The 288,358-nt window shown below is 36.3% G+C and overlaps 2 pseudogenes; one reads left to right on the forward strand and one right to left on the reverse strand.

Moving 5' to 3' along the window:
• Window positions 1-37,284: 37,284 nt before the first annotated feature.
• Window positions 37,285-37,834, reverse strand: LOC122484312 (annotated as a pseudogene).
• A 14,733-nt stretch (window positions 37,835-52,567) lies between these two features.
• LOC122484313 lies at window positions 52,568-191,273 on the forward strand (annotated as a pseudogene).
• The last annotated feature ends 97,085 nt before the right edge of the window (window positions 191,274-288,358 follow it).

A 288,358-nucleotide genomic window follows, 5' to 3' on the forward strand; every position in this document is an offset into this window, starting at 1 on the left:
ATGCTTAACCAACTGAACCACTGAGGCACCCGTGTAGTTACCACTTTGTTTTCAAAAACATTGTGATTACATATGTATGAATCTTAAAGTATTTTTTTAACTTGTTTTAGATCTTTATACAAATGACATCAAACTATAGTCTGTAAACTGGGACTTTTTTCCTCAAAAGTATCTTTATAAGATTTTTGTTATTGTTTTGGGTTCTAGTTCACTTTTAATGATAATATTCCATGAAATAATTTGCCATGATTTACCGTTACATTTTGCTTACAGTTTTTAGGTTTATTATTTCAAGTATTTGCTTTAATAAACTGTCCTTCTAAGAACTTTCCAGTGCATGTTCCTTGGTGCTCATATGCCAGAATTTCTCTAAAATAAATGTATAAGACATCGGTGGCTTATAGGATATATTACCACCCGATTTAACAAGAGATTGTCAAATTATTTTCCAAACTGTCCTTGCTTACCTATCATCCACATTGCAAAAGAGTTCCCTTTGATTTACAATGTATTTTTTTTTATTATTTCATTTCCTTCATGGTGCATTGTGATGAAAATCTTCATATAATTGGATTTATCAATCTTTTTTTGTGATTAGCTTTTATTCTCTATTGTTAAAGAAATGAATTTGTTACCAAACTTCCGGGGTGCCTGGGGTGGCTCAGTCCGTTAAGTGACTGCCTTCAGCTCAGGTCATGATCTCGCGGATTGCGAATTTGAATGCCACCTCAGGCTCTGTGCTAACAGCTCAGAGCCTTGAGCCTGCTTCAGATCCTGTCTCCCTTGCTCTCTTCCCCTCCCCTACTCACAATCTGTCTCTGTCTCTCTCCCTCTCTCTCAAAAATAAACAAAACATAAAAAAAAGTTCAAAAAATAATTTCTTTTTGTCTTTAATTTTTAATAGATTTTCTGTGATGACCCAAGGTGTGGTTTTCTTTGCCTATATTTTGCTGGGCATTCAGAATTGTTATAAATCTCTAGCATGGCATTTCATCAGTGTTGAAAAGTCTGTCATTTTTTTCTTTAAATGTTGTTCAGCCTCTTCTCTTTTTCTTTAGTTTCTCTCTCAAAATGAATAAACTTAAAAAAAATTATCTGAATTGCCATAAATACCCATTCACATGTCTTAGAACAATTATCTTCAATAGTCTTGTATACATATGCATTATCTCTTATTATTAACAATTTGCAGTAGGGTGATACATTTGTTAAAGTTGATGAGCCAACTTTGATACATTGTTATTAACTAAAGTCCATAGTTTGCATTAAGGTTCACTTATTGTGTTGTACGTTCTATGGATTGTGACAAATGTATAATGACATCTATCTACCATTATAGTATCGTGCAGGATAAATTCACTGCCCTATAAGCCCCTATGCTCCATCTAGTGATTCTTCCCTCTTTGTTCCTGAACTCTGGGCAACCACTGATCTTTTTACTGTATCTATGGTTTTGCTTTTTCTAGAATGTCGTATAGTTAGAATCCTACAATATGTAACCTTTGCAGATTGGCTTCATTCACTTAGCAACATGCATTAGGGTTACGACCATGACTTTCATTCCACCATCTCATTATTTTTTAATTGCTGAACAATATTCCACTGTAAAGATATACCACAGTTTGTTTATCCATTTGCCTACTGATAGACATCTTGGTTGCTTCCATGTTTTGGCAGCTGTGGATAATGCTGCTAAAAACATTAGAATGTCAGTTTTTGTGTACATAGGTTTTCAACTAATTTAGGTAAATGCCAAGTAAGCATGATTGCTGGATCATATGGTAAGAGTTTGTTCAGTTTGTTAAAAAAAAAAATGCCAAGCTGTTATCCAAAATGGCTGAACTGTTTTGCATTCCCATGAACAGTGAATGAGAGTTCTTGTTTCACAATCTTACCAACATTTGGTGTTTTCAGTGTTTTGGATTCTGGCCATTCTAACAGGTGTGTAGTGGTATCTTGTTGTTTTAATTTGCAATTCCCTAATGATATATGATGTTGAGCTTTTTTTCATATGTGTATGCCATCTGTATGACTTCTTTGATGAGGTATCTATTCAGAACTTTGGTGAATTTTTAATTTTTTAGTTAGATTGCTTGCTTACTTCTTGTTGGGATTTAAGACTTCTTTGCATATTTTTGGTGCTAATCCTTTATCAGATTTGTGGTTTGCTAATACTTTCTCTCAGTCTGTGGCTCGTGTTTTAATTCTCTTAAAGTATGATTTTTTAATCACATAAATGGACTTTATCATTGTTATCGTTTATATCAATCACTATTTATGTCTGTGTTTACCTTTTTAGTAACCATTCATTCTTTCCCTTTGGACTGTCCTGTGATTATTTTTTTATTTACCTTTTCTCTTGAAATGAATTCTTTAGACTCCATTGTCAAAAAGTCAGTTTGTGGTAATCTGTCTAAATGTTGTTATCTGAAAATGATTTTTTTGCCTGACTTCTCCTTTTTAAATGTATTTATTTGAAGCCATTACCAACATGAACGAGCTATTCTGAATTTCTTTGTCCAAGATCCTAGATACAACTGTTTTTAAAGATTCAATGTTACCTTATTTTTCTGTCTCCTAAATCTCATGTGAGTTCTTCTCACTGGTTAAATATAATCTAGAACTGTCTGGGGAAGGTAATTCTTTAAAACATAGTCTTTGTTGTTCCTGTGCCATGCCAAAGAAACTTAGACTAAGCAAAAGATAGGGTATCATGTAAACTCGCACATGTAAGGATAAGCCTCACTGAGAGGTGACATTTGAGCAAAGCTTTGAGTGATATAAAGAAAAAGAAATAATTAAGCTGTCTGGTGAAAGAGCATTCCAGGAATTGTGCAAGGACCCTGAGATGAGAGCATTCTTAGTATGTTCTAACAGAAGCCAAGAAGTCATGATGGTTGGAACAGAGTAAGCAAGGGTGAGAGTAGCATCAGACATGTTCAAAGCGATCATGGGAACCAGATCTTCTAGATCCTTGTATGCTTTATTTTGTTTCTTACTCTTAGTAAGATGGGAACCCAATGGGAGATTTTGAGCAAAGGAGAGACCTCACTGAAATAATAAAGTTGATTTTCCTTAATTTGTAAACAGAAATTCATCTTCACATAGGCTGTAAGAATAAGGTGTCAGAAAACAATTCTAACACTCAAAGCATGAGTTAAAGGCTTTGATAAACAAAAAGATAAATATTTAACATGTTGAAGTCTATTTGGATTATATTTCCACTCAGTAAACAACATATAGGCTCATGTGTGGTCTATATGTGTACCATGCTGACTTGCTGTAATAAATGATAAGAACGATGAGAAAGATGATGATGCTAATAATATACCAAGTGTCACTACTATCACATACTAGTTACTTATTTCATGTTATATATATATGAATATCTATATCTATACCCATATCTATATCATCTATATCTATATCTAATCTATATCTACATCTATATCCTATTATCCTCTATCCATGCCTTTATAATGAGCGCAATTGGCTAATAATAAGAAATCAGTAACCAGCCTGCCATGGTAAATAATAATCTCATATATCACAAACACGCACATATTTAATTTAAGAGCATAAATGTGACATATACACTTTCAAATATGATGTAATAAAGTAACATATCCTATAGGTGGTGGACTTAGAATAAGACAGTCTGCATCCTGCTTCCTGAGTTACTTGTGATTACAATAAATTTCCTTCATTTACCTACTTCAACATGCTCCACATATTACTTTTCCCCTTGAGATTATGACTCTACATTATATAGGCCAAATAAGATTCTTTTAAGAAACACTGGAAATCTCATCAGCATATTTACATACTCATCACAGAGGATTTGCTACATTGCCTAAAGTTTTAAAAATAATGCATACTACTTAGCTAATACAGTCTGAAAGCTTTGTATTTCTATATAGTAAGTTTCATTTTAATAGCATTCCATTTATGGAATGGAATTAAATAAGTACAAATTGTCTAAAAGTTCAAGAATAAAATACTATTTAAGGGAAATAGAATTTTAGCAACAATTTCAGCTATATTGAGCCAACATTAATCTGATTGCTAAAAAATTATTCTTAGAATTTTTTTGTAATTAGATAAAATTTTCTAATTCCAACACTCTCAGAAGAAGAAATTGCTCCTGTGTGATTTTGAGAAGTATTGTAACTATTTTATAATTTTCTGTAATTAAAAAAAAATGAGAAGGGTATCTAGAGAAGATATGTTTCTTTACATCTAAATATTTGATGGCACATATTTATTAAGTAATAATATCTACCACATTGTCTATCCTCTATTGAATCACTCATGATTGATATCAATAACTTGTTTAGTATAGGCCATAATTTCTGTTTCATTGGTAGTGATAAACGATAGACTGTGATAAGAGGAAGGCTATTTGCAAGTTTTGGTATCTGATTACAGTTAGTTGATAACACCTTGTTATGATATTAAGGCAGTTAGGAAACATCAATAGGAGCTGGGCCCCTTAGAACCTTTTTTTAAGTTTATTTATTTATTCTGAGAGAGAGAGAGCACCCGAACAGGGGAAGTTGCTCCCCTAGGAGCAGCCGAAGCTTCCTCTGTTTCTCTGTTCCTCTGGTCATTAACTACCAATAGAGAGAACAAAAAAGACTAGAAGAAATGAAATAACTGTATTATTAACAACAAATAAAATCTACCTCGATATTAATTAAATTAAAATGCTACCTAAAACATTAGTCGATAGGCTGAATTTTAGTTCTTATGTTTATTGATGATTGTGTGGATATGTATACATGGCACTAAGAAAATTTTGCATTGATTCATTATGACTCTTATAGGTGAGTATTAGAATGAAACATTTAAACATGTTTAGCATTGAACAGGGCCTTATAGAATGTAGATTATGAATATATGCTGAATGAAGAAATTTAAAAATATAAAAGTTGACTTTAAATACTAAGACTTTTGAACAAACTTTTATAAGCATTTACAGCACCCAATGTAATAAACAAGATTGATGTGGCTTTCATATATGTATTGAAATTTTCACAATTTTTACAATTCTGTGAGTGGGATTTATGAATCCTGTATTTATAATAAAAGAAACTGAGACTTGTAGAATGAAGGAGATTTCAGTTAAGGGTATTTAATATCTATTCTTTGAAAATCAGTTTTTTGGGGGGCACCTGGGTGGCTCAATTGGTTGAGCATCCAACTTCGGCTTAGGTCATGATCTTGCAGTTCATGAGTTTGAGCCCCACGTCAGGCTCTGTGCTGACAACTCAGAGCCTGGAGCCTGCTTCATATTCTTAGTGTGTGTGTGTCTCTCTCTCTGCCCCTTCCCCACTCACTCTCTGTCTCTCTCTGTCTTTCAAAAATAAATACATGTTAATAAAATTAAAAAAAAAAAGAAAGTAAGTTTGTTTAGAAACCAGTATGAAAGCCAAACTAGGGAAGTAACTTATATAGGGACGTATCTTCTTATAGCCAAGCCATAAAATGGACTTTAAGGATATCTGGGTATTTTTGAACTATAGGTTCAACTTGTTAAATTTCTGAACATACCGATTTACCAAAAATTCATTTATCTATTGTCTATGATACGATTTTTGTTTCTAAAACCCAGAGTAGAAAAATATCATGCAGCATGAACATTTCTTATAAATCTAGACATTTCCTCATGGCTTTCAAGTCAATCACAGACCTGGCCTAACCTTCTAAGTCACTGAACTTGAGAGATTATGACCCAAGGAAGCCTCGCTCTGTGAAGACATCAAAAAAAAGAAACTTTTGAAGAAAATTGGAATTTAGTTACTTGATCTTCATGAGATTGAGATCTAATCCTTTCCTTTGCCAGAGTCAATGGGCAGTTGTCTAAACTCCAACTTATTTTTAGAGTGATATATAGCAGAGATGTGAAACCCCATGAAAAGATTTTTTAAAAGACACAGAACTTAAACTTCATATCCAAAAAGAAGATGCTATTGTCATTTTATCACTGCCTAAACTCAACTTTATAAAGGCAAAGAGGACACCAGTAGACATTATAACATCAGGTATTGGAAACTATTTCTCTAATGATGCCAATAAAATTAAGCCAAAAATATACATATAATAATCATTTTCAAGTAAGTACATGACAATTAAGTTCAAAATGACTTTGATTTTATAATAATACATACATATAGAAGACCTTGAATAGTACATTTCAATAGCACCAGAAATAATATAAGTACTGGTATAAGGAGAATTGTCTTTGAAACTTGATGGGTTTTGATAGTGATAAAAACATACTTTAATAATTTCAAGTCTATATATTCCAGGCTCTGTGAATCATTATTTCATAGAAACCTCAGGCAAATCCCATATGGCAGGTATTTTGCCATATGGCAGGTAATATTTCCATGCCCCATTCATAAATGAGTATAATAAGGGTGAGAGAGATGTTTAAAATTGCCCAAGTTCTCAGAGTCTGTAACAGAGGTAGTGCTGGAACCAGATCTCACAGAAGGGCCCAAGTTCTTAACTATGCCACTATAAAATAATACCTCATATATAAGTATCTTATTTATTATTTGTTTCAGCTATATTAACTTCAAAAATTGATACGTGTAATATTTTTTACAGAGATCATTTCCTTGCCAATTTATTTTAAGTCATAAAATAATCAATATAAAAGAAATTTAGTTTGCGGTGGGGGGAGGAAAGTAATTGACAGGAGATAAGGGATATAAAAAAATACAAAATCCAAGGCAACTAAGTATTCAATATTTAAATATTTATATTTACACTAAAAAAAATGTATATACAAAGAATACATCAGGTCATGAGATCATGTCCTGAGCTGAAATCAGGAGTCTGACATTTTAACAGGTTGAGCCACCCAAGTGCCCCACAATGACCTATTTTACATGGAAATGTGAAGTTTATTTGTTTCCAAAGTATTGAACCAATGGTCTAAATATTTAATACAAGACCGCCCTCCCCCAAAACAATGAAGTATAAAAGCAGAAAGATTGGCCATAGAATAATTTATATTGATTATCTTCATGAAACAGAAACTTGGGTTTTGCATGTATACCAAGTGCTAGAAACCATAATAAGTCTCATTATAAAGAATATAGTCAACTCATCCATGTATATGATGCTGATCATGCAGCAAATCTACCACACTCTTTAAAATTATGGACATTCATTACCTGGGTTCTGACATAAGCCTTTTGTCAAAACGTCAACTAGTTACATTATATAAGCATAAATTGAATGACTATTTATCCACACACTCTAAATAGGAAGGAGGCAAAGATTTTATCATTCCTTATTATAGACCTTGTCCACCATTGGTGTCTGTTGTGTGATCATCTATTCTATTAATGATCCTACACGTTTCCATCAGAGTCAATTGGATGAATAACTAACTACTGTTTAAACAAGGTCATTCCCCACTACCGAGTGCCTTAGCCTCATTAATGATAATGGGAGGGAGGGCGGCTGGCCTGCATCAGCGTGAAATAGGCTTAGTAGGAAACATTCAAAGATCAACAAGAAAATTACAGCTTTTTAAAAGTTATTATTAAAGAACTCATTCTCTCTAAGAAGCAAAAGTCAAAACAATTAAATGGCCTGTTTTTATTGGCTATCAAAATATACATATTCACTGGATGGTACTACATTTGAAAGTTCAAAATAAATAGCATGGCTCTTTTATTTTTATTACTGCCTGTGTGATACATGGGAAGGAAGAAATGGTTCCTTCCCCTCCATCTTCCAACCCTATTTATGTTTTTGCTTTTTAATTCAAGGTTGTATATTTTGAGTCTTAAGATACTATTAAACTTGGGTGAGCTTTGTTTCTGGCCTAAGGCTCTTCCATGTTAAGTGTTTTATTTTTAAGTCTGGATGTGAATTGAACAGACACAGATGGGGGTTAATGGATTGCAAGTCCTCATTGTGTGAAACTAAAAGCTTCTTTTAATAAGGTGCCTATTAAACATTTGCCATGTTGCTGCATGTTTATGATAATTCAATCTAGCTGAATGTTAATTTTACCTTAGAAGATTAAAGCATTAGTTCTCAAACAAAATACGTTAGAATCACCTGGGGTGCTTGTTCTACTTCTGGGGCTCAAGCTCAGTGATTTTGTTTTTAGTGGGGCCTGAGATCAAGAAAACTTAAAGTACCTCAGAAGAGGACTACATTCTGAGAAATACTGGTTTAAACTTAGAGTTGTTAATTTCCATGATGTATTTAGTGAAATCAAGAATGGCTAATAGTTTCATTTTTTTTTAAGATCTAATTTCTCACATCACCTTCCTTTTCTTGTCTCCTCCCAAACTTTATTTGTTATAATGTGTTTGCCAACAGAAGACAAGTATTGCTAAACTTAGCTAATTTTTGCTAGGAAAAAAAATCATAGTCCTGTTAAAAATCAACAAAGCAATAAAGTGACACATAATATTTTGAAAGAAATGACGTTCACAAGTTTTGCCTCATAAAGTTCAGCCTAAAGCATCTTTTTTTAACAAGATGTAAACTTGGATTCTTAATTATCCAGGTGTTCATTTTCCTTTCTTATATTATCATGCATACATAGGTAGCCTGCTCTTATAGTTTCTAATAAAAATTAGTCATTTCTATTAATTAGAAAAATTTTAGGCAATTCCAGAACCCTGGTTCTGTCACTTACTAACATATCTTATTTATTTAACTTTTAATCAATTCTTTCAAAAAATAGTTTATAATAGCTCTTCTAGGATTACTGTTACTCTAGCTGAGCTATTGTATGTAAAGCATTTAGCACAATTACTAGCACATATGAAATACTTAGCGCCACCTTGAATTAATAGTATTGTCATCTTCCTAATTATTAGTAAAATATGCTTTTGTGATTATAATGAAACTGTTTATAATACATAGATCATTTAAAGGAACTAAACATTTTCCCTTAATATAATAAGAGATTTCTTTTTTACTGAATGATCCATCTACTGTAAAACAGGTGTGTGTGCTGCTTTTAGATCCAAACGAGGGTGAATAAGGCAATGACAGATCAATGCATAAACCAATGGCATTCTGACATGACAGTTAAATAGGTTCAAGACAAACAATTTTGTGTTGTCAGGGTTGTCTTTATAGTAAATTCAAAAATGACTGTGGAAACAATGAATTCTGCATGTGTATCACTTAAGATGTAACATGATGGAGGCAGAGTAAGAATGTAAGAGACTATAGTGTCCAGGAATGATACAATGTGGTAGAATGGTCTGTTCCTATTGAAATTTGTACCTGTTACAGAATGGAGGCTGTTGGACCATGTAACTAAAAAGCACAACTGGCTTTCAAGCGATATTTGTAGCAATTTGGAAAGAAAATCAAAAGTGAGTCAGAAATTATTAAAAACAAGAAGATTCAAACTATTCACTTTGGAAAAGATTAAAAACCAAGAGAACACTACTAGAAATGCCATCAAGTAAAGTGACCTTTCCTAGTAGTCAACACAAATTAAACTAGAAACGTAATCAAGAGGATATTTACTTTGAAACTTGCTATTTCAATTTTCTTCCTTGATCTTGTGGTTGATACAAGTACTCAAACAGGTACACACATGGCATTTGTCGTTGTCTCTTTTCTTGAGTACCATTAGACACACATGGACTTTTAGAAATGCGATGTGCTGCAATCACTTGTAAATATCGTTTTTGAATACTTTAGCCAGTGGAAAAAGTGGACAATGCATTATAGTCTCATCTAATACATTCTCACTACAGACCTGTAATTCAGCCACTTCCCTAGAAAGCCTACTTATGTATGGTGGGAGAAAAAAAACATCCTTAAGTGTTAAAAAATAATGGCGATTTTGCAAAGGGTAATTTAGAGAACAAACAGAACACTTAAAGGAGGAAGGGATCTATGACCAAATAGTTCATCATAGAGCCCAACTAAGCCTGATGAGGAATAGCTGTCCATTCCTCCCTACTGTTCCAGAGGAACAGCATTTTAACTGAAAGATGCATCTGGACAAGAAGTTCTCAGACACTGGTACCCAGAAGAATCTCCACAGGAGCATCTTGAAAATACAGAGATTCTAAGCTTGTGTGTCTGGGTAGGCATCTGACAATCCAAAATTTAACCAATATCCCCAGGGAATTCTGATGGCTGTGATCCATACTTAGGAAATTATGTAGGAAAGCTTTTGGTGTGTTAGCAACAGCCAGGCAGCTCATAGACTAATAGACCCCATTCTGCTGTCACTTCTCAAGCCTGTAGAGCTCACTGTTCTTCATGATTACTGTCTGTGTACCTCTTCACGGACATAGATGACCACAGGGTTGTAAGTCATCTTCCTTGCTTCACCATCTATTCTAGGCAATCTAAGCTGCAAGATTACCTGTGGGTCCAATCATCTCCTTCATCTCCCAAGCTGGGAATTCCAGTTATATTAGCATAAGCATAATTTATACAACAAGGTGTAAACTTAGGTCCAATGACTAAAGAATTACTCTGCACCATACTTGTTAAGAAATGCTATTTTTGAGGGCCATGAAAAGAGGTTGGAGATGGGCATGAGGGGAATGTCAGTAAATAAGGAAGAAGAGAAGAATCACTAAAATGCATTGGCTGCTTATTTTTTTCCAGGTACTGAATTAAGATATTTATATACTTTCATCCTAAGAAAAACTCAGGTTGTCTCTATATTTATATGAGTACATATATATATAATATATGTATAGTATTACACATTAAACATTATTTTATTTTATATTATAATATTAGAAGTAAAGGTATAAGGCTCAGACTGATAAAATAATTTTATAGGGAACAAGCTAAGATGCAGGAAAACAGAAATTTGAAGTCAGGTTAGTCTGCTTGATTTTATAAAAAGTATGAGAGTCTGAAAAGGAAGCATAAAATAAAAGAAATCTTATCAAATTCTAAGGAGATAGATTTTAGTCTCCACAACAGAGAAATTGGTTTAACTACAGCACAGAGAATAAAATTGAAAATGTATTACAGCAAAAGAGATTCAGCTTTAACATTAAAATCGTATATTTTGGAATCTTGTACCTATAAACATGGTGCTGGAAATCTAGAATAATGATACTCTTTGATATTATACCTATACTTACTGGTATATTTTGGAATGAGATGCAACCCTCCCAAAACCTTTATAGAGAAGCGTCTTTCAGGCTGCATGATGAAATTTCACTTTCAAGTAAGAAAGAAGATAAGGCAGTGAAACTCAAAGCATATCTAACCACTGTTCAGATCCTTCCATAAAGCCAGAAAAAGCAGGGTGGTTCCAAAGCTAGTGTAGAATTGCTCCATAATCTAGCTCAGAGAGAATTCAGCTTTATAGAAAATACTTTCAGAATCTCCTTGTGAATTTCCTTGCCAACTCCAGAACCCAAGAAGCCCAGCCTTAATGACATTTCCTTGATATATTTTCCTTCTTTCTCAAGGTCAGCAATGTTGAACTCAGTCAAACCCAAAACAGAAGAGGAATGCATACAATATGTGATGTTTGTTAATTGCTTCTTTTCTGATTTGATTGAAGTGTAATTTTACATAAAATGAGTCATTAAATAGTGGAATTTTAATCTTCTTAAATTTAAAAATTTACTTGGAATTTTTCCTGGCATCTCTGACAACCAAGGTTAAGCATTATTAATGTATTTTTTCTATCTCGTACATACACACTGTGTTATACTGTTTAATTGTACAGTGTGTTGTGTTAGAAATTGAAAATCAACTAAAGGGAGTAATGGTGAATTTATTTTTAATTATTTTTTTATCAAAATGATGATTCACTGTAGTTTAGGTAAGATAATGATGCTTTTGTCTGATGATAGACATAATCACAATGTAAACCAAAGTAAAAACAAGAGAGAGCTTGAATAATCTAAGTAATATTATATTAAAATGTCAATAATTGGAATGATAATTGTGAGCATAAAACCCTTCTCTAGATTATCAATGATATAATAAGTCAAACTACCACTAATATCAGCATAATATAGCGCAGTAAACTCTAATAGAAAAATGCAGACTTTAGCCTTAGTTACAATTTCTCACTACGAACTGCTAATACCAGGTTCTCATTAATAGTCATGACACAAACAGTCTGCAGTTCCAAGTTTTTAGAAGACACATTTGCTCCATTTTCCCTTTTGGCAAATAATACTCTCTGACACAACTTCTAGTCTTTCTAGTGCTTTCTTCTTTGCATACTTGACTTTTTCTTTGCAAATAACTTTCCTCTTTCCACTTTTTTCTCACTCAAGCAAATCAATAGCTCTAGTTTTTTTGACTGGTCTAATTAAATTGACATAAGATAGATTATCAGTAGACAGACTAATTTTATAGGCATGGGAGATTATAAAAATATGAAACTCAAAGAAGAGACCAAAGCAGGCAGCTTGTATACCTTTTAGACAAATGAACAAAAACTCGGTGAAGAATTGGTAACACAAAGAAGTTTGGGCTTGGATTAGTAACTTAGTGACGAAGTTGCAAGATTTGTTCATACAGCCTTCTTAGTTCTAAAGTCCCTATCTCTGGTGATAAGGATGTCTCTCTACCTCCTGGGAGGATGCATTTCACATGGGGTGGGGGGTTATTTCCTGCCTTCAGGGGGGCGGCAAAGGAGGTTCAAAGTGGTGTTGTTTCACCCGCTCTTTCCTTAGTAACTTCAATTCAAATAACCAGTAAGCCAGAGTGATATATTTTGGGGTGGCATATTCTGCTCTCTCTCACATAATATTTCTGCTTCTTATTTAAGAGGGATTTGAGGAGGACAGATAGTATATTCTGATAATTTGGGGGTCTGATTTGCACATCAATCACAAAAGTTAAAAGAGATGGGGAAGAAGGGATCACTGTCAGATTGGCTGGAGAATAGAAGACAGATACCAATTTCCTCCTTTTCCAACTTGAATTCTTGGCCAGGTAATTTGTTGTCAGAACTTTGGTAGTGTCAGTTACAGACAGAACATAAATCTATAAAACTGTGTCATGAAGTACTTTGGTCATGCAAAACAGAATGCAATCTGATGCTTTTTATTGATAATCCCAGTTTCTCCGCAGTAGTGATACTTCCTGCCTAAAACAAATTTACCTAGGACAGGGCTTATGACTCATAAAGATTCTAAGAACCAGCCCAGCAGTAAGCTTGAAAGATCTGATGAATATACGACAGTACAGACAGCTGTGTACCAGGTAATTGTTTTAACTTTTGAACTACTGAGACTACTACTACTAATAATAAATGAAATCATTCCTACATCAAAATAGTGGGCATCGATTTCACCAAAAGACTTCAGAGATTTGATAAGTCAATTCCCTGCCCTAGGTATGCGAGTTAGCGCTGACTATGATTTCAATGGGATACTTAAAAGATATTCAAAGTTAGGGGCACCTGGGTGGCTCAGTCAATTAATCATGTGACTCTTGATTTCAGCTCAGTTCATGATCTTGTGGTTTGTAGGATCAAGCCCTTCTGTGCTGTCGGTGTGGAGCCTGTTTGGGATTCTCTCTCTCCCTCTCTCTCTGCCCCTCTCCTGCTCGCGCTCTTTATCTCAAAATAAATAAAGAAACTTAAAAGGTATTCAAAGTTATTTATAAATGACAAAAGATATGGGTGGCTGAGTCGGTTAAGCGGCCGACTTCAACTCAGGTCACGATCTCGTGGTCCATGAGTTCGAGCCCCGCGTTGGGCTCTGTGCTGACAGCTTGGAGACTGGAGCCTGCTTCTGTGGTTCCCTCTCTCTCTGCCCCTCCCCCATTTGTGCTCTGTCTCTCTCTCCCTTTCAAAAATGAATAAATGTTTTAAAAAAAATTTAAATGACAAAAGATATCAAGTCCCACTTACAAATACTTTCTCATTTCATAGTTTATTTGTCCTTAAGGAAATTAGAAGGACTGTCCTCCCACAGCTTGCTTACCCATAACTGAAATATTCAAATATCACACTGTCTTTGTTCAGGAGTAATTTTATTATTATTGGACAACTCTTCAGCTGCAAATGGCTACTAGAAGAACAACCTATTTAACAGTTGTCAGTCATCCCTATTTTCTGGTAGACTTCCTAATTAAATCAAGCAGAAAACATTTATAGAAAGCCTACAGTGGCATTACTCTGAATGTATCAGTAAAACTAAGGGAGACTCAATACAGGGCAACAGGGATGACAAACAAAATAAGTACCACAAAATAGGGACATTTTAAATACTAATGGAATTCACATATTTATTTTGCTTGAAAATGAGAGAGAAGAAAAGATTGAGGTGCAAATTCAGTGAGTGACTTTTTGAATGCTTAGCAAGTTAAAATATGAAATGAGAAAATGAGAATTTGGCTCTGAGAGGGAGCAGCAGAATCATTTTAGCTCTCTGGACACTGCCTAGTGAGAACAGGACGTGGTAAGGCCTGGGTATTTGTTTTTTGTCTTTCTCATAGAGGAGGGCAGAGCCATATTAAGCCAGGAAAATCAAAGTCCTGGATGATGTTATGAAGCAAAGATTCTCCATCTGCCCAAACAAGAAAATGAAAAACATTTATTCTAAATCTATCCATCCCTTTTCTTTCCCCCATGAAATCATGATGATTGCCTCATCAAAATGTCTAAAAAATGTATTTTAAATTAATTTCTTAGAAGCTTATAAGCAGATTGACAATGGTATTTCTCCTCTTTATCCCTTTTATAACCTTTTCTTTTGACAATAATAATACGACAATGTAAAAAATAATAGACAATTTTTCAATGTTAAATATAAGAAACTGTAGATATTATATGTGTCAACTTGTTTAATTTTCACAATAATCCTATGAGGGAGATACTCTTACCATCTTCCTTTTATGTATGAGAAAATTAAGTCACAGAGTTTGGATAAATTTTCAATGGTCATTCAGTTTTAAAAAGAATGGAGCTAGAAACCAGATAGCTAGATTCAAAATCTTAGCTCTTATATTTTTAAACTCCTTTATTTATAAATTGAATTACTGGGTATTTGTTGACCTTCTCTGTCAAAGGAGTCATTCCAATGTAAAAGACTGGTATGAAATCATTTTATGCATTGGGTTTACATGATCCAAAGATAAGACACCTGTAAGGCATTGAGACATCTAAATATTCATCCTGATATAAAAGTAGAATTTCTCTGTGCTACTCCAGAAACCAGAGTTCAACAACTAGTAAACCGAGTGGCAAGAAGGTTAGTGATGAAACACTAATGAATAGTGTTCCCAGGAAGGACATGCCTTGTCTCAAAGCTGTGAGTTACTTTTCACTGGACTTATTTAAAAATAATACAACTGTCTGGCAAAGACTTTGAGTAAAGGATTATCAGCCAAAGGAAAAATAGGACTGAACTTTCATAATACTGATTCCATAAATGGTAACTTTTAATTGTTAACTGATCTATAAGTGGGCAGATACTATCAACCATACGTATACACCACTCTCAGCTTTGCACCAGATAAAGGGAACTTGATCTTGGCTGATTCAGTTGTGTTTTCCTCCCCTGGACTATATATATATTTGGAATAGTTTCTCTCTGGAAGTTGGATTTAGTTATGGTTTCATCTTTTCTTTTTTTTTACTAATATCTATGCTTTCTATTTAAAGATGTACTTCTTGGGGCGCCTGGGTGGCGCAGTCGGTTAAGTGTCCGACTTCAGCCAGGTCACGATCTCGCGGTCCGTGAGTTCGAGCCCCGCGTCGGGCTCCGGGCTGATGGCTCAGAGCCTAGAGCCTGTTTCCGATTCTGTGTCTCCCTCTCTCTCTGCCCCTCCCCCGTTCATGCTCTGTCTCTCTCTGTCCCAAAAATAAATAAACGTTGAAAAAAAATAAAAAAAAAATAAAGATGTACTTCTTTAACCTTACACTATCTGTATGTGTGAGAGATAATAATCTATAATCCTATATTAATGTATGCAGGATTCATTTAGATAATTCAGAATGTCTTAATTAAAACACCAATAGATTGAAATTTCCATCCTTGAATTTTAGATGTATTTGGAAAAGTAATGTTTGCACCATTGCCCAATTCATCATAATATGTTTTAATACAAAGACATTTTTCTAGCATTTCATGTGCCTTGAATATGGCAGATATCAAAAGAGCTTAAACTTATCATTGCTGAACTTACACATGCACCAAAATAACTTTTTAACCATCAGTCTCAGCCGAAAGCCCAAGGTTTACTTCCATTTATTTCTTTAACTGATAAACATATAGTTGCATGTGGCATATCAGTGTTCCCATATGAGATCTTTTTTCACTATATATAAACATGGGATAATTGAAGAATAAGTGTTGAAAACATATATACTCATTATTATTCTCATTTTGTAATATAGGGTGATTGTTGATTTGTTCTGTCTCTGAATAGTATGTAGTCTCAGAGCACACATAATGACATGAAGGGATTTTATAATATTTTAAACCCACGGGAAGTCAGTGACACAAGAAGATAGCTTTCATTATCTTATTGAACGTTTAATATCTGCTGTAATAAATTTTATAAATTATTTATTTATTTATGAACAGGCATTTCTATCATGGTCAAAAGATAAAGTGGAGACAGTAACATAATTCACATATTTGTTTTTCAGAGTGCCTACCTTCCTGTTTTAAAAAATTATTAGCTTCCTTTGAAAAATCTCATTAAATTATAACCATAAAGTACAAGGAAAGCACAACCCATCAGTAAAGTCATTTGAACTTTGCCCTGATCTCCACATGTGTTATTGACTACTCAAACCACAGAAGTCTATTTTCCAACCAAAGGTTGAAGGCAAGTGAAAGAAAGTAAAGGATAAGGGCGGCAAAGAGTACTGAAGTGGAGTTCTACTTTTCTCTAGATCTTTCGAAATATGAACTGTGTTCAATGTTTAAAAGTTAGGCGGATGGGGACACTTGCCACAATAGCAGCATCTACAGCAGCAACAATAGCACGTTATTGCCATTAATTTTCTTTTTCTCTAGCAGGAGAGTCAAGTTCACTTGTTAACCTCCTCCTCATCCATCTTTCCCCGGCTATGAATTATAGAGCTTCAGTTATTTCAGCAAATAAGTTTCATCTCATTATTGAAGAGATGTGTAGTATATATCTATATTTTCAGAGATTTCAAGTAGCCATACTTTTTTTTAACTAAAATACCTTTTCACAAAAGGAAAGTTTATTTCATTCTAATGTCTTTTGTCAGCTTGATCTGATCAATTAAAAAAAATTAGTGGCCAAAAATAATCAATCCTTGTTTAGGACTTTAAAGTAGAAATGCATATGAATCATAACTATGTAGTTCCATTGCCCAGTCTTACCAGCTCATGTGAATTCTCTATTAACTTTTATATAATTATTTGTCTGGCATTATTATGCCATCATAAATAAATGATTTATATAGGTTAAATTATGGTCTCTTAATAAAAAGAAAATGGATAACTTGTGGATGACAGGTTTTCCTTTAAAATTTTTTAAATGCACATTTAAATTTTTAATAAATGGCTCTGTTTGTTCATGTATCTTGGCCTAAGCATTTATCAAACTTCTTTCAGTGAAATTTAATAAATTTGTGATAAGCCTTATTGAGTGTGTGAGATTTTAGCTCTATTTATCACACTAAGTCCAGGTGAAGTCTCAAGTAAAAATGGTTTCTTGGGGTGTAGAACTTTCATCGTCAAAGAGATAGTCAACAAATTGATTCAAAAGTACTTGCCTTTGTGCATAAACTTTTTTATGTTAGTGGTGATGTGCACAATATCTGTCTACTTACAACATGTTTCAGTTTAATATTTTGTATTCTCCAATCAATGGACCAGGTAAAGGACTTAGATATTTGCTTTGAGAAACAATCCTAAAAAAAAAATCAATCAAAGAGTACTAACATTTAATAACATTAAAAAGCCATGAGACTTTTCTCAGCCTGGTCACCACAAGGAAATCTTTAGTTTCTTAGAACTCAGTAAGAAGAGGACTGAATCCTCAGTCCTCCTTAGTGGATTCTCCCTAATGTTTGTCCACAAAACCACAGCAGGGGATCTTTTCTATCTTGGTTCTACAGAATATAACTTATGGCATTAAAACCATTCTGTTAAACAGGTAAAATTTCTAGCGCCATTCATAAGCACCTTTATTTTTATTTCCCATCATTCTTTAAAATCAGTTTAGTGAGGTTGGTTCTTCCCTTGACCCTAGATGTGAAATCAGCAATCGCATTCAAATTATGGGCCGTATTTATGTAACTATATCTTAAATCATTAATTACCAAATGCAGCTCCATGTAGTAATCAAATCTCAGAAATTTTCTTTTTGTTTTCCCTCAACTCAGGCCTAGTGTAGATGGAAAGTCTGCCTTGTCCACTGAAGCTTATAATTTGGAAGCTTATAATTGGGAGTACTATGACCTGAATGTCTGTGTTTCCCCTGCATTCATATGTAAAAATCTTAATGCCCAGTATGCTTGCTTTAGGAGGTAGAACCCTTGAGGGTGATGAGGTCATGAGAGTGGAACCCTCAAGAATACTTTTGATCCTACAGAGCTTTGTAGCCCCTTCCACCATGTGAAGACACAATGAGAAGGCACCAGGTATGAACAAGGAAGAAGTCCTTCACCACAAGGCAACCATGCTGGAATCTTGATCTTAAATTTTCCAGCTTTCAGAATTGCAAGAAATACATTTCTGTTGTTTATAAGCTACCTAGTGTGTGGTATTTTGTAGCCTGAAGACTAAACGGGATAGTAAGGGAGAAGTTATTAACCATTCTGTGTGAAAAGCTAACTTTGCCATACTGCTCTCTAGATATTTAAAGTCGACTTTCCCTCATGAAGTCTTTCATGGTTTCTTCAGAACCCTCATCATGGTTTAGGATATCTAACCTCTCAGATGGCTAAGGTGGATGAATCTCTATTCCATCTTGTCACAATCTCGTTTGGCCCAAGGTTTCCCCTGATGCTTGCTTAGTTTTATTTGCCAATCAGAGTCATTCTCTGAGAAAGCCTAAGGTGGTTCTAAAGTAATCTTGTCTCTCACAAAGGTACATTTTTTTATCCATGAAAAACTATTGTATCCTCTCCCCTAAGAAGTTGGTCACTGACGCAGCAATCTTCCCTTTGCTCCACCATTGGAGTGGTTAGCCGGCCAGTTACTTGTCCTCAGTCCCTTGCTCCCTCAGAAGTCTAGATATCAATTTAAAATGTTGCACTGTTCATTGAATAAACTCACTGCATTTTAACAAAAGCTTGAGTTTAGCAAGAAGGATGGGGACTCCATGGGATGGTAAGGCTAAATATTCTAATAACTCTCTCCAAAGAGTGAAAACATTTTTGTTCAAAACCCTCTAAATTGGGAGGTTTAAGAGTCTCATAAATTTTAATTTTTTTAAACAATGACTTATCCATCCCTGTGTTTGGTTTAGCATCTCCATTTGAGTGTGGTATCTCTTGTTTGTGATCCTTTCGTAGATGTTTCCTTTTTATCATCATAGAACATTAGGCACTGATGGTAAAGATGCATTCTTTTGCTTTCTCCAGGTAATAGGTTGAATTGTGTTCTGCTAGAAGATGTACTGAAGTCTTAACCCCTGGTGCCTGTGAATGTGAACTTATTTGGATTACATGTTATTGTGCATGTAATTGAGTTGATGTCATACTAGAATAGGTGGGTCCTTAACCCAATACGAATGAGTTCCCTATAAGAGATGAGACACAGAGACAGACACACACAGAGAAGAGATCACCACTGCACAGAGGGAAGACAGCCATGTGGCAGTGGAGGCAGAGGTTGGAGCCTTGGCGCTCCAAGCAGGAAATGCGTACCATTGCCAATGGGAAGGCAAGAATTAGGCGAGAGAGCGTGGCTCTGCCCACCTTTTGATTTTGAACTTCTAACTTCCAAAAGATTATTCTAAGCCACCCAGTTTGTGGTAGTGTGTTGTAATGTACCATGAATCTAACACACTCCTCTTAACTAAATACTTAATGTATACATAAACCAGTGACACCATCACCACAACCTCAGCGATATGCCCAAACTCATCAAGATGCACATGTGAAATGTGTGTAATTGTTTGTATACCTGTTATACCTCAAAGCTAAAAAGATTGAAAAAATTAATATATGTTATTATGGTTCTTCTAGAGTACTGTGCTACTGGCATTGAAATTTTGTATTCAGTCCTGTGTTAGCCGATTATGAAGAGTGAGACTTGAAAGAAAAATATGTCCATCACTCTGATAACTGACTCAAAAGCTGGATATGCTAATTGCTTGAAAATTTGGACAACACTTCAAGTAGAAAGTGAATTATTTAATTTTTCTTTTTGGTGTGAGATGGTATGATATATATGGCATTATTTTTAGAAAGTAAATGTATGGGAAGATGGGCCTGTGTAATTGTTTATGAGTTAGAGAATAGAATGTGAAGTCATCATCTATTTTTGCCCACCTGAGACTCCTTTCTTTCAAGGAAAAGCATTCTAATTATACTTTAGATAACTGATTTGCCATTTTTTCACTCTACGTATATCTTGCACTAGGCCCATTCTATTTTGAATTCGTAGGGTAGGAACATGACCCTAGGCCTGGCTAATCAGAGATCCGTATCTCTGTGCTATAGAAATAGATTAAGAAATAACCACAGATATAAAGTTGGGAGATTGCATACCTTCAGACAATGCTGATGATATTAGCTAGAAGTGGTATTCTCTCAATTCTCAAGTTGCTAAGCTGTTGGGATGTAAATAATGATGGCAAGCTTTGTATTTCCACAAATGGGGTTAATGTAGAAAACTATCACTGAGAAATAGTAAAGACAATGTCCTGATAGCAATGTTCAAACCTAAGATTCAATTATGCCTGAAAGCTCATATTTCTGACCTATAAGGCCAAAACCACATATGTTTTGTTTTGCCTCTCTTTCTGTAACTATGGGTGAGCTCTTTATCTTCCCATCTCTGGTGAACCTCTACATGTGTACCCATCATGTGATGGGGAACAATGTCTTGATTGTTGCTTGATAGACTCTGAATTAATTCTACAAATGGTTTATCTTTAAAGTCCAGTGGACTTGGAGTCATAGTTTGTTATCAAGCATCTCCTTCAGATTAACAAGGAATCCTCTGTAAGCTTTTCTTAAGTTAGAATTAAGAGAATTTTCAATATTAAATTTTAATAGAATTATTTTCTAAATAAAGGGAACATATGACACAATTTCCATAATGATATTCATATACATATTCTTTAATAATTTTGAAATACCTAACATGTTACCTACATATTTTTAATGTAAAATTCACATAATGTCTCTAATAGTTTTTATGTATTCTACATAATTTACCACTTTCATTTTGTTTGTGTACTGAAATACAATGAGAGCAATGTCAGATTATTTCAATGCATGAATTTATTCACATACCTTAACTATTTTTAGTATACATGAAAGTATTCATTCAAACAAAGATTTATTGAAGGAATAAATTTTAAAGACTTTCAACCTCAAAAGCAGGAGGCTCACATATAAATAAACCAGATGTCAGAGAAATAATTATTTCTTTAGAATTGCAGTTACAGACACAAGCACACTCACATTTTCAAAGAAAAATACATTAGGCTATTTTTCCTATCTTTACTACTCAGAATTTTTTTTTAAAAATCTTAAGCAAATGAAGTTTTCTGTTACCTTTAAAATATGGATATAAAGTTAATAGAGTACAAATAGTGTGACTGAAAAGCATATAACTGTATACACTAAAATTACAGATTTTTAAAAAAAATTTTAATGTTTATTTATTTTTGAGATTGAGAGAGAGAGTGAGAGAGAGCAGAGGAGGGAGACACAGAATCCAAAGCAGGCTCCAGGCTCTGAGGTATCAGCACAGAGCCCAATGCAGGGCTCAAACTCACAAACCATGAGATCATGACCTGAGCCGAAGTCAGATGCTTAACCAACTGAGCCACCCAGGAACCCCCAAATTACAGACTTTTTTACATAGTGTATGTGAACTTTAAAAATACCGCTTACCAGAGAAAGAGGATGTAACAACAGAAGTACAATGTTTACATATCAATATTTCAAGGGCAGTGGCACATGATTTATTTAGAATGTTTAATTTTATTCTTTTAATTTTTCTTACGCTTATTGAAAGCATTAGGCAGCAGCTACCTGCATGTTTTTTAATTATTTTTTGTAAGGCATATTTGTGCCTGCTCAATTGTACATACATTCCCAAAGTCAAATTTATTGTTGGCTTTAGATATTTGTTAGCAAGAAAGTCGATAAAAGTTGTACAGTCAAATTATAATGTTTATAGTCTAGAATGAAAAAGTCAGACATAATAAAAGTTATGCCATAGCTTTGTTTTTAAGATATAGATTTTTCTGATGCTTATAAGATATTTGGAGAATATTGCTGCAAAATTAAATAAGCCATAACAGGTCGATATTTAAGGTAAATAGCCTTAAATCATTTGGCATAATTGGGTTTTAAGAACAGTAAAAATAATTAGATTTAGAATGCTTAGGTACTTGGCTATTTAAAAGTCTGGCCCTAGTACAGCTAGGCATTTTACTTTATAACTCCCAAAGTGGAAAGAACTTAAATTCTTTGCTTTTATTTAGCTTGGTACACTTCATTCAAATAATTTATTTGAGTACACGGGGAAATTGGCTCAATCCATTGACAAAATTAAGTCATGTTTTGGGCATTTGGAACCAAGAAGAATGTAAGAAACTAATGGAAATGGTTGTGCTTTTGAAAGTAAAGGTATGAACTCCTCAAAATTGCTGACAAGTACTCCTTAAACACTATGGCGATTACCTCTGTATAACACTAGAAATTCAACTGAGTTCAACTAAGAAAATAGGTATTGAGTAATTCATTTAGTTCCAAGGTTTTATTGTGTTTGATGTATAACCTTGTAATAACTAAATACAGTTAGTACCTTGAGTATTTGCCTGGACTTTATTTATGTTCTCACTCTTCACAACATTATTTGGAGATGAACACATTATTTTCTCTCTCTGCAATGCATTCAGCCTTTGGTGAAATTAGAAGACAGTGAAGAGCTGAGGCAGGATTTGAAATCAGAAAAACTATTCTTTTTTTTTTAAATTAAGTATTTTTAAAGTTTATTTATTTACTATTTTGAGACAGAGCAAGTGGGGAGAGGAGCAGAGAGAGAGGGAGAGAGAGAATTGCAAGCTGGCTCTGCACTGTCAGTGCAAAGCCTGATGTAGGGCTTGAGCTCATGGAACCGTGAGCTCAGACCTGAGGCCAAAGTCGGATGCTTAACCAACTGAGCCACCAAGTCTTCCCAAGAAAACTGTGTTCTTAATAACTGTCTTTAATCACTATCTTGTAATATCATTCATCTTTTATATTACATTTAATATTGTAAATAATATAGATTTTTCCCCCTGACTTCAAGAAATATGTTATACATTTGAAGAAACAACAAATATAGTCTTAGTAGGGTGCTTGGCAAAAATCTGCTATTTTATGATATGAAAAGGGGAACAAACCTGGAGAGCAGAGGCTCCCCTCTCCACAAAATGATTTGCCCCACAAGATGCAAAGGACTGCCTAGAGTGAATAATGAGTAGTTCATTAGAACTTATTCTGGTAAAGTAGATTTCCAAATTCACCTCTGGAAGGAGGTTGAATGAAACTAGTCAAAGATTGTATCTCAATTCTTCAACTTTATAGCACTTCTTTCTTCTTCTTTCCAAGCCCCTTCAGCTTTAACATAGTTCTAAGTAGCATAGAGGTAATGAGAAAAAGTCATGGTAAACCTGAGATAGAAAATGGAATGGAAGAATGGAAGAAGAGGCAGAGAGCAGGAAGCAGGCATAGCAATGGCACATTATGAATCAGGAAGTGTTTATGGTGAAACCATTCAGCTTGATACATGATTCCGGTTGTCCTACTACAGGTTATTTAAAAAAAAAAGTCATTCCAAAGGATCTGAATGCTACTTTTCAACTGAACACTATTTTAAAGAAAACATTGGGAATTCTTTTTAAGCATAACTTTATCATAAGCAAAATGTCCAGCTTCAATTTTGTAGTCATAATATACACACAGAAAATAAGTAACTTATTCTAGACTCTATTACTCATTTTCATGGGCAAGTGCCCAATTTTACAAGAAATAGTCTCTAACAGGTGAAAAGAATATATTTATAAGATAGTAGAGAGAAAATAATTTATTAGAAGTAGACATTTATTAGAGGTATATTTTAGAGGTATGTAGAGGCTGGCCATCTCGAATATAAGCTAGATATTTAATGCCAAATTGTTGTCATCAAATAATTTTTACCTATCACCAGAAAGTTCAGAGGCTGACATTTTACACCACCATGTGGAAATGTCACAGAAATCTCAACGTATTTCAGAAGGTAAATTTGAGGACCTTAGTTTCAGCTATCACATGAAGGACAATGCTATCAACTGACTGCTCCCGCATAAAGGCATATGCTGAAGCCCTAACCCCCCTATTAGAAGATGGGTCCTGCTATAGATGATTAGGTCAGGAATGGGATTAGTGGCCTTATAAACAGAACCTGGAGATCTCCCTTCTCCCGTCCTCCATATGAGGACACTATGAGAAGATGGCTGTCTATGAACCAGGGAACAAGTTCTTACCAGGTACCAAATCTCCTGCAACTTGACCTTGGATGTGCCAGTCTCCAAAAGTGTTTATGTTTTTGTTGTTTATAAGTCACCCAGTTTTTGGTATTCTGTTGTAGCAGCCCAAATGGATGAAGACAGTGACTTGGTTTGTGGGTTTCCACTATTAAACTGGTTTTAAACCCCCGAGGTAACTTGGATTTAATAAATAGTGTTCACAAATCCATATGGTCTACAAGAGTTATAGGTTTCATATTAAAATTTTAGTTCCAGAAATGATGTATTTCTTGTAAGAAAAAAATGGCTTGTATGAATCAAATTGGTATTTGATAATGATTAATTGAGAAATTTCTCAATCTTATGTAGTGTTTAGAATAAAATGCTGACCTGTTTACAGATCTTCTAAAGCAATAAAACGATGAGCTCTCCTTCAAAAAACTTCAGAAGACCCCACAAAGCATATTGTGTTATGCTTTCTATAGCATCTGGATAGCCTGTGTCAACCTCAGTGTCCTCAGTATAAGTAATGGAAAACTTAGTGTGTGGGCAAAATCTTATAGGACTAGGCTATAAATCTTGATATAACTATTATGACACTGGCTACCAGAAAGGTCCCCATTTCGTTGGCCAGATGCCTTTTGCCAAGTATATCTTAATTATTCCCTGTGAATCACTATCTGTCATATTCAGCACTGATATTATTAAGTTTATTTTTTAAAGGCAAATGATATTTTAGGACCTCAAAATATTGGCCATTTTTTTAATGTTTATTTATTTTTGACAGAGACAGAGACAGAGCATGAGCAGGGGAGGGGCAGAGCGAGAAGGAGACACAGAATCCAAAGCAGGCTCCAGGCTCTGAGCTATTAGCACAGAGACTGACGGGGGGCTCAAACTCACAAACCGCAAGATTGTGACCTGAGCCGAAGTCAGACGCTTAATCGACTGAGCCACCGAAGTGCCCTGAAATATTGGCCATTTTTATTTTTTCTTACCCTTAGAGAAAAAATCATTTTTCTCTACCTTGAACACTCCTTTGTCAGACAAATTTTTTACCATTTTAAATTAAAATTCTAATATAGATCATGAAAATTATGGAACCTCTCATAAATTTGTGAGAACCACAATGTCTTTAATACACTGAGACCTTTTTTTTTTGCATTGGTTCTCAGAATATCATTATATTTTTCCAGAACAACCTAAAGTAATACTCTCCACAAACAAAATATTCCCTTCTGATTTTTCCCCTAACCTCTTCTACTTAAACCCAAAATCCATTTAATATAGTATCTTAGCTGACTTTTAAAAGGGATATGTAAAGTCTAATATATTTTCTGTCATCTGAGTCAAATTCAAATGACTCAGAATTTCAAGTGTAAAACTGGGACAGATGCTATCTCAAATACACTTGATATACACTTCAAGTACCCCAATATATAGTATTTTCTGTTATATTCACAATTATTACAATTAAAAAGGAACTTCCTTATCTCTCTCTCATATACGCATATACATATATCAGAGAGATAATATATTTCCAAACCTTAAAAAACAAGAATAAAAAAATGAAATATAGAGAGCTCTACTACTCCAAAGTGATTTTAACCTACATCCTCTTACTTGCCTTCATAAAAACCCTATATATTAGGCATTACCATACACATTTTATGGATAGAAAAATTATACCAACATAAGGGTAATTAATTAAGCAACAGAGGTAGGATTCAAATTCTGGTCAAATTATTGATCTTTCAACTCTAGAAGGTTAGGTGACTGGAAATATTGCACTCAATGAATGAACAATGAGCTCAAGGCACCAGCAGAGGGAAATGATAATTCCACATAGAACATCAGAAAATAGCTTTTGGAACAGTCAGTATCTTTTCCAAATTTTGAATGAAGAATATAATTTTGATAAGCAAAATATACACAAAGTTTAAGTAAATGGTATGGGAATAAAAACAAAAACCCAACATGTCAATTCTTTAGAGTGAGTCCTATGTGGTAGAATGTACACTTGACTGAAGTAATTGAGTCAATTAAGTAAATTGAGTCAAATAAGTAATTGAGTCAATAGAAGTAGGTGAGGTAGGGCCACTTCATGGACCCCTCTACTGTGAAGGGGTTTGAGGGCTGGAAAAGAGAGTTCAAAATTATTGTCTAAGCAATCATGGAAGGATTTTAGATGGAGGTGATATAAACATATTCAGAGATATCCATCCCTTGTGTCTTTTTTTATGTTAGGGAGAGTTCTCTGGCACACTGATTTCCCCATGGGTAACAAGGATTTGACTTTTTACAAAGTTGAAATGGGTGGATTGTTGCAGCTAGTCTATTCACACTGGAGATTGTATTACAGCCCCTCCTACCCTTGAAACCCCACCCTACTCTACCTTCAGAGTCTGCAGCTGTAATGATTGGGTTTGCTCTATAAATTCAGACTTTCTATTAAGTGGGCTATTCAAGGGGGTAGGCTTATAGCAGTTATAAACACATTTGGCTACATGTATAAATCCATACTCTTTGAAAAATTGTGTGAGTATTGAGGTTGGCGTTCATATTGTCATTAGTCTCTCTCCTCTGTCTTAACTTTCAGTTTATTCCAAACCCTGGCAGGGAAAATAGTTGTTTTCTACTTCTCTTCATATCTCCAATGATTTGAATTGCTTATCTTAGGGAGTTAATCCTGTCAGGAGAATGGAACATAGTTTAAAATATAAATAAATGATGGATAGTGAGATCATATGGAAGGCTACTGCTCTAAGTAGCTGTGAGGGTATAGAGTAATTAAAAATTATGAAACACAATAATAAGTTGAATCAACAAGCATTTATATAAACAATCACATTTAAAAAAAGGAAGAATCAACTGCATTGAAATAAACAATATGCCTTTATAATTTATGAAGGTGCCCCAAATCTTTAACCCACTGGGGCCTGAATCCAGAGTTTTCTGAGTCATTGAAATGGGCTTTTATGAAAAAAAAAAAAAAAAAAAAAAAAAGGCAAGGGGTTTTTGGTATGTTTTGCTTTCCTTATAGGCAAAGAGACTTTGAAAAGATGGGTAAAGGCACCCGCCTGGAATATTGTTGCAATTTGAGTTTGAATATCAAGTAATACTACCTAGGCACTATCTACCATATGTCTGGAAAAATATTTTTACAAATAATTGGAGTAATTTGTCCAAAAGCATTTTGGTGGATAATTCAAAACTTAGTCCTTACACACATTTTATCTGAATCAAGACATCAAGGAAAACACAAAAAAAATAATTAGATTAATTAATGCCTTACATTTCATATATATTACTCTTCTGAAATTGATATTAAAAGTATCCCCTTTTTACAAGGACATTCAGTGAAGTTCATTACTTTTGTTATGTGGGTAGGACATTATGAAAGTGTGATTAAACGGAGAGTTTCCAAACAGAAATGGAATTAAATTCTATTTGGTCTGTGGTGCTGAGACTTTCTGTGTGATTGCAACTAATCACAAAATGAGGCAATATTATTGCCATATTAAAGGTAGTGAAAGAGGCTAAGAGTTATTAAGTGAATTGCCCAAGTTCACAAGCTACTCTCAAATCTAGATGGGCACAAAGTAGTGACTAGTTAGATGAGTGATCGGATCACAGCAGGCATTTCATTTCTCTATTTCTCTCATTTGTTAATATTACATAACATTCAATTTTGTCTGAAACTTTTGGCAAATTATGTCAGAAAGATGAGACTGTAGAGCTCTATCAACTTGCCTCTTCTAGAATTATGGAACTACTATAATCTGCCTAGATTTTGAAGCCAATTTTCAGTGATAATTCATAATCATGAGAATCACATTAGAGATCATTTATTTTTCTTATGCCAACACTATCTCTTCTCTCTGAAATCATAAACTTCAGAGATGAAAAGGACATCATAGATTCTCTAAGCCTACTGCTAATCAAATATTTAACTTCCCCACGATATTCCTGTTCTTCCCGCCGGTGCTGAAAACATAACAACCTGAAGAATCCGCGCCATAGTTTTCAGTTAAACTCTTACTGAAACTCCTGATGCAGCCCTACTCACATGCATCTTTGCAATCTATCAGCCAGAGAGGCCAGACAGGGCAATTCAGGACCAAAAAATACAATCCGGAAGAACTTTCTGACTGCGTGGAGACTGACAAGTTTACCGTGGAAGGTCCTAAAGGACAGTGACATAGGGAGGCACATACAGCATATATGCCTGAAAGGCAAATCTATATCAGATCAGCTTTAAAAAAATGGCAAAACACAATAGCTATCACCTGGCACTGGGACAGAATGCAAGACAGCTATGTATGAGCAGGGCTGGCTACATGAGTTGCAGGCTGCAGCCCAAAATGAAAACACAGGGCCCCTTGTTCAAAACAAAAAGTGCTGGGGCCCCTGGGTGGCTCAGTCAGTTGAGCCTCCAACTTCAGCTCAGGTCATGATCTCACAGTCCATGAGTCTGAGCCCCGTGTGAGGCTCTGTGCTGACAGCTCAGAGCCTGGAGACTGCTTCAGATTCTGTGTCTCCCTTTCTTTCTGCTCCTCCCCCACTCATGCTCTGTTTTCTCTTTCTCAAAAATAAATAAATAAACATTAAAAAATAAAAAAAAAAAGAAAAGTTCTGTAAAGACACTGAAATATAAAGCTTTTTCTTTCTTCAGTAGTCTGTCTCTTGACTTATCAGGGCATTTTAATTTGCTGTTTAATGTTGTTCTAAGTAAATAATATTTAATATTATTAGTATTACTCTTTATAGTGTGCAGTGTTCATTTTATTTATTTATTTATTTATTTATTTAAAAAAATTTTTTTTCAACGTTTATTTATTTTTGGGACAGAGAGAGACAGAGCATGAACGGGGGAGGGGCAGAGAGAGAGGGAGACACAGAATCGGAAACAGGTTCGAGGTTCTGAGCCATGAGCCCAGAGCCTGACGCGGGGCTCGACTCACGGACCGCGAGATCGTGACCTGGCTGAAGTCGGACACTTAACCGACTGCGCCACCCAGGCGCCCCGAGTAGTGTTCATTTTAAATACAAATATAAGAGCATTTAACTCATTTGTGAAAATACCAAAATGACACAATTTCCATTTTATAACTCATTCCTGGAGGGTGCCTCTAGCCACTCCAGAGCTAACACGTCCACATTACACACTGGGAGGTTCGACAAAAGGGGAAGAAGTTTTTGGCCAGGCACTGAGCCATCCCCAGGGATGCTGCCCTGGGTATGGGAATACCAGGATATGAGAACCCTCACAGCCACCCCTGCTACTCAACCCATGACTGAAGGCACCTGCTAGGACTCCCACTGCACTGTGGGACTCCCACAACTGGGCTTAGATCGGGCTCTAGAGAATTTAAGCCGGCCGTCCTCCTTCCCACTGCCCCACCCACTCTCAACGTGTGGCCTCTGGCTGCCCACTGGATGCTCCAGGAATTGTCTCCAGTGACTAGAGGTGACTGTCACCAGCCCGACCCAGAGACACTCCAGAGTTCAGGTGCCCGACTCTGGACTGTGATCCAGGTCTTCTGAGTTTCTCTTATACTTAGGCCCCCACTGAGGTGTGAAGAGTGGTGGTAGAATGTAGGCTCCATCCCCCCATCACCCCAGCTGAATAAGAGAAGCGTTGTTGCTCAGGTGGAGGGAAGAGGCAACAGCAAGCGGTGTCTGGGGTGCCAGAGAGTAGGGGACAGGGCAACTGAAAATCTGCATGGGTGGCCAAAAGACAGGACTATACATGAACTGAGACTCCTTACCTCCCTCTCCTCCTTCAACCATGTTTGCTTGTGCCATGGAGACTCACTATCAAAACACAAAGTCAAAAATAACATTTCAAGACAGTGACAACAGGGCATTAAACCAAGCACATGGGCCTTCTGAACTTGTGGCCCTGTGCCACTGCAATGCTCCCATGCTCTTGAATCCAGCCTTGGATATAGTCAGGTAATGTTTGACGTTTACACTTGTATAAGCAAGTCAGGTCAAGTTCCTGGCAAATGTCAGGGACCAAGGCTGAGAAATCAGACACCAGGGGGTCCTGGATGGCTCAGTTGATTAAGTATCTGACTCTTGATTTTGGCTCAGGTTCTAATCTCACAGTTTGTGAGATCAAGCCCCTTGTTGGGCTCTGCACTGATGGCCCAGAAGTCTGCTTGGGATTCTCTCTCTCCCTCTCTCTCTGCCCCTCCTCCATTCTCTCTTTCTTTTAAAATAAATAAACATTAATTTTTTTTTTAAATCAGGCACCAGAAACTATACATTTATGGAAATATCTACTTCTTCTCTATTTCTAAATGTGTCATTAATATCTGAGTCAAATCACTTGTCATATTTATTCTTTCCTTAGTCTATTATAGGTTTGGGTACCAGAATACAATTGCCAGAGCTGGGTTCACAAATGTATATAAACGTAATCACCTCTCCTGTTTTAAATACTCAACTCTGCCTATTTAGCTGGTGGCTATTTATCAAAACAATTTGCTAAGTAAATTGATTTTTTATATAGTTTTCACAAGGAATATTTAACCACTTTAAAACATAGACTGTCTGCAAGCCTGCGAATACAAATATAGTACAATGTGTAAGTTAATTAAAATTTTTTTCATTACTTATTCACAATAGTGGTTTTAGTTGGCCACATTTAATTTCTTTTATATATTTTTTAGCCTACAATTTAAAAATTTCATGAAAATGTAGGCAACGATAATGTACTTTATTATGATTATATTCATTTTCTTGTATATGAATTCACAAAATAAAAAATGCCTCAAATTTAATTATTTGCCCCTAACAAGGTGAATTATCAAATGTCAAATGAAACTAATAAACACAGGCCTTTGAGATCACAAAACCACATACAAACCTGAATTGCATTTTCATACAAAAAGTTAATTATTTTCTGTTGACACTGATAGCATATTCCCTCAGCTACTTCAAAGTGTTGTTAAAAATCAGACGCTGTCACAACTCTTCATTTGACAAACAAAAGATGCGTGAATACAGATTCAAGAGAGGAGAATAAACCACAGTGCAGGAACTTATTTTTAACACCAGAGACAAATGACAGAGAGAGCTTTGATCTTGTATAGGCATGAATGAGGCTTTGAGAAAGTTAACTCCCTCTGCCGAATTGAATGCCAAAGATCACTGCCACACTCAGACAACCCCACTACATAGTCCCTCTTCTGGGCATGTTGACTTTTATCTAGGAATGACTTCAGTGACTTTCCCATATGCAAGTTACACATTTTAGTTTGTTGAATATTAGTTTAGATGTCTCAAGGACTTAGGCTAAATTGCCTTTTTTCTGTTTATCACTGTAATAGTTTTTTTCTGGTGCGATACCATTCATGTTATCTTTTAATTTCTTAGTGCCACAGGGTACAAGTTGTCTGTGATTGCATGTGTCATGAATACCTCAAACAAAAAGATTGTGCCTTGGAACAAGGGTCTCGAAGAAACTTTAGTTCCAGCCTCATTCCATTTAACAGAGATGAGCATAAGGCTTAAAAATTTGGAGCACTATTTGAATTGGAAATGCAAATGACCATTTTCAGCATCGTATCAACGAAAGGAAATATAAACTATCGAAAGGAGCTTGCCTGGCGATGATGGGTCTTACAGAAATATACAATAAAATGAACATATTATTCCAAATGAACATTAAACCCTTGTGTGAAGTGATTTGATATGAAAAAAAAAATGCTGGATGTCACACAGTCCTTTACTCTGTAATTCTGTAATGGAAAGCAATGGGGCATCAATTTGTTTTTACTTTATTTTTAATCTACAAAAAGTATTGATTTCCTCTTAAAAAAAGAAAAAACGGCATCGTTTTCTAGAAAATTCATCAGCAGTTTTACAAACACATTTTATTTATTTCTTTTCTCTAAAAATATATATCAAAGTTTCAAAACCATTAATATCTTAATTTTACTATATTTATATTTAAATCATAGTTTTTATAAATTATGAGAACAAAATATATATGTCTGTAGATGATATTCTTCTACTCTGAATGGGACGTTGTATCATATCCAGTAATGGATTTTCCATTGCAAACTTGCCAATGAATATTTGGGTTTTCAAATGGTCATTCTAACATGTAATTTTCAAACAATTAAGAATTTGCTAATTAGATCCACTTTGCGTAAGCTCTAAGGAAGCTGGATGAAAAACACAATTCAGGGGTGCCTGAGTGGCTCAGTTGGTTGAGCTTCTGACTTCAGCTCAGGTCATGATCTCACGGTTTGTGGGTTGGAGCCCTGCATCGGGCTCTGTGCTGACAGCACAGAGCCTGGAGTCTGCTTTGGATTCTGTGTCTCCCTCTCTCTATGCCCCTTCCCACTTGTGCTCTGTCTGTGTCTCTCTCTCTCTCAAAAATAAATAAACATTAAAAAAAAAAGAAAAACACAATCCATTCCTTAATAGTGCTATTATATAATACAGCACATGTATTCGAATTCAAAAAAAAAAAAACCCATAAGATATTTTACATACTAGTTGATAATCAGATTAAAGTTAGTTATAATGGCATTCAAAGAAACAGATTATTGAGGGATGGAATAGTTGAAGAGGCAGTCAAGGATCAGGTTATAATTTGAAATTTTAAGAAAGGACAGAATTGAATGGGCATTGCAAGTGAATTTGCTTTATGACCAACTATCGGTAATACAAGTGCACATGGTAATTAAAGAATAAATAAGCAGACCCAGTTCGGTGAAATTAACAATATTGTAAAGCCGAAATTCAGCAAAGGAAATGATTGAAGTAGTTCAGGTGGATAAAACAAAAGTGATTGCAGAGAAGCATGGAGAATTGAAGACTGTGTGTCCCATCCAAATGAAACCACGCAACATAATTTGAAGAGCCTTGTGGGAATTCGGACCAAACATGCGAAACTTTGATACTGTATTAAAGCTAAAATACGGGCGGTTATAGGAAATCCTTTAGAATTTAAATTCTGGGAGTTAATTTTAAAAACTTACAATCAATGCTGACCATTTTATTGGGCAAGATCTTACATGGCACCCACCCCGCAATTTGTAATCTCACTTGTATATGGTAAGTGAAAGAGGTATTTGTGCATAAAACCAAGTAACCATCACCCAGTCAAGATGTACAATTTTCTAATACCCTAGAGTATTCCCTTGCAACGTTTCACAATTAGTGTCACACAAGGACATAACTATTCTGGACATAAGGACATAACTATTCTGACTTAAATCAATAATGATTGGCTTTGCCATGTTAGCAGTGTTGCTCTTTGTTTATTCTTGTCCTGGAGTTTACAGTGTGACTTCACAGTGATATATTTATCCATTCTTTTCATGAGTATCAAGATTTTTTTTTGTATGAGTGGGAGATGGTACTTAGACAATTAATATCAACATTGGTATAAAAAGTAAGCAAGCAATCATTTTCAGTGTAAATGTAAGATACAAGGAGAGATTCATGCTATCATGACGTAGGCAAATATTAAAAAACTCTAATGATTGAAAAGTATGTAATTAATGTGAACCAACACAGATCAACAAATCAGAATATAAAGCTCAGGGGAGGATCCTAGAACATAGAAAATTCAATGTACAACTTAGTCTGCCAATCGGTAGGAAAAATAAGATTATTCCATAAATGATTTTGGAAGAAGTGAGTAGCCATAAATATATCCATGAATAAAGTTGGTTATAAAATTCATCCTTTGTAAAAGAATAAATTCCAAGCAGCACAAGATGGAAATTGTATATTTAATGTATTTTCTAACAACAGCAATAACAATAAACACCCTACAACCAGGAAGACATAAGTAGGCATTTCAAAGAAAAGGAAATACACACGGTTTGTATATCTATATCTATCTGATTAACTACTATAATAAGACAAATGCAATTGTCTTTCTCTTATCAGATTTGAAGAATTCAAGGAGTTTGATACCACAGTGAACTGATGAGCATATGAAAATGAGACATTATTAGAAGGTAAATTAAGATATATTTGTCAAAATCCAAAACATACATAACTTTCACCCAGTAATTTTTCTTCCTAAAATCTTATAGATTTAAAATTTGAAATAATAAAATGTAAAATATTTTTCCTTCCTTACTGTTTGCAATAAATTCTGAAAGACCTAAATACTCATGAATAGGACACTGGCTAAATAAGTTACAGTGTATCCATAAAACAGACTATAATGTTAGAGAACATAATGAGAAAGTTCTGCATGCACTAATTGGAATATTCTCTAAGATACATGATTAAATAAAAACTAAGGAGAATGATAATGTATCTAATAAGTTTCCATTTGTATAAAAAGGGAAAATGATACACATTTGATTTTATATGCAGAAATACTCTGGAAGAATACAAGAAATTTCTAATAACATTGACTAACTCTAGCAAAGGACTATGAGTTTCTTGGGGTCAAGGAGAAAAATTTTCACATGTGTTTTTGTATACTTCACATTTCGAATCATATGAATGGGTTACTTTAAAAAATTAGGTAATTATTTTTTACAAGGAGAATGTCATAATAAAGGTTTATAAACTATAAAGCACTATGCAAATGTAGGAATTTATTTCATATTATATTGCCTTTAGGCACCACCTAGCTATGAAACTTTTTTAATGATTAGGCAATAGAAATTTTAAATTACATTTATTATAGAAACTATAAATGCTCATTTGCTCATTGCAAGAAATGTGGGAAGACATAAGGCTAATAACTTTAATATACAAAGAACTCTCTGCAAATTGCCAAAAACAATTCAAACATATAAAAAGGCAATTTTTAAAGGGGGAAATGCAAGCGAATAATAAACGTATGAACAGATATTCAACCCCACTACTAGACAAGATAATAAATATTTCAGCAATGATATAATTCTTTGCACCCTTTAAAATGACAACAATTGTAAAGATTAATAACATTGAGTACCAATAATTATAAGTACGCCATGAAACAGGTAGTCTCATGAATTACTGGTGGAAGTTTGAACTGCTGTTACTTATTAGCAAACCGAACTAAGGTGGGCCAAAAGAAGTTTTCTTTCTTTCTTTTTTCTTTCTTTCTTTCTCTCTTTTTCTTTCTTTCTTTCTTTCTTTCTTTCTTTCTTTCTTTCTTTCTTTCTTTCTTTCCTCCTTTCTTCCTTTCTTTCTCTTTCTTTCTTTCTTTCTTTCTTTCTTTCTTTCTTTCTTTCTTTCTTTCTTTCTCTTTCTTTCTCCCTCCCTCCCTTCCTTTCTTCTTTCCTCTCTTCCTTCCTTCCCTCCTTTCTTGTTTTCTTGTTGTTGAAGAGGTAATATATTCACATAACTGACATAATTTAAAATTCAAAAGACAGAAGGGATGGAGAGTGAAAAGTCTCCCAGAAAATAGTGCCCTCCCATTCTTCTTTCTGAAGGCAACTAATGGCATCATTGCCTTTTAAATTTTTCCAGAGGTATATGTATGTATATGTTTGCATATATGTATACAAATATACATATATGCCTATATATACATCTATACTATTGATGTATCATATATTCATGTATGTAACATTGTCTCTTCTACTTATGATAGCATATTGCATACATCGGCTACAATTTTTTTTCTTCACCTATTGACATCAGGTTTTTGGGTGGTGGTGGTGTGGAGGTGACTGCCTATTCCAATGTATGAAAGTACCATAATTTATTTGCTATTGTTTCTGTGAAAATCTGTTTCTTTACAACTGCTGTTTTGAGCAACATCACAGTGAATAAATATGCACATACTTAATTTCAAAAAGGAAAAAGGGAGAAAGCAAACTTTCACATTGGAAAAGAGATCAGGGACAAAAACTCAGATAAATACAAAAAACAAGAATTATAGGATAATTCTTTGCTCAATTTACATTAATAGATTTTAATACTTTAAATATTGATATACTGGAATATGTAACATTCTGAGGCTGACCCAATATAGAAAAATCTATACAATTACTATAAGAATATCTAAAAATGGTATTTTAAAAATTCCCTATTACCTTCATTCACTATTTCAACTTTCAAATCTATTCTCTGCCAAAATTTTAAAAAATGCCTGAAAGATTTCATGAGAGAATGCTTACAAGTTTTTCAATGAATGGATAACTCTGAATTTGCTTAATATATTCCAAGAAGCAGTAAAGAAAGCAATGCTCCCAAATTATTGTTGTGGCGTCAGCAGAATAGTAACTGCACGGCCTAACTTTAACAGTGTGAATTAATATGATACTGAAAGCGGAATTGTAATACCATTCATCTGGTTATTAAACAATATTATAGGGCATTGCATGTAAATACTGTGCATATAGTTTGGTATATTAAAATATGCCCGGAAAGAGTTTCCAGCAATTCATGATAATAAGTACCTACTTTAAAAGAACTTAGAGAAAAAATGGAGCGATAGTTTTATTTGCAATGTTTCATTTATTTAAAAATGATTTGAAATATACAAATAGTTCAATGTGTAAATACAAAGCCACCAAAAAAATGTGCATGTATATCCACTGTAAACATATTACAAGAATAGTCATAGTTGCATCATGGTTAAAAAAAGTAAATAAAACACAACTCAAAACAACCTATATGTCTACCAAAGGAAAATGATTACACATTTTATTATACTTAATATGGAATAATTATACAGCGATAATACATCAATTATACAGCAATTAAATAATTGTATATTATTAAATGAATGTATGCATTAGTATACACAACATAGATGAATTCCACAAACTGTTGTGGGGGGGTGGAGATTGTTTTTGAGGTGGTTGTTATCTTCATTGGTTTGGAGGTCGGGAGCAGGTGCTCAGGAGGTCTTGGTGGGGCGGGATGCATCCCTTTCAGCATCACAGTCTTCTGGCTGGGTGGGATGGGGCTGGTTCTATGAACTGCCGCCACGTGCGGATCTGGGCTGCACTTGTTCTTGTGGATCATGTCCCGGTTGCTGCTGAGGGCGGCCTTGGCTTTCTTGTAGTGGCGGTCCACCTGTAGGAGGTGGCAGGCTTTCTCTGGCCAGATCTCCACTTCTTGACCACCACCACACTTTAGCCTTTAGCTGCAGACTCCATGCCCACAGCCTTGAGGTGAATCAGCCTATGATAGCAGAAGGGTTATTGGGCTCCACGCTGTGTATCTGCTCGTTCCCCTCGATCAGATAGTTGAAGCAGTTGTGCAGGACCATCCATTGTGGCTGTGCAGACATGGCTGCTGCTCGTCTCACTAGGGTAGCTGGAAGCAGAACGAGGCCCAAACGTATTTTTGATGAAAAAAGGCCAGTATAAAGTAATATGAAATGTAGGATTCCATTTACATAAAATTTACAACAGGCAAACATATCTCTGGTGTTAGTAGTCAGTTGTTAACCTCAGCAGGGTGTATCTTGACAGAAGGGGACAGAGGGGGTAATGTAGTATTGCTGGATTTAGGTTCTGCTTACACACAAGTGAACATAGTTTGTCAGAATTCATTAGGCTATACTCATGTTTTATGTTCTATTCTGTGTGCAACTTATGTGTCAATATAAAATATACCTTCACTAGACTGACCTGAAGCAAATATGCAAACTAGTAGATGTTAAATGTGAATGGCAGAATCACAGGTGTGTATATTATTTTTGTAATAGTGTCTAACTTAATATTAAATAAATTACTTTTATTTTCATCTATGAAGCATTGACTACTGCCAGCATTTTCCTCTCACTGTAATCATGTAGCAGCAGAATAAAATGTATGAAGCAACTAGTTTTAGACATTAGATGGTAGGTACTGAATTTCTCTGATGCTTGGAATAAGGGAAACATTTAAAGTAAGCCCTGAAATTGTTCCAGCTTCCTGCATAGAATGAGTTTCCAGATCACAGTGCAGGGAGTGAGATTCCCCAAAGACTCCAGAGGGCTCAATGACTTACGCAGTTGGTATTTGGGAAGGGAGAAGGGGCTCAAATTCATGATGTTGAATGCAGATGAAGACAGAAAAGTGGAAGGCTGAGAGAGAGAGAGAGAGAGAGAGAGACCCACAGATCTTCAAAGAACTCTGTTAAATTTTTAGCTAAGTATTGAACAGCACATACAAGTAAGGAACAACCCCAAAATACATTAAAGAACCAGAGGAAAGCAATAGCCTAGACAATTCCCAGGACTCACACAAGGGGAGAAATAGTTCATGTTTCTATCAACCAGAGTGGATAGACTTCAAGATAAATATATATAACTGTATTAATAATACATTAAATATCTAATATACCAGGGGTGCCTGGGTGGCTCAGTCGGTTAAGCATCTGACTTCAGCTCAGGTCATGATCTTATGATTTGTGAGTTCAAGCCCCACGTCAGGCTCTGTGCTGTCAGTTCACAGCCTGGAGCTTGCTTCGGATTCTGTGTCTCCCTCTCTCTCTTCCCCTCCCCCACTCACATTCTGTCTCTCTCCATCTTTCAAAAAATGAATAAATGTTAAAAAAATTTTTTAAATACAAAAATATCCAATATATCAGTGTATTTAATGTTCACAAGTATTTCACTTTACCATCGGGTCTACACTGGAATTAGAATGAAGACTATTCTGGACTCACCATAATAAAGCTTAAATACAAGTCTAGAGTAATCAAACTGATCTTTAAGTAACTTAACTGTGTGTTGGAACAAACTCATCCACTCTTTAAAGGCATACAACAATATACACTTAATGTAAACGTTTCACTAAAAGTTTCAAGCCATACAAAGAAGCAGCGGAATGTGATGCATAATGAAGAGAAATATAAATCAATAGAAACAGACCAGAAATGATAAAAATGATGGAACTCGAGGGCTATAACGTTAAAATAGTTATTTTAAGCCTTAGAATATACTCAAGGATGTAAAGGAAAACATGAAATCCGTCAAGGAAAATGTTGGAGCTATAGAACTAGAAATTATAGTGTTAAAAGTCTATCTCTTAAGTGAAAAATACACTGAAGAGAATTAGCAGAAAATTGAAAGCTATATAAAACAATCAATATAGTTGAAAATAGTAGCAAAATTATTTAAAAAACACAGAGAAAAATATTTAAAAATAATAAACAGAATAATGAGCTGTGCAACATTTTTCACTATAATATATGAGTGATTTTGTTTCAGAAGGTGCAAAAGGTGGGGAATATATGAGAAAATAATAACAGAAAGTTTTCCAAATTTTAAGTTATATCCAAATCCCTAACATAAGAAAAACACTACAAAAAGGGACATTATTATCAAATTGCTGAAAAACAGTAATTAAAAGAAACTTTAAAACTAATAAGACCAAAAAGATACCTCACATGTAGAAGAAGAAATATAATAACAGTGGATTTGTTTACAGAAACTATAGAGGTGAGAAGTCAATGAATGGCATTTTTAAGTGTCACACAAAGGGGACAAAGTTTGTTTAGATTTCTGTACCCAGCAGAAATACTCTTCAAAATTTAAGGAAAAATAAAGATCTTTAAAAACTAGCAAAAGCTGAGAGGCTCAATGTTTTCTCATATGCATTGTAAAAAATAGTAATGGAGGCTTTTTTTGTTTTGTTTTTTGGCAAAAAGTATATCAAATAGAAATATTTATCTTCTCTTCTTTTAATATGTACTATATGAAGTATTAGAACATAATAAGAATTAGGGGCGCCTGGGTGGCGCAGTTGGTTAAGTGTCCGACTTCGGCCAGGTCACGATCTCGCGGTCCCTGAGTTCGAGCCCCGCGTCAGGCTCTGGGCTGATGGCTCAGAGCCTGGAGCCTGTTTCCGATTCTGTGTCTCCCTCTCTCTCTGCCCCTCCCCCGTTCATGCTCTGTCTCTCTCTGTCCCAAAAATAAAAAAATTAAAAAAAATAAATAAATAAAAAAATAAAAAAAAAGAACATAATAAGAATTAAAGCAAGTTTGTTTAAATACATACTTTTATCTATATATGTATGAATTATGAAATTGTATTAAATCTTTCTTTTAATGTTTATTTATATTTGAGACAAAGAGAAAGAGAGAGTGTGTGTGTGTGAGTGGGGGAAGGGTAGAGAGAGACAGAGACAGAATCTGAAGCAGGCCCCAGGCCCTACGCAGAGCTCAAACTCAGAAGCCATGAGATCATGACATGAGCCTAAGTCAGATGCTTAACCGACTAAGCCACCCAGGTGCTCAAAACTGTATTAAATCTTAAAAGGATCTGAATGGTAACATTTATATAATAGTTGAAATAGTACTTTATATAGAGTAAATAAATGGGATGGATAAAATGAATGAATTGTTGAATTGGAATATCAGATTGAAGAAGTTTTTTTGGGGGGAAGTAGGAAATAATACAGGATAAAACATATAAGATATTAACAGGCAATAAAATCTAAAAATATTTGTCGATATCGGTACCCAAAAAATAAAGCCAAGAAGGAATGAAATGAGGAGAACACAAAGCACAGGTAAATAGACATAAGTTAAAAAGGAAGAAGGAACTCATTGAAATTTTTCACTGAGAGTCAAACAGGACAAATAAAGTGATGCCTGTGCAAACATATTTTACAGTAGCTTAAAAGAACCGAGGAGAAAATGTTAAAACTTCCAGAGAAAAGACCAAGCTCCCTAAAAATATATGGCATTTGTATTGATACCAGATGTCTTGACCACAGTAATAGCTACAATATGAAGTTTAAAAAACAAAACTATTAATGACAAAAGGCATTGAACAAAGAATGCAATATCTGGTCAGATTTTCATTAAAATGTGGGATATATTAAAAACAGTACACAATACACTTGGTCTTTAAGGTGTGCCAAAAAAATAAAGCCCTTTTGTGAGCAGATCAGTGGCTGCCTAGGGCTAGGGGAATGGGATGGGCCTGGGCTTGGGAAGTGATGCACTGGAAGAACATTTTCTGGGTGATGTAAATATTCTGGTGGTGGATACTTGGATGTATACCTCAGCCAAATCACACTTCCAGAGATGACAAACACTCTAGGTTCTTCCCACATAAATAATAAGAAAAAGACAGTGATGAAAATGGAAACTGTAGATTGAAAGAGAATTAATCTTATCCTTATTGTTAATGATCAAGACTCACCTATATCTTTACATGAGGGAAGAAAATACAAGGAGATAAGGTCATGGTCACTATAAAAGTCAGGATAGTGAGTAATGTTGGAAGGAAGGTCAAACCTGTGGTTGAGACAGGGCACATTGAGACACTTCTAAGGTGGCTGGTGAAATTCCAGTTCTTGACCGGGGTGCTTGTTACAAGGGAGGTAAGAGGGTGAGAGAGACAGCATGGAGCCCAACATGGGGCTGGATCTCACAACCCTGAGATCATGACCTGAGCCGAAATCAAGAGTAGGATGCTTAATGGACTGAGCCACCCAGGTGCCCTGTTAATATTTTCCAATAACAAAATTAAAAGTACTGATTCAAAAATCAATATTGACACAGAAACTTGCATAAATACCACACAGATAATTTTGCAAGCTTTTTAAGAAATATTCAAATCTTATATAAGGTAGGCTAAATGGTTTTGAAAAAACATGATCAACCCACCTCATTATATAAAGATATTGAAATTTTGCCTACCAGCAAGGGTAGACAGCTTGGTTATGTCTCTACTACCTTGGTAAAAATGATTTCCTATATGAGTTAACACATGCAGATTGCCTAGGAAGCATGGACCTGCTTGGAACAACATTTTTATTTTAAAAAGATAAAATCCAGAAATGATCTACTACCAACTATGATTTGGTGGGGTAAATCCTAAATTCCTGAGAAAAAGAGACAAGAAAAAGAGAAAAAAAGTAACATTTAGTGAGGATCTAATATGTGCCAGGAATTTTATATTCATTACTGCATTTTCCCATTCTTCATGGTCAATGCTAATATTACTAACCCATTTTACAGTGAGGAAACAGGCTCAGAGAAGTTAAATACCCTACTTATTACCATATAGACAATTAGTTTAATAGATGAAGCTTGAACCTATATATGAATATTGTATCTTTTTAGTTCCTAATCCAATTGACATTGTTATTGGATTTTAAACTTGAAAGAGTTATTCATTCACGGGTTAAATTATTAATTTACCAAGAATTTATAAAGAACCTACTATCATAGCTCAGAATGCAAGTTTCTACTTTAAAGCAAACACTCCATTCAGTGAAAGCAGTATTTTTTTCCAAAGGCATAAACATTGCTACGTTAAGAGCTTTTATATGTGTCTAAAGGAATAAAGCCTCCCATTTCTAAGCAACCCATTAGTATTTGCGATTAATTAGCGTGAAGAATAATGAGGTGACTGAGACCAGAGTACCCTTGCTTTAATTGATTGCCTGAGTTCCTGGATTAATAAAATCCAATTATTTTCTTATGTAATTGGCACAAAGTTTATTTGTATTTCCTTTTTAATAAGTTTGCTAATGGTATAAGAAAGTAAACAAAACAAACTAATCGTAAATGAATACCAAGTTCAATTAAATCTCCAGGCCTGACCAAATATCCCTGTATACAGATTAGTTCAAAATCCTTATTTATCTGTAAAACACACACCAAGTTAATGGTCCCTTCTATCCTGACTTGTGTGTTGAAGTGGGAGCAAGAAAGCATTATAGCTTTTAAATAGAAGTGAAAGATCATAGCTCTCTGGAATTAAAAAAGGCCAATCAGAGGGAAATCTCTAGTGTTTCAGAGACTGAACTTTAACTGAGAGACTAGAAGAGTCGTTTCCATGACACTGATTTTAAGATGTCTCTCAAGTGACTCTAATGGTGCCTTCTGGAATCCTTTGCCAAATCAGCCCTTGTTCCTGCTGTGACTTACTTGTCCTCATTGTCAGATTTGCATACCCCGAGTCCTGCCTAGTTTGGGTTTATGTCCTCTTGTATGCACACTCTAGATTCAAGTTTGAGTATTTCCAGACCACTTAGGACTGGACCACCAAACATATGCCTGGAATCATCTGAGTTGGGGTGAGCCTTGGGCAACTCCGTGCTCAGTGAGATTCATTCCTCAGTTCATCATTATTTGGCTTCTGGAGCTTTACCTTACTGAATCTTTATTTCCACTGTTTTAAAAGAAATTGTTCCTTAACCTCAAGCTCTTTGGTTGAGGCTTAAAAAAAATGTTTTGAGTACCTTACAAGATATCTAAGAACTGGGGAGCGCCTGGGTGGCTTAGTCGGTTAAGCGTCCAACTGTGGCTCAAGTCATGATCTCACAGTTCGTGAGTTTGAGCCCTGCAGTGGGCTCTGTGCTGACAGCTCAGGGCCTGGAGCCTGCTTCAGATTCCGTGTCTCCCTCTCTCTGCCCCTTCACCACTCACACTCTGTCTCTGTCACACTGTCTCTCAAAAATAAATAAACATTAAAGAAAAACACTTTAAAAAAAAAAGAACTCTAAGACAGAATGCTAGATAGTATAGGCACTCCGAGTCTAGTAGAATCTTAAAAAAAGTTGGTGAAAATCTACATTTGCTTTTTTTTTTTAATTTAATGGATTGATATAGTAACTGTATTTGAGAACTATGCCTAATGTGACTGTAGTTTTAAACATCATTCATGCTGAAGACTCATCTGTGCATACCTTTCGCTCTCACCTCCCCCCAAAAGTTTAGGCTTAAATGCATGACTATTTGCATGATGTCTCTACTTTGATAACATCCACAGCCAAGCTTCTCATTATCACCAAAATCCTAACGACTTCCATATCCTTTCCATCTCTGGTAGTGGTCACTTCTACATCGTAGGTGCTTAGACCAAAAATTTTGAAGGCAGTTCTTCTCCTCTCCTCTGTCATCCAATCTTTCAGTCAATACTGTCAATTCTCCCTTAAAATAAATCCAGACTTGGGCAATCTCTTGCCATCTCTGCCACTATGGCGCTGGTCCAAAGCTCCAATCCACCATCCTACCTCATCTAAAGTATTGCAATAGTCTCTCTGCTTCCTCCCTCTCTGCCTACATTCTATTCTCAATAAAACAGGCAGAATGAGATTGTTAAAACTTACATCTGGTCATGTCACAAAAATCTGCAACTGCCTTTGCTTTCACTCAGAGTGAAAGGCACCGTCTTTACAGTGGTTTATGAAGCCAACATATGCTCTTCCCTATCACTCTGGTTTCATCCCCTTCTTTGCATAACTTCACTGGCTTCAGTTTTGGAGACTGCGTTTACCGCTTTCCTGTTTTATTATTTTTTTAAGTTTATTTGTTTATTTTGAGAGGGAGACAGAGCAGGGTTGGGGCAGAGAGAGGGAGACACAATCCCAAACAGGCTGTGTGCTGTCAGTACAGAGCCCCATGTGGAGCTTGAACCCACAAACCATGAGATCATGAGCTGAGCCAAAATCAAGAGTTGGACGTTTAACCAACTGAGCCATCCAGGCACCCCTTACTGCTTTCTTGATTAGCTGAAACATTCACTGAAATCCTAATTTATCTGTATAGTGTCCTCACTTCCTTTACATTTTTAGTTAAATGTCCCCTCCCCACTGTGTCTTTCTTTTATCATCCTACTTAAAATATTATAGGCAGTAGCACCTGGGTGGCTCAGTTGCTTAAGAGTCCAACTGGAGTCAGCTCACAATCTCATGGTTCATGAGTTTAAGCCCCACATCAGGCTCTCTGCTGTCAGCATGAAGCCCACTTTGGGTAGTCTATGTGCCTCTCTCTCTCTTCCCTTCCCTGCTCATGCTCCCTCTGTCTCTCTCTCTCAAAAATAAATAATAAAGCATTTTAAAATAACAAAAAATATTATAATAAATTATGGAAAGAGCTCAAATGTGTCCATCGACTGACAAATGGATAAGGAAGGCACACACACACACACACACACACACACACAATGGAATACTACTCTGTGATCAAAAATAATGAAATGTTGCCATTTGCAACAATGTGGTTGGAACCTGAGTGTATTATGCTAAGTGAAATAAGACAACCAGAGAAAGATAAGTATCATATGATATCACTCATATATGCAACTTAAGAAACAAAACTGATATGAACATAGGCAAAGGGAAGGAAAAATAAAATAAAAACAGAGAAGAAAGCAAACCATAAGAGACTCTTAGATTCAGAGAAGAAACTGTGGGTTCCTGGTAGGGTGTTAGATGCGGGGTGGGCTAAATGGGTGATGGGTATTAAGGAAGGTACCTGTTGGGATGAGCACTGAGTGTTACATGAATCACTAAATACTACTACTGAAACCACTTTACACTATATGTTAACTAACTTGGATTTAAATAAAATTTAAAAATAAAATAAAATAAAATAAAATAAAATAAAATAAATAAAATATTATCCCCTAATGCTCCTCATTCTCCTTCCCTGCTTTATATTATTTACTACAATATTATCATGATCTAAGGAGTACATTATGTGTTTCATTTATATATTTTATTTTGTTTTTCTCCCCTAAAATATTAATTCTGAGAGACAAGTGATTTTGTTTCCAGCTATATCCCTTGTACCTACATAGATCCTGTCACATATAAATTGCTCAAAAATTATCTGTTGAGTAAATGGCTGAATAGGACTATAGTGGACAGATACTGTTACTATTCTGCATATTCTGCCAGTAACAGGACTGGACATCCATTCTTTTCCCCATGTATCTTTGTATGGTGTTCTTTCACTTTGGGGGTAAGGTGAGGAGGGTTGCCCTTCCTTAACTAAGGACTCAACCATGTAATTTGTTTTGGTCAATGGGCTTTTAGGAAACACAGTACAAGTACAGCACCTGAACAGTCACATAGGCATCTTGCCAGTACCTCTTCTGTCACATGAGAACATACCTCAAGCAAACCAACCAAATCCAACTGAGATCAGTAACACTGTTCAGCTGTGCTGTACTTTATTATAGTAAATTATAGTATAGTACTTTATTTTTATAGTATTTTTAGTATTATAGTATATTATAGTAATTATTTTGCTTTTTTATATTATGGTAATGTACTTTAGCATAGATTTCAGGATACAATCATTCTCTTCTCCCATAAGCTATTCATTTATTACTTGATTCTGTTTTCAATCTTTTTTAAAATAGAGGTTTTTTTCCCTGTTTTACATTAATTTATTTCATTTTTTTAATAAATAGGAGTTATGTAAATTAACAATGATAACAATTATTATAATACTGTACTCAGTAGAATTTATATGTTGATACTGCAACATAAGGCTTATTAATCTTTAATTAATCTCATGGGGCCCATGTTCTAGCCTATATAATATTAAGAGGGTAAGTTCTGTCATCTATTTTCTGTGTCTTCATAGCTTAGATCTGAGCCGACTAGTAAGATGGAGCTCTGAAGTGAAACTAAATATTTTACTGATGCTTAAATCATTAATTTTTAAACTGATTTCTATATCATGGTAGTTAAATTAGTTCCTATGACAATTCATGTAATAAAACATAAAGTCACTTGCTGAAATAATAAATTCTGAAATGAATAATAAATTATAACATGAAGATTCTAAGTCACTTTTAGTATCTATTCTTTTATCTGAAAAGAGTTGCAAAATTTCCCCAAAATACTAGTTTAAAATAACAGGTGGTCAAATGTTTCTAAAATATTCATGTTAGCCTTTAATTTACATAATTAATTTACAGCAGGAATTACTCTTCATATACAAATCTCTCTCTGTCTCTCACTTTCTCACTGTCTGTCTCTTCTCTGTCTCACACACAATGCACACAAATTCACTGAGCAGAATATTAATTTTTGAAATTTTCTTTTTGTCTCTGTTCAATTATTCCAAAGTATCCTCAATCAATCTTAAGAGCATACACAGAATCATTCTTAACTATGAGTAGATCTATCATTTCATTCATTATATCAGCAGGCTGAGTCTGGTAAGTATAGTATAAAATTCATTCAGGAATTAAAAGTAAAATTAAACCCAAGGATTGAAAAGAAAAAAAAAATAATGAAGTGAGTAACAAATCATTTTGTTGAGTTTTTCCAGTTTATTAATAGAACTTATTTACTCATTACCCATTTTGCAATTCAATTGAAGTGTTGTGAAAGGAAAGTCAAGTGAAAAATTCACTTTGTTTCTAAAGCTTGATAAAGTTTGGACAGGTCCTTTTGAGAAACGAGAGGGAATAAGATCAGAACTGAGGAATCGAACTGGAAATAGAATTAATCACTGAAGTATGGTAACCAGATACAAAACACAGATATCTAGATAAATCAAGTGAACTTGGCCTTGGTGCAGATTGGTAGAAGATAAATGATGTTAGAGGATTCAAATTACCAGTGATGTCCTAACTTTCAAGGGCTCTCTTTGTGACTCCAAGCAATTTCTCTTTGGATCAGGATCTCAACCAATGGTTGAGGTTAAAGGGTACATGATCCAAAATATATTCCACAGAATTTCAGTGTTCTACCCCAGTTTCTTGGACTTATGGAAGACATGCAGTCCTCATGGGAGACTGGACTCTAAAAGGGAAAACAAGATCTTATGAGATACAGAAGTCTGATTAGATGGAAAAGAACAACATGATTGGGAAGGACAGGTTGTGATAGGGTTGACATGAGTTGGCTCCTGTTCTTCATCAGTGCTTCTCTTTAACTTGTTTTGTCAGTGAATATTTAATGAGCATCTTCGTTGTACTCAAATCTAGTATGCAAGGTTGAACAACATGTCTACCGTAAGTGTGGTACCTACTGCAGGAAGATAGTCAAAGAATTAGGTAATTTTAATAGAATGTGACATATACCGTTTCTCCATAAGAGCAGTACCATTTGTATTAGACCCCTTCTACTGTCAGGTGGAAACCCCTAAAGGGCTCTTCAGATCCATGAGCAGAATTTGCTCAGGAACTGGTTAGAATAGAGCTAATCTTGTAATGGTTTCATTTACTAGCTTGGGTAAGTTGCTAACTGATTTAATCTTGGATTATCCTATTTATAAAATGAGTAACAGCATTAAGTATGTCACTGAACTTAGTGATACTAAGTAACACTGCTTTGAGAGAGATTAGTAGAGTGCCTGGCATTCCTAATTATGGCATAGTTATTAGGGTTACTATTTCCAATACTCCTATAATTAGCTATAATTGAACAAAACTAAGGAGAGAGGCATTAGTGTACAACATAAAATACTGTACATGAACAGTATACAAAATCTGGAAGGTAAGAGTTAAAATCTCAGGAAGAGTTTACCATAATTCATATGAATGTCTTTCATGCTGAAAAGCAAAACTAATATTCTTTATAGCCTGATCACAAAAACATCAATAAGCATTTTACCAGAGATCCGCATCCTTTCTAGCCTTATTTAACTCTAGATTGCATGAATTACGCAAGTTACCCCAACCTCTTTTCCCTCATGAATAAATTCATTCCCTATTTAACTTTGCTTCACATGATACAGCATATTACATTTTGGAAATATGAGGTTCCAGAAGTGTCACACAAATATAGAGCTCTAATGCTTTCTGATCACTCAAAACCCATGGTTAAAAAAATAATAATCCTAAATAGAGATGGACTGATAGTATGCTAGGAGATATTGCTGCTGCTCAGTTTAATAAAATATGATTGACATGCTTAGATTTATCATGGGAAGGATCACATTTTTATAACAATCCAAAATGACATGGAGCAAAATTTGCTGCCAGTGAGTGGAATGAGAAACACAATGCTCTGTGCTCTGTAGCAGAGCATTAGCAACCCAGCATTGAAACAGACAATGCTTGTTTGTTCAGGGACCTCACACCTTCCTTCATGAGTGTGGCTCCCAGGACTTGTCCCTATTATCTAAGCACCTTCACACACTGCTTTGCACTGTGCTCTCCCCCTATTACAACATTTGCTGGGAGGCCGGTTGTTCTTATTCCTAAAAGCTTTCAACTCGGCCAGTTGATTTTCAGAAAGATGACAGAGGGTTGAAATTCCCAAATACTGGGAAGCATTTCGATAGGATCTAGTGTGGAATGGAAAGGCAAGGTCTTCTTTTCTCCTTTTAGCACTTATGTTAAGCATCATTCTCTTCGACTAAAGGAAATGAGAATTTAAAAGGGAAAAATACACACATGTTCACTGACACATTATTCATAATAGTCCAAAAGTGGAAAAAAACCATGAAATTTTCATCAATGGATGCAAGAATAAATAAAATGTAGTATATGCCTACAATGGAATGTCATTAAGCAATAAAAACACATGAAGCATTGCTACATGCTACAACATGGATGAACCTTGAGAACTTGCTAAGCAAAATAAGCCAGTTATGAAAGACTACATATTGTATGATTATATTTTTATGAAATGTCCAAAATAAGCTGATCTATGCGGACAAGAATAGATTAATAGTTGCCAAAGGCTGCAAGTGGGAGTGGAGTAAAAACGCAGAGTGACTGCTAATGAGTATGGGTATTTGAGAGTGAGGAGTAATAAAAAATGTTCTTAAATTGATTACGGTGATGGTGGGGCAACTCTATGACTATCCTAAAAGGCATTGAATTTAAATAGTTAATTCTATGGTAAATGAATTATAGCTCAAGAAAGCTGTTATTTAAAAAAGACATTCATAATGAGAGCTAGCCCTATCGATTTTTTGTGAGGGTAAAAAAGGGCATATAAGATGCAACACCACATCTAATAGACATAGAGCAAAAGACATAGGACTTTTTACTTCTTCCCTAACTGCCCAGGGTGTTTCCATACAGAGTCCAAGAAAGCAGTGATTATAGTTTCTTAAAGCCCTGTAAACTCAGATTCCAGGCTTACGTTGAATTGTGTATGGTTATGCAACTAGCACGTAATGGAAATGAATCTTCAATTACTTTTTCTGACCACATGTTACCTACTCTTTCCACTACACCCCAGTAAACGAGCTCCAACACAACCTATTTTTTCATCTCTTAGGATTTTCTTAAAGTCCTAAAGGCTGCTTTTTATATTGATAATAGTAATAGTAATAATATTTCAATTTTACTTTATAGCATATATCATTTCTGAAAGTACGTACATCATCTTTTATATTTTCTCTTATTTTCCTCTAATTAGATTTTACTTTAATAAGCCAATTGTAACTATTATAATTGTACTGTTTTATCTTCATGCTACTCTTAAAATTCAATTTCTATAGTAAAGAGGCATTCAAGATTATTCTGCATTCTTAAATTAAAACAGCCAATTTTTTTTACAGGTAGGATGTTGCTTTTTAAAGCATGTTAAATTTGGTAAGGCTTGGTGGGAGATGGAAAGCTTTATGAGGTTTCATTAGTTTGATTGCATTATCTAGTTTCTTCTTTGCTTAAAATTCTTGTTTCATGCTCCTCATAAATTACATGTTAACGTTATACATTTTTACATTCTAAACTGCATTTGAAGATATCAATACTATTTGGGATCAATTAATATGAAAATTGTATTATTGGTGTTTTTATGTCTATTATTTAAAGAATATTATTTTTGAGGCTAGTATCAGGCTTTGGCAAGAGGAAATCATAAAATTTAAATTGTAATGTTCATAAGTTAAAATACACTAGTTGCTCAGGGAAAGCACTCTTAGTCCTGGTTATATGCCAGGAAGAAATCTCAATTGTGGACTCGCAGAGAGAGAGAATTGTGTAAAACACCGAGCATCCTTTTAAGTCAAATCCTCAGCAAAGTCTAATTTTTATCTTATTTCTGAAGATAGGTTTTTGGAATCATGTAAAGTCACACACAACTTGTTCAATTGGATTCTTTAGGTGACAAGAGGATATGGTGCTAAGCATTAGTTCATTTATGACTTGACGATTTCAGGATAGATTCTCAACGCATGCCCTTCAGTATAGTAGCCACTAGCCACATGTGGCTATTTAAATTAAAATTGACTAAAATTGAAAACTCTATGTCTCAGCCTGAGTAGCCACATTTCAAGTGCTAATGGTGATTGTGTTGAACACAATTATAAAACACTTTTGTCGTTACAGTTTTTTTGGACAGCATGCCTTGATTTTTACAGACCCGTCATTTTCTCTGCCCCTGGATTCAGTGTTCTTTTGAAACTGCAATGAAATCTGATCCAAAAGAACCAATAGATTGAGATTCTGCCACCTTCCAGCAATCATCCATAATATAGTTTGCTAAATTGAGTTTTGGAAATTGTTGCTTAAATGTTATTTTTCTTGAAGATTATTAGAAGTTCAGCTACTTAATGTGGCAATCTAAAGACAAAGTCATAACTGGAAGAAAAAAGTCAATTACAGATTATGAATGACATCATCCCCTAAAAACTAAAGAACTGCACAGAAGCTTCTTAAATTCTACTGAAGAGGTGATGATAGTAATTATAACAAAACAAAATTGAGAATTACAGTATCAAGTGCAATCACATATATCACCTCATTTAATCTTCAAAAATCCTATGTGTCAGGCACTACTCTTGTACCAAGTTGAGAGAAAAATAATAAAAAGACCCTCCAACAAAAAGGGTTAAGTAAATTGCCAAAGATAATTCATACTTTGTAAGAGATGAATCAAGGATTATACTCACTTCTCTTTGATTCAGTTCAGATTTAAGGTTTGTTAGATACAGAAAAGGTGATGAGCAGAGCTCCCTTAAGTCACAATTACAAAAATTTTATTATGAAAATGTGAAGGCAGATATAACCATGTGCCCAACTTGTTTATTAAAAGAAAAATAAATACTGTAAGTCACCTTTGTACACTTAGCTTGAAATTCTTTCCCTTCCTAGAATACAAAAAACTAACCAAAAATCTTGTAACAAGAAACAAACCTATGTTACTAAATGATTGTCTAGAACGTTGTATGAATATTTTTCCATTGAAATTATGAGTCACAAGCCATCTGTTTCCCTGCAATTTTGCTTTTAGTATATTTGCCCTGATATCCTTTCTTTTTTATGTAAATTAATCGAGAAATGCAAACACATATTTGGACCTTAATATCTCTGGGAATTTTTGAAAGACATATCTAAATGTTGTACTTTAAATTCTTGTATGTCAAATGGGGATGGTGGTGGTGGTTAGTGAATCTGTTCTTTTAGAATTGTCAGGGATAGAGAAAGTTGAATCAGATGGCATGTGTGAAGGTGTTATGCAAGAATCTAAAGCATTACGTTTCGACTGGTATGATTTATAATTCTTGCTCTTTTTTTTCCAGTTCACTTTGCTGAACTGCCCAAAATGCAATGATGTAAGAAGTTGAAATAATGTATCCTAAGAGTCTATTATTCATTCTTTTTTTAAACAGCCAATATATTCTACAGTTCACAACCAAATTCACCACAGAATAGCACCAAACAGATCTGTGTTAGCACTCAATTCATACACACACACACACACACACACACACGCGCGCACACACACACACACTTCTCCATATAATTCATTCATTTGGGTATATATACTTCTAAGTAAGTGTTCAGCCAACAAATCTAACCAATCTGACAATAGCTTGATAGCTAAGAATCACTAAGAAGTTTATGCTTTTCCTGATTTTTATTATACTAAGAATTCAGGCTAGATTTACCTATAAAGATGGAAGTAAAGTACTTTTTAGTGCTTTAAATATACCTTTTTCATTCCACGAAATACCTCATTAGGGTCTTAAAACACTCAGTATTTGACTAAGCATATATAAGTTATAAAGAACAAGAGATTTTTATTTTCAACCACTGACATTTTTCTAGATCATTCTAAAATAATAAGCTTAACCACCTCCAGAACTTTCTTCCTATCTGAATATCTTAAAGACCAGATTTTCAGGTGGCTTGACATAGTAAAAAAAGCACTGATAAAGTTATGAGACAGAACACCTGAATTTAAGTACCATTTTGGCTCTAGATTTGTTTCAGAATGACTGTTTTCTCATCTATAATTGGGGCTATGATACCTTCCTCAAAAGGCTGTTTTGTGGTTGGAGGGAGATGAGGTATATGAAAGAACTCTACAAATGTAATGAATTACAATTATCATTTTCATTAATGCAATGTTTGGCAAAGCGAAATAGAAATAGCATGACTGATTAGCCGCTGAAAGGGACTCAGCACCCATATGACCTGCAGTTCTTTCCTTCTTTTTTATTTTTAAAGGTTCCAGAGCCCACTGTAATATTTCTTTTAACTGCCACATATGTGGTATAATTTTCTTTCAAAATTTAATGAAAAATTAGCTTTTTACCATCTTCAGAAAATTGTCTTTTTTTAAGCTAAAAAATGTTTTAATGTTTATTTTTGAGGGGGGGGTGGGAGGGGCAGAGAGAGAGGGAGACTCAGAATCTGAAGCAGGCTCCAGGCTCTGAGCTGTCAGCACAGAGCCGGACGTGGGGCTCCTTCAAGCTGTGAGATCATGACCTGAGCCGAAGTCAGATGCTAACCAACTGAGCCACCCAGGCACTCCAGAAAATTGTCTTTAATTGTTGTTTTCTGTATTCTTAATTGAGTGACATTTGTGACTTTTGAGAGTCTTCAATGTACTGGAAGCCAAAGTTATTAATGCGGTTGACTCTTCAAATCATAAACTAATTCATTAACTCCTCACGTGTGGGGTCTCTCTCTAACTTTGTTATTCTATTCCACAATGGCTAGCATACAGGACATTCAATGAACACCATTCAATAACAACTCAGATATAGATGGGAGTGTGGAAAAGGACACATTTCAATTAACGAGTTTTCTTCCTCTGAGTCTGAAAGTTAAGACCAATCCCAGAATTAAAGAAAATGATGTAAGAGAAAGAAGTTTAAACTAATTGGCAGAAAGCCTGGCAAAAAATGTGGTAACCATGAGGCGAAATTGAAATTAATATTAGCTGTATAAAATCACAATCATAATTTCCTGTGTGGTAAAAAGCAAGGTAAGAATTAAAACACATGGCAACAGTTATCTGTAAGGAGGGGAGTTTATGGGGCGACTGGGTGGCTCAGTCAGTTGAGCGTCAGACTTCAGCTCAGGTCGTGGTCTCACAGTCTGTGAGTTTGAGCCCCGCATGAGGCTCTGTGCTGACAGCTCGGAGCCTGGAGCCTGCTTCGGATTCTGTGTCTCCGTCTCTCTCTGCCCCTCCCCCGCTCATGCTCTATCTCTCTCACTCTCAAAAATGAATAAACGTTAAAGAAAAAAATGTATAAGGAGGGGAGTTTATAGTGGTGTCTGCAGTTCTTCTGTAGTAGGGGGAGAGGGTAAAATGATTGAGCACACTTATATTTTGATAAGGAAGTATGCACATTATAATTTCTCAGATAACCAATAGAATATATTTACTCTATATAGTATGTAGGAATAAAATGAATTATAAAAATGTTTAATCAACCCAAAAGAAGGCAAAAAGGAGAGAAAAAGAAATATAGAACATGCAAGATACATAAAAAAGCAGAATATATGATGACATGTGTCAAAAGCATGTGATGTGTTAACTGTAAACAGATGAAATTCTCTGATTAAAGTAAAAAGATTATCACAAAGCAAACTCCACCTATATGCCATTTTCAAGAGGCAAAGATAAAATAAATACACACATTTTTAAGTTAAATAAAGTTATAACTTAACCCAGGAAATGATAAATGAAATAATCTTGGAATCATTTTATTAATGTTAAATAAAATAATATTCAGAAAATAGGACACTACTCTAAATAAAGAGGGTCAATGTATAATGATGTGTTTTAAATTTACTAAGAATATATTATAATTTAAAACACATATACTATCTGGTGATATAGTCTCTGGCTATTTTTAAAGAAGATTAAATGAAAATGTATTTTTAAATTGACAAAATATATTCATAATGAGTGATTTTTCATGTTTATCTCTATAACTGACATAACAAGCAATGAATATAAGTATAAATTTATAACTGACTAAGAAATCCAGCCAAGATACAGAAGATTTCAACAGCGTAACTAACATATAATCTTAACACACACACACACACACACACACACACACACACACACACACTGCATCCAGCACATATATATACTAGGATGTTAAGAATAACAAACTAACAGATCTAGCTTACTGAACTTTTTAGAAAATAATTTACATAAAATAAATACTATCTGTTATTGTTATGGTTTAAAAATACTCTAGGGGGGCGCCTGGGTGGCGCAGTCTGTTAAGCGTCCGACTTCAGCCAGGTCACGATCTCGCGATCCGTGAGTTCGAGCCCCGCGTCAGGCTCTGGGCTGATGGCTCAGAGCCTGGAGCCTGTTTCCGATTCTGTGTCTCCCTCTCTGTCTGCCCCTCCCCCGTTCATGCTCTGTCTCTCTCTGTCCCAAAAATAAATAAATGTTTAAAAAAAAAAAACGTTGAAAATAAAATGAAATAAAATAAAAATACTCCTAGGAACTGTTGTCTACCTACTTCTCTAAACTTTTCTCTTGCCATTCATGTATTGATTTAAATATTCAAGTAGATTTTTATAAACCTTATAGCTTCCTGCGATCACATTCGGTTTCATGCTCCTCTGACTTTGTCATTTCAGATCTTTCTGCCTGAAATATTCCAGCTTATTTCTACTCTTGTACATGCTGTATTATGATTCAGCTTTATGAAAATAACTTCTCTTTTTTGTCCCTTTTAATCAGGATTCCCTATACCAATCCAGGTGACTGTAGAAATGCCCTTTCAATACCTAATTTACCTGATAAGTCTATTGCTTCAGTAGTGATAGTTTCTTAAAGTTGTTACTCCAGTGCATAAAACTGTTTTTTTTAATTTGCTTCTCTCCCTGTGCTGAATTTCTATCTTTATTACCCACCTTGATCCCAAATTTAGAAACCTTTGCTAATTCCCACACTAAAAATTTAATTTCTATTGCCTATATTCTTCCTTGTCCTCACATCGGAACCCACCCTTCTTTTTAAATCAAATACCTATGATTATATTAATCATATTAATCATTTATTCTTTATCTTTCCTCTTAGAGCTCAACAAGTTAGCTTTCTTCCAAGATGCAAACAGTTCCCCAAATGATGCTTCCTACTTGAAGTTAGCTCTGATTATTTGGAAGATTCACCAAACTAACTATATTCTGCCTTCTTATAAACAAACCCAAGAATGCAGGTGTACTTTCTTGCCACATATATGAAACTATGTTTAGTGTATATTTATAACATGAACAAATTATATGACTTAGGTTGCACATTTATAGAAAAAAATCAACCATTCTTTAAAGATTCCTTTAAATATTATCCACTACCTATGAAATCATTCAGCAGTGTTTGTGGATTTTGTGTGCCAACTGTTTCTCCAATCTTTACTGCTTCTGTTTTCTCAAGAAAAGAATACTGTGGTAATCCCTATGGTTATATTATTATACTGCTTACCGTATACACTTATTATGCATACTTTTAACTCTACAATTTGAAAACAAGGTGGAGGTGAAATTTCTGTGAGGTTGAAGATATTGCAAAGGTATCTTTGAGTCTATAAGATAAAAGAAACATTCATTTTGATCTATCAAAGGTAATTACTTCTCTTCAGTTTAAGTGCATTGAAATTGTTGGGAACATTTTATTATTATCCTTAAGTAGGAAATTATACTCTGAAATGCCAGGTTTTAAATATTTAATTTTAGAAATAATGCCAGCTCCTATGTCCCTGTTAACATAGAACAGAGAAAATCAATAGCTCCTAGCAGGGTGATATGTCACCTAAGAAAGGTTATCTTTATGATGAAACTGTGCCAAATGTATTAACTAATTTTCTTATTATTCTGGACCGAAAACATAATTAGGTTCACAAACCTATGGCAGTTGGTGTGGCTTTAATTTCGTTACTCTCAAATGGAAGTTGAGAGGACTACATATTGAATTGATTTTGCTAAGATATGTAAAATAACTGTGGCTCTTCATTTACACATTCACTATTAAACCTCTTTTTTCCCGTGACTTCTTCATCACAGTAAAGATGACCTATGCCCACTCACTTGCTCAAACTAAAAACCCAAGGGTCACCTTCAATTCTTCATTTCGTCTCACATACCAAATTCAGTCCAGTAGTAAGTTGCTGGTTCCACCTCCTGATACATACTGTATTTCATAGCTCCTTTCCATGCTCATGGCAGGCTAGCGTCCTCTCCCAGCCCATTACAGTAGACTCTCGACTGCACTTCCTGAGCTTCTCTTACCCTCATGTAATAGTTAACTTTATATATAGATAAACCACCAAATGCTTCAGACTACAATCCTCTAATGATTTCTTAATGCACTCAAGATATAATTAAAAACTCCTTATCAAAGCCAGCAAAAGACTTCAGATGGCATAGGTGTTGCCCCTGTACTGGACCTCGTTCTGTCAACCCCTCAGTAACAACCAGCCCAGTCACACTGGTGGTCTTTCCATTTCTTGAACATGTACATACATCTCATTCTCATACTTGCTCTTCCTGTTCTGCCTAAAGAGAGTGCTTTCGTCCCAGATATTCTCTTTGCTATCTCCCCCCAAATGTTAATGCTTCAGAGAATTCTTCCCCCGTTACTTTTCTAAAGTAAGCTGCAAAACCACAGAGAACAATTTCTTTATCACCTTGTTTCATTTTATACATAGTATATGTGACTGTTTATTGTGCACATCTCTTCTGCTAGAATTCTTGCTTGTCTCATGCACCACTTTGTCTGGAAGCTAGGGATAATGACCTTGTGCGACAGAACATCAACCACTTTTTTAATGAACAATATCCACTTTTTTTGATAAAGGTTATAATTTAATTTGATTTTTAATAGAAAGTACAGGTACAACATAAAAACTATGATTCTGAAAATCCTTAAAAATATGAAATCTCAATTCATACACCCCCAAGATGAAAATTTATAAATATTTGACTTCTTACCATAAGGGTAATAGACTCTTGGATGTTACTGCTGCCTTGAAACTTTAATTCCATTTCTGTTAGGTGGTGAAGAAAATCATCATACAGTGTGGGCCATATCACTTGACTAGATTTGCAAGTGGTTAAACCTAAAACCTAAAAGTGGCAGAAAGCCTAATTATGTAGAACATGGTGAAAACAGATGCTCACTAACATATAATAGATTGCATACACTGTCACAATTCATTGCAGCTGAGAGCATCTGAATGACAAGACTTGGCTCTTTTGGAGGCTTGGCACATGATGACAAACAGGATTGTGGGTTGCCTCTCTTAGGGTTGCAAGATGAGTGATTACAGTCCAGAAGTTCTGGTTCCCAGTTCTCACTACTAACGCTGAGTTCTTATGACACTGGAAATGTTCAGTGTTACAAAGGAAGAGCCAAAATTGCCAAAAGGAATCATATATTTTCTAGCAAATCCTGTGAAAATAAAAAAAAAAAACCTGAGAGAGTCCATGTAGAGCAAAACTTTATGTTACATGATCACCTGAACCCTGAAGAGACTCAACTCAGTTTTCTAAGCTCTATTGATGTAGAATTGATACATACACCAAAATGCACTCATTTAATATACTGTTGACCCTTGAACAATACGTTTGAAGGGCACGGGTCCATTATAGGTGGCTTTAAAAAAAATAAATACAGTATAGTACTGTAAATATATTTTCCTTCTTATTGTCTTAATAACATTTTATTTTCTCTATCTTACTTTATTGTAAGAATACAGTATATACTACCTATGACATACAAAATATGTATTACTCAACTATTTATGTCATTGGTAGGGCTTGAATTCAACAGTAGACTATTAGTAGTTAAATTTGGGGGGAGTCAAAACTTATATGTGGATTTTTTGATGTCATGAGGAGCCTGCACCACTAAGTTCTGTGTTGTTCAAGGGTGGACTGTATACATCTTGATGAGTTTGGACACACGCAAACACCAATGAACCACCACCACGATCAATGTATTAAACCTTCAAAATTTTCCGTGTGTGTGTGTGTGTGTGTGTGTGTGTGTTTGGTGGCAAGAACATTTAACATGAGATCTATTCTTTCCACATTATTTTCCAGCTTGATGGGGATATTATTGACATAACATGTAAATGTAGATGTGATGACTCAATACATTGAAAAATTATGACCACAGTAAAGGTTAGTTAACACGCCACATACTTACCCTTCCTATTTGTGGTGATAAAACTTAAGATTAACTCTCTTAACAATTTTCAAGTGTATAATATTGTATTGTTAATTATAGTAATCTTACTATTACATCCTCAGAATTTATTCATCTTATAGCTGACAGTTTATATCCTTTGACCAACATCTCCCAATTTCACCCAGCTCCCAGCTTCTGGCAATCACCATTTTACTCTATTTCTATGAACTCAGTTTTTTTTTTTAATTTTTTTTTTCAACGTTTATTTATTTTGGGGACAGAGAGAGACAGAGCATGAACGGGGGAGGGGCAGAGAGAGAGGGAGACACAGAATCGGAAACAGGCTCCAGGCTCTGAGCCATCAGCCCAGAGCCTGACGCGGGGCTCGAACTCACGGACCGCGAGATCGTGACCTGGCTGAAGTCGGACACTTAACCGACTGCACCACCCAGGCGCCCCAATGAACTCAGTTTTTTTAGATTCCACATATAAATGAGAACATAACGTATCTGTCTTTTATGTCTGACTTTTTAACTTACCATAATATCCTCAAGGTTCATACATGTTTTTGGAAAAGGCAGAATTTTCTTCCTTTTATGACTGAATAATATTCATATATATGATATTATGTATGATATAATATATATATTATATGATATTTTTGTTATACACTTATCCTTTAATGAACACTTAGTTGTTTCCATGCCATGGCTATAGTAAATAATGCTGCAGTGAACATGGGGGTGCAGATATCACCTAGACATAGCGATTGGACCTCCTCTGGATATGTACTTAGAAATGGGATTGCTCGATCATATGGCAGTTCTATTTTTAATACTTTTGAAGAAACACCATACTTTTTCCCATAGTATCTGTACTAATTTCCATTCTCACCACATTGTGCAAAACTCTAGACACAGATTAAAGTGCACCATAATGTATTGTTAACTATAGGTACTATGTGGTATAGCAGATCTCTAGAACTTGTCTTGTGCAACAGAAACTTTACATCCATTGAACAATAATTCTCCATTTCCTGTTGCCCTCAGCATCTGCCAACCACTGTTCAAATTTCTGCTTCTATAAGTTTGACGATTTTAGAGACCTCATATAAGGGCAATCATGCAGTATATGTTCTTATGTGATTAGCTTATTTACTTAGCATAATGTAATATCTTCAGGGTTCATCCATGCCACAAATGTCAGGATTTCCTTTTTATAAAGGCTGAATAATATGATTAGCTTATTTACTTAGCATAATGTAATATCTTCAGGGTTCATCCATGCCACAAATGTCAGGATTTCCTTTTTATAAAGGCTGAATAATATATATATATATATATATATATATATATATATATATTACCACATTTTCTTTATCCATTCATCTGTCAACTGACCTTTGGATTGTTTCCATATCTTGGCTTTTGTGAAAATTGCTGCAATGAACATGGGGGTGCAGATATCTCTTTGAGATCCATATTTCAATTCTTTTGGATGTATATCCAGAAGTAGGATTGCTGGAGTATATTGTAGTTCTATTTTTAATTTTTTGAGGAAACTCCATACTGTTTTCCATACTGGCTGCAGCATTTTACATCCATTCTACATGCCCATCAATAGTATATAAAGATTCCTTTTTTTCTACATCATACCAATATTTCTTTTTTTATAATAGTCATCTTAATAGGTGTGAATTGATATTTCAGTGTGGCTTTGATATGTGTTTCCTTGATGCTTATGATGATTTCATATACGTGGTGTCCATTTGTATGTCTTTGGAGAAAGGTCTATATAAGTCCTTTGTCTGTCAAATCAGGGGTGTTTTTTGTTTAGAGAGAGAATGAGCAAGTGAGTCGGCGGGGGGGGGGGGGGGGCAGAGAGAAAGAATGAAAGGATCTCAAGTAGAATCCATTCTCAGTGTGGAATCCAACATGGGGCTCCATCCCACAATCCTGGGATCATGACCTGAGCTGAAAGCAAGAGTCAGATGCTCAAGCGAATGAGCCACCCAGGCACCTCCATCAAATTAGTTTTAAGTCAAGCCAGAACTAGCCTCAATTACCCAGTCCTCTCTTTATAATATTCTCACATTTTCCCAATATGCCATACACTGATTTCTTTGAAAGAAACTTAATTTCTAAAATTTAGCCACAAAAATGCTGAAAATAAATTATGTGATCCATATATAATTGGCTCATCATATATTATACTGCTACTATAATAAAATGGCTCTAATATGCCTTCTCATGTTCAAATTTGCATACAGTAAAACAAACTAACAAAAAGGTAAACTCATTAGAATATAAGTTCCATCAGTGCTGATACATTAATTACCAAGACCAAAGATTTCTTTTTTTCTTTCTCCCCTTCTTCCCATTCCTCCATCCTGGTGTGAATAGGTTATAAAGAAAGTTGTTTTTTTTTTTTTTTTGTAAAAGCAATAGAAGTTCGGAGAAGAGATTACATACTGGTGTTGGGGCACTGGAGAGTAATTAGATATTAATCACTTTTGGTATTGATGTAAGTTGGAGAAGCAAGATGTAGGTAGAGCAGTTTGACCACTGTGAAGCCATCCAAGGGAAATAGTGCTAAGCTCAGAGCACTGAAGAATCATCTTGTTATGTGGGATTTAAGCAAATGAGGGAGGAAAAGATCATTCCACAGGGGATTATTTGCATATTCTCTTGAAGCCTGTATAACAGTGAGAGAATGGGCAGTGCCTATCTAGGATCTGTATGGAGGACACCTCCAGCAGCATTTTTAAAATTGGAAATTACAGCATTTAACCCAAGCTAGTTTATTGAAGAAAAAGTATTGATTCATTATATGAAACAAGTCTAGAGTTATCCTAACGTCAGGAAAAGCAGATGTCAGATTTTATTTTCTTACTTCAGTTTCCTCATCTGTAAAATGGAAAAGAAATATTAGCATTTATTCATATGCTCGTTATGAAAACTGTGAATTGGCATATGGAATGTACTCGTGAAAATGCTTATTACAAAGTGAGTATTACCTATAATTCTTTTTTATTAACAAAAATATTTGTAAAAACCTACAGAATAATTTGTGCACGCTCTGGTTTTCTTTCAGGAGAGACTTGACTAGTGAGGAAACCAAACATTTCAATGAAACTAAAGTAAAATGATTTCAACACAATTAAACAGGAACATTTTGATGAAAAAATCAGCAAAATATTTAATAATTATTCTGTCTTCCAGGGATAGGATCCTCCTCTCTTGTTAATAGTGTTAAGAGGAATTATCGCTCACCGTAATTTTTAAACCTGAAACACATTAAAGCATTCATTTTAATTTATGCCCCCCTCTTTAATATTCACAATTATTGGTATTTCCAAATATGTGGGCAAAGAATGTGAATAAAATGGATGAGCAGGACATATTTCCTAAAACTCTCATGGTAATATCTTACATGGCATGTTCAACAAACAACAATCAAATAACACAAGCAGTAAGTCTGGCAAATGTTAAAGCATATGCTCAAGCCACAGGCTGTAAGACTCAGTCAAGTGTAAAATCCCTTAACCTTCAGGCTTCCTTGCCCCAAACGCAACACCTCCCTTACACTGATACCCAAATTCCCCTCCTTCCTTTTCATTCAAAGGAGAGTGTTTTCTCTCTGCCTGACCAAGTTGGAGTCTCCACATGTGCACTGATTCTAATCCCCTCTCAGTCTCAATAAATAAATAAATAAATACCCCCCCAAAAACAGACAAAACAAAACAAAACAAAAAACCCAAAAACAAAAACACATACTCAACCTCTCTTCTCTTTCCCTTTGTCATGTGACTATAAATTCTACCTCTCCATGTGCCTTTTTGCCTTCTGCTAATCATTATATTAATTAATGATTAACTTTCTCATATTAAAACCTGTCCCTTCACCCTGCCTTTATTGAGGTCATGTCATTTGTCTCTGGCAACTTGATCAATCTAAATACCTCACTAGATAGCTCATACTCAGTAGCTCCTAAGGGTTCATTCCTCCTTCTTCACTGCAACCAGATTACCATTTTCTTCATGTCAACATATATATTCTGACCGTGGACAATTTGGCTAGCATCTAGCCTTAGTTGTTTTTTGTTGTTGTTGTTTTTTTAATGATGTTTTTTTATTTTAATTCCAATATAGTTAACAGTTAATTTCAGTTAATAGTTAATTTCAGACATGCAGTACAGTGATTCAATTCTATACATTACTCAATTCTCTAGTCTTAGATTTGCCATTTGCAAAGAGAAATGTCACATTTGCTTTTTAGGGTTATTGTGAAGATTTAATGAAATAACATATATGAATTTTAATGTACAATACCTGGCACATAAGAAGCATGCCAATAAATCTTCATTAATTAATAATAATGACACATTTACTGAATAAATTAAAGTTGTTCCCATGAAACTTTTGCCAATAGAATGTAAGCAGAAAACTAGACATGGGAAATTGATAAGGCATGAAGGTGAGCATATTTTCAGGAATGAGTGTTTGCTTCATGGTGGTGATCCTGGGGAGACTCTTATTTCAGTAGATTAACATTTTATGAATTTCTTCAAATTTTCACCTGCAGCAGACTAGTACCTGCCAATCAAAGATTCATGTTTCCTTATTTTTTTCAAACACATGTTTCTGAGAACATCTACCCAAGCTGAGGCTACATTTAGTACACTTAGGGGATGGCTTTGAACCAATTTGTCCCCCAAACATTATGAGTTAACATGTGTGTGTTTCCTGAACTGGCATAATTAAGAATTAGATAAGCTTCCTTTCACCCTCTCTGTCCCTTTACATTGCTGCCTAGAAGAGCCCCATTATGAAGGTACCTGGATTCTTGAATAATGTGGAACTTCTGGCATATACCAACATCTGGGGGTTGTGTAAAGGGGAGATAAACTCCTACTGTATTAAATCTACAGAGATTTTTGGATGTGTCTGAGTTACCATAACAAATACATCTTTTGACCTTTTTGTGAGAACATCCACGTTTTTGTGAATTCAGGTACAAGAAGGTTTCTCTCTTTGGGCAGTAAACATGATGTTGATATTTTTATCTCAATTTACCAACTTCACATAGAACCAATGGCTCTTAGATAAATTATTGAATCACTCTTTAAAATGATACACTGACATTATCTATACAATCTTAGATATTTGGACAATTAAAGGGAGCAATCCTGATTTCTCTTAACTTTATTTTCTAGGAAATATTGAATTCATATTTTGTCTAAACAAGGCCACTGTTAAGGAGCAGGGACTGAGTGTTACTTTTAGAAGAACAAATGCGCTTTCTTGAAGCAGGAAATTAAAAAAAAGTCTTAATGTTTATTAATTTTTGAGAGAGAGAGAGAGAGAGAGAGTGAACAGGGGAGAAGCAGAGAGAGAGGGACACAGAATCAGATGTAGGCTCCAGGCTCTGAGCTGACAGCACAAAGCCCGACCCCGGGCTTGAACTCACAAGCCACGAGATCATGACCTGAGCCGAAGTTGGATGCTTAACTGACTGAGCCACCCAGGCGCCCCAAAGCCAGAAATTGAAATGGTAGATATATGCTAGTCCACGGAAAACTCATCCAAATTGTAAAGGAGTGCAGTGAGCGTAGAACAGCAGACCATATAGTGGTTCATTAGCTTCTGTTTTCTCCAGGATATTCCTATTGGTGATAGAAAGATGTTGTAAATCCCTTTTAAAAATAATGAGAAAAATGCAAATGAATATCATTTTCAAAATAAACAAATGCAAAATATAAGCTATGTTAGTGTGCATTTCACAGATTGAGTGTTTATGTTTGATTATGCCATCAGGTAAGGAAAATAACTTTTTTTCTGAAGTTGGGAGAATGGCATAGGACTCATGGTCCCATATGTCACTTTATTTTTTCTTTATTATAATGTAGAAAAGTTGTCCATATAATTGAACTTTGTCAATTTACTTTGGTACCTTGTGTTTATTGGGTGATTACTGTTTTAAAAAACAATGAAGAGCTCTATGCTTGCTTTATAGTAATGGGTTTTCTACAAAATACTTTCTGGAATGGAAAGAAACAGATGAGAATAAAATCAACTTATTTTATCCATAATGTTTTTTTTTAACAGACCCTATGATCCTAGGAAAAGGGGCTTCCTTATATTCCATCTGGGTAATGCACTTATGTGTTCTTTTCACTAGCATTTTGAGTTTTTGTCTATATTCTCATCATGAGCCAATTACCCTATTGTTTGCTAATTTTGATTTTTCCATGATTGGCAACATTTATACAGTAATTGTCCATGTATATGGTTGCTTTTCATATCTCAAAGATAGTTAATAACATGTCTAGAAATCATATAGAATGATTAATTTATCAGGACACTGTCTTAATAGGTGATGTTTTGAAAAATCTCATATGTCTATGTAAATAAAAATGTTATGGAGCAGGTAATAGAGGGATCACTTTGCTACAGTTTGTATCGTTATAGGATTTACTATTAGTGAAAATACCAAAATAAGCCAGGAAACAATAATATAAAGTAGATAATAGAAAAAATAAAATGATGAAACAAACAATTACCACATTTATCATATATGGAAAACTGATGTATGTAATTTAGAGATTTTTTTTAATTAAATATGCAGGGGCACCTGGGTGGCTCAGTCAGTTAAGTGTCTGACCTCAGCTCAGGTCAAAATCTTGTGGTTCGTGAGTTGGAGCCCCACATCGGGCTCTGTGCTGACAGCTGGAAGCCTGGAGCCTGCTTCGGATTCTGTGTCTCCCTCTCTCTCTGCCCCTCCACTGCTCTTGCTGTGTGTCAAACATGAATAAACATTAAAATTTTTTAAATTAAATACGCAATTATTATGGGAAGCAGAGCTACATATAAAACCCAATTTAATGGTAAACAGAAAGTAAAATTTTAAATTTGATTTGCTTTTATTAAGCTTAATAGGGTATTTCAAAATCTCATTAACACATCTATCATTTTTTTTGGCCTAAAAGTATGCTGTATGTTTTGTGTTCCTTAATTTCTCAAGCACTTTGACTGATGAATTGATTCACGCACACATTGAGGTCTAGACACATTAAAATTAGAATGTAAGTTTAGATCTAGGCTTCAGTTTAGAGGAAATACAGAAGAAAAGGAAAGAGTCAGCACCTTTAAAACCAATGGGACAATTACAAAATATGGGACATTCTACAAAAATAATTCATACGGTACCTGATATAAGTCAATGTCAATTTTAAAAGTAGGAACTGTTCTAAAATAAGAAACCAAAAAAATAATTTTGAGCATCTTGATTGGGGAATGGTGGGAAAAAAAGGATTTTAAAAAGACACTTGAGATATAATCTGTAATATTTAAGTATTTCAATTCCACTATAGAGGTCATTAGAGAATTATTATTATCATTCTTCATTGCGATAACATTATTTTATTTATGTGAAATAGCATTCTTATTTTTCAAAGACATATACTGAAGTATTTAAGAAAGAAGTGCTGTGTCCACAACTTACTTTGAAGTGGCTCAGCAAAATACACACATACACACATGCACACACATACGTGTGCACAATATACATACACAGAACAAAATTATAGCAAAATATGCAATATTGTTGAATCTAGATGGTGGAAATGTGGGTACATTATTCTACTATCCTTTTGTTCACCATATTTTTGAAAATTGTTATAAAATCTTGAAAAAGTATAAAGCCACTGCTTAGAAGTTGGAACTAGAAAGTTGAAAAGGGGAAAGACTCTGTGTCAAGTAACTCATAGAACACATGCCAAATTCATACTCAGAGTGTTTGCAACAGCCATTCTTAACCTTTTAAGGTAAATTCCGAAATTCTATACTAGTGTAATATTGTACCTGAACTTTTCAAGATCTCTCCTGGCACATTGTCCAATGGTAAGCTAATCCATGTGACTGCCACTGACCTCTCTAAAGGTCAGGAGCTCTCCAGACTCTTACATTTTTAATGATCTTATTTCCATTTGCATTCATTGTTCTAGATAAAATTATCAGAAAACATAGATTTATGAACTTTTTAGAACCTGAACTAAATGAAGTCCCCCTTAATTTGGGGTATCTTAGTTACATTCTCTTGGGCTCCGTCTTGGTGTATTGATTTTTAGATGCTTTCTACAATAGGAATATTATTACTGTAAAATATTTTAGTGGACAGAAATATAGATGCAAGTGAACACTTTTTTTTCCAAAGTTATTACTTATATACTCTTTGAAGAGAGTCATATCTCTATGGTATTAAGTGAGTTTCTATACAGTGCGAATGTTAGAAACAGGATTGAAGATCAGGCAAAATTTTGAAAGTTAATCATCAGTAAAGATGTAAAATCAAAAGTTACAGTCAGCCAAAAAGAAAATCATTATGAAATCTCTTATGAAGGTATTTAAATATAACTATAATCAATTAATATAGGTATTCATATCAATATAAATATAATTAAAAGTACAACTGTATTGGTTAATGATTGAGATGGCATATGATTAGTTTTATATATTTATGATAAAAAACAGAGACAGATAAATACAAAATTATGTAATCATGGAGCAAATGGAATAAATGGAATTTAACAAATGGAAAAGTAAATAAAATCCATCCTAAAATAACCATAACTACTAAAACAATTATACCACTCATAGTCATGGATAAATTCCAAGATTCAATTTGTTTTTCTTTGCAATATTTCAAAGCTTAACTGTAATCAAATAGCTAATTGATTTTAAGGACTTTTTTCCTTCAGTTTTCGCACCAGTTTATCAATACTAAATTATTCAATTAGTATTTCAAAATATTTGGCTCATGCAGAACATATATAAAGGAGAGTGTGAGTTTAATCCATTTTCTATTAGAAGATTTTGTTGGAAAAGCCTCATTGTTTTCAGTCACATTTTCATAATGGAAATTGGTTCCTGTCCCTAATCTGACTTAATGGAAAGGAAGATCAAGTTCTTGACATATCTGATAGGATATCAACACAATTTGCTGGAACACTTGCCACTTGATGATGAAACTGTCAGGACTGTACTAATGAGAAAGGGATGCTTTGATTAGATGCCTTGTTGAATGTTAATTATGCAGTTAGGAAAATAGAGAGTTTATATTCTGACACGAAATTCCTAGTGGAATAAAATGGATTCATAAAAGACCAGGAAGTCAAGCTAAAACAAAGTACTCTTTATCTTATATATTGACCAAATAAACATCTTCACTATGACCTTGAAAATTCATATAATTTTCTGGTATTAATAGACAGCATCCATCCAGATTCCAGGATACAATGCTCAGGAGGATAAGTTTTAGTAATGTTGGTTCCATGTTCTAAGAGAAGCAGTTGCAAGATAGTGTGGAGTGAGAGATAAGCAATTAAGGTAAAATATCCAGAAACTATGTTACATAAGAAATACATAAAATATTGTGATAAGTTTTGTTTAAACAAATATATGTTAGCCATCTTCAAACTCTTGAAACTCTATCATGTGGAAGAGAGACGAGGTTTATTCCTACCAGTTAAATTTGCAAACATGACTTGTACCACAAATGTAGCTATCCAACTATGGAAAGAATAATGTCTAAAGAAGAAGTGTCTAAAGAATAGTGTCTAAAAAAGAGATTATATGTTAGCACAGCTTCCATTAAGTTAGGTCTCATTTCTTTGAATTTGATTTTCTATAATTTGCCAAAATTAATAATTTCATCTTCTGTAAGTTACAATAAGATTGACATATACTATTAAAGTACTTTGGAAGTAAGTTATTTGACTGTTAGCTTCAAGGGAGTATTATTATATATTTATCAGAAATTCTGTATTTGGTTCCACTCAGAAATTTCCCATTGACCAATTACAACCATTTTATCTATCAGGAACTAATCCAGTTTCCTACTGGTTGAAGTACCATAAAGTAGGAGATAGTAATAAGACCATTTTTTATTTTATAATCATTCAAGGAGGACAATAAGATTGCATCTGCTGAAAAACAGAGGCAATTTTCTAGTTAATTTAATTTGCAAACCACTTTTACTTGACATTTCAGGCAACTTGGGAAAAAGCTATTTTATTTTCAATTTTACTTGTAGAAACATGAAGTCACTTGAATATTGCACCTTTACTTTGCAAGTGAAGCTTTAATCAACTTGGATAATTTGATAATATTGTGCCTACATAGAGAGTTTTGCATGCATGCCTGTGAATGTTTTATTCTTGTCACTCTTGGTAATGTCTGAAATCTGAAGGACTATGCAATAATCCCTATATAATATCTTCATGTACACCAACTGCAGCAGTTCCATTTATATATTCCACAAACACTAATTATTTTCATAGAATGCACTTAATTAACTCCATCCCACAGCAGAAATCTCATCTAGAGGAGATGATGAAACTCAGTTAATTGCAATCTGAGAGAGTATGTGCCTTAAACAGGTGCAACCTCCTGCATCTATTTTGTGACTCTGTTTATGAATAAACATAAATTTTAGGATATCATGTTTAGTCTCATTCTATCTTGTTCTATACACAAATGATAATTTATGGGTGTTTTCATCCAAGTCTTTGGTACCTGGTGTTAGGTTATTATTAGAAAAATAAGTAAAATTAAATCATGTTGCATAACCTACGAGAGGTATTTATAGGTATTTTAATTTAAGCAAATTCCCTATCAGTGTCTGCTTTTAACTTAGAATGAAAAAAAAATCAAATCAGTCTACTCTAAAGTCATGGCTGGTGAATTGTTATTGCTTAATACATTTGGCAAATGTTTCTAAATTCTTTGCAGTATAGGACATTGGAAGAAATTGAAATCATTCTTCCATAGGGAGTTGGAAGCATTTTAAATGCTTTTCAACATCTATAAACTCTATAACTTATCAATTTTATAGTATATTCAATATTTTGACCTTACAGCATGTGCCTTCTAGAGCAGAGCCTATCAACAACTTTATTTAATTTTGTGCATAAGTGAAAAAAGAAAGAATATGATACATAATATATATTCTGTAATGTTGTGAATAAATAGCTTACTTACTGGCCTTTCAACAGTCTCAGAAATTACAGTATTATTTGTGGCCTCCATATGTAATTTAAAAAATAAGCAAACAACCAAAGCAAAGTCCAAACCTACCAAAACAAAAGCAAAGCAAACCAACAACACACATAGATACACACACACACACACACACACACACACAAATAAGTACTGGTAAGTCCAATAAAATCTTGATATCCCCCATGAAGATATATTAGAATAGTTTTAAAATTTAGAACTATTTTCAAAATTTATGTTTTGCAGCCTCTGCTTTGTTGACTCCATGGCCTGTGTTAGCCTACATGGTAGATAGAATTCAAAAATAGCTCCCAAATCCCTTGTCCCCTGGGTCCATGTCACACAAATATGATGGATTTTATTTGTATGATTAGATTATGTGATATGACACACTTAACAGATTATCCAAGTGATCTTTGTCTAATCACCGGTCTTTTAGAAAGCAGGGGTTTTTCTTCTAACCATAACCCTAAACCTAACCCTGTGGAGGGGTCTCTGAACTGCAGGATACCAGGCACATACTCTCACCCTGGCCCTAATCTTAACCCTAATCCTAACTCTGGACATAACCCTAACCGCAGATCTCAGACAAAAAAACATATTTTACACACACACACACACACACACACACACTCATGTGGAATATTAGCCATAAAAAATTGAAATCTTGCCATTTGTAATTACATGGATGGAGCTAGAGAGCAATTATTCTGTTAAGCAAAATAAGTCAAAGACAAAGACCGTATAATTTCATTCATATGTGGAATTTAAGAAACAAAACAAATGAGGAAAGGAGGACAAGAAAGACAGAGGCAAACCAAGAAACAGACTGTTAACTTTAAAGAACAAGCTGATGGTTATTAGAAGGGAAGTGGGTGGGAGATGGGTGTAATAGGTGACAGGGATTAAGGAGTGCACTTATTGGGAAGAACACAGGGTGTTTTTGTGGAAGTGTGGAGTAAGTATATTGTACATCTGAAAATAATATTACACTGTATGTCAGTTAGCTGAAATGGACATAAAAACATAAAAAAGAGAGAGAGAAAGAAAGAAAGCAGAAAGTTTTCTCTGACAGGTAGAAACAGAATAAGAAGTTGGAGATTCAGTGCATGAGGATTCAATATGCCATTGCTGGTTAGAGACGTTGGGAGTCATGTAAGAAAGAATGTGGGTGGTCTCTAGGAGTTGAGAGCAGCCACTGGCCAATAGTTATGAATTAAATGGAGATCTCATTCCTATAACTGTGAGGAACTGAATTCTTCCAACATCAAGAATACACTGAGGATCAGATTTTCCCCAGAGCTTCCAGGTCAGAAGTCAATATGGCCAACATCTTGATTTGAGCCTGAGACTCTAGACATTGAACCCAGTTAAGTCCACTAGACTTCTGACCTACAGAGCTCTGAGCACAAATACAGATTTCTTTTAAGAGACATAAAGTTTGTACCAGAAAAAAAAGTTATAAAAATCACAGAAAAAAATTGAATACAATTAATATTACCAAATCTCAGAGTGTCTGCTGCTAAGGTCCAAGGCATTAGTTTTCCAACTTATTTTATTAGCATTATTCACTTTTGAGGTGAAAATACTGACATGTACCCTCAATATATATAATAAATAAATATGTATCACTCTAGTTGAATTGAGACAAGTTTGCCTGGACTAAGGCAGGTTCTGTTCAAAATCAATTTAACACAAATATTTCACTAATATTACAGCCAAGTCATATTTTATTCCATATTCTCAATGCATAGTTGGTATTCTGTACAATATTCCTAAAAGTTCAGGTAATAAATGTTATGAAAAAAAATAACATAAAGTAATATGACAAGGGATGATTAGCATTTCGCATATATGAGACATCTAAAAAACCAAACAAATGAATAAACAAACAAACAAAAAGCAGAATCAGACATATAAGTACAGAGAACAAACTGATGGTGGCCAGAGGGAAGGGTGGCGATGAGCAAAATGGGTGAAGAGGAGTGGAAGATACAGGCTTCGGGTTATGGTATGAATTAGTCATAAGAATAAAAGTTACAGCATAGGGAATATAGTCAATGGCATTGTAATAGCATTGTATGTGATATATGGCAACTACACTTGCGATGAACAAGGGTAACATATAGAGCTGTTGAATCACTATGCTGTATACCTGAAACTAATGTAATATTGTGTGTCAATGATACTCAAAAAAGAAGAATTGGCATTTAGAAGGACCACTTTTGATGGAAGGTTAAGGAAAGCCTGGGAGTGAAAGTAATATTTCAGCTGAAATCTAAGTGTAAAGATGAAGCAACCAGGAAAATCTGGTGGTGGCGCATTCTAAGTAACCTTTTGTTCATCACTAGGAGATGTCCACTACAAGAAATAATTATAGGCAATAGTTAAGAACTATGTGTTTTTTCTCCAGACCCAAACACCATTAAGATCACAGAATGATTTATCATTGACTATTACACTGCCCTCCTGTGCCCATGCATACTGTCACTCTCTCGGTGTTCTCACTGGTTCAGTGAGTATACAGGAGTTCAGGAGTATACAGGACAGTTGGCAACTGGAAGCGTGGTTATGGTCAGCACGTAATTTTCCATTGCTCAATATGGAGAATGGACAAGTAGGGTCACACCGAGGAACTCTAAACGGGGTCATACAGACAAATGGCAGCTCTGATAAGACTAATACAAAAAGAGGAGTGCCATCTCACTGAACACACCATAAAAATGTATTTTCTTATGCCCCCATTACACTTGAGGAAAAGTAAATCATGCTAATCACTATGAGATTTTAGTGTGATTTCATCAGTTTTAGAGAACTAGGGCTAGACTCCTGTCTTATTCACTTAGCTCTTTCAATCTAGTTAGGACATCATCATCCTAGAGGACGTCACCATCCATATGAAATTCCATAACACATTATGCTAGTGGGTAAAGAAGGAAGGTTTAATAGAATTTCCCCTTTGACTCTCCTTTGCAGAGTTTACTCTCTGTGACTCTATATAAATGTGTATTATGTAATTTTCATCATAGTTACTAATTTATACAACTGACCCCTACCCCCACATGACCGTGCATGTTTCCAAGGCAAAGTCAATGTCAGTTGGGTTTGTACCAGCATCCAAATAGCAATCTAACAATACATGTTTGTCAACTGAATAAAACTAATTTATGTTGTAGTGTTATTAGCTGATGACAGTTCTTTATGTTAATGCTTTCAGAGCAGTGGGAACTGGCATAAAGTTGGCCTTTAATACAAAAGTGTAGGCTGAATGAAGATAATGTAGACAAATATGAATCTTGTGGGGTTTTCCTACCAAGTTTGTCTGAAAAATATAGAGAAATATTTCTTTCTACATGTGTAGGTAGGGAAGGGTGATACGGGAATGGTGTGTAAGCCAGAAATAGGAATTGAAATAATTGCTCATGTGGTATTTGACACAGAAACATGCTGTACACAAACAATTATCTATGTGTGGCTATATGTAAAGACCATGTCTCTGTGTATATTTGTAATAAAAAGTACTATATTTCATTTCTAATCCTAAAGTATGTACACTGAGCCATATTTACTGTAGGTCTTAACGGAGCCTATTTTAACCAATCGCTAGTTGGAACTGGGAAGGAGGTGGTGGGAGCGATTCAGAAATAGGCAACTATTTCAAATCTATTTAGAACAAGGTACATGTAGAAATAGTGGAAGGTGGTCAGGGATTCTTTGTCTTATTTTTAGGCAGTGCAGGGCAGATCTCAGGTGCCCTTACTAGATACAGGAAAGAGGAGCCGAATGCTTTCCAAACACAGGATGTAAATCATAAACTCTGTAATGTTTGCTATTAAAGCATTTGTTTTCCATATAAATAAGGCATCGTGCATTTCTTTCTTGTTTTTCATTTTTATTTGAAATATCTCCTGTTTGTGCTGTTTGCCAAAGGTTAGCCTCTCAAACTTGCAGTCCCTGATAGTCCCTCAAAGGGGATTTCTTGCAGAATAATCCACTAATACTAATGCCAAGGGAAAAGTAATGCCTGTGTCAAAACTATAGAACAAAATACAATTAAGTGAGACAGTCTGTATATTATAAAATGAGAAATAGATTTTTTCATTATTTTAAACCTTCTCTATTTCAAAGCAGGATTTATTAGCCACTGTTTTATTTTCTGTGAGGTCTACAGACCGCCATGGATCAATGAGAAAATAGACATTGGCTTCAGTATCATCAATTTTGCCTACATGTTGGCATTCTTAAATTCTCATCAGTACTAGATTGTTTTAATTAAAAACAAACAAAAAAATCAGAGCATCACATGTAATTTGCACACATTTGGATTTTTCTCTTAGAAATACATTTTTAGATCCTGAAATACAATACATGCCCATACTAGAAAATGTGAAACACATAGAAAAGTGTGATGAGTCACAGAGTAGGCAAGTAAGTAGCAATATACAAACTTGGGCAGGAAATATGCCATCTCTTTATGTATTTTAAAGTAATGACTACCTTCACAACTCAGCACACTGACTAAAAACTTAACCTTTCCCCCTGGGTTGCACTATAGTTTTGGAGACCTTTCATAAAATGAAACAGGAGTGATTCTGGCACGTTGTAATCTGTCCACACAAGTTACCTTAGTGTCCCATAGGAAGGGTCAATTTAGGTCAGCCATTTGGTGTTGGTTCTCTGAACTAATTGAACAAAATAATTTTTTATACGGCTGCTTCTTGTCCTTATTGAGACCAGCCATTTTTCCAGGAGGCTCACCTATCATTGAAAGGCAGTCAGCTAACCGGTCTTGCTATGCAACCTATTCTGTCTTCACCACTTCTGATGCTTCAAATCATTAATTGTCCTCTTCAAGTTGGAAGACCCTTTTCTCTCCCTTCTTTCAGGTCTCTTTTTTTACCCCACCTGCTTCACTCTTATTCTTCAACAGATCTCAATAGCCCATTAATACAAATATTACAGATTGTTTTCCTTCCAAATTAAGGAAAAACTTGACCTGAAACTATTACTACTTCAACAAAGAAAACAAAAAAAAAATTAAAACAGTTATAGTTTCATATTAAAATAGATGGGCCATTCAAATCCTAAAACACTGTCTGACTTGTATGTCAACAAAAACATTATCTTTTCTTTTCAATATTTGCTGCCTGAATCACATCATGAGTGGGACCTTCATGAAGGAGGGACCTGATCTGTGAATCATATGGGCTCCTTTAGGATGATAAAAAAACCCCATGTAAAGGAGCACATGTCTTTGTGGATAGTATTCTCCCCAGGCTACTCAGGTCTTTTATTTTGTCTTGAGTTCTACATGAGTATTTTTGCCTCCATCTTCTTGAGTATTGATTCTTCTGGGTGATTTTTCTCCTTCTCCATTCTAGCTTCATTTCCGGGGAAGTTAAAATTTTAGCACAAGCTGAATGTACTATAGTTGTGGTTACGGCTCTGATCTGTGTTATGTTTTGGGATGTGTAATGTGGGCTGGTTCTCAAGTTTCCTGTTGGAGCTTCATCATCCTTGGCATCATTTTCTTCTTTCAAACTCTGGGACACACAGACTCAGGTGACATCTTGGCTTACGTTTGACATAATAGAGAAATGAGCAGTGGGAAGCTGTTATATCCCTGTTCAGTTTCCTTCAGTACGTGATACAGTTTCCTTCAGTAGGTGATATTTCCTATTTCTACCATTTCGTGGCTTTCAACTGTCAGATGATAAAAAAACAAAACAAAATAAAACAAAATTCTGGTGCCAGCAAAGTTTAGGCTCTTGTGGAAACTGAGGGATTCCTCTTTTTGGCTTATCTGTGCTTCCTAAACCCCCAACTTCTCTGTCATCTGAACTAACATTTGTGTGTTCTCTCCATGAAATTGTCATAAAACTCAATTATCAATATAAGAAATATGTTAGCAATTAATACTCCTGTATAAAATTTATAACCACCCATGGGAAAACATGATAAATAGCTTGATATCCTTCTAGTGTATATATATGTAACATAATCAGATAAAATTTATAAATTTCTGTGTAATTTTATATTTATTTTTATCAATTAACAGTGCAACAGAAGGTGCAAACCAAAATCTGAATTTTTCTAAGAAGATTGGTTAGCAGAGTATTTTAAAAAATAAATTAATTCTCAATATTTAAAAAATAAGAGTTTCAGATGTGTGTGGTTTTTTTCCTTAAAAAATGGAATTAGCAACACTGGATCTGAATTTGAGTCTTAGAATACTCAGCAGTAATAACGTGGGGATGGCAGGTCCTTCTAGTTGGAGCACGTGTCATGAGCTCTTAGTTTATCGCAGTCCCCAGCTGTGATTTCCATTCACTTACTATATATTCCTGTCCCACAGAGTTGTTTGTGATTTCTGTTACTCACAGGTTTCTATAAAATGAATGTACTATTATGTCCCAAATCATTCTCTATTTTTATATATGTAAGGGAGTGATTTGCAGTCTGGGTTGGGGGATTTTGCCTTGCCAGGGAACATCTGACATGGCTGGAGACATTGCTGCTTGTGCAAATGTTGGGGATTGGTGGATGATTATATTAGAATCTAGAGGTTAGAAACCAAAGTTGCTGCTGCTGGACATCCGGTGAAATATGAGAGACACCACAACAAGGGATAATCCAACTCAAACAGTTGCACGGTTGTTGAAAATCCTAAATATAGACATTGTACCTCTAATGATTGAACTTTTAAAAGTATTAAAGTGGATTTCTATAAAGGTCAAAGGGTATGGGTAGATTTTATGTAATTGGTGGACATTGTCAAATTTCTCTCAAGAAAGATTTTTCCAATAGACACTGTTTTAAATTTATAGTTATTGATTTAATAAGAAAAGTCATAAATAAATACAAGATAGAGTGTAGCAGAATTTGGGTAAAAAAAGTCTTGGGTACATAATCTTGCCTTGATGTACTTGGAGCACAAGAATGTCTTTGAAGTAGAAACTTTTCCTGTACCTTTTTACAGTGTTGAGGACACACTTCAAGTTCAATAAATATTTAATCACGATAATGGGACATTTTGAGGCAGCCTGCTAGAAAAACATTGTAGTAAGCAGTTCAGTGTTAATTAGCATTCATGGCCATTAACAATGCCTGGGGACTACACATAAGCTGAGAAGTTATGACATACTTTAAAAAGTAATTTGAAAATAATATTAAAAGACTTCCTTTTCTGTTAGCTTTTTTCCTCCTATTTAATTTTTTTTTACCTAATAAAGTTCTGAATGTTCTAGAAGGAGATTTAAGAATTCAAATTATCAGAAATAAAATTTCAAGGGTATCTACTTTACAAAACTAAGGAAATTGAAGGCTAGAGAGAGACATTTCAGCTTGACTCATTACGATAGCCCAAACTCTGATGTAGGCTCAAATGAATAGAAATTAAACTCAAATGGGGTGAGGTACATCCCAGTGTAGGAGACATTGAATGTAGCAAATGCCTGGTGTGAAGAGTCAGAGCCCCAGCAAAGTGAGGGGGTTGTAAGGAAGGGGGCAGGCAGGGGCTCTGCATAACATGCTGAAGCCCAAAGAGGTTGCAGGGGAGGAGTCTTAGGAAGGGGAGTCAGGTTAGAAAGGCATCCATGAAAGTGTGGAATAGTGGTGGGCGTGGCCTGTTATATGTGCCATGGCTGAGGTGGGGTGAGGTAGGTACTGTGCATGGGGACAGTGATTGCTGGCTGGCACAGAATTTCAGTTCCATCAGAGCTGGGGCACACATATTTGGGTGGGTCGTAGTGGCAGCTGCAACCCAGCACAATGAGTCGTTGTATGCAAGGGTATGAGATGCTGGAATTCAGTGGGTCTAGAGGGCTCACCTGTGGTGAAGGGAACGGTACATGGTCAGAAGATCACAGAGATGGCAGATGGTTCACATATAGGGAGATTAACTAAATAAGTAAATATGCTAAGGATAATAGAAGCTGATTTTCTGGCTGCCATGGGACGAATTTGCAAACATGTGAAGGGGGAAAACTACAGCAAATCCTATATGGGAGATTGAAATAGGAAGTTATCAGTGTAGCTCAAAGGTTGCCGTATAAATAGATAGACATTAAAATTAATTCAGATGCATGTGTGTGATGCATGTTTACTGAGAGAGTCTTAGAGCAGCAACACCTCAGTAGCTGTGAGCAAACCTATCCCCCAGATCTCAGTTTCTAAATTTTGTTTCTCCACTGAAAGTAATGAAACTATTTGAAGACATGGTAAATTACAGGGCCGTTATAAAAAAAATATACAAAATGATCGTTGAATATCTGCATCATGCCAGAGAGGAAGAAAATGCTGAAAGAATGATGGGTATAGGTGAAGAGTTATTCCCTGGCCAAAATGGAGACAATCTAAAATACTATTAAATAATAATAGTAACTGATTATGAAGCACTGAATAAAATAGGAATTCATGTGTCCATGCTGGTAAAAATACATAAATGAATAAATGATAAAACATGGAGAAAAGAGTTTTTCCTTAGGGTAAAATGCCATCTAATAAAAGTGAAAAGAATGATTGATTTATAATCATAATTTGACAGCTATCAAAGTAATAATTCAGCCAAGTATCGTCAATGGATGCTAAAATAAGAGGATAGAAGCTTGATAAGATATTAGATATTGACATAATCATAAAAGACCTCCCCAGAATATACTTATTAATTATAATAGTGAAAAAAGTACTTTTTCTGAGAAGAAACACTAAAAGGGTTTCTTATTCAAGTACTAACATTTAATAGGCAAAAAAATAAATGGAATTTGGGACAAATCAAAATCATATGCCACATGGCAACATAAAATGATACTAACATGAATCTCATCGTAGGGAAACATTAGACAAACTAAACTGATGGCTGTTTTACAAAATAACTAGTCCATAATTTTAAAAATTAACTCCTGAAAATCAAGGAAGATTAAGGTATGCCAGATTGGAATAGATAAAAAGGATATGACATCTAAATGTGACACATTTTGAATAGATTGTTTTGCTGTAATGGAGATTATTGAAAGAATGGGTAAATTTGAAATAATTCTTTGAATTATCTGATATCACTTTGGTTTCCACTTTATATCAATGGTACAATATCTTTATATAGGAGATATTCTTGACACTATATATGGCATATTGGCAACTTACATTCAAATAGTTCAGGGCAAATAATTATTTTATTATTCTTGCAACTTTTTGTAGGTTTGAAACTCTTTTGAAATATACAAAACTTAATACTTTTAAGTTTATCTTTATTTATTTTGAGAGAGAGTGGAGGAGGCGCAGTGAGAGAGGGAGAGAGAGAATCCCAAGCTGGCTCTGTGTTGTTAGTGAAGAACCCAATATGGGGCTTGAACTCACCATGGGATTGTGACCTGAGATGAAATCAAGAGTCAGTTGCTTAATTGACTGAGCCACCCAGGTGCCCCAATATTTTCTTTTTTTAAATAAAATTTAAATTTCTTCAGCATATCATGTGAAGAAATGTGACTGGCAAAAATAATACCTTTTATGATTATATTCTTTCACTTAGTAATATTCATTCAAAGTTACTCCATGTCTTTTCATGGCTTGATTGTTCATTTCTTTTTAGTGATGCATAATATTCTGTTGTCTTGGATATACCACAATTTATTTATCACTTCACCTACGAGGATATCTTGGTTGCTTCCAATTAGGCAATTAGACATAAAGCTGCTATGAATATCCATGTGCAGATTTTTGTGTGGACATGTTTTCAACTCCTTTGGAGAAATACCAAGGTGTAGGATTTCTGGATCATACAGTAAGAATACGTACTGTTTTCCAAAGTGGCTGCACCATTTTGCATTCCCACCAGCAAGGAATAAGAGTCCCTGCTGCTCCACATACTTGTCAGCATTTGGTATTCTTAGTTTTCTGTATTTTAGCCACTCTAATGGGTATGTGGTAATATCTTATTGTATTTCTTATTTTAAAAACCACATTAAGGGTGCCTAGGTCCTCAGTTGGTTGAGTGGCCAACTCTTAATTTTGGCTTCAGTCATGATCTCACAGCTGTGAGATTGAGCCCCACATCAGGCTCCATGCTGAACATGAAGACTGTTTAAGATTTTCTCTTTCTCCTTCCCTCCCTCTTTCTCTCTCCCCCCCTCTCTCTCTCTCTCTCAAATGAAAAAAACAAACAGGGGCACCTGAGTGGTTCAGTTGTTTAAGCATCCCACTTCAGCTTAGTTCATGATCTCACAGTTTGTGAGTTTAAGCCCCATATCAGGCTCTAGGCTGACAGTTCAGAGCCTGGAACCTGCTTCAGACTCTCTCTTTCTCTCTCTCTCCCTCTCTCTCTCTCTCTCTCTCTCTCTCTCTCTCTCTCTTTCTGCCCCTCCCCTGCTTGTGCTCTGTCTTTCAAAAATAAATAAATATTTTTTAAAATTCTTAAAATAAACAAGCAAACCCACATTCATAGGCACTTAAAGTGCCACAAATGATGTGCAATGTTTTCCAAGGGGGCAAAAAATGAAACAAGGTCAAAAGTGATTGCACATAAATGCTAAAATGTATAGCATTATAAAGAGATACTATCTGCTAGTTATAGATTTTTTTAAATACTAATAAAAATACATGAAATTCTTTAACAACAGGGAAATAAAATGGAGGGATTTAAACACAAATGTTTATGTTGGAATCATGCTGAAAAGCAGGATGAACCCTTACCCAAAATTTGGTTCAGATATTGAGACTAATTGTTAAGGAATGAAAAGCAGCAATTGCCCATTGGTGACAATGCCTTCCATAAAATATATGAACTCCACATTTGTTGACTCACTTAATCTTAAGGTAACCAATGAGTTTGGAAGAGGGCTAAACTTCTACAAGACCACAGCGTCTGACAAGAGAATAAGGACAGGAGAGGCCTCCCCCTCCTGCAAGTGGTATATACCAAAGGGCCTATATTTGGATCCATCCTGTAGCAAGAAGGTCTTTGTCATCTTACCGAGTCTGTGGGGTGCTTCTTTCATGACCCAAGCAAGGCAATAAGCAGCTGAGTACAGAATATTACAGGCTCAGGGCTTGTGACAGTCTGTTTTTAGGAGAACCTAGTTTTGTGGTTAACAATTGCTGCTTTAATGATGTATATAGCACAGGGCTGAAGAGGGCAATTTCTTGCATCAGAAATCCATGGCCAACTTATGGATGTCATGGATGGTCCAGAGATTCCAAGAGACATGAGATGTTATTGTTAAAGCATGGGCCGTTAATGCAGTGCCCATTGTATTGTAGTTTGGATTTCTGGAGACTCTTGTTGGGGGAAGACCCATTCAAAGTGGGCCAATTTGCAAGTCACCATGCAAGTAGGCTTTAGTCAGATTTGTAAATGAGGAATATGTTGCCTCCAAATCAGAGAGATTCTTTAAAAAAGTTGTAGTGTTGACCAAGTCAATAGGTGTTCTTTGGCAGTGCCAAGGATGGAGCAGCCCTCAAGTTATCAAGTAATTAGCAGGCATTTAACTGTAAGGGTCTTGCATGATGTGTGGGGCAAGAGCTTATTCCTATTTTTGAGCTCCTCATCAGTATGCATATGTCCTGAATGAGTAGTGCCAAGTGAGTAAAGACACCTTTCTCTTCAGAGGAGAATATCATCAATGTAATGTCACACCTATGCTCCTGGAGAAAGTCGTATGCAGTCAAGGTCTTGACTACAAAGACTGAACAAGCCTGCTGAGGTACCCATAAGTAGACAGGTGAAAACGTAGTAACTCCCTTTGGAGATGAAGACAAACTGGCCAAGAGGTTTTGAACTAGGCATGAAATAGAACATATTAGCTGACTATAACAGAAAACACAGTTTGGTTTCTATTATGTGGAGTCAGTAATTTCAATAATATTGCCTAAGGAGGACTTAATGAGTAGAACAATAGCATTCAATGTGCTAAAATGCATGAGCCAATAACCTTCATGTTCTTAATTAATACTGGGACTCAGATTGCAGTTATAAGTTGGGAATCCACTAAATTTTTCTACGTCAAAGATTTTATTACTGCTTTCACGGATTTTAAGTTTAACATTAAAAATGTTTTTAACCTAAGCATAATCAGAAAGCTAAAGTATTAATTTGATTCTCTTTCCAGTAGCCCCCTTGAAATTTGGTTTTGATGCCAAGCCCAATAACACCACACACATACCAAGACAATATTAAATTTTTAATTTAATATTTAATTAATATTAAATATTAAATATTTAATTAAATAACAATATTAAAGTTTATTACTTAACATAATTGAGGGTTTCTAGGGAGAACAAGGCAGGTTTCCAAAGACGTTCCAAAACTGACTGGAAACAGCAGGTGCAGGTGACTGGCTTGATGCTGTTATTGTGTTTAGGTGTGGAGATGTTTTGAGGATTCTCACATAGGCAGGTACTTCCAAATTGCATCTCTTGCCAATGCTAGAGTCTTTCTTACCAGCTTGCCTAGATGTGGGACAGAATAAGAGAGAAGGGTGAGGCTCAATGCTGTAAGTAGTCAAATACCAAGAAATGGAGTCCATCTCTTTAATGTAGTAAAATAAATGTCCTATTGAATATTTTCTTTTAAAACAGTAGTTTACATTTTCTATTGTGAATTCATCAAATCACAAGAACAATATAATGAGTTTATTGTCAGATTACAGGAAACAGCAGTGGTCTCTGAACCATCTGGAACAAACTTCTAATTTTATGGATGAAAAAAAGCCCTCTGGTGCTTAATGTATTTCTCAAAGGGCAAGTTCAGCAAACATTTCACAGAGTACTGGTCAATATATCTAGGCAGGAGTCTAGAAGCTTTTGTTGAACTCAATTCTTGTCCTCAGGCACTTATAATCTAGAAAAGGAGACAGACCAATAAACAAAACAAAATAAAGCTGTTCAAACAGAAAAAGATAATGAAGTCATATACACTTGCTATTTGAGCAGAGAAGAGAGAATTCTGGATTAACAAACATGGTCCAAACATGGTTCATAGGAAAGGAAACATTCATGATGTAACTTTCATAATGAGTGGAAGCCTTTGAACCATGACTTCTACCTTTGGTAGAGGCGACATTATATATAAATCATCCTTCATTCTCAATATGAGAGAAGGAAGGCAATTATAAAATATTTCTGTGGCATATAGTGCAAACTCTCAGTTCTCAGTGATCTCTTTTGTCCCTTGTCTTTGAAATTCTTTAGTATAGCCAGGCATGAAAAATGGTAGTTTTAAATCTTCTGACTTGAATTCCCACAGATAATGTGATTATTCTCTGTTGAAATCTATTTATATGAAAAACCACAACAATATTAAGTCAACCTGTATACTTTTCTTAATAAAAGAAGTGTTTATTTTCTTATATTTGCATAATAGGTATACTTAATGTAATACGATTTAAGATTTTAAAAGATGTTCTATGTGCATGTCTGTGCACAAGAGTTATAACATTTACCTAAAGAAGAAGAATATTTGGTTCATAAACCCACAAATATTTCATAAAGTCATCAGTGATGGATTTTTGTTTGTTTTGGTTATAGTTCCATATGGGTAACATGTGGTGGGATTTTAATCTGAAATTATGAGCTACCTCTACTAATTCTTACTAAGTTATTGAGAAAAAGTTCTCAGTGTCAGAATTTTATCACCTGTCTTCCTACATATTCCTTTATTAACTAATCTTACTAATAAACAATAACAATAACAGGTGTAGAAAGTAATTTAAAGACATTTATTTATCACTCTGTATGTGCTAAACAATGTCCTACAAAGTGACAATGAGCTGGAGTACAAGACAGTCACCATCCCTTTTCCTCATGGAACTTCTATAGCATACAAAAACTAAAACATACTACCAATGTGTACAAAGAAAAGGGTAAAAGTTATGTTTTGTTATAAATCAAAATAGGCTTAAGTCAGCAACTTTTAGTTTTTTAACTAAAACTAAAATTGTTTTAGGATTTTTCAAATTTTTAGCTGTATATTTAAATTTTTTGAAAGAAATAAAGCTTTCAATTGCAGAAAACTTAACTGAAGGATACATTATTCCTAATCCAAAAGAAAATTAGTAGAATGCAACTCCTAATTCAGTTACCTATAAGTAAATTACTTAGTCCTCATTAAGAAGTTTCTGAGTACTTCCTCTTATCTCCTAAACACATTTTTCAGATTAAGTGTCTGTACTTTTGCACAAAACCAGGAAAAGGAGTAAAGTAGAAATGTGTACTTGTTATCTATGGCCCCATGAAAAAGCAATACCCCAACATTTATTGGCTTAAAACAATAAGTTTTTATTATCTCACAGTTTTCTGTGGGTTTGGAATCCAGTTGCTCCTTACTGAGTGTTTCTTACTTAATTCTCTCATTAAATTATGGTCAATTTGTTGGCTGGGACATTAATCATCTCAAGACTTAACTGGAGATAAAAATATGCTTCCAGGCTCCCTCACATGTTTGTTGGCAAATATCAGAAGATCTGCTTCCAAACTCATTAACTTCATGTTTCCATGGGCTATCTCACAACATGGCAGCTAGTTTCCTGCAGAGCTAGTCATCCAGGAAAGAGCAAGATTAGAGTGGCCAACAAGGACATCACAGTCTTTTTATAGCCTAGCCTCAGAAGTAGCATACCATCACACCTCCCATATTCTACTCAGTAGAAGAAAGTCCAGCCTACATTAAAGAGGAGGGAATTACATATGCACATAAATACAAGGTGGTGGAGATCACTGAAGATTAATTATAGACTGCAACGTGCCCTCTTGCCTTCAATAATTCATGTCCAGCACACAGGGAACATACACTCACCTCCTCCCAAGTTCCCCGTAGTCTCATAGTATTGCAGTTGAAAACCTATAATGTCATCTTCCAAATCAGGTATAGGTATGGATGAGACTCCTTAGCTATGGTTCTTTAAGTACAGTTCCTCATATGTGACCTCGCTTTAATTGTACATATGGGATAATAAATACATAATTATTTACTTCATAAGCCTAATCTCCAGTAGCCAGATAGCATAGGAAAACCTCTGTGGATACTCCTGTTCCAAAGGGGTAAAAGGGAACTGTTTTAAGGAAACCCAGGACTCGTTTTCATCAGGTAGGTAAGACACTCAGACATGGAAATGAGTGTCGTGAAGAGAAAAGTTTATACTCACAGTTCCCTAGAAACAAGAGGCACAGCACACTTTATCAGGAAGCACTGGAGTAAGTCAAAGGCAGACAGGACAAAAAAATTGGTGGGCTAAAGCCTTTATTGTGGTTTCTGTGGGAAGAAAGAAGTGGGGTAGGGTATGTAAGCTCAGTGGCTTGTTTGAAGAATTTTAGCAGGTTCTGAGTTGTATGGGATGACCCTGGTTGTATGGTAACTGACACTGGGGTGATTAGCTCAAAGGAATAGCAGCCCAGAGTGTAAGAGCCCTATAATCTAAGTGTTTGGTGAATGAGTTCTGGACTAGTTGCCTTGCATTTGAAAAGTGCATTCAGAGGCAAGTTGTTTATTATCTGTAGGAAATGGCTAACCCTGAGGGGCAATCCTCTAGACTCAGTAGGCCCCCAGAAGTCAAAGTATCAGAATATAGAAAATAAAAAGACATGTTAATAGTGAGATAAAATGGGGCATTGGTCCGTAGCAGTTCTGAAATCGAGTTTGGCGATCACAGGAACATTATTGATTAATTATTAATGACTGAGAATACCTCATGGCTCTTCACTTTCCCTTCCTTGGTCTTGTTTTATTTTTTTTTTGTTTTTTTTGTTTTTTTGTTTTTTTACCTCAGAATTAGCTTTTCTTTTTCAAAGTAAAACATATTTGCAGCTCAGCAACTTTCTCATCCTCAATTCTGCCATGGTATTGTGTGGTCAAAAGGCCTCTTCTCAGAGAGGATTGGCAAGATGGCGGCTTAGGAGGACCCTGGGCTCACCGCACGTCCTGCTGATCACTTAGATTCCATCTACACCTGCCTAAATAACCCAGAAAACCGCCAGAGGATTAGCAGAACGGAGTCGCCGGAGACAAACGCAGACGAGAGGCCCAAGGAAGAGGGTAGGAAGGGCGGCGAGGCGGTGCGCGCTCCACGGACTGGTGGGAGGGAGCCGGGGCGGAGGGGCGGCTCGCCGGCCAAGCAGAGCCCCCGGGTCTGGCTTGCAAAAGCGGAGGGGCCTGACGGACTGTGTTCCCGCAACAAGCGCGACTTAGCGTCTGGGAGGTCATAAGTTAACAGCTCTGCTCGGAAAGCGGGAAGGCTGGAGGACAAAGGGAGGGAGAGCTGCTGAGCCCCCGGACGACAGAGCTCAGTTTGGTGGGGAACAAAGGCGCTCGCCAGCGCCATCTCCCCCGCCCATCCCCCAGCCGAAATCCCAAAGGGAACCGGTTCCTGCCAGGGAACTTGCTCTCTCCGCGCAAACACCCAACTCTGTGCTTCTGCGGAGCCAAACCTCCGGCAGCGGATCTGACTCCCTCCCGCTGCCACAGGGCCCCTCCTGAAGTGGATCACCTAAGGAGAAGCGATCTAAGCCTGCCCCTCCTGCCCCCGAGCACCTTGCCTACCCACCCCAGCTAATACGCCAGATCCCCAGCATCACAAGCCTGGCAGGGTGCAAGTAGCCCAGACGAGCCACACCGCCCCACAGTGAATCCCGCCCCTAGGAGAGGGGAAGAGAAGGCACACACCAGTCTGACTGTGGCCCCAGTGGTGGGCTGGGGGCAGACATCAGGTCTGACTGTGGCCCCGCCCACCAACTCCAGTTATACACCACAGCACAGGGGAAGTGCCCTGCAGGTCCTCACCATGCCAGGGACTATCCAAAATGACCAAGCGGAAGAATTCCCCTCAGAAGAATCTCCAGGAAATAACAACAGCTAATGAGCTGATCAAAAAGGACTTAAATAATATAACAGAAAGTGAATTTAGAATAATAGTCATAAAATTAATCGCTGGGCTTGAAAACAGTATACAGGACAGCAGAGAATCTCTTGCTACAGAGATCAAGGGACTAAGGAACAGTCACGAGGAGCTGAAAAACGCTTTAAACGAAATGCATAACAAAATGGAAACCACCACAGCTCGGATTGAAGAGGCAGAGGAGAGAATAGGTGAACTAGAAGATAAAGTTATGGAAAAAGAGGAAGCTGAGAGAAAGAGAGATAAAAAAATCCAGGAGTATGAGGGGAAAATTAGAGAACTAAGTGATACACTAAAAAGAAATAATATACGCATAATCGGTATCCCGGAGGAGGAAGAGAGAGGGAAAGGTGCTGAAGGGGTACTTGAAGAAATCATAGCTGAGAACTTCCCTGAACTGGGGAAGGAAAAAGGCATTGAAATCCAAGAGGCACAGAGAACTCCCTTCAGACGTAACTTGAATCGATCTTCTGCACGACATATCATAGTGAAACTGGCAAAATACAAGGATAAAGAGAAAATTCTGAAAGCAGCAAGGGGTAAACGTGCCCTCACATATAAAGGGAGACCTATAAGACTCGTGACTGATCTCTCTTTTGAAACTTGGCAGGCCAGAAAGAATTGGCACGAGATTTTCAGGGTGCTAGACAGAAAAAATATGCAGCCAAGAATCCTTTATCCAGCAAGTCTGTCATTTAGAATAGAAGGAGAGATAAAGGTCTTCCCAAACAAACAAAAACTGAAGGAATTTGTCACCACTAAACCAGCCCTACAAGAGATCCTAAGGGGGACCCTGTGAGACAAAGTCCCAGAGACATCACTACAAGCACAAAACATACAGACATCACAATGACTCTAAACCCGTATCTTTCTATAATAACACTGAATGTAAATGGATTAAATGCGCCAACCAAAAGACATAGGGTATCAGAATGGATAAAAAAACAAGACCCATCTATTTGCTGTCTACAAGAGACTCATTTTAGACCTGAGGACACCTTTAGATTGAGAGTGAGGGGATGGAGAACTATTTATCATGCGACTGGAAGCCAAAAGAAAGCTGGAGTAGCCATACTTATATCAGACAAACTAGACTTTAAATTAAAGGCTGTAACAAGAGATGAAGAAGGACACTATATAATAGTTACAGGGTCTATCCATCAGGAAGAGCTAACAATTATAAATGTCTATGCACCGAATACCGGAGCCCCCAAATATATAAAACAATTACTCATAAACATAAGCAACCTTATTGATAAGAATGTGGTCATTGCAGGGGACTTTAACACCCCACTTACAGAAATGGATAGATCATCTAGACACACGGTCAATAAAGAAACAAGGGCCCTGAATGAGACATTGGATCAGATGGACTTGACAGATATATTTAGAACTCTGCATCCCAAAGCAACAGAATATACTTTCTTCTCGAGTGCACATGGAACATTCTCCAAGATAGATCATATACTGGGTCACAAAACAGCCCTTCATAAGTTTACAAGAATTGAAATTATACCATGCTTACTTTCAGACCACAATGCTATGAAGCTTGAAATCAACCACAGAAAAAAGTCTGGAAAACCTCCAAAAGCATGGAGGTTAAAGAACACCCTACTAACGAATGAGTGGGTCAACCAGGCAATTAGAGAAGAAATTAAAAAATATATGGAAACAAATGAAAATGAAAATACAACAATCCAAACGCTTTGGGATGCAGCGAAGGCAGTCCTGAGAGGAAAATACATTGCAATCCAGGCCTATCTCAAGAAACAAGAAAAATCCCAAATACAAAATCTAACAGCACACCTAAAGGAACTAGAAGCAGAACAGCAAAGGCAGCCTAAACCCAGCAGAAGAAGAGAAATAATAAAGATCAGAGCAGAAATAAACAATATAGAATCTAAAAAAACTGTAGAGCAGATCAACGAAACCAAGAGTTGGTTTTTTGAAAAAATAAACAAAATTGACAAACCTCTAGCCAGGCTTCTCAAAAAGAAAAGGGAGATGACCCAAATAGATAAAATCATGAATGAAAATGGAATTATTACAACCAATCCCTCAGAGATACAAACAATTATCAGGGAATACTATGAAAAATTATATGCCAACAAATTGGACAACCTGGAAAAAATGGACAAATTCCTGAACACCCACACTCTTCCAAAACTCAATCAGGAGGAAATAGAAAGCTTGAACAGACCCATAACCAGTGAAGAAATTGAATCGGTTATCAAAAATCTCCCAACAAATAAGAGTCCAGGACCAGATGGCTTCCCAGGGGAGTTCTACCAGACGTTTAAAGCAGAGATAATACCTATCCTTCTCAAGCTATTCCAAGAAATAGAAAGGGAAGGAAAACTTCCAGACTCATTCTATGAAGCCAGTATTACTTTGATTCCTAAACCAGACAGAGACCCAGTAAAAAAAGAGAACTACAGGCCAATATCCCTGATGAATATGGATGCAAAAATTCACAATAAGATACTAGCAAATCGAATTCAACGGCATATAAAAAGAATTATTCACCATGATCAAGTGGGATTCATTCCTGGGATGCAGGGCTGGTTCAACATTCGCAAATCAATCAACGTGATACATCACATTAACAAAAAAAAAGAGAAGAACCATATGATCCTGTCAATCGATGCAGAAAAGGCCTTTGACAAAATCCAGCACCCTTTCTTAATAAAAACCCTTGAGAAAGTCGGGATAGAAGGAACATACTTAAAGATCATAAAAGCCATTTATGAAAAGCCCACAGCTAACATCATCCTCAACAGGGAAAAACTGAGAGCTTTTTCCCTGAGATCAGGAACACGACAAGGATGCCCACTCTCACCGCTGCTGTTTAACATAGTGCTGGAAGTTCTAGCATCAGCAATCAGACAACAAAAGGAAATCAAAGGCATCAAAATTGGCAAAGATGAAGTCAAGCTTTCGCTTTTTGCAGATGACATGATATTATACATGGAAAATCCGATAGACTCCACCAAAAGTCTGCTAGAACTGATACAGGACTTCAGCAAAGTTGCAGGATACAAAATCAATGTACAGAAATCAGTTGCATTCTTATACACTAACAATGAAGCAACAGAAAGACAAATAAAGAAACTGATCCCATTCACAATTGCACCAAGAAGCATAAAATACCTAGGAATAAATCTAACCAAAGATGTAAAGGATCTGTATGCTGAAAACTGTAGAAAGCTTATGAAGGAAATTGAAGAAGATTTAAAGAAATGGAAAGACATTCCCTGCTCATGGATTGGAAAAATAAATATTGTCAAAATGTCAATACTACCCAAAGCTATCTACACATTCAATGCAATCCCAATCAAAATTGCACCAGCATTCTTCTTGAAACTAGAACAAGGAATCCTGAACCACAAAAGGCCCCGAATAGCCAAAGGAATTTTGAAGAAGAAGACCAAAGCAGGAGGCATCACAATCCCAGACTTTAGCCTCTACTACAAAGCTGTCATCATCAAGACAGCATGGTATTGGCACCAAAACAGACACATAGACCAATGGAATAGAATAGAAACCCCAGAACTAGACCCACAAACGTATGGCCAACTCATCTTTGACAAAGCAGGAAAGAACATCCAATGGAAAAAAGACAGCCTCTTTAACAAATGGTGCTGGGAGAACTGGACAGCAACATGCAGAAGGTTGAAACTAGACCACTTTCTCACACCATTCACAAAAATAAACTCAAAATGGATAAAGGACCTAAATGTGAGACAGGAAACCATCAAAACCTTAGAGGAGAAAGCAGGAAAAGACCTCTCTGACCTCAACCGTAGCAATCTCTTACTCGACACGTCCCCAAAGGCAAGGGAATTAAAAGCAAAAGTGAATTACTGGGACCTTATGAAGATAAAAAGCTTCTGCACAGCAAAGGAAACAACCAACAAAACTAAAAGGCAACCAACGGAATGGGAAAAGATATTCGCAAATGACATATCGGACAAAGGGCTAGTATCCAAAATCTATAAAGAGCTCACCAAACTCCACACCCGAAAAACAAATAACCCAGTGAAGAAATGGGCAGAAAACATGAATAGACACTTCTCTAAAGAAGACATCCGGATGGCCAACAGGCACATGAAAAGATGTTCAGCGTCGCTCCTTATCAGGGAAATACAAATCAAAACCACACTCAGGTATCACCTCACGCCAGTCAGAGTGGCCAAAATGAACAAATCAGGAGACTATAGATGCTGGAGAGGATGTGGAGAAACGGGAACCCTCTTGCACTGTTGGTGGGAATGCAAATTGGTGCAGCCGCTCTGGAAAGCAGTGTGGAGGTTCCTCAGAAAATTAAAAATAGACCTACCCTATGACCCAGCAATAGCACTGCTAGGAATTTATCCAAGGGATACAGGAGTACTGATGCATAGGGCCACTTGTACCCCAATGTTCATAGCAGCACTCTCAACAATAGCCAAATTATGGAAAGTGCCTAAATGTCCATCAACTGATGAATGGATAAAGAAATTGTGGTTTATATACACAATGGAATATTATGTGGCAATGAGAAAAAATGAAATATGGCCTTTTGTAGCAACGTGGATGGAACTGGAGAGTGTGATGCTAAGTGAAATAAGCCATACAGAGAAAGACAGATACCATATGGTTTCACTCTTATGTGGATCCTGAGAAACTTAACAGGAACCCATGGGGGAGGGGAAGGAAAAAAAAAAAAGAGGTTAGAATGGGAGAGAGCCAAAGCATAAGAGACTGTTAAAAACTGAGAACAAACTGAGGGTTGATGGGGGGTGGGAGGGAGGAGAAGGTGGGTGATGGGTATTGAGGAGGGCACCTTTTGGGATGAGCACTGGGTGTTGTATGGAAACCAATTTGTCAATAAATTTCATAAAAAAAAAAGGCCTCTTCTCAATCAGTATCACCTCTATGCTCATTAGTCAAAGCAGGTGATGTTTCTTCATCAGGCAAAGTCATACCCATAAATCCCTGGGAGAGAAGCACGGATCTATTTGGGGTTCATCCTGGGAGAGCCCTTAAGAATCCTTAAGCTTTCTACTTCTCAATTGTTTGACAAGAGGATCCTGGAAGCACACCTTTAATCTTTTCAAAGGGCCTGTTGTGTGACTGAATATACAGAGACATGGCCTTTGATCTTTCAGAAGTATTATAAAACATTTACAGTAATACCCTTGGATTCATCTTTTGACCAAGTTTTCCTGGCAGTAGAGTGGATTTTATGTCTGCTTAAAAGCTATTCCTTAATTTTAGTATCGCTGGCCATCTGGAAAGGTTGAGGATTTATAAAACCATCAAATCTTGGCTCCTTCTTGTTTAACAGTCCTTATTTCCGTTTATCTATTTTTTTTTCTTGTGTTTTACTATAGCAGCTAAAGAAACAGTTGTGGCACCTTTAATACTTCGCTTAGAAGTCTCCTTAGTTAAATCACCCCCTTTGGGTATACTCTCTACTTTCCACATAACTGCAGGCAATATTGTTGCTACATTTCTGTCTTTATATAACAATCACCTATTCTTTGAGCCTTAGATTCAGCATCCTCAAAGTGCACATTTCTACGATAAATCTACTTAATGAAATTTTAGCTTTGCCTACCAAGTTAACTGCAATCCTTTTCACATCTTTCTACTTCCTGGTTCCAAAGTTATTCTTACTTTTTCAGATATTTATTATAATGACATCTGTCTCCTGGAGCCAAAATCTGTATTAGTTATCAATTTTTTGTGTAACAAATTACTCCCATATTTAGTGGCTTAAAATTAAAAAAAATTAAAAACTCATAGTTTCTGTGGTTAAGTATCTGAGTGCGAGCTTCTGAGTGTCTGTGACTCAAGCTTTCTGCTGTGGTTGCAATCAAGCTGTTGGCTGAGGTACAGTCATCTCAAGCCACAACCGGGGCTGAAGGATCTGTCTCCAACTTTCCCATTAGACTACTGGCAGTCTTCAGAAGATCTGCTTCCAAATTCATTCATGTGGACCTCTACACAGGGCTGCCTCCTGACATGACAGTTAGCTTCCCCAGAACAATCAAAGAGAGACAGAGTGTTCAAGAAGAAAGCCATTATCTTTTTATAACTGAATATCAGCAGAGACATCCAATCACTTCTTCCTTTGTCTATTTATCAGATATGACTAAGTAAGTACAGGCAAGGGAAGGGTATTACAAGTGTATGTAGACACCAGGAAGCAGGGGTCTCTGAGGATCACTGTAAGAGTTTCCAACCAATACAAATTTTCCTAATGATATGTATATATGTAGATCTAGACCCTATCTGAGCATATTCTACCAATTTCTACAGACTTGGGAGAACTGTCCTTCATAATGGACATTTACATATTTGTCAATATGAATATGTGAGGTAATTGTTTCTCCAATGACCTCCCAATGAAAAAGAAGTGGTTAAGTCAAAAGGAAAGATTAGGAATTGCTGCTGCTCTCACCACCTTAATTGGTGGCAAAAGCAGTATTCAAATAAGGAATGTGATATCACAGGCTTCACTAAAATGATACAGAATTTAAGACAATTAAATATCCTGTCTCTAACTCTCTGCAGAGAATCCTCTTTATTATCTCTCTCTCTCTCGCTTTTTAAAATTATTTATTTTGAGAGAGAGAGAGAGAGAGAGAGAGAATACACATGCGAATGAGCAGGGGAGGGGCAGAGAGAGAGGGAGAGAGAGAATCTCAAGATGTTGAGCCTGAAGCAGGGCTTAATCTCAAGAACTGTGAGACCATGACTTGGGTGGAAACCAAGGGTCCAACATTTAAAAACTGAGCCCCAACCCACCCCTCCGGGAGCTCCTATTGTCTCTTTTTGATAAACAGTAATCCCCTCCTTAACCTTGGTTTTGCTTTCCAGTTGTAGTCACCAGAGGCTAATTGTGGTCCCTAGTGGTGATCCTCCTTCTAACAAATCATCAGAAGATCAATATCAGCCTGATGCATCATCCCGCATCATCACAAGAAGAGTGAGTACAGTAAGATACTTAGAGAGAGAGAGAGAGAGAGAGAGAGAGAGAGAGACAAAGAGAGGGACACCTGGGTGGCTCAGTGGGTTAAGTGTCCAACTTCGGCTCAGGTCATGATCTCGCAGTTTGTGAGTTCAAGCCCCACATCTCACTCTGTGCTGGCAGCTCAGAGCCTGGAGCCTGCTTCGGATTCTTGGTCTCCTCTCTTTGTCCCTCCCCCACTTGTGCTCAGTCTCTCTCTGTCTCAAAAATAAATAGTAAAAAAAAAAAAGAGAGAGAGAGAGAGACCACATTCACATAATTTTTATTACAGTATATTGTTATAATTTTTCTATTTTATTATTATTGTTAATGTTTTACTAAGCCTAATTTACAAATTAAACTTTGCCCTAGGTATGTATGCACAGGAAAAAAACATAGTATGCGTAAAATTCAGTACTATCAATGGTTTCAGGCATCTGCTAGGAGGTCTGGGAACTTAATTCCTGCGGATAAGGTTGAAGGGTGGGTGGGGAGACTACTATACATCCATTTCATATAGGAAAGAGACAGGTAGGTAAAGCATGCAGGAAATTTAAGTGGGCAATTGCCAAATACGTGGGTCATGGTGGGTTTATGGGAGGCAAATAATGGAAGCAAGATTTTCTGACTACTATAACAATTTTTGCACAAAGTATAAGCATATCAGTTAAGAATTAGTTCCACTAGAACCTATGGATATATATATGTGTGTGTGTGTGTGTGTGTGTGTGTGTGTGTGTGTGTAATGATTTCTGCTCCCAAATACATTCTGGGGTTCAATACACTTATGATGATTTTTGAATCAACTGTAAGAGTATTAACATGGTACACTGTGCATAGGACACTTTGAAATATGCCTAACACAGATTTTTGAGAGGTTAGTGCGGTATTTTAGTAAAAGCAGTATCGTTGTAATGACAAGTCAGATTAATGATTTAAATTTCAGCTTTGTCATTTATTTTAAGTAATGAATATTCATGCATATCTTATAGGATGTTTTTGAGGATTATAGGAGAAAATAATATTAAAGTCCCAAATAGGGCTTGTTACATTAAAAAAAAAAGCTCAAAAAATACAATTTTAACTATCTTTCCTTTTTAGCAAACATTAACTGAGAAAAGCTGCTTGCCTGTGTTCCCTCCCTAGTGCCAGATTTCTATTCATTTACCTTTTAAATTCAGTCAGTTTAAACATATGTAATTATTCCTGAGAAAGATTTACCATTTAATTTATTGTATGTTAATTTTGTACACAATGCAAAGGGTAAAATATTCTGAGTAATGTGGAGCTGACTACACTTTAATTTGTAGAGAAAGAGCAAGTTGGTAGGTTTGACTGATGTGCATTGTCAGGGCCGAAAAAATTGTAATCTTGAAGTGTGGGACACTTTACCTGCAAAATAACAAGGGAGCACAGATGAGTAGGTCTAAGCATGTAGAACATGTTTATATATATTTACATAGTAAATTAAATTTGAACTTGGGTTTCATATAACTCAAAGTTTTAATCTACTTGAGGTCTTCAATAGGTAAATGCCAACATGAAAATGTAGTTCAAGGAAGGTTTTTCTAGTACCTTTAAGTACAGTAAATTTGGTAAAGAAAAAGGGCAAGGGAAAAATGGAAAGTTGACATATCAATAAGTGAAAAAAGGAATAGATGTGACAAACTCCCTAGTGCTTAAATCAGTGAGTGATTCATAAGCCTATTTTTATCCTGTAAGTTGCAATTCATTGAAATAAGTCATATAAAGTATGTATCTAAATTAGTAAGAAGCATGTTTGTGTGTTCCATTTTAATAGGTGTATATCATTTTGCAATCTCATACAATATCGTGTTTTGTGGGAAATTCAATTATAAAATCTAAATGGCTGATTCAGAGAACTCTGACAGTATTTTTTATCTGAGAAATTCTAAGGATTAATTAGATGTTTCACATAGTCCATAATATATGAAACAGTTTTTCAATAAGCAAACTGAACCATTATTTCCTTAGACCTCTCTGATAAAGACGGTTGGTCCAAATCGTTGGCATGATAAAACCACATTCATTCATTAACAGTCTGCTCTACTGGAACTGTCTGCCAGCTTAAACCATTGAACAGCCCAGTGGAAAAATACACAAAGGGAGTAGACGAGATTGCAAATGATCGTGCTGTTCAGGAAACATATAAGGCATTTTATATACCATCTCCTTAGAGTGTTTAGAACCACCTATTTCTAGAACTGCATGGATCTAATATTCTTGGGTTGCAACTCAGTTTGAAGTGTATTATTTAGATCATTATAACTCTGTTGGATATATTCTTTTATTCCAACAAAATGCTTGGGAAATAATCTTTCCACACTCTCATTGAATTTTTCCATCTCTGTTTTTCAATTCGATCACTTATTGTGGACAGGCACAAAATTCTCTTCCGATTCTTTTTGGACAATTTCCAAAAGCTCTTCCAAAGTATTTTCTCCTTCACTTGCTTTTGGCTCAACATAAAATGCCTCAGAGTCCCTAATGGCTTCAGTGTTCACAGGAAGTCTTTATTTTCTCTCCCTGTTTTGACAGCAATTTATATTAGTATCTTCATCCTTCAAATTCTTCTCAGAGTTATTTTCAGCTGGATTTCTCCCCGTCTCATTAAGTCTTTCTTTATAAAGGCGCATTGTAGAACTGATCCCTACTCATGCAAAACATTAGAATAAAACAAGTTTACTGTTTCTGAAGCTTCACTTATTGTACTGTAATTATCTACTGAAACATGAAATCAGATCAAGACTTCAACATATTAAGAGAAAATTTCTAACTTTTGAAGAATGTTGCATCCCATCTATTTGAGTTTAGGCAACTCATATATGACTCACAATCCTAATCAAGAGACTAAAGGTTCCAGTAAATGGTTACAAGAATGGACAGTATATTCTACTTTATACTAGTGCCTTTAGTAATGCTCCCATCAATGGTAGGTTTTTCTGGGAAAATTCCAGTAAAGAATGTACAAATTGTGATTCATTTATTTTGACATGGGGTCTTTCTTATAATTGAAGCTTGGGAGACTATTCATTTTAAAGGGAGAAGTAAGTCTATAATTTTAGATATGAAAGGGACTCACTAAACAGACAGTGTGATTTATCAGCTTTACAAATGAGGAAGTGTAGTCCCCTGAGGTTAGGTGATGATAAAAGACTATTGAGTAACACAGGAGACTTACCCTCCATAGTAACACAGGAGAGTTACCCATAACCCTCCATAACTCTTCTCTTCATGACCCTTTGTCATAAACTTTTTGCAGAGATTACTCTGTGTTGCTAATTAAGCTATTATGACAGTTTATCTGTTTCAATCACCTGGACTTAACTCTTTTAGGTTGTATGGAACAAAAGAAACCCTGGAAAATGGCAGCAGCATTTGGCTTCTGATATCTATTGCACACCAAAAAAATTCCTCTACTGACTGTTTATGCATTAACTCTTAATCCAATGGAAATGAGACTGCTTTTTACTGCTCTCAGGGATTATTTCTAATTGCTCTTCTTTAACATTCCTATTCAAATGTTGATCCTTAGCATGGTACCTCTTTGTGACGGTGGGAGGAAAGCTTTTCCCTTCTTTTCTTCTAGGTTCTTTGGCTGGCCTAATAATGAAATTGACATAAACAGATTAACAGGAGGAAAAAAATACATATAATTTCATGCACAAGGGAATCCCAAAGATGTGAGGCTCCGACAGGCAAATTTCTCACTTGCCACCCTGAGCTAAGGAGAAAGGGGTGGTGGTCTTAGGCTTCAAAGGGGAGGAAGACAATTCATAGGAGGAGCAAATGTTTGGTGAAAAAATGTTAGCCATGCTGTGAGAAGTCTTTCTTGTGTTAAAAACCAAACCAAATCAAACAACAACAACAACAACAACAACAGAAACTATCCTTGTCAGTAGCTCCCTTGTTGGTACAGGCTCCCCATCTAAATTCTTTTAGACAATTAATGGGGAGGTAGGGGAAAAAAAAGCTCCTCCTAAATCTGTTGGGCCTTAATCATCTTCAGCTGGAAAGAACCCACATGCCAAAGTGGCACATTCTGGGGCGGCCTGCCCTGAACCCCATTAGTGAAATACATATTGCCAGTACATGCATGACAAGTAGAGAAACTGAAAAAACTGCATATAGAAAATTTATAACATTTTATCAATGTTGAAACTTCTAAGTGCATTATCAGAGGATTCTTATTGTAGAACAGTAATTCAGATGTTGTCAAACTCACCCCGTGAGGCATGTGTGGTACTCAGGTGTTGGTGGACCATTTTTTTGGTCCGTTAAAGATAGGGGTTTTTTTTAATTTTTTAATTTTTTAAAATTTATTTTTGAGAGACAGAGTGACAGAGCATGAGAGGGAAACACAGAATCCGAAGCAGGCTCCAGGCTCTGAGCTGTCAGCACAGAACTGACACAGGGCTGAAACTTGTGAACCACAAGATGATGACCTAGGCTGAAGGCAGGCGCCCCCAAATAGGGTATTTTTTTAATGGTCCTTTGCTGCATAGTTTGAGCAGCACTTCGCTAGAGGAATGAGAATTTAGGGTTTGGTAGCTTCAGTGGCACTGACTGCTTAAATATTTAGTTGGTTTCAATTCCCCATAGCCTTGTCTTCTCACGGTAGCACACAGTTCAGATATCTCTATAATTATGGAAATAGTTGCCTGAAGAACAGGAAATGCCAATAGCTATGCTCTTAGTTCACCTGTGAGTCCAGCAGAAGTTACTTATTATTAATGAGTTCATTGGGTGGGAAGGTAGAAAACTGTAACAGAACCCAAGAGGCTTGTTTTGATTTTCTTCCTGATTGGAGGAAAGGAAAACAATGGGAAAATATTGTATTCATTCACTAATTCCTAGGGGAAAACATACCCTTTTCACAGGAATGGGACATACTAAAGTATTTACAGTTTCTTAGCAATTTAGTTTTTCTCAGAGGAGAAACGAAGGAAGACAGAGAGGCAGAAATGATTCCCCTCAGTGACGTGAAACACATTTTGAGATAACCATAGAAATCAGGGGGGTTGAAAGATGCAAACAACCTCTCATCCATTTCTGAAAACATGTTGAGCTATAGAAATTGTGTAAGGTTTCAAAATATGTTCTTGAAAATTAGGAAAATAAGGGCGCCTGGGTGGCGCAGTCGGTTAAGCGTCCGACTTCAGCCAGGTCATGATCTCGCGGTCCGTGAGTTCGAGCCCCGCGTCAGGCTCTGGGCTGATGGCTCAGAGCCTGGAGCCTGTTTCCGATTCTGTGTCTCCCTCTCTCTCTGCCCCTCCCCCGTTCATGCTCTGTCTCTCTCTGTCCCAAAAATAAATAAATGTTGAAAATTAGGAAAATAAATAAAATATCAGCACCAAAGAAACATTCCATAATTACTGTAAAAATCAGCAGGGAGGGCCAGGGAAAATGAAGGAACATCTGTGTTGGGGCTGAGAGAGCTGAAACTTTTTTTTCTTTCTTTTTTTCTTGGGGCAGCAAGCACTTTTTTTTTTCAATATATGAAATTTATTGTCAAATTGGTTTCCATACAACACCCAGTGCTCATCCCAAAAGGTGCCCTCCTCAATACCCATCACCCACCCTCCCCTCCCTCCCACCCCCCATCAACCCTCAGTTTGTTCTCAGTCTCTTATGCTTTGGCTCTCTCCCACTCTAACCTCTTTTTTTTTTTCCTTCCCCTCCCCCATGGATTTCTGTTAAGTTTCTCAGGATCCACATGAGAGTGAAACCATATGGTATCTGTCTTTCTCTGTATGGCTTATTTCACTTAGCATCACACTCTCCAGTTCCATCCACGTTGCTACAAAGGGCCATATTTTGTTCTTTCTCACTGCCATGTAGTACTCCATTGTGTATATAAACCACAATTTCTTTATCCATTCATCAGTTGATGGACATTTAGGCACTTTCCATAATTTGGCTATTGTTGAGAGTGCTGCTATAAACATTGGGGTACAAGTGCCCCTATGCATCAGTACTCCTGTATTCCTTGGGTAAATTCCTAGCAGTGGCAGCAAGCACTTTCAAGGAGATTGTTAGAGCTGTTTGAACTCATTGTATATGTAAAGTCTAAGAACAGGACCTCAGAATGGAAAGTTTAGGGTAAGAATGTAAGAAAGTCCCATTGAAAGATTTACTTAAAGTTTTCCTAAGCTCTGTAAAAATAAATGTAAAGTTTATAATAATAAATTTCATTTGTATGCCTCATTACAGTCTGGAAGAATGTCCACCTTGACTGTTCTCATTTTATACAACAGGTGAATAAGAGAGTTATTTCCATTTTACAGGTGAGGATGTTGGAGTATCAGTATGACTCAGGGGATCAGGATCCACACCTACCAAATTTTGGGTTGTTTTGTTTTTTTCTATAGCAATAGAATATGTGTTTTACTTTCCTTACTTTCTCTCCTTTCAAATTCAGGACACATGTTAGGGGTGCATGAATAACAGTTTTACTATTAAAAAATACATAGAGTAACCTTGACTGTTATTTTTTGCATTCTTACATTTTTTTTTATCAAGGTGTCCTGCTTTCAGTTAGAGAACATTCCTTCTAAAGACATTCTAAATATATTCAGTCAATCTAAAGATGTTCTGTCAATCAGAGAACTGTGACAGACCAAATTACATTTCATGTTTCACTTTTTAGATTGTTGTTAGTGTGTTGATGTCTTTGTTTCATGACTTGGAAAATGGAACCTGCATAAGCTCAGGGATGTTTCAGGATTATGTGAAAAATCAAGAAAATATTATTTTGGAGATATGTAGGAATGTATTGAAACTATGTGGAGGAATAATATCTAGCCTTTCTACCTGATTAATAATAGGGTATAATAACTGTTTTGTTTAAAGGTTAACTGGGGAGTCATAAAAGTTATATAATGGAAGTTAGAAATATTTCATTACAGAAGAATTCACAAAAGTTGGGCTTATTTTCTGCTTTTATTTTTATCACTTTTGAATGCAGTTTGAAATATGTATTGAATGTGTTCAAAAAGTAATCCAGAAGCATAAGTAATTTGATTTAAATCAATAAAATCTAAATGATGTTTTTGAAATTCTATATGAGAATTTTTGCTTTAGTTTAACGATCTCATGATTTGTGATATTTTTGATAGTCATTGATTGTACTACATTTAAAAAATTTTGATGTTAGGTCTAATCATTTCCCCTGCTTACTAAATATATTACTTCAATGTCATTCTTTCTCCCCTACCTACACCAATTTGATGAACTACTTTGAAATCAACATTATCAACATGCTAACTATCCACAGCTATAAAAATCTATTGCATATTTTATGATTAATATATCAACCCTCAAGATACAATCCCAACAAGTAGAAATATATATGGTGGGAATTTTGTGTAGAAAATCACTGAATATCTTTCCCCAGTGAGACAGAGGGAACTGACTCTCATCCTTGCCCTCATCCCATCCATGTGGAAAGTTTACGTTAAGCACATTCTCTAATTCCCAAGGAACGTTTCTCAAGTTTCCTTTTACAGAGACTAGCCTATAACTAGGACTCATATGTGCTGTACAGAGTCAAGAGCAAAACGTTGGAGTAATAAGAGCAAGCAAGAAAGAAAGAATAGTATGTCAATAGGCAATGAAAGCTGAAGAAGAGTAGACAAATATTTTATATTTAGGGTGGCAAAGGATGGGAGGTGGAGAACGGGGAAGAATTGCTAGAAAATTTCTTTCTTCCATTTGTAAATCCCAACTCATTTTCTTACAACATATATTGACAGTCTGTTCCAGGCCAAGCATTGTGTTAAATAAAGGAGGTCCATGTTCAACCCACACTCTTCCTCAGATCCTAATCTAATCATGCATGCATTTATACCCATTTTATTTTTGTGCATCCTTTCAATCATTGTCCAATACCTCATCATCTCTTGGGTAGATCATTGTAACTCCCAATTTTTAAATATTATCCAACATCCCCCCAGTTTTAACCTCTCCAAGATAATTTCTCTAAAAGACAAATATAATCAGACATATTTAGAAATTTTACCTAAAGATTTAGATGTGCACGTCTTTTTATAAGATCAAGTTTACACTCCTCAGGGCATCTGAAGTCCTTTAAAACAAATTCTACGTGTTTTCCTATATCTCTGCATCTTCGTTCTAGGTATTTGCCTCCTGTTGCTTTCATGACCTGGTGATAGGTAACTTGGCATCAGGGGCTTAGGTACCATATACACCTTTTTCTTTTCTGTTTTCATGGCTTTGATAATATTGCTGTCTTTGCCAACAACCCCCTAGTCAGGCTTTCCAATCAGATTATGTCCTCTCTTCAGTGCATCTTTTCTGCCTTCCTTACACAGAGTTAATTGTTTTATTCTATGGACTCCATAAGTAATTTTGCTCATCCCCACTATAGCAGAACACATTGTATTGCATTTATACTGCCTGACTACTGTGAATTCTTCTAGGTTGGAAACTCCTTATTTTCTCTTATTTGCATATACCTAACTTATTGACTGTTCTATAGCAGATACGTAATAAATATAAAATAAGTGAATAACCATTCCTTAACAGTAGCATTGGCTTTTGTGTCTGCATAAGTCACCATCCTAGAAAGAAGAAAGTATATTATACTTTATAGTGTTTACAAAGCACATAATTGAGTTTAAGATATAGCTCTTATTTGGGGCACCTGGGTGGCTCTGACTCTGGCTCAGGTTATGATCTCACAGTTTGTGAGTTTGAGCCCCACATTGGGCTCTGTCCTAACAGCTCAGAGCTCAGAGCCTGGAGTCTGCTTCGGATTTTGTGTCTCCCTCTCTATCTGCCCCTCCCCCCGTCAAGATATAGCTGTCATTCTATGCAGAGAGGAAAAACAATACCAGGTAAATCTTTCCACATGGCTTACCCTACACACACACACACACACACACACACACACACCACTCATAAAGGGATGCACCATTTGGAGGAAGTAATCTCCCCAGGTCAAACTCCGTCAATCCCTACCTAGGTCTTAGAAGCTGAGAGGATGAAGTGTCTGTCTTGGGAAAACCAGTCAGCCTACAACAGTCTTCATCAGCTGCTCCCCTAGCAAGCCTTTTGTGTTGCCCTGATAACATTCTGCCATTGCCAGGAAACCGGGCTATTATTGCTGGTGATTTCCCTGATGAAGAGGCGTGTAGCCATTGTCCCAAAGAAACAGAGGCAAGAGGCAAGAGCAGAATATTACAATTTTCTTTCAATTCCTCTCTTTTCCTTCCAGGCTCTACTTGCTCCAAGTGGCAGGCACCACCCACCTGCCCCCACCCACCCAACCCACACATCAGATTCAAGGTAGACTTCAATCTGTTCCATCTATTTAATCCTGGAATCTGTAATTCTGTTTAACTTCTCTAATTTCTGCAGAGATGCATGCAATGGGGGGAGACAATAGCCCATGCCAGATTAAAGCCTTGAAAGGAAAAAATTAAAATGTCAAAATGTTAACAGAGATGATGTATAGGTGGAAGGGTCTTAAAGAAATATATTCATATCTGTGTATATGCATAGATTTGATTTTAAACGGCCTTTAAGACAAGTCATTATTTTGCATTTTTATATTGTGATCTAAAAGGTTCTTTAGGGATTATGGAGTACAACATTTCATTTCATCTATACCTAAACTGAGGGCGAAAGGGACAACATTATATACTTGAAAAAGATTATAGGGCTAGTTGATTGCAGGGCATGAGCTTGATTTCAGTTCTTTCTAGCTGACCAAGATCACCTTCCACTGCACCATATTGCTTTTATTAAAATAAGATGGATTTTTAGAGAAACTAATTTAAATCCGGTGAATAGGTAAAGTGAATTAAGCAAAATGAAGCTATATGATATCCTTAACAAATGACTCTTTGCGATCGACATTAGGAAGATTTTAGCTGTCTTGGACTAAGCTTTAATGAAATCTTTAAGCTGAAAGGGACCTCTTAATTTCAACTATTTCAAATTCATAAGATTATTTATTTTGTTTAACCTATTTTAATGAGATATTAGCAGTATAAAATTAGAACGACTCAAAAATTACAATGAAAACAACTTTGTTCTTGTGAATTTACAGTTAAAAGTGACAATATCATCAGGTGATTAATTGAATAAGCATAGGTTGTTCAGTACAATTACCATCTATTTGCTTTGATAAGGCATTTATTTATATGGGTGCCATTGTGGGGTAAAGCACAGTTAGAAAGCTTGAAGTAAGTCATTCCCATCTACCCTCCTGAGTTACCTTTCTTTCTTTCTTTCTTTCTTTCTTTCTTTCTTTCTTTCTTCTTTCTTTCTTTCTTTTTCTTTCAGGGAGAGGGAGATTGAGGGTAATGGAAAATTATAAACTAGCTCTTTTTAGGTGCACGACCTCCAGGCTTGGGTTCATTGGCACTGATTACATTTTATACAAATTACCGTGCAAAGTGATTCTTTGATAGGTGATTGCAATCAGGATGATAACATATAATTTTGATTAATCAAGGGAGTTTGATTAATTTCAGTGTTGATCGTAGCCTAATCCCATGCCAGAATGAAATGCTGTTTACTGTCATTTGGGGTGAGTGATACCCAACAGTGAAATGAGCACTTGAAGTCCTCCAAACTTTGAACTGAAGTTATCTAACATTTCTAGTTATTTCTGTTGATGAATATAAATAATGTTTCAATGTTTTCAGAAGTATAAATCCCCAAACTCATTATGATATATAAAAGCACGCTAAGAAGTATGTTGCCAAAAAAGACCATTTTGCTACCTTCTTTCTCCTATCAAACCTTACATCTGCAAAGCATTATTCACTTCCTACAGATGTGATCGGGTTTTCACTCTGTTATGTTTAACTATTACTTTTTAAAAACTTCAATTCTGTTTTATATTTCAGTAGAGTTTATATATGACTTTTAGCTCTTGAAAACTACAAGTTAGATATTGTTAACCCTAACCATTAATAATTAACAAATGAACTTAGTTTTTGATCCACCATCATTTTTGCTAGACAATTCTTTTATTGATTTCTGGATATAACTGAGTCAGTGACTACTATGTCTATTTCAGCATCCCTTATATTCTTTTGTCACCAGATTCTCAACCAGTGACCCAATTTCCTACCTTATTCAAAGTAACCGTGCCCTGGATTATCCTCAAATTAGGTCTTTTTCAGGTAAAAATTGTGGTTTGTTTTGTTTTGTTTATGATAACTATTTAACTGATTCTGTCAGCAACTTTGGCACATGTTTTCCTAAAAGGGAAACCGATTCCAGCTACCCAGAAGTTCATGAGGTGTAGTGGCCACTGGACAGACCCCTAAAGTCACTGACCCCACTCCATATGCCTGGTGCTCCAGTAGCATAAACAGAATATGAAGAGAGACAAGGAAGGCAGGGTGAGGGAAATAGCGGCCCTGGCCTGTGGCTTTGCCTGCAGGAGGGAAGAAAGGAGGGCAGGAGACATTCCTGCACAGAAGGGCTAGAATTTCCCATTAAAGTTCTCAACCTCATTGTGTAGGGAGAAACAGATGAGTCTGTCTCCATCTGTCTGTATCAGGAGCTCTGCCCCAAGTGGCCTTCTGTCACCTCTGTTCTATCTTCCCGATTCTGTATTCCAGATTCTGCAATTCCAACCCAACTTCCATCCTCTGTCGTTATTTCTCTAAAGTACAGCTCTTCCTCCAGTTATCAACATCATGTCACACTGTCGTGTTGCTGTTCCAGCACTTACCATTTTCCATAATTAGTGCTTTGATTAATAGTGTATTTATTTGTATTTGACTTCTCCATCTAAATATAAATTCTATGGATGAGGAGAGCTTTCCTTTTTACTACTATATTTCCAGTGCAAAGGATAAGCTATCACTATAATGGATATTAAAAAAGAAATGTTGAATGAATAAATGAATGTTCTAATGCTCTCTTATTAACCCTCACTTTCATTTCAATGATTCTATTAAAGATTATCTGCTTTCTACTTCTAATAGTATCTGAAGATTCATTTGATCTAAGTTCACTGTACACAATAAATCCTAGTCTCCTAAAGATACTGTCTTCCATAAAATGTTTCCTCTTTTTTATGTTCTTAAAGCTCTCCATTTCAATTTTTAAAACACACTTTGTAATATGGGCATTGGATTTAGACTGTTTGGTATTGTAGTTACTCTTCTGCTACTTACTAGTTGGTGCACATGAACAAATATATTTCCCATTTTCCATGTTGATGTTCACAATCTTAACCCTTCAGTTGTTCTGGGTATTAAATGAGTTCAGATAGTATGGTGCTCAGAACACTACCTGACTTATAATAATTTCACATTAAATGTGAGCATTTTCATCATAAAAAACTAATTCTTTTTTGCCTTTAAAAAGTCTCAGTAGACTGGGGCGCCTGGGTGGCGCAGTCGGTTAAGCGTCCGACTTCAGCCAGGTCACGATCTCGCGGTCCGTGAGTTCGAGCCCCGCGTCAGGCTCTGGGCTGATGGCTCAGAGCCTGGAGCCTGTTTCTGATTCTGTGTCTCCCTCTCTCTGCCCCTCCCCTGTTCATGCTCTGTCTCTCTCTGTCCCAAAATAAATAAAAAACGTTGAAAAAAAAATTTTTTAAAAAAATAAAAAGTCTCAGTAGAGGGATGCCTGGGTGACTCAGTTGGTTAAGTGTCCAACTTCAGCTTAGGTAATGATCTCGCGGTTCCTAGGTTTGAGCCGCTCGTCGAGCTCTGTGCTGACAGCTCAGAGCCTGGAGCCTACTTCAAATTCTGTCTCCTTCTCTCTTTGCTCCTCCCCCACTCATGCTCTGTCTCTCTCTCTCAAAAATAAATGAATGAATGAATGAATGAATGAATCTTAATAGAGAGGTAGGTGAGAGAACTGGAGAATATATTTAGATGATTTTCTTTTCCATGGTATTAGTATTTCTCTATGACCTACCCAGATCCATAAAATGTCCCTATGTGGTAATTTTATTCTTTTAGTTATTTGCTAGAAAAATCATAATCTTTTAAAAAAAATTTGCAGCTGTAAACACCTAAACTAAAGCCACTGGACTTTGTTTATGGACCTATCCTTTTAGTGTTTAATTCAAACACCTAAACTACATCTATTTCCTTATCAACATTTTCACCCTTACTTCTTACATATGACTTCATCCATCGAATTAATTATTCTGACAAGAGTGTCATAAATATCTTTCCTCAAAACCTATAGAAAACATCCTTCTGTATCCTACCAGAAAAATAGCGGGTCCAATTAACCCATGAAACCATTGGATAACAAGTAACACTTGTAGCTAGATCCAAGGCTGGGAAAGAAATTGCCAGACAGGATACACAGATGAGGTCCCGTCATTGAAGTCACATTGAATTTACTATGCTAGATGTTACTCAAATGATTTCCTACTCCATATTTGTATGAAAGATTCCTAGAAGCACATGTAAGAAATTAAAAGTCAAGTTAAATAGCTGTACATTCGTCATACAATACTACAGAATTAATCAGTTAAAAAGCAAAAGAGAAAAGAAAAGTCTTGGGTGCAAAATACAGTACTAAGAGAACAAATTGTGAAGTTAAATACAGTTACAATTCAGCAATGTGATTTTAGCAAGCTTGTACTAAAAAGTGGCAAAGAATATTATATAAGGAATATGGAACCAATGGTATAGACTACTCCACTTTTGTCTGAGAGAAGGGATAGCCTCAGCATCTGCTCTGAGATGTCAACACTTTGCATTTGGAGCTCCAGGTGAGCCAAGCACCTTTACAAAAGAGGAAAAGTTGCACACAAGAGGAAAATTGGTGGCCATTTCCAAGCAAAATCAATATTGAATGGAACGTGAAGATCAGAGACAAGATTGGGATCAGAATGTCCTCAGATTCGGTTGATGGAGCCTGAGCTTAATGCCCTATTTTTTGAAGTTCATTTATTCTTTTATTTATTTTTTTAAATGCTTCTTTTTGAGAGAGAGAATGTGAGAAGGGGAGAGGGGATGTGAAGTGGGCTTTTCACTGACAGCAACAAACCTGATGCTGCGCTCGAACTCTCAAACTGAGATCATGACCTGAACCAAAACCAAGAATCAGACACTTAACTGACTGAGACATCCAGGTGCCCCTTAAAGTTGTTTTTTTTTTTAAATTTTTATTTTGAGAGAGAGAGAGCAAGAGGGGGAGGGGTAGAGTGAGAGCGAGAGAATATATTGTTTTAACTGTAACTCTTCTCTATTTTCCTCATATGTACTTCTCCATCCTGATATAGCCTAACAGGTTATTAAGTTTCTTTTTTCCCTTATGCCCAATGATACTACCTGGGGTTTTTCTGTTCTCCTCTTTCCCCCCAATTGAATGGACAGATTTTTGAGACCCAAGATATAACCATTTACTCCTGTCTTTTATGAAAATTAGCCTTCTTTTGCTTCAATCAGCACCTCTTAAGAATGGCTACCACTCTTAAATTTCTGACTCTGATCAAGGCAATGATTTCTAATCATCTCTGGTATATTGTTGAAGATCTATTTCTTGCACAGCAATGAAATTTGTCTAATGGTTTCTTCTCATAAAATTATTCTCTGGCTTCCCAGTTCTGCTAATGGCCATATAATTTTCTTTCTTCCAAATAATAATCCATTGACTCAATTGCCTTCTCGTTCTTTTTCCTTCACTTGCTACTCATAGTCAGTCTCATCAAATCATTTTTTTGATGATTTCTCAAATCTATCTCTCCCTCTTCATTTTGACTGTTATATAAGTTGTCTTCAAATTTCAAATGTTCTTCCTTCTTCCATACCCTAATAATTCTTGAAATTTCAGTCCATGCTCTGTCCTTCTTAAATATCTTTCTAATCTGCTTCCTAATCTGTCTTCACTTTCTCTAATTCCTTTTGATTTATTGATCTTATTAACTTGCTTTTTATTCACGTGTATGATCTTGGTGTCCATATACTGTGTGTTAAAAAGAGCAAAACTTCACTTTGGGTAGAACCTTTATCTTTACTTATTTTTTTTTTTGTCTTTATATTGACTAATAGATGTTTGAAAATTACAATGGTTTTTAAAATGAGAAAACAGGCAATATTTGATTTACTGGTAGTAATCTCAGTATAAAACTATTCAAACCCATTAATTCAATCAATCCTTAATAAAAATTTATCCATTTAATGTCTAATGATTTTTTTTGAGAGAGAGAGTGCATGAGTGGGGGAGGAAGAGAGAGACTCCCAAGCAGTGTCCACACTCACCACAGAACCTGATGCAGGGCTCAGTCCCATGCCCCTGGGATCATGACCTGAGCCAGAATCAAGAGTCAGACACTCATCTGACTGAGTCATTCAGGAGCCTCCAATTCATTCATATATTTTTGAGAAACACACTTATCTTGAGTACCCACTTTGTCTCATGCATGATGTTGGTGCTGTGGGTATTAAAAACAAAAAAAGAAGAAGCATAATCTGTGACCACATGACTTTCAATATCTAGTAAGGAAAACAATAATTTCAAAAATTATTTTACAGTGTCATCATAATTGATATAATATAGTCAACAATAGGATGTTCTGTTAACAAAAGAATGCAAAGGAGAAATATGAGGAAAATATTAAAACTTCAGATAAATACACCAGTTTATAAACTTTTGATGATCTCTAATAAAATAGTGTTATTAAAGAAACCGTCACTATTTTTTATCATAAAAAAGTAGGTCAGCTGTAGTTTCTGTCACTAATTTAAATCAATACATATTTGTTTTAATATTATATATTTGTACTATTATATGAAATGAGAACATTAATAAATTAAAGAATTAAAACTTAAAATTTCTACCATGGAAACTGTTGATATTACTATTTGAAAGCTTTGCTTTCTGTTTAGTTAACTTATCAATAATCAATATATGAATCAGAAACTTGTATACTCTACTATAAATAATAAAAATGTGCTATTATTACTTTTCAAAGTTTTTATTAAATTGCTTGTAACAAATGTAATGATCAATTGAATTAATTTATTTTTCCAGTAGAGAATCTCACTAATAAATTATAGAAATTCATATGATGGAAAATAATGGGAGTTAAATTTCCAGTTATTTTTTTTCTAAATAACAACAACAGCATTATAATCATGCTTTCCATCTCCAAAACCTTTCTCGGATTTTGCACTTATCTGTAGGTTGACTTTTACAGAAGGAGATAAAGGAAATTGAGGCATGTATTATGTTTTCACTCCAGTAATGATGCAATTCCAAGAAGCTCTAAACAAATGGATTTGTAGTCATTTTTCATCTTTGATAGAACCAATTTGCAGAACATTTTTCTCCATCATTTATCTTTTTAGACTCTTAATCTCTTTTTAAAACTGTTTTATCTTATGGTTTCTAGTATCCCCAGCATGTTACTTTTTGAAGATTTATCCTCTTTAAGAAATCACTAAAAAATCTCTCTTTTACTCATTTATATTCATCATGTGTGGTTCTAAGTCAAATGAAGTCTAATGCTAAGTAAAACAAATGGTATCTCCTGATCTTCATCATATTTTTCTTTTAATATGTTCATTCCAAAGGCTATGTTAAAGAAAATGAAGTGGATCTTACACAAAAACTATTTACATGATGTCTCATTAGAAAAGGGAAAAATGGAGATTTGTCAAGAAAATAGCTTATTATCAACAAAAAATATTTAGACAGAAAACTACTTTTAGAATATAAAAAATGACTTTTTTGGACATCTAGATATAAACCTTTGAAGGTAACAGTGACTCAGCCTGGTTCTCTTGTGTATTCTATACTGATTTTAACTAGTGTCTGCCCATCTTCAAAGTTTTTCTTTTTTTTTCTTTAATTGATGAGTGTTGATTAATCAGAACATAAGATTATGAACATGAAACCACCCTCTCTGCCTCAAATTCAGGTTTCCTTTATTCAATGAATCCTAAAGATGTTGAATTTCATTAAATTTGTTGGTGAACCTATTATGTTCACCAATGAGACTATCTAACTAGAAATATCCTTATATCTGAGAATGGATTGTTTGAAGAAATGCCATAAAGATCCTTCCTTTAAGCAAAATTGTATAGAAGTTAAATGTACTTTGAACCCACTAAGAGGCGTGGAGTTTGTTTTCCAAAATATCAGATGAACTTATTATAGGCCAGTTTTATTTTGGATTTCCAAAGCAAGGGCCACAGATCAAGAGTACAAAGTGTTTGGTTGAATGTCACTTAATTACATCTTGAAGGAGATGAAATGCTGTATTAAAAATAATTGCCACTATCTTAAAGACACATTATTTTCAGTTGAGAAGCTTGGTTTTTGTTATAAGAAAAATGGAAAAGAGACATAATATTACTATTTAAAACTAAAATAAGGATGTTAGGATTTCACACACAAATGGATATATCTTTTTCAACATGTTCTATTTTAGTTTGGAGCTGTTCTTTCCTTGAACAGGTGCTTGTCAAGCAAGGAAAATGATTTAAATGGATATTTTACAATTAAAAAAACAAATTTAATTGCAGTCTCACTGTCGTGGTTCTGTGAATGCTGTATATATTACTTTAAAAGATAGAATATAATTGAATACAGGAAAAAATAGTCTTTATGACTAAATTATAACTAGAAAAAATGGCATATAATTGTGTCAAAACAAAATTAAAACATCGAGAACTGTTTCTCCCCATCCACACTGTGAAATTCATAATCTTAGCTGAAAAGTACAATGTCCTTTACTTCAAAGAATGTCCCACCACTTAGTTTTCAGACAATTTGCACTACAAAATGTAAAAAGTAAGTAACTAGAATTAAAAGTTTAAGAAAGTACTTCTCAGATACAGTCAATGGTATTATAAAAGTGTTGTACGGTGGCAGATGGCAGCTAAACTTGTGGTGAGCATAGCATAAGGTATAGACTTGTCAAGTCACTATGTTGTACCCCTGAGGCTAATGTGGCATTGCGTGTCAAGTGTTCTTCAATGATAAATTAATTACTTAATTAATAAGTAAATTGAACTTCTCTCACCACTGATGTGGCAATAGATCAAGTAAATCCTCTTTTGAAAGGAAATAATGTATTATCTTATGGTTGTGGAGGTCAGAAATATGAGTTGGGTTTCACTATGCTAAAATCAAGGTGTTGCAGCCTGGGTCCCTTCTGGAGGCTTCTAGGAGAGAATTCATTTACCTTCCTGCTATAGGTTCTAGAAGCCACCCATATGCTTTCGCTCCTAATCCCTTCCTTTATCTTCAAAGTCAGTAGTGTGGCTTCTTATATCTCTCTCTGACCCTTCTCTATCACCATACTCCCCCCTCCTTCTCTGACACCCCTGCCTCTCTCTTTCCCTTATTAGGACCCTGTAATTATGTTAGGCCCACCTGGACAATCCAGGATAATTTCCTATTTCAAGAGCCTCCATTGAACCCTGTATACAAAGTCCCTCTGTCACAGATTCTGGGGATTGGGAGGTGGACATCTTTGTGGGGAAGTTATTATTCTGCCTCCTGCAATTACAGATGTGGAAAGGTTATTTAAGAATCCCAATCTGTTTCAGGTCTGCCGGGGTGGCTCAGTTGGTTAAGCATCCAACTCTTGATCTCAGATCAGGTCTTGATCTCAGGTTCATGAGTACAAGCCCTGCAAAAGACTCCATGCTTGGTATGGAGATTACTTAAAAAAATCCCAGTCTGTTTATGTAATTTTCTTTTATGGTAATACAATAACACAAATATATCAAAAGGGAATATTATCACTTAGATTGTTGTCCTTATATTCCCCAGCTGTGACCTCCAAAGAATTATATATTTTAGTGGCTATTTTCAGGTTCTTATAAATTTATAAAATTATGTATAAAATAAACTAAAACAAGGCATACATTTTAAGAAAAGGAGATAAAATATTATTAACAACAATTAATTGTTGACATTGGACTTGTTTTAAATATTTTAAAGAATCAGCCAGAATTGTTGCTAACATTTTACATTATTCTCCCCATTTTATGGATGACAAAATTGAGGCTTTGAGAGATTAAGGAATTAACTCAAAACCCAAACAGCTAATAAATATCAGGCTCTGTCTACTATCTGAGTTTTGAACAACTGCAGCATGCTGTCTGTTAATTTGATATATATCTTTCCTTTGAATTATTACATGAGTGAGAAATTTTAATTTTTTTAAAATGTATTTATTTATTTGAGAGAGACAGAGATGGTGTGAATGGGGAAGGGAGAGAGAGAGAGAGAGAGGGAGGGAGGGAGAGAGTCCCAAGCAAACGCCACACTGTCAGTGCAGAGCCTCATGCAGGGCTCAAACTCAACAAAACTTGAGATCAGGACCTGAGCTGAAACCAAGAGTCAGATGCTTAACCAACTGAGCCACCCAGGTGCCCCAACATGAGTGAGAAATCTTAACCACCTCTAATTTTGAAGTAAGTGTTCACTGTTAAGATTTATTGAACTCAAGTGCGACTGGGTGGCTCAGTTGGTTAAGCATCTGACTCTTGATTTTGGCCCAGGTCATGATCTCACTGTTCATGAGTTTGAGCCCCACATTGGGCTCTGTGCTGACAGCATGGAGCCTGCTTGGGATTCTCTATTTCCCTCTCTCTCTGCTGCTCCCTGGCTCACATGTGTGCTCTCTCTCTCTCAAAATAAATCAATAAACTTTAAAAAAAAAAGATTCCTTGAACTCAGACATTTTTGCTAAGTTAAGTAAGAAGTTAGGTGGGAAGAAAGGGCTCATGTAGAGTATGTGGAAAGACAAGAGGAATGAGAAGTAAAAGAGAGGAAACGAAGGAAATGTCAAGAAATAGACATTTCTTTCTTTCTACTCAAACACGTCTTTCACTTACCATATAAACTGGTATCATTTTCAAATGTATGGCATATTTTTTGATAGCAACCGAGGCATTCATGCAAGGGTAGCTTCATGGGCATGTGTCTGTGCAGCTCTTAAGGCCCTGCATTCAGAAGAACTCCACACTCAGTTTATGACTCCACTGTCTCCATCATGTTTTTCTTGTACCTTTCAACCTGCATTTTGCGGACAAAGTCAGATGGTGCAGAGAGCATGCCAGAGAACAGAAGAGATTTGTGCAATGTATGCCTACATCCCTTTCCCATATATTCCCACTACTCCTTTCCCATATAGCATTCACAATGCCCTATGAGCACAGAAATCAGATGGGCACACAGTGTGTGTGGGGTTTATCAAGACTTAAAATGAGTGCAAGCTGTGTTTGCATCTATCTGTGAGGAAACTAATTTCCCCAAGAAGAAGCATAATTTCCATTTCAAATGCAGTAAGAAGGCCATGGTGTTCTGAGAAACAGAAGCAGCAAAGGAACCCTATCATATTCTTCCTTATTTGTGTAATGTTTCTATCTTAGCCAATTATATATACACTGATGATGAGAATACTAGGAAAGTAGAGCAACCCATACCTGCTTTGCCTTTCAGTCCTTCCTTACACATTAGTAGGGCAAAGGTTGAGTGTGTTGCTAGAATGGATGAGCATCATGAAGTGATATGAAAGCATTCAAGTTACTTTTGTTTGTGTTTACATGGTTCTGGTAGGAACAAAATATATATGTGTGTTAGAGCTATTATGTCAAAGTGTACAATATTGGTGATTCCACATATGAATTAAAATTTCTTGTATTTGCCCTTAAAACTGGCAATCCCCAATGTAAAGATGGACAGTAAAATTCATGCTAATAGTTTAATTTTTTTTTTTTTACTTACAGCAACATTAAATAACAAATAGAAAATACCATTGCAATTAGAGAGAGGTCACAAAGAAGGAAAACTCTCATATTTTTGTATCTTTTTTTTTTATGAAATTTATTGACAAATTGGTTTCCATACAACACCCAGTGCTCATCCCAAAAGGTGCCCTCCTCAATACCCATCACCCACCCTCTCCTCCCTCCCACCCCCCATCAACCCTCAGTTCTCAGTTTTTAACAGTCTCTTATGCTTTGGCTCTCTCCCATTCTAACCTCTTTTTTTTTTTTTCCTTCCCCTCCCCCATGGGTTCCTGTTAAGTTTCTCAGGATCCACATAAGAGTGAGACCATATGGTATCTGTCTTTCTCTGTATGGCTTATTTCACTTAACATCACACTCTCCAGTTCCATCCACGCTGCTACAAAAGGCCATATTTCATTTTTTCTCATTGCCACATAATATTCCATTGTGTATATAAACCACAATTTCTTTATCCATTCATCAGTTGATGGACATTTAGGCTCTTTCCATAATTTGGCTATTGTTGAGAGTGCTGCTATGAACATTGGGGTACAAGTGGCCCTATGCATCAGTACTCCTGTATCTCTTGGGTAAATTCCTAGCAGTGCTATTGCTGGGTCATAGGGTAGGTCTATTTTTAATTTTCTGAGGAACCTCCACACTGCTTTCCAGAGCGGCTGCACCAATTTGCATTCCCACCAACAGTGCAAGAGGGTTCCCGTTTCTCCACATCCTCTCCAGCATCTATAGTCTCCTGATTTGTTCATTTTGGCCACTCTGACTGGCGTGAGGTGATACCTGAGTGTGGTTTTGATTTGTATTTCCCTGATAAGGAGCGACGCTGAACATCTTTTCATGTGCCTGTTGGCCATCCGGATGTCTTCTTTAGAGAAGTGTCTATTCATGTTTTCTGCCCATTTCTTCACTGGGTTATTTGTTTTTCGGGTGTGGAGTTTGGTGAGCTCTTTATAGATTTTGGATACTAGCCCTTTATCCGATATGTCATTTGCGAATATCTTTTCCCATTCCGTTGGTTGCCTTTTAGTTTTGTTGGTTGTTTCCTTTGCTGTGCAGAAGCTTTTTATCTTCATAAGGTCCCAGTAATTCACTTTTGCTTTTAATTCCCTTGCCTTTGGGGACGTGTCGAGTAAGAGATTGCTACGGCTGAGGTCAGAGAGGTCTTTTCCTGCTTTCTCCTCTAAGGTTTTGATGGTTTCCTGTCTCACATTTAGGTCCTTTATCCATTTTGAGTTTATTTTTGTGAATGGTGTGAGAAAGTGGTCTAGTTTCAACCTTCTGCATGTTGCTGTCCAGTTCTCCCAGAACCATTTGTTAAAGAGGCTGACTTTTTTCCATTGGATGTTCTTTCCTGCTTTGTCAAAGATGAGTTGGCCATACGTTTGTGGGTCTAGTTCTGGGGTTTCTATTCTATTCCATTGGTCTATGTGTCTGTTTTGGTGCCAATACCATGCTGTCTTGATGATGACAGCTTTGTAGTAGAGGCTAAAGTCTGGGATTGTGATGCCTCCTGCTTTGGTCTTCTTCTTCAAAATTCCTTTGGCTATTCGGGGCCTTTTGTGGTTCCATATGAATTTTAGGATTGCGTGTTCTAGTTTCGAGAAGAATGCTGGTGCAATTTTGATTGGGATTGCATTGAATGTGTAGATAGCTTTGGGTAGTATTGACATTTTGACAATATTTATTTTTCCAATCCGTGAGCAGGGAATGTCTTTCCATTTCTTTAAATCTTCTTCAATTTCCTTCATAAGCTTTCTATAGTTTTCAGCATACAGATCCTTTACATCTTTGGTTAGATTTATTCCTAGGTATTTTATGCTTCTTGGTGCAATTGTGAATGGGATCAGTTTCTTTATTTGTCTTTCTGTTGCTTCATTGTTAGTGTATAAGAATGCAACTGATTTCTGTACATTGATTTTGTATCCTGCAACTTTGCTGAAGTCCTGTATCAGTTCTAGCAGACTTTTGGTGGAGTCTATCGGATTTTCCATGTATAATATCATGTCATCTGCCAAAAACAAAAGCTTGACTTCATCTTTGCCAATTTTGATGCCTTTGATTTCCTTTTGTTGTCTCATTGCTGATGCTAGAACTTCCAGCACTATGTTAAACAGCAGCGGTGAGAGTGGGCATCCTTGTCGTGTTCCTGATCTCAGGGAAAAAGCTCTCAGTTTTTCCCCATTGAGGATGATGTTAGCTGTGGGCTTTTCATAAATGGCTTTTATGATCTTTAAGTATGTTCCTTCTATCCCGACTTTCTCAAGGGTTTTTATTAAGAAAGGGTGCTGGATTTTGTCGAAGGCCTTTTCTGCATCGATTGACAGGATCATATGGTTCTTCTCTTTTTTTTTGTTAATGTGATGTATCACGTTGATTGATTTGCAAATGTTGAACCAGCCCTGCATCCCAGGAATGAATCCCACTTGATCATGGTGAATAATTCTTTTTATATGCCGTTGAATTCGATTTGCTAGTATCTTATTGTGAATTTTTGCATCCATATTCATCAGGGATATTGGCCTGTAGTCCTCTTTTTTTACTGGGTCTCTGTCTGGTTTAGGAATCAAAGTAATACTGGCTTCATAGAATGAGTCTGGAAGTTTTCCTTCCCTTTCTATTTCTTGGAATAGCTTGAGAAGGATAGGTATTATCTCTGCTTTAAACGTCTGGTAGAACTCCCCTGGGAAGCCATCTGGTCCTGGACTCTTATTTGTTGGGAGATTTTTGATAACTGATTCAATTTCTTCACTGGTTATGGGTCTGTTCAAGCTTTCTATTTCCTCCTGATTGAGTTTTGGAAGTGTGTGGGTGTTCAGGAATTTGTCCATTTCTTCCAGGTTGTCCAATTTGTTGGCATATAATTTTTCATAGTATTCCCTGATAATTGTTTGTATCTCTGAGGGATTGGTTGTAATAATTCCACTTTCATTCATGATTTTATCTATTTGGGTCCTCTCCCTTTTCTTTTTGAGAAGCCTGGCTAGAAGTTTGTCAATTTTGTTTATTTTTTCAAAAAACCAACTCTTGGTTTCGTTGATCTGCTCTACAGTTTTTTTAGATTCTATACTGTTTATTTCTGCTCTGATCTTTATTATTTCTCTTCTTCTGCTGGGTTTAGGCTGCCTTTGCTGTTCTGCTTCTAGTTCCTTTAGGTGTGCTGTTAGATTTTGTATTTGGGATTTTTCTTGTTTCTTGAGATAGGCCTGGATTGCAATGTATTTTCCTCTCAGGACTGCCTTCGCTGCATCCCAAAGCGTTTGGATTGTTGTATTTTCATTTTCGTTTGTTTCCATATATTTTTTAATTTCTTCTCTAATTGCCTGGTTGACCCACTCATTCGTTAGTAGGGTGTTCTTTAACCTCCATGCTTTTGGAGGTTTTCCAGACTTTTTTCTGTGGTTGATTTCAAGCTTCATAGCATTGTGGTCTGAAAGTAAGCATGGTATAATTTCAATTCTTGTAAACTTATGAAGGGCTGTTTTGTGACCCAGTATATGATCTATCTGGGAGAATGTTCCATGTGCACTCGAGAAGAAAGTATATTCTGTTGCTTTGGGATGCAGAGTTCTAAATATATCTGTCAAGTCCATCTGATCCAATGTCTCATTCAGGGCCCTTGTTTCTTTATTGACCGTGTGTCTAGATGATCTATCCATTTCTGTAAGTGGGGTGTTAAAGTCCCCTGCAATTACCACATTCTTATCAATAAGGTTGCTTATGTTTATGAGTAATTGTTTTATATATTTGGGGGCTCCGGTATTTGGCGCATAGACATTGATAATTGTTAGCTCTTCCTGATGGATAGACCCTGTAACTATTATATAATGTCCTTCTTCATCTCTTGTGACAGCCTTTAATTTAAAGTCTAGTTTGTCTGATATAAGTATGGCTACTCCAGCTTTCTTTTGGCTTCCAGTCGCATGATAAATAGTTCTCCATCCCCTCACTCTCAATCTAAAGGTGTCCTCAGGTCTAAAATGAGTCTCTTGTAGACAGCAAATAGATGGGTCTTGTTTTTTTTATCCATTCTGATACCCTATGTCTTTTGGTTGGCGCATTTAATCCATTTACATTCAGTGTTATTATAGAAAGATACGGGTTTAGAGTCATTGTGATGTCTGTATGTTTTGTGCTTGTAGTGATGTCTCTGGGACTTTGTCTCACAGGGTCCCCCTTAGGATCTCTTGTAGGGCTGGTTTAGTGGTGACAAATTCCTTCAGTTTTTGTTTGTTTGGGAAGACCTTTATCTCTCCTTCTATTCTAAATGACAGACTTGCTGGATAAAGGATTCTTGGCTGCATATTTTTTCTGTCTAGCACCCTGAAAATCTCGTGCCAATTCTTTCTGGCCTGCCAAGTTTCAAAAGAGAGATCAGTCACGAGTCTTATAGGTCTCCCTTTATATGTGAGGGCCCGTTTACCCCTTGCTGCTTTCAGAATTTTCTCTTTATCCTTGTATTTTGCCAGTTTCACTATGATATGTCGTGCAGAAGATCGATTCAAGTTACGTCTGAAGGGAGTTCTCTGTGCCTCTTGGATTTCAATGCCTTTTTCCTTCCCCAGTTCAGGGAAGTTCTCAGCTATGATTTCTTCAAGTACCCCTTCAGCCCCTTTCCCTCTCTCTTCCTCCTCTGGGATACCAATTATGCGTATATTATTTCTTTTTAGTGTATCACTTAATTCTCTAATTTTCCCCTCATACTCCTGGATTTTTTTATCTCTCTTTTTCTCAGCTTCCTCTTTTTCCATAACTTTATCTTCTAGTTCACCTATTCTCTCCTCTGCCTCTTCAAGCCGAGCTGTGGTGGTTTCCATTTTGTTATGCATTTCGTTTAAAGCGTTTTTCAGCTCCTCGTGACTGTTCCTTAGTCCCTTGATCTCTGTAGCAAGAGATTCTCTGCTGTCCTGTATACTGTTTTCAAGCCCAGCGATTAATTTTATGACTATTATTCTAAATTCACTTTCTGTTATATTATTTAAATCCTTTTTGATCAGCTCATTAGCTGTTGTTATTTCCTGGAGATTCTTCTGAGGGGAATTCTTCCGCTTGGTCATTTTGGATAGTCCCTGGCATGGTGAGGACCTGCAGGGCACTTCCCCTGTGCTGTGGTGTATAACTGGAGTTGGTGGGCGGGGCCACAGTCAGACCTGATGTCTGCCCCCAGCCCACCACTGGGGCCACAGTCAGACTGGTGTGTGCCTTCTCTTCCCCTCTCCTAGGGGCGGGATTCACTGTGGGGCGGTGTGGCTCGTCTGGGCTACTTGCACCCTGCCAGGCTTGTGATGCTGGGGATCTGGCGTATTAGCTGGGGTGGGTAGGCAAGGTGCTCGGGGGCAGGAGGGGCAGGCTTAGATCGCTTCTCCTTAGGTGATCCACTTCAGGAGGGGCCCTGTGGCAGCGGGAGGGAGTCAGATCCGCTGCCGGAGGTTTGGCTCCGCAGAAGCACAGAGTTGGGTGTTTGCGCGGAGAGAGCAAGTTCCCTGGCAGGAACCGGTTCCCTTTGGGATTTCGGCTGGGGGATGGGCGGGGGAGATGGCGCTGGCGAGCGCCTTTGTTCCCCACCAAACTGAGCTCTGTCGTCCGGGGGCTCAGCAGCTCTCCCTCCCTTTGTCCTCCAGCCTTCCCGCTTTCCGAGCAGAGCTGTTAACTTATGACCTCCCAGACGCTAAGTCGCGCTTGTTGTGGGAACACAGTCCGTCAGGCCCCTCCGCTTTTGCCAGCCAGACTCGGGGGCTCTGCTTGGCCGGCGAGCCGCCCCTCCGCCCCGGCTCCCTCCTGCCAGTCCGTGGAGCGCGCACCGCCTCGCCGCCCTTCCTACCCTCTTCCGTGGGCCTCTCGTCTGCGTTTGGCTCCGGCGACTCCGTTCTGCTAATCCTCTGGCGGTTTTCTGGGTTATTTAGGCAGGTGTAGATGGAATCTAAGTGATCAGCAGGACGTGCGGTGAGCCCAGCGTCCTCCTAAGCCGCCATCTTGCCGGGAACCTCCAATTTATTCATTTCTGAATACCTGGTCTTCCAGAATTCCCTCCAGCACTCCTCTCCTCTGTGTTGTGCCTTCTCACAAGCTCACAAGTCAGCCATGCAAACTGAGCGTATTTTTGTATCTTTAATGAGAGTTTTTTGTTTTGTTTTGTTTTGTTTTTCATTTCGAACATGGAGATTTTGTCCTGGGCCCTACTATGTGGGTGGGTTTGCATACAGGGACTGCTGAGTCACCCAGCAATCTCAGAGGAATACCTACTCTGTGAGTCATTCCATGCTCATGAGAATAATATACTAGGTATTCAGCATAATTTTAGAGGAAATAAACCAGGGAATCATTGTATTTCCAGAGGAAATAAATGTGTAGGAATGTGGATTCAAACAGGAGCAGGATTGGGAGAGCTTGAAAAGCAATGGAAGGAAGTGGCTTCCTAGACTCTAGACACCAAGTTAGTTTAACAAATTTTTTGTTGTTTGTGTAAGCTTATTAATATGATAATCTTTTGCAAGTATATATATACATATATATGATGGGAGAATATAATCAGCTTTAATGATATGGAATTTCATTAAATTAATTCATTACATGTAAATTGTTTACAACAAAGTAAGTGTTCAATAAATTTTAATAATTATCACTATGACCATTATTCCTTGACATTCAAAATGATTGTGCGGTGTCATTATCTTCATTTTATAAATGATAAAGTTGAAGATTAAAGGGATTAAGTACCTTATCCATGACTGTGTATCTAGTAATTGACAGAACTGGACATCAAACTATATTCATGAAGAAGATCCCTTTGTGTTCCTTGAATTCCTCATCTCTAATGATCTTGTCTTTTATACCACCTTAGCCAGGGACATCTATGTTCCTATTATAGATCTTAATAATAGCTAATTGCACCTCCTTCATAAGCAGGATTTCAAGATCCTGCTTGAGAATCCCCTACATGATAAACTTTGAGATCACCCTACATGATAAACTTTAGAACTAATTCTACAGTCCTTGCCATTAGCAGCCTCACAGTCACTCATCTCTTGTGCAAACACCCTTCACAACTAACTTCCTTCGTCAATCATACTCAACCTGACAAAATTTTAACTGTCTTTTAAATATGAGTTATTGCTATTGCCCACGTACCACACACTATGTCTACCCATCACACCATGAATTTATCTCAAATTTCCAATTTCCCCTTGGTGATTCCAGTCAGTCTTAGTTTCCTTAGTGACTTCTTCCACACTCCAGATGGGGTCATTGCACACCTTCTCTTCACTCCTGAAACCTCTAAAGCCAAGTTCAACTTCTGTCTTCCCCATTCCTGGCTGTTGTTGATGCTTTACAGAAAATACAGGCAATTGACAAGATGTTCCACATGCTGCCACGACTACCCAACTGACCCTCTATATTTGAATCTGGCCCTGTGCCTCGCCCTATTTTGGTGGATGTTGCCATTCCTCTCATTCCTTCATTATTCAGATGCCTTATTTTTTAAATAATTGATTCTCTCCTTCTTTCATATAAACTTATTTTTCCCACTTTTTACTGGATCATTTCCATCACCAAATGATTAATTTCTAAGATTCTCCATGTTATAAAAACAACAAATTAAGAACAACAACAAACCCCTCATTTAACCTCATGTCACCCTCCAGTGCCATCTGATAAGTTTTTCTGTGAGAGTATAAACTTCTTTTTTTAATGTTTATTTATGTATTCTGATAGAGAGAGATCGCATGTGTGCATGAGCAGGTGTGGGGGCAGAGAGAGAGGGAGAGAGAGAATCCCAAGCAGGCTCTGTGCTGTCAGCGTAGAGCCCAAGGCGGGTGTTCAACTCATGGATCTGGAGGTCATGACCTGAGCAAAAGTCAAGAGCCAGAGGCTTAACCAATTGAACCACCCAGGGGCCCAAAGACTTCTAGAGTGTAGTGTACAAATCCTGCACCCTTGTCACCTCCTCCAGGTCGATCTTGAATGCACTACAATCTCTTTGTTATCTCCAACATTCTCTATAAGCGCTCTCGTAAGGATTTTCAGTTACCTTCATTTTAATAACTCTAAGGTAAGTTTTGATCTTCATTTTTTAAAAAATCACCAGAAGTTGACAGAATTGATCATTCTCTCATATTGAAATTTTCTCTTCCCTTGACTTCTTGGTTCTCCCTCTATCTTCTCTGGCTCTTCTTTTCAGCCTACTTTGTTGGCTCAAACCTCAAATTGCCGGAGGGCCTGAGAGCTCAGTCTTCAGAACACTTGTTTTCAATGTATCACTCACTGACTAGACAATTTCATTCAGTCTGCTCATTGTCTCTCGAAAGGGCATCTTTATATTGACAGCTCTTGATTTACATCTACAATCTCATCCTTTGCCCTGTCCTGTAAAATAATGTATCCACTGCTGATGTGATCCTATATTTAGATGTCTGATATTTACCTCAAAAGTGACATGCACAGAAAACTCCTCTTTTTAATGTTTACTTATTTATTTTGAGAGAGATTTAGAGCATGAGCATGGGAGGGGCAGCGACAGATGGAGAGAGATAATCCCAAGCAGGTTCCACACTGTCAGAACAGAGCCCAATGCAAGGCTCAAACTCATGAATCATGAGATCATGACCTGAGCTAAATCAAGAGTCAGATGCTTACCTGACTGAGCCACCCAGGTGCCCTGCACAAAAAACCTCTTGATTCATGCTCACTCAATGTGTGGTTTCCCCATTCTCACTTATCTCAGTGAATGATCTTCAGTTGCACACACCTAATTCGTAAGCAAAGACTGACAATTCTAGCTTCAGAATATGTCCCACATCTGACCACTACTCACTTGTTTCAGCATTGGCGTTAAATCTCAGCACCTGTAATCTATAGCAATCATGACTATAGCAATAAAGTCTTATCTGGTCATCCTAACCTACTCTTGGGAGTTGAAAAAGCTTCTTTCTAATGATGGTACATTCCTCTGAGTAGTTAAAGGAACCAAAGGGAGCAAAATGTCACAGAATATCCTACTATTTTGGATGTAGGGTTTTTTTGTCTTTTTTTTTCCTTTTCTTTTCTTTATATGTGTTACACTTTTTTTTTATCAATGAGCTAGTTTTCTTCTTTAAGGTGTAGCATTTTTCTGTATTAGGCATTTGCTTAGTTGCTGCAGCTTCTTAACTGGTTTCTAGAGTTCTCACAAAGCTACTCTGGTCCTGATTTCACTGTGAATTTGGCATCTCAATGGGGGGAATGAGGGCCCAGAGTTTCCTAAATCTGCCATATTTTGATGCCACTTGTCAGGTATATATGCATATATATGTTTTTGTTGTAGTTAATTTGAGCCATTCTAACAAGCGTGTAGTGGTATCTTGTTCTTGTTTAAATTAAGAATTCTCTAATGACAAGTGATGTCGAGCACTTTGCACATGATCATTTGTCATATGTATGTCTTCACTGAAGGACTTTCAGATGTTTTGCTTCATTTTTTAATTGGTTCATTTTCTCATTGTTGAGTTTTAAGAGGATTGATATGTGACTGCTTTAACATGTGTTTTGCAAATATTTTCTCCCATTCTGTTTTTTCACTTTTCCTTCTTTTCACACTATGTTTCACAGAAGAGATGTTTTTGATTTTATTAAAGCAGCCCAAATTAGAGATTTTTAAAATTTAATGAATCATGTTTTTTTGGGTTCCCTGACTCATTTTAATTATTAGAATTTATTCTCTCTTGTAATGCTAGACAGATATTTTTTAAACATAATTTATTGTCAAATTGGCTAACATACAGTGTTTACAGTGTGCTCTTGGTTTGGGGGGGTAGATTCCCATGATTCATTGCTTACATACAACACCCAGTGATAGATGTTTGTTTCTTGGCTTTCTCTCTTATTAAAATGTAAACTCTTTGAGCTAAGTACATTATTGTGTTCATACTATGTCCCTAAACTTAGACTATGATGTTGCACAGATGTATTTGATTAGTAGTTGATGAATACTTGAATAATTATATGGATATATTATATATAAATATATAAATGCCATATAAATAGGTGTATAAATGCAAAGTCGGGTTCTAAACCAGTAGTTTCCATATATTTAACACACACCTCTGTCAATAATAGAATTAACTGTCACATTCAAAATGTGTGTATCCATATACATATCATAAATTTATCTATTTTCAATTTATATATATACTACTGTCATAATGGAAACCATAAAATCACTAAAAATTATATAAATATAAATATCTCACAGGCTTTGAAAATATTTTCTTCTGAAATATCAACTTTGGAAAACACTGCCTGAAACCATTATGTCCTATTGCCCATTTTATATAAAAGAGGGTGCTATCAGAGCCTTAAACCCATAACTTTTAAGGATGTAATTACAGGTATCACAGGAGTAATTATTCCTGTGTGAAGGAGGCATGGGGAGCATATCTTTAAGTCTTTTCTATTTAATCTGTCTCTAACTCCATATCTTTTATTTTGACCCCATAGTTTCTCTTTAGTGTGTCCAATGAGGTATTTACCTGATCTGAGATCCTTCACTATTCTGCTCTCCCAGGTCACTCTACACATTTCAGTAATGGCAGAAGTCAATCTAGTACGGTAAGAGAGAAAAAATTAAAATGTGGTCAGAAACTCATTATTTTCCATGGGTCTCAAGTCACTTAAACAGCACTGCTCAGTTGTCTCTGCGTCACAGAAGGTTCTAGTGTCCCCCTAAAATTCATGTCCACCCAGAACCTGTGAATGTGGCATGATTTGAGATTAAGGTTTTGCACATGTAATTAGGTAAGAAAAGATAAGGTTATACTTCTTTGAGGAAGGCCCCAAATCCAATGTAACTAATATTTTTATAAGAGGGCAATTTGAGCACAGAAACACAGACATTCAGGGGAGAAGGCCAACTGAAGATGGAGGCAGAGGTTAGACTGGAGTGATGCACCTACCACCAAGGAATACCAAGAATTGCCAGCCACCTACAGAAGCTAGATGAGGCAAGGAACATTCTTCCCTAGAGCCTTTAAAGGAAATGTGGTCCTGTTGACATTTCGATTTCAGACTTGTGTGATTCTTTAACTTTCTGAGATTTCTTTGAACATTAATTAAAAAAATTTGCTACTATCAATATTTGGCAATACCAATTAAAAGTTAATAAACATTGAATGCATCAGGTTTTTCCCTAAGTGCTTTTACATGTGAAGATTATTTAAAGGTAACACTGCCAACTAAGAAGCTATCGTTTCCACTTTTCAAGTTGACCTTTCACTGACCAGAGTGAGAAAGTATTTAAAGTAATTTTAGAAAACCAGCAAGTGGCAGAGAAAGGACTTTCATTTTGGTTTCTGTTACTCCAAAACTCAGGTTCCCAACAGAAATACTACATTTGAAGTAAGATTTGATGGTTTTCTTTCTATTTTTTTAACGTTTATTCATTTTTTGAGAGACAGAGAGAGAGCGTAAGTCGGGGAGGGGCAGAGAGAGAGGGAGACACAGAAGCTGAAGCAGGCTCTAGGCTCTGAGCTGTCAGCACAGAGACTGATGCAGGGCTCAAACTCCTAGACTGTGAGACCATGACCTGAGCCAAAGTCAGATGTTTAACCGACTGAGCCACCCAGGCACCTCCAAAGTGATTTACCTTTTTATTGTTAATGTGTATTTATTTATTTTTGAGAGAAAGAGAGAGAGCTAGAGTGAGTGATGGACGGGTACAGAGAAAATGGGATAGAGCGAATCCCAAGCAAGATCCACAGTCAGTGGAGAGCCCTATGTGGGGTTTGAACTCATAAACCATGAGATCCTGACCTGAGCCCAAATCAAGAGCCAGATGCTTAACCAGCTGAACCACACAGGCACTCCAGTAAGATTTTCAAGGTATAGTTAAATATTCATTTCACTGCAATATGTCTAAATATATGGCCACACTTAATTTTTAGCAAAAGTTGGGCACACTTAGGCAGTCCATAAATACATGCTGAATGAATGAACACATGCAGCATTTTTTATATGATAATATTTCTTAATTTCTGGGGGGGGAGGCTGTGATGTGTAGAAGTACATTTTAAAATGAAAAGAAATACTGATTTTCTATCATAGTAACTGTTACCCAAAAACCACCCTCCTTTCTAATGAAAGCAGCTGCCTCCAAAAAGTACAGAAATCAACACAAACGTTTATAGGGGCCTCTAAGACCCATAAACTACTCACCAAGCATGAAGAGCTTTTCTTCTAAGAATGCTCAAATGGATTATAAAACAATACATTACTTTTATGTTCTCATGGCCCATTAAATCTTTTTTAATGCAGTATTCTTTTGAATCAGTAAGTTTTGAATATGCCAAAATAGTGGCCCTTGCTCTGGTTTTCATTGCAGTGGGGGGCTATTAGTCAATTGCTTCTATCTTTTATTGTTACTTTCATTAACAGTATTAATTCCTCAACTTAAAAACATTGAAGTAAGAATATCTGTTTTTACTAAAGCAAGGAAAGATTTTTGGTCTTGTTCCTCTGAAAGAAATGTGAAATCTGACTGCATACCTAAGCCCTCCTGTTCAAAAGCAGGAAGCAGCAAATCAAATGCCTGAGTTCCTGATATCATGGATGTAAGAATATAAGTATTTCACTTGAGAATTTTGCATATAAAGGAAACATCTGATGTGTGTTGAATTATGTACTCCAAAAAGATATGCAGGCATCTTAACCCCCAGTACCTATGAATGTGACCTTATTTGAAAAGGGGGTCTTTGCTCATGTAATCCAGTTAAGTTGTACAGTAAAATCTTGTATTGTGAGTAACTTGTTCTGTGAGTGTTCCACAAGATAAGCAAACATTTCTAACAAATTTTAACTTGATAAAGAAGCAACGTCTTACAATATTGAGTAGTATGTGATGCTGAAAGCCACATGATCATAACTGAGCCAATGTTTCTTCTCTCTCTCTCTCTCTCTCTCTCTCTCTCTCTCTCTCTCTCTCTCTCACTGTGGGATAGTGGGTGATCGTCTCTCATGCTCAAATGCTTGGCCTAAGGCCGTGGTGTTGGCAGAAATCAGTGATTTTTCAGAATATTGGAAAGTGCCCACAACTGGCACTCATGTATTTTTTGTCACTTGAAAGCACCTATGGACAGTCCTTTGCTTTCACATGCAAGAGTAAGCTTAGGAATGCTTTGCTTCATTCTAGGTCATTGGATACATTCCTTGTTAAAATTTCACAAAAAGAAAAGATTCCATTGAGCCAATAGATAGCAGTGATTCGTTAGTGATAGTGAAAGTCATCTTTCACAATAACCCTCCTCTCTCTTGTCTCCCTCACACCAGCCACAAAAGTTTTCAAAGTTAAGCACAGGCTGATTTATTTTTCTTTACATTTTGTATTTTCTTTATTATTTTATATTATATTATAGTATTGTAATCATATTTATATGAATATTTTTGTGTTGTGGAACAAATCATCTGAGTTTCCATTATTTTTTATGGGGAAATTTGCTTTGATATACACATGCTTTGGATTGCAAACATGTTTCCAGAATGAATTATGCTCAGAAACCAAGGTTTTACTGTACTCCACTAGAGTGGGTCTTAACCCAAAATGTTCTTGTAATAAATGAAGGCAGAGACACATAGAGCCAAATGCCAACAGAAGACAGAGACAGAGAGGAAAATCAACTATGTGAAGACAGAGCAGGAATTGAAGTTATATTTGTAGAAATCAAGGAATGGTTGGGGCCAGCAGAGAGTGGATGAAACAAGGAAGGATACTCCCCTAGAGTCTTCAAAAGGAGCATGGTCCTGCCAACACCTTGATATTGAACTCCTACTCTCTAGAACTTTGAGACAATAAATCCCTGTTGTTTTTAAACCATTCAGTTTGTAGCACTTTATTAGGGCAGTTCTAGACTACTAAAACAGCATCTAAAATTTTCCTACTATTTCCAGATTGAGATGATTATCAAGGATCCTAGTGTATAAATGTTTCCTATCATACTAAGAAACATAGGGCTTTAACCAAGAGGGTTTCTAGCTGCTGAACAGTTCTTAGGTTTCAACCAATGAGTTAAATATTTATTGCATATTGAGGCCACTCTATTGCTTTAGCTGCCATGGAGAAACAAATATAAGCCATAAGACATTTTCCTCAAAAAAATTATGAGAGGCATACATGAAACATTCGAAATTTCCTATTTTTTTTTATTCAATTCTTCTAGGGAGTTGGTTTTCTGACATTTTGCATGTGTATTGCATGTGGCATACCACTCTCTTCCTGTAATCTGGGCACTATTTGTTATACTGTACATGAAGTATGACTTCCAATTCAATTAACAGAAGATGCATGTTGCAGTTGTATCAGTCATATTGTTTAAATGCTGCAATAGACCTCTACAGCAGCCATCAAGGCAATTGTAGCTTGGTAAATCAAGCTATTGCTATCCAAGAAAGACAAATTGTATACAAATTTCAATTTCTGACTAACTAAGCGGAAACATCTTCCAGAGAATGTGTTCCCTACATCTTATATTGATACGGCATCTAGAAAGTAGGCAAAATACCCTTGAGTCTCTTTGTATTTTCTTTCTTTTTTTTTTTCTGAAAATTCTGACACTGATTTCCTAGAGTTTCCACTGTGGTCTCTCCTGTTTGACATACCGGCCAAGAAGTCATCATAGATTCTTAAGCATGCTTTTTGATTCATAGACCCTGTCACAAAGCCTTTGGTGATTGTCGTAAACTTATGTTTGGTTGAATGCTAAGCTTTCCAAGATGTTTTCTGGGAAATGATGATTTTTTAAAATTATGGTATAATTGACATATAACATTATATTAGTTGCAGGTGTGTGACATAATGATTCAAAATTTGCATATATTGCAATATGATTTTTTTAATGTTTTTTTTTTGAGGTAGTCATTTCCTGGCACTCACATAATATCGCCCGGTCTCCAGACCATAGGCTGGTCTAGGGAAAAGTACCAGTGTTCTCATAACTGTTCCATTCACCAGGAATTTGGAACTGGAAAACTAATATTTTTTTCTCCTTGTCAGACAGTTTGGGAAACAGAAAAATTAGATCTGCTTGAAAAATTAGAAGGAAAGCAACATATAAGGAGGGACAGAGATAGGAGCAGAAGATACTTTCTGAGGTCTGTGGGTTTTATCTTGGTCAGTCCTTGTAGCATATAACAACTTGGTCAAAAGCCAAGTGATCATTTGTGCAAAGTTGAATTGTAAAAGTCAGCCCTAAGTCTTATACAAATAGTACACAGTCCTCAGCAAAACTGCAGGAATTTAGCAAAGGCACATGGACCTTAGCAAAATCAAAGGCTGAGCTTCTCTTCAAAGGTGGGGCCTAACAAAAGTAAAGGCTGAGGGGACCTTAACTAGTCTGGTATGATATGTGGCCTCAACATAAGCTGACCACAAAGAAGTCTAGCTAGCTTAATTGTGCATTGCAGTTTGGAGAAAACACATGCATTCGGTTTTGTTTTCAATGTAGCTGACCCTTAAACAATGTGGGAGTGAGGAGTACTGACCTCCTACCCAGGCTAAAATTCATATATAACTTTTGACTCCCCCAAACTTAACTACTAATAGCTTGCTGTTGACCAGAAGCCTTATAAATAACATGAACAAACAATTAACACATATTTTGTATGTTATATGTATTAGATGCTATATTCTTACAATACAGTAAAGTAGTGAAAATAAAATGTTATTAAGAAGCTCTCAAGGAAAAGAAAATGCATTTATAGACCTGCAGTGTATTTACTGAAAAATATCTCAATTATGGTATAAGTGGGCCTGCATGGTTCAAACCCATGCTGTTCAACGGTCAGCTGCAGTTACACGCTGAATCTGCAGGGCTTTGGACTGTAGAAGATAAGGTTTTGCTAAGCAGGTATGGATAAAGGAAAATAACTTTGACCATCATGGAATTTATCTTTGTAGAAACAGGACTTTAAGACAATAAATAAATACTAAAGTAATTCTTTCCACTGTTAACATGCAAGGCAGCTAAGTCCTTTGTGCTCTATAGAACACATGGAGTTCTAACAGCATTTTAGGTTTAAATTTTATGACTGTCCAAGATAGGTAGCACTAGCTCAGCTGATCCAAATTTAATTCTGCTTTTAGGATCACACTGGGGATATTCTGGAGATTAATTTTGTTTTCAGGTTAAAGAGGCAACCTGGCAACCTGATTTTAAGTTAGGACTGAACTTCTTAACTGCTTGGAAGGAAAACTCATCTTTAAGATGTAAATTTCTTAGGGCCTAAAAATTTCCATAGCAAAATCAATGGAAACACTCCCTGCGCATAGGATAGGAAACACCCACTCACAATCCATAGTGGTGCAAGGACAGTGTGATTGGGGAATTTAACTATGTTGTTTCAGCCATTGACCTTTGAATATGATGTGGCCCTGAAGTTGCCTTAGTGCTTATTTCTTGTTGTTTTGTTTTGTTTTATGAAAGGGTTTTGGATTTTGTCAAATGCTTTTTCTGCATCTATTGAGATTGATCTTGTGGTTTTGCCTTTTTTACATCTTTCTCTTAATACAAAGATGTCTTATATTGATTGATTTTTTTTTTGTAATTTAAACCAACTTTGCACTCCAGAGATACATAATATGTAATCCTGGACAAAAGATGACTTAACTGATTGGTTTACAATACTTTTTATATGTTGCTGAGTTCGATTAGCTGGTATATTAAGGATTTTTGCACCTATATTCATGAGATGTTAGCATGAAGTTTACATTTCTTTGCATGTTTTTAATATGACATTAATACTGGTCTTTTACAATGAATTGAAAGTGCTTTAGTTTTTGGAAGGATTTTTGAAGGATTGATGTAATTTTTTTTTTAACATGGTAAAATTCATCAATGAATACAGGCCAGGAATTATTTTTCAAGACTATTGCAGAACAAGTTGAAAGAACCTCAGCATCCCAGATTAGTGGGAAGCATTTAACTTACTGATTTAATTTCTTTCATTCATATAGGTCAATTCATATTTTCTATTTCTTCTTGAGTCAGTTTAAGTAACTTGTTTCTTTCTAAGAGTTTGTTCATTTTATCTAAATTATCTAATTTTATTGGCTTAAAATTCCCTTATAACATACTTTACTTCCCTAGAGTCTACAATGATATTCTCTCTTTCATTCTTGGTTTCAGTATTTGATTCATCTCTTTTTCTCTTGGCCCATCTGGCAAAGGTTTGCCAATTCTGTTAATCTTTTCAAAGAACTAATTTTTGACTGCAGTGATTCTTTTTCTATTGTTCTTTCTTCTCCATTTTACTATTTCCACTCTAGTCTTTTCCCCTCCACCCCCTTTGGTTCTGCTTGCTCTGGATTTTGTATTCTCTCCTTTTTTCAGTTTCCTAAGTTGGAAGTCTAGGCTATTGACTTGAAATCTTCCTACTTTGCTAATAAAGGGAGTTACAGTAATAAATTTCTGTCTAGACACCATTTTAGCTGCACATCAGAAGTTTTATATTTCATTGGTATCATTTTCACTTATTTCAAAGTAATTTCCAAATTCCCTTATGATTTCTTTCTTGATCCATTTGTGATTAAGAAGTTGCAACAATCCAACCCTTTAAGTATTGTGTTGTTTAATTTTCAAGTACTTGTGAATCTCCTAACTTTTTTTTCTGTTTTCTACTTCTAACATAATTCCACTGTGGTAAATACACTTTTTTATGACTTCAATAATTTTTAAATTGATGGAAGCTTCTTTTATAGCTTAACAATTGATCTGTTCTAGAAAAAATTCATGTACATTTGTGAAGAATATAAACTCTGCTGTCATTTAGTGAAGTGTTGCTCTATAGGTATTTGTTATATCTAGGGTATTTGGATTAAGCTTTTTTTCTTCCTTAGTGATCCTTGCCTAGTTGTTTTTATGCATTAAAAGTTGAGTATTGATGTCTTTGTTATCTTTGACTTATTTTTCCTCTTCAATTCTGTCTATTTATGCTTCATGTATTTGGGGGCTCTGTTATGTGCATAAATTATTATAAATTGCTGTGTACCTGTTGGTTTGATCCTTTAATATCATAAAATTCCTTCTTTATCTATACTAACTATATTTATCTTAAGATCTATTTTTCCCAGTATTAATAAAGCAAATCCATTTATTTTGTTTGCTCTTTTACAGTAAACAGTTTTCAATCCTCTTATTTTTAATCTCTTTGTTTCTTTTAATATAAAATGTGTCTCATAGACTATATATTTGGATCAATTTTTAAATTTTTTTTTTCAACGTTTATTTATTTTGGGGACAGAGAGACAGAGCATGAACGGGGGAGGGGCAGAGAGAGAGGGAGACACAGAATCGGAAACAGGCTCCAGGCTCTGAGCCTGGATCAATTTTTAAATCTATTGTGTCAGCTTCTGTCTTTGCACTATAGTATTTAAACCATTTATATTTAATGCAATTAACTAATAAGATATGATTTACATTTGCTATTTTGTTATTTGTTTTCTATAAGTTCTAATGTCCTTTTTGTTCCTCTGTTCCTTTAATTTTCTTTTATATACATACATTCCTGGTATACCATTGTAATTGCCTCTTGTTTAATGTACCTTATTTTTGAAAATTATTTTTGTTTTGATTGCCCTGGAGTAATAATTAACATTTAAACTTAATATAATTTAGTTCAATTAAACACCAATTAAATTTCAGTAGTATACCAAACTTTGCTGCAATGTTGCTCCTATCCCCACATTTTGTGCTATGATTGTCAAATAAAATCTTTATAAATTATAAGCCCATCAAGACCTTTTATACTTGTTTTATGCAGCTATGTTCATATCATATAGGAGAAGAAAATTACAAACAAAACATACTATGCCACACACCCTTTATATTCTTTATATTTACAAATGCAGTTAACATTACCAGAGCTTCTACTCCTTGTAGTACTTCTGGTAGGATGGATAAGCTGATGACAATTTCTGTTTTTGTTTATCTAAGAATATTACTAATTTCTCTCTCATTCATTGTTGTGCTGGATATAGAAATCATTATTGACAGACATTTTCTTTTAGCACTTTGTATATGACTTTCCACTTCCCTCTGGTCTCTGTGAACTTTGAAAAGAAATTAAATATTAATCTTATTAAGGATGTGTCAGATACAATGGGTCACTTTTCTCTAGATGTTTTCAACATTCTTTTTTTTCTTTTTCTTTTTTTCCTTTTTGGTCTTTGACAGTTTAAATAAGATGTGTCTAGTGACCTAGTGTATATCTACTTCACTTAAATTTGTATGGATTTCACTGAGAATCTTTGAATTTTGCATTGATTTGGAAATCCAATTTGGGAAGTTTTAGCACAATATTTTTTCAAATATTCTTTCTGTTCTTTTCTCTCTCTCCTTTCTTTCTGGGTCTCTTATTATACCTATGTTGATGTGCTTGATGCTGTCCCACAGGTCTGAGACTGTTCATTTTTCTTTATTGTTTAAGACTGGATCATCTCAATTGACCTATATTCAAGTTCACAGATTCTTCTGTCAGCTTAAATCTTCATAGAGCGACCCTAGTAAATTGAAATGTACATTTCAATTATTGTACATTTGAACTCCAGAATTTCTCTGATTCTTTTTTAAAAATAATTTCCTTTTCTTTATTCATATTCTCTATTTGCTTACACCTTTTTCCTCAGACTTCCATTTAATTCTTTTGATGGTCCCTTTAATTCTCATTAGTTCTTTGAACATACTTGAAATAGCTTATTTACTGTTTTTGTGTAATAAGTCTGACATCTAGGCTTTCTCAGGGACAGTTACTACTGACTTTTTTTTTTCTAGTTTTGAGTCAAACTGTCCTGTTTCTTTGTATGTGTCACCCGTTTTTGTTGTTGTTGTTGTTGTTGTTGTTGAAAAGTGGATATTTTAAATTATATAATGTAGTAACTAAAATCCAAGTGCCTACACTTCTGAGATTGATTTTTTGGTTGTTACAATTTGTTTTTGCTGTTTATTTAATGACTTGATGGGTGAATTCTATTAATCCCACGCTGTTAGTCATGTATGGATACTGAAGTTTTTTTCTCATTGAGCGTAGTAATCAGCTAATTATTGGAAAAAGCTTTCTTTATGTTTTAAACCATATGTCTCTCATCCTTTGCCAAGAGATTACGTGCATATGTGTGTGCATGTGTGCATATGTGTGCACACATGTGCCTGCCTTCAACATTATGGATAGTTCACACCTCTGCTTTATTCTTTACCTCTTGCCTATGCAGAGCATCAGTGTCCTCCATAAATGGAAGATTTGGACCTTCTCAGTTCCTCTTTGGTATGATATACCTCTGAAATGTGTATGGCCTTCTGTATCTCCGGGAATATTTTAGAGTTTTTCAAAGCCTCCTGTGAACATATTATTTCCCAGATTTTCCCCTAAGTTTGTTGGCTAGCCTCTTGTTTGTCACAACTGGTATCACTGCGTCAGTAGCTGCAGTGTTAAACAATTTGTGCTCATTGTTTTTGACAAACACCCTGGAGATAGAGCTTTTCTCATTGAGCTATTTCTGAATTAGATCAAATAGAGACAAGATCCATGAATGTGTCTTTCCAAAGGACCGGCCTGACAGGTTAAATTACAATAAGTCTCTGGGAATGAGGCTTTCTGAGAAATTCCAAACCCATTTGGCTTCTAAAAATGGCTCCTAGGCTGCTCTTTCTACAAATAACTTGTTCTGAAGCTCTGCTGATTGTCAAGGGTACTGCAGAGAAAGTTGAAACACCACAAAACTCACCAGTCTTAATGAAATTTAACCATTTTTTTTCTTAAACACCCACTTTCTGAATTGTTGTAGCTTTTGGTTAATTTCAGAGTTCTGAAAAAGTTGATTTTTGACAATTCTTCCAGTGTTCTCATTCCTTTTAGGAGCATGTAGATTTTTGAAATCTAAATTCTGCCATTCTGAAAGTGCTTCTGATCAATGTTGCTAGAATTTTAATATTAAATTTGTCTCTACTGCACTATGCTATTTTTTGAGAACCTTTATGATGTCTTCCGAGCCCACTGTAGTATGCCTCTGGGAAGAAACATTGAGCTTGTGGCTAAGCATAAGATGCTACATAATATAAAAATCAGAGCAAACATTTCAGCCCTGGGTACAGAATGGCCTTTGAGTTAATATCATTAATATACTCTTCTCATAAATGTTGGAGTTTTCTGGGGAAAAAAAGTCTGTATCAACATTAGTACAAGCAAAATAGCTGATAGTGGTTAATATTGGGGAATATACTTAGACAAAAGTCAGCAGGACTGTTGCATTACACTATTCACCTCCTCCCTTGAGATGATAACTATTTACCTGGTCAGTAATTGCCTTAAGGTTACCAACACTGGATTAAGAGAATTTAAACTTGAAAATGTTATTTGGGATTATTTACTCCCAACTCATGATATTTTCTTCTATGTGAAGGGATTTCTGTTCATGTAACACATCTGGACCTTTTAAAATCAATTTTATAATCATTACACCCAAGAGATGAGAAATCAGCTGAGTATTGAGCTTGGAAGGAGAAACTATGCATATCAGCCATACTCCTTTCTTTTTTATCCTTCCTTTTAGGGACAGGTCTGTCAATAGGAATTGTCTTCTGCTCTGCTACTCTGAACTGTGAGTTTTATTAGAGAACCATTCCTTAGGGAAGCCCTTCAGTAGTGAATAAGTAGTTGACTCAGTGTTACTTGCTTCTCTATTAATAATTCTAATTGGCTTTAGAGCCTAAATTACATTCTTAAATATCAGTGTTAGTTTTTAGTTGGCTCAGAACTTGCACAAGAAAGTGGGCAGTTTTTATTGGACCTCCTCAAGGTCCCTCATGTGTGTTTTTTAAAATATATGGTAAAGTCTGTAGTCAATATAAAGAATAAAAATGCATGTAACAATCAACCAATGTTGTCAGAGTTCATAAAAAAATATAATAATCAAGGAAATATTCTGTTCACAAGGCTGGAGAACAAATTCTGCATCTTGCTAGTTAGTTACATGACTCAGAACAGTTCGTACAAACTCCAAGTTTCCAGTTACATCACTTTTCACATAAGAATATAATAACACTGACTTTGTCACATTTGGGGGTTGTTAAAATGAGATAATGCTTCTAAAAATGTGTTTGAGATTTTGAGAGTACATAAAAAAAAGCATATTGGCACTGAGAGTTTATGGATAGGATATACCTGGCCAGAAATGAATGAAGTGAAGAGTACTCACCAAAAACATTGATTATGCATGAACCAAGGATATGAAATGAGAGTAAGTCTAGGTAAGTTAGAAGAGACGCATAGGTCTTAAGGAATAATTGTCACATTCAACTTTAATTCTTTGTTTTAATGTCTCTTTTCCCCACTAGACTATGAGCACAAATATCTTATTTATCTTTATTTTCCCAGAGCCTGGCACAGAGTACACACTCAATAAATTTGGCTTAATTGAATTGACTGACTGAAGGTAAATAATCAGGGTAATGAATGCATGCCAGACCCTCTTTACCTGCAGGCTAAACCAGGTAGAGAAGCAATTATGAAGGGGACTAGAGATAATGCCAAGCTTCAAAAAGACAGATAGAGGGGAAGAATTTGTCCTAAGCTTTCATGCTGCCTACACCCTGATCTTAAGTTATTTTAATTATCTGTTATATTTTAGATACTCTACCAGGTATTGAAGATTCAGAGACTAACAGACATCTTTTGACCATAAGAAGCTTAAATTCTTGCGCTAAAAAATTATATTAAATGCAATATCTGAGATATACATAAGAACACAATTTGCTGAGCAACCCTTTGTGTGCCACACACTGTACAAAGATTTTGCAAGGATTATCTCTTAAAATTCACACAAGTCTATAGGATTGATAGTTAATACTCTATTTTACATATAAGGAAACTGAAGCTTAGAGAAATTATTTAATTTTCCTAGGGTGTGAAGTTTTGGAAAAGGCTTAGCTAACGTTTGAAAGTAAGTTTACTGGACTCCAAATTTAGTGCTCCTTCTAGCACTACGCACTATTTTCCATGAAGAAATCATGGAGTGATCAGGGACATGAATGAAAATGGAAAAACACAGGTTGATAAACTCAATGATAAGAAAAAATAACATGATTGTATGTAGCCAGTTTCAAAGAAATGCACATTTAAAAACAGAATCATGGAGAAATATCTATATATAGAATAACTGTGGGTACATTTGAGCTAGAGATTTCTTGATGAGGACCCTCAAACCATAATGTATGTACCCAGGTTCTGTCATAGACTAGCCCTCTGTCAACCAGTAGTGATAAAGAACATGGGGAAAATCACATTGCCTCTTACATAATTTCATGCTATAGATAGAGGTGGCTTATTAATTCCTCTTGGAAAGGTTGTCTGAGAACAGTGCCACTTGCAAGAAATGTCATTTCCCTGAACTCTGATACAAAGGATCTCTTCCTGGACTTTCTATGATTATAGCTGCACCATGCTGTGACTGGTCTGTGGGGTCAAAGGACCATGGCCATCATATCACATGGTTTCTGCTTCTAGATTTTAGTGGACACCAGAATTGCCTGACTAAGAAATCTACCATCCACTTCCCCAAAGCCTCTTCTGAGAAAGTAAACAATCAAGTAGATCTCTAGGCATAAGAGATGGCCAAGAAGCAGTTTTGTGGAGTACGTGAGCCTAGATGAGTAAGCTATGGTATGTAAGCATGTTTTTGAGCCCCTTGTAACGCTGAATGCAGTTCATGAAGAGAAGGAGGCAGCCGAGCGAAAAGCTAAGTGCTAGCTATCTTTAGGTTACCCACAAAAGACACTGAGATTTCTAATTATAATTTTGGCCTTTCAAATTATTTTGAAAATATATAGGGATGCCTGGGTGGCTTAGTCGGTTAAGCATCCAACTTCGGCCCAGGTCACGATCCTTCGCTTCGTGGGTTGGAGCCCTGGGTCAAGTTCTGTGCTGACAGCTTGGACCTCGGAGCCTGGAGCCTGCTTCAGATTCTGTGTCTCCCTCTCTCTCTGCCCCTCCCCTGCTTGCACTCTGTCTCTTCTCTCCCAAAAAAAAATAAATAAATATTATTTTTTTTAAAAAAAAGAAAATATATATGTAAAATACATTAAGATAGGAGATAAGATTGCATTAAAAGAGAGAACATTTTATTAGTTTGATACATATATCTATGTATGTATCTATATCTCTATTTTCACACTTGTTTCATGTTGTCTTACAAATGTCAGGAGCAGAACTATTAGAAAGAATTCTGTTGAGTCCACTAAGGAAAGCTTGCTCTGAACCCCAGATTTTGAATTGGTGAGCCATTGTGTTGAAATGTTAAATGCCTAAAGGAAGGTTTTGTTCATTCTTCCCTCCGTCTAGAACTTGAAATTTAAAGTTATATGAGGGCAGAATTTCTCATAATTAAGGTTGTACCATTTTACTTTTAAATTCTAAATTACTCTTTCCTCTGATTAATTTTTAATATGTTATTTACTTGAAAATTAAGTACAGCATAGTGTAGTTGCCAAGAAGTAAGCAAAGGGAATGAGTGAATAGTAGATTTCCTGTTAACAGTTCTGCATGATATATAGCACGGAAAAGTAATCAATTTTGATTGGAGATATTGTCTCCAGGGAAGCTAGTAAAAATGAGCTTTCTTTCCTTCTTATAGCAATATTATTGAAGCTACTGAAATTGGGGTCATAAAGGGTTGATAGTTATTCTTTAGGGACTTTCTCTTCATTGTGGTCTCTAACTCTACATATCTTTTCTAAATGTATACTTGCTACATTGCTTCAGAAGACTGAAACAAGTCTTTTAAAATATTGAGACTTTTGCTTTTTTGGTTTTCTCTTTATGCATCACAGGCATGAAGATATCAAAACTGAAGTATTTACTATAGTATAATTTATGACTAATGCTCAACAGTTATCACCATTGGAGCTAAAAGATTTTCTAAACATGAAAGTCATAACATCTAGCATTTTTAAAAAATGAGAAAAAAAAATCAGTCCATAAGGTACATTTGTCCCAGATAGCTGTCTTGGCTACTGATTATCCATTTAGGTAGGATCTCTACATTTAATCTTGCATTTCCTTTTTTAAAGTTTTATTTATTTATTTATTTTTGAGAAAGAGAGAGAGAGAGAGAGCAAGCAGGGGAGGGGCAGAGAGAGTCCCAAGCAGGCTCCGCACTGTCAGCACAGAGCCAGATGCGGGGCTCAAACTTACAAACCATGAGATCTTGACCTGAGCTAAAATGAGATGTTTAACCAACTGACCACATAGGTGTTCCATCTTGCACTTCTACATAGACTTCAGCTTTGTCATCAGCTTTATCACATCTTATATGAAAAGTCTCTTTCTTCAACTCTTTAGCACCACTTATCTTCAAGTTTTCTTTATTTTGAGAGACCTTAGATACAAAGCTTTGTCTGCAATATTTAAAAGCCCCAGGCTTAATCTCTTACTATAGCATACTCAGGGTTTGGGGGCCAGTTGCTTTATTTCACTGAACCCTCAGTCTCCAATATCTAAAATCAGTAAGTCATATATTAAGTCACTTAAGAGTCACAGACCTCTTAAGTCTCATCTAGATAGAAATATCTGATACCAATATTTTTTCTCTCTAGATTAAGTAACAATCCTGAGATGAATTTATGCATACCTACACATACCATGAGGGTGTATGTTAAGAACATCTCTGTTATATAATTTTAAAACATCTGAAAATGAATTTGGAGTGCATTGTTGTTTTCGCCTGTCATGTGAAGAAACTAAGATCAAATGGTTTCCAGGTCACTCTCAGCTCATAAGAGGCAGAGCAGAATTTGATATCAGGCTTTCAAATTCTTAAATCTAGTACTTTTTTTCTAGTTTGCAAGTATTTCTCATTTTGTCTGTAAATACCATGTATCATAATTTATTTTACAAATTTCTTAGTGGCTGTAATAATGTATTGTATTACCTTAATCCTGGATCTTAGAGTATAAATGTAATAGATTAAAAATTATATGCCAATTTTCAATATGTTTAGAAATATTGCATCAGGATAGCTATGGTCTACTCCTCATCTTATTCTGACACACCTTGAGTATTTACATCAATCTAAAGCTATGGTCCTAGTTGATGAAGATGGGAATATATTCTTTTTTTAAAGTTTATTTATTTTTTTACTTTGAGAGAGTGAGAGAGAGCACAAGCAAGGGAGTGACAGGGTCTTGGGGAAAGAGAGAGAGAGAGAGAGAGAGAGAATACCCTAAGTGGGCTTCATGCTTTCAGCCCCAATGCAGGGCTCAAACTCATGAACTGCAAGATCATGACTTGAGCCAAAATCAAGCATTGGTCGCTTAACCAACTGAGCCACTCAGATGCCCCTAAGGTGGGGCTATATACTTACATTTGGGCTGAATTTATAATGGAAACAGTTTGGAGACAAGCCAAGCAAATTTTCTACTGGTGTTCGGTATCACAGTCATTGCCGTAATTGCCATCTCATAGAGCACTGGGCATTCCTTATCTTGAGCTCTTCAAGACCCTCTTCATTTTGTCCAATATCCAAACTCTTCCCTTTATTCTTCAATACTTTCTTACATTGCTTAGTTCACAACTACTCTTTATTAAAATTTCTTAAATAACTCCAGTTATACCCACAATAAAACCCAAAGCCCTTACCATGCTCCACCCACACAAGATCTCTTGATCTTTATTTATTCCTGGTACATAATGAATTCACTCATGCCCTAGTGCCTCTACACTTGCCTTTCCTTGTGCCTAGAGCACCCTTTAATTGGGATTTCATGTATCTAGCTTCCTACTGTCATGTATTCTCTTTCAGTGACCCCTTCTCAAGCATTCAATCCAAAGTAAAGCAAACCACTATCACTTCTATTGCAGAATCCTCTTTTACAGTTTATTTTTATTACTTGTGCCCTGCACATCTCCTGCATCCTCTTCCTTTCAAAAATTTGAACCTCATGATAGATGAGATTTATCTTATTCATGGTTATCTTTTCTGCATCTGGAAAAACCAGCCAAATAATATTTGATCAATAATATTTATTGAGTGAATGAATTGGCTTAAGCAGATGTTTGGCCTTGTTCTGTTCACACACACACACACACACACACACACACACACAGTTACATATCCCTTAACTTATCCTGACCAAGGGACAAATAGCTTTCGTGAAGTGGGGAAGAGGTTAGGACAATAGTCTTACTCTCCTCTGCAAAGCCATAGGAAGATATGATCTCAAAACTCCTCTTACTATTCTCTCCTCAAGGAGAAGGCATTTCCCTCACTGTGACTGAAGGGAGACATTCTTTCATTATGCTCTGGTTGTGTGGTGTGTCCAATGCTGATTTTATAGATACTGCTTTAATAATCCTTGCTTCAAGATGAAGCATAAACCTCAAGGACAAAAAAAAAAGTAAGAAAACAGTACTAAGCATGTCCAAAAGCATATACTAAAGGGGGAAAACACAAGGAATTCTCATTAAGAATAATTGAAATCAAAACAATAGGAAGCATTTCTGCAAAAAAGAAGAATACCTGTGAAAAGGGTGATCATGGAGATTAAACAATCCCACTAATAAAATGAAAGGAGAAACAAGAAATCTACAATTATACTAAATATTGAGGACACTAAAGAGTTTTCAAAAATGTATCATCAATTAAAAATGAAAAAAAACCATGATTTAAATGTGGAAATGATTTATCTTACCCAATTATGATGAATATGAAAGGGATAAAATAATATGTTTATAAGATTGAAATAAATGCCTGTATCATCTGCAGAACTGACATTATGCTCCAGTGTGCAAAGAGAATCTGAAATAATTAAATGAATCATTTTAAATCTCTAACTGATGCTAGGTAAAGAACTATATTTATGTCTATATTTAAGACATTTTAAGATTAGTCTTTTTTAAGACATATGTTACAAATATATTTTTTTCTTTTTTAAAAAGAATGCCCACTTATCCATGCTTAATTCAACGATTTATTAAGCAAATATTTTTCAAGAACCCAATTATGTGCCATGAATATGGAGAATATTGAAGGTATTAGAAGTAAACATGATTATGACAAGAACCATGCCCCCAAGAAGTTTCAACTTTATTAGAGAAACAAAGAAAGATTGAGAAATCAGTGGAGGCACCGGAAGGTGGGATAGTAGAGGCAAGACTTTCCAGAAAAAAGGGATTAGTTATACATTCTGCATTTGCACACTTTTGAATACAAGACACTTTTTAGTAGCACATGTAATGTAATTAAAAATCTCATAAAAACATTATATGAGAGAATAATAAACACAACACAATCACCATCACACTACAACAGTGTCCCAAATTGTCTATAAAGGTATCCACAGTTATTGCACTGTTGAATCGGTGATCCTCCAGTATTGTATTGCTGTTTGAATTGAATTATTTACTGCCCTGACCACGCTTTCTTGTATACTCACAAGGTAGTTATTATTGATCCCAGGAAACAAAGATTTGTCTTTGGTGCTGGTTTGGCATTTTATTTCCCACCTCTGCCTTGTAGCAGATCACATCCTGCTCTATCCATCCCACACTGAATGGCCTTCCCTACTAAATAGTCTCTCTGGCAGTCCTTCTCATAACAGCAAGTACTTTTAGTTATATCAAAAAAACATTTTTTAAATGGATCAAAATTTGGCCATATATCTGCACGATATTTGCTGTTCACTGGCGAAGAAACACTGTACTATATAAAATGCATGCTGAGAAGTTCAGTGTACCTGAAATCTGTAGAATCTCAGTGGGTGAAATTCATTTAAGAGTATGTATAAAGTTGGATGGTAGGAGTTTGAACAGGAATAAAATGGGATCAGATTGTAAAGTTTCTTGAAAACTCCACTAAGAAAGTTAAATTCTCTTTACTAAGCAATAGAAAATATAGTCAAGCATGGAATCAATTGACCCAAGCTATGCTTTAGGAAACTAAACATGTGATATGGGCCAGGGTGAAATGGGGAGATCAGAGACAAGGTGTCCTGTCAGAATATTGTTGAGAGCAAATGCTATTAGCTTAAATAGAAGAGATGGCTGAGGAGGCAAATCGGAAGGTAGTATCTATGAAAGTTGCAACACACTAGATCCAACACTATTTGGGATAGAAAATGTACAATACAGACTGTTTAAAAACATCTGTTATGGTAATGAAGTGTGAGATGGCACCACTTTCATCATCATCCCAACATTTTAATTTGTCTAGATAGTAACCAAGGTTGAGAATATCAGTAAATTATAGCCAGGAATATCTTTTTCCATTACTGCATCCTTCAGAGTGAGTTATTTAGGTGCTGTAGCCTGGGGGCTACTAATCTTTAAGACTGTCTATGCACAAGCTATTGTGGAATCCAGAAAAACTATAAGTTAATGGCATTGTTTCCTCTGCTTGATGTGATTTAATGGTAATCAATGTCACTTACCAACTCATGAAAAAACCTTCTTCATAGCTCATCGAAAACCAAAACCTGGGGGAGTTGAACATTTCCAGTCAATTAAACCACAAAGGCACCCAACATTTTTTTCCAAATGCAATTTAAAATCCAAATACACATAAAATAATAGCCAAGTGAAAATATTCTCAGTAGTATTCAAAAACTGCTTTAATTTTATGACCAGTTTTATAAAAAGGCTTAGTCTAAAAAAAGGAAAAATATATATAAATTGAAGGCTAGTGGTCAAATAAAGTTTAAATTTTGAGTACTCATAACTTAAACCAAGAAATTTAGAGTAGTCATGCAAAGTTGGCCTTTTTTTAATGGGTATTTATTTTGAAAGAGAGAGAGAGAGCACACACAAGTGGTGGAGGGGAAGAATGAGGGAGAGAGAGAGGGAGTCCAAGGAGGCCCCACATTGTCAGCATAGACATCCAGGACCTGTGAGATCAGACCTGAGCTGAAATCAAAAGTCGACACTTAACTGACTGAGCCACCCAGACACCTCACAAAGTTGGCCTTTTAAATTGCATAAACATCTTCTTCTCATTCCTAAGGGCATTTTCAGTTTGATCTTTGAAGTGGAGAAACATAACTAAAAGACTATGATAATGTATTTCAAGAATTGTATAAATATCTTTTTTTGATTTGTTTATTCAGTTATTTTGAGAGTGAGAGAGTGTGCAAGCATGGGAGGGGCAGAGAGAGAATCCCAATCAGGCTCTGTTTTGTCCATGAGGGACTTGATGCAGGGCTCCATCCCACAAACCTTGCCATCATGACCAGAGCCAAAATCAAGAGTCAGATGCTTAACTGACTAAGCCATCCAGGCATCCCTATCTCTTATTGTTGGTGAAAGCAAGCATGATACAAAAGAAAACAAAACCAAACTCTATATTAAATGTCCTAATTAATTCACCCAGTTAACTTTGTTATCATTTTGGCTTGTTTTTCTGTTTTGTCTCTGTAACGTATATTGCTGTACAACCCACCATATTTTTTTCAGAAATGTGGTCTTAACTGGAGGGAGCGTTCGTGAGATTTGTGGGAAAATTAAATAAAATTTACATTTTCCTTCCCCTGAGTCTTCAGGAACTCTTTCCAAAGCAAAACCAGTTTATCCAAGGAGTGAAGTAAAGAGATGGAGAGAGCCCCATAACTCAGCTGCTCTGTGTGTACCTGAACACTCCCCATTTCTTCCAAGTGAGCAGAACTACTGGCAATTCAATAGAAAGGGGATTTATTTCGTGTGTTGAAAGAACATGCAGTTATATAGCCAGTTTGGAGCAAATATTCTTGCTTATTTGTAGGAAAGCTTTAATTGCCAGAATGCACAAGAAACATTCATGTCTCACCAAAAAACAAAACAAAGCAAACCCAATAAAACAGTGTTTCCAAAAATAGCATCAATTCAATGTCATGGGATCATTTCCAGTTTTAGGTTTCTCTTGTATTTCTAGCCAACAAAATTTTAAAGTAGGTACATGGAAGAATCCATTGGAGTAATTGTGTTGCTATAATTCCATGTTAGGAATTTGTATTGGAACATTAACTTATAATAATTACCTTCTTGGCAAATGTAAACATATTTTTAAAACATTTCTGAGTGGTAAATCAGCTTTCTCTTGTGGAATTTCAAGAAAGAACTAATCTTTTAGTCTAAACTGTTTTTTTAGGAAATAAGAAAGCACAAAAGTGTTTTGAATGTTATCACTTTTCTTACTTATATCACAATATATGTTATATAGAAATCTTCTGACAGTATGAAATTAAATATTAAATCTGGAATAACCAGTGCACGCTTCTTTTTTAGTCTTTTCCAGCAACTAGGTCAAAAACAAATGGCCTGCAGAAGAGAAGACATGCCTATTTCCACTTATACAAACACATTCACAACTGATATACTTTACTGAGCTGATCAAAGGTCCTTCAAAATTTATTCATTTCTGATGAACACTCATGATCAGAGTGATAAGATCACAAGCTGAAACAAAAGTTCATAGGCCCAGATAAACTGTTGTCACATTGTAAATGTTAATACTGAAGAATAACTGATTTTTTTGTATGTAACTACATTAATTTTGATCTGGAAAACTACTAGCAATTGGATTCTACATTTTCTAGTCAAACAAGGTAACTTTCTCTATGACAAGTGGAGACATACCAACTCCTCTACCTTGCAAATCACATGACACTCTCCACCATAATTAATTAATTAATTAACTCAACAACAGTTGCCTCCACTACATATGCCCCTTTTTTTGTGCATGAAGTGAATGATAGGACAAAAAGAGAAAGAGGAAATTAGGTGTTACTATCTCATGTATGACTAAGGATAAGAAATTAAACATTCAAAGTTTTTACTATCTCTAATTTTTATCACCAAAGATGCATTTTCTTGTTTCTTATCATCAAGTTATTACCAGAAAAATTTGACTTATTAAAATATGTTTATTAAGCAGCATGCAATGTTATTTCTTGTTTTAGCTTTATCAAAGCTAGATACCAATCTCAGCACTTGGTCGGAACGAGATCACCACTCTTACCACATCAATTAAATTCTACCATCAAAAGTGATGATACCAGCTGATAACAATCTTATTAATTGCAAGTAAAAACAATATTTTAGTAAGTCTGTTGGCCAGGAACAAAGAAAAATAAAAATAAAAACAAAAGGAAATGAAAAATAGCACTTTCTGTGGGACAGGCACTATGATAAGTGATAATTTCATTGAGTCTATTCCTTCAGCCAAATGAACTGAATGCTGATATTATACAGATTTTACAGATGAAGAATTTAAGGCTTAAAAATGTATCCTCTAAGATTCCAGATCTAGTAAGTGTGAGATATAAGCTTAAAACACATGCAGTCTTACTACAGAACCCCATACCTTTACTCAGTAAGATACATTGACTTGTATAGATTTATCACAGATAAAATATCCTATTTCCATTAGCTTTAGAAAATCTTGAAAATATCTTTAAAATTCACAATGTTAACTTACAATTCTTACAGGAATCAATGTATGGAACTGTTTATTCCATAACCCTCATTTTTCACTGAAATAGTGATTGGTTTAAGAGACTATCTGGAAGTTCTTTATTAAGATCTTTATGTTTGTTTTTTTGCTTTTGTTATTGATTTAGTTTTTTTTTTTAATGTGAATCAGCTATTTGGCAGGGGCACAAGTAAACAAGATCACATGAAGAAAAATTTTCCTGCCAAATAACATTAAAGAGAGAATAAGAAAATTAAAAAAAAAAATCAAACCTCTGCAATTTATGAAATTGGAGCTCCATTTTACAAAAGTATAAATAGTTTGAGAAGTTGATAATACATAATACTACAACTCTGCCCTTAAAAAAAAACATTTTGGCCTTTAATGTGATCTATTTCACAGAAAAACTGTTGACATAAGTAAAATGACTTTCATTACAAGACCCATCTATTTTTAATTGCAATTTCCTTTACTTTGGATGCAACACTTATGTTTACTTTTTAATGACAATCTTTCAAACTACTTTTGTGCAAAGCTAACAGAGGCTTTGATACTAAAATATATTCAATATAACCTTATTGATGATTGTAAACCATTTTGTTCAATTAAACTTTAGCTCCAGGGTTTATGCAGCATTCACTCATTTGTAGGTCATTAAATAATCACTTATTGATCATGTTTTAGACATTATTCTAAGCAATGGGGATGCAATGAGGTAAGAAATTAAAGATAAAATCTGTCATTCATGGTCTTTATTGTTTCATAGAACAGACATGTATTTATACAAACAATTGTCATCAAATATGGTACATTCTATAGTAGAATTTGATATGGGATAGTATAGGAACACTCAAATGAAGGGAGCTTGTTTTGTTTTGTGTTTGTACAGGGTTGCATAATTGCCCCCCCCCCCCAGAATTCATATTGGAACATCAGAATGTGACCTTATTTGGAAATAGTCTTTGCTAGTGTAATCCGTTAGTTTAAAATGAGGCTGTACTGGATTAGGATGGTTTCTAAATCCAATATGACTGGTATCCTTATTATAAAGAGGGAAATGTGGATACAGAGACACAGAGGGAGATGTCCTTTGAAGAAGCAGATAAATATTGTAGTTATGCTGTACCAACTGGAGGAATGACTGGGGCCATTGGATACTGGAAGAGACAAGGAAGGATTCTTCTCTAGGGCCTTCAGAGGGAGCCTGGCCTTGCTTACACCTTGATTCCACACTTTAGCTTTGAGAACTGTGAGATAATAATTTTGTTGTGTTAAGTCTCCTACTTTAGGGTAATTTTTAAAGTGGCCCTCAAACACTAATGCAGATTTTGGTATCAGAAGTTGGATGGCTCTATAACAAATACCTAAAAATGTGGAAGTAGCTTTGAGAATTAGGTAATGAGTAGAAAGGCTGGAAGAATTTTGAGGTGCATGATTGAAAAATCTTAGATTGCCTTGATGAGAAAATTTATAGAAATGAGTTTTAGAGGTAATTTTGGTGAGGGATCAGAATAAAGTAGAGAGTAAGATAAATCTTCTATTGTCTTAAAGAATTATGTATATGATCATCAACAGAGTGTTGACGTAAATATTAGCACTAAAAATATTTCTAGTGAGGTATGAGAAGGAAAGAAGAAACTTGTAATTTAACATTGGATGGCAAGGGAGACTTGTCATAGGTAGCAGAAAACTTGGCTAAATTCAGTTCTAGTATTGTGTGGAACATACAACTTGCAAACCATGAACTTGTGTTAGCTAAGGAGATTCCCACCAAATTCTGTAAAGTGTAGCCTGGTTTCATGTTAAGTTTATAGCAAAATTCAAGGAAGAGAGAAAAATAGAGGAAAGAATTTCTAAGCATAAACGAGCAAGTATTTGGTGATTTGGGAAATTTTCACCCCACCTGGATAGAATGTTCTGGAAATATGTCCAAGGTTGTGGCTTAAAAAACTTTTGCTGAAGAGATGATGTATGTGACACATAGATCTAATCACCCATCTCAGGAGGATCTAGGAATAGAGATAGGTTGTATGGGTAAAATCTGTAGAGAAGCTTCTGGTATAATGCTATGGATTCCATCAACATACATGAAAGACTGACAGATTTTTGAGAATGTTCTATCAACAGAAACACTGCCAGCTTGGACTGAAGGGACAAGAGATGGGGTGAAATGAAGGTAGGCTGTTGGATTATGGGATTCTCTAAGCAGGAAACAAGTTGATACAACTACTCAGGGTAGCCACATGTACTTCCTTCAAGAAAAAAGAAAAATGTACTTCCCTCAAAGGAAGAAGCAGAGGTCAGGTAGGTAGGCAGGCCTAGAGGCATGGGATAATGGGAGTTCTGTAGGCAGAGAGGATGAGGTGATGAGGCCATATTGCACCCAGAAGACAGAGCCTCCATAAACCCAGGGGTGGATTGAACCACAGAAATTTTTCTCAGGGCTTAAAACCTAATGGAATTTGCCCTGTTGGATTCCAAATTTGCTTTACATAAGTGACTCCTTTCTTCATTTTCTCACACTCAGAATATAAGTGTCTATCCTATGCCTGACCCACTATTGTACTTGGGATCAGATCATCTGTTTTCCAGTTTCACAGGTTCCAAGATGGTGACAAATTTTGTCCCAGAATTGATCATACCCAGAACTTACCCATAGATGATTTAGATTATTTAGATTATAAAATTTGGAACTTTTTGATTTGATATGTATACGAGATTTTGGATTTAGAGTTAATACTCAAATGGGGTTAAGCCTTTTGGGATATTGGGATTAGCTGAATGTATTTTGTGGGATGTGGGATAGATGTAAATTTTTGGTGGCCACAGGGTAGATTCCCCTGGGTTGAACAGCATCTCCTCAAAATTCTTGTCCAGGACCTCAAACTGTGAGCTTACTTGGAAATAGGGTCTTTGCAGATTTAATTAGTTAAGATAAGTTCAAATTGGGCTAAAGCAACTCTAAATTCAGCATGACTGGTGTCCTTATAATAATGAGGAAAAGTGGATACAGAGACACAGACACATAGGGAGAAGGCAGCCATGTGAATGCAGAGGCACAAATTAGAGTTAAGCAACCGAAAGCTGGAAGAGGCAAGGAAGGAGACTTCTTTAAAACCTGTGGAAAGAGCATGCCCCTACCAACACCTTGCTTTCAGAGTCTGAGCTTCCAGAACTGTGAGAGAATAAATTTCTGTTTTTCCACCAAGTTTGTGGAAATTCATCATGACAGTCTTAGTAAACTAACACTATGGAGAATACATTAGGGAGGGCTTCACAGAGGAGGAAATATGTGAATTGGATTTTGAAAGATAAATATGTATTTTATAGGTAGAAAAGAGTAAGATGTGTGAGATAATAAATGGAGGCCCAAATAAAAAAAATAGAGAAGTGAGAAGCTTAATTTGGAAAGCAAGTGGTGGCTTCAGGAGTTCACAAGAATAACACAAACAGAACAATGTGTCAACACTGTTCAAATTTTTAAAACTTTATACCACTTGGGCAAATTTGTCACAGAACCCCTAGCAATATGGCCTTTGTACGTTTGAACTTTTTAAGAAGCTGCCAAACTGTTTTCTAAAGTGACGGTTCAACTTTTACAGTTCGTCGGTTATATTGAAATATAACAGTTCCAATTTTTCCATGTCCTTGACAGTGGGTGGTATGGTCACTCTTTTTAATTTTAGCCATATTAGTGGAGGTGCAGTGGTATCTTACTGTGATATTAATTTGCAATTCTAATGGCTAATGATGTCAAATATCTTTTTTTGTCTTTGATATTTAAAAACTAAATAAAGTAAGTTAAAGTCAAAGATAAGACTTTGACCTCATTGGAGGTAAAAGGATAAAAATAAATGTTCTTACTTATCATGCTCAGTTATTTATCTTTCACAAATTATTTTTTTAATCCCTCCACTCCTCTTGATCTAAACTGCCTGCAGAGGTTAGCACAAAAAAAAGTGAAGACACGAGTGAGTATCTTTACAATTGAGGAATTGCTCTCATTGGTACACTTGAATTCTCAGTTTGGACCCTTTCTGCTAGGTTATATTTTGGATTACATCTTGATTAAATGCTAAATTTAGATTATGTCAGAGAAATTGGGAGATTATTCTGAAATATGTTGGTGTCACAGCTCTCCTAGGATTAGGTGACGCCACAGCCCACTATCATCTGTATTAACAATACTGTCATTCTCTAGTATGCCTTTGAATAGAACCACTAAGTGGTATTATCTTGTCTTTTTTTTTCATTCCATCCATTGCATTTTCTGTAATTTTGATGGACAAGTGCATGAGTGATCTAAGTGCTATCACTTTGTGGCTACCTATGGGAATGATGATCAAGGCTCCCTGTCTTCAAATTCCATCTCTACCACTTACTAGGTGTGTGACTTTGGGTAAATTGTGTAATTCCTCTGTGTCCTCATTTATAACATGGAGATTATAATGGTATCTGCCTTCTAAGATAATTAAGCATATTCGATAAACAACATACATAAATCACTTAGACTATATATATGTGCTAAGTAAATGATATTTTTGTAGCTCTGCTATAGAAAACAATGATTTCAACTTCTGGAGATTATTGAAGGATTAATAAAATAATATAAAGGAAAGTACCTGGTCGTGGCATTTCCAATAAGTGAAGTACCTCTCTTCTTTACTGTCCCATTTCCATTGCAATAAAACCCAAGAGTTTCTCAAACTATGCTTTTGTGGCTGGATATGGAAAATCTGGTCATTATAAAGAAAGGATGATGCAGAAAGAGTTGATCTATATTTTTTCTATTGTAAAGGCAATTTAAATTATAATAAGTTACATTTTGATAGATTTTCATTATTCTCTTAATACCCCATTAGTTCAGCCATATGGGGCTAAGTGTCAATTCCAAAGTACTTCCCAGAAGGTCGGATCAATCAAAGTGCCTGTGTTCTTCACCTACTTTTTTGAGTGAATATATATGATACCACAAACAAAATAAATGAAAAAATACCAATCTAGTTTCTTGATTGCTAAAGGAGTTGTAGCTTTGCATTCCTTAACTTATGTACACTCTTAAAGGTCAGCCATCACACTATGTATGAAAGAATGAATATACACAGTAAAAGGATCGGTGGTTAATTAAAAGTAAAAGAGAAGAGAGATATTTAAATTTTTACTTTCTTTTTTACTGCATGGAGGGTTCTCATCTTTTAATAAGTGTTTGGGACAAGTGCTTATTGATGCTAGTTGATAAAGGCATTGAAAGAGAGAATGAACTTTATTTGAGAAAAACATTTCAACTGGAAATACCTCATATTGTTTCCCCACGGGTAATTTTTACTTACAAAGAGCTCTGTAAAAAATGTATTTTTCCAATTTTAATTATATGACCATTAAGAAGAATGGTTTTCTCTTGCAGGCAGCTAAGAGAATTTCCAGTGCTTTAGTGTGTATGGAGAACCCAAAACGAGTTATTATTTTATTTTTAATTCAAACTTGGCTTAGATTTGGTCCTCTAGGAGACATACTGGAAGACATTTGGCTTTGAAAAAAATAATAAGAATAACAATATTAAGAGTTTATGTTATCCACTAATTGTTTTTTCCCCCATACCCTAACGGCTGAAAATGTCTCTTGGTGAATTTTCTAAATGTTTGCAGGTGCCTAATGCATCAACTTTGCACCTGCAGATTTACATGAATGTGCATTCAGTAAGCTTCATGCTGAACAGTATATGGTAAGTGCAATAAAAACAGATGGACCTAGGGACAGCTGGAGTCTAGGAAGAAAGATGAAAATAACAACAAAAGCAACAGCCACAAAAATCTGGCAAATATATCAATGAAGTTCTCTTTCATTGAATTAGGGGGTGCGGTAGGTGTTTTCAGCATAAAATCACCAGCAGCTGAATTACAACTGGGAATAGAGTTTGCACAGGCTCCTCAAATCAATAACCCAGGTAAAGAAACATAGAATGATGATGTGTAATCCCAGGCACCTCTACAATAAACTAGGCACAATTCTCCGAGGGCCTCAAACTGTACCATTTATCTTGCCTTCTCTAAAGTCATTATGTGTTGTTTATCTTTTCATCAAGTTCTATAGATTCTTCCTTCAACTTGATTCTCTAATTACAGAAGTTACCCATTCCCATAGCCAGCAATTAGCCTCATTATTTCAAATCTGAGAAATTACAAAGACTTCCTGCCACTGGTAAGGCAAGATGGTGTCATGGAGACCATGCATGATTATTTTTAATGTAGTTCTGACCCTAACTCCAACACTTACTTGTTTAATCCTTACAAAGCTTAGCTACCTGATTTAAAAATAAGACTAATAATTCCTTCCTCCTACAACTGTGGAGGAATCAAAAGGATAAGACAAATGGAGTCTAAGTTGTACAGCTAGAAATACACTAAACTTGGCACCAAAGAATCCACTGTAGAACCTGGGACTTAAGGTTTCTTCCTGTTTCTGACCCAAATGCAAGACTGCTTTCACAAAAAATATTCTGCATCTTTTTTCCATTGAGGGTGAATAAAAGTCACATGTATTAAATATTGATTAAGCCTGTCATAACATATATTGTAGTTATCTTCCACTGCCTCTCTAGATCTGTTCCCATCATTCTCTAAATTTTATCTGCCCTGGGGTAAGAGGAAAGAAAAGTGTCAAGACAAGTTAGGAGGATATCATCATGGTTCAGACAATAGATAATGTAAGGATCATTTGAACTAAAGCGGGTATGGTGAAGAATGCTCACATTTGGAGAAATCATGCAGTTTGAGAGGATATCAAATGGGAAGGAAAATGTGAGGGAGTAGGAAGTTTCCAAGATGATTCCTAGGATTCTTGTTTAGAGGAAAAAAAACATAGAAGGCCAAGTGATTTAGGAGTTTCAAAACCATAAGAGAACAAATTTAGGGGGTAGATACATATAATATCTGGAAGGAGATAGATACAATAGTTTTTTCATCCATATTGCATGATTTTAAATAGATTTTACCTTAATCATAGTATATCTGAATTTTTTGGATTTTAATGAGGATGTGTGTCTTTTATATTAATGTTAACAATACATTGCTTTTTATGCTGTCAACAAAAACAGACTTTATTCTTTTTATTTTTTTATTTTTTAAAATTTACAATCAAATTAGTTAGCATATAGTGCAACAATGATTTCAGAAGTAGATTCCTTAGTGCCCCTTACCCATTTAGCCCATCCCCCTCCCACAACCCATCCAGTAACCCTCAGTTTGTTCTCCATATTTATGAGACTCTTATGCTTTGTCCCCCTCCCTGTTTTTATATTATTTTTGTTTCCCTTCCCTTATGTTCATCTGTTTTGTCTCTTAAAGTCCTCATATGAGTGAAGTCATATGATTTTTGTCTTTCTCTGACTGACTAATTTCACTTAGCATAATATCCTCCAGTTCCATCCATGTAGTTGCAAATGGCAAGATTTCATTCTTTTTGATTGCCGAGTAATACTCCATTGTGTATGTATACATATGATGTATGGACAAATGATGGACATTTGGGGTCTTTCCATACTTTGGCTATTGTTGATAGTTCTGCTATAAATGTGGGTGTATATGTGTCCCTTTGAAACAACACACCTATATCCTGGATAAATGCCTAGTAGTGCAATTGCTGGGTCATAGGGTAGTTCTATTTTTAGTTTTTTGAGGAACCTCCGTACTGTTTTCCAGAGTGGCTGCACCAGCTTGCATTCCCACCAACAATGCAAAACAGATCCTCTTTCTCCGCATCCCCGCCAACATCTGTTGTTGCCTGAGTTGTTAATATTAGCCATTCTGACAGGTGTGAGGTGGTATCCCCTTGTGATTTTGATTTGTATTTCCCTGATGATGAGTGATGTGGAGCATGTTTTCATGTGTTGGTTGTCCATCTGGATGTCTTCTTTGGAGAAGTGTCTATTCATGTCTTTTGCCCATTTCTTCACTGGATTATTTGTTTTTTGGGTGTTGAGTTTGTTAAGTCCTTTATAGATTTTGGATACTAATCCTTTATCTGATATTTCATTTGCAAATAACTTCTCCCATTCTGTTGGTTGCCTTTAGTTTGGCTGATTGTTTCTTTTGCTGTGCAGAAGCTTTTTATTTTGAGGAGGTCCCAATAGTTCATTTTTGCTTTTGTTTCCCTTGCCTCTGGAGATGTGTTGAGTAAGAAGTTGCTGTGGCCAAGATCAAAGAGGTTTTTGCCTGCTTTCTCCTTGAGGATTTCGATGGCTTCCTGTCTTACATTGATGTCTTTCATCCATTTTGAGTTTATTTTTGTGTATGGTAGAAGAAAGTGGTCCAGGTTCATTTTTCTGCATGTTGCTGTCCAGTTTTCCCAGCACCACTTGCTGAAGAGACTGTCTTTATTCCATTGGATGGTCTTTCTTGCTTTGTCAAAGATTAGTTGGCCACACGTTTGTGGGTCCATTTCTGGGTTCTCTATTCTGTTCCATTGATCTGAATGTCTGTTCTTGTGCCACTACCATACTGTCTTGATTATAGCTTTGTAGTATAGCTTGAAGTCTGGGATTGTGATGCCTCCTACTTTGGTTTTCTTCTTCAAGATTTCTTTGGCTATTCGGGGTCTTTTCTGGTTCCATACAAATTTTAGAATTATTTGTTCTAGCTCTGTGAAGAATGCTAGTGTTATTTTGATAGGGATTGCGTTGAATATGTACATTGCTTTGGGTAGTATTAACATTTTAGCAATATTTGTTTTTCCTATCCAAGAGCATGGAATCTTTCTCCATTTTTTTTGTGTTTTCTTCAATTTCTTTCATAAGCTTTCTATAGTTTTCAGAGTACAGATTTTTCACCTCTTTGGTTAGATGTATTCCTAGGTATTTTATGTTTTTTTGTGCAACTGTAAATGGGATCGATTCCTTGATTTCTCTGTCACTTCATTGTTGGTGTATAGGACTGCAACCAATTTCTGTGCATTGATTTTATATCCTGCAACTTTGCTGAATTCATGAGTCAATTCTAGCAGTTTTTTTGGTGGAATCTTTTGGGTTTTCCATATAGAGTATCATGTCATCTGCAAAGAGTGAAAGTTTGACCTTCTCCTGGCCTATTTGGATGCCTTTTATTTCTTTGTGTTGTCTGATTGCAGAGGCTAAGACTTCCAAAACTATGTTGAATAACAGTGGCAACAGTGGACATCCCTGTCTTGTTCCTGACCTTAAAGGGAAAGCTGTCAGGTTTTCCCCATTGAGGATGATATTAGCATTGGGTCGTTCATATATGGCTTTTATGATGTCAAGGTATGCTCCTTCTATCCCTACTTTCTTGAGGGTTTTTATCAAGAAAGGATGTTGTATTTTGTCAAATGCTTTCTCTGCATCTATTGAGAGGATCATATGGTTCTTGTCCTTCCTTTTATTGATGTGATGAATCACGTTAATTGTTTTGCAGATATTGAACCAGCCCTACATCCCAGGTATAAATCCCACTTGGTCGTGGTGAATAATTTTTTTAATGTATTGTTGGAGCCGGTTGACTAATATCTTGTTGAGGATTTTTGCATCCATATTCATCAGGGAAATTGGTCTATAGTTCTCCTGTTTAGTGGGGTCTCTGTCTGGTTTTGGAATCAAGGTAATGCTGGCTTCATAGAGTTTGGAAGTTTTCCTTCCGTTATTATTTTTTGGAACAGCTTCAAGAGAATAGGTGTTAACTCTTCCTTAAATGTTTGGTAGAAATCCCCTGGAAAGCCATCTGGCCCTGGACTCTTGTTTTTTGGAGATTTTTAATTACCAATTCAATTTCCTTACTGGTTATGGGTCTGTTCAAATTTTCTATTTCTTTCTGTTTCAGTTTTGGTAGTATATATGTTTCTAGGAATTTGTCCATTTCTTCCAGATTGCCCATTTTATTGGCATATAATTGTTCATGATATTCTCTTATTATTGTTTTTATTTCTGCTGTGTTGGTTGTGATCTCTCCACTTTCATTCTTGATTTTATTTATTTGGGTCCTTTCGTTTTTCTTTTTGATCAAACTGGCTAGTGGTTTATCAATTTTGTTAATTCTTTCAAAGAACCAACTTCTGGTTTCATTGGTGTGTTCTACTGGTTTTTTGTTTGTTTGTTTGTTTCGATGGCATTAATTTCTGCTCTAATCTTTATTATTCCTTCTTTTCTGCTGGTTTTGGGTTTCATTTGCTGTTCTTTTTCCAGCTCCTTAAGGCGTAAGGTTAGGTTGTGTATCTGAGATCTTTCTTCCTTCTTTAGGAAGGCCTGGATTGCTATATACTTTCCTCATATGACTACCTTTGCTGTGTCCCAGAGGTTTTGGGATGTGGTGTTATCATTTTCATTTACTTCTATATACTTTTTAATCTCCTCTTTAACTTCTTGGTTAGCTCATTCATTCTTTAGTAGGATGTTCTTCAGTCTCCAAGTATTTGTTACATTTCCAAATTTTTTCTTGTGGTTGATTTCGAGTTTCATAGCGTTGTGGTCTGAAAATATGCACAGTATGATCTCGATCTTTTTGTATTTTCTGAGGGCTGATTTGGGTCCCAGTAGGTCTATTCTGAAGAACATTCCATGTGCACTGGAGAAGAATGTATATTCTGCTGCTTTAGGATGAAATGTTCTGAATATATCCATTAAGTCCATCCGGCCCAGTGTGTCATTCAAAGCCATTGTTTCCTTGTTGATTTTTTGATTAGATGATCTGTCCATTGCTGTGAGTGGGGTGTTGAAGTCTCCTACCATTATGGTATTATTATAAATGACTTTCTTTATGTTTGTGATTAATTGATTTATATATTTGAGTGCTTCCACATTTGGCGCATAAATGTTTACAATTGTTAGGTCTTCTTGGTGGATACACCCCTTGATTATGACATAATGCCCTTCTGCATCTCTTGATACAGCCTTTATTTTAAAGTCTAGATTGTCTGATATAAGTATGGCTACTCTGGCTTTCTTTTGTTGACCATTAGCATGATAGATGGTTCTCCATCCCCTTATTTTCAATCTGAAGGTGTCTTTAGGTCTACAGTGGGTCTCTTATAAACAAAACATAGATGGATCTTGTTTTCTTATCTATTCTGTTACCCTATGTCTTTTTATTGGAGCATTGAGTCCATTGGAGAGTGGATTGGAGAGTGAGTGGAGTGATTGGAGAGTGAGTACTGAAAGATATGAATTTATTGCCATTATGATGCTTGTAGAGTTGGAGTTTCTGGTGGTGTTCTCTGGTCCTTTCTAATCTTTGTTGCTTTTGATATAAATCTGTGCTTCCTGGATTTTGATGTCTGTGTCTTTCCCCAGGTTAGGAAAGTTTTCCACTATGATTTGCTCACATAACCCTTCTACCCCTATTTCTCTCTCTTCCTCTTCTGGGACCCCTATGATTCTGACCTTGTTCCTTTTTAATCAGTCACTGATTTCTCTAATTCTTAAATCATGCCCTTTTGCCTTAATCTCCCTCTTTTTTCTGCTTCATTTTTCTCTGTAAGTTTGTCCTCTATATCGCTGATTCTCTGTTCTGCCTCATCCATCCTTGCCGCTGCTGCATCCGTCTGTGATTGCAGCTCAGTATAGCATCTTTAATTTCATTCAGACAATTTTTTACTTCTTTTATCTCTGCAGAAGGAATTCTAATCTATTTTTGACTATATTCGACTATTAACACCAGTATTGTCATTATTGTGATTCTAAATTCTGGTTCAGACATCTTGCTTGTATCTGTGTTGGTTAAATGCCTGGTTGTCATTTCTTCATGCTTTCTTTTGGGGTGAATTCCTTCATTTGTCATTTTGAATGGAGGACAGGAATTAATGAGGTAGAAAAATTAAAATAAAAAATTAAAATTAAAAAATATTAAAATTAAAGTATTAAGGGGCACCTGGGTGGCTTGGTCGGTTAGGTGTCCGACTTCGGCTCAGGTCATGATCTCACGGTCCGTGAGTTCGAGCCCCGCGTCGGGCTCTGTGCTGACAGCTCAGAGCCTGGAGCCTGTTTCAGAATCTGTGTCTCCCTCTCTCCCTGCTCCTCCCCTGTTCATGCTCTGTCTCTCTCTGTCTCAAAAATAAATAAACGTTAAAAAAATTAAAAAAATAAAATAAAATAAAATAAAATTAAAGTATTAAAAACACACACACAAAAATAGAATAAATGATGCTAGATTCTAGGTGTGTTTGGTATGGGTGTTGAAAGTGGTTTGACAGATTAGAGAAAAAAAGGGGGGGGAAGAGAGAAAAAAAGGAAATCGTTTGAGAATTTGAAAAAATGAATACACTGAAGTACCTAAAATGAGATGATGGGATTAAAATAGAATTTGAAAAAATATACACAAAAGTAAAGCATATCGTAGAAAAAAAATTAAAGAAAAATATTTTTAATAAAAATAAAAATAAAAATGAATTTTTATTTTTCTATATTCAAGAAAAAGAAAAGAAATGAAAAAGAGAAAAAAGATTAAAAAAAGAAACAAAGAGGAAATCGTTTGAAAATTTGAAAAAAGTGAATACACTATAGTAGACTAAAATAAAATGATGGAAGTAAAATACAATTGAAAAAATTTACATAAAAGCAAAAAATATAGTAAAAGATTAAGAAAAATATTTTTAATAGAAATTGAAAGTAAAAATTAAGTTTTTCTCTTTCTGCATTCAAGAAAAAGTAAAGAAACAAAAAAGAGAAAAAAGAAAAAGAAGAAAAAAGAAAAATAAAAGGAAATTGTTTAAAAATTTGAAAAGGTGAATACACTGAAATAGACTAAAATGATGGAAGTGAAATAGAATTTGAAAAAATTTACACAAAATTTAAAAATATAGTAATAAAAATTAAATAAAAATATTTTTAATAAAAATTGAAAATAAAAATGAATTTTTTCTCTTTCTGCATTCAAGAAAAAGAAAAGTGTAAAAAAAAAGAAAATTGAATAGATGGACCCAACAGATTGACTGAAATTACTTTGTTGTCCCCTAGAAGTCAGACTATGTAGCACTTTATAGTCCATAAACTGAGCAGGCAGTGAGACTTGTGTTGTTGAAGAGTGAAGTTGGCACAGTTGGGCGGGGATCAATGTTAGGGCTCTGCTCTCCACTAGATGGCGCTATTAGCCTACAGGGGGTGGAGTGTTGCAGAGCTCATAGGTGCCTATGCGCATGCCCGGGAGCAGTGAAAATCGCTCCACCCAGATACCCAGTCTCTAGTTTTGGAACTCTGTTCTCCGGATCAGCAATCATGCACCCGTCCTCTGTCTTCAGCTTTCTTCCACTCCCTGCTTTTTCACTCTCCGTGACCAGGCCCCAAGCAGTACCTCTCTCCTGAGTTTTGTCTCAGATGTGGCTGTTTTCCCTGGCCCTTACTTCCAAAGGACAGCAGTTTTGACCTGGTTCGCCCCCCTGCGGGAGGATCTCACCAAGCAATGGCCAAATGGGCAATGGCCGAATGTCAGCTGCACCTGACATTCCTCCCAAGGAATGCTTGCTGGACCCTGCTGCTGCTGGTGCCCCAAGACTGCGGCCAGGTGCCAGCCCGCCCCAGAAAATGTTCGCGAGACAGTGTAGCAGCATCACCTCAGGGATTATGGAAAATCACAACACACATCTGGCACCAGGCTTCACCCCCAATGACTTTGTTCTAGCACCAGCAAATGTGGCTGTTCTCTGGGGTCTGCTGGGCCCAGGTGGCCTCACAGCCCCTATCAAATGTCCTTCCAGCAGTGGAACCGCTTCTCCCCATGTGGCCCAAGAACCTCCTGGACCCCAATCTGCTCCTGGGGATTTGTCCTTCCCACCAGAGCACCGCCAGGTATTGAGCTGCAGAGTTGCAGACTTTGTGCCCCCCTTGTTTACAGTCTTAATGGAATTTAAACCCTCTCCTTTCTCCTTTCTCCTTTATCCCTTTTTAGTTTAGTCCCTGTGGGTGTTTCCAATTTTCCACTTTCTCTCCAGCTGCTTTTGGGGAGGGGTGATTTTCCTGTATTCTCCCCTGCCCCAGTCTTTATCCTCTCTCCATTCACAAAAGCACTTTCCTTCCTGCTCCTTCTCACTCCTCAAGTTCACCTCTCCACACCGCATACCTGCTGAATTCTGTGGTTCAGGTCATGCAGATTGTTGTGTTAATCCTCCAATCAGTTTTCTAGGTGTGTAGGATGGCTTAGTTTTGGTCTGGCTGTATTTCATGGACGTGAGACACACAAAAAACTTCCATCCTGTTCCGCCATCTTGTCTCCTTCCCCACAAGAACAGACTTTAAAAACAAAGATAAAATAGGTTATATATAAATAATAAAATATATACAATGAAAACACTAATGAAAATAAATCTTGAGGGACTGTACTAACAAAGTTAGACTTGGGAATGATAAATATTACTGGGTGGGGGGAGAAGGAATACTTCATGTTAATAAAAGGGGCAATTCCTCAAGAGGACATAGCAATTTTAAGTGTGTATAAGCCTAGTAACTGTGCTTCACACTATTTGAAAATATCAAAATATATGAAAGGAGAAATAGAAAATCCACGATCATAGTATGATATCTCACCATTGCTCCCTCAGTAATAAAAAGAACAATTAGATTAAAATTCAGTGATCCTATAGTACATTTGAACAACATGAGCAAGCAATATGATGTTCATAGAACACTTCAGCTACCCATCACAGAATGCATACTGTTCTCTAGTATGCATGGAACATTCACCCAAACAGACCATATCCTGGGCTATAAAAGTAAGTCTTATTAATTTTAAAAGGATTGAAATCATAGAGATTATATTATCTGATTACATTGGAATCAAACTATGACTCAATAGTAGAAAGATGACTGACAAAATTGAAATATTTTGAAATTCAACAGTATTTTTTGAATTAAGACCTATGTTACAGAGAAAAAAAATTCACAAAGAAAATTAGAAAATATTTTGAACTAAATGAAAATAAAAACATACTCAATTAAATTTGGGGTATCAAGCTAAAGCAATGTTTACAGGGAAATTAATAGCAGTGTGTATATTAAAGCAAAAAAAAAAGATGAAAGGTAATGATGTAAGCTTCTACCTTAGGAAATGAGAATAAGTGAGTGAATTCAATTCAAAGTAAGCAGAAGGAAGAAAAAAATAAACTTAAGAGCAGATATCAATGAATGAGAAAACAGAAAAATAATGAGTAAAATCATTGGAATGGTTAGGATCGGGGAAAGCCATTGATTGCAAAAGGATTTAAGTGATTGGAATATTAATTTTTTAATGTTTATTTATTATTGAGAGACACAGCATTAGTATGGGAGGGGCAGAGAGAGGGGGAAGACACAGAATCTGAAGCACGTTCCAGGCTCTGAGCTGTCAGCACAGAGTCCTATGCAGGGGCACAAACTCATGAACCATGAGATCATGACCTGAGCTGAAGTTGGCTGCTTAATTGATTGAGTCACCCAGGCACCCCTGTGGTTGGAATATTCTTAATGTTTATTGTTCTATTAGTCAAATGACCATACATTTTTGTCAAAACTAATCAAACAGTATCCTAAAAATGGATAACCTTATACATCAGAAAAGCTTCTTTTTAAAAATTACTTACATTATTACTTACATTATATATTCCAAATACAAGGGCTTTATTGTTTATATGTATTTTAACATATGCTCACATTCAATGGCTAGACTTTTCACTTTCTTGTAATACTTGCAATAAGATTTTTACATTAAAATAGTTTTAGATTTACAGAAAAGTTGCAAGAGTTGTTGTATACCCCCACATCCTGTTTTCCCTATTGTAAATATATCAGTATGGTACATTTGTCATAACTAATGAACTGATGTTGATACATTATCATTAATCATATTCACACTTCATTCATATTTCCTTAGTTTTTACTTAATGTTCTTTTCCTGTTCCATGATCCCATGCAGGATCCCAGAGTACATTTATCTGACATGTGTGCTGAGCCTTGACCATATAATGTTTCTCAGACCTTGATTTTGATAACCTTAGCAATTTTGAGGAGTTAGATATTTTTTAGATTGCCCCATAACTGAGATTTGCTTCATGTTTTTCTCATGATTAGGCTGGGATTATGTGTGATTTTTGGAGGAAGTCCATAGAAGTAAAGTTCCATTTTCATTCTAACACATCAAGAGTATACACTCTTGACTCATTGGCTAAAATTTGTTGGCTTTCTCCATTGTAGAATAATTCTTTTTTTCCCTTTTCATGCTATGCTCTTTGGAAGGGAGTCAGTATGAGCAGCACATATTTAAAGAGTGGGGAAATATACTCAAGTCCTTGAGAGCAGAGTATCTGCATACATGTTTTGGAATTCTTCTCGATAGGAAATGTGCTTCTTCTGCCCCCATGCTACGGCCTGATTTTTGCATCTCCCCAAAACTCATGTTGAAATCTTAATATCCAATATGATGGTATTTGTAGGTAGCACCGTTAGGAAGTGCTTAGGTCATGAGGATGGATAAGTTTTATGAATGAGATTAGTATTCTTCTAAAAGATCCCACAGAGCTCCCTAGCTCTTTCTGCTCTGTGAGGACATGGTGAAAAGATAGCTGTCTGTGAACCTGGAAGTCCTCAGCAAACACTGAATCTGCCGGCACCATCATCCTGAACTTCTCAGACTCCAGAACAGTGAGAAATAAATGTTATGTATAAGCCACACAGTTTATGGTATTTTTGTTATAGCAGCCTAAATTAACTAAGAAACCCCATTTAGTTATTTATGTATTTAATCATTTATTTTTTTAAAATATTTTTAAGTGTTTACTTGTTTTTGAGATAGAGAGACGAGTGCGACTGGGGTAGGGGCAGAGAGAGAGAATCACACAGAATCCGAAGCAGGCTCCAGTCTCTGAGCTGTCAGCACAGAGCCCATCTAGGGGCTTGAACTCACAAACCACAAGATCATGACCTAAGCTGAAGTCGGACGCTTAACTGACTGAGCCACCCAGGTGCCCCAATTTTATCATTTACTTATGCTAGTATGGACTCACAGATAGTAATTTTAAACTTAGGGTGACCAGCCAATATTTATTTATTTTGCTCAAATTGTTCCAGCTTTGGTCATTGAGAGCTCTTTCAAATGGCTCCTGTGCCCTTTTGACATACTCTCTTGGTTGTGTGTTTTTGTGTGTTCATTTGTTTACATTTTTTTAGTGCTTTCTTACTGTCTGGCACTAACAGATGCCCCAGGCTTATCTTGTGTTTTCACTATTTCAGTCCTAGAATTACCTATTTCTCCAAGGAACTCTATAGGTGTGAATGTTGCCCAAATTTCAATTTTTTAATGTTGTGCTTAATAAAACTTCCACTGTTCCAAATCCATAGATATTTACATTATACTTTTTCAAAAGTGTATTGTTTTATTTCCCACAATTATTTACATTAGATCTTCAATCTTCCTGATTTTGTTATTTGCATATGTCATGATTTATGAGCCAAACTTCTTCTATACAAATATCATTGACCTACAATAATTTATTTAAAAGGCGAAACTTTTCCCATTTGTAACTGCTAATGAGTTTGTATCCTGAATGTAAAAAGAACTCTTGCAAAGCAGTAATATTAGGGACAATAGCCTATAAGAAATAGGGTCCCAAAACTTGAACTTTTAATCATAAACTAAGGATTTATTACAGAATAAAAAATAGTTTCTTTCTGTCAGCGATTCAAGAAACGAAGGCCATGCATGAGCCACGGGTGGGGCTGGGGGCTAAAAGCTAGACTCAGGAGTCTCCATCAGGCACTAGTTCACAACCTCTAGCTTATGGGTCTCCTCCAGTGCAGCAGCCACCCACTCCTTGTCCACAGCTGCTTGTTCACTGCATGCTCCAAGGCATGGGTCCTTGGTGTAATGTGGACATCCCTCTTGAAATGCTAAGGAAGGGATTGCAAAAGCTTGACTTTGATGGACAGGCCAATAAAGGTGGCCATGCTGTGGTACAAAATGATATGTATGAAGGCAATGGCCACTGTGCTCTTGGAGTCACTCACCTGAACCTGGACTTTTTCTACTGCGTTCAGTTCTTCCAGCATCAGTGGATACTGTTGGTCATTGACAGAGGGAATCAGATTGAAGATCTCATAGAGTAATACTGCCTAAAACCTACTCATCCTCCTTACCCATGGTCACTAGCCACTTCTCAGAGCCCTAGTAATGAGGGAGTTAGTGTTCAATTAAAAAAAAAGTTTAAGGAATAATACTCTGATTAAAACATTTTCACAACTTCTTCCCATAGATATAAATATATTTCAAGATATCTGTGCTTTTTCCTCCATTTCATTCCATAAATAAAATATTCATTGGAGAATGTTAAATTACCAACTTGGTTTGATGCTGTTTTGTTTTGCTTTTTCCTAATATTTCTCTCTATATACATGTTTATAGATATAAATATTTTGTGTATAAATAAGGATACTGTATAGAGATACCAAGTCATCAAATAATTATATGAAAATGACCTCTATTTCATTAGTTGTCAAATGAAAATTAAAACTAAAATGAGATACCACCACATGATCATCAGAATGGTTCAAGTTTCAAAGACTGAAAAGTAATGTGGTGGCAAAGACATAACACAATAATAATTCTTATTAACTTCTGTGGATGGATTTATTGGTATAACCCCTTGAAAAACTATTAGCATTATCTACTAAATTTAAACATACTCAGTTATGGGGCACCCAGATGGTTCAGTCTGTTAAGCATTCACCTCTTGAACAAGGCTCAGATCATGATCTCTTGGGTGGTGGAATCGAACCCCACATCAGGCTCTTCACTGACAGCATGGAGCCTGCTTGGGATTTTCTCTCTCTCCCTCACTCTCTACCCCTCCCCTGCTTTCTCTCTCTCCCTCTCCTTCTCTCTCTCTCTCTCTTTCTCTCTCAAAAATAAATAAATTAATTAAAAACATAAAATTCTAAATATACTCAGGTATGTATTCTGTGGAAATATGTGCACCTGTGGCCAAAAGACATGTATAACAATTGTCATAGCAGATTTAATAGCCCCTATGGGAATCAAACTAAATATACATTAAGAGTAGCATGAAAAAATTAATCATGTTATATTCATGCAATGCAATACTAAACTGTAATGAAAAAATGGTCAAAATATCAAATGTTTTAAAAAAGCCCACCTAATTTATAATTCCATTTACATAAAGTTCAAGGATAAGTAAAGTTTATATACTGTGTTAGAAATCAGAACAAGGCTTTCTCTGGGTTTGAAAAGAAGGGCAGTGTTTACAAGGAGCCTTGTCTATCTTTTTGGGTGTTGGTAACAGTTTATTTCTTGATCTTGGTGGTATTTACATGAGTGTGAGAATTATCATAGATCTATAGACTTAAAGTTAAGCAATTTTCTGTACATATATGTTGTTTTAATTAAAGAAAATTAAAAAGCAAATGTAAAAATAGGGATAACGGGAATTAAAAGATCTATAAGCAAGGTGGTATGTCTTTCTGTCACTGAATAGCATGAAATTTGCCTCATCTGCCAATTGAAAAAAAAGTGTTACTTGGAATAAAGATAAATTTAGGGTTTTGCAAGATAAAGATACCAGAGGCATATTCTTTTAAAGGAAAGGTGTGCTTCAGAGAAAAGTGCCAGGAATTATTATTTTTTTAATATGAAATTTATTGTCAAATTGGTTTCCATACAACACCCAGTGCTCATCCCAACAGGTGTCCTCCTCAATGCCCATTACCCACTTTCCCCTCCCTCTAACCCCCCATCAACCCTCATTTTATTCTCATTTTTTAAGAGTCTCTAATGGTTTGCCTCCCTCCCTCTCTAACTTTTTTTTCTTCCCCTTCCCCTTCCCCATGGTCTTCTGTTAAGTTTCTCAGGATCCACATAAGAGTGAAAACATATGGTATCTGTCTTTCTCTGTATGACTTATTTCACTTAGCTCTCCAGTTCCATCCACGTTGCTACAAAAGGCCATACTTCATTCTTTCTCATTGCCAAGTAGTATTCCATTGCATATATAAACCACAACTTCTTTATCCATTCATCAGTTGATGGACAGTTAGGCTCTTTCCATAATTTGGCTATTGTTGAAAGTGCTGCTATAAACATTGGGGTACCAGTGCCCCTGTGCATCAGCACTCCTGTATTCCTTAGGTAAATTCCTAGCAGTGCTGTTGCTGGGTCCTAGGGTAGATCTATTTTTAATTTTTTGAGGAACCTTCACACTGTTTTCCAGAGCGGCTGCACCAGTTTGCATTTCCATCAACAGCGCAAGAGGGTTCCCATTTCTCCACATCCCCTCCAGCATCTATAGTCTCCTGATTTGTTCATTTTAGCCACTCTGACCAGCATCAGGTGGTATCTCAGTGTGGTTTTGATTTGTATTTCCCTGAAGAGGAGTGGTGTTGAGCATCTTTTCATGTGCCTGTTGGCCATCGGGATGTCTTCTTTAGAGAAGTGTCTATTCATGTCTTCTGCCCATTTCTTCACTGGATTATTTGTTTTTCTGGTGTGGAGTTTAGTGAGTTCTTTATAGATTTTCAATACTAGCCTTTGTCCAATATGTCATTTGCAAATATCTTTTCCCAGTCCATCGGTTGCCTTTTAGTTTTGTTGATCGTTACCTTTGCAGTGCAGAAGCTTTTTATCTTGATGAGGTCCCAATAGTTCATTTTTGCTTTTAATTCTCTTGCCTTTGAGGTGTGTCAAGTAAGAAATTGCTGTGGCTGAGGTCAGAGAGGAATTAAAACAAACAACTTGTATACTCTGATTTAAAGTGTGCCTGTTATAAGGACCTAGAGTGTTGCATTCCTACCTTTAAAATAACTTGTAAACACAGAGAACAACAATAAAGGCAATAATTACAAAGATTTTTTTCTTTGTAAATCCATATTTCATGTGCATTAATAACCATTTAATTTATAAGGATTAATGATATTTTGATGAACACCAAAGCAATTACTGATTAATCTAGTTATTATAGAGTGCTTCTGCTTGAGGTAATGTTTTGCAATGCTGGCATTAGCACAATCCATCTGGCTGTTATATTTATGCATATTTAGACAGAAGTGCATGGAATGTTGTACGCTGAACACTAATAATGTATTTAGCAAATGCATTATTGCCAAACGAGATGTTTTTACTCTTTAAAAACATACCTCTTAGTAAATACATTAATTTTTTTAGTTCTTCCTGAACTTATGTGAGTTTGAGTTTACTGTTGCTATGAGTTTCAGATGTGCAGCAGCCTAATTTATCTAGTAACGTAAGTTCATTTTTCCAATTTTTACTACCTATGGCCTAATCATTAAAACTATGAACTTAAACCATCCACTGGAAATTATTCTATATGACATTAGTAATCCTTGACTTTATTTAGTAATACCCTACAAGAAAAAATTTCTTTTGATAACTGCTGAAGTGTGAATGAGTGCTTGTCCCACAATGAAAATAGCACTTTTGTCATTTCTTTTCTAATTTTTCTAAATTTTGTCATTTTAACATGAAAAGCAGTTACAGCCATCCAGCTTCTTCTAATCTCTTATCAGCAATAGCGTCCAGAAAGTAGAATTATGAAATTAGAAATAATAAACAGGGGCACCTGGTGGTTCAGTTGGTTAAGCATTCGACTTCAGCTCAGGTCATGATTTTGCAGTTCATGAGTTCGAGCCCGACATTGGGCTCTGTGCTGACAGCTCAGAGCCTGGAGCCTGCTTCGAGTTCTGTGTCTTCCTCTCTCTGCCCCTCCCTTGTTTACACTCTGTCTCTCTCTGTCTCTCAAAAATAAATAAACATTAAAAAATTTTTTAAAAAAAGAATGATAAACAGTATGGAGTTTCCTCAAAAAATTTAAAATAGAACTACGATGTGACACAGTCTTCCTACTTTTGGGTATTTATCCCTAGGAATTAAAATCTAGAAGACCTATTTGCACTCCTGTGTTCTTTGTGGCATTGTTTAAAACAGGCAGGATGTTTGAAAACTTCAATTTACATTGATAGATGAATGGATAAAGAAAATGAAATATATGCAAACAGTGGAATATTAGTCAAAAAAAGAAGAGGAAATTCTGCCACATGCTACAACACAGATAAACCTTGAGACGATACGCGAAGTGAAATAAGTCAGTCATAGTCGGACAAATGCCGCATGATTGTACTTTCATGAGTTATTTCAAAGAGTCAAACTCATAGAATGTAGTAGAATATCAGGAGCTGGAGTGGAGGAAATAGGGAGTTTGCTGTTCAGTAGGACTGACTGTTGTTCAACACTGTGATTAGAATTAACAATACTGTATCGTATACTTTGTTAACCGCTTAGATCTTGCATTAAGTGTTCTTAGTACAATAAAAATATAAGAAATCAAAAATTCAATGTACATAAAATTCTGACTCTGAAAGCATAGGATTAATGGCAACTTTTGGAAATGCAGTGTTCATTACATGTATGGGAGATACTTTCAACCCAATTCCCATCACTGTCTCTAGATACAGCCTTGTCACTGGAACTAAATACCCAGTCATTAGGACCTCCATGTTATTATGATTTTTAAGAGTTACTTTTTATATCAACATTTTTATTTGGATTACAGATGGATTATGTTGTAGAAATTTATCTCCAGATAACATATGCATATTTTCTAAAATTAGGAACTCTTAGGGAAATCTAGACTAAATATTAATTATATTTCTGTAACTTTTCTAAATTTACCTAATTACTCAACTCCTTGGATCAAAATGATTTTTTATTTTTGTTACATCATTAATTAACTTTAGATTTCACAAAGTAGAGTGAATTTCAAATCTATAACAGGAAATTATGTTATATGACTTCACATAAATTAAAAAAACAGACAAGAGAAAATAAACGTAGTTATTAAGTATAGTAATAACTAAATAAATTCAAATTGATTGATAGGATTTTTTATTTAAAAAGTTAGCAAAGGGGTGCCGGGGTGGCTCAGTCGGTTGAGCTTCTGACTTCGCCTCAGGTCATGATCTCACAGTTTGTGAGTTCAAGCCCTACATCGAGCTCTGTGCTGACAGCAAGCAGATTTGCTTCGGATTCTGTGTCTCCCTCTTTATGCCCCTCCCCCGATTGTGCTGTGTCTCTGAAAACTAAATAAATGTTAAAAAAAAAAAAAGTTCGTGAATTTATACAGTGATTACGTTTTCCAACTTGCGTGGTGCTGTGGGCAAGAGTGATCAGGGTATGAAATTAAGCCCTATGTTTACCAACTATGTGACACTGGACAAGCAATTCAGTTTTGTTGATGATGATTGCTTTGTTGTATAAAGGAGATGACAGTAACCTTGTTGAGTTGTGCTAGGGAAGTAACACATCAAGCATCTTGTATTGGTGTGGTGCAGACTGCAATTTTTCAGGGTCTATAATCACATAGCAGAGATGAAGCCCATTATCCATTGGCTGTTCTCTCACACTGCCAATGGCTAGCTTGGCAGCCAGACAAGGGAGCAAGGGAAAAGAAAAGTGGAGAGAGATTGTGGCTATTCCCAAATAAAGAGAGGTCATTTTCTGTTACTCTGGTTATCCATCTGGTTCTGGGAATGTGGGGTAGGTAGAAGACACTTTTTATTGTATGTTTCCATGTGTTATTTTATTGTACTATATCTATATTTCTATTTTAGATATATGTGCTATTTGCATAACAAGAAAAAAGGGATAATCTGCCATTTTCTTTAGAGTATTACAATTTTCTAGAGTATCACTAAAAATGGGTAGGAATCAGTGAGATGCCATTTGTAGTACTGAAATTTGTTCAATTTTTTTTGAAAAATAGTTTGAGCTCCTCATGCACTTATATAAATTGTCCTTGTAATCTTCTGGAAATGTTTCATAATAAAAAATACAAAAGGAAAACAAACCTGTATGAGTAATAATGCCATTTTTAGGATGTCGAGAGTTTAGCTAAGCTACTCCATAGTACTGCTGCCTTGGCATCCATTTTGTTTGGCCAGTAACTTCCCAGGAGTCTTAAGCTGCCACTAAACCCCTCATGAAAGTGTATGCTCTAGGGGCGCCTGGGTGGCGCAGTCGGTTAAGCGTCCGACTTCAGCCAGGTCACGATCTCGCAGTCCGTGAGTTCGAGCCCCGCGTCGGGCTCTGGGCTGATGGCTCGGAGCCTGGAGCCTGTTTCCGATTCTGTGTCTCCCTCTCTCTCTGCCCCTCTCCTGTTCATGCTCTGTCTCTCTCTGTCCCAAAAATAAATAAACATTGAAAAAAAAAATTTAAAAAAAAAAAAAAAAAAAAAGAAAGTGTATGCTCTAGATAACAGCCCTCAGAGTCACAAGCAAATATAAGTTCTAGAAATGACTTCCCAATTGCCCTTCTGGTTGAAGTCTCCCCTCCTCCTTGGGCCTTCTCCTTGTGTGCCCCTAAGACCCCACCCCCTGCTTAGAGTTTACCCAAACTCCACTCTTGGTTTGAATTGACCAATTGGGTCTTAACTGGGGCACCCCAAAGCACTCCACCCACAGACCCTAATAAGACCCTAATAAGATCATGTGGCCCAACTCTTATGGCTCTTTCTGCCTACCTCCTGCCTTGACTTCCCTGACATGCCTAATAGTTCCTCAGTGACCTGTGAGTAATAAATCTCTCTGTATCAATTTCTCTTGTGGTCTTTTGTTTTACATCCTAAACTATTTAACAAAGCTTTATTTAAGAAATAATAATGTAACAAAGTCATGCAATAGGTTTGCTCTTAATGCTAAAATTGGCAATAGGCTAAATGATCAATGATAGAAACATGATTAAATCATGCTTTATTTACCATATGGAATATTATGCACACATTAAAATATTTTTTGTGATGATATACCAAAATGCTTTTATTAAAAACTAACTAGGTAATTATAATATGAAAGTTCATGTAGATAATGACTTAAACTATGTAAAATACTAATGAAAGACATGACTGAAAAGAAACCCACAAATCACCAGATATAAATAGTGATCATTTTTGTTGATGAGATTATGTATTTTTCTTCTTGCTTATTGATAAATTTATTTCCAATATTTGTGCAATAAATATTTTTATAAATACATAAAATATCTTAGACATTAAATAGAAGAGATGTAATCTAACATAAGATATAACCTAGTAGAGTCAAATCAAATATATTTTATAAAAACCCAAGACAATAATGCCAAATTCCAGTTAAAGTAAAATATAATGACAGCTGCTAACATTATTTGCACATGTATTAAATTATAGACAGTGTTCTAAGAAATTCACATATATTCATTATCTAAATTATGACAACCACCCTATGACATAGTATTATTCTCTCCTTCATTTAACATTTTAGGAAGATGAAGCAATTTATGAATAAGAAAATTGCTCAGCTAACGAGCATTGGAGTCAAGTTTCAAACTCAGGAAGTCTGGCTCCAATAAGCAAAACCCTAAAAGAATAAAATAAGCAGTGTTGATGCTTAATATATTCCAGTATTCCTAATCACTTTTCTTAAAAATATTATTTAAAAACCCACTAACAGTATCTTAACCTTCAGAGCTTTAGTCAAAGAAATATTTATACACACACATGCATATGTACAAACACACATATATACACAAATATAACCATAATGATTAATTTCTGTGACATTCTGAATGCCCTTTGTGAATAATTTACAATGAATGAGTTATTTGTTCCATAAAAGATATGCATTTGTTAATTAAACCTGACTTTATTTATATGACTTCTATTTAATGGTGAAAATTTGCCATACAGCTTGAACCTAAAGATAGTGGCATAAAAAACGCAAGGATAAAATAAAATAAAACAGAGAGATTCAAATATATTCAAGCATCCATTCTAGACAACTGAGTCTAGACACACAAGAATTATTATGTTAGGTCTCCAGTTCCTTTCTTAATTTACCTAATGTGTTTTTTGAGGACCTTACATCACTAAATTCTCAGACAATCCTCCTCCTCCATTCTAGACATGAACTTTTGCCAAAAAAAAAAAAAAGTGGTGAAACAATCTGAAATTTCCATTATTTTAAAAAATGTTCCAGTTTTAATTAAAGGTATTAATGTCACATGAAAGAGCTTGCTTTAATAAGCAATTCATTACCACTTAACCTTGAGTCTTACTCAAAACACACACATTTCTAGATACAATTGCCTTTAAAATGTTCTAATAAGTTGGGAGAGTGTACATAGGATTCTGGTAGTAGCTAATTCTCAACTATTAAATATATTAACTTTTCTTGGTTCAAAAAGTAACATGATTTTGACATCAGAAGGTTATGCATACATTTTATGTGTAAACATCTGCAATGAGAGAAAGCAGTATGTGTGGGATAGAGATTAAGAATCTCATGTCAGCTCTTCATTGGAGTCATTCTTTTGGATGGTTTTCAAAATCTAGTGGGTTTACTTCATTTGCTGAAATAGTTGTTGCCTGACAGGGCTCCAGTGGATTGAAAGAGTTAATGAAGCTTCCAAGTGACACAGAATCAGCAAACAATGTCTTACTAATTGAAAGATTCTAACAAACTACCCATTTCTCAAACAATAACCTTTATGGAAATTTTACTTCAGGTGAATACTGAGACACAGAGATCAACTAACTCCCTGAGCAAAGTTGCCATGCTATCCAAACAAAAATACTATTCGCTTAGATAAACTTGCAGCCAATCCACCCAAATTTCTAATCCTAGGAAAACCAAACCTTGCAGAAAAGTTTGAGACACGTAATCCATCATATTTTTTCTTTCTGATATTAACCTGTGTTACTGATATTTGCCTTCTACGCTGCCAGATTATACTTTTTAAACTTTCATCCACTTTTTTAAATACTAGGAATATAAAGCAACACAAAATGTCTCTTTGCAAAGAAATGAAGAAACTCTGAAACCAAATTCTTTAGTATTGTGACCTTGAAAAATAGTTTAATTATTCCGAGCCCTGTTTTGTCATTTCTATAATAACATAGTTATTGCTGTGTTCTTTCTAGCATTAATATTCAATTATTCTTATTTGGTTTGTGTATATGTGTGCAATGCACATGTTTTCTAGGTCTTATTTTCACAACTTCAACATTCCATTATTAACAATATTGTTCTAAGTGATAAACTCACACAATTAAATACCATATCATGGCCACAGAGGCAACACTGGTCATCTTGCTTCCAGAAGGATGATAGGAATTAATTTTCTTTGTCAAGGCATGGTATACTTCTGTTCTAAACTCTTACTGTGTACCTACTTTGGACACAACATTCCCGGAAATGACAATGAAACCAGATTTACACTAAGGCATGTAATCCAACTGTAATGTTGGATCAGAAAGTCAGGAAAAGACCAGGCAAACATTTACATAATCCCAAGTAGTGGGAGAGATAGACTCATATAATGAATGCAACACTGGCATTATGATGATACAGACATGATTTGGAGTACTGATTTGCTATCCTAATTGTGTGAATTTAGGAAAATAATTAACCTCACTTATTCTTGGTTTCCTCTGTTATAAAGGTGGAGGTTAATAACTGAACTGCATATTTTTATGTAAAGACTAAATGGGGTAATATATAAAAAGTGCTGGCATATAGTAGGGGTGTTGCTTGTGATTTTCCTGATTTTTCCTGTGAGAATCTCCTGTCTTTGTCATCTTAGTAAATGGCAACTGCATCTTTTCAGCTACACAGTCCAGATGTGGACTTACTACTGACTCTTGTCTTTGACACACACACCACATCTCATGTCCGCAGAAAACTTTTTTGTTCCACTCTCTGTATACTGGTCTCTATCTACCATTACCTTGGCCCTAAGGCACCCATGTCTCTTATCTATCCTCGTTTCTATACAGTTTATTCTCAATACAACCATCAGAATGACATTTGAAAAATCGAAGTCCAGCCAAGTCACTCTTATTTGACCATCTTAAATTATTAATTTAAATTATTTGACCATCTTCTCAACTCACTTGGATCGAAAATCAAAGTCTTAAAATGGTTTATAATGTCCAGAATGATTAGACTTTCATCCTCAATACCTCCCACCTTTTCTCTGGCCCCATTATCTACCACTTTATCTCCCTGCTTCTTGTTCCAGGCAACATGGCCATATTTCTGAACATGACAAGGAAGTCTCTGCCTCAGGATCTTTGCTCTTACTTTGTCTGCTTTAAAGGCTTTTGCCTAACATTAGTATGACTCATTTCTTTCAGGTACTAGTTAAAATGCCACTCTATTGGAGCAGTCTTTTCTGATCATCTAATTTATATTAGTCACATGTCCTGTTACCACTTGGCCTTAATTTTCTCCATTGTCCCACCTAACACAGTCTCACCACACAGCTGCCTTATGTTCTGTTATTTCTACATGTAATAGAAGGAAAAGTTTTTTGTCTGCTTTTCTTTCTTCTATATACAGGATTTAGTGAATGTCTGATACAGGATAGGCACATGATGAATATTTCTTTAAAGAATAAGTAAGTGAATAGATCATATACCAGAATGTACGTTTGTAACAACGTTTCACATGTAAAAGGAAAAATCTGAAACAAAAGAACTCAGAAGAGAAAGTAATTATGCTTGCAAAATATATTCAGGAGAATCCAGATTATATAAAAACTGGTCCATCAGGGAAACACACACACACACACACACACACACATTGAAATAATATCTACCTCCTAAATACTAAGTAGAGTGCTAACACAGAGAAGGTTGGTCAATAATCATTTGTTAAACGGATGGGCAAAGTAAAAGATAAATGGAGGTGGATGGATGGATGGATGGATGGATGATGTGGGAATAAAGGAATTAAACTATGGGAATGAAAATTGGTGCAGTCACTCTGGAAAACAGTTAAAAATAGAACTACCCTATGTCCTAGCAATTGCACTACTAGGTATTTATCCAAGGGATATAGGTGTGCTGTTTTGAAGGGGCAGATGCACTCCAATGTTTATAGAAGTGCTATTGACAATAAACAAAGTATGGAAAGAGCCTAAATCTCCACTGACAGATGAATGGATAAAGAAGAGGTGATATATGGAATATTACTTGGCAATCAAAAACAATGAAATCTTGCCATTTGCAATTATGTGGATGGAACTAGAGGCTATTATGCTAAGCGAAATGAGTCAGTCAGAGAAAGACAAATATATGATTTCACTCATATGAGGAATTTAAGATACAAAACAGATGAACATAAAGGAAGGGAAGTAAAAATAATATAGAAACAGGGAGGGGGACAAGACAGAAGAGACTCTTAAATATAGAGAACAGAGGGTTACTGGAGGGTTTGTGGGAAGGGAATGGTTTCAATGGGTAAGGGGCATTAAAGAATCTACTCCTGAAATCATTGATACCCTATATGCTAAATAACTTGGATGTAAATTAAACAATAAATAAAAAGAGAGAGAGAAAGAGAGAGATAGAGAAAGAGACACAGAATCCGAAGCAGGTTCTAGGCTCTGAGCTGTCAGCACAAAGTCCCACATGGGGTTCAAACCCATGAACTGTGAGGTTCAAACCCACGAACTGTGAGGTCACAACCTGAGCTGAAGTCAGATGCTGACCTGACTGAGCCACCCAAGTGCCCTGGTCTTGCTGTCTTTTAAGGGTGGGGACTCCCTTCCTGATGCCCTCAGGGCTCTACCAGAGTGGAGCATGCTGGTTTTTAAAATTCTAGGTTTTAAGTCCCACTGTTTGCAAGAGCTCAGGAAATTAGGCCCCTTTTGCTTTCAAAGACAAATGTTATGGGAATTCGTCCTCCTCATTCAAACAATAATAAATAAATAAATAAATAAAGGAATTAAACTAAAATATTATTGTGTCTAAAATAAGTGAAGAAGGGGTGCCTGGGTGGCTCAGTCAGCTAAGGGTCGGACTTCAGCCCGGGTCATGATCTCATGGTTCCTGAGTTCAAGCCTCACTTCTGGCTCTGTGCTGACCTCTCAGAGCCTGGAGCCTGCTTCAGATTCTGTGTCTCCCTGTCTCTTTGTCCTTCCCCCACTTGTGTTCTCTCGCTCCCTCTTTCTCCCTCTCTCAAAAATTAAACATTAAAAAATATTTAAAAAAATAAGTGAAGAAGAATATGGAGGCCCACTAGGTGTGTTATTTCCATGAATGAAAACATGACCATTAGATAGTCATGAGCATAGTAAGGATATTGTTCTTCTTGCTGGCAGAAATTTATGATAAGAGGCAATTTTGCATAGTAGAAAAGGTACAGGTTTGGGAGCTAAATCTGATTTTATTTCACAAGTCTGCCACTCTGTATATGAATAACTATAAGTACATTTCTTAACCCACACAAGCCTCAGTGTTCCCATCTGCAAACATAGGTATTTATGTTATGTTGTTGTCACAGTTACTGACATAGTGCATGAAAAGTGCTGATATATAATAGATGTTCATAAACAGTAACTAATATGATGTGGTGAGGACAACCATTGCCATACCCTGTTATCTTTGGTAAACCACCTAACCTTGAACTCTATGATGCCCCTTAAAAAGAAACTAAAAATTATATATATATATATATATATATATATATATATTTAAAGAAATCAGTGGAATGTCAAGTTTTTGGAAAAGAAAAATTCATTCCATAGAATTCCGCGTTTTCTGAACTGATTAAATAATGCACTACTTTCGGGAATATGATATTTTACACATCAGCTAGTTCCGGGTTAAAATGTATCATACTGGTTAAACAGACGCTTTATAACCAGACTTGTGTTTCATTTCCTGCTCTGCCACACACACCTGTTTGACATTGGGAAAGTTAATTAACTTTCTAAGCCTCAGTGATCTCATCTCTAAAATAAGGATTAAAAATGCCTATATCTTAGGGTTGTTTTGAAGCCTGAAAAGTACATTTTACACAAGGCTCCTAACCTCATGTAAATGAGCTTACATTCAATTATTCTTCACAATAAACTATGAGGTAAGTAATATTATTATCCCCATTTGTAGAAGAAAATAGGAGGCACTGAGCGAGGAAGCAATTTGCTCAAGGACACAAACCTAAGGGAATGAAAGGGCTGGATGTGTACCTAGAGAATCTGGTTCTAGAATACTCCTAACCACTTAGTTGTATTGTTCCACTGTGCTTTCCTTGTGGGGATATACCATGACATTGAAGCCATTTGAAAAAGGAAAGAGTGCAACATTTTTTTATATTCCTGGAAACCAGCAAAAGCCCCTCTTGTACTACCTTAGTTGGGGCGCTAAGACTTTTAAATGAAGGCTTCTCCGGTAGGAATTGGAAACTCGAGATAGTGCAGATTGTTTTTCCCATGGGAAAGTATTTTCAATTTCATTTTAGAATTCAAAAGAATAACATATTTGCTGTAGTAAGCCGTGACTTTCATCAAATTGCTGAATTTTATCTAGTCTATAATATGACAGATATTCATACTGATATGTATAATATCTGGGAAAATGGGAAGTGGCAGGTTTTGAAGGAAGCTGTAACAAATGCACTTTTATGACAATGTGTCTATGGTCACGTTCTGACATCTATCAGCTCTGTGACTTGGGATGATTCCCTTCACCTCTGTGATCTTCAGTTTCCTCGTGTGTAAAATCCGGACATAACGATTTACAGAGTTGTGACCACCAGATGACATCAATGTATACTAAAACCGTTTTCCAAGTGGAAGCATCGACTGGTTGCTTAGCACAGTTAGTGATAAATCATTCCAATCTCAGTTTTGAATACATGGTGTCCTCAACCCAAACTCTGCTTTCCATTTCCGCCTTTGGGAGACAAGCTTTTACCAGGACAGCAGTTCCTTAAAAACACGTTTAAGCCAGGCAGTTTGAAAGAAAGAGTAGCCCATTTCCCTCCTCAGACATACTCATCTAATATTTGACACACAGCCATGGCTCTTTAAACATAATATATGGAACGAAATTTAGCTTTTTTCTTAATGACTTCTCACTTGCGAGAAACACAAGTGACTAAACAGAGTGTCATATAGTGACCCTGTGAGAGGCAAGGGGAGTGAGGACCTGCTGTGATAGAGTCTCTGCTTTTTGGTACCTTTGGTCACATTGTCACCCATTTCACCTCCCCTGCCTAGGATCTTTAGGACTAAATTTAGCTTCCCATCAATTCTTCTGACTTATTGTCCGTAATCTACTGTAGGAGAAAATATTTCAAGACAAGTGCATTAAGATTATTACAACAGAATCATTAAGTCTGGAGTAAGAGTCAAGAGTCTCTTCCAGAATAAGGCATGTAGTTTGGGTGGGGGGTGGTGGGGAAGGAAAGAAAAAGAAGATTGGATGATGGCTGGTGAATCTCCATAGAGATTGGGTCTTAGTTGACTCACCAGTTTTGCAGGAAATCTTAACCCCGGGTAACTAAGTGTCTTATGCACTTCCCGAGTATTGGCAACATCAAATATCTTGGCAGGCTGGAAAGAATTTATGAATTCCTCTCATAAGAGGTTATAAAATAGTTCAGAAAAACAGGCAAAAAACTTAGGCTTCATTATTAAAACCACACAGTTACTTTGTGCCAAAAAGAGTCCTGACACTGGTATAGAAACGCCCTGCTCCAGCTGAAGGGTATTGAATGGGGAAGACACTAATTTAATTTTTATATCTAGAAAAAGACCCAAAAAAGAGAAATAACTGATTGATTTTAAATACATGTTCTGCTTGCTTTAAAAACAAATGTTTTTAGATACTGCAAAGATCATTTTCAACACATTTAGATATTTGGGCTTGATATATGCAAACAACTTTCTGAATTTTAAAACAAAGAAAGCAGGAAAACATTTCATTTAAAAATATATTTGACAATTTTAGATTACTGGGAAGAAAATCCCTCTTTGGGGCTTTCAGAGTTGTCTGCGGCATATGCCTAATTACCCCTCCTACATGAAGGAGGGGGGTTTTGTTTAGCCCTATTTATAATGTGTTCTTACTTTCAAATTGCATGTTTAACCACAGCAATGTTAGGCACAATGAATGTCATGTTGCTTTCATCCCAAATAGAGAAGTGAATGAGAGAATGTATATGGTTCAGTTGTCTGGCCAAGATCTGCCACTTTTATTTGTTTTTCTACAAATTCTTCAAGTTTTTCTGTTATGCTCTGTGCTTATCTAATAATAGAGTATTACAAAGCAAATTATTTTGGTTTGTCAAGATTATTTTAAAGGTACAGCTTCCTAAAAAAAATAATAATAAATAAAGGTACAGCTTCCTGGGAGTAATTTCCATTATAAAAATAGCTCGAACTGCAGGAACAATCTGAAGAAGTTTGTGGATAATAAATGGACCAAAGATAAAAGCTTTCTCACTAATGAGAGAAAAAGAAATATTCAGTTCTGCTGACCTGTGGTGGGTTTTTATCTTCCTTCAAGAGAAGTGACTTTACTTGCAAGTACTTTTCAAGCCGTTATTAATTCTTAACTATGAAAGATTTTGAAAATTATTATACATTTTCTGAGGTCAGTATATTCTCAGAAGATATTGAGTTACCTAAAATATAATAGAACAAATTATATAAAAGTATTAATGTCATGAATCTTTGCATCACAAAGTTATTGTTCTATTTGGGATTTGTCAATAATGTAGAAATACCTCATTTCTTATGTGTTAATCATTTAAATGAGAAAACGTAAAAGTTTTAGTAAAAACTTTCAAAGATGGTGGGTGGATATAGGGGTAACTGTAACCACCGATGACCAATTTTGGTTGGAAAGATCTTTAGGTGTCCTTGCAGAACACCTTGCAAAACGTGGCTGTTAGTCTTATTACGTTGGGTCTATTAAACAGTTATTTAAACAAATGATGAAAGAAACAGGTATATTGAGTTTCATGTTATTTTTCTAATCTCTGCCTCTTTCCTTTTAGAATACAAGCAAAGTGACATTTATCACATATTATAAGCCTCATGGAAGTACAGAGAAAGAGAGAGAATGAAAATTATGGGAAAAATTGAACTGAGAAATTCATTCTAAGAATATTTTATTTATTTAGTACTTTAAAATTTAATGTTAGTTCAGGTTTAATTTTTGTCTTTAACTTCTTGCCAGAAGTTTTAAGGGTTTGAAATGTTAGGTTAATCATTTCCAACTAAGGTCATATAGCTGTAAAATTAAAGCTACAGAAGTTACTTTTTAAGTTATAGCAAAGTATGAAAAGATCCTTCCTCCTTTTTTCATTATTTATTATAGAAATGCCTGCGGTGATTTTAGAACTGAGCAATTCTTGTGCTGATTGATATCATTAACCTCTTCCAGATTAGTCTTTCCAAAATACGGCCATTTTGAAAACAAAACTTCTCTGGTCAGATATCTCCATTTCTCCACTATACGTTAGGCCAGGAAAAGAGCATATAATGCAAATCTTCAGTAATGCTGTCCCAATTTATCATTCCATTCCTATTGACTGTTAACCTGTTTTGCATACACACAAGCTCTTCAATAAAGTGAAGCTACTTGCCATTCTGTAAATATGCACTTTCTGTGTGTGCATGTTGGCACTTCTACTTGAAATCTTCATACTCTATGTTCTTAGTTCACCTCAGCTCTAGCTTGTTAATTGCTCTTGTTTCTCGTCCTTTCTTTCGGAAGTAATCACCTTCTTTCCTGAACTGTCCTGGTGCTTCAATTCTTTCAAATGGCATGGGACCTACTTAATTTACATATGCAGCAGATAAATATATAATTTATTTTTATATATGATATGTAAATGTATAATTTATTTATATATGTGATATATAAATATATATGCACGTATATATGACATAAGTATACAGGAATATAAGTGTGCATATATGTGTATGTTTCAGCGTTCGGTCTGGAGTCAAGGTTTAAATCTTGACTTCTCCCCATAATGTGTGAGTGTTCTTGTGTAAATTCTCTAACCTCTTTGTGCCTCAATGTCCTCATGTAAAAATCCAGTTGATAAAGGTACTTACTTTATAGTGTCATTATGGACATCAGATAACACAGGTAAGAGTCTGAGGATTGCATCTAGCTTATACCTTGAGCTCAATAAATGTTAGCTTTTCTTATTATTACATGTCACAAATTCATCTTATTTTATTTATTACATATATTTCACATGATTTTTATGAAACAACATCTTTAGTACATCTATTTGTGTTCATTTTTGTCACCAAAATGTTTATACAAATGTCCTCATGAAGTATTTATACATAGCACCCCCCCAAAAAAAAAATATATATATATATATATAATTTTAAATTTGAAAGGAGTTTCAAACAACTGTTGTGAGAAAAATTAGGTTTATATAAAATTTTATCAAAAGCAAATACCACTTTACTAATAGGCATGTTAGGAAAAAACCCCAAAGCTGGACACATATTTAAGACAGTCATTAGCACTAAACATACAGAATGCTAGTGTGAAAGTATCAGCCCGAATATATATTTAGAGACAGCCTACAAAGATCCAGATGTTCTAGGGGTGATGTGACACCAGTAAGGTCTCGTGCTGTGGTGCAACCACCTATTTCCCAAGTCTGCCGTCACACTCAGTGGCGTGTGAGGGATGCTGACAGAACTGCATGTCCTCCAAGATGACCAGCACTTGAGCCACCTGTAACCCCAGAAGACTCACCACTGAAGCCAGTCTGCAGGAGGTTGTCATTAGAATCAATTATCCATGCTTAATTAAAAGACAATGAAGATATTCTTGTCACACTTCTTTACCTCAGTTCTGACCCAACTCTCTAAGCTGTCAGCTGGATTTCTGTCCCCTGTGTACATCTAATCTCAGACTTCCCCAACTCCTAGAGCCCTTCTCCCATGCCCTCTAATACATGTGGTCTAAAACAGATCTTCTACACTGTAAGCCTCCACTCCAAACATTCTTTCCCACAACACCTCTCTGTGAATTGGAGTGACAAAGCCCCGAAGCTCTCTTAAGGGCGACTACTTCTTTCTCTCACACTACATACTTTCCATGGGGCTGGGGCTGAAGGTGGAGGAGTATTCTACTTGCTCTCATTCCTGGCTCCGAATGATTTCTCATCACTCCCCGTCTTAATAAGCTTGGGCTGCTATGGCTTAACATCACAGACTAGGCGACTTAAACAACTGGCATGTATTTCTCACAGTTCTTAAGGCTTGGAAGTCAAAGATGAAGGTGCCATTTCCTGGTGAGGGCTCTCTGATTTCAGGTAGCTGCTATCTCACTGTGTGCTCACATGATGTTTTTTGTTTTTGTTTTTGTTTCTGTTTTTGTTTTTTGTGCACAGGAGAGAGAGAACTCTCATGTCTCTTCTTATAGGGCACTAAACTCATCATGAGGGCACCCTGCACATGACTTCATCTAACCCTAATTAACTTCTAAAGACCCAGCCTCCACATACCTTCACATTCGGAGTTAGGGCTTCGACAGAAGAATTGAAGGGGACACACAGTCATGTAATTCATAACACTCCCTTAAATCCCAACTATTTTGAAATTCACGTTATCTGACTATACTACATAACATTTCAAAATTTTGTAGTCAATAGAAATCATTCACTTAAGTATTAACATCTGAGTCATTCTCTTCTTTACCTGTAATTGTTGCTTTATTATATGGTCTTCAGCATTTAGTAGATTGAAGGTTCATGTCACTGGGGCTTTCAGATCTTGTCATCCTTATTTAAAATTTATTTGATATAAATTTTTCCTCTTGCCTGTCTATCCACTTCATCTCATAGTAATTTCTAGATTTTTTTTTTAATTCCAATAAATATACGACATCTCAAATCTTGATTTAAAGTATCCTCTCTTGGGGTGCCTGGGTGGCTCAGTAGGTTAAGCATCCGGCTTCGGCTCAGGTCATGATCTCACGGTTTGGGAGTTCGAGCCCACATTGGGCTCTGTGCTGACAGCTCAGAGCCTGGATCCTGCTTTGGGTTCTGTGTCTCCCTTTCTCTCTGCCCTTCCCCCATTCATGCTCTGTCTCTCTGGTCTCTCAAAAATGAATAAACTTAAAAAAATTTTTTAGTAAATAAAATATCCTCTCTTACTACAACCTTCTAACATTGAAAAAAAATTTTTTTATGTTTTATTTTTTTTTGAGAGAGAGCAGGGGAGGGACAGAGAGAGAAGGAGACACAGAATCCAAAGACAGGCTCCGGGCTCTGAGCTAGCTGTCAGCACAGAGCCTGACGTGGGTCTGGAACTCACAAACCGTGAGATCATGACCTGAGCCAAAGTCCGACACTTAACCAACTAAGCCACCCAGGAGCCCCTAATCTTCTAACATTTCAACTCACTGACTTTGCATATATTTCAACAATTCTTTTCTTTCCCTGAATCGTACAATCCATTAAATTTATCACTTTTTTAAGTGTTTACCAGCATACACAATCTGTGGTCTGATATGTACTCTTGTACACAACTTATATTCCTTTATCCATCACCATAATTTCTTGCTCAATATAATCAAGACACATAACCCACTGTTCCTCTGAGTTTCTCACTTGGCAAAATCCCAACTGTGATTACATGCAAAACTTCACCTAACTTCCAGAAATAAGGACTGAAACTGATTTGCCTCCCTTTAAATTTATAACTACAAATTTGGCATGCATGATCACAGGAGCCTGTCAATAATACTTGTTTTCATTGGCAATTCCCTTTTCTAGTTTTAGAGACAATAATTTTATACTTTCTCCTCTCAAGGAGAAATTCTCAGATTGACTCCTGGAATTCTAATTCTGCAGCAATATTTTCTCTCACGTGTTTTGACATTGTAGTTTCTTCTCACTTCTGAAGATTATATTGTATATATTCTTTATATTCTGAGACTAAACATTTCAAGCCCATTGTTAATATTTCTCCTTCAAATGTTATTTTAAATTTCTATCTGCTATTTATATATCTCTCTCTCTTTCTCTCTCTCACTCTCTCATCTCACTGTATGCAGAGCAGGAGAGAATAAAAGTATATGTTCAGAACATCATCTTGCTCTAATCCCATTTTTTTCTGAATTAATGTTTTGTTTATACTTTGAACATAATCATGTGTGTGTAGTCTTAAAATATATAGTTTGAGCTTTGATATATTTCCTATCAGACTCTGTCCACTGTACATAATTGTTTAGATTTTTTCAAACACATCTTAAACACAGCATATCCAAAAATAAACTAATTTTTTTCCTAAATGTAATCCCCTTTTTTAAAAAGTATAGATTTCAAAGAATGGCAGCACTGTCTAGTCTGAGCACACCATTGATGCCTCCTCTCCATTACCCTCGCTTCTCACCATCATTCCCAGGTCACTATCATATACTACCATGTCTTATCTTGATTATGGAAATAGCATCTAATTAGATTCCATGCTTCTAGTCTTCCTCTTCTTTGGTTTATTTTCTGGGTATTTAGAAAGGCTATTCTAAAATAAAACTTTATCAATGTAATATTCTCATTAAAAGCTTCAAAACATTTTGATGCTCTTAGTCCACCATGAAAAACATTATCGATTACCCAACCAACAGCCATTCCTCCCATTTTTCTGGCCAGAGGAGCCTATCCCCTACAATACTCACTGAAAATGATACTTCCTTTCCTAGATGTGCTTGCAGCTCGAGAGTCAGCAAATAAATCAATCTTGGCCAACCAAACCTGAGACATGACCTATTACAGAGCTTCTCACAAACATTATCCTCCTTGACAAAATGAGAGTGATGAGTAAAGATTATTGTATTAGCTCCTACTGCCCCTTATGGCTCTGTTCTTGCTTCTCTGTAGTCTATTCCTAATATGGCAGCCATTTAAAAAGGAAAACCTTTAAAGGAAGTCAAATCATGATGCATCTTTACTCACAACCTCAGGTGGCTTCCTGTCTCACTCTAAATGGCAGTCAAAGTACATAGACTAGCCTATAAATTTCTATATAATCTACACACCCCCATTCTCGCTGATGCCACGGCTAAGATGGCAGCCCAATATGTATGAGACACAAAATTGAGAAGCTGAGGAGTATGTAAATACAACCTGTATTTTATTTTATTTATTTTATTTTATTTTATTTTATTTTATTTTATTTTATTTTATTTGTTTGTTTTAGAGAAGGAGAGAGCACATGCGAGTGAGCAGGGGAGGTACAGAGGGAGGGAAGAGAGAGAATTTTAAGCAGGCTCTATGCCTGATGCAGGGCTCAATCTCATGACCATGAGCTCATGATCTGAGCCGAAATCAAGAGTCGGACACTTAACCACTGAGTCACCCAGGTGCCCTGCAACCTGTATTTTAAATAAAGCTGCAAAGAATTGGGATCATAACTTTTTAAGAACTTACTAAAAAATGATTGCACAGGCTTTGGTATACTTAGATATCAACTTAATTTTCCCACACCCTTTTTGGCCACCTGAATAAGCAAATGACAGGGGAGAAGGAAAAAAAAGGAGAACTGTGGGACTTGTAACAAATGGAGAGCTGTGTGTTTTCCTTCCTGATCCCCACGGGAGATGCCTTACCCTAAAGCCAAAGTGAGAAGGCTTCCAAGAGCCACTGATAGGAATTGGAAGTATTTGCAAAAAGGGGAAACTGGTGTCTTTAATTTGAACATTCACTAATGCAGACGTGCTAACCTGTTTCCTGTGCTTATTTAGCAGCAAAAAGATTTAGAGATGGCCAGATGTAAAGAAGGGATGTCAGCGAACAACCTGCACACATACTCCTCTCCCAACAGGAGGTGACAAGGGTGAAATTTTGTATGGGTGAAGTGCAATTGCAGAATATAGCTGTAATCGATACGCCTTGCTGTTGCCTCAACCCACTTGATCCATTTGATGTGAGCTGACAGAGTAAGAAGTGTGGAATATGCATCAAATGATGAGACTCAAAGTAAGAGGCTGGCGAAGAGGTTCATATTGAGCTAGATGTCTCCAGTCAGAGAATCATGTAGTGGGTTTTAGCAGTGCATGTACCCACTGACAGAAGTAGCTTTTGAATGCCTGCTACACAAAGGATATCGACAATGACACTTTGCCAAAAATTATGCTTTATGGCACCAGTATCTGAGAACCTAGAACCAAAAGAAGGATGAAAGGAGTGAACAAGACCACTACCTTTCCAAACCATGAAAGAAGAAAAGAAATATAATTAAAACAGATATGAAATGGAGGGATAACTGAGTTAATTAGGACTCCTAAATAATTAAAATTGCACAGAAAGTCATTAGATCTGAAAAACGCGATTGAATACTGAGGGCACAGAGATTTTACATATCACAATTGGTGGCACAGACCAATAATATAGAATCATTTTACATTTGTATCACAATAAGTGTTCGTATCGCCCAATATAGCAATCCTTTAGATAGATGCTTTGTTTTATATTGCACCCTCCTTCTGGGGAGCATAGTGTTTTTCTCATTTATCAAATAATCGTAATTCATAGAGAAATTAAGACTGAAAAAGTTGATTTCCCCCAAGAGGATAATTATAGGCTTGGTCATAAGCTGTCTCAAATACTTTACTCATTTGAATTCATACACTCCATCTTTGATAATAAAGGCAATTTTTGTGTAAATGTAAGTTTCACTCTTACGTAAGGAATTCTCAGACACTTTTAGTGGAAATAATTTTACTATTTTAATTTATCATTCTTAAAAATATGAAGTTTCCCTGGAAATGTAAACTGGTGCAGCCACTCTGGAAAACAGTATGTAGGGTCCTCAAAAAAAACTAAAAATAGAATTACCCTATGACCCAGCAATTGAATTACTAGGTATTTATCCAAAGGATACAGGTGTGCTGTTTCAAAAGGACACATGCACCCCAATGTTTATAGCAGCACTATCAGCAATAACCAAAGTATGGAAAGAGCCCAAATGTCCATCGATGGATGAATGGGTAAAGAAGGTGTGGGTATATATATACGGTGGAGTATTACTCAGAAATCTTGCCATTTGCAACTACGTGGATGGAACTAGAGGGTATTATGCTCAGTGAAATTAGAGAAAGACAAAAATCATATGAATTCACTAATAGTAGGAGTTTAAGAGACAAAACAGATGTTCAAACATAAGGGAAGGGAAACAAAAATAATACAAAAACAGGGAGGGGGACAAAGCATAAGAGACTCATAAATATGGAGAACAAACAGAGGGTTACTGGAGGGGGTATGGGAGGGGGGGAAGAGCTAAATAGGTAAGGGTCATTAAGGAATATACTCCTGAAATCATTGTTGCACTATATGCTAACTAATTTGGATGTAAATTAAAAAAAAATAAAATTTAAAAATATATGAAGTTTACCAACTTTTTTAGAAATCACTTATGTTTCTGAATGTGCTGAGTGAGATTGTATCAGACCAATACTAACAACTTAAACAACTATTCTAAGGAGTCTGAGGGTTCTCCATACAATCAAAATCTGAGAGGGTAGGTAGGAGGGAAACACAGAGAGAGGAACATGGCACTTAACTCCCTTTTCCCTCTAGATGCATCTGTTCGTTCCAAATGTGGAGAGGGGACTGAAAAGATGAATCTTTTCTAGTGGTTCCACTAGACTGCAGAGACAGAAATTGGGCATCACACCTGCTAAAGTAGAAAGGCCTCATAAAACAAGCCAGGCCTAGAGGAGTTCAAAAACTAGAAGTTTTTCCCTTCTAGAGAAAGATAACATGATATAGAACTTCTAATAATCTTTATAAAATTTTATTAAAATTTTCCAGTACTTAATGACAATTAGCCCAGCAGTTTGGAGTTATTAAGTGGGAATATTAAAACAAGTGTGACTAAAATGTTCAATAAAACAGACAATGAGGAGAATTTTGGCAGAGAATGACAATCTATGAAGAAAAAGTTAAAAGCATGTAACTGGAAAATCCAAGATAGAAAGCTAAGAACAAGTTAAGTGGATGTGATAATCAAAGGGACAAATGTCTATAACTTGTCAGAAAGTCTAGATTAATGAGCTAATGTTGAGGAAGCATATGAAATGCAAAGTAGACATTTGAGAGATTGTCTAAAGGTTTTATTAAAAACAAGCAGAGGGAGTTCTATTGAACACACATGGAATAGATGTTGATATTGAGTAGTGACAGTATCCTCAAGGTTCCAGCATCCCCAACTTTGAGAGAATTTGCAGTCTTGAAAATTAAAAAGTCACTGACACAACAAATAATTTGTATTTCTACATTTTATGCTCTAAAAATGCTAGTGCTTGAAATATTTCATCACAGTGTTTAAAATTGTGAACTACTTGAAAAATGAAGAGAGTTACAAACATCACATAGATAATCCATTTGACTATAAATGTTTGGGGTTTGGGGGATACAAATATTTAAAACTGCCAGGTCTCGCTCAAAGAAACATTTTTTATATCCCCTGTAGCCTTAATACATGTCTTCTGTTCTTGTTGACCTTCCTAAGAGTATCTATTCACTTTCTGTTTTTTAACAAATAGTCCAATACAGACCATTAATAATAAAAAAAAATAGAGATTTTCTCTCAGAAGTGCCTGAAAAAGATTTCTTTGACTTACTAAATATTAATTACATTCATTGTATTAGATATTCTTAAGTCATTTAGAATGGATTTTCTAAAATAGGTTAAGTAGGAAATATGTAATCAAATGAAGCAGGGTCACTATATTTTACACCCAAATAAAACTAAGCATGCAAATAGGAAAGTGACATTTAATTATACAAACAGAAATTAGAAAAAAAGAATGAAAGAAAGCATTTTACTTTTTTCATAGTTACCAGGATTTTATTAACAGAGATATTTAAAAGATGAAAAAATGATTTAATTCTTATTTAAACCTATTCATAACACTGCAATTATGTTTAAGTCATTTAATGTGTTAATGATAATCACCATTATTAATATTTTTATGCTTCTGCACATTCTAAGGTCAAAAGAAGTGATGAAAGACAGCCCCAGTTGTGCTTTGTATCTTCCAAATTTAAAAATTTGATTAACAATATTCAGAATCAGTGAACTATTTAAATCTTACAAAAATACTCACTTTTCTAAGATGGTCCTGAAAAAACTTGTTCCTTTATTTGGAAAGTGTTGAGAGTCTATTACATGCCAATACCTTTGTAGACCCTGGAACCATAGTAGTAAATAATACAGAGAAAACCCTGCCCTCATGGAGCTTATAATTCACTCAAGGGAAAATAGACATAAAAAATTACATCTGCTGGCAGAGCCGAGATGCGTGCCCCAAGCGGTCCGCCTCCGCTGCCTGTAGCCCGCGGCCCCAGCAGCAGCGCCCACACCGGGTGGAACATTTTCCCCCCACAACCTCAGGGCAGCCGGCACCTGCCAGGATGCGGCCATTGTGTGCTATAAGGACTCGCCTTCTATCTGCCCGCAGTCCCAGGGAAAACCGTGATCAGCATCATGCCAGCTGAGGTTGGTGTCCTAGTTGGAAAAGACAGGTCAAGTTTTCTTCGTGAATGAGCTGACACTTGGAGGCCAAAAATGTTATCCAGGACTCGCTGCTGCAGAACAGGGAATTTACCGCGGATCTTCCTACCGGAAGGGCTGGTGGAACTCTCACTTTCAGAGCCACTATCACCACGACTGCCAAGACGCCAGTCGTGCCGATGGGCAAAGAAGGTGTCCCCTGTGGTGTGATCAACAAGAAACGTTATGAAATGGCCTCCCACCTGCCATGTTCCCAGTGCTGACCTCTCTGTCCCTTTCCCCAACTACTCCCCACTGGTTTTCCACCCGTCTCCTTCCCATGCAGAACATACATCATTTTTATTTGGCAGGAGGCATTACCCCACATCCGTTATTGCTGCCAAAACCGCGTGGGCTAGGGGCTGGGGCTGGGGCTGGATGCACAGACAACTCCCCCTCCCCTCACCCCTTCTGTGTGTGGTTGGAAAACTTTTTTGTTTGGGTTTTTTTTCCCCTGAATAAAAATGAGTCTACGAAGAAAAAAATTAAGTCTTATGAAGATTATGAACAATGTGAGTGTGAGTTGGGTGAGGAGCAATTTAAGTATGCAAATATGACTTGCAGAGGTGGTGATCTATGAGCAGAGACCAGATGACAAAAAGCAACTGAGCCTATGAGCAGGTAGCAGAGCCCCCCAGCAGAGGAACAGCAGGCACTTCACCCAAAGGAGATTTACATGTTTCAGTAACGGAAAGAAGTTCCTGTGGCGGGAGCACTGAGAGGCAGCTGTGTAGGAGATGGATCATAGAAGAACAAGGAAGACAGCCTTCAGACCATTAGGGAGCTATCTGCATAGTCCAGGTGAGGATGCTAACACTGATGCGTGGACCAGGTGGTAATGGTAGAGATCGAGCAGAGCAGCCAACACTCAGAATAGATTCACTGCTTGGCTTTTAAGTCTTCAATTAAATTGAACCTCTGCAAGTGTTTGCTCTTGATATTACATTTTTAGATTCTCGTGTATCCCTTCAATTAGTTTTCATTCCTAATTAATATAATTTGTTTGTTTTTCATTTAATCGTGGACAGCGTCGACCAGGTTGGAAAGAATACCACATCTGGATCTTAATAAATCAGTGTATGTGAGACTATTTATACTTTCACTTCTGAGCCTGGAATAGAAAAGGAGGAATGTAATTTTTAAAAATATAATTTTCTTTCATATAGATTATATATGGTGAGTTTGGCAGCTCTTTCAGGGTTGGAGGCCAATTTGCTGAATAAGTTCTTTTGACAAACTAAGATTTGAAATATGACCAAGAAAGTTATTTGTGAATTTTTAGTTTTTCCTTTAACAAAGATTTCTAAATGCACCGTTATAATCTCTATCACAAAGCCTTTAACAAGAGATCATTTTAGTGGAACAAATTTTATATGTCAGTATTACTGTACATAATTCTACCTTTTTAAATGCACATCTATGGCCCATTTCTAACTTTTAATTTTAGAAGTTGGAAATCCCCATTATACATGGAAGAAATATAGCCTATGCATGTATAATATATATTTTCATGTTAAAGGACAAAAGTCATATATTTGGAGATCTAAAATCAGCTCCAACTATTTCTACTCCAGCTCCTTTCTTTGAGGCAGAACTTTCTTCAAGCCATGCTAAATAATTTCCTACTGTAGCTCAAGCCCTCTTGTGCCTGTAATAGCCATGTACAGAATAATAGAACGCTAAATCTCTTTAACTGGCTTTGATTTTTTAAATATGGTTAATTCAATATTTAATTTAATATAAAGAGAATGTCTGGACAAATAATACATTTTTATATCCAAGCTGTCACTTTTACAAAACTACATTACTTCCAGCTCCTACATCCTCAACATTTCCTAATAATTTAAAGTTTATATTGATAGTTTCGATAAAATCTCAACGTAATCTATATTTTTAACTCATTGCAAGCTGCTTTTTCTGGGCCTTCTTGTCCAAGCTACTCAAACTCGTCTGAAAAAAACCCTGAATATTCCAATCTCTGAGTTAGTGCACATTATCAGGTTGGTTTTCACATCAAAATATCCCCTGTTCCTCTAGAACCTTCTAAATACTAATCTGTCAAAGCTGAACAAAGATCCATCTCCTCTGTGACACGTTTTTTGACTATTCAGTCAGTCGTGTCTCTTCCTACATTATTCTGTAAGATTCATGTGAGACTTAGTTAATAACTGTCCTTTTTCGCTTCTTTGTTTTGGTACATGTTTATCTCTCACTTCTTGACTGTAGGAGTTCTTTTTGTTGTCATTGTTGTTTAGTTTGAATGCATTCCGAAGAAACATATATTCTCCATTTGAACAGAGTTCCTAGAATACCCCACAGATGTATACCCATTCTATTTTCTTGCTGACCACTGTGGGTGCTTAATTTGATGATTCTATTCTGTATATCTTCCTTAGAGTACAGAACAGAGATAAGTTTCTCACTCCACTAAACTGAGAGATGGAGGGAGCTTTACATTGTCTTCTAGTCATCATTCAGTTGGACAGGGATAAGAAATGTGTTGCTCACATTTCAGAAGTAAGAATTTTCTTTTTGTCACCCTTGACTTCTCTTTGGATATGGAGACAGCAAAGGGCATAAAAGAACTCCATGAAGAAGTCAGGGGAAGAATATCTGACTTGCAAATCCCAACCTGTGTCAGGAGAAGCCAAAGAAAAATAGCAGGCTTCTAGTAAACTAAAGTTACAAAGAATCTCAGTGAATAGGACCAAACAAAAAAGATCTGTGGAAGATAAAGCTTCCTGTTCAGAAAAGATAGCACAAGACAATGGAGGAGTAAGACTTTGGAAGAAGGTACTGATTCCTTCAGTACTTTCTGAAGTTCCACCAGCCAACATGCTTCGTGGAGACATCCTGTGGGCCTGGTGCCAACAGCAAAAGCTGAGCACCAAAGGCCGGAAATTAGATGCACGTAAGCAACTCTGTGAATATGCTTACCCTGATCAAAATAAGAATGTTCCTATCACCACAAAGGAGGCCAGGAATCTCACAGTCAAAAGAAGATCAAAGACAGACAAGAGGGAAATGTCCCTGGAAAGTTCTGGAAAAAAGGTATCTTCTGATGGAATGCACACCCCTGAAGTGGCTGCTCCCCCTAAGGGTCGGGGGTGCCTGCCTCCTGAAGGGAATCCATACCATTGTTGTGACAGTGTTGGGCCCAGATGCTGTGATTACCTCCTGGTCCAGAACTACAACCAGGACTGGGAAGATGGAGACAATGGAATAGCCACAGGAGGCCTATGGTGTCAGATAGTTTCATTGGGAGAAGTCTGCCTGAAGACACAGAGGGTTGGGTTCACCTGCAATTTCATGCAGGACAAGCCTGAGTGCCTGAAAAAACGGGAGAGTATGTGTTCTCTTCTGGCTTCTGGCCTGCCATTTTCTACCCCCCCCCCCCGCCTGGAGGACAATATGCTGTACCCCAAATGTGTTCAGAAGAATAAAGTATTAATGAAAAGCCTCAATGAGATTATAATACCAGGAAAAGAGGTACATCTGTGATTATAATTTTTTATTTTTATTTATTTTTGAGAGTGAGCATGCAGGCGTAAGGGAGGAGTAGAGAGAGAGGGAAAGAGAGAGTCCTAAGCGGGCTCCCTGCTGTCAGCACAGAGCCCAATGTAGGGCTTGATCTCACTGTTCATGAGATCACTACATGAGCCGAAATCAAGAGTTGGGTGCTCAACCGATTGAGCCACCCAGGTGCCCCATGCTGTGATTATAATTAACGGTGGGAAGGGAACCATGATCAACTCCATAGTACACTGACAGCTGGATGGAAGGCTGCTCCACACCTCCCATGCTTCCTGCTTACAGAACACACAGGCTGCTGGGTTACAGGTGTTATCCTCAGACCCTCAACAAGGCCTGAGGCTTCGTGGGTTGGGATACAGGGGTTCTTATGTTTGAAATTGGAAAAGCATTACAGCAATTACCATTCATTCCGGTTAATAAAAATAAAAGGTCATTCATACTACCAAATGTTTACCCTTCTGAAATTGAAGTGGGAGCCTGAGCTGCCACCATCATAGCAGGGGTGAAGTGGAAAACAGCTGTGTTTCCATGCTGGACCTCCCTTCTCTTGGGATTCTCTTGGGAGGTGGCTACCTTCTCAGTTTCCTGACTTCAAGCTGTTGAATATTTTGTTAATGTTTTACTTTCTTTATTGAGAGAGAGAGAGAGAGAGGGAGAGGAGAGAGAAAATCCCAAGCAGGCTCCCAGCTGTCAGTGTGGACTCCTACGTGGGGCTTGATCCGACGAATCATGAGACCATAACCTGAGCCAAAATCAGGAGTCAGATGCTTAACCAATTGAGCCATCCAGACACCCTTAAACTGTTGAGTATTTTAAACCAAAGGGAAAGCGGTTATTCTTTCCCCACTCCCAAAAACATACTGTTAATATAAAAAACAACATTTTTTGATGTTTTCTTAAGAACCTGAGACTGCTGTGCTGTGTCTCTGGGATAAAAACACAGGGCACTTTGCCCGTATTATTTCCACTTGTAACTGTTATGTATGTTTCTGCTACTTAAAAATGTTTAAGATTACTTCTGAATCAGAAATATATTATGTATTTGATTTTTAAATGTATATATAAAATCATCTATTGTTTATAGCAGACCACATGCCTTGTGGGCAGATTATTGTTAATATTCTTAACTCAGAATTAAGCCAGAACAATGATTTTCTTTGGCATGATTCTTTTGTTTTTTTAAACCACTCAAATGAGATGTGATCAACACAAAAAGCTATACATTTAAAGCATAGAATTTGATAAGTTGGCTTCATTTTTACTTTTTTGTGTACTTCCTGAATTCATAGTTCTGTGACTCTTAGAAAAGATGTGTTTTGAGGCACCTGGGTGGCTTAGTCGCTTCAGCATCCAACTTCGGCTCAGGTCATGATCTCGCGACTTGTGGCTTCAAGACCGCCTCGGGCTCTGTGCTGACAGCTCAGAGGCTGGAGCCTGCTTCAGATTCTCTCTCTCTCTCTCTCTCTCTCTGCCCTTCCCCTACTCACACTCTATTTCCCACAAAAATAAACATTTTTAAAAAAAGATTAAAAAGAAAAGAAGTGTTTTTACTTGTCTTGTGTTTCATGGCAGTTTCCAACATTGTTTTATTATCGATTTTGAGATTATGAGACTTTTTCCCCCTTCCAAAATGCACTAGAAGGAGCCGTAGAGTTGAAAGTTTGTAATCATCATGATATAGACAAATTTGGACAAGAATCCTCAATAAACATTAAAAACTAGGAAAGAAAAAGAAAGAAATGTCTTGCTCAATGAAAGATACACAGCAAAGCAGGAGAGTAGGGACTAACTGGGTTCTATGTGCTTCTAGGTTTTTGTTCATACAATTAATACAGGATTCATAACATTATAAGTGCTTGTTAATGTGACTTAGACTCTTCATTAGAACAAGAACTGTGTATTTGAGTTGTCAGCTCAATGCCCAACATATAGTAAGCATTGAATAAACAAGGGTTAAATTATTTTTCCAGCATATCAGGTGGAAATTAATTTGCTTTAATGTTTTTTTTTTCATTCTTCTAGCTATCCCTTTTTCTCATTGTTTCTTTTCATTTTTGAATCTTTTTTCAATTTGCCCTATATTTTCATTGACTTTAAGGTGGGAAATAAAAAAAAAAGATTGTTAATTTATTTGGGGCTTTCATCATCTTGGTGCATCAGCTGGAAAAGGCCAAATGCAAATATGTTTGCCAAAACAGCTTATCTATTCCTGTCAATTTCTGCCTGCTCAAAACATACTTCTTTCACAGCAGCCAGCAATGAAGAGATTTGGAGCAAGAAAGCAATGAGTCTGCCTTCCTTTCCAGCTCATAGCATGTTGTGCATTTGGAACCAAGAGCTAAGATATTTTATTTATCTCTTATCACCAAAAGAAGCTTAACTGTTTTATAATGCCTTTCAGTGCAGGTGATTGGTGAACCTCAAATAAGTATTATATATGATTTTACCATGAATTCTTGAAACATTTCATCAAGTTCCCTGAAGATGCACTATTTTTAAAAGGAACAATTCACTTAGCAACCCCTAAAAAACAAATTCTGTAAAACTTACTAATCAAGAAGAAAACAAGTAGGCAGTATGGCTGTGCAAATCGAGCCTAGACCATAGTTCCAACATCCCGATGATCTAATCCTTGTAGTCACAGGGATATATATGGTCTATCCATTATGTAACAATAAGCGTGTATCTGTGACAAGGGTATGGTGTGCAGCATTTTATGCTTCTGAGAATGACAGAGCTAAATTTAACACTGAAAATGTATTTGACACACATGCAGTTTTAACAATTACAAACGATCTTCTAGGAGCAGTTCCAATAATTGCATCTCATTCAAAAATACATGGCAAGGCCACCATGTTTGCCAGTACCCTGGGTACTGCTTGTGAGTACAATGTCCCCACCCTGGAGTTTGGCAATGTGGTAGCCCTAATGCACAGAAGACAGGATCAATAAAGTTTTTCCTAAATATTTTGGATGTTAAAGATATACACACTCTGTCTCTCACACACACACACTCCCTACCCCCCCCTCATATTATATATGTGATGTGTGTGTAGGTATAAGTATATAGATATAGGTATAGATGTATCTATATCTGTACTTGTATTTATGCCTTCATCTATATCTTTGTTTATACCTATACTTATACATCTATATCTCTTTTTTAAAAAAAATAAATGTTTATTCATTTTTGAGACAGAGAATGTGAGCAGAGGAGGGGCAGAGAGAGAGGGAGACAGAGGATCCAAAGCAGGCTCCATGCTGACCGTAACAAGCCTGATGTGGAACTCAAACTCACAAACCCTGAGATCATGATCTGAAGTTGGACACTCAAAGGACTGAGCCACCCAGGCCCCTCTATCTTTATCTTTATATCACTCTATCATCTGTCATCTATTTATCTATTTTTATCTATCTATCATCTATCATCTATCTATCATCTATCTATCTATCATCTATCTATCTATCTATCTATCTATCTCTATCATTTACCTACCTACCTATCATCTATCAATCATCATCTCTCATCTACCTTCCTGTCTATCTATTATCTATTATCTATTGATCTATCTATCTAGAGAACCAAGCATCCTGTGTACATCTTAACCTAGCTGACAATGCCCAATAGAGTTTCTATGTGTAATTTTTAATTTAATGTAAGTTTCATTTTATAAATTTTATAATTTGCAAATGTTTTCTTAAAAAGTCACTCATTTAGGAGCTTTTGGCTGGCTCAGTCAATGGAGCATGCGACTCTTGATCTTGGGGTTGTACGTTTGAGCCTCACATTGCATGCAGAGATTAAAAATAAAAAAATCTTTTTAAAAAAAGTTACTTAAATTAAGGTGCTTCCAAATTGTGTTCAATACATTGTTATTTCATAAAGGATTGAGTGATAGTAAAAACAAAAAAATTGACACAGAATTTTTTTTCAAAATGTTTTGTAGAATTTATTCATTTTTGAGAGACAGAACATGAGTGGGGGGGGGGGCAGAAAGAGAGCAAGAGACAGAATCCAAAGCAGGCCCCAGACTCTGAGCTGTCAGCACAGAGCCTGATGCAGGGCTTAAACCCATAAACCATGAGGTCATGACCTGAGCCGAAGTCAGATGCTTAGCTGACTGAGCCACACAGACACCGCTAATTGACCCAGAATTTTAATGACCATTATAAATTATTACAATTCTTTAAATATATTCATAAATTTACTCAATTATTTTATATTTTATTATTATTTTTTTTATTTTTCACACCACTAGATTTCCCCTCTTTTGACTTTTGGTGTAGATAAAAAATTTTGAGATAAATAATTCAGAGATAAATAATTTTAAGGACATACTTAAGAATATTGTATGGGAGGGAGCCTGCGTGGCTCGGTTGGTTGAGCGTCTGACTTTGGCTCAGGTTATGATTTCACGGTTTGTGGGTTCTAGCCCTGAGATGGGCTCTGTGTTGACAGCTCAGAGCCTGGAGCCTGCTTCAGATTCTGTGTCTCCCTCTCTCTCTGCCCCTCCCCCTGTCACTCTCTGTATCTCTCTCTAAGATAAATAATAAACATTAAAAAAAATTTTTAAAGAGAGTATTGTATGAGAATGAATCACTGAAATTTGGGAAAATAAAAATTGAAACAAATAAGCTTATGGATAAACTCAAGAATGTAATTAAAACTTCTGAGATTACATGTTAACTTTATTTCTCTTATAACTCTTAACAAATAGTGTGTAAGTTCAGGTACTAACTTGCTCTTTTTTTTTTTTTTTCAGCCTACAGAAAGATATAGGTTAATTTGTTCTAGTATTAAGTAAATGCTTAGTCCAATTTAAATTCATAAAAATCATTACATTAAAAAAGAGACTGTATATATCACCTAACTAATAAAATAAAAAAATATATATTTCAACCTAATCACCTAATAAAGCTATAGTTTATTTTTCCCTATACCATTAATGAAAGTTTATATTTTTCCCTTTTACTTTTTAACGTTGTCTGTAGTCTCCTAAAATGTGGTGAAAAATTAAATTAACATCATTCAGTATTCAATTAAAAACCAAGATAAATATTATTTTATGAATTCATAGTGCCTTAATATATTATTTGGCCTTTTTAATAAACCTACCAATATATGGATTAAAAAATTAATTGTATTAGCGGTTCTCAAAATTTGGTCCCAGATCATCAGCAACAACATCACCTGAAAAATTCTGAGAAATCCAAATTATTGGAACCAATTTAAGACCTATTGAGTCAGAAACTTTGTGGTGGGCCCCAGAAATCTTTCTTTAAGAAAAGAAGAAAGACCCTGATTTATAGTATTTGTCTATTTCTCTGGTATAAATTCTCCCACCACAGTCAATTTCAAGATGCAAATGTAACATCGCTGGGTCCAGAGTTGGGAAGTGATTTATACCACTGCCTGTAGATGATATTGATGCACACTATAGTTTGAAAATCACAGTGTTGAACTGCAGGAAAGTGGATAAGAGCATAGGCTGGGGCGGCGGGGGAAAGCACAGACTTGAACATCAGATATGTTTCAGTTTGTTGGATAAGGTAGGTCTCTGCCACTTCCTGGATTACTAATTTGGTCTTGGGCAAGTTACATTAGTTCTGTATTTATTCATTTCCTTTTCCTAAGAGTCAATGAAAGTGTCTGCATAATGGTGTGATAATCAAAGGAACTAATTTGAATAGAGTGGAGTTGCATCTCATACAGGATTTAAGTCGTGAAGTCAATACTTAGGGCATTATTCTCTATAGACCAAAATCACCCTAGCGAATTCCTTACGCATGTCTGAATGACCAATATATCCTCCATTCTTCCATCATAGAAAGAGATCTCTCTTTCTTCAGTCAAGTACCAGATACAACCCTTAGGTTGTATTTAGACTGCATTATATAAAAAGTTATTTTTGCTATTTTTATTATTTTTTAAAATTTTTTTACAGAGAACACTCTAGAGAGCATGAGTGGGAGAGGAGAGAGAGAGTGAGGCAGAGAAACTTAAGCATGCTCCACACCCAGGGCAGGGCTTGATTTCATGATCCTGAGATCATGACCTGAGCCAAAATCAAGAGGCAGACCGAACTGACTGCACCACCCAGGCACCCCATCCCAAAAGTTGTTTTTAACACAAGACTTACACAGAGTGCAGCGTGGCTTATTCTGTGGTAGGGCCATGAACTGAGTCTAATGAGGGTGCAATTAATTCATACTTTACACTCTTAGTTCTCTCCTGTGCATAAGGGAATTAAAATAATTTTTTCTATTGTTGCCATTATTCCTGTTGTTTGCTGTTGTGTCATTATTTTCTGTCTGTTTTTTTCTCTTTTAAGGAATGCGGAGTGAAATTCATTTGAATCCAAATATTGGAATTCTTTACACTGAAGTATTTAATACAGCTTAATTAATGGGGTTTTATTACAATTCAAATGACATATCATAGACCATCCATATATTACTTGTTATTTTTTTTGGTGGATGCATCTTACTTAAAGTCTAAAATGAACAGATCCTCAGAGATTATTCAAAGACCTCCACCTCTCCACGCATATATACACACAAAATTGTTGTAAAAACAGTAGCAATGAAAGCATAAAACATCCAGTTTCCACCACTCATCGAGTAAAGTTTAACACATGTCTTAGAACTAAGTCAGTCCATTCTAGTTTTACTACTTTCCTACAAAGACTGTGTATATCTTACAGTTCAAATTTCACCAAATATCCCCTTTTCTATATTTCATCTCAACACTCTCAGCTGTCTAATACCTCATACCAAAATAAATAATTCCTCTTTTACTTTGACATTTGCTCTATTCAAATATGTGTACAAATTAACCTATTCCCCCTTCAGCTGAGCTATAAATATGTATTCCCTTTAATCTTTCCTGATAAGGCAACCCTCTAATCAATTTTGGTGTTCTCATTTCAGAGCTAAATTCAATACACTGTGTAATTTAACTCTTATGAGAGAGTTGACCAGACCGAAAGTAACGCTTTTTAGTCTGAATTGGAAGGTTTGGGGCACACTTAGAAAACCACTCACCACTGTAAATGTATAATGAAGATTAACCTGAAAGACATTGATTTTTATCTTGATATATATTCTGAAGCTCACTGGTATTTGAACACTTTCAGCTCTTGTGTACCTAAAGCAATAATACATTTTTTTCCCCTGGCCTTTCGAGAATTAATGAAGCTTCCGATATCCATCATATTTGAGCAAAATCAATAAACCTCAGGTTTTTAAGGCTGCTGTAATACCTGTTAGAGATATTGGCTATTTAGATGTTTCTTGTTTAATCACTGGATTTGATAGCTAATGGTTCTTGAGAAACTGAGTGGCAAATACAACAAGGAAGCTTATGTAGTAATTAGTAGAGCTTTATAGTGAGATTTGTATTCATTTAATCCTATATAGAGGTAATTAGAAATGCTTGCTGATAGCTAATATTCTAGATCACCAAAGCCATAAAAATCCTAATAATTTCCAGTAACAGAGACTTCTTGAATCTCATATCTTTTGAACAAGAATTTGAAATTTTTTTATTTTTGTATATTTTATTTTATAACATATTTATTTAATATGTTTAATAATGTTTAATTATTTAATAATTTTAATTATTTAATTATATTTATTTTATATATTAATTATATTTATTTATATATTATTTAATTATATTATTTAATACTATTTTAATAAGAGATGGGGCCCCCTTTTAAAATATATATTTTTAACTGTTTATTTTTGAGAGAGAATGTTAGTGGGGGTGGGGCCGAGAGAGAGGGGGAAAGAGGATCTCTGCACTGACAGCAGAGAGCCAGATACGGGACTCGAACTCACAAACTGTGATGAGATCGTGACCTGAGCCAAAGTCATGTATTTTTTCCAATATTTGCTTCTCAGAGTGTCTTTCCATAAACATCCCACTTTAAATGACACCTCTAGAACTCTATTTGTCATGAAAGTATAGGTTCTGAGGATAAAGACTTTCTCTCTTTTGCGTATCAACGTAAGAAGCACCCACCCTCCACGCAGCCAAAAATCCGCATACAGCTTTTGAGCCCACCAAAACCTTAACCAATAAGAGCCTACTGTGGACTAGAAGATTTACCCATAACACAAGCAATCAATTAACACATATTTTGTGTATATTGAATTCTCACAATAAAAAAGAAAATGTTAAAATCATAAGGAATAAAAAAACATTTATAGTACTGAACTGTATTTATAAAATAAAAATCCACGTATAAGTGGATACATGCAGTTCCAGACTGTGTTGCTCAAGGGTCAACCATATGTATGCATACATGCATGGTTTTATTTGCCATTGTGAACTACAAACTGCCTTGACATACACTCTTTACCAAAAAAAAAAAAAAAAAAAAAAGAAGTTATTTAAGTATGATTTACATATCATAAAATGTTCTAAATGAATGTTTTAATGAATTTTTAAAATATACAAGCACTCATATATCCATCACCATAATTGATAAAATATTTCCGTTACTTCAGAAAGTTCCCAGTTAATCCCTGCTCTATGCCTGGTTTCATGCAGCCACAGAGCATCTGCCCAATGGATTATATATATATATATTTTTTTTAACTTATTTATTTCGAGAAAGGGAGAGAGACAGTGAGAGAAGGTGAGAGCAGGTAGGGGCAGAGAGGGGGAGAGATAGAGAGAATCCCAAGCAGGGTCCTGCTGTCAGCACAGAGACTGATGCTGGGCTCAAATTCACCAACAGTGAGATCATGACCTGAGCCAAAACCAAGAGGTTTATGCTTAACCTACTGAGTCACCCAGGTGCCCCAGATTATATTTTTTTCTTTTATCGAAAGTCATATAAATGGAATCATACAGTATGCATTTTGGTCAGCTTCTTTCAATCAGCATAATATGCTTGAAATTTATCCACGTTACTGTGTATATGAAATTCATCACTGAGTGGTATTCCACCATGCCAATATTCTACTTTTGTTTACCTTTTCAACAATAAAAGAGATGGGACTGTTTCCATTTTGGAGTTATTATGGCAGAAACTGCTATGAGCAGTCATGCATAAATCTGGTATGGACATGTTTTGCAGCTCTGATATTCCAGTAAGCAGATGCTGAGACAGAGTTAGGAGTGCAAAACCTCTGCTTGGAGGTAAAACCCATGGAATACAAAGGGTTGGGTGGGTCAGAGGATTGCAGAGGACTATAGTGCAGATCTGGAGCTTGCAAAGGAAAAAGGAAATAAAGCAAAGTTGGGCAGGGAGAGTCTCCAACTCAAATATAGACCCGACAACGTTTCATCCAACCCAATAGTAAGTGCCGGCACAAAGATTTCCTGTGAGAGGGAGGAGTCATGCCCTATTAGTCTAGGTGTTTCTGAGAAGCAGGTGCCAAGTTAGATTAGACATATGGGAGCCTTATTGGACCGCCTGGGTTGGATGACAAGACTCTTTTCACTTCTGCCTGGCCCCGATGCAAAATTCTTTCAGTGTCAATTAATATAGGGGCTGGAACATAATTCCTACATGTGGCATATATATGCCTTGGGAATTTATGTGTGCCTACCATGGATTTTTGCTTCCCTCGTTGTGGCATGGGATGAACGATTCAGGAAATCTTCCCAATTTATAAGAGATGTGCCAGTATGCTCTTAACACCTGGACTTCTAACAACTTTACTTATGTTGCAGGCTCCTAAATAATCATGGAGCTTACATTCAACCTTCTGGGTTCTATGTGTTTTCCGAAGGCCTCCCTCATGCTAGCCACTTCCTGCTGGTTCTGCCCCATCATCACAGGTCATTGATTTAATAATTCAATGTGATGTCCAAATCTCTTCTGAATAGTATGACAAGAAGATGTAGCTAGACCTGGAGCAAACTCTAAATATGTACTGATGACAATACTGTGCCAATTCAACTTCATTATTTTGTAATATTTTGTTTTCATTTTGATCAGTTATATTGAGTTATACTTTATATAAGTTTTTTTTTTTACATTTTAAGTGTACAATTTATTTTCTTTTTTAAATTTAGTTTATTTATTTTTTTATTTTAGAAAGATAGAGCACACGAGTTGGGGAGAGGGGCAGAGGGAGAGAGAGAATCTTAAGCAAACTACACTCTCAGCATGGAGCCTGATGTGGGGCTCAATCCCACAACCCTGGATCATGACCTAAGCCAAAATCAAAAGTCGGACACTCAATTGACTGAGTCATCCAGATGCCCCAGTTTAAGTGTATAATTAAATAGATTTTACAAATACATACAGTCAAGTAATCACCACTACCACAAAAGATATGTAACATTTCTGTAACTACAAAAAATTTCATTATTCCCCTTTAAATTCAACCACATTCCCACATCCCAGCTTCAGGAAGCCACTAATCTGGTTTCTATTAGTACAGGCTTTCCTCAGATTTCATATAAATGGGATAATATAATATGTAACCTATTGTGTCTGGCTTCTTTCACTTAATATAAAGCTTTTGAGATTCATTCACATTGTTGCAGCCTTTTTTATTGTTGAGTATTACTCCATTGTCTGAGTAAAACACAATTTCTTTACCAAGTTATAAATTGATGGTTATACCAAAATATGTTTACTATTGTTCCCAGAGGATTGATGTTTTTCCCATTTTTTACTACTAAGAATAAAGCTGCTATGAATATTTGCATACAAGCCTTTGCGTAGACATGTGTCATCTTGGAAAAATACAAAGGAGTAGAATAGATGGGTCCGATGGGAAGCATATTTTTAACTTTCTAGTAAAATGCTAAACTGATTTTCAATCAGTTATAGATGATGGTTCTACTTGTTCCACATCCACACTAATCCTTGGCATTGTCAGTCCTTTTACGTTTAGTCTTTTTAATACGTGCTGGGATATCTCATTGGAGAATTCATTTGCATTTCCTCGGTAACTAAGGTGTGCATCTTTTTCTGGACTAGTTTCTCAGCTTTGCAACTCTTTTGCAGAAGTGTCTGTTCAAATGTTTACCTATTTTTTTATTGAATGTTTGTCTTCTTTGGTTGTTGTTATTGCATTTTAAGAGTTTATATATATATTCCAGAAATGATTTGTAGTTGAGATACATGCTTTACAAATAATTTCATCCAGTATCTGACTTGCCTTTTTAATTTATTAACAATGTCTTTTAAAATATCTCTTGTGGGGCGCCTGGGTGGCGCAGTCGGTTAAGCGTCCGACTTCAGCCAGGTCACGATCTCGCGGTCCGTGAGTTCGAGCCCCGCGTCGGGCTCTGGGCTGATGGCTCAGAGCCTGGAGCCTGTTTCCGATTCTGTGTCTCCCTCTCTCTCTGCCCCTCCCCCGTTCATGCTCTGTCTCTCTCTGTCCCAAAAATAAATAAACGTTGAAAAAAATTAAAAAAAAATCTCTTCTATGTATAATTGAAGCACAATAAGCTATACATATTAAAAGTGTGCTATTTTATCAATCTTTACTTATATATGTGTACACACACACACACACAAATGCACACAAAATTTGAAACCATGAAAATAATCAAATAAATAAACACTCTGTCATCCCCCAATTTTTCTTTTGCTCTATTGTAACTTATGTCTACATCCACTCATGTCAACAGGCAAGCAATTATTTGATTTCTGCCATTATACATTAGCTTGAATTTCCTGAAACTTTATATAAATGGAATCATAGTATGTACGTATTTTTGCTTGGTTGCATTCACTGCACATAATGCTTTTGAAATTCATCCATGTAGTTTTTTGAATCAATAGTTCATTTTTAGAGCAGAATGCTATTATTCTATTTTAGGTCTGTTAAAAATGTGTATATTAATGCACTATTGATGAACATTAACATTGTTTCAAATGTTCCTATTACAAATGATGATGCATGAATGTTTGCATACAAGCTTTTTTATGTGTGTGTGTGTATGTGTGTATGCTATTTCATTGTGTTTTTAATTTGCTTTCACTTAATGATTAGTGATTTTGAGCATCTTTTCTTGGATTTATTGGCCACTTGTATATTTTCTTTGAAAAAAATGACTATTCAAATTCTTGGCTCATTTTTAAATTGGTTGTTGTTTTTCTGTTGTTGACTTTTAGAAGTTCCCCAATTTGTTCTAAATGTACATCCTTTATCAGATATATGCTTTCCAAATATTTTCTTCCATTCTGTGGATGCTCTATTTTTACGTGTATGGTATGAAGTCAAAGGCAATGTTTGTTTGTTTGTTTGTTTGTTTTAATATAAGTTGTAGGCTTCTGTATACTTTCCATAAATACTTCAGTATGTTTATTGTTACCTAATGTTCAGTATTTATTTATCAATTCTATGCAAAATTTATATACATTGAAATGCACAGATCTTAGTGTATTTGCTTAGTTTTTTGAAATGCATATACCCATGTAAACAAAATGCCTGTCAAGATACAGCATTACTACCATCCAGGAAAGTTCTCTATTGTTACTCCCCAGTTACTTCCCACCATCTTGTGCCCAATGTAACCATATCACTCTCTTTTTTAACCATAGATTTCATTTGACTGTCCTAGAGCTTCAGAAAAAAATAAGGAAAAAAGAGAATATGCACTCTTGTGTGTATGGTTTGTTCCACTTTGATAAGTTAGATTAGATTCATCCAGGAGCACCTGGGTGTTCAGTCAGTTAAGCATCTGACTCTTGGTTTTGGTTCAGGTCATGATCTCACAGGTTTGTGAGTTTGAGCCCCATGTCCAACTCTGCACTGATAATGTGGAGCCTGCTTGGGATTCTCTCTCTCCTCTCTCTCTCTCAAAAATAAACATTAAAAACAAAGATTAGATTCATCCATGTTGTTACATATAATCAGTAGTCTGTACCTTCATCATGTCAGTTATGCTTCATTCTGTGAATATACCACCATTTTCTCACCCTTTATTAGTTCCAATTTAGGGTATTTAAAATTTTTTGCTGCAATGATCATTTTTGTATAAGTCTTCTTTTGTGAATACATATTTTCATTTCTCTTGGATAAATACTTAATATTTGAATTTCTAGTCATAGGCTAGGTATATCTTTAATTCTGTATGAAAGTGACTGAACTTTTTATAAAGTAGTTGTATTTTTTTAAATATGTCCACCAACAATGGATAAAAGTATCAGTTGTTCCACTTTGGTGTTATTAGATTTTTATATTTCGTCCATCTGACAGGTACCCTGAGAGGTGTGTAGCAATATCTCATTATGGTTCTACTTAAATTTCCATCATAAATAATAATACTGAACACTTTTCCAGGTGCTTATTGTCCATGTTTATACCTTCTTTCTTGAGCTGATTGTTCAAATCATTTGCCTAAGTTTTACTACATTTTCACTTATTTTATTATTTAATTATAATAATTTTTAATATACCCCAAATAATTTTATTTTATTATTGATGTCTTTTGATGAGGAGACATTTCTAAGTTTTAAGGAGATTGATGTATTTTTTTCTGTTTATTGTTTTCAGTGACCTCTATATATTTTATTTTAATTTTTGTTTTTTTTTTTAAGTTTATTTATTTTGAGAAAGAGAGAGAGAGCACAATCAGATTAGGGGCAGAATGCCAAGCAGGCTCTATGTCATCAGTGAAGAGCCCAATGATGGCTTGGAACTCACAAATCATGAGCTCATGACCTTAACTGAGATCAAGAGTTGGACACTTAACTGACTGAGCCATGCAGCTACCCTATTCAGTGACCTCTTTAAAGAAATATTGCTTATTACCAAATCACAAAGAAATTAGTCGACTTTTTCTCTATAATATTTATGCTTTTTCTCTCAAATTTAGGCTCACAATCTATTAGGAGTTAGCTGCTGTTTCAGATGTGAGGTAGGAATAGAGGTGTGGGTTTTGTTCATAGGTAGCCAGTTCTTCCAAGATCATTTATAGCAACTTTTCCTTTCCCTGCTGGACGGTTATGGTGCCCTCATCAAAAATCAAATAGCCATTTTAGTTTAGGTGTATTTCATGGCTTGCTCCTATGTTTCATGTATCTACTTACTCATAATAAGTATTATACTGGTAATACCAGTACCAAACTTTCTTAATTATTGTATCTTTTTAGTACATCTTGAAGTCAAAGTTTGCTCTTCTTTTCTAAGATTGCTTTGTATATAATAAGCTCTTCCCTTTTCACATACAATTTAAAAGCAGATTTTGAGCTTCTATTAAATATTTTTTGGAGAAAATGATTTTTCTTGTATTAAATCTGTAGATCAATTTGTAGAAAATTGGCATCTTAACAATGCTGTGCTTTTCAGTACATGAATATGATATATCTTTACGTGGATTTCATGATTCTTTAATTTTGCTCATTTGGTCATTTTTAGTGCAAGTATCTGTTAAATTTATTCTTCAGAATTTTTATTATTTGAAAACATTACAAATGGGTCTTTAAAATCTAATTCTGAGGTGATTTCTATATCTTGACTATTATGAATAATGCTGCAATGAACACGAGAGCACAGATTTCCCTGAAATAGTGATTTTTGTTTTCTTTGGATTTATATTCAGAAATGGGATTGATGGATCATATGGTAGGTCTACTTTTAATTTTTTGAGGAACCTCCAGAGTGTTTTACATAGTGACCTCACCAATTTACATTCCCACCAAGAGTGCACAAGGTTCCCTTTTTTCCACACTTCACACCTCACAGGTATCTCAGGTAACAGATACCTGCATCTCTTGTCTTTTTTAAAATAGCCTTCTAATAGGTGTGAGGTGATATCTCATTGTGTTTTGGATTTGCATGGCCCTAATGACTAGTGACATTTAGAAGGTTTTCATGTGTCTGTTGGCCATCTGTATATCTTCCTTGGGAAAATGTCCACTCCACCCTTTACTCATTTTTAATGGGGCTATTTAGTTTTGTTATTTGTTTTTGGCTTCGGTTTTATTTTGTTTGCCTATTGAGTTGTATGAGTTCTATATAGATTTTGGATTTTAACCCTTTATCACATGTATGGTTTGCAAATATATTCTCCCATTCCATAGATTGCCTTCTCATTTCATTGCTTCCTTTCTGTGCAGGAGCTTTTTAGTTTGATATAATCCCACTTGTTTATTTTAGCATTTGTTGCCAGTGCTTTTGCCATTATATACTTAAAAAAATCATTCTGAGAGTAAACATACGATCCAATCATGTAATCCCACTTTGGGTTAAATATCCAAAGGAAATAAAATTAGTATCTTGAAAGGATATCTGAGGGTGCCTCAGTAGCTCCGTCAATTAAGCGTCTGACTCTGGATTTCAGCTCAAGTCATAATCTCACCATTCATGAGATTGAGCCCTGTATCCGGCTTTGTGCTGACAGTTCAGAGCCTCCTTGGGATTCTCTCTCTCCCTCTCTCTCTCAAAATAAGTAAATAAGCATTAAAAAAAAGAAAAAAGAAAAGATATCTGTATTCACATGTTCATTGCAGCATTATTCACAGTAGTCAAAATATGGGAATAACGAAGTGTCCATTGAAGATTTAATGAATAAAGAAAATGTGATATATAAATTAGATTTAGCTATAGACACAATGGGATATTCTTCAGCCATACAAAATAAAGAAATCTTTCCATTTGTAATAACATGGATGAAGTCAGAGGGCATTATGCTAAGTAGAACAAGCAAGACAGAGAAAGACAAATACTGCATGGTATCACTTATACAAGAACTCTAAACAACAACAACAAAAAAGTTGCTCTCTTAGAAACAGATAGTAAAATGGTGATTACCAGGGTCTGAGGAGTGGGAGAAATGGGGAAGTTGGTTAAAGGATATACAAATTCCAGTTAAAATAAGCTCTCAGGATCTAATGTACAATCATGGTGACTATAGTTAATAATACTGTATTGTATAAATTAAATTTGCTAAGAGTAGGTCTCAAGCATTCTAACCAAAAAAAAAAAAAAAGTAATTAGGTGAGTTGATGGATATTAATTAACTTATTGTGAGAAGCATTTCACAAGTACACACATATCAAATCATCAAATCATCACATTGTATACTTTAGATTACTACAATTTTCTTCAATTACACCTCAATAAAGCTAGAGAAAAAGATAACTCTGATCTTAATCTACTTAACTCACTGAGACTCTCAGACTCTGATTATTAAGCACCAACTCTGTGCAGATCACAATGCAAGACACTGAAGATAGAGAGTTGTATAAATTCAACCCCAGGGCGCCAGAGCAGCTCAGCCCATTAAGCAATTGACTCGATTTCAGCTCAGGTCCTGATCTGGGTTCTTGAGACCAAGCCCTGTGTCTACTTGGGATTCTCTCTCTCCATCTCTCTCTGCCCCTCCCCCACTGGTTCTCTCTCTCTCTCTCTCTCTCTCGTCTCTCTCTCTCTCTCTTTCAAAATAAATAGACATTTAAAGATCCCTAATAAAACACCTATTTTAAAAGATGATAATCATAAAAGGATGCATATATTAAATGTCCAATATTGACTGCGTGGTTGCCACAGTGGAATGATAATGTGATTGAGTGAATGACATCAATAGGTAAAATCATAAGATAAAAGATCTTTTTTAAATTTTTTCTAATGTTTATTTATTTTTGAGAGGGACACATACACACACGGAGCACGAGCAGGGAGGGGTAGAAAGAGAGGGAAACGCAGAATAAGAATTATGCTCCAGACTCTGAGCTGTCAGCACAGAGCCTGACATGGGGCTCAAACCCACAAACCACAAGATCATGACCTGAGCCAAAGTTGGACGCTTAACAGACTGAGCCACCCCGGCACCCCATAAGATATAAGATCTCTTAATGTGGGTAAATAGTTCTGGTGTAAAATGATTTCTCCTTCATTGAATCTGTAGATCAATTTGGAGAAACTTGGCATCTTAAAATTGGCATTTCCCCATCTGTAAAATGAGGACTGTCATCCCACTCTCCTGTCCCCCTGGGATTATCAAGAGGCTCTGAGAGGATGATTTGAGTCCCTAGACAGAGGAGAGGCGCTAGGAGGGAATGCCACCCTCCCCATTCCTCCCTCGCCACTCACTGCAGCCCTCGCTGTTTTCCAACATATGGGTCTCATGAATGAGATGTTCCATGCAGATGAAAACTGAAATTTTCCTCAGATACTGTAGCACTGCCAGTTGGAGTTAAGCATCTCTGGTCTTCAAGGTACCATGGGAGATGTGCCACTGCCCACATCACCCTATCATTCTTAGAATTCATCAATTCTCAATCTACTTTTACTAATTCCACTGGGTTTTTGCCCTCTACTGATTTTCTGTTTCATTGAGAGACTCTTGAATACCTGTTCACCTATCTATCAGGTACATTTACATGATAACATCCATAGCACATTTCCAAGAAACTAAAGTGCAAATAGGTAAATTGAAAGTTAATAAGTGAATTGAAAGCAATTTTCTAGAAGTAAACAAGACCAATTTTCTGTCAACAAGACCTGCTTTTAGGCTTCTCACAGTCTGTCTCAAAGTCTGTCATTCAAAAGTAGCTGGTATCAGTGTTAAGGAGTTTAATGGAGGGAGCAGGGGTTTTTTTTTAATAATAACACATTAGCTGAAAATAAGACCATAAACAAAAGAGATGATCTGGCTTTTAAGAAAACATCTTTAATGCATGGAGGGGTAGGAGGTTCCAGAGAGGGAATAATGACTGGAAAGGTCTTGAAAGCAAGGACTATGTTCTTGTTCATACTCTACACACAGGTGACAGTTCAATGAGTCTGCTGAGGTTAGGTTGTGTAAGATTCCATTTGGTTCTTTGTACCTGCTGCCCATGCTACAACTCCATTAATATACTTTCAAAAGTTCACACTGCCAGTGAATTTCAAGATAAAAAGAAGAAAGGGGTACCTGGGTGGCTCAGTCGGTTAAGCGTCTGACTTTGGCTCAGGTCATGATCTCACGGTTTGTGAGTTCAAGCCCTGCATCGGGCTCTGTGCTGTCAGTACAGAGCCCACTTCAGATCCTCTGTCCCCCTTTCTCTCTCTTCCCCTCCCCTGCTGGTTCTCTCTCTCCATCTCTCTCAAAATAAATAAATAAACTTAAAAAAAAAGAAGAAAATATTAAAGTCCTTTGTGACAGGAACAAAAGACTCATCAATCCTCCTAGGAAACACTTTATAGATGGTTGAGGACGAGGAAATTTCTAATGCAAAAAGCAAAAATAAAAGTGTAATATTCTAGAATTAATAATCTGGGGGATCTGTAGCATTTTTATTAGATTCTAATGAAATTTATTTACTTTAGAATTTTGATTTAAAGACTTACCAGCAGTAGCATGCAGCGCAAGCAAAAAACAAAAACAATGAAACTCAAATTATTTCATTTTATATATACTTATTTTGATTTTTATTCAAATTGTTACCACAATTAATGCTTGTGAATAATATTTTTGTATAATGACATATGAATGGAATCCTCTCTGGTGGCATTTCATTTATTGTTTTCCCACTAATAAAAACTATCACTTATTAGTTTCTAATACCAACTGTTTTCCAAGTGTGCACATTATTTATTATAAATAACAACAATGTTTTACTAATAGGTTTTTAATGAGGAGTGAATAATTGCTCCATTAATATAAGCACACTACTATTTATTTTTCATGAACTTAATCCTCAACTTGTCTTGCAATCTTGTTATAGGATTCTAAATTATGTTTATTGGTTTTATTTTATATGCAAACAATAATCTTATAAATACATGTAAGTTTACACTCACTTTATGTGGCCCAAATTGCTGATTATTTTTGCAATCTTTGGAAATTGATCCTTGAATTATGTGATAATTACTATTCAGTGATAGGGTAATTATAGAGTAATTGCTAAGTCATTATTGAGTAATAACATTGTAACACCATGAAATTACAGGGTAGATAAATGCATGCCAATTTTTACATACTAAAGCACAATAAAATACAGAAAATCCAATAATTATATTTTGTTGCATTTAAGGAAGGTATATAATAAATCATACTAATCACTTTCAGCATTGAGATATGTTAGTGAAATTGCTTCAAAATAAAACCTTTATTACTTTTCAGATGGAATCAACGGGCTTAATTTTTGTGGAAAAGTTTTAATGATGAAGAAAGAGTGTGAAATAAGCTTTTCTGTTTTCTTTTTAAATATTACTGTTCATATTACCTTGTACATTTAAGTAAATTGTATTACAAAGCACAAATGAGATTTCTTAGGAAAATAAACAGTGCTATTATTTTTAAAGTAGTTATCCACTGAATTGAGCACAAACTAGAAAGAACTAGCCTTTATCATTCTAATTTATATTCTGAATTTACATACACATTCCCCCTTGTATGAAACACACAAAAACATGCTTCTATGGGAAAAGCCGTTATTAAAACATCAACTGTATACTTTTGCAAGGCTTCAGTGTCATGAAAGGCAGAAAATTCTTGGAGAAATTACCTTAGATTAAGAGAGAATTAAATTCATTACAAGTAAAAGTAAATGATTCTAGCTTACAGATCCTGGGTCATAAAAAAAAATAACAGCTATAGTGTATTATTGAGAGAACTGGGGAAATTAGAATCTGGGTTATAGATTAAGTAGAAGTATTACATATATGCTAATTTTACAGACTGTGTTTATTTTAGTATTTTATTACAGAGTGTGTTTATTGTTTTATTTTATTTTGGAGAATATACTTGTTCATTGGTAATATATGCCTCACTAATAACCCTAATGCTCTCCCTCTTAGGAAAAATAATGTGTGTCTGTACACACACACACACTCACAAGCACACACTTATGGAGAAAGAGGAGAAGGATGAAAAGGAGGGAGAAAGAAAGCAACAATAGTGAATGTTGACAATAAGAAGAGAGAGAAATATATAGATGATAGTACATAAATGGTCATTGTAGTATTCTTGTGTTAGTTTGAAACCTTAGGAGCTTCCTGGAAATAATCTGAAACCAGACCCTGTATGTTGAGGGCTAGGAGAAAATGAAGAAAGAGGCAGGCCACTCCAGATAGATTCGTTAGGTGGCAGGTTTAGTAAGCAAGAGAACTTACATACCAGACTTGTCTTGGATGGCCTTAAGAGTAGATGTCTGCACCTGCCCAATAAATCTTAAAAGCTTATACAGAGGCCTTAACTGAGCTTAGTCAGGTATACCATTCTGTTGGTCTCAACATCACATTACTACTTCAAGGCTGTGTCTTGGGCAGCTTTTAGCACAGGAAGGCAAGCAGAACGTACATTCCAAAGACAGGGGTAGAGGTAAGGGTAATGTAAAGGCCTGCGTCTAGCTCACAGGCCAATTGGCAGTCGTGTCCACTCCATGATCTTTTCTGACATTTCAACCCTATGAGCAGTTTTTATGATCTCATATGCCCCCCTCTTTTGCAATGTGTCCTGAGCAGTCAGCAAGAGGTTTTGGTAGCATGGAGGTGGCTCCTTTGGCCAGCTGTCTGGCTGCAGTGGAGCAGATGCCACAGCAACAATATAGGTACATGCAAGAGGAAACACAGATTAAGAAACTGATTCCCCAAATCAGTGGCAACTTTTCCTATCAAGAGCCCTATGATCCAAATCATTGACTTATTAAGTCCCCTAGGCTATGGGTCAGATCACACAGGGCATTCACTTGTGTCCTCATGTGATTAAATGGAGATCATTTATTAGCAGACTCATCAAGTATGAACATATAACATTCATTTGGATAATGGCACAGGTGCCTCCTTGCTAGGCAATGATAATATTGAAGGCCATCCTATTTTGGATGACAACATTTCTCTTAGAGGCATTTCAGTATTCAGTAAGGACAAGCTGTCATTTAAGGCCTACTGTGTAAATATAGTAAGGGCTTTTATGTGTGATATAACATCTTCCAGGCCAATGGAGGGAACAAAAATGATGGTCAAATGATCATACCAGTGGAAACCAGAGCATGCCCATCTGGCCTTGGAGAAAGTAAGGTTGGCAATTGTTACCATGAAGCAGATTCTCCCCTGTGCCCTGGGAAAACCCCAGGTGTAGCAGCCTAATCACCCAGATGGAAGCCACAGCTAAAGATCTGTGCCACATAACCACTGGGTTCCATATGGAATGATCCAATAAATATCTGGGCAGCACAACCAGTCATTGCCAAACCAACAACTGCCTTTAAATGTGACAGAATGGCTACACAATTCCAATGATATCCATTCCATATTTCTAGTACAATTGGGTTGGTTTTGTTTAGAGTGATGTTTGTTGTCTTGTTCTCAACATAGGGATGCCTGGGTGTTTAAATGTTCCTAACCCAGGGTAAGTCAGATAAACCCATCCCAATTCTGAGCACAGCCATTTATAGCTCTTGATGGTGGCATTTCTAGGACTTCAGTCAGTAGTTTGATGAGCCGCCTATGTAGTTTGTCATAAAAAGAATACCACGTCCAGTGTTATTGATAGTGTGTACCACAATCTAGGTTTCCGGATCAGATGAATTAAGAGTACTAGTCCTAGCTTTTTCTTCCTTAATGTACTTCTTTAGGGCTTTTTCATCCCCTCCCTGGAGTGGTGATATGCCCCATGGCAATCCTGATGAGCTAGAGAGGAGCAGTTGCCCACATACCCAACAGTTGGATTGATTTCTTTGCTGGGCATATGGGTGGACCCACTGTGGAAAGGTATTTCTATCAGGTGTCCATTCTGTGAATGGTCACCACAGGAGTAGCTAAAATCTAGGGTCAAAAGACAGATATTTAGTAGGAACTTGTATGGATGGGGAGTCTTTCCCTTCTTGCTCCTGTGGACTGATCCTTAGATGTCAATGTGGTTGTGGCTTTAGGAATTTGACCTGGTTGGGCATACCATTCATGTCAGCCAGAGGAGGCAGCACTGTCAGGAGTGAGGAGATAGAATTATGGAGGAATATTCTGGACCAGGACCCCCCTTCTTCTCCCTTCTTTCCATGGTGCATGTTCCATTCCAAGTATCATGGATTTCAACAGGTTCAGCTTGCAATGTGACAACAGGATCCCAGTGGAGATTGGGTAGCTGCACCTCACCTAGGAGTAAGAAGTAACCCACCCAGCTCAGTGGGACATCTCATTGCAAATTCCAGGAGAAATTTCCTTTCCCTGATATGATTGGTTTTGGTATTCTCAGCACTATATCATATTGATTTACAATGAGAGTCAGGGCAATGGTTGTCTCCTACAACTTCTATTGGGTATTGGGTGTCTCAGCAGAAGTTCCCAGTCTGGCATAGGGGCAACAGGCCCTACTTGTTGATCATTCAAATCTATTAGAGTCTGGGACAGTACTTTAGTTAAATCCAACCAATCTGGCATTATTTGTTAATTAAATCTACCACTTTAATATTCTATTTCCCCTTTCTACCTACCATGCTGCTTATGCGTTATGGGGGAGATGTGACCTCCATTCAATGTCATGTTCTTTTGCCTAGTCTTGTATACCATGATCTTTGAAATGTGACCACCAATCACTTCAATGAGGGTAACCATACTCAGCTTCTCTAATCCCCTAATGGAGGCAACCTGGTTTGCATGGTGATAGGGAAAAGCTTGAGTTAGACCAGGTTCAGTGTCCACACAAACTAAGGCATATTTAGAACTCTTGGCAGAGAGGGTCCACCACAATTTGCCAATCCTTCACTGGTTGGGAAATCTAAAGGATGGCTCCAGACTCCTTTGGCAGCTCTTTGGGCATTGTTCAGAACACATAAGGCATGCTGTTACTGCATTAACCAAGAAACTGTATTTCAGAAGCCATCCAGCATCCTTGGCAATATGCCATCCCACCTGGGCACTGCAATGGCCACTCTCTCTATGCAACTAATCTGCTGTATCTATTGAAGGGTCAGTTCCTAAGGCTTGTCCCTGAGCTAGGGTGTTAGCTTCCTGATTGCCAGGGCATGCTGCTGTCTCATGAGTCAGTGAGAACTGCCTCAGGCTCTTGCAGGCAATCCCAAATGTCTTCCCACATATCCTGACCTTATAAGGGCTTATTCATAATCATCCATCCCTCAGTTTCCCATTGTCCAAGTCATAGGGTTAATCTCCTTAGAACAGCCCAAATGTCAGTGCAAAGAGTTAGTGGCTAGGGCTCATGCATGATCACCAGCCAAACAGCTGAGTTCAGCCCACTGGCTGCTAAGGTTCATTCCTGTTTCTGCCCAGATGGTGTCAGTGTTGGGCTGAATAGCCATTGCAGTCCTTGTGGACAGATTGCCTCCACTAGATCAATCTATCTATATACCAGGCAGAGGATGGTATTTCCCCTACTCCCATTTTACAGGTCTCAGGGACCACCACAAGAATGCAAGAATGAGGGTGGAGGCATCTGGAACATCTACATACTCCTCAGGGCTTAATAGCACCTGTAGTTTTAGAGACAGTGGGCTAGGGACAAGGCAATCCTTTACCACAAGTACACATGCCACGTAGTCAAAGTGGGAGTGTGAGTCTTGACAAAAGTGGGTGGATTGATCATATTTTCAACCCAGCCCTTGAAAGGAAGAAGTTCTTACTATGAAAATGTTGTTCCTTCACAAAAGGTTCTACCTGGAGCTGAGTACACTGCTGGGAGCACTCTTGCTCTATGGGAATATGTCTATATGGGACTTCTACTTCCTTCCAAGATTGAGATCAAAATCCTGATAGTGCTCTCTCCTTCTGTTGTGTCTGCCCCAGTGCCCAATCATCCGTTTTGGAGTCATGCTTTAACACTTGCAGTAGCCCTGCTTGAGTGATGGCTAGAATTTTAATCTGCTTCCCTAGTAATTTTGCCTTCTCAAAGGTGATTTGCTGGTCCGACCCCCAACCCCACGTGTGCTCTTTCTTTAACAGGTAATATAGGGAACGGAGGCACTGTATCAAGTGGGGAATAAAAGTCCTCCAAAATCCCTACAAAAGTTTGAACCTCTTTTACCATCTTAGGAGTTGGACAGGCTTGCACTTTGTCAGTCACAGCTTCTAGGACAACACACGTCTCCCCTGACCACACAACACAGCTCGCAAAAACTTTATGGTGGTGCCTGGGCCTTGAATTTCCTGTGGGATCATCGTCCATCTTCTTCACAGATGTTCCTGCAAAGCCTGCAGCAGAGGGCGGTCATCGGATGTAAACATTACATCATCAATGTACTGGGCCTATTTTACTGATGCAGGAAGAACGGGACAGGTCTTGGGTTACCATCCCATAACATCTGGTGGGGCTGTGCAGGTAACCTTGGAAAGTACTTGAAAGGATAATTGTTATATCTCTTACATGAAGGCAAATTGATCTTGTGACTCAGTGGCAAGATCTCTTGCCTGAAAAAGGAATTTACTCAGTCCAGCATAGTCTAGTATATTCTTAGGACCATGGCCAAGTATCTAAGATGGTAGCAATGTTAGGCACCACCACATGGATCTGCAGGGAGAGACACAACCTTGTTCAATTCTTTGTAATCCACTGTCAGCCACCATAAGTCACCTGACATTTTATTGTTTATACTGGGCTATTGAAAGCACTATGCGCAGGGCAAACAATACCCATTTGGTGCAGTTTTTGGTAGTTTCTCCTGTCTTCTTTTGTCCCTCAGACAATTTATACTGTTTGACAGTTACCATTCGTCATGAGGGTAGCAACCTTCCCAGTATCCAGCTGGTGTTTTCCCTCAGCACTGGTGTGATTACTCTAACCCTGGGGTGGACTTCACCTATAGAGACTTCCAGAATTTGACCTAGTAGGATATCAATGCCCAATATGTTTTCTGGTGTTAGAGTGATAAAAACTTCATTTTCTTGGGTTGGGCAGGGGAGAATACCCAACCTGTAGTGTCAAGAGGGTCTTCCTGACCATAACTGTTTCTCCTCTGTAACCATTGATGGTGCTGAGGGGGCAAGAAAACTTTTGAGGGTTACCATGTATTAAAGTGCATTTGGCTTCCATATCCACCAGAACCATCACCTTTTGTTCATTTCTGGAGGCCCAGTTGATAGTGAGCTCATTACGAGGCCTCCAATCACCTCCAATAGTTCTCATTTGAACACAGTCTTGGCCTGCATCTTATATGTGTACCATAGGCTCCACTCACTCTGAACAGAACCGTATCTTTGAAGCCTCTGTTGGAATAGGTAGGGAATCAGGTATGGTAGGGGCAAATGGGGCAGGACTGCACTGTTGTTCAGGTTTTAAGGCTTTCCACAGGCCAACCAACACTGTTTGGTCTGTTAGTCTGTTTGTCCAGGTGGGGTCCCTGCAGCAGTGACGTCAAACTGCATTTGCTTCCAGGTTATTTTCATCAGACTCTTTATAGCAGTTGGGGGGGAAATTTTGGCTTTCTATGCTTCCTTTCTGTCTCCAGTCTTCCCATAGCTTTTCCCATTCCTTGGATTTGTCAGTTTCCCCTGGATCAGTCATAGAGTATCCAACATCATAAATATCTTGTCTCACAGCTGGGCTCAGTGTGGGTATCAGTGTTCCATGTCAGGTGTTGGGGCAGGACTGCAGAATCCCAACTTTCATTCCTGCAGTGAATGTGACCGAGTCAGGGCCTTCAATGATGGGTGTAGATTGTCAGTACCAATCTCAATTCCCTAAGAATTTGTTGTATTTCCTTCATAGATTTCCAGGGTCCCACATGATTAGCGAGATCTCCCTCATTGAGCCAAACCTCCCTGTATGCTGGAATAATACAATTTATAAGGGAATGGGTACCTTAAACCCATTGATGTTGCTCATTTTGTCTGCCTCATGCCCAGAGAAATCCATGTCCCTGTATCACACAACTGCACTAACCATGCCTGGATTCTTGCCCCAGCCTTTTGCTGGAACTTGGCAGCTATACCAATAAACTCCGTGGGAGTATATTCTCTCATCATGAATGTCTCCTGCACCAGGGGCTGCCCCACTGGCTGAGGTTGTGGTTGCTGTGATTTGCTGTGTTTTGTTTTTCCTTTTGCGGGGTGGGGGATGAATGGCATGGGGGCATTCCTTTCATTTCATTGTCAATCACCATTGCATCTTCCCTTTACTGGGATTCCACCTCTTCACATCCCAATCAGGCTTTGTCACAAGCTCTGGGACCTTAATTAATAGTATCTTGCACCCTCCTAGCGTGGCAAAATGGCATGCCAAGGGTTCCAATTTATTATCCTGTTCTCCCTGCTTCCTCCCAAGTTAGCAGAGTAGTGGTGGACACCCACATGTCCTTCTCTAACCTAAGCTCTTCTTCCAACATTCTAACCCAAGTTTTAGCCTTTGGTTGGGCATTGGTGTCCAGACAAACTGCTTACAGTAGAGGCCAGCCACCACAACAACCATGTGTTTCCCTTCTTTGCTACAGTGCACTCTGTGCAGTTACTCAAATAAATGCATTAAATCAGCTGTAGTTTGGGGCAGCTGGGTGGCTCAGTCAGTTAAGTTTCTGACTTCAACTCAGGTAGTGATCTCAGAGTTCGTGGGTTTGAGCCCCCTTTGGACTCTGGGCTGACAGCTCAGAGCCTGGAATTTGCTTTGGATTCTGTGTCTCCCTCTCTCTCTGCCCCTCCACCACTCGCTCTCTACCTCCCTCTGTCTCTCAAAATGAATACACATTAAAAAAAAGTTTTTTTTAATCAGCTGCAGTTTGCCAGGAGCATCTGGCAATCCACAAACATCGAATAACACACCCTCCCCACACACAGGTGGATGGCCAGCTTGGGATTGCCTCGCAGCTGCCTTTCCCAAGGCCTATTTCTCTCCTCTCCTGGCAGGCTGCCAATTGTTGATTCATAACTTTGGAAGCTTCCTGAATGTAATCTGAAACTGACCCATATATGGGGAGTGAAATATATATTTGGAGAAACCAAAGAAAGAGTCCACTCCCAGTTGATAGGTGGCAGGTTTAATAAGCAAGGGAACTTAATATGAGGTTTGTGTTGGGCAGGGTAAGGCATGTAAATCTTCACACCCACGTGTTAAACCTCAAAAGTTTAGCATTGTTTGGGTGGCTCAGTGGGTGTTAAACCTCAAAAGTTTGGCATTGTTTGGGTGGCTCAGTCTGTTAAGTGTCTGACTTGGGCTCAGGTCATGATCTCACAGTTTGTGAGTTCAAACCCCACAGCGGGCTCTCCGCTGTCAGCACAGAGCCCACGGTGGATCCTATGTCTCCCTCTCTCTCTGCCCCTCTCCCTCCCATGCTCACTCTGTCAAAAATAAGCAAACATTAAAAAAATCCCAAGAGTTAATACAGAGGCCTTAAGTGGGCTCTGTCATGTATACTGTGCCCCTGGTCTCGACGCCACATTATTGTCCTAAGACTATGTTCTTAGGCAGCTACTAGCACAAAGAAAGCAAGTGGAGCACACATTCTAAGGACCGGGGAAGGGCAAGGAGCCTCTGATTACCTAAGTCCAGCTCACAGGTCAACTAAACACTATGTCCATTTGATGATTTTCTCCAACATTGCACAACTTTTTTAAGTTTAATTTTCTTATTTTTTTTAAATGCAAAGTTAGGGGATTTGCTTCACATATCTTCAAGTGTGCGGAAGTTTCCCTACGTTCAACCAATATATTTTGATTGAGTCAGAAATACATAGAATAAGACAGGATGTCTTTAATTCAGGGATGATAGTTTCTTGATTAACATAGACATGTACAGAAATTACCAAATGATACAGAAAATGCATTATTTATTTTCAACTATCGAGTCTTACACGTGTGTTACCCCACAAAAGAATTGATAAAGTCTAGACGATGACCTAATAAATCTTAAAATTGTATAAGAAGATAAAAAGTGAGGAGACCCAGGAGTTTCAAAGATGATGATGTGATACATCAGAGGATGCCTAAATGTGCACTGCATTTTATTTAGACTTGTTTATCATGTGCTACAGTGCACCTCTCAGTTTACTTCAAATTCATGTCCATATTCCACACACATACATGTACTGTACATAAACACATTTACATATGCAATACATGTAGATATATACATGTCATGTCAACTTCTCTTTGACAAAGATATTTGGTGACTAGAAGGAAATGGACATGCATGTTTTAGGTATTTCTAGTCTCCTCTTTTTCTAATCCTCATGTCTTTTTTGAGACTAAGTTAATCCCCTCCCCAAACACACACACACACACACACACACACACACACGAGATACATATTTAAAACATTAAAAAAAATCCTGTGTCTTAAAAAAGTAGCATGTCAACATTATAAGATCTCTGAAAACATAATTCTCAAATTATAAAGAAATGTAGTTTTTTCAGTTGAATTAGGCTTAACAAAATCAAACTTTGGAGATATGAATTTTTTTTCATTCTGATTTTCATGGTGTCATTCAAATAAAGGGAAAGACTGGATTCTGAATAATTCAATGTTCACCACTTGATATAGATGTTCAAATAGTGTGGAAAAATAGATCATAAAGTTGAATTTCTATTGAAAATAATTTCAGAGCAAAATTAAAACTTAAGAGATTTTGATGCAGCATTTCAAATGAAAATCATTTTTTTAAATAATAAAACACTCAGAATTTGATAATAAAATCACAGGCATTATGGGGAGATTATCCATCCAATCTCACATTGAACTTATTACATTGGAGGAGGTAAGATGCACTTGGTTATTATGTAAAACCTTCTATAGTGAACCAAATTATAAAATGTTGTTAATGCTAATTGTACTACTATCCCACTTAGTTCATTGCTACCAGAAACCTATTTAGTTTTAGTTTTATTTCTTCTTCTTCTTCTTCTTCTTCTTTTTCTACTACTACTACTATTTTTTAAAGAAAATAAGGACAGTTCTTCAAACAAAAAGTTCTCACATAAACTGGGAATTATAAGTCCCCTTTTTCATCCTTTGAAGGCAAGTTTTTCACAGTAAACCTGAAGTCCTAAGTCATTAGTAATTACTATTAAAATATTACTGCTAATATTCTGACTCAAATTATTATTCAAGTTGATATTTAATTTCATGTGGGTCCATGAGATTAATTTCAGATTCTTTTGAAAATAAAATTACTTACTAATGATAATATCTTTACAAGTTCTATTTTTCTTAAAATATCTGTCATTTTTTCCCACATAAAGATTTTCTTATTTCTCCCATTCCACTATACATTTTATGTGTACGTAGCCTCCTCCCCCGTCCACAAAATATCAGTATTTTGATATTGATCTATTATTTGAAAATAATTTAAGATCATTATTTCAATTTTGCAAAAAACCTTAGGAACATATTCAGTTTAATAAACCATATTATTTTCCATTCAAACTTACATTCATCTTCCACACACCATAGAGAGTACCAGAAGAAATTAATGTGCCTGAACATTCTGAATATGTCAGTTCTGTGTTCTCGGAGAGTTTTTGTTCTTCCAAATACCATATTTTATTTTTATTTTTGTCATATATTTACAGAGTTGCTCGATTTAGATTTTATCCATTACCCAGAAATAGACATCTGGTACCTTACTATATGTATATAGCCATACCCCATATATATGCTTATACATTCACATAAAAAAAACACACATTTCACTGTGTCAACAAATACTGGATACTGGATATTTTTTAGGAAGATATGAAATTCACTATCCTTTTAATCAGGGCAAAGTATCTTTTAAGAATGATTAAGAGTTTAACAACTTCATTACTCCTAAAACTTGCAACCACTTGTATATTTTTTTTTGCAAATTTCCAATCAAACTTTGATTAAGATGTTTCTGTTTAGTCAGAAAAATAGCCCGATTATACTGAAAATGCTTATTTGAATTTGAGCTTTTTCTGATTTTAAAAATGAAGTCATTAAGTTCAGAGAAAATTATGTCAAACATCCTTTCGTCTTTCTTTGAAGATATCAGAGTTTTCTCCTTTATACAAAAAGAGGACATAGTTCTGTCTTATTCTCATATTCTACAATCACCAATGTGCTAGACGTTATAACAGTGAACAACAACAAACCCCATAGAAAACATAATTCTCCCCTCTAAGAAATATAGTTTATGTGGGGAAATAGCAATGAGAATATACTGCAATTAGGTAGGCTTTAGATGTTGATAAATATTTAAATAACAATTTAAAATATTTTTATTATTAACTTTTGAATTCCTAATAAATTTTTAAGTAGTATCCATTTTATGTTCCTTAGTTTATGAATGTGGAATGAGATCCAATAACTTTCCACAATCACACAGCCAGTTACCAACATAGCTGAAGCAAGAACTTAGGTCTCTCCAATGGTAGGCAGAATGCTTTCAGTTATATTGCTCTGAGATATGATTTAGCATCAAAAATTAATTCTACTGTGTATATGCTTTTGTTAATGCTATTGTTAATGTTCATAGCAGGAAATAAAACAAATTAACAAAATTCTGTTCTCTAGCATAGTTATATATTTGTTTAATAAAGCAAAGTCTTATTCTAAGATAAAAATTATTACCATCCTTATTAGAATTTTTAAATAATGAAAATCTCTGTAGCAGAGTAAGATATCCTAAAGAATGGAGACTGCATCCACCTCTGCATTTTATCCTCAGTACAAGGCACAAAGAAAACTATTTGTCAGGCAGGACTGCACTTTTGTCTAAGCCTGGTTGACCCCTTATGAAATTCAAACACACAAAGCACTCATAAACTGTAGCTGGTAAGCATAATTAGTCTGACATGCTGAAGGAAGGTGGGCTTGCTTAGTTATTTAGGTAAAATATTCCTTCTGTGAACTAGCAGAATAAATGCTAAATATTCTTTGCTACTGGTAACCTAGGAGGGTAATTTTATCCGGAGGTGAAAGAGGTATCGCTTGAGTTATGTGATTTCATCAGCTTTGTAATAAAGTATGTTCGGGATTTTTAGCAACAAGAAATGATATCTTGAATAAAAGAGATCTACTTCCTACGCAAGAGGAGCATAATAATCCATATCCATCATGCGTGCCTCAACATCAGATCAAGAATCAATTGGCCTGATCTTGATATTCACCCTGATCTGTATAAGGTAGGAAAGTAACGGGCTTTGGAGACCTCAGTTCTATTCTTCTTTTACTAGCTTTCACTAAGTAACATCATCTCTTTGAGAAACCGTTTCCATATAAAACATAGAAAATAAACCTACCTCTTTGATAATTTATATAAATCTTATATTAAGGATCTGAATAGGAGGTGAAGAAAAATCATGACTGACAGGCTACAAACAATAGTTTTGCAATGGTGGGAAAGGGGATGCAGAAAGCAAAAATTGCTGCTACATTAGATAAACAAACTTTATTTTTTTTTCTTTTTGAACAGGTTTGTGGTCTATATTTGAAAGACGCAATGGTAGAAGTTGGGGGATGGGAAAATTGGCCCTCATAGCCACCTGGTGATGTAAGGCATTTTTTTTTTAACATTTCTGAGCTGCATTGGGAAAAGGAAAAATACGATTATATAATGAATGACATATCCACTGTGAGATTTCATTGAAATAATTCATGTAAACAAACTTAGGGCAAAAATAATACAGAGCTGATAAGCAAATAATTTGTCTTTTTCCATGTTTTAATTTAGATCTTTAAAGTGATAGTATTTTCTTATTTTTTTAAGTGATAGTATTTTCTAATTCACATAAAATTGGGATTCAGATTTAAACCTTGAAGAAGAAAAAGTTCATCTGACTTTTATGTGTCTTAAACATATGTCCTGTTACTGATATGTCTGTGTCATGCTGCTTCAGTGAACATTGCTATTGACAAATAATTATAAAACAAAATCTTAAAATAACATAGTTTCCAGGAAGTGCACCCTATTATAATTTTTGAGAAAAACGTGTGGGATAGAATTTTTTTTAATTATTTTAATGTTTATTTATTTTTGAGAGACAGAGACAGAGCATGAGTGTGGAAGGAGCAAAGAGAGAGGGAGACACAGAATCGGAAGCAGGCTCCAGGCTCTGTGCTGTCAGCACAGAGCCAGATGCGGGGCTTGCACTCTGAGATCATGACCTGAGCCAAAGTTGGGGCTTAACTGACTGAGCCACCCAGACACCCCTAGAAGTTTCTTAAATATAGCCATGTTGCTAGTTAAGAAAGACAACAAAATGCAATTCTTTTTTTAAAAATCACATTTAATTATTCAAGTACAATTTAACTTTGCGTTCTCCCTTTCACCCAATAGCAACTAAAACTATTCTTTAATAACTTGATTTCATTAATTATAGAGTTTCTAATGGGGTCAAGCAGAAATAATTTTTTAAGTCTGCCCTATTATTTTAACACAGTGTGCACCTTGGGGCACGTTGGTTGCCCTTTGTAGATCGCACTTTTCCTAACCTGAAGGGTTAAGGGAACTAAATTCTCAACCCCTAAATTCCAGTTATGTAATATGAGTTTTAGACAGTGTAAAAAGACCCTAGCAGAGCACCTACCACAGAAGGAGCAAAGATTACAAATGATTACAAAGATTTTGATCATGATAAAATATTGCTCTTTCAGGTGAATATTATAAGCTATATCATACTATGTAAAAATTAACAAAACAATAATGTATAGCTTTAAAATATCCCATATTTATATAATGCTTAAGCCTAGAATATCATTTTTGGTTTACTTTCTGGAAAAAAATCCACAAATGTCCTATATATTTTTATGCATTTGAAATACATGGGTTTATATTTAATAGGAAAGAGCTTTCAACTAAAATATATAGAGGTTGCATTAGAAATAAAATGATGAGGGTAATGTTGAAGTCAGCCTTACTGAGGGATAAGAAAGAAAGGTATTTCTATGAAGACAATTATTGAGAGTTTGAAATTTATCAAAGGGCTATTAATTAAAAAATATCATAGAACTTCCACTTCTAATTACTTTTTAGCAGATAATTAAATCTTTTTTAATAAAATAAAGCAAAGAGTTAACAAGATAGTGAAGCATTTGCCAGCTTCAAATAAGGAGAGAAGAAGGATTCAGAGCGTTAAAATTATGTTTGTCCTGGGTACTGCAGTGGAGAGGAACTCTATTTTTGACAGTGTCTTAGTCCATTTGGGCTGCCATGCAAATTACCACAGACTAGATGGCTTAAACAGTAACCATTTATTTCTCACAATTCTGGAGGCTGGCAAGCCCAAGATCAAGGTGATGGCAGATACAGTGTTTGGTGTGGGCCCACTTCCTGGCTCACAGAAAACTGTCTTCTCACTATGTTCCACATAACAGAGAACGAAAATAGGGAAAGTAAGCTCTCTAGGGTCCTTTTCTAAGGTCATGAATCCCAATCATGAAGGCTCTACCTTCATGACCTGATTATCTCCCCAGGGCTCCATCTCCTAAATACCATCTCATTAGGGTTGGGATTTCAACATACAAATTTTGGGAGGACATAAACATCCAGTCTGAAACATATAACCTCACAGAACTAAAACAATACAAGTAGAGGCAAAGGCCAATAAAGGAAATAGATTTTGGTAAACCATTTCCTTCCTATATCTCCAAAAGCTCTACTCCAAAGTTGAGCAGAATAAAATTAGCCCTCATACATAATGAAGGCCAGTTTGGAATACTATGAATAGAGCAGAAAATCTCAAACCATGCAATTGTATTGAGTTAAATAAGGATTGCTAAAATCCACAGATAACAAGCAAAAGTAAATGAGAATCCTTTTCTGGAGTAAAATAGTATCATAGGTAACATGATCCTAATCCTCAAGTTTCTTCTATAAAATCTTTTTCAATGACAATATACAGCACACCTGATCAAATGAACCATGCAAAGAAAAAAAGGTGGTGAGATGACATATGGAAGAAACTTCAGAAATGAGAAAAAATAAATACATAGAAATTACAAACGCAGATACATAGAAATTGCAAATAGTGGCATTATCAGGCTCAGACTGAAGATAATATGTATTTATGCAGTAAAGAAGATAAAAGCTAAGCTCCGGCAGAGTACTGGAAACAATAGAGACTTAGCATATTGAAGAAAAGTTTTTATAGAATTTAGTGCAGTGAATAATAATATAATAAAATAAGGGATCAATGGATATACTGAAGAGAAGATTATAGAAAGTGAAAAAGAAATGATGAATTGGAAATTTGACCAAAACAAACAAAGCTGGATGCAGCATTTAGAGACAGAAATTTGGAAAATTTTATAAAGGAGAAAAGAAACAAAAGGATATAGGAGAAACTCTGGCATATGTTTAATTAGAGTCTCTGAAGTGGAGAAGCATATGAATGAGACAGAAGTAATACAGGAGGCAGCATCTGAGAATTTACCAAAATGCAGGCAGTCTGCTATTTCAAGAAATTTTATGATGCCAAGTAAGGTGACTGTAAAGAAATCTACACATAGACCATCAAAATAAAACTAGAGAAAACCCAAATCAGGCCACCCATCAGGTACTGGGCAGAAAGCCTGTAGGACAGTGACACAGAGGATGAACGTTAGTGGGATACAGAGGCAGTCCACCAGCAACCAGCCACCAGCCTGGCCAGAGGAAGTCTCTGAGCTGCAGCCAGAGCCCGCATGTGGTCAAGAGGAAGCCCCTGGTGCAAGATGGCACCTTGTGTTCCCTGAAGGTTCAGACAAGGTGAAAGGCAGTGCCCTCCAGCACTGACAGCGAGGGTCTGCAGAACCTGGTCCAGTCTTCATGTCTTGCAGGGCTTGTTTGGGGGCTGTTGGAGGAGGACCTTTGGCTACCTGTCTGGTCTGCCTGCACCCGCTGCCCTGCTTCTGGCTCATGACTATTGGTCATGGGCCAGGGACAGGTGCTCAGGAATGGATCCACCATGTACCAAAGCAGGCTGGGCCCAGGGTTCTATTTATTGCCTCTCATACCTCTACTTCTCAGGTGTGGGACTAGAGCTTTCCTCAAACCCCTGCAATTGAAATGAAATGCCCACTCCACTGTATTCACCCCTTTCTGTCCTTCATAGTACCTGACAGCCTTCTCCAAGATCTTGTGTATGTGTCCTTGTTGCATGGTTGGTGTTGGTGAATGAGATCAGGTTTGTACAAATTTGTGCAAATAAATACATAAAAGTGAAAAAAAATCATTGTCATTGACAAAAAAGGGACGGTAGGAGAGGGAATGAAGCCAGATACAAAGGAAAAATATTGTATAATTTTTATTATATGAAATATCTAGAATGGGAGATTCATAGAGACATAAGATAGATTAGAAGTTACCAAGGATTAGTGGGGAGGGGAGAATATAAAGTTATTGCTTAATGGTTACAGAGTTCCTGTTTGGATTGATGAAAAAGTTTTGGAAATAAATAGCGTTAATGCTGCACAACATTGAGAATGTGATTAATGCCTCTAAATCGTATACTTGAAATGGTTACTATGGCAATTTTAGAATATTTTACTACAATAAAAACCCACATATTAAAAATAGTTCTATAGGAGTGCCTGGATGGCTCGGTTGGTTGAACGTCTTGACTCTTGGTTTCAGCTCAGGTGGTAATCTCACAGTTCGTGAGTTCGAGCCCCATGTTGGGCTCCACACTGACAGCACAGGGTCTGCTTGGGATTCTCTCCTCTCTCTGCACTTCCCCTGCCCACTTGCACATGCTCTCTCTCTTTCTCTCTCTCAAAATAAATAAACTTAAACATTTTTCAAGTAGTTCTGTAGATATTATAGACATGAATAATATAGATATTTTCATAATTACATGTAATTAAAAATTTTGCCTCAGTGAAAACCCCACTTCACTGTTGAATTCTATCTAATATTTAAGGAATAAATAATGTCAATAATACTGATTTTATAGATTCTCCCAGAAAAGAGAGTAACCATATATCTTCTTCCATCATTTATGAGCTAGCATAACCTTGATCCCAAACCCAACAAAAACAAGAAAACAGAAATTACACTGTAATGTCACTCATAAAATTAGATGCAAAATTCTTAACAAAAATACCACTAAGTAAATAGGACCCCAACATAACAGAAAATGCATCATGTCCACGTCGGGGTTATCACAGGAACACATATTTTTACTTAATATTAGGGAAGGAATGCATAGAATCACCACATTAACAGAAAGAAGAAAAAAAATTATGAACATACATAATAAATGGGAATAAATTTTGAAGCAATTAGAAATAGAATAGAGTTATCTTGTTCTTTAAAGAAAACCCAAATCATATTTCTATCACTAATCTCAGATGATATGCCTGTGTAAGTAAACCTAAATATGAAATATAGAGATATTAGCTTTTATAAGAAAATGTCTTTATTAAGCAGGAGAATAAAGTATTATCCATAAATAAAAGTTTAATAAATTTGATTAAATATTAAGAATTACGTCTCTACTCTCTCTCTCTCTAAAGCAAAATTAAAAAAAAAAAAAAAAGGAGTGCCTGAGTGGCTCAGTCGGTTAAGTGTCCGACTTCGGCTCAGGTCTTGATCTCCCAGTTCGTGAGTTCAAGTCCCCCATCGGGCTCTGTGCTGACAGCTCAGAGCCTGGAGCCTGCTTCAGCTTCTGTATCTCCCTCTCTCTGTGTCCCTCCTCTGCTCTCTCTCTCTCTCTCTCTCTCTCTCTCTCTCAAAAATAAATAAATAAGTAAATAAACATTAAAAAAAAAGAATTACCTCTCCAAAGGACACCATGGAATTATTAAAATTTATGTTCAGACAGGGAGAAGGTATTTACAGCATATGTAGCTAATAAGAAATCATAACAATAACATATAAATAATTTTTTGTTTATCAGTTAGGAAGAAAATGGAAAACCCAGTAGAAAACTGGCAGCAGACTTAGGCACTTACTAAGAAAACTACAAGCAATCAATAAAGATAGGCAACACATTTTCATAAAGTTCAAACTCACAATGATATACCACTACACACCTATTAAATAATAATGCCAAAGGTAGATTATGATATTTAAAAACAGGAACACTCATCCATGGCATCCAGTGGTAATGGGAGGGTGACTGTCCTAATTATTTAGGGAAATAGTTTGCCAGTGTCTAGTCAAAAACACATTTATGCCAAACTCTCCCAACTCTATTACAATATGGTTACCCTACAGAAGTGAATGCATTTTGCACTATCAGGCTTAAATAAAAATATTCAAACCAGATATTAATATATTATAATATTATAAATATAAATATCCTGTGAAAAGAAATAATGCAAATGCCCTTGAATAATATAATTAACAAATAAATAGTGGTTTATCCATCCAGGGAAATACTTATACAGCTACAAGAATAAGCAGTCCAAAAGATAAAGCTTATAAAAACAGTTTGAAGAAAATAAGGTAGGCAAAAGAGAATTCATAGTATCATTGATATCATTTGCATAAGATTTAAAAATAGGCAAGACTAAAAGAATGGGTCTAAGGATGAATAGTTAGGTGGCAAAATTGTAAAAATAAAAGGAAGGAAGTAATTAATATAAACTAAGAATATGGAGGGCTCTAGGGCGGCAAGATGGCGGCTTAGGAGGACGCTGGGCTCACCGCACGTCCTACTGATCACTTAGATTCCATCTACACCTGCCTAAATAACCCAGAAAACCGCCAGAGGATTAGCGGAACAGAGTCGCCGGAGCCAAACGCAGACGAGAGGCCCACGGAAGAGGGTAGGAAGGGCGGTGAGGCGGTGCGCGCTCCACGGACTGGCGGGAGGGAGCCGGGGCGGAGGGGCGGCTCGCCGGCCAAGCAGAGCCCCCGAGTCTGGCTTGCAAAAGCGGAGGGGCCGGGCGGACTGTGTTCCGACAGCAAGCGCGACTTAGCGTCTGGGAGGTCAGAAATTAACAGCTCTGCTCGGAAAGCGGGAAGGCTGGAGGACAAAGGGAGGGAGAGCTGCTGAGCCCCCTGACAACAGAGCTCAGTTTGGTGGGGAACAAAGGCGCTCGCCAGCGCCATCTCCCCCGCCCATCCCCCAGCCGAAATCCCAAAGGGAACCGGTTCCTGCCAGGGAACTTGCTCGCTCCGCACAAACACCCAACTCTGCGCTTAGGCGGAGCCAAACCTCCGGCAGCGGATCTGACTCCCTCCCGCTGCCACAGGGCCCCTCCTGAAGTGGATCACCTAAGGAGAAGCGATCTAAGCCTGCCCCTCCTGCCCCCGAGCACCTTGCCTACCCACCCCAGCTAATACGCCAGATCCCCAGCATCACAAGCCTGGCAGGGTGCAAGTAGCCCAGACGAGCCACACCACCCCACAGTGAATCCCGCCCCTAGGAGAGGGGAAGAGAAGGCACACACCAGTCTGACTGTGGCCCCAGCGGTGGGCTGGGGGCAGACATCAGGTCTGACTGCGGCCCCGCCCACCAACTCCAGGTATACACCACAGCACAGGGGAAGTGCCCTGCAGGTCCTCACCACGCCAGGGACTATCCAAAATGACCAAGCGGAAGAACTCCCCTCAGAAGAATCTCCAGGAAATAACAACAGCTAATGAGCTGATCAAAAAGGATTTAAATAATATAACAGAAAGTGAATTTAGAATAATAGTCATAAAATTAATCGCTGGGCTTGAAAACAGTATACAGGACAGCAGAGAATCTCTTGCTACAGAGATCAAGGGACTAAGGAACAGTCACGAGGAGCTGAAAAACGCTTTAAACGAAATGCATAACAAAATGGAAACCACCACAGCTCGGCTTGAAGAGGCAGAGGAGAGAATAGGTGAACTAGAAGATAAAGTTATGGAAAAAGAGGAAGCTGAGAAAAAGAGAGATAAAAAAATCCAGGAGTATGAGGGGAAAATTAGAGAACTAAGTGATACACTAAAAAGAAATAATATACGCATAATTGGTATCCCAGAGGAGGAAGAGAGAGGGAAAGGTGCTGAAGGGGTACTTGAAGAAATCATAGCTGAGAACTTCCCTGAACTGGGGAAGGAAAAAGGCATTGAAATCCAAGAGGCACAGAGAACTCCCTTCAGACGTAACTTGAATCGATCTTCTGCACGACATATCATAGTGAAACTGGCAAAATACAAGGATAAAGAGAAAATTCTGAAAGCAGCAAGGGGTAAACGTGCCCTCACATATAAAGGGAGACCTATAAGACTCGTGACTGATCTCTCTTTTGAAACTTGGCAGGCCAGAAAGAATTGGCAAGAGATTTTCAGGGTGCTAGACAGAAAAAATATGCAGCCAAGAATCCTTTATCCAGCAAGTCTGTCATTTAGAATAGAAGGAGAGATAAAGGTCTTCCCAAACAAACAAAAACTGAAGGAATTTGTCACCACTAAACCAGCCCTACAAGAGATCCTAAGGGGGACCCTGTGAGACAAAGTCCCAGAGACATCACTATAAGCATAAAACATACAGACATCACAATGACTCTAAACCCGTATCTTTCTATAATAACACTGAATGTAAATGGATTAAATGCGCCAACCAAAAGACATAGGGTATCAGAATGGATAAAAAAACAAGACCCATCTATTTGCTGTCTACAAGAGACTCATTTTAGACCTGAGGACACCTTTAGATTGAGAGTGAGGGGATGGAGAACTATTTATCATGCGACTGGAAGCCAAAAGAAAGCTGGAGTAGCCATACTTATATCAGACAAACTAGACTTTAAATTAAAGGCTGTAACAAGAGATGAAGAAGGACATTATATAATAGTTACAGGGTCTATCCATCAGGAAGAGCTAACAATTATCAATGTCTATGCACCGAATACCGGAGCCCCCAAATATATAAAACAATTACTCATAAACATAAGCAACCTTATTGATAAGAATGTGGTAATTGCAGGGGACTTTAATACACCACTTACAGAAATGGATAGATCATCTAGACACACGGTCAATAAAGAAACAAGGGCCCTGAATGAGACATTGGATGAGATGGACTTGACAGATATATTTAGAACTCTGCATCCCAAAGCAACAGAATATACTTTCTTCTCGAGTGCACATGGAACATTCTCCAAGATAGATCATATACTGGGTCACAAAACAGCCCTTCATAAGTTTACAAGAATTGAAATTATACCATGCTTACTTTCAGACCACAATGCCATGAAGCTTGAAATCAACCACAGAAAAAAGTCTGGAAAACCTCCAAAAGCATGGAGGTTAAAGAACACCCTACTAACGAATGAGTGGGTCAACCAGGCAATTAGAGAAGAAATTAAAAAATATATGGAAACAAACGAAAATGAAAATACAACAATCCAAACGCTTTGGGACGCAGCAAAGGCAGTCCTGAGAGGAAAATACATTGCAATCCAGGCCTATCTCAAGAAACAAGAAAAATCCCAAATACAAAATCTAACAGCACACCTAAAGGAACTAGAAGCAGAACAGCAAAGGCAGCCTAAGCCCAGCAGAAGAAGAGAAATAATAAAGATCAGAGCAGAAATAAACAATATAGAAACTAAAAAAACTGTAGAGCAGATCAACGAAACCAAGAGTTGGTTTTTTGAAAAAATAAACAAAATTGACAAACCTCTAGCCAGGCTTCTCAAAAAGAAAAGGGAGATGACCCAAATAGATAAAATCATGAATGAAAATGGAATTATTACAACCAATCCCTCAGAGATACAAACAATTATCAGGGAATACTATGAAAACTTATATGCCAACAAATTGGACAACCTGGAAGAAATGGACGAATTCCTGAACACCCACACGCTTCCAAAACTCAATCAGGAGGAAATAGAAAGCTTGAACAGACCCATAACCAGCGAAGAAATTGAATCGGTTATCAAAAATCTCCCAACAAATAAGAGTCCAGGACCAGATGGCTTCCCAGGGGAGTTCTACCAGACGTTTAAAGCAGAGATAATACCTATCCTTCTCAAGCTATTCCAAGAAATAGAAAGGGAAGGAAAACTTCCAGACTCATTCTATGAAGCCAGTATTACTTTGATTCCTAAACCAGACAGAGACCCAGTCAAAAAAGAGAACTACAGGCCAATATCCCTGATGAATATGGATGCAAAAATTCTCAATAAGATACTAGCAAATCGAATTCAACGGCATATAAAAAGAATTATTCACCATGATCAAGTGGGATTCATTCCTGGGATGCAGGGCTGGTTCAACATTCGCAAATCAATCAACGTGATACATCACATTAACAAAAAAAGAGTGAAGAACCATATGATCCTGTCAATCGATGCAGAAAAGGCCTTCGACAAAATCCAGCACCCTTTCTTAATAAAAACCCTTGAGAAAGTCGGGATAGAAGGAACATACTTAAAGATCATAAAAGCCATTTATGAAAAGCCCACAGCTAACATCATCCTCAACGGGGAAAAACTGAAAGCTTTTTCCCTGAGATCAGGAACACGACAAGGATGCCCACTCTCACCGCTGCTGTTTAACATAGTGCTGGAAGTTCTAGCATCAGCAATCAGACAACAAAAGGAAATCAAAGGCATCCAAATTGGCAAAGATGAAGTCAAGCTTTCGCTTTTTGCAGATGACATGATATTATACATGGAAAATCCGATAGACTCCACCAAAAGTCTGCTAGAACTGATACAGGAATTCAGCAAAGTTGCAGGATACAAAATCAATGTACAGAAATCAGTTGCATTCTTATACACTAACAATGAAGCAACAGAAAGACAAATAAAGAAATTGATCCCATTCACAATTGCACCAAGAAGCATAAAATACCTAGGAATAAATCTAACCAAAGATGTAAAGGATCTGTATGCTGAAAACTATAGAAAGCTTCTGAAGGAAATTGAAGAAGATTTAAAGAAATGGAAAGACATTCCCTGCTCATGGATTGGAAAAACAAATATTGTCAAAATGTCAATACTACCCAAAGCTATCTACACATTCAATGCAATCCCAATCAAAATTGCACCAGCATTCTTCTCGAAACTAGAACAAGCAATCCTAAAATTCATATGGAACCACAAAAGGCCCCGAATAGCCAAAGGAATTTTGAAGAAGAAGACCAAAGCAGGAGGCATCACAATCCCAGACTTTAGCCTCTACTACAAAGCTGTCATCATCAAGACAGCATGGTATTGGCACCAAAACAGACACATAGACCAATGGAATAGAATAGAAACCCCAGAACTAGACCCACAAACGTATGGCCAACTCATCTTTGACAAAGCAGGAAAGAACATCCAATGGAAAAAAGACAGCCTCTTTAACAAATGGTGCTGGGAGAACTGGACAGCAACATGCAGAAGGTTGAAACTAGACCACTTTCTCACACCATTCACAAAAATAAACTCAAAATGGATAAAGGACCTAAATGTGAGACAGGAAACCATCAAAACCTTAGAGGAGAAAGCAGGAAAAGACCTCTCTGACCTCAGCCGTAGCAATCTCTTACTCGACACATCCCCAAAGGCAAGGGAATTAAAAGCAAAAGTGAATTACTGGGACCTTATGAAGATAAAAAGCTTCTGCACAGCAAAGGAAACAACCAACAAAACTAAAAGGCAACCAACGGAATGGGAAAAGATATTCGCAAATGACATATCGGACAAAGGGCTAGTATCCAAAATCTATAAAGAGCTCACCAAACTCCACACCCAAAAAACAAATAACCCAGTGAAGAAATGGGCAGAAAACATGAATAGACACTTCTCTAAAGAAGACATCCGGATGGCCAACAGGCACATGAAAAGATGTTCAGCGTCGCTCCTTATCAGGGAAATACAAATCAAAACCACACTCAGGTATCACCTCACGCCAGTCAGAGTGGCCAAAATGAACAAATCAGGAGACTATAGATGCTGGAGAGGATGTGGAGAAACGGGAACCCTCTTGCACTGTTGGTGGGAATGCAAATTGGTGCAGCCGCTCTGGAAAGCAGTGTGGAGGTTCCTCAGAAAATTAAAAATAGACCTACCCTATGACCCAGCAATAGCACTGCTAGGAATTTATCCAAGGGATACAGGAGCACTGATGCATAGGGCCACTTGTACCCCAATGTTCATAGCAGCACTCTCAACAATAGCCAAATTATGGAAAGAGCCTAAATGTCCATCAACTGATGAATGGATAAAGAAATTGTGGTTTATATACACAATGGAATATTACGTGGCAATGAGAAAAAATGAAATATGGCCTTTTGTAGCAACGTGGATGGAACTGGAGAGTGTGATGCTAAGTGAAATAAGCCATACAGAGAAAGACAGATACCATATGGTCTCACTCTTATGTGGATCCTGAGAAACTTGGCAGGAACCCATGGGGGAGGGGAAGGAAAAAAAAAAAAAAAAGAGGTTAGAATGGGAGAGAGCCAAAGCATAAGAGACTGTAAAAAACTGAGAACAAACTGAGGGTTGATGGGGGGTGGGAGGGAGGAGAGGGTGGGTGATGGGTATTGAGGAGGGCACCTTTTGGGATGAGCACTGGGTGTTGTATGGAAACCAATTTGTCAATAAATTTCAGAAAAAAAAAATAAAAAAAATAAAAATAAAAAAATAAACTTTAAAAAAAAAAAAAAAAGAATATGGAGGAAGTAGAGGGGTATGGAGAGAGGTTTCTGAATATTAGTAATATTCTCTGTCCTGGATGTGATTACCTGAGCAATTCTCTTTATAATCTGTTAAGCTGTACCTTTATGTTTCATACATTTTTTCATACACTGTACTCCACAAAAAATGAAAAGATAGGGACACAACACCACATTCTACTTTCACACATCCGTGTGTGTACGTGTATGTATGTGTACATATGTGTTCTACAGTGTGTATCAAGCTATTACAAGAGCAGGTTCCAAGAAATCACGAGGTAAATTTCAACCAGAATGTTTTTATGTTGGACAGTTCTTAAAGAGATACATGAGTGAATTAGATTTGAGCCATGGGTAATATATATTGTCTCTTATCAGACATGTCTCATTTCCCTAGTCGGAGAATGATATTCACACTCACAAACTGATTCCCCGGAAAGGTTTTTTCTCTTGATGCTCTGATTTCAATTCATGGCAAACACCATGTGCCTAACCCACCCCCCTAATCTCAGTCATTTCTGACTTACAGCATTCTGCCTTATTCTGTTAAATGGTTCATAGCCATATTCTGTTTTCCTGCATCTTGTCCATATGACCTCATTGCCATCCCTTCCACTGCAAATGACCTTCTTAGTTCAAATTCTCTTATTGCCACATATCTTAATTTCTTTTTTTTTTCTCTTTTTAGAGAGAGAGAGTGCATGAGCAGGGGAGCAGGGGGAGGGTCAGAGGGAGGGAGGGAGGGAGGAAGAGACAGAGAGAGAGAGAGAAGCAGACTCCACAACCAGCATGGAGCCCAATGGAGGGCTACATCCAGGATCCTGGAATCATGACCTGAGCCTAAATCAAGAGTTGGTCGATAACCAACTGAGCCACCCAGAAGGCTGCATATCTTAATTTCATGGTCTCAGTCCCTAACCCAAAGATCTCTCTACTAAGTATCCTACATGCCAACATGAATTATTTTATTAATATTAATAGTAAAAATATTCGCCATTCATGAAGCTTTTATATGTAAATCACTGAACTAAGACTTTATATACATCATCTTATGAATCTTTATTCAAGCCTTACATCATCCCAAAGATGTTGTGTTTGAAAAAGTAGGCACAGACATGTTAGATAAATTGCCCAGCTGGTGAGTGACAAAGCTGGAACTCAAACACAAAGTTCTAAGTAGTATGATAGATTTCTCACTACTTACGGAGTAGGATAAAATAAAGTAAAAAAAAAAAAATTATGTAACCAGCATTGTTCTCCACGATCTGGTTCCAGCTTATAATTTCAACTGTGTCACCAATAATGCCCTTTCTTTATTCATCATTCACATTATATCTTCCCGTGTGCTTTTGTAACAACTGTTCTTTTCCACCTGTCTGTCTCATCTCAATCTTCCAATTATGATACCATTCCTCTGTCAAGACCCTGAACAGATGTGAACTCCCCCAAAAAGACTTCAATGAACTATCAGGAAGAATTATCTCTCCTGAGGGCACGGTGCTAGTGCCTTTATGAACATTGCTTTTTAATTTGTGTTATAATTTGTACACATGTCATTGCCTCGATTATTGAAACATGGCTTACAAAAGCCTTCACGATCTAGCTCTGCCTATTCCTCCAGTCTTAGACCCTATATCCGTCCACTCCATCAATCCTAACCTACTGGTTTCTTTCTGATTCTCCAAGACCTTCACCTCTAGGCCTTACATGGACCTTTGCTTTGTCTTACCCCAACCCCTATCATCTTACCATTTCTCCTCCCACTTCTACTTCTCCTTTAGGTCTTGAATCAAAGTACATAGTTCAGGACAGCCTTCCTTCCGGCCCCCAAATCTAGCCCTACCACTCCCTTGCTATAGATTCACATGATACTTTGTATTATTCCTGCAGATTTTATCGCAATTTGTATAAAGTACACTTATTTCTGGAATTGTCTAGTTTCTTTCTCACTCACTATACTATTGCCGCATGAGAACACAGACCACGGCTTTTTCTAATTCAATCCTCTATGCCAAGCCCATGTCAGGTCTGTCGTAATAACTCAGTAAATATTTTAACGGTCAGTGTCTTGCAGACATGGACCATATTTTTAGCACTGCCCTGAAATGTGGGGGCTCAGAAATTGGTTTTCATAATGACCCTGTCCTATACATTCAGGTAAGTTTTAAGCAGAACAGAGCTACCCCTTCATAGGTTTACAACTGATTTAATACCAATCCTAACTAACAGAAAATATGTGGGCCTATCTAAATGGGAAAGGACTTCTTTATCTAAATGCTGTTGCATAGAGGACAATCTTCATGACTCGGGTTTTATTTATACTGTTTTATATATGGCTGTTCTAGTGAGGAAACATAAAGCTTATGCATCATTCTATTTTTATTTTTAACCAATTTTCCTCCATTCTGTTTATATCTACATTTCCTATATTTGCTAATATCTGCCTGCTTCTCTTTCACTGTCAGTTACTCAGCAATATAATCTTTACTGCATTGTAATCATTTTAATACCATCCATACCTAACTTACAGGATCTGCTCATAAATTATAGGATTTGTGCCCCTGACATTCTTGTATTAATGCCATTTTTCCATCTTGGTTTCTCCATCTGTCTCTATCACCTATCTTTTCCCTTTTCTGCCCCTCTATCTTGTCTGCCAGCTGGTGTTTTACTAATGTCTTTTCAGTCTTTTCTGCCTTTCAGAATAATCTGTATATCTCTTCCTTACTAGGAAATTGCCCAGCAGTGGATTTCTAAATAGCTGAAACTCAGGTATGGGCATTTTAACTTGAGGCCCCAGAACAAAACTTGGCCATAGAACTACATGCCCTTAAAATGTCCTTGGGCACACCCCCAGATGCACTAGAGAGCCTTGGGCAGAGGTGTCTCTCATTGTAGCAACTTCAGGGGTGTTTTTAAAATCTTTTTTTTAGGGCACCTGGGTGGCTCAATCTCAGTTAAGTATCTGACTCTTGATTTTGGCTCAAGTCATGATCTCACTGTTCATGGGTTCGAGCCCTACGTGGGGATCTGTACTGACAGTTTGGAACCTGCTTGGGATTTGGTGCCTCCTTCTCTCTCTGCTCCTCCCCTGCTCACGCTTTCTGTTTCTCTCTCTCAAAATAAATAAATCAACATTAAAAAAATATTTTTGTATCAGCTATTCATAGGACATGTTTTCAAAACTATGCATAAATAGCATTTAACTGGAAAATTTATCTTTTTGCCTTATTTCCCATTTTGCCCCATTTCTCTTTTTATTCCCTTAAAAAACAATGAGTTTCTGCATTGACATAAGTGATCCAATTAATAGCACTCTATTAATTTCAGAATAGGGTTGATTTTTATATTTTCAAGAAAAAAAAATTAGAGCCATTCTAATACATCTTGCCCTTCTAGGATTCAAGATGGCTAATACTTCCAGAATATGATGAGGAAATAAGTACATTTCCATCTTTTAAGAAAAACATCAATAATAACAATTTATTACCAGATTCTGAGTTTGGAACATAACTGCTTTGCAGAGAAACTGGGATAAAATGTAAGCAAGACTTGGGGCCTCAAACATGATGGAGCTAACACTTAAGACATGTCAAAGGCCCGATGTTTACCTACCATTCATATGGAAACTAGACTTAAATAAGGATCCATGAGAAGTCATAATTACATTGTGGGTGTCAAGAAGGTTGGTCATTGTGCCTTTGAAATTGGGGAAAAGTTGATCTACACTGAACAGAGATCACTGAGAGTTTTGAAAAAACAGATAAATTCGGCGAAGTCAAAAGGGGTTCTAAGTGTCCTGCCTTCTCCCCTCTTCCGCCTCCTCTCTCCTACTCTTCCTCTCCTTTTGGGATCTCTCCTCTTCTTTCTCTTCCTTCTATTCTCTGTGTGTGAGTGTATGTGCGTGTGTGTGTGTGTGTGTGTGTGCGTGTGTATGTATCTCTTTTATTCTCTTTCTCTGTTTATATTAATTAGAATTTTATCAAGTTTCATCCATTTTTAACTTCTGGGATACATCCTTTTCCCAAGCTACTTATTCTAAAGTTTAAGCTGAGAACTGAACAGGGAGAAAGGTTCATACCAATGTGGTTGATTTCCCCTGGGAGAAAAGATAATGTTACATTAAATATAACAATAACTGTCAGTCAAATGTTGTTTTTATATTTTATTGGGATGGTTTAGTATTCTAGTGTCATAGGTTTCTCTTGTCTGTCACTTGTTGATTACTGCATTGTCAGTAGAAAATAAAGCCAGCTGTGGCTGTGGCAATTAGCCTCATTTGCTCTATGGGTGATATTTCAATTGATAGGCTTATATCCTATTCTACTTCCTTTACTGGAATAAAATCCCTTTCAGCAATCAACATGTGACTTTTTACCATCACATTCTGTTATTGTTATTAAATTGCCTCAAATAATTAATGCTTTTCCTGAAAGTCTTTCATGTAGGAAAAAAATGAAATAGTAATTGCAGACATGTAATTTCATAGAGTAATCTTACAAATAAGACTTATGGCAGCTAAAGTACTTTTCTTTATACAATCTCTCATAATTTCATTGTAGTTTGTTATTTTTAAAAAGTTTTTTCAAAAGTACATATTTTAGGGGCACCTGGGTGGCTCAATCGGTTAAGCGTCGACTTCGGCTCAGGTCATGATCTCATGGTTCGTGAGTTCGAGCTCCGCATTGGGCTCTATGCTGTCAGCTCAGAGCCTGGAGCCTGCTTCAGATCCTGTGTCTCCGTCTCTCTCTGCCCTTTCCCTGCTCATTCTGTCTCTCAAAAATAAATAAAAAAAATTTTAAAAGTACATATTTTAAAAAATAGTGATATAAAACTCATATTATGTATAACTTCTAGATCTACAAAGAAAAAACAAAATCCATTTCAATGTCATTTTCTCAGTAGTTGCTGTGGATAACATATTTACATATTATATTTTGTCTTCATAGGGGTTAATATGGTAGGTTGGTGGGCAAATGGATAGGTCTAGAAATAGAGCTTGAATAGAAGACAAGTTTCTGGCAACATAGACTATCCTGACATTGCCAGCAGGCAGAAATTCTGGTTATGGATAGGACACTGTTAAAAGGAAGGAAGGGGAATATTCTAGCAGTAGAGTATAAACAAGGATTAAGGATGCTAAGCAGAGCATCTTCTGGCAAAGCATAAGAACTGAATGAGTAATTTATGAATTAATTGATGTGCTCATTCAAGAAAGGCTGAATCTTAGAATAGGAAGGAACTGGGTACCAAGTGAGGCTCCAGGGATAAAGGAAGATAAGATGAAATTTATTTTATCTGTTTTGTAAATGGACTAAACTGGAGCTTAACAAGTTAAGTTGGTCATGCAGTTATTATGATGTAGAGTGTGATGTCAATCCATTTCATAACTTTTATCTATAAGTCCTCAATCAAAATCATTTGTGTCTGTTTTCTCTACATAACAACAACAACAATAACACAATAATAATAGTTACTGAATGAAACAGACTGTTAACTAAACATTTAATATATTTCATGTCTAATTTGTATAATGACTCAGATATATAACATTACTCCCATTTAGACAATAAGGAAATTGAAGAATAGAGGTTAAGATTAGATCTGTAACCAACTGATTCCAGAGACCCAGCTTGTAATCACTAATAAAAATCTCTAGTTAGTAAGTCTCTGCATTGGAATTTGAGTGAATGGTCTGTTATGAAAATCTAGTTTTTAGCAGTGCCTTTGTTTATGCTCTTTCTCTGACTTGGGGCAGCTTGTCTGGCTCTTCTAATAGTAGGATCAAAGTCACCTCTTCAGTCCCTGACCATTGTCTAAGGCTCACCCTCCCTCAGTCTCATCAAGGGTATTTTCTTTACAATGCTTTTTTTTTCCTAACTAAAATCATCTTACTTACATGTTTAATTATACATTATTTGTCTTCCTCAACTAAATGTAAGCTCTAAGAAAATCACATCCATTTATTCAACATCCCTGTATAAATTATCAATAAGTAGCAAGTGGCAGTCAATCAATAAATATTTATTGAGTGACTACAAAGAAAGGAAATATAGAAGGTCAACAAAAAGTAACTTTTCACTGAGTACTTTAGAAAAAAAGTGAAAATACCCAATGTCTGGAAGTGTAGGAAAATGGGTACTTTCATATTTTGCCGGAGATACGGATTGGTGAAGTTCCCGTGTGGAAAAGTACAAATTAGAATTGTTTAAATATCCATATTCTTTGACTGAACAACCCTCTTTTTTTCCTAAGAATATTTTCAGAATAATGACATTTTAAAAAAGTGTAAGGATGTATGAGAAATATATGTGTATTATAATAAAGATTATACTTACGTTTTGTAAAACTTGACATTTAAAAAGAAATGAAAATGTAATCAATGATAATCAAATGGAATATAGTTGAATAAATTATATGGACAACTATGCAACCATAAAAGAACAATAGGGCATTAAATGTTATTTTTATTACTCTATTATTTTCTTGGTAGCATGCAAAAGAAATAAAATAAAAAATTATAAATGTTCGTGAGTGAGAAGACTGCAAAATGCCAGGATACATTTCAACTAATTATGAAATTCTAATATGATTTTCATGTAAAATGTCCTTATACCTGGGGATGGTTGTGGGAGAAACACGAAAAAATTAAGAATAAAATTTATCCATATTCACTAACAGTATGGATATTACATAATAGCTAAGAAAAGGAAATGAAAGAAATCTAATTTTGACAAGAGGTAGGGATGTAAGATAGAGGAGCTCTAACATCAAAATTTTAAAAAGTAGGTAATTTAAAAGAAATACTTACATAGAATAATAGGAATTAAATGAATAGATTTGAAACAAATCATACTGTATAAAATAATTTAAGGTGATATGCTTTAAATATATCATATATATAGGGAAGACAGTTTTTCAATAAATGGTTATTTTAAAAGTGACATTGTGTCCTATTAAAAATCAATTCTAAATAGATTGAGATAAGTCACAAAAGTAAAAAAAAAATCTTTGAAATGTAGAAATATTTGAGTAATTATGAAATTTCTAGAGGAAACCGGCTTACATTTAAAATTAATGAGGGACGGGAGGCATCAAATATGGCGGCAGAGTAAGAGGACCCTAAGTGTGTCTGGTCCCATGAACAGAACTAGGTAACTATCAAATCATCCTAAATACCCCAGAAATGAGCCTGAAGACTGACAGAATAAACTTCACAACTTAAGGGAAAAAAGAAGCCATGTAGAAGGAAGTAGGAAGTGCAGAGACATGGCTTAGGGGAGAAATGGATCATGAGTACTATGAAGGGGATGGGGCTGTGGTCACAAAGGTCAAGAGAGAGAGGAGCTCACAGGGGAACGCACAAGGAAAACATCCTCAAAACTATTGGCTTAGAAAATGAGAGGGGCTGAATTTTGTGAGTTCTTATAACCAGTGGGGCTTAAAGCATGTAGTTTCAAAATTCAGTGGGGCTTGGCTGGAAGAAAGCCCAGAGGATATTGTGCTGCTCCTAGAGAGAAGGCAGGCAAACAACCCAGGGACAGAGAGCATGGAAAGAGGGATCTGTAAAATGTCTGTAACATACAGCGGGGAGATTATTTGCTCTTCTCGGAGAGTGACCCTGGTAGGCAACATTCATAGAGATGCCTCTCCAGGAGCAGGTGAGTTGGCCAGTTCCATTTCCCTCCTCTACCCCTCAGCATAAACACAGTGCTACCAGCGGGAGGCAGCGCAGTATCAACACTGGCCGACTAACTAGCTTACACCAAGACCCACCAACCTGTGCCCTGTGGGACTGCCCTTCTTGGTCAAGTTTGCCTCAGTCACAGCATGGCGGGCCCCTCTCCCAGAAGACGAGCACAGGCCCCTGCCCACACCACATCACCCAACCGGATAATTCTGCAGGGCCTCTGTTCTGGTAGAGTTGGTGTCAGGTCTCATTTCACAATGAGACCGGAGCACACCTAGTTAAAACTTACCACGTTCAGTCCAGGGACCAAACACTGCCCACGGCAGGCAAAGAGGGCTTCTGCAGATGGCTGGCCTGAAGGACAGAGCAGCCAAAACACAACAGCAGAATGCACGCAGCACATACCAGAGATACTCCCTGAAGCACCAGGCCCTTGGCACTACAAGACCTGTTCTTCATAAGGAGAGGAGCAGAAAAATTAACTGGCTTTTCCAACACATAAGACAGAGAGTTAGACAAAATGCCAAAACAGAGGAATTTATCCCACATGAAAGAACAAGATAAGGCCAAGGCCAGAGATCTAAGCAAAACAGATATACGTAACATTCCTGATGGAGAATTTAAAGCACCAATCAATCTCACTGGGCTTGAGAAAAGAATAGAAGACTTCAGAGAGACCCTTACCACAGAGATAAAAGAGTTAAAAAAGAATTAGAGATGAAGGGTGCAATAAATGAGATTCCAAACAGGCTTGATACAGTGAACACAAGCCTGGAAGAAACAAAGGAATGGATAAGTGACAGAGAAGATGAAGTAATGGAAAATAATGAAGCTGAACAAAAGAGAGAAAGAAGAAATATGCAGAATAGACTTAGGAAACTCAATGACTCCATCAAACATAATAACATTTGAAAAACAGAAAGAAAAGGGGGCAGAAAATTTATTTCCATAAATAATAGCAGAAAACTTTCCTAGTCTGGAGAAGGAAACAGACATCCAGATCCAGGAGGCACAGAGAACTCCTATCAAAATCAACAAAAGCACGCAAACACCAAGACATATTTTAATTGAATTTGCAAAATACAGTGATAATGAAAAAATCTTAAATGCTGTAAGACAAAAGCAACCCTTAACTCACAAGGGAAGATCATAAAGCTAGATGGAGATTCTCAACAGAATCTTGGCAAGCCAGAAGAGAATGGCATAATATATTCAAAGTACTGAATGGGGAAAATCTGCAGCCAAGAATACTCTATCCAGAAAGGTTATCATTCAGAATAGGAGAGATAAAGAGTTTTCCACACAAGCAAAAACTAAAGGAGTTCGTGAATACTAACCCACCCTGCAAGAAATAGGAGTCTAAGGAGACTCTTTGAGTGCAAAGGAGAGACCAAAAGTGACAAACACAAGAAAGGATCAGAAAAAATATCCAGAAACAACAAAACAAGTAATATAATGGCACTAAATACAGATCTATCAATAATTACTCTGATAGTAAATGGACTAAAAACTCCAATAAAAAGACATACGGTGTCAAAATAGACAAAAAAAAATCTAAAAGCCCATCTATACGCTTCCTATGAGAGACTCATTGAAAAAAAATTAAAGCATATTTATTTTTTGAGAGAGAGAGACAGAGTGCCAGCAGAGAGAGAGGGAATCCTCTCTGCCAAAGCAGGCTCCAGGCTCTGAGCCGTCAGCACAGAGCCCAACACCTGGCTCAAACAAACGGGCCGGGAGATCATGACCTCAGGTGCCATGAGAGACTCATTTTAGACTTAAAGACACCTGCAGACTGAATATGAGTGGTAAGAGAAGAATTTATGACACAAATTGATGTCAAAAGAAAGTCGGAGTAGCAATACTTATAGGGGACAAAGTAGACTTTCGTTTTTGTTGCTGTTGTTGTTGACTTTGTTCTTGTTGTATTATTTTTATCCTGCTCTGGTATCATGGTGGTACTGGCCTCATGGAATGATTTTGAATATGTTCTCTCTAGCCCATTATTTATAACATTTTAAGATTGTCATTATTTATTTTTAAAACTGTTTTAATTTTTTTCAATATTTATTTTTGAGACGAGACAGAGCATGAGCAGGGGAGGGGCAGAGAGAGAGAGAGAGGGAGACACAGAATCTGAAACAGGCTCCAGGCTCTGAGCTGTCAGCACAATTCCCAATGTGGGGCTAGAACTCACATGCTGTGAGATCATGACCTTAGCAGAGGTGGGACACCCAAGCCACTGAGCACCCAGGCACCCCTAAAAACTTTTTTGAGTTTTTTATTTATTTGAGAGAGAGAGAGAGAGCACAAGCAAGCAGGTAAGGGGCAGAGAGAAGGAGAGACAGAATCTTAAGCAGACTCCGTGCTAACAGCCCGCAGCCTGCCGTGAGGCTTCAACTCACAAACCTTGAGATCATGACCTGAGCTGAGATCAAGGGTCTGACCCTTACCTGACTGAACCACCCAGGCACCCCATATATATTTTTAAATGTTTGGTAGAATTCATCAATGAAACTATTGTAATTTTATGGTTCATATAGTGTTGGGCTTTTTTGTGCTGGGAGATTTTTGATTCCTCATTCAACTTTGATTCTTGTTATTGGTCTAAGATTTCTTGTTTCTTGTATTCAAGATTAATGGTTGAATCATGGTAACTTGTGTGTTTTTTAGGAATTACTTGTGTGTTTTTTCACCATAAATTATCTGATTTTTTTTAGTATATAATAGTTTATAGTAATCTATTATCACACTATGTATTTCTGTGGTTAGCTGTTGTATTTTTTTCTCTTCCATTTTGGTTTTGAGTCTTCTCTCTTTTCTTAATTAATGTAGTTAAAGCATTACCAATTTTGTTTTGTTTTGTTTTTGGAAAAACTGGTCATTACTTTAAATGTTATTTTATTGCTTATTCTGGTTTCTGTTTTATTTATTGCTGATTTTTCTTTGCTATATTCATCTTCTATTAAATTTCAGCTAAGTCTTTTTTTTCTAGTTCTTTCTTTTTCTAGTTTTTTAAGTTGTTTATTTGAATTTGTTTTCTTAATACAAGCATTGATACCATAAATTTTACTCTAACATCTCCTTTTGCTATATCCCGTAGATTTTAGAATATTGTGTTTTCTCTTTTTTTTTTTTTTGACACATACTTTGATTTGCAGTTTGGTTTCTTATCTGGCCCATTGCGTGTGCAGTAATGTGTTGTTTAAATGTACATATTAAATATTTAATATGTACATTGCACATTTTTCAGCTTTGCTTTATTGTTGACCCTTGGTTTTGCACCAAGGTTTTGCACCATTATGGCTGGAAAATATACTTGGTGTGATTTTAGTTTTCTTAAATTTGTGATATTTGTTATGTCTCTTTTTATGTGATTTAACCTGGGGATTCTTCTATGTGTACTTGGAAAAAAATGTGTATTGTATTTTTTGGATGGAATATTTTATGTATATCTTTTAGAACCATGTATTCTGAAGTGTGCTTTAGTTTAGAAATGTTTTTGTTGAACAAAAACACAAAGTAAATATGATAAAACATTAAAATTTCACAATGTCAAGTGGTGGGTGTCATACTATATATTTTCTATATGTTCAGAATCCTTTATAATAAAAATAAGAAAAGGAAAAACATAAAAAAAAGTAATGAGGGTAATTATAAGAAAAAGTTTGAGACCAATGAATGTCAAAAAAGCAATAACCATTGATTAAAAAGAGAAAAAAAGTGGAATATGATCAATTTTACCACAATAAAACATATACCAAAATAAAATAGTCATGCAATTTCTGTTTTATAAATTATCAAAGATAAAAACAAAAATATTCAGTGTTGATATGTTTTGCATCACAGTGGGAAGGTAAAGTAGTATAACTACTTGGGAAGACAATTTAACATTACCTAACTTAGAGATTTGAGCTATTAATTTCATTACATAAACACTATTCTGATAGAATAGTCTAGATCTAGAAAAAATAGTTGGGAAGGTAATTTACAATTAATAAAGAATGGAAACTTCCTATGTATCCAACAAGAGAACAGTGAGGTACATTCTCATATAGAAGCATACTCCATCCTAGTTTATACCAAATCCATCATTTTTAAAGAGTAAAATTTGCTTTAGTGTTTTAAAATATAAAATAGGATGTAGAATTTTATACAGAGTATAATGAAACAATAATAAAAAAAAAAAACTAGGGGTGCCTGGATGGCTCAGTTCCTTGAGTGTCCAACTGGATTTCAGCTCAGGTTGTAATCCCAGAGTGATGGGATGGAGTCCCTTGTTGGGCCCCAAGCCAAACATGGAGCCTGTTTAAGATTCTCTCTCCCCCTTTGCCTCTCTCCCTGACTCGTGCACTTTTGCTCTCTCTCTCTCCAAAAGCAAAAAAACAAAAACCAAACACACACACACACACACACACACACACACACACACACGAGCAAAACAAAACAAAAACTCCCAAAATGATAACAGTGGTTATCTGTGAAATGTGGAACCAAGGTATTTTTCTTCTGTTTTCCTCTTTTCTGTGCTTTGATGATATTATATGGGTACGATTGAATTTTAAAAAAATTTAAATTCTAAAACTCTTAATTTTTTACCTAACATTTCTAGTCATCATTTATTCTTATACTTAGCTTCAGGGTATCTTTTCATTTTGTGATCATAGTAGGCCATATTATATTAAGCGGTCTGCCTTATATGACAGAGAGCACACAAAGAATATCTTGTTATCTAAAGGCTTGACTTTCAAAGTTTATGATTTTGGCAAATAATTCTAACTTATGCCATAAGGATTGGCTACATACAATATGCTACTCCTTCTGTTAAAATTTTTGTGTAAACGATTGTTTATCTTTTTTTTTTATTACAATCAAGGTTAAGAAACATTGGCATCCATTTCCTGAATCCCTGCCAATAGAAACTGTTTCACATTTGCTTCTGACTAATGTTCTTGTCACTTAGATTTAGATAATTTTCTTCAAAAAAAAAGAGCATTCTAGAATTTAATTAAGAAAGTACTTAATACAGCAATAAATTAATGCACCTAACTGTACTTATTCAGGGCAAACTTGGTTTTATTCCTCCTTCCCTCCCTTTTTTTTTCCTGTCCATGATATTCATTCTAGATATCATCACCGTAAGAAAAAGATGAAAAAGAAGCACATAGTGTACCTAATAGCTATAATATTTTCTACTTCTACTTCTACTTCTGATGAGGAACAGAAGCAGAAAACTGTTCACCTGTAGCCCAGAAGGCTAACCCATAGCCTGCATAGTTTCAATAGGATCAAATATGCTCTGGGTGCTATATTCTTAAAGGTTTCATGACTTTCTGCACATCTCACCCATCACCCATATCTAGTATCAAACTGAATGCTAATCCAGACAATCCTTGTGAAAGTAGGTTTATGAGCAGAAATTCAAAGAAACATTTATTATTTAATACTCCCTGCCTGTGCCTCCTGCTTGAGCACTAAGCTATAACCACCAGCTTCATACAGCAAAAGTATAGCCTTTTCAGCCCACAGGTCCTGTCCCTGTGCTACCTAAATAAACCTACTAAGCTACACCATAAAACATTTCAAATTCTTTCTTGATTATTATGCTCAGCAATCCTGCAACACTTCTGGGTTGAAGGAATATGGGTTGAAATTAAATGAATATTTGGGGCTACAATTCAAAAATAGCCATGACATCTCAAGACCCATGAAAGTTTCCAACAAACTAAATTATGAAAACAAAAAAGGGACAAAAGCTGTTTCCTAAAGTTTAGGCGTATAGTGGGTGATGGAAAATAATATTTACAAAAACACAGAAATGGAATTTAAGTCAGTGAAAGACTGGAAGAAATGAATGAAATGTTTTATAGAAGATACATGCAATGTTTATTTGGAAAAGGGGAACTGGATGCTTAGATGATGAACGGTCATTGAAATAAAATATTTTCATCTAAATTAAATTGGAAGTTAGTTTTTTCAGGCTCCTTAAAAATAGGTAAGATCAACTCAACCTTGGAAAACAAACTTTAAAACTATGCAGATTGTTCTTATTTCATGTATTTTTTAATACCAAAGGTCATATCTTTACAAATCAAATAACAGATGTGAACAACTCTAGGAATACTAGGGGGTGTAAATTTCAAAGTTGACTACTCACCTTCTCCCTACCACAAATCAAATAACTAAATTGTGCTCTAGATTGCTCACTTTTATGTCTGTAGAAGTAACTTTCCAGATACAAGTGGTGCTGCAAGCAATAATTTTACAGACCAGGGAAGAGATATAAAATGGAATTGAATTGAAGATATGATAAGTGACAATTTGACAACAATTGAAATAGCTAGTTTATATTTGAGAAGAAGAGAAAGAGTAGAACTTTAAATATGCAGAAAAAAAATGAATACTCAAGGCAAACCTACCACCTTCCTTACTTAGTCTGAAAAAGTCATAGAGTAGGGCCCAGGGGAATTTATAGACATATTTTAAGAGGCTAAACTAAAGTTTACCAAAGACTGAGGGAATCATCCCTAGAAGTGACCTCTAAAAAATCTCCCAGTTCTAGAACTCAAACATTTTAACTCTTCTAAGCCCAGAGAGAGACGTAGATGACAATACAAGTGATGGCATAAGAAACAAGTCTGTTGTGCTATGTGGCTATTAGATTTTAATCTATCTAGGGGATATAAAAACTAACAAAGAAATATCTTACTTTGCTAGAAACTTTGTCAGTATTTACAATAGCAAAGTGAGATTTTTTAAAGTAACAATTCAAAATATTTAATTTCATGTTTTTTAGAAGGACAGTTGCATGTACATAATAAGTGAGAGTAATTTGGGGCAAACTGTCTAACTCAGATTATTTACTTGTGTTTCTTAGGATTTCTTCTATCTGTTCACTAGTGAAACATTATAAACTGAGCCCTCCAGACAACTCAGTTAATGAAATTGATGGTGGTGTATTGTATCCTATAGCAATGTTGACAAGGGCTATAGCAGTATGGTTTTCAGTTACATGGCAAAATGAAATATATTGTAATTCTACAATAAGCAACCTAAAAGGAAAATTCTGGTAATGCATTGCAGAAAATGCCACAGAGAAAAAAAAATCTGAAGGTTGCTTAGGAAAATTCCTTCATGTAAATGCAAGTTTCACTTAATGGTAAGTTTTTTTTTTTATTACAATAAAGAGCATTTATTATTATGCTAATCTTCGTCAGGTGGAGTATTAAGATAAAATGGCTGTGTCAGAGCTAGAGGTAAATTAGAACAAGAGGGATGAAACTAAAACAAAACAAAACAACAACAAAAATAAAAAAATATATATATATGGAATGTGGGAAAACTTGGATCCTATAGCCATAAGCAGAGAAGTAAAGAGATCAAGTTCAAAGAAAGACACAATGATGAAGACCTACCAAATGAATGCTATGATCATTCTTTAGCCATTATCTTCTCAAGTATGCCATAAAAATTTAAGGGTTTCAAATCATGATAAGGTCTAAGAAACTTTGAGAACTGTTACATGAAACTATGGCTAAAGGAGTAGAACCAGAGAAATCCAGAAAGCAGTTTCATAAATAGAGTTAAAATGAGAAAAAAAAAGTACAGAAATAAATAAAGTTTTCCTTTCTTTGGGGCATTTCACTAAATAAGAATCTAGGTTTTCAGAGGAAAGAAGATGTGTGATTTGGTGACTGGTTTCAGAAGATTAAAAATAAAAGACTGAACATTGAGAAAGTGTGCTACAATCAAAGCCATGTAAATGCAAAGAAAAAAAAAAGAACTAAGCCATCAAAAGCTACACACACATGCGCACACATATAAACCCATACAAGATCAGGAATGATAGCATCAAAGTAAGGAGAATGTTTCCAATGCCAGTCCTGAATTAAATTGGTTTATATTAATTGATTTTATAAATGAGCTTTGTAATAGCATACCTGTCCGGAATTTCAAATATTACCTGTAAGGCTGAGGGAAGATTATATGCCAACTCTGCAACATTCCATGATACTAAAAAGGTTGCAGAACACAAGGTTAATTTACAAAAGGCAATCACTTTACCATATACCAGCAACGAACAAATGGAATTTGAAATTAAAAACACATTATAATTTACATAACATCCAAATAACATGAAAAATATAGATATAAATCTAACAAAATATATACAAGACCTATATGAGGAATACTACAAAACTTTGATGAATAAAATCAAAGAAGAATAAATAAATGGTGAGTTTCATGAATAGGAATACTCTATATTGTCAAGATGCCAATTCTTCCCAACTTGTTCTATAGTTTCAGTGAAATCTCAATCAAAATAACAGCAAGTTATTTTGTGGATATAGACAAACTGGTTCTAAAATTTATATGGAAAGTCAAAAGACCCAGAATAGGCTGTGGTAGAGCCCCTTCCTAAAGAATGTGGTGGAGGCCTTCTCAGAACAAAGGAAGGTAATGTGCAATGTGGCCCAATCAACTCTTATATACATATGCATAACTCTGACATGACTCTATGACTTGGACTGTATCCAATCAGACTATATATGTGTCACCATATATGGGAGACACAGAAGTAGAAACTGCGTAAAAGGCTATGCCCCACTGCACTCGGGGCTCATCCTTTTTGAGGTCTTAGCTCACTCAGTCTATGCCGGCATGAATAAAGCTGCTTCCTGGAAAGAAGAGCCTAGGTGTCCCATGTTTCTATGCAAGAATCCTGCTACAAGGCAACACAATATTGAGGGAGACAAAGTAGTCAGAAATTGACGCTACTCAACTGCAAGACTGGCTATAAAGCTACAATAATTAAGACAATGTGGCATTGTCAAAAAAAAAAGGGGGGGGAGAAAGAAAAAAGAAAAATAGATAATGGAACATATTAGAAAAATACTCATATAAATATGGTCAAGTAATCTTTGATAAAGGAGCACAGGAATTATAGTGGAGAGACGTTTGTGTTTTCAGCAAATGGTGCTCGAAAACTGAACATTTTCACATGTAAAGAAAAAGGAAACTAGATAGACACTGCCGTTAAACCTCCACAAAAATTAACTCAAAATGAATTATAGATTTAAATGTAAAATGTTTCTATGAGATAACATAACAAAAAATTAAGGCGACCTTGGGCTTATTAAAATTAAAGACCGCTCTGCAAAAGACAATGTCAAGGGACTGGGAAGACAAGCCACAGACTTGGAGAAAATATTTGCAAAAGCTATATCTGATAAGGGAGTTTTGGGGTAGGAGGATCTTCCTCTGCTCTATGGTCCTTCTAGCTGTGTTTAGAATCAAATTGATATGAGACAGAGTAACAGTAGAAAATCAAATTTAATAGGCCTATGTACAGGGAATCCACATAGACATGAGATTCCAAAGACAGTGAAGCAACATGAATCTTACATGAGCTAAGGGGAGAGGTCAGGTCCTGAGGACACTAAAGGGAGCATGAAGATGAAAAGAGATATTTGGAAAAACAAAGGTTGTCCTATTATCCAGGTAAGTTCCTTAGGTAAATAAAGGGTAGCCTCTGTTCATAGTTCTCTTCTTGATACAGGCTTTCTTTTCTAATACAAATTTAGGCAGCTGTGGGGGGAGGCAGAGAGCTTTTCCTACATCTTCTTGGGTTTTGATCACTTTTAACTCAAAATAATCTTTATGCCAAAGTGGCCCATGTTGGGGCAGCCTTCCCCGGGCCCCTATAGAGTGTTACCCAAAAATATGCTAGCAACCCTTAAAACTCAATAAGAAAGTTAAAAATATGATTTAAATATGGGCCAACGACCTTAATAGGCATGTCACCATGAAGATATATAGACGACAATCAACCCTATGAAAAGGTGCTCCAAATCATATGTCATCAGGAAAATGCAAATTAAAACAACAATGAAATAGCACTGCATACTAATTACAATGTTCCAAAATCTGGAATGTTGCCAACACCAAATGCTGGTAACAAGACCACTCATTCATTGCTGGTGAGAATAAAAACGGCGCCCACTTTGAAAGACAGTTTGGCAGTTTCTTATGAAACTGAACACACATTTACGATATGATGTAGCAATTACACTAGTTGGATTTACTCAAAGGAGTTGAAAAACTTATATCCATATAAAAACCTGCATGTGGATATTTATTCATAGTTGCCCAAACTTGGAATCAATCAAGATGTCCTTCAGTAGGTGAATGGGCCAATAAACTGTGGTACATCCAGACAACAGGATGTTATTCAGCACTAAAAAGAAATGTGCTCTCAAGACATGAAAAGACATGAAGGAAACCTAAATGCATATTGCTAAGTGAAAGAATCCCATCTGAAAAGACTACATACTATACGATTCCAACTATACAGCATTCTGGAAAAGGCAAAACTATGGAAACAGTAAAAAGGTTAGTAAGTGCCAGTGGGCGAGGTGTGGGAGGGATGAACAAGTGGAGCACAGAGGATTTTTAGAGCAGTGAAAATAGTCTGTATTATATTGTAATAGTGGATACATGTCATTGTACAATGTACAAACCCACAGAATGTAGAAGTCAAGGATGAACTGTGAAGTAAACCATGGACTATGGGTGATAGCGATGACTCTTTGTAGGTTCATCAACAGTAACAAATATACCTCTGTTGGAGATGTTTATAATGGGAAAGATTATGTAGGTCTGGGGGAAAAGGGCATAGGGGAGGTCTCTATACCTTCCTCTTCATTTTTCTTGAAACCTAAACTTTCTCTAAAAATAGTCTTTAAAAATGTTAATGGTCACTTCCCATAGACATCTCCTATCGTACCATTGACGTTTTCTATTCCTGTATCTTTTTGAGGTTTACCCACACTGGAGCTTCAAAAAACAAGATGCCTAAAATCAGGGAGAATACTTCCATTATAGGCTGAATTGTATTCCCCCAGTACTTAAGAACCTGACCTTTTTTTGGAAGTAGAGTGTTTGCAGACGTACTTTGTTAAGACGAGGTCATACTGGAATCACATGGGTTTCTGATCCAATGAGGCAAATGTCCTCATAAAGAGGGAAATATGGAGACAAACACATGTACAGGGAGAATGTTTTTTAAAGAGGAAATCAAGACTTTTAAAGAGGAATTGGACTGTATCCAATCAGACTATATATGTGTCACCATATATGGGAGACACAGAAGTAGAAACTGCGTAAAAGGCTATGCCCCAGGCAAAGACTGCCAACATTGCCAGCAAGCCACCAGAATCTTGAGAGAGGAATGGAACAGTCTCCCTTACAACCCTTGGTAGCATCAGCAGCAAATCTAGAGATGCATTCATCCTAGGCTTCTGGCCTCCAGAAGTGGGAGGCAATAAATTTCTCTCACTTACGGCACCTCGTTTGTAGTACTTTGTTATGGCGGCCCCAGGAAATTAATATATTTTTTCTGCGCCATTTATTTCTTGCCTTGAATTACCAACAGCCCAAATAAAAGTGTGACTTCATAACAATTTTAAATGCAGTTACAGTTGCTCCAATCTGTAAAGTTAACTGTAACTTTGTGTTAAGAAGAAGGCAGTGCGATGTGAAATTCTAATATTGAATATTGCACCATTTGTAGAGAAACTCAGTAGAAGCTGGATCTCACTGCCAACCATTTAGATATTGATCCCTGAGGTTTGCTTTCCCTCCATCTCTCCTCTCTGTCTCTGTCTCTGTCTCTATCTCTATCTCTCTGTCTCTCTCTTACACACACACACACACACACACACACACACACACACCAACAAAATTTGTACAAGTTGAAGAAATGGAAGAGTTCATTTGAAAATTGTACTGCATCCTTCACAAGAATGAGATGACCCATGAGCTGCCACAGGAAAAATAACAAGCTAACAGAACCAGACCAAGGAACAGGTCTGCAAGCCTGCTAGCATTACAGCATTAAACTAAGTTTCAAATTAATCCTTTTAGTGTCAGAGATTTCTGGGCACTATAGTTTCATTGCTTAACATGTGTAATTACTAAAAATAAATTACAACTATAAAATGAGACAAGCAGAGAGGTTTTATATCCCTAAAAGTGCAGTTCATTCCTAAATAAAAGGATTTGTCATATCACTTAAGGTGGAGAAGAGACTCATTCATTGCTTCCCCTTCTGTTGGGTAAATAATTTGTCACCTCCGTGAACTGTTTACTGATTCTTTCTATGTGTAAAACAAGAATGGGACTTCTTAATCTTTTTTTTCAAGCCATAGATCCATAATCTTTTATTTTCCTCAAACTATAGATCCCTAGTCTATTCATAATTGCAGTGGCCTAAAAGCAAATGAAGCATTTCAATTCACCTCAGCAACATTTACTATTTACCTAATGATATGTCCATACCATATTTTTCCTCTAAGGAGTTTAGGGAGCTTTCACAAGATTCAAGCCTAGATTCATTCTTGTGATAATGCTGGGTTGTTTTGAAGAACACAACCTTAAAATATCAGTATAAAGCTTTGTTTCCAAGACTCAGTGACAAAGTAACCACTATCTCGCCACTTTGGACAAAGGACCCATGAAAGCTATGCTAAGACTTGTTAAGTCAGTATTAAATACCAACACAAAGAGCTCCAGGGAGAAAACATAGAGCCGTGAAGACTGTACCACCATATTTTACTTCCCTTTGGGAGAAACATCTGGAGTGTCAAATTGTGTATGACTGATAGAAGACAAAGACAAGGCAAGAATCTCAAGTTGACAAGAATCCCAAATTTCCTATTTTTGAGAATTAAAAAATATATATCTATTATGGACCTCAAAAGAATTCTTTACTTGGAGTTGAGGGCCATATCTCAGGTCAGATTTTCAGACTTCCTGACACTTCAGCAGGCAATATTTGAGAAATAAATGGTAATTTTATTTTACAATCTAGTGTGCTAAAATGAACATGAAATTCCTAATTTAACTCAGAGTAAAAAGTCTTTAGGACATCATCAAAATCACTATGTCCTCCTAGCATTCTATCACCTAGCAGCGTTTTCTCCTAGATAACTCTTTTTTTAATATATGAAATTTATTGTCAAATTGGTTTCCATACAACACCCAGTGTTCATCCCAAAAGATGCTGTCTTCAATGCCCATCACCTACTCTCCTAGATATCTCTTAAAAGGATGCATAATGATCAAATAACCATGTCCTGACTGCATATATATTTCTAAACTACTCTAAATATTTTTTACTTTCCAACCTCCATCTTCTCCCCCTACTTCTTAGAAAACAGTAATTTGAATACAGTAGCAAAAAAGTGATCTTAGAAGTCATCTTGTCCAAATTTTACCTTTTCCAGATGAATTAAACTAAGCAGAGACACTAAAGGACTTGCTTATCCTAAGGAAAGCAATTCCAAATAAGGAAATAAATTAAGCACAAATATATTGAATACAACATTAATGTATTGTAGCATATATTTGAAGAAGACCAAAATATCTTTTAAAAAATATTCTATAATATGAAATAATAAATAACCATTTTTTAAAATTTTGTAATTTTTTTGTTTTCTTCTGTTTTTTAAGAAAGAGAGAGACAGAGCATGAGCAGGGGAGGGGCAGAGAGAGAGGGAGACACAGAATCTGAAGCAGGCTCCAGGCTCTGAGTGCCAGCACACAGCCCAACATAGAGCTGGAACGCATGGACCATGAGATCATGCCCTAAGCCAAAGTCAGATGCTTAACTGACTGAGCCACCCAGGCACCCCTAGTAAGTAACCATTTAAAGTGAATAAGAAATCAGCTATGTATTTATCATTAACTGTTAATTACTTCATATATTTCTTATCACAAGTTCATGAGGGCCTATAATTACCAGAGACTAGATATAAAGCTTACAGTATAATCTAATAAAATGACAATAGTAGAAATCAAACTCTTACATACAATGTGTTTATAATTATGTGTTACATTAGTCTCTTACATTGCTGCAAATTACTGTAAAATTAAAACAACAGAAATTTATTTTCTCATAGCTCTGGAAGCCAAAAGTCCAAAATTGGTTTCACTGGATCAAAATGAAGATGTCAGCAGAGCCACGCTTCTTCTGGAAGCTCTAGGGTTGAATTTATTCCTTTCCGTTTAGACCTTCTGAAGGTTGTCAGCCTTTCTTACCATGTAGCCACCTTGCTGTAATCTCTGCCTCCATAGTTGCATCACCTTCTCCATGTGCCCACTCCTTCACCTCCCTCTTCATGCAAGAGAAGGTATATAGGTGATTGTGTTTAAGATCCATCTGGATAACTAAGGATAATCTCTCATATTTGTAATATTTTGTTATGGCAGCCCATTTATTTAGCATATTTAATTTAATCATTTGTGCAAAGTCCTTTTTTTTTTTTTTTTGACATGTAAGGTAACATTCATTAGTTCCAAGAGATTAGGACATAATTATATTTTGGGGGCTTTTTTTTTTTTGGCTATAACAAGTGATATTATATGTGTCCGTGTGTGTGTGTGTGTGTGTGCGTGCGCGTGTGTGTGTTAACATAATTCTAGGAAATCCTACATGTTTATTTATTTTTTATTTTTTTTTATTAATTTTTTTTTCTGAAATTTATTGACAAATTGGTTTCCATACAACACCCAGTGCTCATCCCAAAAGGTGCCCTCCTCAATACCCATCACCCACCCTCTCCTCCCTCCCACCCCCCATCAACCCTCAGTTTGTTCTCAGTTTTTAACAGTCTCTTATGCTTTGGCTCTCTCCCATTCTAACCTCTTTTTTTTTTTTTCCTTCCCCTCCCCCATGGGTTCCTGTTAAGTTTCTCAGGATCCACCTAAGAGTGAAACCATATGGTATCTGTCTTTCTCTGTATGGCTTATTTCACTTAGCATCACACTCTCCAGTTCCATCCACGTTGCTACAAAAGGCCATATTTCATTTTTTCTCATTGCCACGTAATATTTCATTGTGTATATAAACCACAATTTCTTTATCCATTCATCAGTTGATGGACATTTAGGCTCTTTCCATAATTTGGCTATTGTTGAGAGTGCTGCTATGAACATTGGGGTACAAGTGGCCCTATGCATCAGTGCTCCTGTATCCCTTGGATAAATTCCTAGCAGTGCTATTGCTGGGTCATAGGGTAGGTCTATTTTTAATTTTCTGAGGAACCTCCACACTGCTTTCCAGAGCGGCTGCACCAATTTGCATTCCCACCAACAATGCAAGAGGGTTCCCGTTTCTCCACATCCTCTCCAGCATCTATAGTCTCCTGATTTGTTCATTTTGGCCACTCTGACTGGCGTGAGGTGATACCTGAGTGTGGTTTTGATTTGTATTTCCCTGATAAGGAGCGACGCTGAACATCTTTTCATGTGCCTGATGGCCATCCGGATGTCTTCTTTAGAGAAGTGTCTATTCATGTTTTCTGCCCATTTCTTCACTGGGTTATTTGTTTTTGGGGTGTGGAGTTTGGTGAGCTCTTTATAGATTTTGGATACTAGCCCTTTGTCCGATATGTCATTTGCGAATATCTTTTCCCATTCCGTTGGTTGCCTTTTAGTTTTGTTGGTGGTTCCTTGGCTGTGCAGAAGCTTTTTATCTTCATAAGGTCCCAGTAATTCACTTTTGCTTTTAATTCCCTTGCCTTTGGGGATGTGTCAAGTAAGAGATTGCTACGGCTGAGGTCAGAGAGGTCTTTTCCTGCTTTCTCCTCTAGGGTTTTGATGGTTTCCTGTCTCACATTTAGGTCCTTTATCCATTTTGAGTTTATTTTTGTGAATGGTGTGAGAAAGTGGTCTAGTTTCAACCTTCTGCATGTTGCTGTCCAGTTCTCCCAGCACCATTTGTTAAAGAGGCTGTCTTTTTTCCATTGGATGTTCTTTCCTGCTTTGTCAAAGATGAGTTGGCCATACGTTTGTGGGTCTAGTTCTGGGGTTTCTATTCTATTCCATTGGTCTATGTGTCTGTTTTGGTGCCAATACCATGCTGTCTTGATGATGACAGCTTTGTAGTAGAGGCTAAAGTCTGGGATTGTGATGCCTCCTGCTTTGGTCTTCTTCTTCAAAATTCCTTTGGCTATTCGGGGCCTTTTGTGGTTCCATATGAATTTTAGGATTGCTTGTTCTAGTTTCGAGAAGAATGCTGGTGCAATTTTGATTGGGATTGCATTGAATGTGTAGATAGCTTTGGGTAGTATTGACATTTTGACAATATTTGTTTTTCCAATCCATGAGCAGGGAATGTCTTTCCATTTCTTTAAATCTTCTTCAATTTCCTTCCTAAGCTTTCTATAGTTTTCAACATACAGATCCTTTACATCTTTGGTTAGATTTATTCCTAGGTATTTTATGCTTCTTGGTGCAATTGTGAATGGGATCAGTTTCTTTATTTGTCTTTCTGTTGCTTCATTGTTAGTGTATAAGAATGCAACTGATTTCTGTACATTGATTTTGTATCCTGCAACTTTGCTGAATTCCTGTATCAGTTCTAGCAGACTTTTGGTGGAGTCTATCGGATTTTCCATGTATAATATCATGTCATCTGCAAAAAGCGAAAGCTTGACTTCATCTTTGCCAATTTTGATGCCTTTGATTTCCTTTTGTTGTCTGATTGCTGATGCTAGAACTTCCAGCACTATGTTAAACAGCAGCGGTGAGAGTGGGCATCCTTGTCGTGTTCCTGATCTCAGGGAAAAAGCTTTCAGTTTTTCCCCGTTGAGGATGATGTTAGCTGTGGGCTTTTCATAAATGGCTTTTATGATCTTTAAGTATGTTCCTTCTATCCCGACTTTCTCAAGGGTTTTTATTAAGAAAGGGTGCTGGATTTTGTCGAAGGCCTTTTCTGCATCGATTGACAGGATCATATGGTTCTTCTCTCTTTTTTTGTTAATGTGATGTATCACGTTGATTGATTTGCGAATGTTGAACCAGCCCTGCATCCCAGGAATGAATCCCACTTGATCATGGTGAATAATTCTTTTTATATGCCGTTGAATTCGATTTGCTAGTATCTTATTGAGAATTTTTGCATCCATATTCATCAGGGATATTGGCCTGTAGTTCTCTTTTTTGACTGGGTCTCTGTCTGGTTTAGGAATCAAAGTAATACTGGCTTCATAGAATGAGTCTGGAAGTTTTCCTTCCCTTTCTATTTCTTGGAATAGCTTGAGAAGGATAGGTATTATCTCTGCTTTAAACGTCTGGTAGAACTCCCCTGGGAAGCCATCTGGTCCTGGACTCTTATTTGTTGGGAGATTTTTGATAACCGATTCAATTTCTTCGCTGGTTATGGGTCTGTTCAAGCTTTCTATTTCCTCCTGATTGAGTTTTGGAAGAGTGTGGGTGTTCAGGAATTTGTCCATTTCTTCCAGGTTGTCCAATTTGTTGGCATATAAGTTTTCATAGTATTCCCTGATAATTGTTTGTATCTCTGAGGGATTGGTTGTAATCATTCCATTTTCCTTCATGATTTTATCTATTTGGGTCATCTCCCTTTTCTTTTTTTTTTTTTTTTAATTTTTTTTTTCAACGTTTATTTATTTTTGGGACAGAGAGAGACAGAGCATGAACAGGGGAGGGGCAGAGAGAGAGGGAGACACAGAATCGGAAACAGGCTCCAGGCTCTGAGCCATCAGCCCAGAGCCTGACGCGGGGCTCGAACTCACGGACCGCGAGATCATGACCTGGCTGAAGTCGGACACTTAACCGACTGCGCCACCCAGGCGCCCCTCCCTTTTCTTTTTTGAGAAGCCTGGCTAGAGGTTTGTCAATTTTGTTTATTTTTTCAAAAAACCAACTCTTGGTTTCGTTGATCTGCTCTACAGTTTTTTTAGTTTCTATATTGTTTATTTCTGCTCTGATCTTTATTATTTCTCTTCTTCTGCTGGGCTTAGGCTGCCTTTGCTGTTCTGCTTCTAGTTCCTTTAGGTGTGCGGTTAGATTTTGTATTTGGGATTTTTCTTGTTTCTTGAGATAGGCCTGGATTGCAATGTATTTTCCTCTCAGGACTGCCTTTGCTGCATCCCAAAGCGTTTGGATTGTTGTATTTTCATTTTCGTTTGTTTCCATATATTTTTTAATTTCTTCTCTAATTGCCTGGTTGACCCACTCATTCGTTAGTAGGGTGTTCTTTAACCTCCATGCTTTTGGAGGTTTTCCAGACTTTTTTCTGTGGTTGATTTCAAGCTTCATAGCATTGTGGTCTGAAAGTAAGCATGGTATAATTTCAATTCTTGTAAACTTATGAAGGGCTGTTTTGTGACCCAGTATATGATCTATCTTGGAGAATGTTCCATGTGCACTCAAGAAGAAAGTATATTCTGTTGCTTTGGGATGCAGAGTACTAAATATATCTGTCAAGTCCATCTGATCCAATGTCTCATTCAGGGCCCTTGTTTCTTTATTGACCGTGTGTCTAGATGATCTATCCATTTCTGTAAGTGGGGTGTTAAAGTCCCCTGCAATGACCACATTCTTATCAATAAGGTTGCTTATGTTTATGAGTAATTGTTTTATATATTTGGGGGCTCCGGTATTCGGTGCATAGACATTTATAATTGTTAGCTCTTCCTGATGGATAGACCCTGTAACTATTATATAATGTCCTTCTTCATCTCTTGTTACAGCCTTTAATTTAAAGTCTAGTTTGTCTGATATAAGTATGGCTACTCCAGCTTTCTTTTGGCTTCCAGTAGCATGATAAATAGTTCTCCATCCCCTCACTCTCAATCTAAAGGTGTCTTCAGGTCTAAAATGAGTCTCTTGTAGACAGCACATAGATGAGTCTTGTTTTTTTATCCATTCTGATACCCTATGTCTTTTGGTTGGCGCATTTAATCCATTTACATTCAGTGTTATTATAGAAAGATACGGGTTTAGAGTCATTGTGATGTCTGTATGTTTTATGCTTATAGTGATGTCTCTGGGACTTTGTCTCACAGGGTCCCCCTTAGGATCTCTTGTAGGGCTGGTTTAGTGGTGACAAATTCCTTCAGTTTTTGTTTGTTTGGGAAGAACTTTATCTCTCCTTCTATTCTAAATGACAGACTTGCTGGATAGAGGATTCTTGGCTGCATATTTTTTCTGTCTAGCACCCTGAAAATCTCTTGCCAATTCTTTCTGGCCTGCCAAGTTTCAAAAGAGAGATCAGTCACGAGTCTTATAGGTCTCCCTTTATATGTGAGGGCACGTTTACCCCTTGCTGCTTTCAGAATTTTCTCTTTATCCTTGTATTTTGCCAGTTTCACTATGATATGTCGTGCAGAAGATCGATTCAAGTTACGTCTGAAGGGAGTTCTCTGTGCCTCTTGGATTTCAATGCCTTTTTCCTTCCCCAGTTCAGGGAAGTTCTCAGCTATGATTTCTTCAAGTACCCCTTCAGCACCTTTCCCTCTCTCTTCCTCCTCTGGGATACCAATTATGCGTATATTATTTCTTTTTAGTGTATCACTTAATTCTCTAATTTTCCCCTCATACTCCTGGATTTTTTTATCTCTCTTTTTCTCAGCTTCCTCTTTTTCCATAACTTTATCTTCTAGTTCACCTATTCTCTCCTCTGCCTCTTCAAGCCGAGCTGTGGTGGTTTCCATTTTGTTATGCATTTCGTTTAAAGCATTTTTCAGCTCCTCGTGACTGTTCCTTAGTCCCTTGATCTCTGTAGCAAGAGATTCTCTGCTGTCCTGTATACTGTTTTCAAGCCCAGCGATTAATTTTATGACTATTATTCTAAATTCACTTTCTGTTATATTATTTAAATCCTTTTTGATCAGCTCATTAGCTGTTGTTATTTCCTGGAGATTCTTCTGAGGGGAGTTCTTCCGCTTGGTCATTTTGGATAGTCCCTGGCATGGTGAGGACCTGCAGGGCACTTCCCCTGTGCTGTGGTGTATAACTGGAGTTGGTGGGCGGGGCCGCAGTCAGACCTGATGTCTGCCCCCAGCCCACCGCTGGGGCCACAGTCAGACTGGTGTGTGCCTTCTCTTCCCCTCTCCTAGGGGCGGGATTCACTGTGGGGTGGTGTGGCTCGTCTGGGCTACTTGCACCCTGCCAGGCTTGTGATGCTGGGAATCTGGCGTATTAGCTGGGGTGGGTAGGCAAGGTGCTCGGGGGCAGGAGGGGCAGGCTTAGATCGCTTCTCCTTAGGTGATCCACTTCAGGAGGGGCCCTGTGGCAGCGGGAGGGAGTCAGATCCGCTGCCGGAGGTTTGGCTCCGCAGAAGCGCAGAGTTGGGTGTTTGCGCGGAGTGAGCAAGTTCCCTGGCAGGAACCGGTTCCCTTTGGGATTTCGGCTGGGGGATGGGCGGGGGAGATGGCGCTGGCAAGCGCCTTTGTTCCCCACCAAACTGAGCTCTGTTGTCAGGGGGCTCAGCAGCTCTCCCTCTGGTTGTCCTCCAGCCTTCCCGCTTTCCGAGCAGAGCTGTTAATTTATGACCTCCCAGACGCTAAGTCGCGCTTGCTGTCGGAACACAGTCCGCCCGGCCCCTCTGCTTTTGCAAGCCAGACTCGGGGGCTCTGCTTGGCCGGCGAGCCGCCCCTCCGCCCCGGCTCCCTCCCGCCAGTCCGTGGATTGCGCACCGCCTAGCCGCCCTTCCTACCCTCTTCCGTGGCCCTCTCGTCTGCGTTTGGCTCCGGCGACTCCGTTCTGCTAATCCTCTGGCGGTTTTCTGGGCTTTTTAGGCAGGTGTAGATGGAATCTAAGTGATCAGCAGGACGTGCGGTGAGCCCAGCGTCCTCCTAAGCCGCCATCTTGCCGCAACTCCCCGGAAATCCTACATGTTTATATTGCTACGTGTGGGTATAGGGATTTGGGGGAATTTTTACTTTTTCATTTTATTTTTGTTTTATTATTTCCCCAATTTTTAAAAAGCTGTTGATTTTTAAAATTATACTAATAACAAATATTTTGCTTTCAAGCATTTCCTGTGCATTCATGATCCAAATCTACTGGCTAATAGAACTAATGGAATCCAGATAAAGTTATGTGATCTTTTTATTTGCAGTAGTTTAGCTCATATGGAAAAGTTATAAAAATACATGAACATATTTATTTTTAACATAGAATTTCACCTTTAAGGCAGCTTAACCAATAGAGTGTTGAAACATCCATGCTTTCAGATTATAATAGAAAACATGAAATAAACTTCTTACGGAATCTTACATACCTTAAGAAAAAGGAACTAGACACAAGAACAGGAAGGGAGAGTTGACAAATACAGACTCTGTCATTAAAGAATTAATGGAAATTGCTACATTTTTGTTTATTTTGTTTTAACTTCAAAATCTATTTTGGACTACTTGACTGTAGTCAAATAAAAATTTTTCCACTTTTGGAACTATGCTCACACCAGAGTTTTCTTCAATGACCTTCACCAGAAAAATACTCCAAATGGTACCTGAAACAACATGCAGGTGAAAAATAGCTAACCTTATTGCTTCAGTAACTCAAAAAATGGAGAATGGAATTTCACCAAATTTTCAATGAAAATCCTCATTTAGGAATGAGAAGAAAAATGATGATGAATTTCAAGCCAATGCGTTTTTGAAGTGGCTGCAAATAGGACTTATCACGAAATGCCTCCTCAGCTCCTGCGGTAGAGTGATGGTATGAAGCCGTAATAGGCACAATCAATTTTTATTAAACAAAAATGAAAAAAAATCTGTAAGTTCTTCTGTCAATCACACTATTTATTACCAGAGTCCCAAGAATGCAGGTGGTTTTCTCCAGTTTTGCTTAATAATATAGATTTCACTATGCTTTTTTCATAAGAAAAAAGAAAAATATACCCACTTTTAATACATAGAACCACTGTGATCCTTTAATATTAACACACTTGTATATGACTAACAATTTGCCATGACTTTAATCTCTTTTTATAGTTATACATACTTTCTTGTTACCACTCTGAAATAGCAGCATAGATAATATGAGCTGTTGGACATTTGAAACTTAAACATAATATATTTATGTTATTTTGTTTTTAGCCCTATATAAGTATCAAAAATATTTTTCCTTATCTAGTATCAACATTATCGCCATCATCATCATCATCATTATCATCATCAATCATTTACTATTGAAGTACTTAAATCATGTTCTACATATTTGCAAAGTCCTTCAAAAATTGTTTCTATTTGGCATCAAAGAACATTAACATCGAGTTCCCAGGACTCTAATTGTGAATGTCAAAGAGAAACCAGTGAAAACAGCTTGTTAATTAAATTTACATCTTGCAAACAGCAGACTTATTTCAAGTGTCAAAGGAAAACAAAATGCATCAGGTAGAGTTAAACAGGACAGGAAGACTTCATTCAAGACCATCTCGATAGGGTTCAAGACTAATGCAATAGGGATGAGAGACCGAACTCAACCCCTCTGAAATAAAAGAGAGGAGGATTTTTAAATGCTGAGGTGAGCTAATGGAAAAATGCTGGAGGACTTGAGGGGTAAGGTTGGTCAATGTGATTATTCCATTTGTGTTTCTAACTGGTGCTGTGAAAGTTAGGCTCCAACTTTCCCACAGAGACTAGGATATAGGGCCCTATCTTTACTGATGATTACATTTCAAAAGGATGGCCCCCAGGTCCTTAGGAAAAACATTGCTAGGTTGTAAAAGGTTTCTATTTTTAAGAAGTAGGGAAATAATTTAAAATTGCAAGTTTCTAAAGTAAATCCTCTATGGAAAGGAAGGTCAGGGCCTCTTATCAGAAAGAAACCTGTCTAAAGCTTAGTCAAGCTGAGGAGAACATCAAGGCCACCTTCATAACAAGACAAAAATTGTATTTATTTGTTAATAAGAATGGCCAGACTTTCTTCCAAATATAAGTAAAATACTTGGTAATATTAACTTTATTTTACCAAAGCATTTTTTTCTGAGTATATGTGTGTACGTGAATTAGGTTCATTAAATACCCAAAACCATTGTCTTGCTACATGCCGTATGAAATTGAGTATATGCTGATAAGACTAAGACAAATAAGCTATATGTGTCTCTGTTCTCCTCATTTTTAAATTTTTTTAAATGTTTATTTATTTTTGAGAGAGTGAGACAGAGCATGAGCGGGGGAGGGCCAGAGAGAGGGAGACACAGAATCGGAAACAGGCTCCAGGCTCTGAGTTGTCAGCACAGAGCCTGATGCGGGGCTCAAACCACCAACCATGAGAACATGACCTGAGCCAAAGTTGGACGCTCAACTGATTGAGCCACCCAGGTGTCCCATGTTTTTTTTCATTTTTTAAAGATGGATTCTGGATAATCATTCTAGTTTATCAAGGTACAGAATAAGATAAAAATAAAACATGATCAAACTTGTGATAAAATATTACATTTTTTAGTCTGATTGTGTTGCATGCAATGTGACCCAAATCCTTATGGGATTATTTTTTTTTTACATCAACAAAGGAAATAAATATATGGATAAAGTTTATGTAATATATTTCTAACAATTTTGTCATAAAGAAAATACTTCCCAAATGGTGTTTACTCTATGTGTGTGGGGGGTGGGGGGTGGGGGTTGGGTGTGTTTTGAGTAGCAGCCATTAACTATTTCTAAGGTTTCTGAAAAAAAACTTTGGGTCTTAGAACAAGATGGACTTGAATTTGAGTAGCAACTCTGCCACTTACTAGCTATGACATATTGACCACTTCATCCCATCTCTCTGAGATCCATTCTCTTTATCAAGTGAAATGGTGTTGATGATTATGGCATATTTTATACTCTAAAGATGGCTACGCTTTTTCCTATCCCGTATGATTTTTGTAATGTAACATGCAACACTCACATTAAGAAACAGAATCCCTCTGTATCCTCTTGAAAATGGATAGGTCAGGGCGCCTGGGTGGCGCAGTCGGTTAAGCGGCCGACTTCAGCCAGGTCACGATCTCGCGGTCCGTGAGTTCCAGCCCCACGTCGGGCTCTGGGCTGATGGCTCAGAGCCTGGAGCCTGTTTCCGATTCTGTGTCTCCCTCTCTCTCTGCCCCTCCCCCATTCATGCTCTGTCTCTTTCTGTCCCAAAAATAAATAAACGTTGAAAAAAAAAATTTAAAAGAAAATGGATAGGTCTTGTAACTGGTTCTACAAATAGCCAGCTCTGGGTGGAAACTTCATTTAGCCTAGTAAGCTTCTTCTTGCCTCTTAGAAGACAGCCACTGTGTAAGAAGTATAACTACCTGTAGTGTGAGCCCTGACAGTTTTTTTTTTTTTGTAACATGAGAGATTGATCCAAGCTTTGATTGCAGATGCATCTACTTGAAAAAGGTATTTACTTCAAAGGCAATCTCTAGTAAGCTTATTGGCAGCCACATACAACATATAACCAGCCTCAGGACTAGATGAAAAGTCAGGCCATGCCCCCACCCCCAGGCTCCTTTGTTTTAGAGATCCTAGTTTATTTCCATAACTGAACATTTGGACTACTTGTTTTTTTCTTTTCCTCTATTTGAAATTCCCACTCTGATGTTATAATTAACCAATAAAGAGTGAGTTTAGAAAACTCTAGGACCCTACCCTCCTTCCCAATAAAAGCGGAATGTGAGCCCCATGCTTTCTTTCTCTGTCTCTTTGTCCCTGTCTCTGTCTTTGTCTCTCTCTCTTTCCCCCATGACCTCACTACATGGCCCAGGTGTGCTGTGTGATTTCTAGGACTTATAAGTAATAAACCTTTTTTTTCCCCAAAGTTCCCTGATGGTTATTGCTGATGGTGTGTTACAATAATAATAGAAACAGCAAGGCCCAGCCACAACACTGGTTATAGATAGGCTGAGACCCAAACAAAACACTATCCTGGGATCACTTTGCTCTGAGAAACCCCAGCCACATACAAGATGTGATCTTGCATGAGAGAAAGAGCAGCCAAGGAAAATCAATGTGTCAGCTATAAGAATGAAGGGACCATCCAACTAAGACCAGTTGAGCCTTTAGATAATCTCAGCCACAGTTGTTTTCCCATTGCAGCTGCATGTAAAATCCAGAGAGAACTATCCAGCTGAGTCCAGTCAAACCAAAGAATTGTAAAAGCTAATACTAAATTTTTGTTTTCAACCACCAAGTTTTGGGTAATTTATTATGCAGCTCCATATAGTTGCAACAGTGTCTAATTACTCATTTGTGTCCATTAAAAATAATGTAAGCAAATTATTTGTATATAGGATACTATTATTGGTCCTAGGTATACTTTATAATTTTGACTGGCCATCTTTACTAAATTGAAAATAACACTAGTATTTTTTTCTCAGAATTTAAATTTTCTTGTCATTAACCATAATTTTTCATCTTTCTCTAGTGGCTTTTCGATATCCTTTATAAGCTTAAAATTAATCAAAATATGCATTTTGAGGTATTCCAAACAATGAACAAAAACAAAAACTGAAACTAAGTTACATAAACCATGCATTAGTTTGCTTGGGCTGCCATAACAAAGTGCATAACAGTGATTTAAACAGAAATGTATGGAGGAGCTAAGATGGCTGTGGATTAGGAGGACCCTGGGCAATTCTGATCCCTCAAACACAACTAGATAACTGTCAAATCATTGCAAATACCCCAGAAATCAATATGACAACTGACAGAACGAACAGCACAACTAAAGGGACAGAAGAAGCCACATCAAAAAAGGTAGGCAGTATGGAGGCATGGTTTAGGGGATAAAAGGATCATAGGTGCTGCAGAAGGGAGGGGGCCCTGGTTGCTTGCAGAGAAAGAAAGGTGAGAGAGAGAGAGAGGAGCACACAGGGGAATGCACAAAGAAAACGTTTTCCCAAAGCCATTGGCTGGGAAAATAAGAGGGGCTGAACTCAGTGATTCCCTCAAATATAACATCACTCATAATATAAGAGTCACTGAAGAAGAGACAGAGAAAGGGGACAGAAAATTTATTTGAGGAAGTAATAGCTGAAAATTTCCCTAACCTGAGGAAGGAAGCACAGATCCAGGAGGCACAGAGAACTCCCATCAGAATCAACAAAAGCAGGCCAACACAAAGACATTTTGTAATTGAATGTGCAAAATATAGTGATAAAGAAAAATCTTAAAAGACACTCCAATCAAAAGATATAGGGTTCAGAATGGATTAAAAAAAAAGCCTCACCTATGTGCTGCCTGTAGGAGACTCATTTTAGACCTAGATACCTGCAGACTGAAAGTAAAGGAATAGAGAAACATTTATCGTGCAAATGGACATCAAAAGAAAGCCAGAATAGAAATACTTATGTTGGAGAAACTAGACTTTAAAAAGTAGACTAACAAGAAATGAAGGGCACTATATCACAATGAAGGGGACAACCCAACAAAAAGAATTAATAATTATAAATGTTTATTCATCCAACATGGGAGTACCCAAATATATAAAAGAATCAATAATAAGCATAAAGGAACTCATTGATAATAATATAATTATAGTAGAGGACTTTAACACCTCACTTACATTAATGGACAGATCATCTAAACAGAAAACCAAAAGGAAAAAATTACTTTGAAGGACACACTGGACCAGATGGACTGAATATATATATTCAGAATATATATGATATATGCAGAATAACACATTCTTCTCAAGTACACATGGGACAGACATTCTCCAGAATAGATCACATAATAAGTCACAAATCAGGCCCCAACAAGTACAGAAAGATGAGATCATACCATGCATATTTTCTGACCACAATGCTTTGAAACTCTAGGTCAACCACAAGAAAAAAAATTAGAAAAACCACAAATACATGGATGTTAAAAACCATCCTACTAAACAATGAATGTGGGGCACCTGGATGGCTCATTTGGTTGAGTGTCTGGCTTTTGATTTTAGCTCAGGTAATGAACTTACGATCATGAGATCAAGTCCTATGCTTGATTATGCTGGATGTGGAGCCTGCTTCATATTCTCTCTTTCCCTTTCCTTCTCCCTCTCTTTCTGCCCACCACCCCCGCCCCTTCACCCATGCATAGACTCTCTCTCTCTCTAAAATAAATAAATAAAATAAACAATGAATGGATTAACCAGGAAACCAAAGCAGAAATTTTTAAAAATACATGGAAACAAATTAAATGAAAAAATAATGTTCCAAGATCTTTGGGATACAGTAAAAGCAGTCCTAAGAGGGATGTATATTGCAATATGGCCTACATCAAAAAGCAAGAAAAATCTCAATTAAACAACCTGATCTTACACTTAAAGGAGATAGAGAAAGAAAAACAAATGAAGCCTAACACCACAGAAAAATAGAAATAATAAAGACTAGAGCAGAAATAAATGATATAGAAACTTTAAAAATCCACAAAGAACAGATCAATGAAGCCAGGAGCTGATCCTTTGAAAAAATTAACAAAATTGATAAACTCCCTAGCCAGAGTTATCAAAAATAAAAGTGAAAGGACCCAAATAAATAAAATCACAAATGTGAGAGGAGCAATGACAACCAACACCACAGAAATATGAACAATTACAGGAGAATATTATGAAAACTCTATGAAAACAAATTAGACAACCTGGAAGAAATGGCTAAATTCCTAGAAACATATAAACTACCAAAACTGAAATGGGAAGAAATAGAAAACTTGAACAGACTGATAACCTGCAAAAATCTTGAATCAATAATCAAAAATATCCCAACAAAAAAAAGCGCAGGGACTGATGGTTTCATAGGCAAATTATATCAAACATTTAAAGAATAATTTACATATATTCTTCTCAAACTATGCCAAAAAATAGAAAGGGAAGGAAAACTTCCAAATTCCTTCTATAAAACCAGCATTATCAAATGCTGATATCAAAACCAGATAAAGACTCCACCAAAAACAACAACAACAACAAACAAACAAAAAACAAAAAGAACAACTATAGGCCAATATCACTGATGAACATGGATATAAAAATTATTAATAAAATACTAGCAATCCAGAAAACTGGTTTCAGTTTGCTAGTACATTAAAAGAATTCACCACGATCAAGTGGGATTATTCTTGGGTTGCAAAGGTGGTTCAGTATTCACAAGTCAATCAAAGTGATACACCACATTAATAAAAGAAAGGATAAAAACCATGTGATCATTTTAACAGATGCAAAAAAAGCATTTGACAAAGTACAACATCCATTCATATTGGACACCCTCAATAAAAGGTTCAAGGGAACTTATTTCAACATAATAAAAGCCATATATAATAAACTCACAGTTAATATCACCCTCAATAGGGAAAAATTGAGAGCTTTTCTTCTCTGGTCAGGAAAAAGCAGGAATGTCTACTCTTATTACTATTATTTAACATAGTATTGGAAGCCCTAGCCATAGCAATCATACAACACAAGGAAATAAAAGGTACCTAAATCAGCAAGGGAGAAGTCAAACTTTCATTAGCTACAGATGACATAATACTTTAAGTAGAAAACCCAGAAGACTCCACCAAAAAATTGCTAGATCTGATACACAAATACAGTGAAATCACCAGATACAAAATTAATGTATAGTATCTGTTGCATTTCTATACACCAATAAATGAAGCAGCAGAAAGAAATGAAGGAATCAATCCCATTTATAATTGTACCAAAAAGAATAAGATATCTAGGAATAAACCTAGCCAAAAAGGTGAAAGACCTGTACCCTGAAAACTATACAACACTGATGAAAAAACTGAAGAGGACACAAAGAAATGCAAAGACATTCCATGCTCATGGATTGGAAGAACAAATATTGTTAAAATATCTATATTACCCAAAATAATCTACATTTAATGGAATCCCTATCAAAGTTCCACGCATTTTTCACAGAGCTAAAACAAACAATCCTAAAACTTGTATGGAAATACAAAAGACCCCAAATAGTCAAGCAAAAGCAATCTTGAAAAAAGAAAAGCAAGGCTGGAGGCGTCAAAATTCCAGACTTCAAGTTATATTACAAACCTGTAGTCATCAAGACAGTATGGTACTGGCACAAAAATAGACACATAAATTAAAGGAAAAGAAAACCCATAAATGAACCCACAATTATCCGATCTTTGCAAAAGCAGGAAAGACCATCCAATGGACAAAAGACACTCTCTTCAACGAATGGTGTTGAAAAAACCAGACAGCAACATGCAGAATGAAACTGGAACACTTTCTCACACTATACAAAAAACAAGTTAAAAATGGATGAAATACCTCAATGTGAGACAGGAAACCATTAAAATGCTAGAGCAGAACATAGGCAGTAACCTCTTTGACATCAGCCATAGCAACTTCTTACTAGATATTTCTCCTGAGGCAAGGGAAACAAAAGCAAAAATACACAATTGGGACTTCATCAAAATAAAAACTTTCTGCACAGTGAAGGAAACAATCAACAAAACTAAAGGCAACCTTAGGGATGGGAGAAGATATTTGCAAATGACATACCTGATAAAGGGTTAGTATCAAAAATCTATAAAGAACTTCTCAAACTCAAAACCCCAAAAAGTAAAAAATCCAATTAAAAAAGGAGCAGAAGACATGTATAGACATTTTTCAAAAAAAGACATACAGATGGCCAACAGATAAATGAAAAGATGCTCAACATCACAAATCATCAGGGAAATGCAAATTAAAACTACAATGAAATCACCATACACCTTTTAGAATGGCTAAAATCAACAACACAGGAAATAACAGGTGTTGGGGGGATGTGAGAGAGAGGAACCCTCTTACACTGTTGGTGGGAATGCAAGTTTGTGCAGCCACTCTGGAAAACAGTATGGAGTTTCCTCAAAATTTAAAAATAGAACTACCCTATGATCCAGCAATTGCCCTACTGGGTGTTTACCCAAAGAATATAAAAATACTAATTCAAAGGGACATAAGCACCTCAATTATCTACAATAGCCAAAATATGGAGACACCCCAAATATCCGTCAATTAATGAATGGATAAAGAAGATACAGTGTGTGATATACACAATGGAATGTTGCTCATCCATAAAAAAGAACAAAATCTTGCCATTTGCAATGACATGGATGGAGCTAGGGAGTATTATGCTAAGTGAAATAAGTCAGTCAAAGAAAGACAAATACCATATGATTTCAGTCATATGTGGAATTTAAGAACTGAAACAAACAAGCAGAGGGGGAAAAAGAGAGAGAGAAGCAAACCAAAAATAGATTCTTAACTGTAGAGAACATGGTTACCAGAGGGGAGGAGGCTGGGGGGATGGGTTGAATGGATGATGAGGATTAGAGAGTACACTTGTTTTGAGGAGCACTGAGTATTGTATGCAAGTGTCGAATCACTAAACTGTACACCTGAAACTAATATGAAATTGTATGTTAACTAACTGAAATTTAAATAAAAACTTTAAAAAAAAAGAAAAAAGAAAAAGAAAAGAAACCATACCGTGTATATAAAAGAATAAACAGAAATGTATTTTCTCACAATTCTGGAGGCTAAATATCTGAGATCTAGGTGTGGCAGGGTTGATTTCTTCTGAGACAATTCTCCTTGATTTGTACATAGATGGCCGTCTTCTCCCTGTGTTATCACATGGTCTTTTCTCTATGTGTGTCTGTGCTCTAGGCTTTTCTTATAAGGAGATCAAATTGGATTACAGCCCACCCATGCAACCTTATTTTACCTTAGTTACCTCTTCAAAGGTTCTATTGCCAAATAAAGTCACATGTTGAGGTATTATTGGAGTTAGACTTCAACATACGAATTTTGAGGAAAAATTCAGCTCATAAGATAATATAATTTGACAATGATCATCTTTTCTGAGTTGAAAATAATACATTGTTTTCAAACAATGAACAACAAAAAATGTAGTTTAGTTAAACATAACACAAAAGGAGTCGAAACTAACTGTTGTTTGGTGGTAGCTAGGGAAGATGTGATAGGCTTTCAATGAGGCAATCATTCATTGTTCCTCGGCACGTTAGCTCGAACTCAATTATTCCTCTAAATTTTCTGCAAAATATAAAAACATAAAAAAAACACAAAACTTCTCAACCTAATACTAACATTGAATCATGGTGATGTATGGCATGTATAATGCCATCTCAATAACTGCTATGGAATTTTGTAAATTGGCAACAATGCTTTGCAGATACTCCTGTTAAGGGGTAGAGTTTCATTTGTTTCCCCATTTCTTGTATCTGACTGGTCTGTGAGTTGCTCTGAGTTTACACGACATCATCCTTGATACATTACACTTTTAAGCCTTGCAGGTTCTACTCTTTTTTTTTTTAATTTTTTTTTCAATGTTTATTTATTTTTGGGACAGAGAGAGACAGAGCATGAACGGGGGAGGGGCAGAGAGAGAGGGAGACACAGAATCAGAAACAGTCTCCAGTCTCTGAGCCATCAGCCCAGAGCCCGACGCGGGGCTCAAACTCACGGATCGCGAGATCGTGACCTGGCTGAAGTCGGATGCCTAACCAACTGCGCCACCCAGGCGTCCCATTGCAGGTTCTACTCTTGATGTTTATGGGACCCCAGATGCCATCTAAATTAGCCTGGAATAGCTTTCCTGTTGATGTCAGAGAGACCATGTGTGGTAGAAGAGATCACTCCCAGGGAGTGCATCCTAGGCCAACCAGTCCCCATCGGCTGACCCCAGTGTCCAGTGAGCCCATCCAAGAACTAGCTAAGCAACAGCCCAGCTGAGGCCGGCCCAATGTGCTAACCCACAGAATTGCAGTCAAAATAAAGAGTATTATTTTTAAGCCACTAAATATTGTTCCGGAGCAAAAGCTGACACAAGTATATTACCAGTTAATTAAAAGTCGAAAATATATTTATGAGCATATTTAACACTTTTATTTAACAAATACTGATATCCTCTGAGGAAACATTAATGATTTTATTTTTTTGATCAAATCATTAATATATAGGTGAACAGGTAAATTGAGTTTAATTAAAGATTAGGAAAAATAATTGGACATTTAAATAGAAACTCTTTTTAGAATTACAGTGAACCTACGACATTCTCTTTTCAAATGTCCTTGATTCACAGCAAGGGAACAGTCTATGATTGGGAACATCATTTGCTTAAAGCTAGAGTCCAAAACTTATAACTTCTGTCTCAGGTCCAAGTTTGCTCCATTTCAGGTCATGTCCTTAAGCTGCTATTTATCTGTTTTATATTTTCCATGCTATTATGTTATTTTTTGGACAATATTTACTACCCACCAAAACGTTTTTAATATTTTAAGCCAACCCCTGAGTCATGTTGTATAACATAAAGTTTTTAAATGGAAAACATAATCACAACAGTGTTCATCCTGCAGAACTTGAGTTAAATCAAAATTAGATTAAAGATTAAATAGCAGAATGCAAAAGCTAAGTGTTTGGAGTCATTATAATGAATATCTTTAGATGAGAGTATTCTTATCCTGTATCAACAGTAACCACTTCTGTCTGGGTAAATGGCAATAATTAATTTTTTTTCAATGAATAATGTACTTTTCACAAGGAAGATAAAAGTGGCATGGCAGAGTTCAAACCAAATGAGACATACGCTATGTTTTGCTTTCATTGTGATGTACAAGTTAAGAGATTCATTCCAATGAAAAGAAGTAAGGAATGGATGTAACTCTCAGAAGGCAGAAACCTTCAGTGTGATGATATCCAAACAGCTCTAGTGTTTTCTGAGCTGGAGACAAAAAAATTAACAAATTCTCACACTGAATTGTGGGTGTCCACAGAACACCCTTTTGTTGTTTTTTGTTTGTTTGTTCGTTTTGCTTTTATGTTTTGATGTTTGGTGCTTATCTGTCATTTATTTTTGAAAAAATAACAAAATAGAAATAAAACCCCTGTGCTCTTCAAATGTCCAACATAGTTCCTTAAGAATGTGCTTTTCTTTATTGTGAGCTGATGTTTAGAAGAGGTTTTTTTTTTCTTTCTCTCTAAATGTCGAATCTTCACAGAAAGATAATGGCAAATATTCCTGATAATCATGCTGGAATGATAATCTTTGTGTTCAAATGTTCTTAACTAAAATTGGCACTCTGCATGACTTCACAAGTTGAGTGTGGTGCCAGCTTCTCCAGCACACCTCAAAAGAGTCACCTGTGTTGTCATGCATGCATATTATATGACCCCACAGTGTGTCCCCAAGCCAGCGTGTTTAACTAAGTTGTTCTTTCCTCCATTCAAGTAGCATGCAGCTTGAAAGATAAAATGGAACTATTTGTATAAACTAAATAATATATTAGCCATGATTTTTATTTAAAATTGTGTTTTCTCTGTCCAGAAAGACAGATGGCCATTTACTTCTGTATAATATGTGGCACAAAGTGACAGGAGTAAAGATAAAAACAGGGAGATGACATCTTTGCTTATATTTTCCTCAATGTATCACTTATTTGTGTCTTACAGACTCATTAACCTTAAGAGAACTTTATTATCTAAAATGTAGAGGCCAGCCCCATTGTCCATCGACTGATGAATGAATGAAGAATGGTATAGGGGCATCTAAGTGGCTCAGTCAGTTGAGCATGTGACTTCAGCTCAGGTCATGATCTCATGGTTCAGTTTGTGGGTTCAAGCTCAATGTTGGGCTCTGAGCTGTCAGCTCAGAGCCTGGAGGCTGCTTCAGATTCTGTGTCTCCCCCTCTCTCTCTATCTCCCCCCTCCACTTGTGCTCTCTCTCTCTCAAAAATAAACATTTTTAAAAAAGAAGTGGTACATATTTACAATGGAATATCACTCAGCCATCAAAAGAATGAAATCTTGCCATTTGCAATGACGTGGATGGAACTAGAGAGTATAACGTTAAATGAAATAAGTCAGTCAGAGGAAGACAAATACCATACGATTTCATTCATATGTGGAATTTAAGAAACAACAAGTGAGCAAAGGAATAAAAAAAGAGAGAGAGGCAAACCAAGAAACAGATTCCAAACTATAGAGAACACACTGATGGTGATCAGAGGGGAGGTAAGTCAGGGGATGGGTTAACCAGGTGACCAGGATCAAGGAGTGCACTTGCAATGAGCACTGGTTGATGTATGGAAGGGTTGAATCACTATATTGTACACCTGAAACTAATATTACACTGTATATTAACTAATTGCCTTTAAATAGAGGCTGTATATAGGGCAAAAAGAAAAAAAGAGCAACACTATTTCAGAGGGGAAAATGTGGGGAGTGAAAAAAGAATGTCCACTTCCTCATGTGGGCTTAGTAATGTTAAAGGACAGTGTTGAGGGGCGCCTGGGTGGCTCAGTCGGTTAAGCGTCTGACTTTGGCTTAGGTCATGCATGATCTTATGGTTTGTGAGTTTGAGCCCTGTGTCAGGCTCCGTGCTGACAGCTCAGAGCCTGGAGCCTGCTTCGGATTCTGTGTTTCCCTCTCTCTCCTCCCCTCCCCCATGCATGCTCTGTCTCTCTGTGTCTCTTAAAAACAAATAAACTTTAGGGGCGCCTGGGTGGCGCAGTTGGTTAAGCGTCCGACTTCAGCCAGGTCACGATCTCGCGGTCCGTGAGTTCGAGCCCCGCGTCAGGCTCTGGGCTGATGGCTCAGAGCCTGGAGCCTGTTTCCGATTCTGTGTCTCCCTCTCTCTCTGCCCCTCCCCCGTTCATGCTCTGTCTCTCTCTGTCCCCAAAAAAAAAAAAAAAAAAAAAAAAAAGTTGAAAAAAAAATTTAACAAAAAACAAATAAACTTTAAATTTTTTTTAAAAAAGGATAGTGTTGAGCACCGATGCTCTTCCCTCGTAAATACTAAAAGTGAGCACCAAATGGTAGCAATAAGTCAGAGTACAGAACCTCTAGGTATTTGAAGAGACGCTGATGAGGATTCTAGCTAACTTCTGCATGAGCTAAAATAGAAATTAATGAGGAAACTCATATATGAAAGTTATTAGCAAAGGGAAGGAAGAAGATTTTCATGTGGTATTTTTAGATATATAAAAATAAATGAATCTAAGAAGGCTACATGTCTCTTATGAGTCTGAAATAATCACATAGCATTACCACAATTGATTTCTTGAATATGTGGATGAAAAATTCTGAAGTCTTTTAATACTCTTTATGCAGTAGTAGTTATCCACATTCCTTTTTAATGCTATCAGCATGTTCTATCTAGTCTTACAGGTATAATTTCACCCCACTTGCAGGTATAATTGTCACAGAAGACACAATTATAGCAATAAGTTTCCTTTATCAGACAGGTTGGGTCAGGACACCAGCCAGGAGCATGTGCTTCAAGGTTTGCACTCCAGATTTAGGGTCTAGGTGGGGTGGAATGATACACAAAAGTGGCTAAAAATGGAAAGAATCGGAGGTTAAGTGAATCTGGGGAGGGGGTGCATAGCGTCGGACACTAAAAACATCACTTTAATCATTAAGTCCAACTGAGGAAGAAGTGGTAACAAGGTCAAACAGTTGAATTCCATGACGATACTTGAAAAAGAACAGAGTGAGGATGGAATCAAACCCAACTGTTTTAAAAATAGCTAAAGACTTTCAAGCTCGTTTCTTCCATTGTGTTATGATCAATTTAAATGTTTAAGCTGAATGAAATGGAACCAGTTTTGTTGTGTTTTCTTTTGGTTTATTGTGGGAATCACACAGTGCCATCTGTGATGAGAAAAACAACTTTTCTTTTTTTCTGAGGTGTTGCCTGGAGTTAAGCCCACAAAAAGTCACCTCCACCCCAACCGCCTTTGAAGTAATAGGTAATTGCTGCTCTGCATCTCCAGCTGGCACAAGACCTAGGACAGAGGACTGCCCTTCCCTCAGGTCACTGCACACTCCGCTCCCCGCCACACTTTATGGGATTTGTAAGCAATAACTCTTGTAACTTTACTTCCTTTACGTGGATGCATTGATACTGTGCCTTCAATCAAAAGGACCCCAGGGATTTTCACTTCCCCAAAGTGGGAGTTTGTATGCAGAGGAAGCTACCTGCCCACCTCCTGTGGGTGGCCTATGCTTACTAAATCAGGTGGTCATTAAATCACATATTCTTAATTCAGTGTTTCAGCTCCGGCATCCCAACACACCAGGGCACTAGAATTGTATCCTATATAGATCTACCTGAAGAGCCTTTAATAAAGGCAGATACCTGGACCTTATCACCAGAGATTTTGATTCAGCAGACATAAAATCTGCCTTTTATTTAATAAATTCTTTAAAATTCTTGGTGCCATTTTCCCATCAACTATCCTGAGGGGAAAAAATGGTGTCATGGGTAAAGGTGTCAACTTTGAGATCAGATTGCTTTTGAATTTTAACTTTACCACATATTAACTCTGTGACTTTGGACCTTTGTAACCTTGATTTTCATTAGCTATAAAGCAGGTTAAATAATAACCACTTCATGTTTTTATGGTGAAGTTAGGTGACATACATATATATGGCATGGAATATTTATTATTTATGAACATAGGTGAATCAACCTTATTTAATGAAAAATAAAGACAAGAGAGGACAAATGCAGGATGTAAATCCATAACTTCCCTAAAGCCATATCCTGAATTTGCCTGTTTCCTTCTCAGTATTTCTCCTACGTACCATTTATCATATCCCTTCATCTGTAGGAATTCTTATAAACTAGATTTTAGACCTAAAGCCTTAATTAGATTATGTTCAACATGTTTGGAAGCACCGAGAATTTAACAATATAGAGAAAAACATTTTAATCATTTCCTCATGTTTATTAGCAACTGAAATTATGAAGTATCTATTAATGATTTTATTATAAATCCCACGAACAATCACCTCGCCTCCTCCTTCCAGCAAGAACTGCTTAGTCTCTAATGCAAAACAAATATAATAGAACTTAATAACTCCAAGAAACTATTACAAGTTTCATAGAATCATAGAATATTCATCTAAGACCCCCCCCCTTTTTTTTCCCTGTGTTTCCTTGTATTTGAAGTGAAAAGAAAAATGAAAATGGTCTTAGGATTCATGGTAGGGGGTTCAACTGACATAAAAAGAAGTCTCAAAAAATTAGTGTAAGCAATTAGGTGGGTGTGGAATCTCCTTGTTCTCCATATACAAAGTGAATTCGTACTACTGTGTATGCATGCTAGCTTGTTTCTACCTAATCATGGGATGTGAACAGTGAATTGACATCCACTTCTATAATTTCACATTTGCTGGATCTGTAAGTATTGAATCAATTTCATTAAATATTTGGTCAGTTTGGTGAGAAAAGTGACATTAAGAAGAAAGAATTTAAGAATGGTTTGAAATCCTGTATAAACAGAGTGATTTTCAAAGTAATATAAAGTCCATAGGTGGACTTCGAATGCCCTCCTGATAAACAACCAGCTGGATAAATAAGCATATCTTTTCCATTTTTACTGGAAAATTATGCATAATTAAACGGTCGTTCATTCTTCATACTACACAAAATCTCCTTACTGGTGAACTAACCAGTTCATGGTTGCTAAAATGTAATATTCTTAAGCTAAAATAGTCAATTAAGTGCTTATGATTATTTTGTGTGTTTTAAATAATATATAGTCCACTATATAACTTATGTTATGTTACAACTAATGTAAGTTTAATAAAATTAGTAGGTTATTGTGTGTTTATATTGCATTTTTATATATAAATTTATATGAGTTCAAGTTCTTTAATCATTTACATATTAAATAATCTATGTATGTTTCTCTCTGATTTATTGTTGACTTATTTTTCTACTGAGACAAGGGAATAAGTGGGATAGATAGGTCTTTTGACTTTGAGAACTGACAGACTGGAATCAGGGTATCTTGGGATTTTTTCCTAGACCTGTCTGTACCTCTATAAGGTAGTGTGAGCCTTTGGGCAAATAGCTTTCATTTTCCCCCTTTAGAAGTCAATTTTCTCACCTACAACCTGAGGGGATTGAACTAAATGATCTTTGTTTATTGCAGATGCATATTTCTGAGACACTACAAGACACCAGACAAAATGTGTTGGGTGAAAAAAAAAAAAAAAAAACAAAAAAACCCAAGATAGCTAATTAGATCAGCCTAATGAGAAATGAAGTAACATCAGTAATGTGTTGTTTTCACAGTTGTGACATTGCTGCCACAAGCTGCTTCTCCTTTTTAACAAAACTGCTTGATTTCAAGTTCTCGTAAAGACAGCAATACTGTATCTGATTGCAAAAGATATCCCAAGTATAAATCTCCTGAAAGCTAGTGAACAAATATGGGGAGGAAACATGTAAGAAAGTGGAAATAGAAATATCAAACAAAAACAAAAAAGAACTATTACTAGCAACCAAATATGGCACTTTTCAATTCTCATCAAAATATTATGAACATTAGTAGACATTTTGGCAAAAATTTAATGCCATGCATCTCAAACTGGGGCAACATCCCCAGAAGGAGCATTAAATTACAATATGGAGTATCAGCTGGGAACATCAGATTTTCAATGATTCTGTGATGAAATTTTGGACTTCTGTACTCTCAAAATTAAATCGGGCTTTGAAATTGGTTAAGCTTTCTTTTCCTTTTCGGGGGAGAGGGAGGGTGTGGTGGGGCAGATGTCTGTATATGTCATGAGTGATGGCAAATGTTGGTACTTTTATGCCCTTGGGGAACCTATTGGTGGAGCTAATGTCTCATAGAGAAGATAATGTTCCTCAACACGTTTCAGAGGTTCATCTAGCTTTTCACTTTGCTAACCTGAATTATTAATTTTTTATTACACAAAATCTACTGCTCCTCAGAAACCAATTTATTTTCTTGCTGAACTATCACTTGATTGAATATTGGCTTACAAAGTTGGGACTAACTGTAGCCCCATCTCTCAACATACTGAATTCTTTGGTAAAATAAAAAGGAATGTAAGTTCTAGGAGTTAATTTCTTTCTTATTTTTGTAATATTTTTCCTTTAACCATTTATAAGGTAATATATCTTAAATTCTAATTTCAGTTATAAACATTGAAAGACAAAGAGAAGGGAAAACAGAAAGATGGTAGTGTAAGTTTTAAGCCAGTTTAAAACAAAACAAAACAAAATAAAACACACTGAGAATTTTGATAAGCATGGCATCGTCTCTGAGACTCCACACATTGAAACTGACAATGAGAAGATGCTATCCACCAGAGGTAAGTCTGTAGTAAGTCTAGCTGTCACTCCGAAATCTTAGGATATACCTGTCTACCTATTTCGGATATGGATTTTATATTTGAGAAGATTCACGTGAGTCTAAATCTTGCCAATTTTTGTGATCTCTCCTGCAGTGACATTTAGGAATCACACATACACATTCTGAATAAAAATTATTAGAATTGTTTGCAAACAAAATGAGAATTTTTAGCTGGGGACAAGGCAAAGGTATAAAAACCAACATATGAACATTGATGATTTTTTTTAATATCACTTTCTGAATTATCTATAAAATGAAAGGTAAGTCATAGGAGAAAATCTTATGAATCTTTGTGCTTTGTAAATATGCACAAATATTTTTCGACTCAAGATGAGGCGGTTTTAATAAGTTGTACTCAATACAGTACACTATAACTGTATATATTTTATGCCATTTGGGACGGTTGGTGGAAAGATTGGATTTAACTTATTTACCTTATATTTGAATGAAATAGAGACATTCACTTTTATTGGTCAAAATGAAGAGATCTGTGAAGATATGTTCAAATTATAGTATTTCATAATAAAATAATTGGCAAGGAATTTTTAAATATCTATGTCAATATTGTGCACTGTATCATCTAGAAAAACACGTGTAGACCTATACAATGAGATACAAAAGTAGTGAAGTATAGGCCTGAATCAATGGAATTACACAGCTTGAAAACATTTTTAGTCATTCTGTCATTCATGAGTACTTTGTCTCAAAAATCTTTCTTTTTTATTTTCTCAATGTGTGCAATGGGATGGAAACTATGATAAAGTTACTAACAAAAATCAGGAATTTGTTATAGAGAACAAACAAATGGTTACCAGAGGGGATGTGGGTGGGTGAATGGGGAAGGTAAGTGAAGGGGATTAAGAGTACACTACCTTGATGACCACTGAGTAGTATATGGAACTGTTGAATCACTATTTTGTACATCTGAAATTAATATAACACTGTGTGTTAGCTATACTAGAATTAAAGCACAATTTAAAAATAATTTAAAAATCAAGAGTTTGTGTGTTTTTATTTTAGGCCAATTTGTAATAAATAGGAGGCTCACTCTGTCAACCGTATGGGCAATGCTTTAACTAGGGGAACAGTTAGACTGAGTTTTTGAGATCAAGTTTCAATTGTTAATTTTTTTAATGTTAAAAAAAATCACTGCAGTAGGTAAACATCTAGATTAGTTTAATAAACACATAGTCATATTAATGACACGTAGTGGTTTACAGAATTACTGTAATTACTTGGGGGTATTTTCCCCCAAGTCTTGATACTCTTAAGCCAAATTGACATGGCAAATCTATAAATTTTTGCACTGTATGGAAAGTAATAGACATTTTTAAGAGTTGGATAAAGGGAAAAATATTTTGTTGAGAGCTATGTGTCAGACTCTACAATAGGCATTAGAAAGATAAATAAGATACAGCTACTATCAAAGAATAGGCTTATTCTATTTAATATGAGAAAATATGTTCAAATTAATTTATTTACATAGCAAAATTGAAAAAAATATTTAAATTTTAATATAGGACAATCACTACAATGATAAAAGTATTTATAAACCCATGCAAAACAAAGTTGAGTGTTACAAACTTTATCTGCTGAAATGACTCAATGGAAGCTCCAAAGAAGCAATTATAAGGAGTCGATTTTGAAGGCTCAGTTGAAGTTCAAAGTTATGCAAGTTATTGCACAGTTATGCAAGAATGTTTTGCATAACTCAATCATAAAGCATGAAATGGCCAAGTATGTTTAGGCAGGGCAAATTACTACTACTTTACTACTACTGCTTCTGCTACTGCTACTACTACTATTAACTATCATGGACTAGTGTGCTTAGGAGGAGAAGCCAAGTAGACTTTTGGGAATTGAGTCTGAAAACCCAGACAGGTTAGTCAAAGTATCTCTGACATGCCAAGGCAGCTGAATCCTGAATGTGATGGAAAACCATTGACTGGTTGTGAGCAAGGGATAACATAATTAGCTTTGCATTTTTAAAGAGATTATTTTGTCAGTATTTAGAAGAGCCTAAAGTAGGAGCTTGTTCCAATCATTCAGTTAAGACCTTTTATGTACTACTGCCTTATTAGCCTTAAGCCTACAATGGGCTTATTTACAGCCATCACTATGGCAATAGGCTGGTATCATAAAAATAAAAGTCATCCTCAACATCATCATTATCATCATCATCATCTTAAGGGCTCTCTCACATGGCTACACTTTACTCCAATGGCTCATGGAAAAGGATGCATTGCCTGACTGATTTTGCAAGCCTCTGGTAACCTGTATAAGATATGAACAACATGGCATCAGCTTTGATGGTATTAATTATAAAAAAATGCTTTAAAATGTTATTAAAAACAAATATTGGGGGTGTGGTATGATAAATACAATATGTATCATAGTCTTTATTTTTCTGTTTTACAGTCTTGCATGGGAAGTTCAAGGGATCAATGTATTATACAACCCTGCCCAAGGCAGGCTTTTCCTCCCCATCTGCCAATCCAAATGTTAACTTCTACAAACAACAGAATGGCCCACTTAGTAGCCAAACTATAGCAGTGGTTTTTCATCAAAACACAAACTATTACTATATAATGAAGTAGACATCTGGTATTCAGTCTGGAAAAGCAAGTCTCTTAAAAAAGGAGAAGTGTGAAACAAAAAGAGGGGGAATTGAGTAAACATAATAAAGGATATTAATTTTAGAATATCGGATTTCACTGTTTCTTTCTAAAACTAAAATCACTGTGAAGTAAGTGAATCCTCAGCCCAGGAGAGAGTTGGTGAAGGCTTCACAGAGGCATTTTCTACACAAACAACCCACTTTCAGGTCCTTTGAACCCTGAACTAAGCTAAAAGTTGTAACAAATGCTGGAAAATTCTTTTTTAATGTTTATTTATTTTGAGAGACAGAAAGAGAGCATGAGCAGGGGAGAGGCAGAGAGAGAGAGGGAGAGAGAGAATCTCAAGCAAGCTCTGTGCTGTCAGTGCAGAGCATGACATGGGTCTCAATCCCACGGACCATGATATCATGACCTGAGCTGAAATCAAAACCGACTGAGCCACTCAGGAGCCCCCAAATGCTGGAATATTCTTAAGTGGTGGGTAGTGGTAGTCGTTAGAGAGGGCAAGCTTCCCTGGCCCTAGTCTTGGTCACAATTGTTCCCTGTCCCTCCGACTGAAAACAAATAACCTACATATTCCCAGAAGATGGGTGTCTGACTCTGCTCCACTTAAGAATTCTGGGACAACATGGAGGCTGCAAGCTGATGGCTCATACCAAAGCAGTGTGAACCAAGAATCATACTGAAAAATTACTCAAATTACTGACTTTCAATATTTTGTAAATTACTAAATATAATGGGAAAAATCAATGAAAAGACTTGCATTGTAGTTCTAAATCTGCTACTTTCTAAATCTGTATCTCTGAGAGAGAAGTACTTGTAAATCATTATATTTTTTGTAGCATAAAAATTATACCTGTAAAACTTAATGTAGTAGATTTTAGCTCATGAATTTATCTATGCATGTATATTTTAGAACATTATATCTAGAACATGCAAGGATATAATTATAATTAAGTGACAGAATTTATATATGCATATATAGGTATGTATGTGTGTGTGTGTGTGTATACCATTGATACTCAGTTTCAAAAATTAATACATTTGCTAATTATCATAGTATCACAGTGATTTCTTATTGAGCAAAGGTAAATTCTGATATAAAATAAGGAATCTACAATACAATACCAAAGCCCTCTTAAAAGCCCAGCTGGAAACCTTTCAATGCCTCACTGGAC

The sequence above is a fragment of the Prionailurus bengalensis genome, chromosome D1 (assembly GCF_016509475.1).
Source record: "Prionailurus bengalensis isolate Pbe53 chromosome D1, Fcat_Pben_1.1_paternal_pri, whole genome shotgun sequence".
Lineage (NCBI taxonomy): Eukaryota > Metazoa > Chordata > Mammalia > Carnivora > Felidae > Prionailurus > Prionailurus bengalensis.